Here is a 230,726-nt window from a genome sequence, read left to right on the forward strand (position 1 = left end):
TTGTGAGTGATAATTTGTCACATTCTGTCATTATTCCTTAATGCCGACTCACTGTTTATTTGGAAGCACGCTGCAACACTGTCAACCGGAACTGTAATGACACCTGACAGCGACACATGAGAGAAGACAGCATCCTTTTTATACGAGTGAAAAGGTTTGAACTTTCAACTCAAGTGTTTTGCACACTGGAGGAAAGAAATGTGTTTATCCCCTCGGGTCGATGTTGCTTCGATTTATATTATCAACTTATTTCTGCCTTTTTGCAGTTTGTTCATTTCTTCATTAGCAGCGGGGGAGATATTGTTTTTGAAAGGCTGCTGCCACATGTGTCTAACAGCGCACTTCAGCTAAAGATGATGCGCGGTGATGCTTTGAAATGCATAAACAACAGGCACGCAAAAGCGCCGTGCATCGACCACAAGCGCCATCCAGGCGGTCAGCTCAGCACCGAGCTGTTTAGCAACTTGCGTCATTGATCGCTTAAAGTGAGTACCCGCCACAATCGGCATCCTATCACACAATGGGGAAGCGGGGGAGTGCAAGAGGTGCAATTAGCTGTTCCCAGGAGCACTGAGGGAGTGACAGACAATCAACATGGAGAGAGAGAGATGGAGAGAAAGGAGGGAGGAAATGCAAAAGAGGGGAGGAGGAGATAAAGGAGGAGTATAGAAAAAAAAGAGGGAGGGAAGGGGAAAAGATGGTCATTACCCAAATGGGTCGTTATGCCCCATCTATCCATCCCATGCTGCCATACCCCTTCGCCCACGCCACAGGAGTTTTAATTGGCCCAGTGCACAGTGTTTGCTCAAGCACTCGGCAAGTTTGAAGAAGGGCTCTGTAGGGGAATGCGGTAAGCTCAGTCATGCTGGAAATATATAAGATGGAAAGGAGTGGGTAGACGGTCTGTGTGTGTGTGCATATGCATTTATGTGTATATTCTAACACACCTAAAACTCATATCAACGTTTAGAACTTTATATCCAGCCACGTGGATAATGAGCAGCTAGAGTTTTGGTGATTTCCTGCGAGGGACACATAAAGAGGAATCAGCAATCTTCAGGACTCATTATATTGCTGCTGTCACTGCATTAAAAGTACTGGTCACTAAACCTGAACTCCCCGCCAAGATGAAGCCTTGCTTATTGTACAGTAGAGCTCTGACTGTATGACTGTACACTGTTTCTAAGAGCTGATGCCATGAGAAATAAGTTTTCAACTGACTGTGACGGTTCAAATGCAATCTGTCATGTGAAAGGCGTCTGTACTGATAACTTCACTGTGTGCTGCGCTCACAATAAATCCCTGCTCAAATCCATATGCCATGCACCTCACGGAGCAATGTTAATTTAGATCCCTTCGCAAGAGCGTAGTTGACTTAAAAGTTGAAAAGACTTTCTCGCCCCCGGCAGAGGGTAGAACTGAAGCTCCCTGTTAAGAGATAGCGTGATGGGAAGACAGAACGAAGTCTTGTCTTTTTCAATCTGATGAATACCCTCCATGGGATTATCTCACCTGGTATAAAAAGGATAGTCCTTGGCTGCAGGGCAAGTCATTGCTTGCGGGTGTGACGCTATTCCAATTGTCTGTGCAGTTTCCAATGAATTGTGCTGTCAGAGATTCTCTTGCAGCACAGCAAAGTGGAGATCTTTTTACAACTTTTACAACTTCAACAAGGTCAGACTGTCTACAGCCACCTCTAAAACCAGACCATATTCTGCACATTGTAGAGTTACAAACTGAAATATTCAGGAAGGACTGTTGAAAGACACCTTGTAGTACTATACAGATCTACTGTAGTTGCAGGGCTCTGGATGTTCACAGGCGTCACTGCAGCTTGACCCTTGTTTAATCCAGTCAAATAAATGAAAGCATAGGAAGTCTATTCCATTTCATTTAAATCTTTTGCAATACTTTTTCAGTGGGGAGATAGTTTCTACTAAATTAATTTTGATCTTAAGTAATTGTTAAGTAAGTAATTAATTATTTTGAAAATGGTTAGTTTTTCTGTCTATTAAATATATTAAAACCAGAGATATTTTTAGATCAGAAGAGGAGTAAGGAACTTTTCAGAACACAACTAGGTTTTGTTTATGTTTTTCAACATGACTGAGGATTTTCATCAAGTTTAACCTAATGATTAAAGGCAAAACCATAATATTTTTACATATCGACTAATACCGAATTGATCAATGTTAAGTATTATTCAGATATTTTAAAGTAATCCAAGTTGGTTGTTGAAAACAAATTGATTTACATAGCAGAAATTGGTAAAAATGACTCATTTATATTTAATTTAGATAATCTCTGTGCAAGTGCAACAAAAATAACAAAACAAATGCGCTTGCACTATATTCCGATAGTAATCATCATGATTTAATTACTGACTGAGATAGTTACACTTAAACATTTTCCTCTCTTATTAAAAAAAATAGATTTGCGTCATGATGGTTTACATATAAAAAAATGTGTATTTGAAGATGCTGATTCAAGTTTGTACAACACATTGAACTACAACTATGAAAGAAAATTTTATTTGATCAAAACCAAGATTTGGGCTTTAAAGATACAACAGATATAAAACGAGTTTAGATATGAAGTAGAGCCATGCTGGTAGATAAGTCACAGCATCCTGACTTGCTGGCAAATAAGCTTTTTGATCAACTTTTGAGTATAGATTCAGCTCTGCAAGTATTCAGTCTCTGGTGCATTACAGACACACATACATACACACACAAGCTGTTGCAACACCAGTTCAAATACGTCCTCCACACTGGGATGAAGAGATTCAATATACTGTAACATTTCCTGACATCTAAGTGAAAAGTTTACATAAATCTTAAAAATTAAAAACTAACAAACTACGTCTGTGTAAGCATTTTTAAATGTAATTTTCAGTGTCCATGCATAGCTGATGTTCTGTTTTAAAACATCGGCAAATTATACAAAACAAAATTTGTGTTTAAAATGTTTTCAGTTAAGTTTTTATACATTAAGTAAAAACCAAGTTTTTACTTCTGCTACAGAAAAAGGTGAAGCTGCTCAGACGAATATTTCAGAACAAATTATATGTTCATCAATAGTATTTTAATTAAAATTCGCTCTCTCTTCACACTCTATCCCATGTGAAAATTAACATTTTCTGATAGCCCTGTCTGATTCAGGTATGTCAAACAAAAACATCACACAGACATGCACACCCACATGCACAAGTCCATAATTGATGTGCTCAACTTATCCAGTTGGAGCAGAGGAATGAGATGGTGAATTAATCATGGGGGGATGTCTGTGAGCTCTTAGGAGAGAGAGAGAGAGAGAAAGAGGGCATGGACCTGCACTGATGAGTGATGATGAAGGTTACGACAGGCAGGACGGCAGCCATGGATGCGCTAAGGGCAGGCTGAGCACAACATCATGTAAAACCACATGACACCATTCAGTCCACGTGTTGTAATAGCTGACCTCATAAATACAGCGATGAATCACAGCAGGAAAACTACTCTACATGAATACATGATTCATCACTCAAACGAATTTGCTGCTGTCACTCACAACAGAATTATTGTCTGTCATCCATTTGATATTGCAGAGTAAACAAAATATTACTCTTTCCATCATGCTTCCATCATGCTCTTTCCACCATTATAGTCAGACAGAGAAAATTTACCTGAACTGATTCTGTTTCTTGAGTCAAAACTATTTTTCCCCCAATGATGATGGTTATAGATGAAATGGACAACATGTTTCTGAAAATACTAAAATCTTTGTAACACAGTGCCTAATGGAGAGTAATTCAACATTGGAACATTGTGACCACTCTGTATTTGTTCCTTTTGAAAATAAATAGAATCATCCAAGAGTCTTTGCAAGGACGTTCAATATCCACACCTGCCTCTCAACTATTGCTGCTATTTCAGCAATGATTACACCAAACTGAAAGGCTTTGGCAGTTATCCATTTCTGTGCTGCTTCATCAAGAAACTGCATTCAGAGTGCAACAGAAATCTACAATAACATGTTTTTTCACTTTCAGAACTTCCCAAGTCAAACAGACATTTAAGATATCTTGGGATGGGAAGTTTTGATCTGAGTAGAGAGATGCCTTTTACGTATTTGGTTATTTGTTTGGTTGCTACCATAAAGGACTAAGTGAAATATAAAAAGATTTTGTTAAATTGATGGACAGATATAGAAACCCATCATTATATGACTGGTATTGGTGATTTTCTCAGTTCTTGCCACATTCTTGACACACAAAGTAGAAATTAATATGTATAAAAGTCTAATAATATTGAAGTTGAAATTTCATTTGTGACCATGGAAAAGTCGAAAAAAAGTCTCTGCAGACATGAATATGCGACAGGTGCGTCGGAGGAAGGTCCAACTTGAAAACAAATGAGAGGAACTCGCTTGGTCCGTCCGACCTTCATCAGGTATATCTTCTGAAGGTCAGACCGAAAAGTTCTGATATGTGACCATGGAAAAAGTAGTTGACAAAAAAAAATCCTAACTCAAGGTCCATTTACTAGATTTCTTCTAGGACTTTTAACTTCATCTCATAGTCTTCATCAGCAGATGGAGTTTGCTCAGTTGTTACTTGTGAAACAAGGACCTTGGACAAGAGATTCAGGATCAGATTTGTGAGTCATTTTAGTAAATGCATACAAGGTGTTCCTCTCTCCTCTTTTCAAATGCATTACAGGGAGGGTCACACAAATAACAGTAGAGAGAATAACAACAGGAGACATGTTAACATAGGTTGATTGTGTATTCCATTGATTTTACAAAGGTCATGCAACTTGACATCACTTTTGTATGGGAGATTCTCCACCTCTGAAAAGCAGATGAAAACATAGTGCAGGTCGGATTTACACAAGCCACAAGAAAAGGTTGTGATGGGAAAAGAAACAGCATCAACTCTGACCTGCTGCTCCAACCCCCTTCATCTCTCCACCGGTAGTAGTGGCTTGTGTATATTTTGTGCCTTTTGTGCATCTTATCCTATCTTTTTATCATTTTGTTAAAGTTCATTTGACTCTTATTGGTGCATTATATAATTGACCAAAATGTTTTAATATTATCATTTATGAGTAAATGTTTTTGAATAAAGATCATTCCTTCATGACTTCATAGATTCCACCACTGATGCAACCAATACCTGCTAGATTGATGCCACAGTTTAATTTGCTCTACACCACTTTCTTTGCAAATCTGACCATGAATGAACAACGAAACAGACAACATTGGCTGACTATGAACACCAAACAAAATATGGTCAAAGCCTCCTAAAACAGAGACAGGTTACAATTTCCCCCCTTTCACAACCACTCTTTATCATGATGACAACTGAACCATTTCCATGATAACTGTAGCCTACATCCACTGATGAAGGCCACAAGATGTGACTGACAGCTGAAGGAATTACTACAGAGTTAGAGAACCATAATATTATTATATTATATACTGTATTCTCTGATTGGTGCAGCCTCCTTCTCAATGAAATGGAAGTTGTACTTTTCTAAAATATTGATCAGTTTGACAGTGAACACATTATAGATTAATACAGTTGATAGATGACTGCGTACATATAATAATACAGTGGATTCAGGGGAAAATCTCTTCTTGCACAATTCCTTGTGTTTCCTCATTGGCAAACGTCTAATTATAGGAGCAAAATGCTGAGCATTGGACCATGGAAACCAGCCTTATGAAGCAGGAATCCTGACACAGCTTAAACTGTTTGTACTTTAGCCCAGGTTCCTGATTCTGAAGTTTCCACAGTACAGCTAACCATTAATCCTGCTTGGAATTACGGGCCTCATATAAATGTCACATGAGGAATGGTTTTGAAGGGACAAGTTTCAATCATTTTTGATTTTGATTGACTTGCACTTGAACCCAGTGGATTAGAGAAAAGGGCAAAACTTTATTAACTGACAAAATTTGAATGAATTGGCACGATGGCAGAAGCAGGGGAAATAACCCACAGACTAAAAAAAATACCCCAGAATTATTCTTTAAATTGGAAGCTATTCATCTTAAGGCCCCTGGTTCAAGCCCGTGTGATTGCGAGCATCTTAAGTCAGTCATTCTGAGTGTGAAAACTCATCTATCTGCCACTGTACACTACATTGCCTTTGAATGCTCTGAAATGTCCGTGTGGTGATACATTTTCATTGTGTGAGTGCAACTTAAATGGCCTATCCAAGTTTTTCAGTTGCATCAAAAATACCATCAATTCCTCTAATGTACCTTACAAGGGCAAAACGACATTGTACTAAGAACAACTATGAAGTTAAATTACGTGAGTAGAATATCACTTCCTGGACACTTTCAGCTTCAAGCTGATGTAACCTAGTGTGATGAGGTGACCCTGGCTGAAAGAATGGACTTTCTAAGCTACTGATGTCAACAATAAAGAAAAAAAATCAAAGCTGAACAGACATAACTATTACTAAGAGACTCAAATACCATCTAATAACTGGTTCAGATGTACTGCAGAGGAACCATGTGCTAGGTCGAACACTCGTGTTTCATGGTCCAACTATTTCTCTGTCCCTTCCTCTCCTCTCTCTGTGCTCTCAATCCCTCTGTACACCTCCTCTATCCCTCTCTCCTCCCCGCTATCTCTGCCTGTCTCTCCCTAAATCTGTTCTGCTCCAGCGGACTCTCTTCTTTAATCCTATCTGATGAGGACCCCAGTTGTCACCCCCCCTCCACCCACACCCCACCCGCCCCACCACTGCATGGAGAAATGTATGCTAATGTGGCCCGACTGCAAAAATGGAAATCAGGCTTCTTTGCACTCTCACGGCAGCCGGAGACAATGTGACACGTGAAAGACGTAGCACTGTTCCATAACAAAACCCCAAACAGGAAGATAAGAACTTGTCAAATTTGATCAGCGATGAATTATGCATCACCGGCCACTGAGTTTAAGCATTGTGCTTTTTTGATGAATCCTCTTTATCTCTTCATCTGTCTTAGCAATCACACACTACTGTCTTTATGTACATTTATTTATGCGTGTGTGCATACTTCTGTGGAAACAATTCTGCGTAGGTGTGTGTACAGTAAGATAAGATATAGCCTTCAAAAGTGATGAAGACAGGGAGACAACAACTTATTTTTGCATTTTTGATCCTCAAGAAAAAAAGCTGCATATTGTAATTTTTAGATTCCGTGTGAACAAAGACAACTTGTAAACAACTCTTCCAGGGAAACCTTAGATGTATGCAGATAGAAACCTCTTATCACTGATACCTCTCCATCTGGGCAAGTGGTTGAGGAAAGAGCTGCTAAAAGGATTATGTCTCGCTGGTTCACCTTTACTAAGCAGACAGAGGGGCAAGATCGATATGTGACTACTGTAATGTGATCAGGGAGGGCTATCACCCCTCGTCTTCTGCCTTCACTGAAACCCCATTAACCATGTGACTATACGGCGCTCCAGCACAAGACTGCAATTTCTCTCCTCTCCAAGGCCCACAGTAAGCTAACTCTGAGAGCACAATCTGTCCCTGAAATGGGATATGTCTGATATCATCCCATGTCTCTCAATTTGAAAATTTGAATCCATCGTGGGGCCGATAGGAGAATCAGCTGCATTGCTAACAGATTAAAGTTCTTGTCAGTAACAATTCAGCGTGCCATCCTGGGGCACTTTCATTTACCTACAGCCCAGGACTGCAGGTAGCATGAGCTGAGCATATCTCATTAAAATAGAGGAGAAAGTCTCTGCCTCGTCTATTGTGCTCAGTAATTCCATGGTGATGTATTCCTCCCCCATCTTGCTAATGTAGCAGCATTTCAGATGCCGAAGCCCCTATGCCTCTCCATTTTCTCCTTCTCTGGGAAAGAGAGTCTGATTTCCCCGAAGTTAATGAAATTGTCACAGCACCTTATGAAATCACCACCATGTAAGCAATAACATCTGGCAAATAGATGGCGCATGTAATGTCTGCTGAGCCTCACTACACACAACCCTGTTAATGAGCGGAGAGACAGACTGACACATAGACGGCTAGACGGGGATGTAGAAGGACAGGAGCAGATTGACAAACAGAAGACATGACAGAGAGAATGGCCACACAGGAGGATGACTGCGTCAAAGTGTGAACAAAATTCTGCCATCAAATGTATAATCATACATTCTGTCTTGTGTGTATCTGTTTGTGCGTGTGTTTGTGATGAATCAATTTAAGTAATGTTTAAAGAAAAAATGCCAATGATTCTCTGCTTGCAGCTTCTTAAATGTGACAATTTGCTGTTTTTGTTTTTTTTTAAAACAAGTCATTAGAAGACACCACCTGAGGCTCTGGGAGACTGTGATTTTTCTTTTACAACTTTTTGACACTTTACAGACTAAATGATTAATTTGTGAATCAAGAAAATAATCTGCAGATGAAGCTATTATGAAAATAATCATTAGTTGCTGCTCTAGCATATATACTGTGACAGCAGTGCCAATATGTGTGAATGTGTTGTGGTATTTGTATACTGATGAGGAAAATCTGTCAGTATATTTTGCCAATCTGCTGTCACAGTCAGGTACTGGATATAGGTTTAAGGTCAGCATCATTATCAGGTTTGAATTAGCATAAGTGCATGGTCACACCAGAAAGTCGCATTGTAAATTCATTCATGCATTCCCGCCAAATAACTGGTGCTAGAGGCTTTGTGACACTTGTTGGCTGTGCAGTAGCTGCTGGTGGTTGTGGTTGGGGTTTTTTTTGGGAGAAAATGGATATGGATTCAGTTGGTGTTGTTTGTCATTCAGCAAAGCAGGATTAAATAAAATTGGATAGTGTGACACAGCAGTTTCATAGCTTCTTCTGGTCTGCTCTCCTGTTCTCCAAAAGTCGGCACTTTAAAGATGGTTTGTGACTGGTCAACAGTGCAAATTCACCAGAACTGAAATAACAAAACTACATGAAAGCACCAAACAAATTTACCTAAACCAGTGTGTTCACTAATGACAGCTATTCAATTCAAATTAATTGATTTTGGTCCAGAATTTTACTGTTTATGATGAAGTTTAAACTGAATGCTCTGAGATAGAGAATGTAATGTAGTCAGTAAGTAGTATTAAGTGATACAAATCTGCTGTATGTGTGTGTGCATGTGTTCCCTGTTACTGCATCATGTTGAGCAGATCGGATAGCGTCCGGCTCCTAGGCAGCGCTGGCAGGCCTCTGACAGTTAGCCTGGCTGCCCTCCCAACCTGCCCTTCCAACGGGACGCCAGCTGGCCCGCTGCTGCCACCGACGCCGCTCCACCAAAGCCACCATCGTCACCAGGGAGGCTGGCTGAGTGAAGACAGGGCGTAGGGGGGGGAGAAGATTGGAGCTGCCAACTTGCACCATCCTCATCCGCTCACTGAGATGTTAAATCTGTTGTCGGCCTCTCTGCCTCCTAGTCACTGGCTCGCCGATTTGTATGCAGACGGTGAGTGTAATTCATTGCAGATGGCCTCCTTTACCCATTCTCTAATCCAGGGACGCACTCACATCCCCTAGCATCTTCAGCACCATACTGTTTTGAGAATCATTTATGATAACAACAAAACAATCAGTGAAACCTTTTATGAGGAAAACACATTCAGGTGTCGTTGCGGTCAGCTTCCTATAGTGAGAGTAATGCTTCCTCTGCTCTTTAATGAGGCCTGGCCTGAGCAGCCTTTAATCAGCCAGAGAGGAGGAGGGGGGGAAATTGATGTGATTATCTATTTATTAAGCAGCCCTCCTTGTGTTTTCCCCATGTTCTTTGGCACCTGCATGTCCCATTAGAAGTGTCCGGTCAGCAGTGCTGAGGGCAGCACACTGAACCCGCGTCACACCATAATTAGGCCCCCCTCCACATATCACAGTTCTGCTTGGCTGTGCTCTCCAGAGACGTACTCATCATGTCGACACACATACCCCAGACACCCAACGCCTAACCTCAACAACACACACACACACACTCACAAACGAGCTCTTATATACAAAGAATTTTGCACTTTAAGGCCAAGATTTGCTGCTGGTGTTCATTCATTTTCATGGCATCTTCTCAACTATTTCCGTCTTGCTTTAGGTTGAGTAAAAGTACACGTTGTCCTATTAGCAACTTTCATATTAAAAGAGATCAAAGTAATCAGTTTTTGAATAGTCACAATTGATTATAGTTCATGCCGTCAAACGGCCAACCCCTGTACTCTAACAACTTTTGCATTTATATCCCCTTTCTGCAGCCACTGGTGTCTCTTCTCATTTTACATCTATTAGCAACATACAGTATAAGTCTACGGTGTTGGATGCCTGCCCAGCAATTAAATGACAGCCGGAAAATGTGCTGAATGATGATAGGAAATAAGTACATACTTATAGAGAAAAGACAGTGTTAGAGTTGATTGATCCACCCACTGTTTTCAGTTAATGTACTTACAAGATCCATGTTGCGAGGTTAAATTTGCATACATGCTAACGACACATATCCAAATGGAGTGATGTGAAAGACAACGCTGGCTTTATCTCAGATGCAATTTGCGTCAGCATCTCAGAAAAGATTCAATCTAATTTCATAATGAGCTCTGCGGGAAGATTTATGGTTTGAGAGCTCCTAGAATCTGGTGAGTGAGAATTTGCCTACCGCTCACACACACATGCAGTACGTCGATGAGCCTAAATTATCATGAAAATTGCTTCTCAGTTGCTTGGACACAGTAACGAGTGCCACAGTAGACACTGAATATGGGGAATACACGCCGAAGAAAAACTGTGGCTGAATTAAATATTACTTCCTTTCCTTTTTCGTTCCGGTTAAGATTTGAATTTTCAGATGAGGATGAAGAGATGATGCGTGTATGAGGTTTCGACAACCTTGGTAAACCGGTTTTCTGTCACTGTAGCGCTTACAACATCATGAATATTTGAAATGTTGGCAGAGCATGTTGAAGTCGGCTCATATCACTCCCCCAAAGTACACTTAACTGAAGCTTGAGTAAAGTAAATCTTGAGTGACAAACAAACATTCACACAGTAGGGGAGAAAACCATGAAAGTAAGAATATCAACGTAATTGTTACCATTATTTGTCATTAAAACATAAATATATACTAATATATTATTATTGCTCATTTATTGGAAGTTACCCTAACTTACATTGATGTGAAACTGGCTTTGACTAACATCATCACTGAGCTGCTGAGCATTGCAATATTCATGACAGCTTGTGCAATGAACAAAGGTTTTCTCCAACCACTGACTTTAAAGTCAAAGTCCTGAGACAGCAAAGCTTTTCATGTAACAAACACAAAAAGAAAGAAAAACGAAAAAAGCTGGTCAAATACATATCCATCACCTGCCATAAAGTAAGCAGTAGCTCACTTCTAAAATTTCCTGACACATTGCAAAGAGGTCATTCCCCCAGGCTCTGTCTTCTTAGATATATTTTGGCTGCTGCTGTCACCCTGTTCCGGCAGCAACGTTTGACTGATGTGAAGTCCAGACAAGCTAAGTATGTTATTGTATATCAGGTCCTATTCATCCCAAAATCAATCTCTCTTTGTTCAGGTAGATATCTGGCAGCTAAAAACATTTTCTTTTCTTTACACTGTAATATGTATTATTATTGTGTATTACTATCAATGTTGAAGATTAAAGCTGCTTCTATTGATATTAACGACAGATGAAACGACTATGTATGATATAAAAGGGGGCTTGTAGTAAAGAACCCACAGAGAATTATCACCCAACCCTGCGGTTCCCTTCAGCGTTTTAGCGTCTTTTAGCTAGCTGTTATGATTTTACATTTACTTTACTGTGTGGTTCACTCTCACGCTGTCATCAACATAAGCTGTTTTCAGCGAAAAAAAAGAGCCTCTGTACACTACCTTCCCGGCACCAAACGGCAGACAGACAAAGTTAGTGACTAGCTGGCGAACATAGTGAAGCATTCAGCAGCTAAAGAGTTGCTAGAGAGCAAAACAGCTAAAACGAAAGTGAATATTGAACTTGTCAGGTTGACAGAAACACGACTCTAAATGAATGCTAATGTTGCTCCTTGTCTGCTGGATGTATAAATAGGCAACTGTTTGCTAACAAGTTTGCCAAATCAGCTTTATAATATGTCAGTCTTGTGTGTACAGCTTGTTGCGCGGCCCCAAAGTCAACTATCTGCAGATGTAAGAATTCACTAATGATTATTTCTGACTTGTCTCACTGAGCCAAATATATCAAGAGAAAAAGATGGACCATTTGGAAGTACAGCTTTGTGACTCATGTTTGTTTCTTTACACTCAAATGAACATGAAATGATAAATGGCATAATCACTGGTCCCAGGTTTGAACCTGACCTAGCCAGCTGTCTGCCTGTCTGGAGTAGACATGTTCTTCATGTTTCTCTGTGGGGTTTTTCTGGCTGCTCAATTTTCCTCCCATAGGCCAGACACATTCAGGTGAGGTGAAGTGGAAACTCTAAATTGCCTGTAGGTGTGAATGTGGTTGTCTGTCTATATGTGTTAGCCCCGTGATAGACTGCTGACCTCTCCAGGGTGGACCTTGCCTTTTGTCAAATGCATTCTGGGATAGACTGCTGCTCCCTCATGACCTTGAGCAGGTACAGAAGATGGAGGGAATGATGGAAGGATAAACCTTTATCTATAAAAGGATTGTAGGGAATATAAGATGGTACTCTCATATTTTGAATAGTACACACAGAACAAAAGCAAAATATTACATGTTGATTTATGTGTGTAAGATAAGATTTTTATTGCAGTTATTTAATCTGTGTACTGAGTTCTTTTATGGTTTCATAAACCTCCGAATCAAACCTCCGTTTGCTCAGATTTCAAAATCTTTTGGTGGTGGTACTTTGGGAGCCAATGCATGCCAGGCATAAACAGCTTTGTGAACTCAGAATGCATGTTTTTGTTTTAAGCCAATAGCAAAGTAGACAATTTAAAGGACAACCGGGTGAACAGATGGCAGAGCCATTAGTACCCTACATCTAAACCACAGTGAAAAAACAGAAAAGCCAATGGTAACACAGCGGCTGTTTCAAGCTTTGTTTGACCACTCTATTACTTTTTAAAGTGAACACATCAGAAGGCAATGTTGGGTGAAAATAAGGGACACAACATGATGTGATGCCGCCGGAGAAACATTGTTTATCGGCCATGGATGATAGAAACGTAAACATGACTGGGTCCAAGGTAAAAACTCTTTTTCAGTGTCCTGTGAATGGGATATGTTTATGTTGCATGTCAAGAAAATGAATAATCCAACACTTTTTCCAATGTAAAATATATACATTATACATTTTTTATCAATCTGTATCACAAATATCAGCCACATGTTGGTTGCCTTTCCTTCTCCATGTGCCTACAAAGAAAAAGTGATTAGAATTCACGTTCCATGGAAGTGAATATCCAGCCGTGTAAATCAAATCTGTTGGCTTATGAAGGAGAGGCAACAACAATTTTGAGAGCAATATGCAATATTCATTGTTCATAAATAATTAATTTGTTTGCTAGCAACTCAGCCTAAAGTGATTGTGGCCCTTTTTCATTTGGGTATATATCTATGGCAAACTCTGTCCTGGTGAATGGAGTGGCATTTGTATTTCATTCACACACACCACTTTACCCATACTTCATTGCTTTCTGCCGCTGCCCCTGGCCCTGCTATGTTTCAGAGGGAGCTCCGATTCACAATGAAGCTTTTACGTAGTATCAGGCACAGGATCTACTGCAGATAAAGAAAATAATTACACTGTAATGGTATCTTTCTTACGAAACACCCAATTATCTACATCTGTTTGTACACTCACTCAGGTACAAACAGTGATTACTAATGGCCTTCAGAGTGGTAGAGGATGGACTAGTGTGTAATTTAGTGCTGATCCGAGGCACACTAAGACACAAACCAATACCACAAGTTTACATTTGAATAAGGATTTCCTCTCTGTCACTCTTTACCTGCAATTTTTAGGTGGAGTTAGTAATGTAATTTACTGTCTGTCGAGTGCGATGTGTGGTGTAATGAATGTACCCAGAATGAGATCTGTTCTGAAGATTTATTTTCCTGCCCCGGTGCAGCCAAGGACACAAAGGCTAACATGGGCTTCACTTTACCATCTTTACAGAGAGATAATTACATTCTCAGACACTGAGCCAAGAAGCACTGCATACTAAAGTGGGAATCACATTTTCTATGCAGTTGAAGGAGTTTAAATTGGGAACCCCATTGTACTTGTTCAGATCATGGCATTTGTGACAAACCCAGCACTGGAAAAACATGACAGTGTATCTGTGCCACCAGGAGAAAAGAAATGTAATCAGTTTCTCATTATAACTATTTCCCCCTTACAAGTGATTTTTCTCAATACAAAAAGCCACTTTAAAGTCATGCTCATTGTTTCCCTCACTATTTGCAGCTTTTTGTTTGCCAACACTGAAACACTCACCTCTGTACTCGCAGGGACAGAATTCACTCGACTAGTAAATTTCAGAATAACAACTCTTTTTGACAAAATACTAAACAGCCATCACAATGTATTGTAATGTGGCTTACATGATTTGGGTTTGTTCACTTTGTTAGGGTTTGAGAAATGTGGTGTGGGTTAAAGTTACTATTTCCTTAAAAGTTAGATGACCCTTGTCATCGTGGCAACATTAATAACGCAGGGTTAAGGTTAGGGGCGAGCGTTGTCACAGTTTTTAAAATCTGTCCCGACTGGTTGGAAATGTGACACTCATTGTTGGAAATGGGAAACGAATGCAGTCTCTTGTGGCAAAGACCAAAGAGCTGTCCACCCAACCCACCACCTCCGCATGAGGAAATTTGTCGATTTATATAGATGTAATCTCAACTTCACCACTGATCTGGGGCACAGTTACTACGGCTGCTAGATGGCATCTGTCACTCAAAAGTAACCATATGTCTTTTTGACTGAACAAAACTAAACTAAACTAAACTAAAAAATCAAGATTCAAGAACTTTACTGTCATTATGCAAGTATGATGAAATTGCAATTGTGTCAACCTCAAATGGTGTATTTGTATTTAAGACGTACACATTTACTCCACGCATTTTAATAAAGAATAAATAATAGACAGAGACAGAGATATAAAAAATATCAACAATAGATAGTGCAGAATCTAAGCAATATAAGTACAAAATATAAGCAATATTAAGTATAACAATTAATGATAAAATACAACAAAAGAACAAAGAATTTTAATATGCTACCTTGCGTTCTGGGACATTATAAAGGATTGTTGGTCTATCGGTCAGTCAGTTTGTCCACATACAGTGTAAAACATTTACAGCTACATTTTCCTGCTGCTTTGAAAAATTTGAATAATTAGTTCAAGGTTGACTCATGAGCTGTGAAAATGTAAAACTCACTGAGTTAAGTTACATCAACTAGAGACAAGTCCAATAAAGTTGAACCCATAATTCTTCAATCTCACTGACAAAAGTTACAGTCAGATTGAAGAGTCAGTTTTTCATTTTTAGAAGAACTCTTTGGAAGAGCTTCTCTGTACCAGTCTGTCCAAAGACAACCCAAAAGACCCCTCTCTGTGACTCAGAAGTGTACAGGGGTAGGGACTGAATTTGATACTAATCTTCATTGTGGTTTACATTGTTTCTGTTATTATGAAAAGAAACAACCATGAAAAGTTTGCTTACTTCAAACTATAAAAAAGAAGGGTCTCTTGAGAGTTTTAGCTCTCAAACAATACATGCTGGGAAGTCTGCTAATATGCTGATCATGCTTCTTTATAAACGTAATTAACAAGTAAAGTGAACTTGCTCTTTCTCAATAAATTCATTCAACTCCTCATTTCATGTCAGAAGACCTCAAGTTAGGTCAACTAATGTTTATAAGTTGTGAAAATAATAATTTGGTTTGTGACCATAACCTGCAAAACTTTCAACACTCCCACTAGCCTCAGCTGTAGTTTGTGTTTATTTATTTGATCTGTCGCCTCATAACCTTCTAATATGAAACAAATCTCAGTTGCATGTATGCATGATCAGGTATTGGCCCATTTTAATTGGTAGAGTAGGTTCACACAGATTAATGAGTATGCCATGTTAAGTCTGTGCTGTCTCACCAAAACGGCCATGACAGAATCAATCTGATGAGTTGGGACGAATCACTCAGGAGCCAGCTGATCAATAGGCCAATAGGAAGTTCTACTCGTGTAAAAATGGATAGCTGCAGTATAGCTAAATTGAGGAAGACATAAATGGTTAATGCTTAATCACAGTATAGACAGATGAATGAATTGATCTGTGGAGATTTTAATCAGATTGTAGGGTTGAAGGACATCATAAAAATTCTGCTGTTCTCTTGTGAGCAAAGTAAATGAAAATAGTAAATCGTTGTGATTTACAAACGTGTTTAGGCCACAGTTGTGAGCTCTACTTTTCCAGCTGTCTGAGGCAGCGGTGACAAGTTTCACAAAGCTGCAAATCTGCAGGTAACTTCACACAACTTCAGTGATTTCTTTGACAATTCAACCTCTGTGGAGACCAGCCCTGATATCTCACAGGGGACCATCACAAAGGACTGCGGTTTCTGCATTCTGACGGCATCTTGATACCAGCTGCCATGAACCGCTGCACCACATTGTGAAATCTACCTCTTTTCACCCCAGTTATGTGTGTAAATACTGCCGACAGGCTTCCTGCTGCCGTGAATACTGAGTGTGTCAGAGTGCCGCTACCCAGGGAAAACGGGGGTGTCTGAGGGAACATTTGTAGAATAGAAACACACGTCATGCCTGTCAGAACTGCCTTTTGTTTTTATAGTCAGGCTAAGGCCTGCCTCTCAGCATGAGATCCTACACCAGTCCGTGTTAAAAGACTGCGCTAAAAGAGGATGATGCTTTCCGCAACAGAAAGCTAAAAACACAGTCTGAATGTAGTCAGCTCTTTTCATGTGGAATGGCATGCCAGAACATTACCAACAAATGTGATCTAGATCCCATTAACTTAAAAGAATTTGTTTGTTGCCTTCTTAGAGGATCAACAGAGCTAGTATGCATTAACTCATCAGTGCTGAGATTTTCATTTGAATAGAGATTGCATTTCGCATCTTTTTTAGACTACAGCCTGGAAGAGAGTCATGAGTGTGCTTGTTGGATGCATTTTCACCCGCTGTCTCTTCCCCTCCAGCTGGACTCGGATAAGCCAGTCTTGCACTGGAAATGAATCATGACACGGAGAAGCTAAATCATCTGCCCACTTTTAAAATTTCGTCCCTTCTAAAAATCTTTCTGCCAGCTTTTAGGTGACCTATTTTCTAAGTGAAACATTCGTCAACAGTGGCACACTGGAGGGGAAGCTGGTGGTGTCCTGTGAGTGTGTATACTCTAGTTAATATGCATGCGGGTTTGGCAGGAAGTCAGGCATGTGCAGTTTTTGAGTGACGGCCAAAAATGTATATACAATACCCCCATGGGTGCTTGTGCCCTGGATGTTGCAGATTGTAACAGCATGCTTAATGACTCTGCAGGTTGTTCAGAGGAAAAGATAATTACAGTTTGCTGGAGCCATTTAAGTACTTTGAATCCAAACGCTCATGCATGCTATGTAATTTTTACCTCACAATTCCCTCAGGGTGCGCCGAACAACATCTCTTGTTAGATAGTTTAAAGCAATCATTCACTTCAAATGCCACATTTGAACAGTGATGTAGTGCAATTGAAATGAAGCAACAACAGCAAACCTGGACAAAATGAAAAAAAAGTGAGCATCTCCTGACAGTTGACAGTAGTCAGTGGGTCAGTTTCCACAGGTGGCCACTGGCTGTTATATGACTATTTAGGCAGCGAGATGGGAAAAATACACGTTGTTCCATTTGCTCATGTGTGATGCCAACCATAGCAGAATATTGTCAAAGTACCAAAGCCATAACCCTCTCATGTTCCTTCTTTTACACTCACATATACACAAACGCAGATACGCTCTCCTCTCCGGCCAACCCTGGCCTTCTATTTTACTGTGACGTCATTTTTGTGTTTGAAGATGAATGCAAAGCCCAGAGAGGCTTCCCCAAATGCCAAATTGTCTTGTTTCATATTGTATCCAACACCTCAGTATGACTGAATAAATTTAGTGAAATGTCATACGGCTCCAACTACAATGGTAGCGATGACATATTTATATTTATAAACCCTCTGATGTGTCCCCATGATGCTACATGGAGACACAATGGGCTCAGTAATTGCATTCCCTCCAATGTCAGTGCGCTGTAGTAGCATTAGACGTCTTGGATATGAACGGTTGCATTATATTCCACCAGGGAAGGAGAAGACAGAGAGAGGGAAAAGCTGAGAGCAGACTTATCCACAATAGACAGATGGGAAGTTAAAGTCTAAGCTTCCCCAGTGGTCTCCCGCTCTGGTCCATATTGGATGGGTGATGCAAAGGTACAGTAATAAACAAAATGATTAGCAGCAAGCAGATGGGGGATAAGCAACGATGCACACACATCACCATATGACAAAACACACAAGTTTTTAGACTTATCAGGACTTTTAGCTGACTTCTATTACTGCCCAAACTGCTGCCTTTCCAACCCCGGTGAAAACAGTCCTGACAACCTACTATTTACCTAAGTACTGATTATTTTTTTACCTGTCAGTGTATCTATTGAAGTTGGTTAATGTCCAATCATATAAGGAACTTTCACAAAAAGCGACAATTGACAAGAAATCATACTACTCGCTCTAACCAGCAAGTTGTTTCAAAAAAATTCACGCAGAAGTGGACACTCAATATTAAATGACTCTCTGAATGGAGATTTTTATTTATTCATCTGGCCATGAAAGGACCACTTTTCTTACACTTGCAAAAGACAGACACACACATCCTCTCACAGACAGACAGAGAAGAGGGAGAGATGAGCCAGAGCCAAGAGATGGTTAGACATCTTGAATTAAAGTGATGATAAAATTATAGAGCTCTATATTCCACACACCTTGAGATAAAACAAAGCCGGTTATTGGCAGAAAATAAAATCCGAGGCGTTTTAAAAATCACAGTTGCCGTTTTCACTGCTCCACCACTCCGGCGTACAAGGCCATCGCGCTAATGATAGTATAAAATGTACAGACAAGATTAATCATTTAGATTCTAAGATTAAATTTAGAATAGCCTGTATCAAATATTAACTCCACTCAATTCATTTTACTCCTCCGTTCCTCTGTGTAGTCCTCATCTAAGGATCAGATATTGACAGCTCAGCTGAATAACACTGGAAATTAAATGATGCAATGAAATAATCATGATGTCATCTGTATTTCGATTTTAAACTGTGAGCAGTCAAAGTGTGTGCAGTCAAAGTTATGACCAACTCACAAACTGGGAATGACCCCCAATGACTGCATAGTTATTGATTCATTTCATGCAGTAACATTAGAGGGCGCCAAACCACACACTGGTGCCCCCAGTAGTCACTTCCCCAGCTGCCCATAAAGAGGAGGCCCTCTGAGGACAAATACTGTTCTTCACATGGTGTTTCTTTACTGTCACAAGTGAAACAAGGGTTACATTTATTCACTTAAATTAACTGATTTAATGACATAGGAGATAAATTACAGGGAAACAAAATTGGAACCGTTGTGTATTTGGTGTTTTGCACTGTATGTTTGATCAAACTGTTAAGCCCCTGACATTCATCCCTATTTCTACATGAAAAATATTAAACATTAAGACACAATGGGCTCATCATCTCTTTGATGTGAAGATGTGTTCAGCTATTGATATTACCAAAAACTTCACCTGGAAAAACAATAAAGTGGACACGTTTAAAATGTGAATGTAATAGTCTTCAGGACCATTTAGTCAGGACTGTAACCTGTGGTCAGAACAGTCCTTCATAAGTGGAATATTTCTAGCTGCATGATACAGCAAAATTGAATGTAATGAAATGAAATCTTTTCCATTTTTTACTGGAACCCCCAGGAACTGCCCGCAGGACCCCCGAGGGCCTACTTGGACCCCATTTAGGAACCACTTAGCTGTGCCTCTTCAAAACTTTAAAAGTTCTGTGTAGCTAAAAAGTTGCCATAAATAGGTTGTGTAGGCCTTGGGCGGCAGCAGCGTTTGCAGTGCTTATAGACTAACATGGACATCTCTCTGTTTCCAGCCACAGACATCTGATTCATTAGATGAATGCTACATGACAGACATCATATCATCTTCACTGTCTGATAAAGGACGCATGGTGAAGCCTGCAGCAGACAGGACTGGGTGCTTGGTGTTGGTTGCAAGGGTCCTCCAGTGGTTCCATCCCCCCCCCCCCCTCCCTCTCTCTCTCTCTCTCTCTCTCCCTCTCTCTCTCTCTCAGCATCCAGGCAGCTGCGCCTCTCATGCCTTTCCTGGCGCTAAGCGAAGCCTCCCATACAGATGAGCGCTGGAAGCCACGCACCTCTTGACGTAGCCACAGACCGGTTGCGGTACCACTCGGTCTCCGTAGCACGTATTGCACAACGTGACTGATGCTCAAACTGTTCCACGGGTGGGCAGATCCGGCTCCCATCGTCGCCGCGTGAATTCATTAGAAAGTAGTCTCAATAACACGGAGACAACACCAAGGCATCGCCGAGGAGCTGTAGAGAAACCATCCGCTCGCTCCTCACCGGACTGGACCCTCCCTCCCTCTTGTTGCCATTGCCACCGAGGAGAGATCGAGCGCGCGGCGTCGCGGGTGCAGTCGTGATGTGACTGTGTGAGCGCACGAGCCTCCACCGTATAGTGTCGAGCAACAGCAGCTTGACGACTTTATCGCCCAGAAGGTGAAAACAGTATGAATTTGACTGTGTGAGTGTGTTTTTTTTTTCTTCTTCTTCTTGTGAAGCAGAGGTGATGGCTTCGTTTGACAGCATGCAGTCAACGCAGCAGCATCAGCAGCAGCATCCGCGGGGCGAGCCGTGACCACAGCTGGAATTGAGGAGCTATGTTCGTGTGTACCGAGCCTCCTTCTGCCTGTAGTCGAAAGCACCTGTGTGCCACCTCGGTTCGGCGCCTCGGGGGTCTTCGCTAAAGTCTAGGGACACACGGTATCACAGGAGCGCACCTACCTGGAGTCGGAGGTTGCTGTTTCTTATAAGGCCGGGCTTTCTGCAGCCCACTCCCCGCATCCTCCGCGCGGCGTCCCTGTGTGCCGCGAGCGCTCCCGCATTTTTCCCCACTACATGGCAGTGGACATCAAAACCATCACCACCTGAGTCTGTTTAATACTGACACTGAATTAATCGACGCGCGGATAGGGAGCACTGCTGTGTCTATGCACCTCTGTTACGCCGCCCCGGAAAGGACTTCTTGCCATTGAAAAGCTGGATATGCAGAGATTAACGTGAAAAGGATGGATCTAATTATCTGTGTTTTGGGACTGCTGGCGCTCATAGTGGAGGGCATCCGTTGCCAAGGAGTGTACGGTGAGTGTGTGTGTATGTGTGTGTGTGTGCAATTTGCTCCTGCTGAAACGAAATGTGATCATGACCTTGTGAAACAGTGGTCGCTCATAAATCGGCCACTTATTCCACTTAAAGAATCGCAAGGTCTAGCAATAATGATAATAATAAAAAAAAAGAGCATGCAACGTCGACTCCTGTAAGGGTGACAAACCAGGTCTGAATGTCATGATTGAGTGAGAGGCTCCAAATGTTCTCAGCAGCCCTGAGGGTTATACAGCAAAACGCGTGTGTAGCCAATCATGCACATCCCCTTTTCTCATCCAATCCATCAGTCACTCTGGTCGGTGAGCAAGCTAAATTTAGTATTATGCATTCATAGATTATTACACCAGAGCCTGGTAGATTTGTCTTGAAGCCTTGAAACCTCTCAGACTGGTTACCTCCATCATTTGTTAATTATGATTCAGAGATCCACTAAAGGTCGACGTGGCACTTGTCTTACATTAAGCCAAATGTGTTTTTTGAATGTCATTATAAGGGCTGTAATCTGTTGAGCAGTGGCACTTAGAATGCACCGTCATGAATGATTTCCATGTGTGCTGGATCTATCTGCCTGCCTCTCTCTGATGTCTGTCTGTCTGAATCTCTGTCTCTCCCTCTCATGCACATACTTAACAATGAGCTCACATCTCTGTCTCTTACCCTGTCTGCTTGTGCAACCAGTGGCACAGATGATGTCTCATATGAGTCGTCATCCTCGCAGCAGCGGCAACGGCAGCAACAGCAGCAGCAGCTCTGTGAGGAAGTAATGATTCATGTGCGCTAACATTGGGGACATGGAGGAAACCTTGAAGTGCGCAGCCCTGCCTGACCTGTCGGCAGCGACGGTGACTCTGACCGAAGCGAAGGCCGTGCAAGGAGAATGTGAGGTCAAGTAGAGGTGTGGGATGCTGTTTGAAAGGCCGTTGCCAAGCACTAAAAAAGATCACTGTGTGTGTGTGTGTGTGCAGAGATGCAATGAATGGTTATTGTGAGCATGACAGGAACAGTCGTGGTGCTGCACCTGACCAATGAAGTGCCAGGATTTTATCTATTCTTTTGCTCTAAGAGGGAAGAGGTGTGTAAGTTCATAAATCACAGCACATGTCAGGGCAGCTGACTGCTCATATGTGTGTGTGTGTGTGCACAGTTCGCATTACCATTTTCCTGCTCTAACACCTGTTGCACAGATATTTCACAGTAAACCCATCTATATCTAAAGACATGTAGTATGGATTTTTACCTCAACTTCAAACCTCTAAGCACTCATTAGGCAGTGTAAGATTTGTACATACTGTAGGTGTTGTTGTTTAGAGTTTTCTACAGTTGCGCCTTAAGCCTGCGGGCATTGCCTCTCATCAAACATTGATGTCCTGAGAAATCTTCGCCTTTACTTGATTCGATATCCCTGTGTGCTAAACTAGTCTCTCTCCAAGATACGTATATTCAGTGGAGGCGGGCATGATGCTAACCATCCAAACCGATTACATGAATGTCAGATCAAAGCTGCGGATTCTTGGTGTGAGCAAGCTGTCCATACCACAGCGTGTGCGTGCAGATGAAGACGCAAGCTCATTAGAAGGAATCATATCCCATAATGCTCGATGTGTTGCCATAGAAGTATGCGTGGACGAAGAGACAGGGAGATAGAACAGATGGAAATGTTTGAGCATTTGACTGTCTGTGTTTGTGCTTGTGTGCTGTGCAGTCTGTAAACCCCCTGAGCATAGTCACCCCCCCTTTTTTCCTCTGTGTTTCACCTATTTTACAGTAAGAATAGGAAGGATTTACATCTGTCCTGCTTCCTTGCTGCTGCTACTGCTGCTGCTGCTGCTGCTGAATATTCCAGTGTTGTAACAGGGGAAAGGGCTTATGAGATACAGTGCTTGGAAGAAACTAAAGCAGCCTGTGGTGAAGTCCTGTGTATGTCTCATGCAGCACATATCCAGGGAGGTGGTCTGAATTAAGATTTATTGGCAAAGTTCAGAAGTCCACATTTATTATTGATGGTGGCAAAACATTAGCATGCATGTTGTGTTTCCCCTCATTGTATTCGCTGAAGGTTTTGACACATGAAGGTGGGAGGGGGGTCAGTGAAACTGAGTATTGTGCACCACAGGTGAAAGGCGGCGGTGTGTGTGACTGAATAAAATGAGGGCTGAGGGAGGATAACACGACAGTGCCAGTAACTTTGAAGTGGTAGCGTTTCACAATGGGTTTTTATAAAGGGCAAGCCTTGAATGCTTTGCACTGGCCATATCTTTGAAACCAGGGATCCATAACGTGCTGGGTTTTTTTCTTCGACAGTGAGATGCATTTTAATAGTAACCCATTATTTCCTTTCACCACTGCAAGCTGCTTTCTTCCACTAGATTCCATCATCATCTTCTTTCAAGGCATCACAGATTTCCAAATTGACCCAAAATCAGATGAATGGGACCGTTTGTGAAAACGAGTCTTTCCAGTGATAATTTTTACCCCTGAGCATCGGTATATAAGTCATCACCACAGACTAAATGGTGGAATCATGTTGTAGTAATGAAGAAATCACATACTAGTGTGTTAAGTGGTGCTGCCAGAGTCATTAAAGAGGATTGATGAAGGCTAGTCATCCCTCCATGACTCCAGGCCACAGAGGGAAAGAGAGACGCCACTAAAGTACAACATCTGCTCTAGTCTTTCTCTCTCTCCCCCTGCCTGTTCCTCTTTTTTTCCCTTTCTGTCTTCGGAGTGTGTCTCTCTCTTTCTCATCCCTTTCACCACACACACACACACACACACACACAAAGTCCCACCCAGCTTTAGGAGATTGCTCTATTATCTCAGCTTCTGCTCATCTCTGTGGCCACTAACCGCCCCTTCATCATAGCAACATAGGAGCTACCTCTCCTCCCTATCTACCTCTCATCCTTACCTACAAACCTGCTGCTAAATAGTCTCAAATGGCATTAATGTGTAATGTTGCCGCCAGCTAAACTGCACTAAATAATAATATCAAACGGCTACAATGAAACATGACTCTTATGATAGCATGGAAATGTTTTTCTGGTTGTTACTTTATCTGGAGATGTACCGCCTTCAGTATGTTCTCTTTGCATCAAAGTCAGTCAGCAACAACCTCCATGGGATGTGCAGATGTTCCTGATCTCGTTTTGTGCTATGCCACTGAAGAGAAACGGAAAAAGTTCCTACTGCTTTTCTCCCATCCCACTTCTCTCTCTCTCTCTCTCTGTCTCTCTTTCTTTCTGTCTCTCGCTCCCTCTCGTTTGCATTGAAGTCCAAGCAATTGCTGGGGTTTCTTTTCATGAGCTCCGGTTCAGACGCTTTGGCTTCTAAGCTATGCAAATGCATTCTGCCAGTGAAACTAAAGCCGTCTTTGTTGGTTCTTAGAGGCCTCCTCCACAGAGTCCTTCATCATTCCCTTGGATCGGACCCTCACATTTCCCACCGTAATGAGACCATGGATAACTCTATCGCTTCTCCTCCCTCCCACTCTCAGTCCCTATCTCTCTGCCTGTCTCGCTCTGCTTGTCTCTCCCTCAATTCCCCGGGGAACAGTGGATGGATGTCTACAGTATATGTGCTTCAATCAGAGGCAAATGAGGATATACAGTTGGGTATGGCGTAGGAGAAGTAATTTGTTTCAGTGGAACAGTGCGCGGTGCACATCAGGGATTACGACGTACCCCTGGGTGGGGCTTCAGATAGCACCAACTTAATCATACAAAATGTCAGTTCTCTTTGGACCTGGTCCTCTGAGACTGGCACTGAGTATACACTGTGGAGACAACTTACACTCCTGCTGTGTTCAGCATTCATCGGATAAGTTTTGACAATATCACTTGAAAACCTCAATACAATGCAATTATGGTGGAACAGCTCGGGTTTCATACCAGGTTTCATATTCTCTCCAAGTTCAAATTAAAGGGGTACTCCACCTGTTGAGCAGCTGGGAGACCTGTGAGACACAGATCTTTAAAAACAGTGAAAATAGAAGCAATGGAGGCCGAGATATCCTGACTTTTAGTCTTTAGTATGGGTCAAACTGCAAAAACACTGGATCCTACATTTCCAACAATGCAACCAATAGCATAATTTCATTTGACCACCACTGCCTGGTTAACGCCCATGTCTTTCAAACTCCATTGTCCCACTTTGAAGCACAGGCTTTCTGTTGGAAATTTGTAGTCTACAAATCAAAGCTGAGATAACCCTGATGACATCATCACAGTTAGTGACTTTTATGTGTAAAATCAGTGAAGTATCCCTTTAATTTGATCTCGCAGTGTAGCTGTGTGAAGCCAAATTGGTCGTGTTGCCCATGTTTATGTGAGGTGTTGCGTGTTGACACTCTCAACTGGAAGGATGCAGCTCCTAATTTCACCCTCTTTCTGTCCCCTTTAGCTGTTTTGAAAGATGCAGCTGAATATGGGCAAAATGGAGCTATAGGTTTTCGGGTTGTAGCGGAGATTTTAAACGTGATGTCAACTACCGCAGTGTCCACACAGAAAGTTCCTTTTTTCTTATGCATAATTCAAAGTGCGATAAATGAAGGAATGTTTTTTTTCTGTATGAATGTTCATCAAGCATTATGTTTTTCTTAATGATTTGCATTCAAAATTCTAAAACGTATGATGTAGCTTTGACTACTTTGCACACGTCAGCATCATGGACAGCTATAATACTTTCCTCCTTCCACTTTGAGGATTTGGGTGAGTTCAGGAACACAATTTACCTCTGGATCATTCAAGGCCAAATCCCCACCATGGACCAAAGAAGCTTATTGTAACCTGGCTGGCTGCTTCAACTGTTAAGCCCACATCCCCAAACCCTGAGCTACTTGTCCTGCTCTGTACAGTGCCGGGGACAGAAAGCTGCTGCTAATGATCTTGTAGTCATTCATTCATTAAGTCCTGTTCGGGTGCATGACTAGACTGGCCTAGCGCCCTGGTTTATTTCGAATCAAAAGTAATTCTGTACTTTTAATGAAGTCGAGTGTGGCCTCTAACCTCGCAGAGAAAGCCAGCACTGAACCAGATCTGATATTTTTTCCTTTTGTCTTCTGGCATTCTAATGAAGTGCTCGTTTATCACTTGGATCATTAAAAACAAGATTTAAATCTAAAATGTCAACCTTGGTCTTGTTTGTACAGCAGCAAGGCTTTTATCTGTAGTGATTTCATTTCTTGTAATAGTGTTAATTTCCTCATGTTGACAGACACATGGTTCAACTCCAATGAATTAAATTTGCAATATCTTGCTTTAAGGTGCTTGGTGCAATTGTACCATGACTCATGAGGGATGTAGGTTACAATGAGTTGTGTTTCCTTCCTATACCCTTCTGGTCATTTTCATTAGAAAGATGAAGAATGCTAAAAACAACTTAAAGTGTGAAAATATTTCACACTTTTACACTGTTTGAGGTAGATGGATACAAGTGATTAATATTTAATTACTACTTTTGTCTGCAACACTGAGCGTAACTAAAGACAGGACCTGGGAAGTAAGACATTTTTTATTCTGTTGCTTTGTCTCTGAGGATGAAGTCTGTGTTTACACCGCTAATAGCATTACAGCAAGACCAGGAACAGAAATATCATGTTGTTGTTTCCGCATAATTGGCTGTGATTTGTTTTTTCCTGAATGTGGTGGCATGTTGGACTGTTGAAGTTTGGGCATCATACTGTTTAAATTAAAAGATGATTTGTCAGCAACGGGGCATCCTGTTGGCCTGGTGGTTTAGGATTCTGCTCAGGTAATTGCAAAGTTTCTGGTTCAAGTCCAGCAGGGGACCTTTGTAGCACTTCATCTCCCTATATCTCTCTCTGTCCTCATTTCACAACTGCTCTATACTGTATATATGTACTGTACACTCTAGTCTAATAAAGGCAAAAAAAGAAAATATGTAAAATGAATGTGAGTGAGATCAGCTGCTCGAGAAAGGCTGGAATACACAGCAACAACAAACAAATAAGGGCATATACTGTATCCCAAATCCAAAAGGTGCTGATTTATGTCTTTTCTTCTGACTTAAAACCTGCATAGGAATGCAACAATTATAGATTTTGATGGTACGATTATAGTCCAAGGAATAATCATGGTTTCATGATTATTATGCATTAATTTATTTCATTATATTATGGATGGATAAAATCACATGAGCATGTTTTCTTTTGAAGAGGGAGCGTAAGACACACACTTCATCAAGGATGCTGTAACAGTGGGTTGAACTGCAGCAGTACAAGAGATAATCTCAGGCTAAAAGTGAATAATAAGAATGAAAATAAATAATCCATGCAAGATGAACTTTGATTGGACATTGCAGTAATAACTCCAGTTGATTTCTAATATTTAAGATATTGTATTTTTAATTATTGTTCATAAAAGATTAAGATGAACGTTATTGATGCCCCAAGGGAAAATATTACTAATTTAGGTAATAAACTGAAGTGATTTTATCGTCAACTGTCATCCATGCCTTTTTTAAAATTCATTTTTAATAATCTATTTTAATAATTAATCTGATTTTACATGAGGCCTGAGAAAATCCTGTCTATTATTGGTTTTTCTGCATTTCTAGTAAAAATGTAAGAAAGAAATTGAGAGCATATCTTATGTTATTAATCACTGAAATGCAATTAATTAGATCCCATGGTATAGTGCTAGAAGTCTACAAGATCCTAATGGATGGTGGCCTCAAAGATGCTGCATTAAGTTTGAGGTGTTGGATCCTTTAGCAGCAGCTTGTCTTCGGCAAGTTTTATAAATTGTGTAACTGGCCATTCTTTATGTATCTACACTAACGACTTAAGGCAGGGTTTTTTTGGTAGATGCAATGCTTCAGTGTTGGGTCCCTCAACCATTGTCAACATGTGTCATCAGCGTCTCCTTTAACCAGTGTAGCCCCCCTCAAACACAAATAAAGGGAGTCATTCTTGTGACAGCATGTGTAACTTTACGTACCTGCACTTGGTGGGTTTATTCAGTGTTGCAGTGTGTTGTTATGTGTTATCATGGTTAAATGTGGTGTGGTGGAAGAACATGTGGATGTAAAAATACTCTGTTACAAGTAAAAGTCCTCTATTTAAAATATTGTGTAGTGTAAAAGTATGCAAGTATTATCAGAAAAATGTGCTTATAGCACCAAAAGTTAAAGTACTCATTGTGCAGTGTGGACGCTGAGAGTCATAATTTTATATAATATTGATTTGTCACTATTGATGCATTAAGGTATAAGCAGCATTTTAATATTGTGGTTAGTCAAGGTAGAGCAAATTCAAACTACTAATTATTGTTCTGCTGTTTGGTGAGAATGCATTTGTATGTTTTAAAGCACCACAGCACCACCCACACAGGTGTTTCGATTATGTAGGGATATCACTACTTTTAGGATTTAAATTTTGCTCTTGTAGGAAATGGGTCACCACCCTTCACAGGAAGGGAAAATTAGACCAAACTAAACAGTCTAATATCAGAAAGTTGTGACCTCTCAAGGATCTCCATCTCTGCTTTAAAGGAATACACAAATACAACGACTTGGCAATAAATCAGGATATTTATTGACCTACCAAGGGATAGGGGTGAATAAGGAACAAATGAGCATATATACATATATGCAAATATGGATGAATGAATCAATAAATGAATGAATGAAATTGAGGGTTATCAAAAACGAGTCAAAGTGTAATGAGGGGCAAACCGTTCTAACTAAAGCCAATAAAAAAATCATTTAGAATCTGGCTCTTTGCATCGACTCTCAGACAGAACGCATGGAAGATGATTAGTTTTCTACTGTTTCCATAGTGATGGAGGGCTGATTATGAGGCAAACTTCCCGAAGAGTGCCGAGCATGGTGAGGCAGACTTGGTAATCTTCAGGTTGCTAATAATTTTATTCCCATCCTATCTAGGGAGAATATTAGAAGACTACGTGCTTGCAATTGGATACTCACTCATTTCTGTCGTCAGTGTTGATATATCATGAAAACACTTTTTTTTTAAAATTGCATAATATTGATTAACCAAATAAATACAGAATAAAATCAATAAACCTTCATTTTCTAATCTATAGCTACAACTATGTTGCAGCAGAACACATCTAAGGTCTATATGATCCTAGCAATCCAACCATAGCTAGCCTTTTTTAGTTCTGTTCAATGTTTTTCCTGACATCCTTCATGCCCTGAGGCCAGAGGTCACCGCGCGTGTGTATGCTCCTGCATACGCACAGATAGACTGTCGGACACAAAACACCACAGCATTTCCGAAAGATTTCAACTTCTTCCTATGCTCCTGGGTTCATCCACTATACTTACGTGAATGTGCCCTAATTAGACCTCTTCTTCCCAGAGCAGACAAACTGAGCTTGTTATTGGTGCATAATGTGGTGAAATTACATAATTCTCAGCATAGCTCCACCCCATTTACATCCGAGAAGAGTAAAAATTACAATATTTTCCTCTAAAATTTGGGTAAGTAGAGGCCTAAAGTAGTATATAATGGAAATGCTTTTTATACTACATACTGTATTGAGTACAAGTGCCTTAAAACTGTAATTACATACAGTACTTGAGTAAATGTACTTAGTTTAATGTACATTCCACCACTGGTTAAATTCATGCCTCCTTTATGTGGTTGACAAAAACAAAAACAACAATTATTCCAGGAGAGAGACCTGGCTGGCATACCTATAAAAAAGTGTCAGACTCTCACAGAATGAAACACTTTATTATAGCGCCACCACATGTCTGATCAGTGCAGATTTTGTGGTATGAACATGTGGGAGATAAAAAATAAAAAAAAACTATTGCCCTTTGTGGTTGCTCTGACACATACAGTCTCTGAGGTTTGGCTGACAAATTAGAATTATAATAAAAAGCATGGAATATAAACGCCAAAAATTCATGCTTCCATGGTGTTGTCATGCCTCTTACACGCATTAGAGTTTGGCCAGCTTGTAAATACTGTATACTGTATGTGGATGGATAAACAAGAACAAATTCAGAGTGTGTGTTGTCATGCAGTCATACATGCATGCTGATAAGAGAAGACCAAAATCCCTTTAGCCAGGTTTATAATTTTTGCACAAAGAGAAGATATAAGTGCAGTTATGCTTTTGAATAGGCTGATCAAATGCAGCTTAAGCCTTATGCCCATTTACCTGGTTTACAGCTAAAGTTGTGATGTGTTACTTAATGTATGGCTTAACTGTGAGTTAAAATTCATATTGTAAATTAATGTCTCCATTAAGTGTTAAATCATTCCATGAACTTGCTCATTTATTAATATTGAGCTAGTGTTATATAATCCATTAATACATGCATTAGATTGTGATGAGTCATACATTAGTTTTGCATTTAAAAACATCAATTGTATATCCTCATAAAGTGTTACAGATTTTCTTAATGAACAGCAGGATTAGCTGCTAAGATAGATCCTTTTTAGTGTCGGTGGTGTGTTTCCGTATCTCGAGTTATCATTTCCATGATTGGCATCACTTCAAATCACAGAGAATTATACATGCTAGCCAGCTTCAAAGTGACGCAAATGATGAAAGGGACTCATTGAATATGAATGTCTCCTCCTGTCTACCCTTACGCATTTCAGTCAATTGAATTGTCTTTGTTAAGCCAAACTGGCAGGACCCGCATTTACAGACATAAAGTACAAATCACTCTACAATCCCAATAGGTAGCTGACAAGAGCAACAGGGCGTCTTTTAGCAGCACAGTGGAGGAAATAAAGCAAAAAGCAAGCCAGGAGACGATTGGTACGTTGTGGCACCCACAAGAGGCTAATGCCAACCTTCAACTATGTCACTTCAGCCCACACAGGCATCCTAAGTGCTGCTCCTGTGAAGTGATGTCTGTTGTCATGGTGACAGTATGTGAGCCTGGCATTGCACGTCCTCTGACTTCCCTGTTGCCTCCCTCGCCTGCTCCTTTCCCTTCCTCCCTCCCTGCCTGCCTCCCTCCCTCTCTCGCTGCCTACCCACTCGCTCATTCTCTCCTTCCCCTCACATGCCAGGAAATCAATCGCTGAAACAAATGTGAAGTGATTGCAGAAACGAAAGCTCTTCGCAGCGGCCGTACAATTGTGCACGAGAGCAGATGAGATTGTCGTGAAGGGGTGTGTGCGTAGAGGGTGAGGTGGAGGGGAGGGGGGCTGAATGTGTCTCTTCAAAAATCACCACCATTTCATCGCTGTGAGGCAACTGCAGGAAGGGGCCTACTTATGTTTGTAGCGAATAATGCTTAAGCTTCTCTGACAAGCAGGAACAGTAGCGAAGTAAATGTGTTGACAATGATGCCTTCAGTACTCTGGAGCTTCAAAACCAAAGCCAAACAGCCAGACAGCAGGGGACCTGCACACGGAGACACCCCTGCATAAGACGACATCATATCAATACCTCCCCACCCAACAAAACCACAAAAATACTGAAAAAAAACCCACATATCCATGCCGTGTTTTTCTCCTCTGGTCTTAAATCTAGTCATTCCCCGTCTGGCAAAAGGAGACGGAGATTGTGGAGCTGTGCTGTGGCTCTGCAGAGGCACTGTGAAATTTCAACACAGATGAACATGCAGTGTATGTGAGTGTGGGAGCATGTGTACCCGTTTTCATTGTGTGCTTTTTCATCTATCTAGGGCAACACTTTGCTGAGATATTAATTTAGCAATGTGATTTATCATCGCATTCACACATCAGCCCTTCTGAGTAAGAATCATCATGGATACTGAACGTGCCACAGAGTGCCTGCGAACATGTGATGCAGTCATTACGTGTCCTTTTACACTTACTAAACCTCCTACCCTCTTTAAAGGGATATCCAACTGTCTGCTGAGCCTTTTTGTGTATTATTTGGCTCTCTGTGTATCCCTTAATAGTCTCTGAAACCTTATTCTTCTAGCAGAAATTCACAATTTAATAGCTAATCTCTTTAGCGTCATGCTTCTTCATCTCTTCGCCAGACATAGTATATCCCAGCGGCTGTTACACCCATGGGGATAACCTCAAGCCGTGTACTGTCAGTTAATGCCTTCCTATGGCAAAGCAAGCAGAGTTATCTGGAGTAGGCAAAGCACTTCTCCACTGAGCGAAATCTTGCCCAGTTCTGGTTGTCTCCTTTCTTGTCTTGATTCAGGCTGCTGCAGCGAAGGCTTTGCAATTCGTAGCCATTTTACGTGGAGGTATATTTGCACTCTGTAGGTGTAAGAATTACTTTGTGGGGGTAAAACGTAGCCACGCATCAGCTGCTGAGACAAATTCGCCCAGGATCAACAATTTAACTCTTGCTGTGTTGCCCGAGTCTCCTCACAGTCTGGTGGATCCTCTTAGAAATTCAAGCTTGGGCCGTCACTTATTAGCAGTCCAATCTGGCTCATGACCCAGCTTATATGTGTCTGCACAGCATGAGGTGTGCTTCTTTTTGGAGAGCTTCTCCCTCATCACAAACGGCAAAGGAATCAGCCCACGCTTTTTGCCTTCAGTGAAATTCTCACTTGATGTGCTTCATTCTTTGCTGGCCTCGACAAAGGCTGGCATCAACTATTCACAGCACGGACTTCTTTTCCTTTGAACCAGTCTCTTTTATTTATTTTGATCCAGACGTTTTTATTTGATTGGCAAATCAAATCACTACAATTAAGTATTAATAGTAATACGAGCTTAACCAAATTACCACCAGTCAAATTACTGATTAATTCAACATTGCTGTTGCATGGTGAAAATATATTATATGCCGCATGTGGTCTTGTTGGAAATCTGATGCTTCTGCTTATCACATTTTTAGCTTCTTGTCATAGTGTATGTGGTACACTGAGCAAAAATGTGTTAAGACCATTTGTGCCAAAGCAAGAAAGGTTTGATCATTATATTTAAAACAGTGTAATTCAATTAAAAGAGTGAGTCACATGTACAACACTTTTTGTAATGTTCCTAATAGAAAAGGTCCAGTACATGAAGAACAACAAAACAGAGAGACACATGGCAGTCCCCATCACTCTTCTTTCATGCCAGCTAGATGTGTTTCATCCGAGGATGGCTGAAGCCTGAGGGAGGCCTTCTCAAATGCCACATTCACAGCTTGAGCTAACCTCCAGACCTTTACCATTTTTCCCGCTTTTCCCCATTTCTCTCCATTTTATTTCCTTGTTCCCTTACATTGCCTTTTCTCTGGCATGCAATATTATTACTCCTTCGATTCTGGGTTTGTACCAAACACCTGAAAGTGTGGCATCATCTCTGAACAGTTAGGACATCTTAATAAGAAGGAATGGGTCAGTTAGACCTCTCTAGTGACCCTTCATCTGCGTGATTTCCTTGAGAAGGTTGCTAAAATATAGGTTGGAGCAGAGTTTATATCCGTCTGCTCTTGGGTTGCAATCAAAGGTCTCTGTGCGTAGCAGAAAAGCTTTTGTGAACAGCAACTCTTTCCTAAGCTAACAGCCGGACTTGCCATGGATTTTATCCTCTAAGCTCAATTGGGGGTAAGGTTGATTGTGTGAAATTGCAGGTCAATAGCCTATCTATAGTTGATTGTTTGGGGACTGCTGTGCAAGTCCTTGGGATCCCTGGAAGAACACTTGTGTTTATTCACTGAATACATATGTTGCTTTTATTTTTAGGCATGTAGTCTGGATCAAGAGCAAAATATGATGTAGGAAAGAAGAAAATTATGTTGAGCTTCCCAAATGATTTTGAAGAAGTGATTTCAGTTCAGTTTTGGCTGGATCCCTTGACCATATTTCTTAAGATCCTCAGATGGCAACAGCCTCGACCGAAATTCACATAAATACTCTCCTCAAGGTTTGAAATTGTTAAGTGTATTTACCAAATTGGTACAGTCATTTCCCCCCAAGTGGACCAGGTGATTAAACACTACACAGATCAGAGATTTATCAGCTTCAATAAAAGAGAAGTGGTGCTCCAGGCCATTTCATCATGTTATTAAAAGAAATGACGAATCTTGTATAATTACAAATGTCTGGTGAAGTATGATTTCCCATTGGCTTTCAAGGCCCCTGTTTTAAGGAAAGAGGAAATATTAAAGTTATCAACCTGCATACGTAGGAGTGGAAAAAGTGTCTGAATGCATTAATTCTGAGATGTTGTGTTTTAAATGAGTTTGGTTTGTTGGGTCTACGTGTTTGGTGTGCTGATATGGGACCATGTTGTTATTAAAGTTTTGATAGTGGGGATATTAAACAGCTAGAAATCCAAGCTTTTGCCACAGAACAGAAGACTTCAAAACAGCTTTGAAATGCACCAATAAACCTCAACATATTAGTGGATCCGCAGGTCCTCTTGGCTCATCAGAAGAACCCATGCAAATCCAGTAATAGCTTCTCTGAATGCATTAATAATGCTCTCCAAAGAGGTGGAACCTGGGTGGTGTTTCCATATTGCTATCCATATTTATATCATAAGCCACATATCAACACATGCTGATAATATTCATGAATTCCGCAGCAACCGATCCAGCAGAAGCAGAATAGTGAAATTTGGCTGCGCCCCCTCTGCGGTGAGAGCCTCCTGCAGTGGGTGTCTTACATGTCGGTGTGTGCGTGGGCGCGCGCGTGTGCACATGTGTGAATGTGTGTCTGTTTGTGTGTGTATTCCCTGTGGATTTCTGTGATGCTACCGAGGTAATTGGATGTGTGACGCCCACCAAAAATCCCCTTTAGCCCTGGGCAAGCGCTCTTTCAATCCCAGCATGCCTCTGTGGAAAGCACAACCCAAAGGAAGGCTTATTCTTTCAACTGGCAAACATCAAATGGTTCCCTGTTCTCTCCATCACAGCCTCCGTCTCTCTACTCCGCTGTAGCATCAGAGGAAAGCCCATTAACATGTAATGACATGACCGTACACATGCGAGGCGCTCATAGAGGAACATACAGCGGCGGATGCAGATCCTGCTCACCGCAGTTTTTCCAGTTAATGACTGTTGATTTTTCAGTCACAATTATTTTGGGAGGACATGGGAACTGACTGTTGTCATGAAGCTCTGAGGCAGGTGTTCAAAAATATCAAGAGTGTTTAATAATCTCTGATGGGTGGAGATGTACCTAAACCCTGGCACAGTGTTGAGTTTTACACAGTCAGAATTTAATTAATGACGGTTTGGCTGTATGGGAAGAAAGAGCAGCGACGGAAGGCTTTGCAAAGTTTCATCAAGCAAAAAAATGGTTGCAAGCTGACACAACAACATTAGCATGTAAATAACCAGGAGAATGAGCTATTAACTGATTTGTATAGTGTCACATTATCATACAAAATGTTCATTAAGAAATCAGCTGCTGCGTTTGTGGTGATAGATGGATAGTGGTGACGTGACACATGTAGTTCTTATTGTTGGAATATTTTAAAGCTGCAACTATAATTCTTTTCATTATTGATCAGTCTGACAGTTATTTTATTGATTTTCCATTCTCTATATTCAGTACCAGTCAAAAGTTTTGACACACCTTCCCATTCACTTGAATGAGAAAGTGTGTCCAAACCTTTGACTGGTACTGTAAATTCATAGAAAATAGTGGAAGATGCCTGTGCCCAGAGCCGAGGATATGTGTTCAAATTGCTTGTTTGGTTCAACAAATAGTTGAAATGCTCAAAATGCTCAGTGTTAGGACATTACCTAGCACTTACTTTAATTATTTCTTTAACCTGTTGCTTATATTTTTCAGTAAGGGTCAGGGTGAGGGTTAGGGTTAGGGTTAGGAGTAGGGTTAGGGTTGATTAGTCTGTTGTATGAAATGCCAGAAGAGAGTAAAAAATGCTTATCGCAATTTTCAGATTGCTCATTTTGTCTGAGCAACTGTCCAAAAATTCAAAGATATTCAATTTACAGTGATTAAAATAGATAGAAACATCAGATCCTCACATTTGGGAAGCCAGGACCACCAACTGTTTGTTTGATAAATGACTAAAACAGTTGTCCAACAATTATTAAAATTGTTGGCAAATAATTCTTAGTCGATCGAATAATAAGAGTAATCAACTAATCAGTTTATAATGATGTAAAATGGAGAATGTCAGCACACTCGGGAAGCTGCAACCAGTGAATGTTTGATATTTCTGCATAGTAAGATACCTCAATGATTAATACATTTTGATAATTCTCATTGTTGATTCATTGACTACAAGTACAGCGCAGTATATTCAATTATTCCCTTACAAAGCAGTGTAGTCTCCACAATAATATTTTTTATATTGCTGACTGTTTTTAACACACACACTCTATCGTATCTCTTCTCCTTTGCAGCAGTCGGTGTCGTTAGTCCCCTGAGCAATACAGAAGTAATGTTTGACGTCTCTTTTGCTCACCAGGGCCAGTTTTTTAACTAGAAGCCTTATTAATAATGCATGACAAAGAGGGGTCAGAATAAGGTTTCTTACTCAAGAGGATGCCTTGTTTAGGAAATTTGATCTTAACTGAGGGTGAGTATTAGTCCTCACAGTGATACACCTCGCCGCATGCAAGCCTGAATACACACACACACACACACACACACACACACATATAAACACAAGGACATGATGGACCATATCTTGTTGAAACTATCATGATCTCTCCAGCTGCCAGTGTCTGACATGTGTATGTGTCAGTGTTGTATTTGTGCATGCATCTGTGTGCATGTAAATGTGTGTCTGCAGGCATTTGTATGCGTTAGGCGCTGCAGGCTCTCTCATTCCAGTGATCTGACCTCCTGCTGAATCACACACTGCAATGGGTGCAGGCAGAAAGAGAGGGACGGAGGAGGAAGAGAATCTTCCTTTCCTCTCCTTTCCCTCCTATTTATCTTCTTTGATTCCTCCCTGGATATTTCCGTGACCTTGTTTTTGAAGTTGCATAATACGCTGCTGGAGGTTTGGGTGGAGGGCAAGGGTTCTGGAGGCAGCGGGGGTGGAGGCAGGACACTGATCTAAACTGTGATGACAGCTCAGGCTTTCTCCCTCTCACCTCCTCCACGTACTTGTGGGGAGGTGAGAGCGTGGCGACAGAAACAAACCTTAAAGACAGCGGGGGATTTTGTCATTGCCACAAAACACATTTTACAGAGAGGGATGTGAGTGAATAAAAGAGCACTCTCTGAACCGCGCAGTTCATTCACACATAGAAAAGATCACACTTGCATGGGTTTGCTTCTCTGTTCCTGTATGTTGTACTCCCCTGATCCCTGCCCCCCCACCCCACCCCTCTCGCGCTCACACACACACACACACACACACACACACACACACACACACACACACACACACTTATGCATGGAAAACAAAGGGGGAGAAAGCCTCTGACTCATTTATTTTGCCATTAAGTGGCTTGTCTTACATGTTACGCGGCTATTTGCATCGGAAGTGGGAGTCAGCCATGATGGTAACTTCATTAAAACGCCAAAAGGGGAACAGCTGTGGGAATTGTTCACTGCCCTATCTGATGACATAATGTGCTAAAACTCATTAACTTATGGCATAAAATTGCATGGTCACACATAGTTCTCTCTTTTGAGGAAACTGAAAGAAACATTGCAATTCGCAGTGGGTGGTATACTGTAGATAAAATCTTTTATACATAATTTTATAAAGCAAACTATAGATTCTGTAAATTGTGATAGTAACATTTCTGGAAAATCAATGAATAATATGTGTTTTGTCTAAACCAGTGAATTTTATACCTAACAAATCACACACTGAAGCAAAAATAATACAAAAATCCAATATTGCAATATGGAAAAATGGGCCTGTTCACTGATTGCAACATTGCCCACAATGGCCTAGAACACACCTAGAAATATTAAAGGGATAGCTACGGCAGTATATACAGTAAATATGCAGTAAATAAATATACAATATAAATATATATATGTATATATATCCCACTATATATGGTGTCATATCGTTGACACAGACATTATCATATCTCCCATCCGTAAGTACAGTTTCTTTGTGGGGAAAGTTTCTCTGTGCTCACCTGAAATCTGAGCTCAATTCGTGTACCTACCAACATGATTTGTGACATCACAACTAGTTTGGAGCCAATCGTGGTCCAGTGTGCGACTTGTACAAGCATGATGTGGAAACTTGAAGCCTCCAGTGCACACACACTGAGAATGGACATTTCTGTGAAGTAAGAGACATCTTGCATCCAGCAGTTAAACTTTTGAAATGAAAAATATATTTGCATATTCATATATATTCTGGAGTTTTCAATGAGGAAGAAGGAGGAGATGTCATTTTAAGAATAGAATGGTAAACTTTTTTTGTGGAAAAAACACATCAGACACTAATTATTATTCAAAGTGGAGTATTTTGATATGTCTGGAGGGGATCTTTAAGAGTTCTCGCTTCTTATTTGACATGAGATGATGATGGTGGTGATGTTTGTGCTTCATTATATGAAAACATTTCTGCATTCTCATTTGCAAGTACTTTATGGTTAATCAGAACTATTTTTAGGTTATTTACTGCCTTTGAAGGAAAGTCATAAAAATACAGTATGTTTTTAATTGGAACACTTCAGAGACACTTATTTCAAGGAATTGACCATTTATAGCAAATATTTATATAGTTAGATTTGGTAGGAAAGGCTCTGCTCTTTGAGGGAGCTCTCAAAGAATCTCAGCAGCGGTGAAGTTTCTGCTGGGAGAACTAATAACAAGCTAATACGTGAAAATTAAATTTTAAATCAACAATACCATAAACTTAGCACATTAGGAGGAGATAGAGAGGTAATTGTGAGTACATGTCATGTGAGTACATGTCAAGGGATCAACAGGTAACCGATGTAGAGATACTAAAATTTATGCACTCGAGTTTTATCTTGTAAAGAAGCAGCTGAACATAAGATAGGTGTTAGTCAATTTTGACAATTTACATATTTACTCATGCACATAGCTGGAAACTAAAGAGGCTTGTTGTGAATGCTGATCCCTTATACCCAAGATCTTTAATAGGCGGACTGGGGTCTGGGTTCGGACCCAGACGCTGTCCTAACTGGCACAGCTTTCATCTCATGTGATGCTACTCAGCCAATCATATCTGTACATTCCTATAAGCACTGCAACTCGAGTGAGATGCACACACACAGGGGAGAGAAGAGACAGCAGTCGGAGAAGTAAGTGAGTCAGAGAAAAGTAATTTCACATGGCGTGCTCTAAGAAGAGAAAAGTAGACAGCGAAAACAGAGCTTTTAATCAAGAATGGACAGCTTCTAACACGTTCATTCTTCCCACAGGCAGTTCAAAACCAGTTTGTCTCATATGTTCCGAGACCATGGCGATTGTGAAGCGCCACTATGAGACAAAGCATAAATCTTTTGAACAAAGGTACCCACTCAAATCCGGACCGAAGGCACAGAAAATAAACGATCTAAGAGCCCAATAAGATCGATCCACCCGAATCCTAACACATTTCAGATTTAAAATCCTGACAGGACAAGCTAGAGCTCACTTCTCTCACTGAACAAGAGAAAGTGGGGGAGTGGGACATAAGAGGGGAAGAAATACAAAAGGAGGTGTTAAAGCTGTTCAGTAGCAATGATGTGTTGAGATTTTTTTTTTATTATAAAATTGGTTGAGACTGTTAAGATGTGGAGTTAAAAAAGAAGAAAAAGGGAAACTCAAGCTACACTTTTTACTTCATTTTTCTAAAATTAAGCACTTTAATTCAAGATGCACATTTTTCAAAAGCTCACTGTTATGTATTTTATTACTTCGATATATATGGCACTGATTCATAATGCAAGTTAGACATTATGATGTTCCAGATCTTAACTTGAGGACATTTTCTCTAACTAGACCTCTTTAAATATTAATTGAATAGCCCTGCCTTATACTGTACACACTGACTGCATCTCTGATTGTGTCGAAAAATGGACTCACAGCGGTCTCCACGGCTGCCTAGAAGAAGAAAAAAAAATGTCAAAAAAGATTCATCACCGAACTCCTGTAACAGTCTGCTTTGCTTGATCCTTTGCTGCACTGCAGTGACACCTCTGGCTGATGAAGGGCAAGAGAAGCCGGCTCCACCACACACTCCATTAGGCCGTTCTCTCTGACGGAGGGTTAAGATAAATCAGATTTACTACTTTTTTCAGGCCTCATTGAATATATGTAGATTACCGCCTCTGTCCGTAATAATAGCACAGTTTTGTGGGAGGCTCTGTGTAAGTCTTTGTCTAATATTTGCAAAGCTGTCTTCGTATTTTTTCAGCTTGTTTTTGGGCCTTGTAATCCAGGCTACGACAATGCAATGCAGATCCCCTTTGTCAGAAATCCTTAACATATAATACTCTCTGTTTTGTTCATCTGCATTTGTTTTTAAGTGCTGCTCTTCTCAGATATGCAGTACCCCCCCAGATATAGTGGCAGCCTCAGTAAAAGCTAAACTCCAAATGCTGTAAAAGATAAAGAAGAAATTAATGGGCTATATCCTCAACTTGAAAAAGTGAGCAGCTGTTAGTAATCACTGGCATTCAGAAGTACACAAAAGGCAATGGTTACACGTGTTGCACCGCAAAGCTTTTTAAACTTATTTAAGTCAAACCAGCAGCCGTCAAGATCGAGAGATCATGCTCATGTGTTAATATGCTAAGTGTTCTTTGCAGCATTTGAACGGATTTAGCCCAGATTTGCATTCATTTGCAATTCCGTGCCATGTTGCATTTGGTATTTGACGTTGAGTTTGCTTTTTTCTGGATGAGTACTCTCTAGATGGACTATTAATGGTTCTTTTCATAGGTTTATGGGTCCTCTTTAATGCGCTTACATCATCAGCTGACATGACCGTATTGTTAACAGCAAAATGTCATCATGCGTTCTAATACATGTGCGCTGTGAATGTTTTATTAGTATACAGGGAGTATGTCAGTGAATCTATTTACATAATGGAAGGCAGGTTTTACAGCAGGTTTTATTGGAATCAACTCCCCTTGGAGTGGGGTTAAAATGTTCTCTGCCTCCACGGCATCATATATGACAATAAAACAAGCGGACATTTAAGGTTATTACGTATCAACTTTCATTTTACACGCAATTTTTGGATTAGCAAAAAAGTTACGCTTTTTGGTTGAGTTTTCCTGAGCTTGGTGGCTTTTGGTATGCTGTGCAGTCAGTGAGTATGAGCTCTAGCTTTAAATGATGCTCGCCACGGTGTCCCATAAACAAGTCTAGGATCCAACAATGCTCTCATTTGTTGGCTTCACCGCGGGGTGCCAGCTCTTTAAAGAGAATGGAATCTTTCAGAGAGATGAAGGGCACATGGAGCTCACTTAAGAGCACCCTGCCTTATTTTGCTTGTTTGCAGCGTTTACAGTGCAAGAATGGGGACACAAGCAAAAAAGAACACCGCAGGATTGGTCATTTTTAATGAGGGGGTTTTTAGTGGCGGCATATGATTCTCAGCAGTGGATAAATAACCCAGAAAGATAAAAAGTCAATTTTTTTGACAACTACCCCCTGGTAACTCTATATGACCACTCAATTTCCATACGTAAAGAGAAGAAAAGATATTCCCCATCAGCTCTGTGTTTATCTTCCTCTGCGGTGTTCTGAATCTGGGGCTTATTTCCTCCTCCTGGTTGGCTTTATTTCCTCTATCATTTCCTGTTTCTCCTTTTTATTATCCTAAAGCCAAGGTGCACAATGTAAGGGATGGCTCCTTTGACTGGGATTCTCAGGGAAAGTATTAGCAAGCGTGGAGAGGAGAGGAGGCTCAGCGGGGAGACGATTAAATTATCTCCTTTGAAGGTGTGCTGGTGCTTTCATGAGACAGAGGCCATTATTAATATGCAGTGACACATGCATACATCCAAAATGATCCTGGACGCTTCGTCATGGATCATAAAATTCCCCAAGGTGCCTTTCGCTCATTGCATACTGAGAGCCGCCACCGCATCTCTTATGAATCATAGCGGCTCCACCAGGATATATGGCAGGAGGGCAGGAGAGACAGAAAAGGGGGAAAATGGCTCTTGTGTTTTATTAGATTGCCCAGACAAAATTATATTAGTTTTGAGCAGTTTGACTCCATGGCAGGCCGCTGTGGCGCTCCGTCCACGGGTGACAGGAAGGCCAATGAACAGATTGTAGGGTTTGCATGGCTTGCAAGAAGGTTAAATGGGTCACGTAAGCTGCTGTCAGTCTGGGACTTGGTGATCTCATCTTTTGATTTGCTGCTGACATTTCAAGTTGAACTTTTGTCTCAAGCCCTGTGCACTAAAATGGACCGTATACAGTATATTGCTTCAGACTGGTATTTGACAGTATAGCATGCTGTTCTCTAGATATTCTAATTAGCTAAATGTAGCTGAGTTCAATCAGTTATATGGGATGATTTCCTTGTCACAGTGTGACAGCGAGATAATATTCATCTGTGAGCACCAACAAGCAGAATCTCATCTCTCAGTCCAACTACTCCATAGAAGCACCTGGATCTCCCTTACAATGCAATGTTCCCTTTATTCTTCTGATGTTTAACTCCATTGAATAAGGTACGCCCACAGCATGCTCATTATACAACTGGATGGAGGCGTCAACAACGTCTGCCAGAGGTTACACATATCCATGGAACAAATGGGCATTGACTGTGTAATTGGAATTTCTACCCTTTTATTCCCTTACTTTGCCTTACCCTGGTAGATAGCCCAAATGAGCTGTCATCCATGATTGATTTTCACATTTCAGGGATGCCTACTTTGACTAAGCACTGACTATTAGAGAAGCTCTGTCATGCCTGTGGCATGGAGTGGGCCGTTAAGTTCAGAGCCCGGAACAGTTTGGCTTGGGCGCGCTAAAGCTTTACGTGTAATGGACATGCAGATAGGCATATATTTAGTTCTGTGAATGGTGATGGACTGTGATGCATGTTGCAATAAAGGCCTTTATGAGCTGCAAACTGAGCTGATTGTAAAATACTCAGTTAATGTTAAGATGAAAGCGTTGCATGGTTCACAGTGGCACGGCTAGTTTTGAGATGTCTTTACATGGTTGCACTTTATGTCTTTGTAAGTCACAGCTTGTTACTGTATGTGATGACGCACTTCACTTTGAGAAAGTGTGTAATTTGCTGGCAACATAGTTAGAAAGCATCACATTGTGAAGTAAAGTTGTAATTTCGTAAATGCCATTTGAAAGTCTAATTAATCTGGTTTAGCTTCACCTCAGTTTCACTGAATGCTTCGCAATAATTTTAGCTGCATCCAGGAGCTACTATCAGTCATTTGCTTGGCTCAGTTGCATGTTCGGTCTAAAAATTTAAAAAAAATGTATTATGCTTATGGCATTGTGGGGCACATGCTTTTTTTGGGAAAACAGAAGTTCACTTTGCAGGGTAGAAAGGCCTTCTGGGGTAACTGATGGCTGAGCCCAGCATCACTAATGCAAAATGATTGTTGTCTGTCATGAGAGGCTGGGCAGTGGGTAAAATATCTGGGACGAGTGATGGTCCAGTCTTAGTCAAATTTCCATGGCTGCTTTTTATCTCAGTCCTCCACTGCATGCCAGAGATCCTGCGTGCTAATCCCAAATGAGTCAATTTAACGCCAAGATGGTTGGAGCTAATCAAGAATTATGTGTTTATTTATTGATAAATTGGTTCATTCTCGGGGCATTTTCTCTCATCTCTCTGTAGACCAATTCAAAAGAAGGCTTGACCAAGTGTGGCAGATAATAAAGCCATCTTATTCACATGAATCAAATATGGTGAAATTTAAGCACTTCACTAGACATCTGATAGTTCAGTTCATGCAAATCTAGTTGAGTGAAAGCCATCCTCTAATTATTATGCATTATCACTTCCTCATATGCTCCATCCGTCCAAACCAGTAAACTATTCTGAGGACAAATCAGTAAAATTGGAGGATTAATAAATCTGTCTTGCCATCTGATGTCACCAGTGGTTACCTACAGTATATACTTTGACTAAAACTACATAACACTCTTCTCCTTTGACCCTTTAGGCATTATGAGTGGACATTGATTTACTTCCTCTGTGTTTTCTGGATGGATGATCAGGGCAAATGCACTTATCTCACTTACACTGTGAAATGGAGTGTATCCAAAAATGTGATTCTGTATGGCAGATTCACACATGCCCACACATTAATGCATGCGCACTTGCACAGGTATGCATGTGCAGACACAGATTTAGAGCAACAGGGTGACATGGCACAATCAGATACAGTTTACTGCGTGTGAAATGAACAAAACGGTCACATGCTCCTCCCCTGCAGTGGGTGTATGGTGTTTTAGTTTGCTCGGGGCTAACATGTTCTTCTATGTGCTGCAAACAGAGGAGATTTTGTTCCTTTTATGTAAGATCACACTTTTCTCTCTAGATAAACAGAGCATGTGATGGGTATGTATTAGATGAGTTGTTTTGGATGCATGAGAAGCATGTACAATGATAAGATAGACTACTGGTTCCCAACATGAGGAACTCGCTAAATCTGAGGAGTTGTAGGATAATTAAAAGGATGTGAAAGCAGAGAAAACATTTGGTTTATTTTATCAAATTTTCTTGTGATCTTTCCTTTTTCTTTTTGTGCACTTCTTGGCACAAAAAGTGTAAAATAGAACAATATGTGAAGGAGAAATCATTCTTTGGTTGAACTAATCAGAACCTGTAGATGAGGGGTTGCACATACAGTAGACATAGATTAGGGCCACAAGCCAAAATAGTTGGAAACCATTGGGAGAAAATGTTGCAGTTAAGGTTTTACAGTTATGTTTTTGGCGATAATCATCAAATTCATACAATGTCTGCTGTTAGTAATAATGATAGAAAGGTCTGGAAATGATGACTGGTAGATAATGGCTGATAATGACGCCAAATCTCCACAAAAAAATATGTTAGAAAACAGAAGTACAAAAGTACAAAACCCGATAAAGCTTTTAATGTGGACATATCAGGCTTTTTGTGATTTTCTGTTATTTTCTGTTATTTTCATACTGTTATGATGTTTTACCATGTTTATGTTAAACATGGTAAAAGTTCCAAAACTTGAGGTGAACATATGTAAAAATGCTGCCTGAAAGTCAAAAGTCCACGTTTTATCCTGCTCTGGACGCTCTGTTTGCAACATTATCTCTACGTCCTCCTTGTGATGTTGCGGATTGTTCGCGCATACCCACTTAAGGTCGTCTGTTCCGTAGACTTTGTTGTTAAGGTTGTTTTTTATGGCTTGTTTACATTGCATATTGTGGATCACATTCGTGCCAGAAAATGTATGTATGTATTTGAGAAGTTTCCATTTCTAGCAAAGAATGAGAAAAAGAAGTGAAATCCGACAACTACTATTTGTTTACGCAGCGTCTGCAATCACTGGAAGTCAGCTGAGAGGCGGCTTAGAGCCAATCAGAACAGAGTGGGCTCATCAGGAGGGCGGCCTTAAAGAGACAGGAGCTAAAACGACCTGTTTCAGACAGAGGCTGACCTTAGGGGCAGCCTAAAGGGTCAGTATAAGATAAATAAGGAGGGTTTTTTAACTTTAAATCATGCAAATATATTCTAGTGGAGCCCCAGGATATAAATATAGACCTGGAACCTTCCCCTGTAATAAAGGTCTAGCCTTTGATTCATGTGTTTCAGGATGAACTGCCCGAATGCAGAGCCAGGCACACATATACACTGTATGTACTGTAGTGAACACCATGTGCCATGTCAAATACACGTATCTATACTGTATATATGCATGCAGTAAAACCCACAGACAAGTGTCCTATGTGTTTGTGTGTGTGTGTGGATATGTAGAGCCTGCAGTACAGTACATGACCTTTAACCCGAAGAGATGTCAAATATTCATATCTTTGGTGCTTCAGGCTACTTGCTTCCTGAAGCCCTGTAGGTGCCTGTCATGCCCTCCGGGGCAAGGTCTTGTATTATGAATGCAAGAGTGGAGGTCACGGGCGACGAATCAGAATGCAGTTTTGCCAGCGGGGACCCTGAGGGTCTGCTTTAATGATGACTCAGTGATAGTTGGAGGCCACAAGACAAAATCGAATCCTGTTTTTAAAGACAAGTGGAGTTCTCCGAGATGGTGCAGAGATTAGTGGGTGAAAGAATTTAAAAAATTGTCTTGCACAATCTGGATGACAAAGGATTTACCACAGACAATACTAATCTCTTTTGTATCTGTATTGTGATTTAAAATGAGATCATCTCATTTATGCCACAGATCTAATGCCAAATCTGTTATTATGTTGGTAGCTCAGGAGAAAGGCACATCATTTTTGCCACCTTTACTTAGAAAAAAACAAAACAAAACAGAAAATAACAGATTTATAATCGTAAATCAAAGCCTGTAATTTGGCACTCAGGTAATACAGCATTCTCTTGTTCCTTTTTCAATGATTTAGATGGTCCATAAGTTCTTTGCCAAAGATAAAATGCAATTGCTTAAAGGTATGAATCATTCCATGGGTGTGATCTTATGCCCGTGTGAGGCTTGCTGTCATTTGTAATACAAAAAGTAGTAGACTTGCCATGTACATTGAAGGGACTATTTTACACTCATCTAATTTTTCACCGGTAATACCCCTGTACTTCTTTTTGCCTCTACTCCTGATATTTAGATTTATGTGACAAATAAAGAACACAAAAAGCAATTTAAATCAGAGCAGAGAAAACGTACTGTAGGCGAGGCTTTCAGCATGGTAATGCCAAAAGGAAACTGTGGTCAGGCGGGTCAGCATCCTCTAAAGGTTAATACAGAATTCTAAATTGCTTAATGTAAATGTAAATTGTAGATGTTGGATATCAAATCAGATTTTTCCTCAATTATGCTTGCCTTGTACACTCACTCATCATTAACATGGTTTTCACCTGCTGCAATCCATCGTCGACACAAATCCCCGGTGAACACCTTACACTTTCTGTCACAGCTGCCAGAAATAAAATAGCTGGATGAGTGATTGCTCGGCTCACTCTCTTTCTCTTCCTTTTGTTCCTGGACTGATGTTGCTAAAGCTCTGCTTGGTGTTTGGCGGCTGCTCAGTTGGGGAACTGAGGGTCTTGGCCTGCGAGGAGACATTATAGGTTGGTCCGTACTGACAGGTATCTATAGATACCATTGACTTTAAATTAAAGCGGTGTGTGAGGTGATTAATCATAAGAGTGTACTCAGGACAGAGCTACAGTGTGATGCATGGGCCTCCCTAACCGGGCTTCACGACAGTGCACTGCGATCAGAGCTAAATTACCCCAGCGACCTGCACTCCTTCTCCTCTTCCCTGCTGTCCTCCCTTTCTGCACACTGCCAAACCCTCCCATTTTACACTCCATGGAGCAACACTGTTTTTTATTACCTTACTACACCCCTCACAAAACCACTTCCAAAATGTTGCAGTTTTTCCTCTGCAGTGTGTTAGACCTAGAAGTGCAGTATATGTCAGGGTGGAAGTTTATTACTCCGTTCAAGTCAGGTACAACGCCCCCCCCCTCCTGCCACACCAGCATGTCGGTGTATACTGAACATTTTCCTCCATGTTTAGATAGAAAGGGACGTCAGTGTTGGTGACACAGGGCTCATTCAAGCCTTGGATACTGTTGCTATGCTTGTGCATGTAGCTTTTACCCCAGTTAAGTGGAGGTTACGAATCGCCCTCTATGAGGGCCACTGATGAGTGTGATTGAAGTACCACACTGATGGTTTTTGCACATTTATCAAACCAAATCACACATACTTAACATTACCCCTGTCAGCTTTTAACCTATGACACGCTGTACCATAACATAGCAGAAGTTAGTAAGTTTTAGTTGTTTTTTTGTTGGAAAAGTCTGTACATTATTGTCATGTGGTAAATGTGAGCAGGGACTGCTTTGATAAATATCCTTGTTTGTGTTTTCAAGGGCATCTGAGATTTGAATTCAAGAAACTGCCGATTTCAAATTATCCTTCTCACAACAACCTGTAACAACTACTGTACTTAAGTACAATTTTGAGATATTTGTACTTGAGTACTTTCATTTTCTGCTACTTTATGCTATTACTGATACTACATTTCAGAGGGAAAATATTGTACTTTCTACTTTTTACTTCATTTGATTGCACGTCACTTTGCAGGTTACATACAAATCACATAATCAACAAATGAAAAACAATGCATTATTATGGATTAAAATACCAAGCAGTGCACAAAGCACCTCGACCAGCTAATACATTAAAATGCCTCTTACACATTAATGTATCAACAATAGTAATCCAATAACATACTATAGTTTATATACTATATAATATAACTATCTGAGAGAGACCATTCTTTTTATTTTTCATACTTTACTATTTCGCTGATTATACTTTTGTACTGTAACTTAAGTAGGCTTGTGAATGCTGGACTTCTACTTGTAGCAGAGTATTGTATTGTGTATTGTGATATTACTACAGTATTTTTACTGAAGTAAAGGATCTAAGTACCTCTTCCACCATTGTTTTATCCAAATGGGCCATGAGAGTGCAGGGAAGTCTTGAGTAACTGGTTGAATATAACCTTTAAGAGGAAGAAAAAAAATAATTACAGTTAAAATAGACGAGCTATGTGGAGAGGGTTCAAAAGTCGTATTTATTTTTGATGGTCAGTAGCTAAGATCAAGGTCTTAACAGTTTATCAGCATGACACAGACAACACAGGGGTTCTGTATTTATTTCTCTCTCTCTCTCTCTCTTTCTCTGTCTCTCTCTCTCTCTTTATTTCCCCCCTCCTCTCCCTCAAATTTTTTTTATACAAGACAGGGTTACACTGCTCAATTTCATGGTCTAATGAGCCTCTCATCGCATGAGGTATCATACTGGCACACAACATGTCAAGTTAGTTATGGGGAGGTAGAAAAAAAACAACTTTATTTCAATTAGTTTCTTGCACTAACTGGTGTGGAAGACTGCCTGCTCCAAACAGCTACCTGAGAAAAAGGAGCGTCGAAGCTACACTCAGAAAACGATGCTCTTTTGTGCTGCAAACTGGAATAGAAACTGAACCCCAACATCAACTGATAATATCATAACATGACTTTCAGATGTCAGAGCTGGAAACCTGTTTTGACATTAGAGTGAGGATGAGGGAGAAGAAGTCTGACTGCTTTTCTTGACAGTTCACAACTACAGCTGTGAAATATAGTATTTCTATCTACTAGCAGGAGAATGAAAAGAAAACGACAAAAGGAGCATCCACCTGGCTTCAGCAGACATCCTCACTTTGAAGAGCAGCGAGGAGGCTCCTGTTGCCGTGTCGTTCTCACATGTGCGCACGCATGCAAACTCTCACTGCAAGCAAAAACACACACTAGAAGAAATGATGAAATGATTCATAATCAGAACTGGTGAACTGAAGAAAAGGCTAATGAGCCTATGCACTGCTGTAATGCACCAGCACCATCTTGACCATTTTTCAGCACACTCGGCTGTACAGTAGCAGCGCTCTTGAAAAATGATCCGTTGTATCCCCGGAACATGTGACTGGTTCCTAATATGCTTGCCTGCTTCCATTTACTGCATCTTGAGAACAACATTAGTGCAGCTCCCTAAATCCTGACGTCAAGGGTATGCTGGAAGAACTATGGGCTCCTTTGTTCCCTGCTCCTCCAGTATCTTTGTGTCAGATGCGATGAACCGAGAGCATAGGGGCATAACCACAACACTACACACTTCTGTCGTTTCCTTTGCTGGAGTAGAGAGGTTTCTCATTTTGGATTTACTTGTGGTTTGCTAACAACTCGTGCGCATTACTGGCAACCACTGAGAAACTTCCCATTTAGAATTTTAAGTGCAGCTCAAATGGATTTTTTTTTTTTCCTTTTCAGAAGTAGAAAGTTTCTCCAATCGCTATGAAAGCACAATGAGGACGGAGGAAGAGGCCATACATGAGAGGCCTACTTTGGTTTTCTCCTGAATGGTAACTCATATTGTGAAGTGGAGGGAGAATGAAGTTCAGGTCTGCCTTGAATGGGTAAAGCCGTGTGTGCAATACAAACTAAAACAGGCAGGCACTGTTCACATGAAAGGAAAAAAAATCTTATTTCTCATGTCTATAAAAATGTTATTGCTTCTATTGAGTACAGTACCCAGAAGCACAGGCTAGACACCCACAAAGAAATGGACAAAATGTCCCTATAAAGGCCTTGCTCTGTGCTGCAGATTGTGTGACCTTTCTGCTGATTTAGCATGTCCTTGTGGACAGTGTGCTTTGCTCCAAGACAGAGACATACATCGCCTGAGTGGGACGTTCATGTGCTCTCCAACCCATTCATTCAACGAGAAGAAATTACATTTTCCAATTGTCTGCAGCAAGATGATGGAAGTACATTGGGGGCAAAAGGATGTGTGGAGAAACACAATCAGCACAGAGTAGAGGCCACAAACATGGCATCAGAGTGAATGTCATAGAAGTAACATTTTTAAAGCACAATAAGAGACTTTTGACCTTTGTGCTTTGTTTTCCTGGGTTCAGCTGCCTTTTCGAGGAGCTTGATCCTGGCTGTTTGTTTGTCTTATGCGTTAAGTTTCACATTTTCCTGGAAGCACAACACAGCTGAATTAATTACGCCTTTAATTGGGCGATATACGAGTATACTAAGTTAAAAATATCTTAAATGTGCACATCTCTGCAGGGACAATATGTCCTCCTAGGAACATTATGTTGTAAACAAAGAAAAAAGAATCATTTAGATTAAAAAAAGAACATAATTCCCCCTTATTGGCTATATCTGGGAGCGCAAGAATTCCAAAAGCGTATTTGTTGTTGTTCAGCATTTAAAACAAGTAAACGTCCCACCTTTGGGGATCACTTGCTAATGCTTTTGGGAATTGCTTCATCATTTTGTCATCCCATCATTGTCTGTTTGCCCGTTTTATTCATTTTTTTTTAAAAATCTGTACTCATGATACAACTGTGCTCTGATTAAACCACAGCTTGATTACAAATGACGATCCAATTTATCGGCTTAAAAGTGATTTTAGAGCCATCACAAAAAACTTAATTAAGCACATTCACACAAAATAACGGAGAATGTATAATCAAGCGAAAATCAGAAACAGCTGTCAGACGATCACAATCCACCTGGGTTTATTGGCAAGTTCACCAAGGACAAAGAGAGTGAAGGGCCACCTAATGCCACGTTAATTTGCTGAAACAGTAATACAAGGCGTCCTGCCTATGAAAGCAACAGAGGTGCAATTAATATAACATGGAATAAATGACCTAGGAAGACTTCATGGAGAGCGGAAGCTGTCATCCACTCTACTGCTCGTAAGTCAGACTCATACAACCTGTGTAATTGCCACATATAATTGCCACATTTCAAGGTTGTAATTATATTTCTATAGCAGTAATTATACAGTCCCACCTTTAGTATGCATGTTCAAATGCACCGATACACTGTGCACATACATGTTCAGGCGCACACATGCACATATACATACTGTAAACACTAACTTGCTTTATGCATTCAACACTTTGAGAACATGCAATCTGAACAAACACATACACATGACAAACACGGAGTAAAATCATGCACACTCTTAAGCAAAATTTTGGTGGAAAATACTATAAATCTCTTTTTTGCATCACTCTTCTCCTCTGTTGCTTCTGGTGTTTTAGCTCATGTATCGATGCTCTGATGTATTAATGAATAGTGATTTTAAGATAATTAACTAAAGGAGAACTTTCCTTTGGTTACTTCTTTTTGAGAGAAGTTGGAGTTTGATGTATGTGTTACTTATATGAGGCTGTTACATCTGTCATAAAAGGCAAAGTGTGCACTACAGCTGATGTAATTAATGCTTTATGGGCTACATGTGGACCAAAAGAATGATTTAACAGCAGACTGCAACCAGATTCAGTGATGGGTGTGGTTGAGTGTGGTCAGAAGTGTGTTTTCTTGCATAATACAGTGATGTCACAGTGTACCGACAGCACACAGTTGAGTACACCTGTACATCACTGCAGCAAGGTGAGAAGGTAAAAAGGTTAAGATTTTCAGGAAGTGTTAAACTGTTCACTGATTGGCTTAAATGTGGGACGATGTAGAGTCGTTTGCGGCACGCGCTGTCCTTGATACTCAACTGATGTCACTGCAATCACAGCACTTCTGTCTCGGGAAAATTACAGTGTGACAAGACACCTGTCAGCGATGACACAAAATGATGATGATTATTAACTGTCTGAAATCTCAATTTTCTGCTCACTATAGAGTAAACTGTTGAGTATCTATTGTATAGGGAGTAGTGAACGAGGGAGGGAATTCAGACACGACCCTAGTGCGTGTATGTAATCATGTAGACTTTGGTTGTATCTGATCATTACACTGTGTGAACGGCTGAACTGTGCTCTACAGTTCATTCCTGTGAAGAATATTGCCTTTAGTTGAAAGATAATATCTTTTTCTGAAAAGTGGTGTAAATAGTGGAAATTCTGACTTTTTCTTAACAGCAAAATATAGTTCCATGCTAAGAGGACACATACTATGGGCATAGTTTGCATTCTGCTCATTATTTAATATTACTAGTAAAGTATAGTAGTTAAAAAGATGACTGTAAAGAAAGCTTGGTTCCCCTCTTTCAGTATTCCTGTCCTGTATCTTATTTGTGAGGCAGCTATCTTGTTCTATTAAGTAAGAATGGGTTACCAACCACACAAAGTGGGTAACTCGCCCTCAGGGGCCTTGGCAGCCCCAAGTTTGCTGTGTGGCAATTACTTTGTTGTAATTTGATTTAGAGCTGCAATGATTAGTCAATTAATTGATTAGTTGAGCAACAGAATATTAATTGGCAACTATTATGACAGTGATATTAGTCTTTTTTTTAAGCAAAAATGCAGATAATTTGCTGGTTTAAGCTTCTCAAATGTGATGATTTAATGTTTTTTTTTGGTCATAAATGATAGTAAACCGATATTTTTGGGTTTTGAACTGTTGGTCAGAAAAAAAAAACAAGACATCTGAAGATCACTTTTGATTCTATGAAATTATAACGGTCTTTCTTTTTTTTAACTATTTTCTGACATTTTATAGACCATACAATTAAACACTTAATCGGGGAAATCTACAGATTAATCAATGTTAAAAATGATCGTTAGTTGCAGCCCTAATTTGATTAATTGCAAATCTGTTTGGTAACATGCACCACTGAAGCAAAACTAAAAACTGAAATGTTGAGAGCCCTCAGTTGGCTCCCAAAAAGGAGTTAAATCATTCAATCAAATTATCACAAGCCAACTGAAATACAGCACACATGGGGGCAGGGTAGTATTTGAATGTAGGCAATACTAGTTGGTTTCTGGGCAAAATCAGTTAGCAGATGTGCTAATTTGCTATTTTGTGCCCTGGGGGCCTGTAGCAGATTAATCTGGACCTGCTTTAATTTGTACCAGAGTTCAATCTTGGAGAGCAGTGGTGAAGAAGTTCACATCATGAAGGTAATGGTATATATATATATATCCTAATATCACATTACTATAGTGTTAGCAGCTACGCTAAAAGCCAACCAACTGTTCAAATATTCTTGTACACTGTTTGTCAGTTCTGTTGATTGTAAAGACTGTTTGCTTGACCTTCACTGTCAGACTGCTTTTTAATCAAGAGATCAATCAGCTATTACTGATTAATTTTAGTGTGTGTGTGTAGCGCAGTGAGAGCTGCCTCTGTTGCATGACATCACATCATCCCTGCTGCACTCAAATGTGTTGCAGTGGAAGTGATTTCCTTTGCATCAGTTGTAACGTGTCTTCATCTCGCTACGATGCATGCAGCTTAGCTCAGAGGTGAAATGATCTACAGGATGAGAGATCACTAACTCCCTCTGAATAAACCTGCCAATCTCAGAGGATGCAGGATACTGGGCTTCAGAGTCTTGCTCTCTCTTTGTGTCCAGTCAACTCACTCACTTCAGTCGCAGCTTTGATTCGTCTCTTTCATTGTTTCCTTCCCCTGATTACTGTCCCGGTCGCTCTTTCTTACTCCAGTCTCATTGTCGCCTCCTCTATTTGTCTCATCTTATCTCCCCCATCCTTTTTCTGCTTTAACCGTTTCCCCTATCCTTCTCATTCTCCGCGCCTTCCCTCCCTTGCTCTTTATCTTAACCCCTCCATCTCCTTCTCTGCCCTGTTCTCATCAGACACATACAGCGAGCGATGCGCAAACAACATCCCTCACATCTCCAATGAGTACCTAGTTATCATCTTGTCCCCACAGCGGCTTTCTGTCTGGCTCCGTCTCAGCTTGGATTCCGTCACTAATGGGACTGCATCATTTTTGACAGCTGCAATTCCTCAGCGCTGACAAACAGAGATGTGGTGCTAGCTCTGCGAATACAGCTCAGAGGGATTGTAGACTAATGCCTCAGTCTGATTTACACATTTACAAAGGCCCTTTTAAAAACATAATTTCTCTTTGACACAGACGGGCTCGAATTGTATATAGAAATGCCGCACGGCCTGTAAAGACAGCACAACTTTATAGAGCTCACTTGCCCACATTTTACGCACATCCCCTTCATATCGCCTCATCTCAGTTTCTTCTGAAATGTCCTTTTTTTTTTTTTTTTTTTTTTTACTGAAAGTAATGTCAGCCACAATCTCAGTGTCAGTGAGCACAATGCATGAAATATTTATGAGATTTGAGAATGCAGTGACAACAGACAGTAACTTGTCAGCGTGCTATTCTAGGTTCAGACGTCTTAGAAGTTCGTATATGGTTCCTCGGGCTCCACAGATCTGCAGAAGAGAAGCTAAGTGAAACTTCATGAAAGCTTCAACAATAGCACATGTTAGTGTTTGCCTGCCTTCGATCTCTCAGCCAGCTAATCGTTTCCACTGGGTCCTGCAGGGCAACAACAAAGAGTCCAGAATTTGTATGCCAATCTGTTATTTCTTTTGATTGCGTCCTTAACTAAATGTACTTGTTTTTGCAAGCGCTGCTTTCATCTCTCTCAAAAGGGGCACTTAACAGCTGACTTGCTTGTGACCCTGGACAGGCTTTGAAAGCAGACGCACACCACAGATTGCAATATCAAATGATCCGTGCAAACAACTGTCTCTGTTGTTTTTTTTAAATTCTTGTTTGTTATTAGGCAATTTAATTATGTTGAGGAAGAAGCCACCGTATGTCATTTATTCAAAGGACGGGTTCTCATCTTTTCAAGTTAAAACAATCCTCAGATGCTCACATGTTTATTTAAAGAGTTACTGGATGCTTTCATCATTCCTTCTGTCCATAAAGGCCATGGAGAGATCCCCTTCTAATGAAATTTTAATGTAAGCGATGAGGGACAAAATCCAGTCCTCGTTCTGTGAGAAAATGCATTTTAATATTAGGCTTCAGCGGTCTGAGTTAGCCAAATCAAGTGATTATTTTCCAAAGTTACAATCTTTTCAGTACAATATTCCCTCTTTATGTTTCCCCCAGACTGTGATTTGTTGCTGAGCCGCTGCAGAGGCATGATAACAAAAGGAGGGCGACTGTAAGACTGTAACTGTAACTTTGGGAAATACCCACTTAATTTGACTGTCTGAGACCTCATATTAGCTTCAGCTGAACTTGGAGCTAGGATGGGATTTCTTCAAGGCCAGTATAGAGAGCAGAAATGTTTACAGACACCACGGTGGAGTAGACACTGAAAAAGTGTGCACTCCCTCTTAAATGGGAAATATAATGCTTTTTGTGATTTTCTGTTCTGTTATGATGTCAGATGTCTATGTTAAACATGGTCAAAGTTCCAACACTTGAGGTGAATGTACGTAAAATGCTTCCTGTAAGACAAAAGCCCAAGTGTCAGCCTGCTCTGAACACTCTGTTTGCAAAGTTACCTCTACTTAGTCCTCGTGATGACACCAGATTGTTCGTGCATGCCCACAAATGGGAGTCCGTTCACGTTGGCCTTTACATATTTTGGATCGGATTCGGGCATGCATGAATGTATTTCAGAAGATTCCATTTGAAGTAAAGAATGAGAAAAATTTGTGAAATCCACTACTACTACTACAGTTTGTTTACGTAGCCTCCAGAACAGACGGAAGTCTGTGAAGAGGCAGCTTCCAGATGCTGGCCAATCAACTGAGAGTGGGCTCATTGGGAGGGGGGCTGTAAAAAGACAGGACCTTAAACAGCCTGTTTCAGATAGAGGCTGAACTGAGGGGGTATAAAGGGCCAGTACAAGATAAATAAGGATAAATAAATTGTGCAAAGATTTACCAGTAGAGCCCCAGACTGTAAATATAGCCCTGGAAATGTGCATGATACATCCCCTTTAAAAAAAACTCATACCAACTTGTAGTTAGTGTAAAGTGTAAAATATTTTGTTGGTTTTTTTTTGACTTTTTAAAAAGGGATTTATTTTCTGAAAGGTCAAAGCACTACATAGCACCTGCTCACAGAAAATTCTGCATCAAGGTTGAACTGGAAATGGTAGCACCAGTCAGAGAGAACATTTTAATTTCCTATTGGTTGGCATTAGGGAAGCTCATGCAGTGAACTGAGGAGAGCTGTGTGTTGAAGCTTATCGTGTTTGAAGAGAGGCAGGTACACTGATCTGTGTTAATAACGTGGTGGTAAGAGCCGCTCAGCCAGCCAGCGGTTATGGCCTGCCAGCGTATTACCAGTGACATCACAGATCAGACTCCATTTGGCTCCGCTCGGTCTGCTCTCATTAGAGACGACATCCTACAGGAGACCCTGCTGGTCATACACACACTGCCCTTTAAAGTATGGTCAAAGAGCAACTGTAAGAGCCTTACAGACAATACTTTAAAGCTGGCGGTAATAATGAATGTCAGGTAATGTATATCAAGCTTCCATTTCATATTTTTATAGTCTTCAATGACATCAAAACCAAGGGAAGCACACTTGTGAACAAAGGAAAGCTAAAATATTCCATGCTATGTGTTTCAGTTTATGTCAGCTGCACAGTTCAGAGAGATGACTCTCATTAGACTTATTGTTTTCATTAGTTTCATTGAACGTTCAGTGATTTTTAGACTCAGTATGTTCCGGTGGTGGCATGTTTCAACTTCAGTCATAGGATCTAGAGGCTCATTGGTGATCTTATTTTAATCAGGATTTGCAGAAATACTTTAATTTATAGCCAGCTGAAAGTCTCTCAGAGCTTCTTGGAGCATGAACAGAGCCAAAGCGTTAAATATTTCAATAAACAAGTAGATTTTAAATATTTCATGAGTGGAACGATTGATATGAACTGAAACTACTCTATGAAACATTAAACGCCCTCTGTCCATCTGAACTATACAGATACACTGGCTTTCTATGAGCATGTCTTGTGCCACGGCCTCTTTAGCTGCATTTAAGCCAGAACACTGGAGAAATACATGCAACGCTGTCATGATTGTATGTGCATTCATACATCATAGGAGGAGGGAAATTAACTGAATAGGAATCTGTTCTCTCTCCTAGGCGTTCTCCTTTCTTATCTCACCCTGAAACTCCCCCACTACTCCTTTCTCACCCAACACTGCTCTCTCTCACTGGGGTGAATACAGAGGAATAACATTGCGTAGGATTTCAAAGGGTGAAAAAAAAAAAAAATCACATTCAAGAGTGTGGGTGCCAAGTGAAAAATAAACCTAATTTCTCTGCAGGGTTAGGGAGTAGTAGGAGAGGGGTTTATCTCATGTCCTACCACATCTATGCCCTTCCGCAGAGACGCAGCTCTGCAAAATTTGGCTCGCTGAATATACTGCAGCACTGATCCACTCTGATAAAACACTGTACTCTTCACCAGTGTACAAATCCCAAACTTAATTACTATGAGCTGAAATAAAAATGAACTCTATTATGAAGATATTGCCACATATTTGTCTTTTTTTGTATCTAATTAAATTCATGTGTGTCGTTTGCCAAGATTTCCCAACTTTATTTTCTTTATGTAATAAAATTTTACTACAATTTTACTACAATCATCCAAAATTAAGAAATGAAGATATATTGGATCTTCAGTGATGCCACAACTGCTTCCTTTGGCTTTTGTTTCAGCAGAAACACAAAGTATATTTTGGGTATTAAATGAATTAACTGAGTTACAGTGAGCACTGTACTATTTTAGCTAAAAATTGGCTCAAGAAATATAATCAAGAACAACCATATAATGCCCAGCATTTATTCACCGGTAGATATTCATTCTGTAAAGTGTAACTCAAGACAAAGTGAATCATAGCCTGAAAGAATACTCCGGTGATTCCGTATTGCACTTCCATAAAGTTGACTTGTGGGAGACATTAAAACAAGAGTGGGCGAAATTAAAGCAGCAGAGACATCCTGACTTTCAGTCCCATAATGCAACTCAGTAGTGTCTTTTGTTAGACACTCCCTGCCTCGTAAACTTCCATGTCTATCAAATTTAATGCCCCAGTTTGTAACACGGGCTCTCTGTTATAATTTATGTTCTCCAAACTAGAAAATTTTCTTTGACATTTAAAATCGGTGGACACCTTTAAACTTACCTCTGATTATGTTAGCAGAACACAAAATTGGTACATAAACTTCACAGTAAATGACAAAGGACAAAAGATTCATGGAATATCAATATTTTATTATCATACACTCATGTGTAAAGTATTACATCGCAATCAAAATATACTGCAGTAATCATCTATCCAATGTAATTCCAGCATTTGTAGAGCCTGTTGATCCTGAGAATGTCGATGTCAGAGAGGCCCTCCCTCTGGCCGATGGGAACAGAGGAGTCAGGGATGGGAATTATAGTTTCTGATCTGAATTTCCCAAAAGCAGTTCTACAGATATGGTGATGGTAATGAGAGAAAGAATCATGTCAGGAATAGTAGGAATTTGATCTTAGAATAAATCAAATTCAGGATAAACTTGTTTGTCTAACGTTTTTGTTCTACTTTACCTTCCGTAGTGCATCACAGAGGAGTAATCATATGGAGTGTTGAGATGATCAGAGTCCTTCTTTTTGAAGTTGAGGACAAAATCTGGTGACAAAAAAAAGAAATGAATAGCTAACAGACTGATGGAATAAATCAGAATCCATCAATCATAAATGATGCTGTGAGGTTCTTACGTTCATTGACGTTTTCCCAGTTGATTCTGATATATCTGTCGCGGTCGGGCCGAGTGTGTTCATGGTAGAAACCCAGCGCGTGCAGTATCTCGTGCTGTATGATGCCACGGCGTATGCAGCCAAACCTCTGCAGTGACAACACCTGCTTTACTCCAGTACGACCCAGTAAAGAGGAACACCTTTGTGTGGAGAGAGAGAAGCAGAGACAGATATAATTAACATGCAATATGCAACTTGAAATGTCATAAATTAATATTTTCATTTTAATAAACTAATATAATGTGTATTATCAGAGACCCTCTGTGTACATGCTTAAATAATTGGCTTTCTGTTGTTAGGCAGGTATTTTTTACTGTTAGCAGAGTTGTGGTTGTCAACTGCAGATTCATCATGCTAACAACTAGCTAAAAACATCAAGAAATTAAAGAATTGTGAAGCTTAAGTTGCAGTTTACTGTTCTTTTGCTCCATTCTTGCTCTTAAAATTCTTGTTATAAGCTGTATGGATGAAGGTTTACTAAGCTAGTTGCTGTTTCAAGAGGTCACAGAGAGGACTGACAAGTGTTGGCGTAGCATTTCATCCAACTGAGGGGAAGAGGGCAGGATTTAAAGACAAAACACTTCCTGCCTTAGTTAAAAACAACAAGATGCATGTTGCAGCTTTAACCTGTTTGAGGCACTAGATAAGTATTTTAAATTTATCAAGGCAATCCAGGAAAAATCATGAAAATTGTCATTCACAGGAGAGAATGACACCCTAACTTTTAAGATCCACATGGCCTAAAGATAGCTAACCTGACACGCCAGATGGTTTGTTGTTAAAGGAGCATATAGGTCCTATGCACATTTACAGGTCTACATTTTGAACCTGGGCCTGTACTGGAATATCTTTGCATGATTTACAGTTCAAATAACTTCTTATTAATCTTATACTGGCTCTTTATGCAGCCTCTGTCTGAAACAACGTTTTAACTCCTGTCTCTTTAAGACACCCCTTCCCTATGAACCCAATCTGTTCTGATTGACCAGCTTCCAGAAGTATACTGTATAGTATACTTGTGTACTTTTCCCCTTCACATGCAGGGCACTTTACTTATTGACTCACCCATATCTCGGTTCAATGCTTAAGTACGCCCTCTGAGTCGCACGTGGAATGAAGCGAATGCAGGTCTTTGATTCAAAGCCTTTCATGGCACGTAAAATCTCATTTTTCTCAGTGTTATCTACAGTTGTGGATAAAAGTACTTCATTAGTAATGTCATTTATTGAGTATGTTAACATGTAGAATCCAGCATTCCATTAAAGTGTCACCTTAAAAATTAAAACCCACCATATTTTTTGCTCAGAAGGAAAGGGATCTCCACATTACGGTTCGCAGACTTTGGCCACAGACAGCTATTTGCTTTTTTAAGGCACTTCACAGCATTCCTTGTTCTTGGAACCAGCACATCCCCTTCCAGCAGGAAATCAGAAGATCCTAATAGAATAAAACATTTTCATTTGAGTGACTAAAAAATGCTATTAAGTTAGGCAAGGAATCACATATATATATATATATATTAGAAATGTGTTCTAACGTGGCCTCTCTCAATAGGAATTGAGAGAAACATATGTTCCCTCGCCGTCCTTGTAATATCATCAGTGAATACTCACCATTGTTCATCCTCAGAATAGTTGTGGTAATGTCCTCTGTGGCAGACGTATCTACAGAAATCTCTGTTGAATAGGAGAAAAGCATACACCATTCAAGCCTGTTTTCACAATGACACACAGCGTGTTACCTTATAAATTTTGTCCGTTAGACAAGGTCGCAAATAGATGCCTGAGCTTTGGTCACTTACCGGTATCAGCCTCATGATCCTGTAAAGAAAATAGGGGAAAAAACCCATTAATTCCTCTTAAAGTACTTTAACTCAGTCTAAGTCAATGTCTTGAAGGCAATATAGAAGCCAATGGTATGGGAAATGTGTCATTACAGTACATACAGTGTGTACAAACTGATCCCCACTATATTTATTGAGAAAGTTCTTACATTGCCAGGGTGAGCATTACAGAGGCCGATAAGCAGCAGCAAAAGAAGAGGAATCGTTGCTCTGAAGTCCATTATTGTGGCTTTTGGAGACTTTTCTTGTCTCACGGATGCTGAAGCCCACTCAGGGCCGAGTTTATATGCAGGCTGTCAAGGTGTGTCTGTGTGTAGAGATTAGTGGTGGAGGTTCAATGGGCTCTGTCTTAGACACACAGCTGATGGGAGTGCCCTGCCCACCCTGGCTCCACTGTTGCCACACAGGGATAATCTCATTCTGGAGGGATTACAGTGACCACAGGCTGCTGTCAGCTTGCTTAGCATCAGATTTCAGATGGCCTTTTTAAGCAGTAGGGGGTCTGCGCATGAGATCTGGATCTGTCCCAAAGTTTTATTCCAAAAATAACAAATACACCATTTGAAAGAAACAATGCTATGCTCTCATTAAATATTTGCAGGCACTGAGATGAAGTAGTAGCTTTTAAAGCCTTCTTAAATAAAGTAGCAACATAAAAGATCACTGTATGGAACAATGAATAGGGAATGTTTATTTCCCCAAACTGATACTGTGCATACGGTAATATTTAAGAATAAAACTAGGAACAGTGATACTATTGGGAATAGAAGTAACAGTGACAGAAATATGTACTTTATTTGTCCAAAAAATGCACTATAAATCATGTAACAATCCTCAATAATATAAAACGAGAAAAAGAGTGTACTTCTACACTCTGTGAGGCTGTACTTTGAGCTTAATGCTAACATCAACATGCTAACATGTTTACAATGACAATGCTGGTATTTAGCAGGTATAATGATCACCACCAAGTTTTTTTATATGAATATCCTCTACAGTTCTTTTCATACTGTGAACATAACTTATATTAATTGCATGATGTTTTATAGTGAAAAACAAACTTTATTTTAAGGTAAAAAAAAATGTAAAAACTTGTTTGTTGAGGGATCTGCTCCAGCACTATGAACATCTCTTTGGTTTGGTGCTGCTATCTTTGACTCCCTACACTGCTGAGTTTTTCTTTTGGCTAGAAAATTTGATTTTAGTAAGCATAAGAACATCTTATTTCTTCATTGGCGTCAGAGCACTTTTACTTTTTGTATTTCCGAGTAGGACCACTTAAGAGCTCGATCTCTAACAACTCCAGCACCACTGATACCATCAGTGTGCCCCATAACAGAAACTTAATTTCCTATTAAACCAAATGGCCAGTGTGGCCTTTATGACCCTTTTTAGTTTACACTGGGTGTAAACTATTGTTGTGTGGCTCCATTTTAAATGTGTTGTTTCAAATAATAATAATGGCTCAATTAGTGTGTGGCTGTAAAGTTCTGTATTCATTACTGAAGCGCTGCTGCTGCAGCAGTGATGATCTCAGCGGTAAAGATCGGGTCTTGGCTGCCAGACTGTGATGAATAAAAAAAAAAAAAAAAAAAAAAAAACAGTCTCCTAAAAGCTCTAGATCCCGAAATGGGTTGTTTAGAGAGATGGGTATTCAGATTTATTGGACCCCTCGCTAATAAATCATCAGCTTCTAGCCCAATGTTTACAGGAGAAGAGGGATGCTGTCTGGGTTCACAGCACCATAAACTGTTTTAGGATCTGATTTCACATGTCAAGGCCGGCAGCTTCAAACTGAGATTCCATCATAGCAACCTTTATATGATGTGATCCTCCGCTGTACATCACAATAATGTCACATTTATCATCAGGGAGCAAACATTGCATCCTGTGTGTGTGTGTGTGTGTTTGTCGTAGAAAGAGATAGACTGCAGGTGTGTATGTGTTAACTCTCTTTATTGCAAGCCCAATAAGACCCTATGGATTTGTAAAATTTTACCATGTTTGCATCATGCATTTTGCACATGCATGGGTTTATGTATTTTGTGTGTGTGTGTGTGTGTGTGTGTGTGTGTGTGAGCCTATGTGTTGCCTGTAGGTCTGTGCCTGCCCAATTCGGGTGATCCGCGTGGGTGCGCAGGTAATCCAATTTGTGTTTTAGAGTCACAGCACAGCACGAGTAATGCTCAATGATGTATGACCCATCCATTCGGTTGAGCTTTATTCCTAATGCCTCTCCAACTGCAGGAGAAGTAGATCTTTTTCAATTGGATGTCAGTCTAGTTCTACACACGAAAAAAAAAGATTTTTTATTTCTCTCCAAACATCTGCATTTTGTTAAGCAGAAAGGTGGCTTCAGAAAACCGTCAGGGTTGTCAGAGTAAAAATAAAGTGCAGGAGTACTTTCAGAGCTCCACAATTCCTCCATTTTTTTTCCTTTTATCTTCCTACCATACTTCTCTTTATTACAACTATCATCTCACTCATCTCTACCACGTTTCAAAATCAGCAGGATTACATACAGATTTTCCTAATTCTGACCCTCCGATTTAAAGAGTTAAGCCAGTATAGTTGTGCAGCCATAAATCTACTGCTGTACATATGTCATTCATGATGGGAACAGCAGGAAGAGGACTATATGGTATGATGATAATACTGTTTGAAATTCATTATTAATTCATAATTACTGACCATATAAGTATGATTTTTTTAGGCTATAAAAGTGTAAGGATTATGTTGTGAATGCAAAAGAATAACACAAAAACTTAATTGTGGCATAGAAGAAAATAAATGATGATATATGCAGTACAGTACAATATTTACAGCACTTTCTCATTCAAGGGAACGGGAAGGTGTGCCCAAACCTTTGACTGGTACTGTACGGTATTAGATTAGAATTAAAACAACTGCTTGACAGATAATTAATTTGCATCATTATAAACTAAATTTCTTTTGGTTTTGGGCTTTTGATCGGACCAAAAAAACATTTGTCGACATAATATTGAGAGATTATAGTTGGACACTTTAAACAAAACGATGAATTGGGGGAAAAAATGGCAGATTAATTGATAATGAAAATAATGAAAGTTGCTGGATTATATAAGATGTTAATAACTTTAATTTCATCATGGCTTTTATGGTATTTTGAGGTGGATTTGGATGGTGGGTGAAGGTGGAGCAGAAGGGAAGTTTTGGCACATTGTTCCCAAAAACTAAACAACAATGATGGCTTACCCTATTAGCCCTCCACTGTGCTACAGTACATCTCCGTCTTTCTCTCTGACAACTCGTGGGCAGCCAAGGACAACAGTCAATGAGCAATATCAATTTACATAATGGACTATTAAACAATGTGCTTAACATTTAGAATCACTGCACTGGTGTTCAGTGGGAGTGTGTGCCAGGAAGTCCGCTGCCATGATAAGCACCCTGTAAAAATGAAACACATTAGCTTGCTCTGCTGCCTCTTACTCACTCTAGCTTCTTCTCCTCCTACAGTTGGTTGTCTGACCTGACACAGATGCCCTACTTACTCGCCTTTTGTTCTACATATGACTGCATGTCAAAATAACAATTAACTGTTTTGTACACCGCATTCACGTCAAGCCTCCCCTGTGATCCAACTCATTACGTGTTTTTACAAGCGGGTCTTCAAATAAGACAGCTATATCTTCTGTTATTTTTGTATTTTTTTTTTTGATGGCCCACAGAAATAGATTTATTTATTGTTCTCAAACAAAATCAAGCTTTGTAGACTTTCTAAAAGTAGCTCTCTGTCTGTCTCCGTCTGTCTGTGTTCTCCATACTGGAGTCAATCTGAGACAGCAAACATCATGTTCGTCCTAATTGACAATCAGACAAACAGGAACAAATATATTGAATATGAACACCATCTTAATTGGTGTGAATTACCAATTACAACTTGCATGACTACTATTACTTGTAAGAGCCATGTGCATACAGTAAATTAAATCAGGTGTATTATTGTAGTAATGCAATCGATTAAACCAGAGTCCATTCAGGGAATGATTGTGTTTGATGGATGAGGTGTCACCTGCTTTATGAGGTGGATTTGAAAATGATACTATAAAAGGTCTTTGTGCTGACAGAAGTAGCAGTGAGGGTAAAAGGAGAGGTTGTAAATGGGAGAGCTTTTTTGATGGGGCAGAAATCTGTCTGGACAAAAGGGTCCAAAATTCCACACGTCATACTTCAACGCATTATCTTTAATGGTGACCACTGGCCAGGTATACTGCAACAGTTACAATATAGTATATGCTTTGCTCAAGGGGACATCAAAAACTGAAGGAGGGAGAAGTGTGACTCATTCACTTCGCCCACCCACGTTTCCCCAGCCCGTCTAGAACTGATGATGTTAAAAAAAAAAAAAAAGTAGTTGCAAGAACCATCTCTCTACCTCCAGGCTACAGCTACTGATATTCTTTAATCATTTCAGTGTAGATAATACGATTACGATAAACTCTGAAACAGTCTCAAAATGATCCAGAATTTTAAAAATATATTCCTCTTAACCCTTGTTTAAAGAGGCACTTGTCTTTCTTCCATAGATGTGGCAGCTTTGGGTTTTGGTCATTTTTACTGCATGTCTGATGTCCTGTAGACATCGGCACTGTTGATTATAATATATAATACATATATGCTCAGTATGTAATATACTAAAAAAATCTACTTTCTTTTTTATAATCCTAAAGTTGATGTGTTTAAGTGTGGAAATTTGCTTGATTTCCTGTCAAATCATGTAGAAATTATATATATATATATACTGTATGAATTGTCTTTTAGTATCCATTACATTTTAATTCTGCAGTAATAGTGCACATCTGTAATCAGCTGCATTCATTTTAGAGTAAACTGCCACGGTAAACTTCCTGAGGTTAATCATTTGTGATTGTAAATAACCCACTGATATGATAATATAAGTGTTAAGTGCAAACCTGTAAGCTTGCAATGAGTTATTTGTGTGAACATATGTAGTATTTAACTGTTTGTTTGGCACATGTGGCTTCTGTTTACACCTCGGTCACACCCAGGCTAATGGGTGGTGCAGTATAAACGCACTTCGAGGTGGTCATTGTCAGCGCACAGCTTATTGTATCAAATTACAAGGTGCAAGGGTCTCCTGTGTCTAGCCAGGTACATAAAAATAGAGTTTTAAAATTACCATCTGGTTTAATTTGTGACATTTTTATTTAACTACTTTAGGAATGGTATGTGTCACTGAGCAAAGTACTGGAAGTGGGGATACATGGGCACAGTGTGAAAGGCATTTTTTGAATAAAAGAGCAGCAGGTCTGTTCTAATATCATCACTGTGTTACACTTTATATACACCGTACACTTAAATGGAGTGATTCTTCCTGTCATTAGTTGTAATTGCTATGATTTTATTATTGTAAATTATTGTTTTTATGTTGGTGTGAATTTGTGAAATACTAAATATGTAACAAAACACCATGTAAACTCGTCACATTCCTGAAACCCATTTACAGTGTTTGAAATGTCCAATCAAATGTTCTTTTTTCAAACTCAAAATACACAGATGTCTGAAATGGAAGAATAATCTTTTTGTTTTTGTTTTTTTTAATATCATAATATATAACGCATATTGTCTTCTTCCTTCTCTTTAATGTTCTCCTCCACCTCTTTAACCTCCTTAAATGATACAGTTGGTGCTTATGAACTAACTTACTTAAGTTTTTCACCTAAAAGTAGAAAATCCCCCAATGAGGCTTTAGGCGGTGCTATTTTCTATCTTCATCTTGTCGCTGAGCTGTATTTAAACTCACATGGAACAAGCACCCTTCAGTTAACAAGAGTCAGTGCAAAAAATCTAATTCATTAAATCTCAAAAACTCTCAAATCCAAATTAATTTGCACAAGACTGTAACAGTTTATGTTTTGTGATATTACAGTACATGCCTAGTCAATTGGTTTTTGGTGAAGTGCTGCAGTGGAGCTAACTAGAACTAAAGAGGCATTTCCCAGGTCTGTGCTACTGATATAGGAAGACCTGTAGCCCTCGTTTCCAAGAGCATAGCTCAGTGAGAGATCTCTAAAACCCATTTCCTGCTTGGCTTAGAATAATGAGGTGTTAGAGCCTGCTGGCAGGGCTTAGCTGCACACCTCCCCAATGGAAAAGTTATGGAAGGTATACAGTCACTAACACACACACACATGCATGCACACACGCACACACACACACTCAAAGACATGGACATATGCCCCCTGGTGTTATGGATAGCTGCATATTGCAAAGCCAGCCAGCAGGCAGCACTGTCAGCCAGCCTGCTCTGTGGGCATTGATAGGACAATCAGTTCACTCTGGAGTCACCACAGCCAATCATCAGACAGCTTCTTGGCGGGCAGCACCCAATCTTCAGAGGGTTGCCAGATACTCTATCCTCAGTGAGCTGCTGCTGGCTCACCACTAGCCAACCATAAAGAAAGCCGCTGCCTTGCGTCAGCCAATCGTGTGAGTGTTGGCCAGAGTTAGGCCTATCGACAGAGAACTGCTGCCTGGTTACAGCCAATCTGGGCTTTATCCTTCCCTACAGATGTCCGATTAGTGTTGTTTAGGGAAATCAAACTGCCACAACAGGCCCACTATGCCAATGTGGCACCATGAATGGAGAGACTGGTAGAATGGGATAGGAAAAAGCCACAAAGACTTACTTAACTGTAACACTGTGATACTCTGGCTGTTACACTGTGATACTCTGTGTGCGACTGTATTATTTATTTATTTTTTTGACTGTTTAGCATTGTTGGAAAGCAAAGTATAGTTTCACACCTCAGCTGATGACCTTTCTTAATAACAGCATGAGCTAGTAGGCGCTGCTTAAATGTCGAGGTCTTTCTTTAATGAGGTTCTAAATTTACCAGCATGTTCTCATACAGGCCCATAAGTTTATTCCTCATAAAAGCGTTCTGGCTTACACGAGCCAAGGACATGTTCAATGAACTCTGGTCATGTAGAGTTTAATGGGTCTATAACACATGCCTGTGCTTTAAGTTGACAAAGGCATTAGATCAGATGAGAGTACAGGTTTTAGTACTTCTCAAGCTATTATTTCCATTGTAAAATGTTTCAGGTAATGTGTGTTTGTGTTTGATAGGGAACGTTTCATGTTCCACCAAACAATGTTTGTGTCAGATCAATTTAATACCTGTTCAGCAGTGCAGCATTCATCACTTGCAGTAGCAGAAAGTGCTAACAGCACCTGAAATTCCTGCCCATTCCCAGTGAGAAGAAGCAATTTTCAGATGAATAGACTTTACATTTCCACCACTTTCCTGTTTTCACAGCTTATTTTAAGGCAAACTTGATGGATATGTTCACTCTAAGCCTGTGTAGCTAAACACTATTTCACAAAACTGAATGATTTCATATGTAATATAGTAAAACAATGCTCTGATATGAGGTGCTGTTGCAAAGTTGAGAATGATGATATGATACTTTTCACAATCTGACTTCATCATATTATGATGGGAAAACATAAATATCCATGTATAGACATTTTTCACCATGGACATTTTGACATGTAATGGCAGCAGAGCTTAGGTTTAATTAATAACAGTAACAACCACTTTTTATAGAGGCAAGCCAGTTCCAGGACCCTGGTGTTGTGCATGCTGACTTACTGGCATGACTTACGGAGACAGTTGGGATAGAAACCTAATTAATGTTATTAGTTACATCTGTGCTTTTCTTGCTATAATAAGTCAAAATGTCAGAAATGAAAAAGGTCGTTCAGCCTATCTTAATGTCGGAAATTCCAAACAGTGTAACATTTTTTGTCTTTTTTGTTTAGAAATGTTTTTTTCTAACCAAATATTTTTATATAAAACATTTTTTTGTAGTTTTTGAGAAAGTGTGTTTCAGTTTCTATCAATTAATGTACATATTATTTTATTGATTAATAATCCAGTAATTGATTAGTCTTTAAATTGTCAGAAAGTAGTGAAAATGTGGTTCATCTGTGGTTCTGAAACATCTGTGGTACGGTTCTGGCCGTGTCATCTTTGTTGCGTGTCATACCCCTGTCTCTCTACCACTGTTTACTGGCTCTCTGCATATCTTAAAAACTTAAAATTAAAAAAAAAAGAAAATAGTGAGAGTGACCATCATAATTTCACAGAGTCCAAGGTGACATCTCCAAATTACTGAACAGCCCAATAATTAGGAAAGCAACCAAATGGTCACATTTGAAAGCAGGAAGCAGTCATAATTTCTCAAAATTATTAAATGATTAATTATCAAAATGGTTACTGATTAATTTTCTGTTTATTGACTAACCAATTAATTGACTGTTTCAGCACTACCTTGAAACATACTGTATATTGCAATAAAATCACATGTAAACTCACTAAGGTTACATGCTCAAAGTGCTTGTGTTAAATTTGAGTGAACCCAGTGACAATGAAACCAAGATGCTGAATGCATGGTTTCACTGGTTTGAATGCATTTATATATATATATATATATATATATATATATATATAAATGCATGTGCTCCACATTTCTAGGCAGAGTAAACCCCCAGTGTTACATCAGGTACCTTCTGCCTGTTTGGTTTGGTTGGTTTAATGGTTACATTGTGTGTAGGCAGCTGTGTTTTTTTTCCGTGGGCTCTCTTTGCACGCCTGAAGTAACAACTGCTGTATGTTTCAGCACCACGGACAGAGACAGCACCACCACAGCACTGCTCCAAGCCAAAAACACCACACACTGCATCTCACAGCATTTTCCCTGAGATTTTTTTCATTAAACTAGCACGTTTAGTTTGGAGTAAAAATCAAGTATCCACTAATCGGCTTTAAGTAATAAATCAGATGGAAACAGACTCGTTTGTGTCACTTCCTCTAGACATAAAGCTTGCATGAATATAATGGATGCAGCTGTATGCAGTCAAGCTCCATAACCCCCTGCTGTGGAGTGCTGTAATGTTGGAGCAAAGATGAATCTGTCCTCTAAATCTCCCCACCTTCACCCTCCACAGTCATCTCTCTTTTCTCTCTTTCCATCTCAGCAGGACTTTGGCAGGTTCACACTGGCCTAATTTTAGAGTAACAAGGTGTGTGTGTGCACATGGGCATGTGGTTGTATGATTGTGTGTGCTTGTCTGTATTAACTCATCTATAAATAGCACCTCTGAGAGCCACAGCTGTGCACGGTTTGTTTTGTGCTCTTATGGTTTTCCATCTGCTGAACGGACAGACAAACGGACCCCTCTCCAGTGTTAACGAGCTGTAACTCAAGCACCCGATTTAAACAAAGAGCTTCAGTTTGTCCCCTTGTGCCACAGAAAAACCACCTGACATGTTCCTCTTGATTTCAGTAATGACTATCTTCTTTTTTTCTGCTGAGCTGGACAAATATGTTGCCCTGTGTTGCGTTGTCTATGATGCTGCAGTCTCTGCACCGTATGAATATCTGTGTTTTTCAGCCCACACTATACACTGCGTGATAGATGATCAGTGCTGATAGTGCGAAGCCGGATCTATGCGGAGCCTCATTTACAATAACAGTGTAGGCCGAGGAGTGCATGTGAGTGCATTACAGTGTGTAATCAATACACTCTGACAAGCCCTGATGTAATAATATGCATGTGCTGCTGGCAAACCATTTCAGGGCCTTACACACATGGATGATCCTGTGGATGAGTTGCTTCTCAATTATACAGTAGTAAGAGCAGGGTGTGTGCAAGCTGTTCCAAACTGCAATGCACAGAGGAAAAGATAGGAAATAAAGGAATTCATTATGTGACGCCTTTGGCAGTGGACCGTGTATTTCCATGCTCAAAGTTAAAGTCCATTGAATTCATGCTGGTATAACCACTGCTGTTTTTGTTCTGCATCACCTGAGAGGACACAATCCATACTGTTTTTAACTAGCTAGATAAATTGGACAGGCCAGTATGATATTATTTGTTTATGTAAAAAATTACTATGGGCCAATTTATCTTTATCTGATTTTTTTTTTCTCAAATATGAGTGAGCCTCAAAAATCCAGTGTAACCATTACATGGCCAATGTTCAAATGTAATATAGTTGTGCTATATGATTGAATTTCCCCCTTTCAGACTGATGAACTGTGACATGATAATGTGAGGACACCAATTATAGTTGTATAACTGCAAGAGTGGCTATAGAATTATATAGCCTGTTGCACATGATAGTGATAAATTAACAAAATAACACTATTATTCTTACAAAAAAAAAACAAAACAAGAGTTCATAAGCAATAAAAAAGACCCTCACTCATTTAAATATGCCTCGGGATGGATTTTGCCATTACAGCTCACTTGGCCTGGTATGACCAGAAGCTAATGGTGGCAAATGTTACCTAATATTAGCAAACTTTATAAACGTTATTGTGTGTGCACTTTCTGTAATGGTAACTCTCATGTATGCACACAGAGGTGACCCAGGACAGAAGCCTTGTTCTAATGGGTCAAACACAAGTTATTCCTCATCAAATGTATTGTAGGGATTGTTTATGAAAGTATTGATTAACAATAAGTGTTTGCTGTAGAGCTGCAAGGATTTGTCAATTAATCAACTAGTCGGTTGACAGAAAATAAACGGCAACTATCCTGATCATTTTTTAAGAAAGATGCCAAAAATTTGCAGGTTTAAGTTTCTCAAATGTCATGAGAAACTTAGAGTTGCAACAATTAGTTTATTAATCAATTAGTTGTCAACTATTAAATTAATCGCTATCTATTTTGATAATCGATTCATCATTTTGAGTAAATTTTTTTTAAAGAAAAAAAAGTAAAAATCTTCTGATTTCAGCTTCTCAAATGTGAATATTTTCTGGTTTCTTCATTCTTCTGTGACAGTAAACTGAATATCTGACATTTTAGGTTGCCTCTTGGGTTTTGGAAACAGTGATCAACATTTTTGCCATTTTCTGACATTTTATGGACCAAACAATTATTTGAGAAAATACTCATCAGAGTAATCAATGATGAGAATAATCATTAATTGCAGTCCTAGAGAAACTTACTTCAGTCATGTATGACAAAGAAGGTAAACTGATTAACTTTGGGAAATAATCTTTGAAGCTGGGAAATTATATTAACTATATTTGTTCTATTTTCATCTTATAGACAAAAAGAATAATTGATTAGTTGAGTAAATAATCAACAAATGTATCAACAATGAAAATAATTGTTTGTCGCAGCCCCAATGTGGTGTACAATACATTTTCAAAACTCCTAATGTTTTTGGACCGTTTGTTATTTCAGAATATCTAATATGACTGCTTAATAACGCTGAACTTATTTCTGTGTTATCACTAAGCTTTTTCATGTTGGCATCGAGCAGTTTTATCATACAGCTGAAATTGGCTTTTTCCCCTGCAGTCTGTTTGTAACCAACTGGATGTTTATTTCCAGTGATCCTGGCACAGAATCGATAATGAGTTTGGTGTGATAACAGAAACAATTATTTTTTTAACTGATATTTTATGCATATTGCATATGGCTTGCTACTGCTGTTTCTCTCTCTCTCTTCTCTTTCTCTCTACCTGGCTCCCTCATTCCGAGAAGCTGATTATGGAGCCAGAAAACTAGCAGGATATAGTTAGCGGTCCTCAGGGGTTGGTCTGAGGACATTAAGCCCACAGCGACAACGAGCCCCAGCTGTTGGAGTTTTTTTTTTCACGTTCATTTGTTTGTCAAATTTAGAGTCTCTACCACTGCCAAGAACCTCCTCTGCCACTCAGGCACTCCAGAACCGTGGTGACAAGGCTGCTTTTAGCCAAATCCAATTTAATCTCCATTGGCGGTAGTGGATAAAGCTGTCTCCATCTCCCCCAACAGAGGCCAAGGAAGGCCAGCCACTCCACTGGGAGCTGCTCATTCAACACACAAGGATATAATGCACACTCGAACGCAACTTAACACACACACACACACATATGCACAGACAAAAGATGAAGAGGGAGCTCTAAACTAACAGTCTAACATGCACAAATGTATGTGCAGAGGTACTCTTTTTCTCCTCCCCTCTCCTTTCCTCTCTCTCCCAGTTGTGTGTTTCTGCAGTCGGGGAAATGATGTCACTGTTATGGAAATTAGATAATGAAATGAAAAAAGAGAGGCACATCTGAGACTCCTGCTTCAAGCCTCCAGCTCCTCCGCTCCTTTTATATATTTATTTTTTTTTCTTTTTAACTTATAGCTACCAGGGAGCTGTGTGTATATGTGTGTGTGTGTGTGTGTGTGTGCGAGTGTGAGTGCAGGCAGATGGTTTGGTGGGTGGGGAAGTGCAGGGGTAGTGACACTACAGCCAGAGATACACATTTATGCAAATTTCTTAACCTACAGGTTCATTTGCTCAACATTGTAATGACGCTGTTTAATCACAAGTGCTTGTAAAGCAGGTAAACAAGTGATTTCAGAATAACTCTGCATTAGTTTGACTGTAAAGATCCACTCAATATTTCGCATTGATTTTTTTTTCCCTCCGCTGTTTTGCACTTCTCACATCAGCGTGAGTGGCAGATGTGCTTCTTATGCCAACGCCAATTCCCCTAACAGCAGGGAAAACAAGATGAGAAAAAGTGTCTAATTAACATCCAAATGTGCCACCAGCAGAATAGGTTTTCTCAGCTCATTGCTCCCAAATGACCTCTGCTCTGCCACTCTACATACATGACCACTCATTCATTTAACATCTTGTAATTTTGCTTTGGAGGGATGTAACCTTGTAATGAGAGAGGGATTGGAAGAAGGTGCTCTAGCAAAGTTGAATATAGATTAATTGGCCTTGAATGTGGACATGTAACTTTTTAATAGAGTTTTAATGAGTGTTGGAGGATGACTTTGATACAAACAGAGGTTTTAGGGGACTACTGGGGGGTTAATTTTACCATCCATCCCCCACATTTTTTTTTTAAATCTGCATCTGCAAAAGGTGCTATTTTGATAAAAGGACTGGCAGCAACTAAAGCAGTAGTTCCCAATGTAGGTGCCTTGAGGGTTGGCCAAGGGTGACACAAGCTTTTTCATGTCATTCTACATTTATTCTGCACCTCTTCACCATGTAAAATTGAGGTGACATTCACATTAATCATGCTGTATGTTACATTTTTAAACATATTAAAGCACTAGAAGAAGCAAAAAAAAAATAAATCACTGTGTTCAAAATGTTTAATATCCTGTAACACCTCAACTAACTCACAGTTACCGGTTGTCAAAGTAGCGCAACATGCTTTACGGCTTTTGAGTTTTTCAGGTGCTCAGCAGTCAGGAAAAAAAAATTTAAGAAGGGTCTAAAAAACACTTTGGAACCACTGAACTAAAGCACTGACTTGAGTATTTCCCTTTTATAGTACTTTATAATTCTACACCACTACATTTTAGACAGAAATATTACTACTATTACTACTACTATACTTTTTACTTTTACATACAAAACATATCAAGTATGATGCATTGTTATATGTTGTATCAAATAGTTCAAATTATCTCTACATGAAACAACTACAACATGAAATACTTACACTGCTTACACATTAATGCATCAATAATAATAATAATCCAATAATATACTGTATGCCTTAACGTGATGCTCTGAATGGGGTCGTTCTTTATAATAATCACTTTTGCTGAAATGAAATAATGAATGTAGGACTTTTACTAAATAAAGGAGCATTTTGTACATTGTAGTATTTGGTTTGAAACCATACAGCATCAACATCCAGAATTGGTGGAAAAACTTTTTTGTCGATTTTAGAAATTCTCAAGGCCAGAATGTTTAGCAAATCTATAAATGTTGATTGTTCTGCCAGTGTGTTGGGAAATTAAACTAATTTAAATAATTATAAGTTGCCAGGGTCAAGCCTTAGCAAAACACTATAGCCGCAATTTTGCACATCACTTGCTTTCTACTCTGCAAGAAAATACTTTACATGAAATTAAAGGAAACCAGTGTAAATTTTTCTTTTTATTTACCTTAGTGTTACTTTCTTATTTACACACAAACAGGTATGTTGCACAGCCTGAAAAATGACATTTCCATAACACTATAACATTTCTAGTGTATAATAGGCTAGAGAATCCTTGTCCACATAATAATCTGGATGTAGTTAAGATCCAAATCCAAGAACATTAATGTGCTCTGCTGCATATTCTATGAATCGTTACTGTCAGTGGAGTGAGTGTATTGCGGCTTTCATGAAAACTAAACAAACAGGAAATTATGTAGTAATGACAGTGATTTAAGTTCGTGCTTTGGGCGAGGTGATTTGAAAGGATATGTGCGACTGCAAGAGCATTATTGTGCTCATTATGTATGCTTAACAGAGGGTTATTTGCTTCCGACGCTGTAAGCTTAGTGTTGTCTGTGTATGCGTAAAGAACCGTTGAGTGTTTATATGTGTGTGTGTGTGTGGCCGTTGCAGTAACAGCTATAGCAGTTGAACACCATTAATTACGGGTGTTTTCCTACTTTCCTCCAGGACCGATAGCATGCTGCAGAGATACTGGCTCATTGGAGTAAATGGCATTAGTACTTTGTTTCGCTTGTACCCTGGGGTCTTGTTTCTAAGCCTTTTTTGTTTTAAGTGGCAGCCTCGCGTGAAGCTCCGTTACACTGAGCCTATTTCTCAAGTCCTTATCCCCCCCTATGGAATTCTCCACCAGTGTATTTGTCTCCAAATGAACAGAGGCTAAGAAGAAATGGTAAGAGTAAGAGCTATCCAACAATGCTTATGAGTAGCCAACATCTCGCAGTTAGCATTGATATCAGTGTTCAGCAATCTGTGTAGCATTTCGCCAGGCACGATGGAGCTAACAAGCTGAGGGGGGCAGGAATGAGACAAACAGCATGGTTGGTAACAGGGAGGGACAATCGGTTAGCGCGTGGCTAAGGATACACTCTGGCTGAGACTCCCAACACAGCATTGGGGAGGAGTGTCGCCATGCTCTTTAGCATTACAGCCTGGATCGAGGTAGAACTGAGTCTGTTGCTGGGGGGTTGTGTCTCGATGGTTACCCTAGATTTGTGAAACTATTGTGGGAAAAATAATATTGTTTTATGATGTTACAACACTGTGGTTAAGGTCTGGTTAGGTTTAGGCACAAAAAAACATTTGGTTAGGGTTAGGGAAAGATCATGGTTTGGGTTAAAATGATCTTTCACAAATCTAAGATTACCGTCTAAACACGACCCTGCTGGGGCCGAGCCTGCCGAGAGAGGCCCACACAGGAAGCTGCTCCTCCAACATGAAACGCACACCACAGTCTGTGACTCCTGGTGATTTCTGCTTGATTTTTATTTTTATTTTTTCCCCAATTTGTACTCCCCCTTCTAATCATATCCCGTATCCGCTCTCTAAATCATCTCATCCCCAAAACTCTTCACTAATCATGTAAGTTGGAGAGGAATAAATGCTTAACAGATGCTAGTATTATCAGGGGTTGGTTACATGCAACTGTGCTTTCACAGCTCAGTGGAACTGATTGTTTTGGGCGATTTACCAAAGATGTCTCGTTCCTCCTCTCCTGTTTACCCCCTGCACTCTCTGAATGTCCCAGTGTATGTTGGGGCTTTGGACAGACTGAGCTGTCCATCCTTGCAAGAGTCAACTAAGTGGAGAAGAAAACCCCCTGTTTCTGGCATTTTTATATGCATAATTGCATTATATTAGGAAATTATATGCTAAAGTGAATGTGCTTTAAGTTCTGTTCCACAATTAGATATCCACCTATTTAAGTATGGACACCCACTTTCCAAATTGCATCCAAGTTGTGAAAATTTTGCTCTAATATTGAACTTTTGTGAGGTATCAAAATCACCCAGAGGCATGTGCATGTAACAGTGTAATTACATTTCTGCCTATTTTTAAAGAATTTAATTTTTCTCTTTTTGATAGTGGATATTTATGTAAAGGATTTTGTAATTATACCAGGTTTTAAATTCATTCTGATATCTTCCCGTATACAAGGATTGGAGGAAGACCAGGAGAGAGAATGAGAAATTTTACGCATCGTCAGTTGTTTATTGGTCATATGCTTCACTCTGCACTTGAATTGCTTGCTGCAAACTAATTTGATTAAGACCCAAACTGACTGTCACTTTGAATCAAACTGGAGTGATATTGATTGATTGGTTAATGCGCCTGCCATAAGTACTGTATCTATTTTCCTCATCTTTGTGTGAAAATGTGGTCACGATCATGTTGCAGTCTTTCCAGGACCAAGGTGAATCAGAAGAGGTCTGTTGCTACTGTTGTGGGTCACCAGGTCAAATATTCAATTAAAAAAAAAAAAAAAAAAGAAGCAAAAAAAGATGTGTGTGAGATATCTCTCATGATAAAAATACCCCTGAGGATGGGCAACCTGAATCTATTTCAGTTTAGCTGAGTCAAAAGCCCAGTCTGTAACTTTGGATCACTTAAATCGCACAAATTTGAGGTATATTGACATACATAATATAAGAGAGTATATATGGAAAATAAACATTTGTGTTTTACATCGGATTATATTGAACATTTCTCTTGTGTTTATAAACATTACAGATGCATTTAGCTGCATGAGAAAGCATTAATAACTTACAAATAGATATAGATGTGTTGTCAGTGTATTAAAAGACTTGTCAGTTCATTTGACAGTAATAGCCAGTGTGCTTCGAGTCCTCTTGAGTTTGAGTTTAGTTGGTGGGATGACATCTTTGTTTGATTAAATAACACACTGTGTCTTTAAGAGTCAATCAAAGTCATAGGGTATGCTCAGGTTGCATGGTAATGGTATGTACTGGCATTACTTTGTATTGCAAACAAGTGACTTAACCTAATTTTTCAGTTCTTTTTATTCCCAAATTTATGCATGCAAAGGTAAATACTTACAGTAAAACATTCTTGTTTACATTTTCTCTATTTTTCCATCTTTCTCGGTGCAAATAAAAAAATTAAATAAACAAAAAAAAAACATTGAAGATTGTGGGTCATCTTGTTCCCTAACTAATGCTGTTAATTGTAAAAAATATTAATGTCTAGCCTAAATATGATTGGTTCAACATTTAAAAAAGAGAAATAAAACCTTACACTGTTTTTAAAACAGTGATTGACAAGACACTTGGCAGCACAAACCATATCAGTACCACATGTCTGTGAAAGTGCTACTATAATATTATAAGTTACTTGTAATAAAAATTACAAAACAATAAAAGGCAGTTAAGGTGAGTAATTTCCTCGACATTGCATTTGATATTCTGGCAACGAATGAAAAGTCGAACCAAAGTGAACGAATGCTATAAAAGATAAATATCTGTCATTTGTTTTTTTGTTTTTTCATTTTCTCCTCTACAACTGCCTCTGGTTAGCAGTGTGTTCGGTGGCTTGCAGCACAAATGTTGCCACAAAGCTTTGGAGTAGGCTCGATTTAAGTGAGACAACCTCTTAATCAATACACCATCTGTTTTGCTAAACTGCTCATTCCTTCAGAAATGACCAGAATGATAACACACATGGTGCTTTTTTTTTTCTCCACAGCACCTCCGAGTGTCCGCATTATACACTCAGGGCATGCCTGTAATGTTGAGGAGGAGAGGCACACGGAGCGAGTCTATACCATCAGAGAGGGAGAGACGCTGGAGCTCACCTGTCTGGTGACAGGGCATCCTCGGCCACAGGTAAGGAAGTGACAGCGTTGATAAAAATAGATACACAAGGGAATCATGAGACAAGATGCTAATTTCGTTGCCCATCTTCCCTCCTGTCTGTTTCTCTTTTCGTCTCTCTCCTTCAGCGAGCTTTCCTTTTAATACCGTATTAACATCATTGAGTGGCACACCACGTACCTCTGCACTAAACCAGCTTAAAAGTTTAATCCTTTAATTATTGATGGTTTAGGTTGCATTGTGCACCTGCATGTTGATAATGAAAGCGTCCAAGTATAATGAGAATGCAGAAACAAAACAGCCTAAACATCTGCCAAAACAAAATGTACTGAGTGAGAAAGAGGCCACAGTAAAAAGACTCTGGGTCATGTGAATGCACATGGGTCCTCGGCATCTGAAAAATAGTTTTTCTCAAACTCTTTTAATATTTACTGTTGTGATCTGGACTAATTAAAAAACCTTCCACCTTTTTCTGAGGAAAGTAAGCTCCTAATTTGCTCTTGTCTGCTTCCTTCTTATTGCTTTACTCATCCAGTGATAGAAAACAGGGCATGAAAAAAAAAGATGTTTTGCTTTTTTATCTTAGAAACATGTATAAAAATATGTTAATAAAAGACAGACAATAGCCGAAACAAGATCCCGTCTACTTGCTTTTACAAAACATCAACTAACTTGATCCACGCAGGTATAAATGTCAGCTCCGCCACAAATGACTTAAACATCACATTTTGTTCTTGTATTAATCTGGACAGGATTTGCACACACTAACCTTTCGAACATTAATCGAATGTTGTTTCCAATTTGCTTGATAACACAAATTACTCAGAATTCAGGAGTATCTGCAGACAGGCCTGAGCTCATTTACATTAATTAATATAATTCCCCTTTTGATCGATAGACAGGGCCATTGCTTTGTACGCTTCCCCTCTGGATGCCAAGGCGAAGAGCATATTGATTTTTATATTTCAATTGAAAAGGTGAGGCCTCTTAAATTAGCGAGGGGTTCAGGCATACCATTCATCGCCTGCCGTCGTCAGGGAGGACAACTTCGCCCTCAACATCTCTGTCTTTCCTCTTAATTAGAATTTCTGAAAAACAGAGCAGAGCGAAGGGAGGGGGAGAGAAGAGTGGGAGATCAAAAGCCCTGCATGGCTGTGGCAGGAGAGGCAGGATCTCCTTTGAAACAGAGTCATTATGAGACTCACGCAGATCCCCTGGCACAGCGGGTCTCGGCTGTGTCTCTCTGGACTTTGGGATGTGTCAGCTTTGTCCCCTCTGGTAGCGGCATGGGACCGGGGGCAGCACAGACTCATTCTGAGTGGTTTCGGAAGTTGAGGAGGTTATCTGGGGTGGCAGTAGACCTAAGGCTGGTTTTGTAATGTTAGTGGAAAAACACAAGGGTACGCGACCTCATCGGAAACAGACTTGCGAGTTAATACAGCAATAACACTTCCATCTTTTCATTAGAATTAAATATTAATCCTCAGAACATGTTCGGAGTCTTCCTCCGCCCCCAAGTTCCAAATTTGAATTTAGCTGAGTTTCTTCATCTTTTAAGAGCGTATGCAGGGACCCTTTTCAGAGGTTGCAGTCAATGTGTCCTGTCTTGATAAATGGGAAAGTTGGTTTTCCTGTCTGTGGAATCATTCCTCAAATGTGTTTTCTTGAACAACTTCCATACCAAGAGTAACTTAAACCACACTTACCATCTGGACCATAATATCACAGGGGGCCAAGTCACACTACTTGATCACTGTAAATGGCTTCAATTAGTTCTGCATTAGCAAATCACAAAATTGCTTTTTTTCATCGTTACTGTCCAGATTTCAAGTCTCTTTCCCTGACTTTGAGAGACCATAGCTCCTGTGATGATAGACTGAGGCTGAGGGGTGGTGTTGTGCCAAGTATAACATCAGGACCACAAAGGACCAACCACAGAGTAAATGGGGCCACGGTTGGCAATTTCGCCACCGTTTAATTCTCCGCATGTCTATCAATATGCACACTCCTTAAATTACATACACGCCCCCTCAGGCCTTCCCACTGATGGACTCTCTGGATTCTGTCCAACCAGGCAGCAGCAGATTCCTCACGGCGCCAACCCCCCCCCTGTCAGCCACGTGCACATCCGCCCACCCACCTCGGGAGGAAAAACAGAGGCTTTCTAATAATAAAATCATACTTGCATCCAACCTCACAAACACAAAGACACACACACACTTGTGACAGCGGCAACACTTGTCTGCCTTTCCATTTAATTGTCAAATAAATATATGTTCCTGTCAGTCACCCGCACACCGTATAATGCGTGCTTTTTCACTGCTGCCTCGTGGGTTTGGCATTTGAAGGTGTTACTATGGGCTGTGCAGGAAGACTGAGACTGTTGGCATCTGGCAAGCTCCGAGGGCAATGAAGTCAAAATCTCGTAGATGTATAGTGCAGAGGTCATTGGAAGGATTTGTAGGACTTGGCTCTCTGAGGAGACGGTGTCAATGGATAAGACACACGAAATGTTTGAAAAAATAAAGAATCTGAGCCGCGGGCAGTGCTTTTCCCTCACTCTCTTCTTTCCATCTCTTTATAAATCACTAGCATGTCCATTGAGTCGCATTTTCACTACCTTCTAACAGAGAATTTAGCAACAACAATTTTGATTATCGATCAACATTTTCATAATTAATTGAGTCTGCAGTCATGCTAGCAGCTCTGTGAGGCTTTGAGCTAAATGCTAACATCAGCATGCTAACACGCTCGCAATGACAACCCTAGTGTGTTGATTTTCAGTAGGTGTAATGTTTACCGTCTTATTTTAGCATGTTAGCATGCTAATATTTGCTAATTAGCACTCAACACAAAGTACAGCTGAGCCTGATGGGATTAAAGGATTAATTAAGTGGAAAACAAACTGATAGATTAAGTGACAGTGATTGAAATAATGATTTGTTGCAGCCCTGCCCCTATCAAATATAAAGACTCATAAACCTATTCCCTTTTTTCTCACTCTCTCTTTGGCTCTGCATCCATGCATTGGCTCTCTGATGAAAAGGATATGATTCACAAAATCTTTTTAAAAGATCTTAGTTGATGAAAGTGCTTCTCCCTCTTCTCCATGTTTTTTTATAAAAGACCAACATGTCCATTCTCTCTCCATATCTGGTGCCAATTAGCAATTAACAATTAGCTGAATAATCACTTAGTCCATGTATGTGAAGTTAGTTGAATACAATTTTGATAATTGACTCATTTATTAAGCAAAAATTCCAAACATGAACTGGCTCCAGCTTCAAAAATGTGATTTGCTGTTTTTTCTCTGTTTTATATTATTGTAAATGTGAATTTTACACTGATAGTTGAACAATTAAATTAATTGGAAGATGTCAGTTTGAGGTCTGAGAACTTGTGAGGAGCATTATTCACTGTTTCTTGACATTTTGGAATTTGTTTTTAAGATAAAAGTTAATTAATAGATTAATAGATACAGAACAAGATTATGAGTTTCAGCCCTACCGCTATCACATACAATATCTGTATTTCTTTCTCTTTGTTTCTTGCCTTCATTTTATATCAGAACACCAAATACTGTATATACAGCTTTATCTGTTCATACTTTCATGGTTACTGTTCTGAAGCCATCTGCCCTCCGTCTCCCTGCCCTGGCCTCCTTCCATTATGTCCACACTACACTGTTTGAGTACCAGGCTCCAATAGCCAGTAACACCACATTGCAAACATCTTTTTTTTTGTTTCAATTATTGGCCAGCCAGATTCAACTCATAGTGTCACAGGTCACCAAGTACAAATAAGCTGACCTCAGGCCCTGGGACATTTCACTTTATACAGACCAATAGGAGTATGCGATCTGTTTTGGATGTTCCCATGACATTTAGCCCTACAGTGCTGGTGTCTTTAGCAGATGGTGCTTTTTTGAACATGATTTAACCTTCTATCTTTTCACTGTTTGCCTTACAAACTATCACAAAGGGTACAGTTTTCCCTTGAACTACACCCTATCCAAGACTTCAAGTCATTTACCCCTAGTTGTCTTCAAAATTAGATTAACAGCAGCATTCAAACTACATTTTATTTGACTCTTATTACTATTTATAAGTAGAAACGTGGGGTATTTTGTAATTTCAATATCAAAGACTTAAACCACACTCATTGGCTCCAATAGCCAGCAACACCACATTGCAAACATCTTTTTTTTTGTTTCAATTATTGGCCAGCCAGTTTCAACTCATAGTGTCACAGGTCACCAAGTACAAATAAGCTGACCTCAGGCCCTGAGACATTTCACTTTATATAGACCGATAGGAGTATACGATCTGTTTTGGATGTTTCCATGACATTTAGCCCTACAGTGCTGGTGTCTTTAGCAGATGGTGCTTTTTTGAACATGATTTAACCTTTTATCTTATCACTGTTTGCCTTACAAACTATCACAAAGGGTACAGTTTTCCCTTGACCTACACCCTATCCAAGACTTCAAGTCCTTTACCCCTAGTTGTCTTCAAAATTAGATTAACAGCAGCATTCAAACTGCATTTCATTTGACTCTATTACTGTTTATAAGTAGAAACGTGGGGAATTTTGTAATTTTAATATCAAAGACTTTTCTGCGGAGTGTTTCAATGGTCATCCAGTTTCTATGAGGGCCGGTAAATTCTAATATAGACCTGTAGAGTCTGTGCACTCACAATTTTTGAGTTGGACCCCCTGTTGCTTCTTCTGATCGCTTGATTGTCATGCTCAGCCACACTTGGCTGCACCACTGAGCGGCACAGACCACCATCAGTGCCTAAAAGAAAAGATGGCAAGCAATTAGAAACCAGTCTGTAGTTAGGAGAGGGAAACGTCACAGCAGGCATTATGGGAGATTCACCGAGGACGCGTGCTCCAGCATATGATCCCTGCATAACAACAGACACTGGGCGCATTTTAATTAGCTCTTGCCGTGACATCGCAGCATGTGTGGTCTCAAACACTGCTGGGATTTTCAGTCTGATACTAATATAGACGAGCTTTTGCTTTCCTTGTAAGCAAATGTTGATCTTTCTATTGGGATGTCTGATTTAAGAGGGAATGGCATTATCACTGTGTTGACTTTGCTTTTCCGTCGCGGAAGTAAATGCTGTCATGCTTTTGATGCTTTTTTTAAGAGAATATGTGAAATGTGAATGTCCAACTCTGTTTTTCATACTATGGAAGGTGAAACATGAAAACTAGACCACATTTTCATTTCATGGTAATAATACAAGCACGCATTCACAAGGCAGAGAGAGGAATAATTTATTTCTGCCATAATGGTACATCTTGGGCAATTTGACTTATTCCCTGGCGTGTACATCCAGGCACTGTATGAGTTACAGCAGAAAAAGGAAAAGGAGCAGCAAAAATAGCCAAAAAAACGTAGCCAGGCTGTCAGTGGGCTAGGAAGAGCAATTATCATATTGCTCAAATCCGCCAGCTCCTCTCAGATCAAGAGTATTTGCATTGCACTAAGGAGAGTGAAGAGGGTCAAACTGTTCTCACCAGGCATACTTCAGGACTCCCCCTGTGGCTAGAGGTGCTCCAATGTAGCTAGTCAGAGGAGCGGAGGAATGAAAAATAGCTTGAGGGTACAGTTAGAGAGTTGAAAGCTCACCAATAATGTGTTCTGCTGCCCCGCGAAACAAACAGGAGCACTTTCCTTTTGAAAAATATGAAGAGTTATTTGAATACCCACTTCTTAGTATCACTCTAACAATGCACTTATTGATACTGCACTTTCCTAAAACTTAAAGCTCTTTACACAAAAGGCAAAGGAAATGACTGGGGGTATAAGCTGGGAGAATATTGAATTCTGCTGAGGTCGCCATAAGCCAGCTTCCTTTGTATTTGCATGAGGGGATCCAGAGCACTGTAGGAGAGTGACACAGAATTCAAAAACTTTGCCCTGTCTAATATATGCTCATAACTTATTTAACTTTAGGGCCTGTTTTGCTGAACTCGCGGTGTCCCTAAGTGTTATAATAAGGCCCCAGATTTTCTAACAGTAAGGCTTTAGCATCGATCAGTTGCTGACTTATGGAGTTCTTTCTCTGAATGTCTCTTGATGCATTTGAAACAGGCCAAATGAAGCCTTTTCTGCGCAGTGTGTTCATTTAGAGACATTTATTTTTAATGGTAATATATCCACTTAAAGGTTGTATAAAGGGAGGGGACAGAAGCACAGTCTGGCTACAGACTTCAGAGAAAGAGGTCGATGAAAGGGAGAAATACAACACACACACTGTCTTTGAGTTTCAGGGTAGCTAATTTATTTCTGCCACTCTGAACAGCAGCACCCCAAGCAAGACAGAGAATCTGCAAGTCCTCTGATAAACTTCAACTTTCTCTGCATGTGAATTCCTCTCCTTGTCATCCTCTCGCCCCAAGCTCCACAAAAAGCCTCTGGAATAGGCCACCATTATCTGGTTTTGGGCCACCCACCCTTTCATTTCCTTTTTCTCCCGTCTCTTTGGGAAATGACCAAACTTCAAGCTGTTGTAACCTCGAGCTGGAGTCGCCATGGTTAAAACCCCACGGCGACAGCAGCACAGCAGCAATCTCTAAAGATAGCACCCAATCCCCATCCCTCCATGCAGTGATATCCCTGTTCCATCGGATGCTATCTCTGTAAAATGGGATGTTATCAGTATCCAAAGATGATGCTATCACCATACAGTGTAGAGATATTGGATTCTAATTCACAGCCTCCCCCTGCCTAGGCAGAGATATATGAGGCTCTGCAGGCAAAGCCAGTCCATCTGTGGCTTACTTAGGATGAGGGATTGAATGGCGCTTTATGCTCCGTGGTTCTGGCTGTGTGGCCCCCAGGCCAGAGTTGTCACAGTACCTGTTCATGCCGTATGCTTTAATGAGGACAGGAGAGGGAGATGATGGAGAGTCAATTACAACCTCATGTTGAAGAGTAACACTATTTCACCTTTCATTACACCTCAATGCCACGGGCTAACTGGGTCTCATCAGTTAGTGAAAGGTACTCATGCTGAGAAGGCCACACTGAGGTCAGTCTTGTGTGGAACAGAAGGAAGTTAGAGGAAGATTTTTAGCTGTCAAGTTATCCTTCACAACAGAACAGTTTTATTTTAAAACAGGACTGGACCTTGCCTTTACATTCACATTTACATAAATTTACATTTTCAAAAGCACCAGACTGTATAGTATATGCATAATCAGCCGTTTTCATTGATGCTGTTTGCTGTTAACTCAACACTTTCTTCACAATTACCTCTTGTCTTAATAAAATAATTCGCTCTGAGTTTCTTTTATCTGACACTGATGCTGATTCCATTCACTAGTTATTTCCAGTCACCTCCAGATGGTGTTTTAAGAGGCCTTTTTCAAAGAGCATAATCCCTCGCTTTTGCAGTGGTGGAACAACTTTTGAGATCTTTAACTAAAGTAAAAATAGCAATACCACAATGTGAAGGTCCCACATTAAAAACTTTACTTCAAAAAAGATAAAATAATTATTTTACTTTACTTACTACTACAAGTGCAGATCTATTAAAAGTAAAATAAATCATTAGTGAGCAAAATGGCTGCTATTGTAGTGTTATATATTGGATTATAATTACGAATGTATGAATATAATATGTAAGCAACATCTAAAGGGTTGAGGCGAGAATAATTTGAACTACTTTGTATATTGTGTGTTGGGCATTTTAATCTATAAAAATGCATCATATTTCATATTCATCTTATGATTTGTATGTAAAATATTCATCTGAAAAGTAATTAGTAAGATTTCAGATAAATGAAGTGTGGTTAAAAAAAAGTACAATATTTTTCTATGAAATGTAGTTGACTATTAGAGTTAATGTACTTTCTGCCCTTTTCTGGTAGGTTTTTCAATGTCAAAAATGTTGAGTTTCATTGACTGTAGCTTAACTGCGATCGAAAGAAAATGAAAAATTAAAGCAATTGGAAATAATTAGTGAATGAAAACAGAATTTCCATTCAAAACTCAGAGCAGCAGATTGAGTATGACATGACTATGTTGTTGTTGTGTTGATACATTAGTTTAGTGAAAATATACTACACTATCCTGTATTCACTGCATGAGCTATTAGATAAAGGTAACTCCACCCCTATGATTGTATTTTACCTGGCCTTTATGTGTTTTTGCTGGCCACGCCCACTGCAATTATCTGAGTTTTTTTGAGAATTTATGGTATCATCTTGATATCTATGTCCTACTCAAAGCTGTGTTTGTCTCCTTGGTCTGTTGCATACTAGAACAGAAGATTTAAACTGGACTTGAAAGTAATTTGTGATTTTTACCCTTTGTCTCCCCAGATCCGATGGACCAAGACAGCTGGAAGCGTGTCAGATCGCTTCCAGGACTCCAGCGTGTTCAACGAGACGTTGCACATCGCAAAGATTCAGAGGACCCAGGGAGGTCGCTACTACTGCAAGGCTGAGAACGGCCTCGGCTCCCCTGCCATCAAGTCCATCAGAGTGGACGTCTACTGTAAGTGTCACGCTAGGCTGAAAATTGGACATGATGATACTTGTAATTCGTAAATATCATGATGACAAGCATTGCTGTCAGGATGATTCATATTTATCCTGTCACTTACCAAATTTACTCAATATTTACTGAGCATAAAAGAGTTGTTGCATGACAGCAATAAGGTCATAGCCGAGCTGTTCTTTGTGTTGGTCCTCTCTGTGTGGAGTTTAAATTATTGGCCTCTCCTATTATTTGTTTCTTCTTGGTTTACAAAGACATTCAAGTGAGAAAATGGTAAATTGCCCAAAGGTGTGATTATCAGAGTCTGTATCTGTGTCACCCTGCTAAGGACTGGCAATTGTGTCACTTTGTCTTCTGACTAATTCTCTGCTAGGACAGATCGCAGCCAGCAATGACCCTGAGAAGTTTTCTGTTCACAGATCTAATTATGCAACAAAGTCACTCTCTTAGCAGCTTAGTATGACAGTGCATCAATTCTAAGTCCTCAAAAAAACATGTTATATCCTACAATATTATTTCTTAATTTACCCAAAATGTTTCTTATTCTTGAAAAAAGAACATTTTGGAGAAACTGTAAATGCAGACAGTGCTGTACAGATGATTAGTGCTGATAACAACATGAAACCTTACAGCCCAATATAGCAATGTTCCATATTTCTGCTTTAAATGAAAATGTAGTTTTTTGGAGGCAGTGCATCCAAAGAGAACCCTGTGCTCTCCTGAGAATGTTAATTAAGCTAAAACACTTTTATTATCCTGACATAGACATCGACTGTAAGTGCAACCTCTCTATTTTTAAAGTATCTGTGCGACGAGCCGAGAAGGTTCATTAGCATTCATCAAAGAAAATGGTGATTTAGTATTATTGTTTTTATTGATTTGACATTGATTGTCCTATTTCACCTCTTGAGTGGTCGATGAGTGGCGAGACAGATGAGTCACCGCCCCTTCATCACAACTAGACCCTCAGACAACCTCCGGCCCACCTCCTTCTGCCTGTTTGTGCAGACGCAGCTAAAGTAGGAGTCTACAGTATATCCAATGAGATATACAGTATGTAGGTGTATTATAATCAGCTGTATTAAGGGTAGATTTTGCTTATCTTTCGGCTCACTGTTTCAGCTTCAAGAAATTCTCCTGAGATGCAATCACATCTCTGGTGCCTTTGAAAGATCTCTAAGCTACCTCCTTAATTTTTCACCACGGCTTCAGTTTGTGCTCCCTCAGTAGCACTCACTCAATCCCTCTTTTAAGCCAAGCTGCAAAGTAAAAGATTGCTGTATCTTTGAAAATTGATGACCTGTCTGGCCTTAATTTGTTGCCAAACATCCAATTTTCAGTCGCAGAGGAAAGACAGAGGTAGTGGAGCAGAACATTTTTGCACTAAATAAGAAGCACTTAGGCCCTTTCCAATCCATGACACCCTCACAGTAAAACCTGTATTCATTTGATGCATTTATGAGTGGTGCCACCCTGGCCCCTGTCTGCTCGATGTATAAGTAATATTACTCTTCTCCTCTCTCATCTCCTCTCCTCATCTTGAGGTCTAAAACCTCTGCAATTTGTCAATCTCCCTTGTCAGTTTGTCACACCATCTCTGTATGTGTGAGGCAGGGCAGCCCCATTCCCTTATCTATCTCTTTCTCCCCATATTTCCTTCTCCGGGCCTCTGTCTTATTCTTGCCCCGTGGTGTGTGAGCCACATCCTTGTAACTGTTTATTTGGACTGACACGGGCAGAGGTTGCGGAATTGAAACTTGTTTAGAAAGCTTGTGGAAGGCCTTACTTGAGCAGGAGAGCAGGGCTGAATGCTTCTCAGCAGCTGACAGTAGGAACCTCGTCGCCTCTGTGCACCATTTCTCCTTGGCTGCACTAAAAGGCTGGAAGAGCAGACATGGAAATGAAGCCAGATAATACACAGGAGACAGACCTGAGGATAATCAGAGAGCGTGGTTCCTCGGTGAGCTTCATCATCTGGCCTTTTGAGGTCACGGTTTTTCACACTGTTAAAGACAAGGTAATGATTGTGTGTTTGGTGAATGATGAAGTTCCATTTTATGCTCTCAGATGAGGACGATTCCATTTAATAACTTTGCAATTTGTGTATCCGAGGCATCATAAATAAGAAAGGTTAAGACTATTGATCTCTGGGGTGAAATTCAAGTATGAATGAAGTATGAATAAAAAATACATTATACACAATAATATAATAGATATAGTATATGTCTTATTATGTAAGTATGTAGTGTTATATATATGTGCAGTATATTTATTATATGTGTATAATAAATATACTGCACATATATACAGTAATAATACACTATGAAATATACAGACCCAGTCAAAAGTTTGGACACACTTTTAAGTACTGTATGTATATAATAGAAATGGAAAAGAATACTTTGATATAGCACATAATATACACACATACACACAATATACACTAAAAACAATATAACAATAACAGTATACTAGTTTTAGCTTATTTATTTGCACAAATAACAAGACACAAAAAATAAAAAATAATCCATTAAAGGAGTGAAGAAAAGAATTGTGCTGGGCCTGATCTCACCAAAAAGGGAAAAGCAAATCCCAAACCCAATAACATAAAAAATTGAACTGTATCAAAGAAAGAAAAAAAAATACATTGGCACAAACATTCAGAAATAAATAGAAAGACAAGAATAGATAAATCATATTAGTATAACTAATAATGGTATCAACAATAAAATAAAGAATTGCTAATAACAAGCATAGCATAATATATGATCAATAGATAAGCATAAAAAATTCAAGTGGGTTGGCTCACCAGCTGTTCATATATATAGTGCCAGCCAAGTTTAGCCACACCTACTCATTCAAGGGTTTTTCTTTATTTTCACTTTTTTACATTGTAGAACAATACTGAAGACATCAAAGCTACACATGGACTCATGTAAATAAAACAAAAAAAGTGTATGTAAAAAACTAAATATGTTCGATACTTCAAAGTAACCACCTTTTGCTTTGATGACAACTTTGCAACGCTACTGGCACTATCTTAACCAGCTTCATGAGGTAGTCACCTGTAATGGTGAGTTCTCAGCATATGAGTTCCCTCATATGCTGAGCAATTGTTGGCTGCTTTTTCTTCACTTTACAGTCCAATTCATACTGAACCATCCCATCGGGTCGAGTGATTGTGGAGTCCGGGTCATTTGATGCAGCACTCCGTCATGCTCCTTCTTGGTCAAATAGCCCTTACAGAGCCCGGAGGTGTGTTTTGGATCACTGGAAAACCAATGATGATCCCACTAAGCGCAAATCAGATGGGATGGCATGTCTTCTCAGTAAATCTCCAACAGTGCCACCAGCAAAGCAGCACACCTCCTCCTCCATGCTTCATGGTGGGAACCACACATACAGATACCATCCGTTCACCCTCTCCACATCTCATGAAGACACAGTGGTTGGAACCAAAAATCTCAAATCTGGAGTTGTCAGACCAAAGAACATATTTCCTAGTAATTATTTTCTTCTTATTGGTCTCCCGTAGTTGTGGTTTCTTTGCAGCAATTCGACTATGAAGGCCTGATTCACACAGTCTCCTCTAAACAGTTGCTATTGAGATGTGTCTGCTGTGTCTGCTACTTGAACTCTGGGAAGCATTGATGTGGGCTCCAATCTGAGGTGCCGTTAATTGGTGATTTCTGAGGCTGGTAACTCTAATGAACTTATCCCCTGCAGCAGAGGTAACTCTCTCCTTTCCTGGGGCGGTCCTCATGAGAGCCAGTTTAATCATAGTGTTTGATGGTTTTTGAGACTGCATTTGAAAGAAACGTTTAAAGTTGTTGAAATGTTCCAGATAGACTGACCTTCATGTCAAAGTAATGATGGACTGCTGTTTCTCTTTACTTAGTTAGACTGGTTATTGCCATAATATGGATTACTACAATAGCGGAATAGGCACAACACGACTGATGGTCTCAAAGAGGGCAAGAAATTCCACCAATTAACTTTTGAGAAGTCACTCCTGTTAATTGAAAACTATTAGGTGACTACCTCATGAAAAAAAAACCTTGAATGAGTAGGTGTGTCCAAACTTTTGACTGGTATTGGTGTGAGTGTACCACTGTCCGCACCATTAACATACATGAGGTGGGCAAATATTAGGAACACCTTTCAAAATAATTCACTCCAGTACACCAGTACCACCCACTACAACCTCAATGATAAACATAAAGTAGAATTATAACCTTTCTGACAGTGTCAACAAAAACTGAAAATGTATTAACTTCATAAAAGTAGAATTTATGGCAGAGCTGTTGTGTTGGATTACATTAGATTACACAGGTGTTCCTAATGAAATGGCTGGTGAGTGTACATATGTATGTATGTGTGTCCTTCACATTTCTCAGGAACACTTAATCCAATCTACTTCATACTTGGCAGGTGCATTGCTGGGGACCCAAGGAAGTGCAGTGTCAAATTTGGACACATGACATAATCAATATTAATAAACTTTGAATAACAAGCGATCAGCGAGCCGCTCCGCTCTGCAGCAGTCGGGTGGGGCTTCTGGGCTCTGTGACTGCATGTCATGATCATGAGCACAAGTGGAGATCAGAGCTGTACAACCCTGCCACGAGAGAGACAAGGGGAGGACATCTGTCTTCGTTTGATAACGTTGAAAGTTAGTCATTTTAAAAAAGACAAGAGGAAAAGAGAGAGAGGGCGAGCGAGCTGATAGTGCGAGTGAGTGACAAAGAGACAGGCTGGAGAGACAGTGAGGAGAGACAGCGGTGGGAAGCTTTCTCTGAGAGCAAGAAAGCCTGTGAATGACAGAAATTTGTTATTTTCTGATTGTTTCACGGCGGTTATGTTCTAAAGCATAACAAACAACCATCAAGCACTCAACAGATGATTTATTGTTGAGACAGACACCCTTAGTTCCTGTTTCATTTTCCTCCTCTGCATCTCTCCTTTTCATTAATTTATTACATCCAATTAATGCAGCAGTAAATACAAAGAACAACAGGACAAATCTGTGTCGTTTTTTCCTCATGTGTGAATGCTGTGTTTCAAGCACAGCAGCTGAGGAGCACACACGCACGAGAGAGAAAGAGAGAGAGGGACTAATAGACTACTACTTCTTCCTACAATATAAACGATTCAATGAAATAAGGGACATTTACTTTAACAAGTTCAACTCTGTAATTTCAGATATCAAAGAGCTAAATGGCCTCTCAAAATAAAAAATAGGCCTAGTCCTAGGAGGAGGAGACAAGGCATATTTTGCTGCCCAATATGTATCAACATGCCACAACCTGAGGGACAGTGAATGACATGCACACGCACAAACACACACACACAAATACATGCATAGGACATATTGTATATACATAATTAATATAAATATTAACATTGTTCTGGAAACTTTCATGCCAATAAAGCCCATTGAATTGAAAAGACAGAGAGAGAGGCGGATCGAGGAGAGAGAGCAGTGGAAAGCTTTCTCTGAAACAGAAAGCCCTTGAATGAGATGAATGACTGACCAATCAGTGGTCTGCAGTGTTTTCACATCATCTTTTAATATCAGCTCAGCGTGAGAAAAGTTTTTTCACATGACGTGCTCTGAAAAATGAAAAGTAGAAAGCGAAAACACAGCTTTTAATCAAGAATGGACAGACTCTTAGGCTACTTCCCACAGGCAGATCAAAACCAGTATGTCTCATATAAGCTCAAATCTTTTGAGCAAATATATCCACTCAAATGATACAAACTGAAGCCACAGAAAACAAACAATCTAAGAGCCCAATATGATTGATCCACTTTATAATAGGATGCACATTCATTCAAAAGCTCTCTGTTATGTACTTTATTTTTAAATGCAGCCCTCATTATACTTGAAATGAGGAAAGATTCACCATTACAGTACTTAACATCTGTGTATAATTAGTTTCTTTCATGTTGTTGGTACTCATCGACACCTTACATCAACAGTATTAACTTTTATATGTGTTTTAGCAGCAATACTGGAGGCCAAGCAGTCTGCCCATTCCAAACAGGCATTTTTTAAACAGACACTGCACCAGTAGTAATATAATCAATCAGCAACCTATCTTTTGTTTCCCCTGTGCAAATGCACCGACAGAGGGGAGATAGTGAAAGCAGGTAAAAAAAAAAAAAGATGAACCTTCAAACTTAAAAAATAAAAAAAATCAAGATCACTATTGTGCAGATTTTTTTTTTTTTTTTTTACACAGTAGCATTTCAAATTGTTAGCCTGTTGATGTCCTTGCATTTGGCCTTGCAACACAGTATGTGTGTACTTCATTAGCTAGCATTGTGTTGTGTTGCACATCCAGCAGAAGCATATCATTCCTCCTGAGCAATGTTATAACTGTCCCCTGTGGGTGAATTTAGTTGATGGGCCTCTGCAGTACATGCTATTTTTAGTGGTTTGCAGCTATGATTTTTAATTAGTATTGAAATTGGTGTTCTGGAGCTGAACCTCCTAACAACAACACCTTGAATTATGTCTGCTGTCTCTTTCAGATGTAGCTTTCTTGTCTCTGTTCATACCACTCTGTTTACATCCAAGAAACAACACTGGCAATTTGAATGGACCGCAAAGGGGAGATATTAACTCTACTGTACATAACATGTTTTGTGTTAAAAGGCATAAAACCTGAATGATCTTTCTATAGTCTCTTCCTTGTTTTTTTTTCTTTTGAGACTATTTATTTGCTTCTGCTTCCTGGAATCAAGGTTCTTGTTTTCAATTTTCAGGATAAACACTAGAGATCTTATTCATATATTCGTCTTTATTATATCAAAGTGTGCTTTGCCAAACCCTTCTTCATAAAGGCAGCCACAGCCTGCATGACTCGCTTTCAATGAAATTAAATGAAAGAAAGAAGAAAGACTAGAGATACAGAGATAGTTTTCTGTTCTCAGAGTTGACTGTGTGCAGCAGATGAAAACAGGAAGAGATAATTAATGGTAATAACTGACCCGTCCAGCCCAGAGGAGCTGATATTAGCTATATAGCCAGCTCAAAGCTAACACATTTACAAAGCTCAGAAGTCCATCTAAGCACATTTTATACCTGCTGACACCTCAGTTGTATTTCCCGCAGTTAGGTCTGTGGGGAAGGTCCTCTGCAAAGTTAATAAAGAACCTTGCCCAACTCCTACACTGATCGATTTTAAGTTTAAGATGCTCTCTTCTTTTTCCTACAGGGTACTCTTTTCGGTGTTTTCATTTAATTTCAGCTGCATTAATTTTGCTGCAGCATCTAATGTTTCACTGAGTGACTGATCGAGGAGGGCTTAAGAGTTCTGCAGGGGCAGCTTATTGCGGGCTCAGATAGTTCTCAGACCATCGCCAGCACAATATATCTAAGGGAGATCTGGCGAGGAGGCGAGCAGAGGAAAATGTCGGCTGACGTGAACCACTGACATCAAACTGTTAGCAAGGAGTTTACAGGCATGGGATATTCTCATTTACAATACATTGTTAATTGATGTATACAATGTTTCAAACCTATTATTTATGCCAATAATTAGCATTTTTCAAAACACATACTATTGATGTGATTCTGATCATTAAAGCTGAAATGATTAGTTGACTAGTTAGGCTATTAATCAACAACAATTCTGATAAGATTAATTAAAACAAGCCTTTGCTGCTTCCGTCTTCGCAAATGTGAGGATTTGCAGCTTTTCCATGCTTCATATAATTACAGATGGAATATCACACTGAATATCATAATGCACTGTTGATTGTACAAAACAAGCAACATCTAACATTTTGAAGACTAAAAGTTCAATTCATTCAAATAATTTTGTTGACAAAAGAAATGAAAGGTTAATTGATAATAAAAAAATAATCGTTAGTTGCAACTGTAATATTAATCTTATGTCTTAATACACACATACACATAGCTCCACATCTTAGTGATAATCAATGCAATCTTCAAATCAATTATTGGCGTCCAAACACACAGTTTGTCAAGTGGACTGAGAGCGATTTCAGCTGATGGAGGAATGGAAGGCAAATTGCAGTGCCTTAAACCTATTCAGTCCAGGTCAGCATTTACTGTACAGGGTTTGATAAAGGACTACTTTAAAACTCACTTTAAAGCGGTCTGAACAAGCCCAGCAACACTGAATAAATTGAGAACACAGAGATGCAGTGCGGAGAAGAAGAAAATATAGAGCCAAGTTTCCAAGAGAAAAGAAAAAGCACTTTGTACTATTTGTCCGTACTGTATGCTAATGTCAGGCAGATGATATTAATGTTGTCTGCCTAGTCAGCTGGTGCCAATTTGTCAGTGGCTGTGAAATGGTAAGAATCAGGTGGGGCATATATTGTGAGAAACAACCCACTGGATGGTAGATATCATTTAAGTGACGATTTCACACACATCTTCACTCCTTCCTGATAGTTCTCACTGCGTTCCTTTAAAAGAAGGATTAGAATGAGACAATAGCCTGCTTTCTGTGTGTTATCTGTGGAGGGACTTACACAAGTCTCACTCCACACTGCTAGTGCAGAAGCCAGAGAATTTTAATGAGGACAGTGTGTGTTTGTGTGTGTTTGCCGGCACATGGAGCAGAGCTTGAGCTTGAATCATGTTTTTTTGGCAACAGCGGCGTTCATCTAGATTTTGAGACGTGTGAATGTGTGTCCATTTCTTTGTGTGCTCATGTGTGCAAGACGAAACAAAAATAGAGGCTGCCCATTGGGTTCAAGCACATGCTTATGCATGAACACACTCTCCACCAGTGAGGTCCTGACTCACACACACATGTCAAAGGCTTAACTTGTCTTGGCATACGCCTCTTCAGCTGTGCAACGCTGTGCAGCAGCGTGCGGTGTGAGGTCGACTTGGGGAAGTGTGTCTGCTTCATGTTTGCCTTTCATCGATGGAGTTCATGAAGGAGCTCAGAGACCAAACAGCAGCTGATGGTGTTTGTTTAGCGATCGTGCTGGCTTTGCTTTATCCAGTCGGTCAGTATAACTTGCGCTTCCTATCTCATCAGGTGTTCAATTCGTGCTGCCCTGCTGCAAGGTGCCTGAGTAAATGTGTGTGCGGAGCAAGAGAAGGCAGGGGGGTTTTGGAGAAAACATTGACTCGCAGAAACATGGAACATGGCAATAAAAATAGAGTTTTGACAGAGGCATTAACTCCTGTACCTCTTCATTACTGGTATTTGTGCTTTGTGCTTGTATGCCCTGGAGAGTCTCCTTTAAAGTGACTAGGTAATATATTTGGGTATATGCAGAGGGCAGTGTGTGGGTTGGTGATCTCTGGGGAGCCTATTGATTAGTGGGTTCAGTTGGATATAGCAGGTGCTGAAGGCAGGTTCAATAGGTTGAATTATGACTCACATTGAAGGAAATTTAATTGTTAGCTGGTGGACCGTCTTCTAGTCATATAAGGCTTTTATTTCAACTGTTTGCATCAATATTGTAACAAAACAGATGATCCATCCATCGTCTAAACCTGCTTACCCTGTTCAATTTCAGGGGACGTTGAAGCTTATATACTGCGTAAGAGCTGAGTACACCCCCGATAACACATTCACAACTACTGGCACTAATTGACCATTCCTTAAGCCCTGCCCCCCACCCCCCACTCCTTAGATACTGTTGCTACGCCTGTCAACCTTTCTGTTCCCACATTTTAACACTCAAAATTCAAGGTCATTTTTTAAACAATGGGTCCTTGATTTCCAACAGAGGAAGACAAAAGCAGCTTGTCATCAGCTGGTTGAAATGTCAACTGCCGCTAACAGATTTTATCATCTGTAGCTTCCTAGCTAATCAAAATAACATTAACGTTAGCTACATGAAATGGTGTCTTCGGCTGACTTTATCGACTAGCAGCATGGCCAAGGCAAAAATGATAATCCATGTAGAAGACATGGAAATAAGAGAACAACAATGTCCTTGTAATGCAGTTTAGAGCTAGTTATGTCTTATGAATATAAGGAAAAGTATGGTCATCCTGTTTGGCTCCTTAGCTTACATACTTATTTTCAAACAGTATTTTCACTTTTAACATTACAAGAGTCTTTTGAGAGTCAAGGCGTTCAGGGTGAAGACACACTGGCAGTGTCTGGCAAATGTAATGCTATAATAATGCTGGGGTTGCTGGGTTGTGACAGAGCTCCTAATGTTAGCCTAAACTCTGATAGCATCCAAGACTGGCTTCCACACAGCTGGGAAATACTACAGTGGACATGTTAGTCATGAATGGGCCTTTTTTTATGTCAACTAATGTCGTTAGTTAATGAAATGCTTCTCGGTCTTGGACATGGTAAGTTTACAGCTTATGTTAGAGCAGATAAACTCAGTGTTTAATCCATTCCTTTCACTTTTGATCTTATCTGTTTGGTTTTGGAAAGTCACCACCCTCCACTCTCCAAAGCTTGACAGGCCTGACGTACCTAGTTACAGTGTACAATTAGACAATTGCTGTACGTAGGAGGGATTTAGCGAGCACATAACCCACATGTCTTTGTACTGTGAGACAAAAACATCCTCATATTTCTTTTTCTATTCATTTGGAGGTTATTTTATGCACTTTAAAAGTTAATACAAATAGAAAACCTTAGATGACTTGTAGAACAGAACCATGAGAGCCATAAATGACTGAACAACACCATCTTAGTAACTCAGTATGATCTGATCCTATGATACGAGTTGACATATCATACAATCTTCTGAAAAGATCCCATAATACATGTAAACATAGATATATGTGCATCAGCTCTTAAGTGTTTTTGAATGTAAATGACCTGGTGTGATGGATGGTGTGATACAGCCATGGTGAGTTATCTGAGCCTTGTTTGAATCAGGACAGAATGAATCAGCGCATTATGTGTACATTATGTAAATGTTTGCTGGTGTGGTTAATGGAGGTAAAGCCAGTTTACGACTGCCCATTACTCTTTCAAGGACTTGCTCTGGGGTGGGGCCCTTAATCAGACTAGTGGAATCAACTTCATCTTTTGCCTTTTTTTTTTTTTTTTCTCCCAATCAGAAGCTTAAAAATACTACAGTGTGTTTGTGTTGTGTACGCTAATGTGATTATCTTGCATTTCATTCTTATCTCCCCTTTTTGTTTTTCAATATTTTCTCTCTGGGCGAGGAAAGGCCACAGATGATGTGCTGACAACCGGTTATTTTCTATCTGTTAGTCGGTATTTCTGGATATGGACAACGAATTCATAATCACAAGATCTATATATACAGTATAACTCACAAAGAAAAATGATGATATTGATCTTGCATTCTACTAATGTATAAAACATTGATTTATTGAGCAGAAAAGCATTAATGACCAGCTACGAATGATGTGATGTTTGAAGAAATCTCATCTGAGGATTTAAGTCATGAAACGCTCCAAGGGAAAAATCAGCTGAAGAATATTGTTTAAAAACCATCATGCAGAGCTTCAGTTGGAGTGGTGTTACCAAAGAAAACCAAGGAGTCAAATAATAAAATAGTATTCAAACATTAACAACATTTCAAGGTGTTTCCGCTGATCGTGGTACATTCAAGAGGGTGATATGAAAGGATGGGAAAGATAAAGAGAATCTGCAATGATTGTATGTCACATCGTACATAACACTTAGAGCCATGCATTAAAGTACTTAAAATGATGTATTCTCTGTTGAAAAAGGACATTGCAGTGGAACATAACAGAGTAATTCCAAAGTGCAAACCAATGAGATATGAGTTAAACCGGCAATAACTGTTTTTTAGCTAAGTTTAAGTTTAAGTGGCTGTAAATGCAACATTGAAATATTGTCACTTTTTAAGTTTATATGGTGAACTTATTAGCACTATTTACACATCCAGCAGATATGGAGCAACATTAGCATTTATTGAAGTTGTGTTTGTGTCCACCTGGTGAATGTAAGTCAAATATTAACTCTCCTTTTAGCTCTGTTTTTGGTCAGGAAATATCTGGCTCATTAGCTGCTAAATGACCCACTACTGTATGTTCAACAGCTAGTTGCTAACTATGTCTGTCTGCTGTTTGGTGCTGGGAAAGTAGTGTACAAAAACAATTATCTGCTGCCAGGGCACAAAATTAGCACCAGCCACGAGCCAAATGCTGGTAAAATATGCAAGTGAGTGGCTGGTAGATTTGCTTCACTCACCAGCCAAAAAAACAACGGTTATCTATTGAGTGGCTTGTAAAAATTTGAACATTCACTAGCTATTTGGCCGGTGGACAGAAAAGTTAATTTTGCACTATGCCTGCTGCGGATGGAAACAATGATGGTGAGAGCAGGGAGAGTGAATCAAAACATGTGCGGGCCGTAAAACCAGAACAATGGGCTGAAAAAAGCTTAAAAAAGCTCTGTAGAGATGAGGGGAACTGCAGAGTCGGGCGATAATTCCCTGTGGGTTCGTCACTATGATCAAATCCCATCCACATTACTCACTGTTATTATAAACATACTGATTATAGCCACTTTAAAGAAAGAATTGTTATTCATAATTATGTAATGGCTTTATTGGTTAGATGTGATGTTCACACCTGCTACAGTATTGCAAGATGAGATCACTGTTTGATATTCACTGTTTTCTACAACCTTTACATGCCAATTTTATCGTGTCTTTAATGACACTATCCTCATGCGCTCGTACACCAGCCAACAGCGGTTAAACAAGCATCAGCTAACTGGAAGCCAGCTTGCTGTGAAGAAAAGGGTAGCTCAATAATGAATGAATCTTCTTGTTATTTTCTTTGACACAAGAACACAACAGGTGGAATTTTTTTGGAGTCAGTGCCATTTCACTCTCTGCAGTCATGTATTACCCCCCAACACACACACACACACACACACACACACACCTCCTACACTCGACACCTTCCTCTCAAGCCTTTAAAATGCACAACCACACTTGTTACTTGATTAATGTTACATGAGTATACTGTTCACACTCCTATTATGGATATCAAAACTGAGTGGCAGTGGCATTAGCAGAAGCATGCATGGTCACATTTTTTATTTAAAGGAAATGCCTTCAGATCTTCATTCAGGATGTAACTCCCGGCCTTGGTTGCTCTTTGTCCAATCTGAACAAAGGAGAAGGTCATTAGGATGAAGCCCGAAAAGAAGTCCATCACGTCACTGGTGCTTTGCTTCTAGTTTTAATGGTGGGTTTCTTGTTGCTGATCCCTGGTTTGTGGCCCGCTTGTTTTCTAGGGAGATGAATGAGAGAGGAGATAGGCTGAGGCAGACGCCACTGTCTAAGGGAGAGGATGAAGAGGAGATTCATTACTCCTAACCCCACCCCACCCACCCACCCATCCAACACACACATACACAAACACACACACACACACACACACACACACACAGCAGAACTGAGCCTCATTATTTCCTCATCTCCATCACTGGGAGGAAGTGAGGGGTTGCAGGCTCTGCTGTGAGGCCGCTGACGTCTGCCCCTCCATTTATCACACACATTGTCCACACGCGTGCACACACACACACACACACACGCAACACACACATACATTGGTCTCCTAAACACACCCACAGACACCTAGTGTTCCTCCAAAGACAGCATAATTGGAAAAGCACTGTCACTGAGGAAGATGGAGGTGCAGCAGTCCTAAGAGGGCTGCAGCTCTTAAAGCAACAGTTTAAACGCAAGATGACTTCATCTGGCTAGAGGGAAACATCATCCTCTCGTTGAGCTTAAACATCAACTATTTACATATTTTTTTACTCCAAGGGAAAAAGAGCAATCAAAAGTCTATATTTAAGCTCTGGATGTTTGTTTATAGAACACACAAAATGCATTTTTGGACTCATACTGAGTATTATCTAAGTCATTTTTTGCTTCTCATTAGCACTCAATAACTCGAGGGGACAGACCCACTTTACTATACATTAGATTATCTTCTTGCATTACTAACAAGACTATAGCCTATATCCATTCACTACCAACAATGTGGCATGCTGTATCGCCCATTGACTCCATTCTGCATTGCTGCTTTAATTGGCAGTAATTACACTTAACCAACCCTGATGATTGTGGCCTCAAAAGGGAGTTTGTTACCATTGCCTCAATGCTCAATGCATGTCTTATGCTGACTGGAGAGAGATAGAGAGTGTGTATAAGTGTGCGAGGAAGTCGAGTTAAGGAGATTTTATAGGGAAAGAGAGAGGAAGGCCGCTCTCTTCCCCCTCCCCCAGTAGAACTTTAAGTTCAAGTTAACAGAGGAATGTGGCAACGCTTAATGAATAATTCAGCACTTGTTACACAGAACCACAGAGGCATGCCAAACAGCAGCTATGGCAGAGGTGGTGTGTTGCCCTTTACAAACCTTAACCCAATTTGTCCAAAGTCCCCCCACCCCTCACTGTGTTCCTGGCAGAGAGTAGTCTTTATAAACCCCCGATCTGAAAGGTCTGTCCCTTTTATAGTGTATTAAAACAGTTGTTTCGACCCCTGGCAACTAACCCACTGATTAAATTTCAATTCCAAACTTCAAATATTAAAGTCTGGATGGGGAGCAGTGTAATGAATTGTACCCGAGACAAACACACATACGCACACACAAAGCCACCTAACCTAATAAACCTAGCATATTTCATTAGAAAAGAAATTGTACCACAAGGATTCAGATACTCATTATTGTTCCGCTGATTCAACCAGAATAAAAACACCAATTCATTTGTTAATGTTTGCTATTTTTAATATAGAAATGCTAAATGCCAGTGACCTTCATTACAGAAGTAGCTAATTAGGTGTGTTTTCAAACGCTTGTGAAAACATAGACGATGTTTGCACATTGTTATCTCCCTTTCATTGCTTTTGCTTTCAGCACTACGTTTTTCATTAGACATAAAAAAAAACCCACCAAAGACGATGGCTGTTATAGATAAATATTAACAGCAGTTATATGATTAGATCCGTTCTCCTTTCCTATATACAAACATGTATACATGTTTTAACGCAAATACAAGGATATACTTATTTTCAAGTACTTGAAAATAGTAAATTAGTTTAAACAAGGTCAGAAATTTTATCTGAGGTGTATTTTTTATGATAAGTATTTTAAAATGGAAGAAAGGGCTCACCCACAGTTAAACAGTAACTGAAAAATATGTCATCTTTCATGTTTCAAACTAATACCATAATCTGGTTATTCACAGTAATCTAGTCAGTGTTTGTCACATATTACCTTATTTGACTCCTGAAGACATCAAAGGTAAAAAACAAATACATTTATATACTTAATAGTAGCACATTTGAGGAACAGAGTTTGAACTGCATGTGAAAAAATGATTTGAAATAGTGCATTTTAGCTAAACTTTGAAACAAGTAATTTACATACAGCCCTGTATATCATGTGGAATCATTATCTATGAGTGTATGAGCTATATGATATAATGTGTTTGGTACCCTCTCTGTCATGAGCGTGAGTGTGTTTCTGCACGAGCAGTTGCACGGTCAGTATTAGTACAAAGCATGATATCTTTAATGCTTCTGAGTAATACCTTAATCTGGTTATTCACAGTAATCTGGTTATGGGGGTGATTTCAAAGGTCTTGTTGTTCCTACAACTTGATGATCTGTGCGGGCGTCACTGTACTCTGCATCTTTGCCGTAGTGTATCTAATCGATCATTTAATAATAAACTCAATAATCCTAAAATATCCATTAATGCTGGATCAGTATACATGTATGCATCACCTCTCTAATTCTTCAGTGAGATGCACTTTTCTTACTGTATGACGCATCCAATCACTGTTTGTTTGTTTCTCAACACAGTGATGTGTGTCACACTGCCACATTCAGCTATCACACACTGACTGACTGAGCTCCTCCCTGGATTTCTCTCCTCTCCCTCCTTTTATCCCGAGAGCGGCGCGGCACATGAAGCTGCTCCGACCCGTATCTCACGTCGCGGAGAATGATATTCAGTTTACTGAGATATCTCTGTTACACAGGCGCCATCATCAGAGTGGACTCATTGCAGAAATAGATGCATCATGCCCTCGCCCACCCTCCGAACACATCCATCCACCACCACAATCACACTTTAGTATGAAGCAACAGCTGACACCAAATAGATACAGCTAGCAGGAGCTAGTTATTGTGGAGTGTAACCATGAGATAGAGGTCACTGTTGCCAAGGGGTTGAGAGATGGAGAGAAAGGAAATGTTCTGACAGTAAATTACATGCTGGATTCACATATTCCATCAAAGGCCTCAGTATGAGATGGGTGTTATATATCACCAATATGGCTTATTAACCTTTTGACCCAAATAAATGAAATGCATTAAAGCACACCAGTCAGAAAACGGAAATTACACACCATCTATATCATGTTTTATTGCTGCTGACATGTTTGATATAGTGTGTTTACACATAGTGTACTGATGTTGCATATTGTCTGGAATTTTAGTTCTTTTTTCAGTACATTAAACCCACACATTAGGCATCAATGTAGAAATCTTTTTCATATCTATCTATATTAATTTAATGCTTTTATAAAAAAAAAACAGCTACTAATGATTTAAAAAATATATATTTACATGAACAGATGCCTTTGATAGTCATTTAATCCGGTTAGAGACGCATTTTCAGCATCAAGTTTTAATGTCTAAAATCAGATCACAGCCAAACATCATCAGAGCCATGCCTTTGAACAGAGCAAAGCCAGAATATAAGTTCACCTTTTACTGATTCCTATTTATGTGGAAGCAGCTCTACTTTTTTTTAGGATTTGCTTATAGACTCCGGCTTTTAAAAAAAAAGACTCTTGAAGGTGAGGTCCTTCACAGGGCATGCTGCCAGGTAATAACTTCTCTAATCGCTTATGCCTCGTGCCCATATTCCCACCAAAAAGGAAAAAAAAATCCACTACAAAGAGAGCAAGTCACCCTTATTTGGAGAGAGTGTAGGAGACAGCTGCTATACAGTGTCATCACCTCATTAACCCTGCATCTGGATAGCAGCAATTTAAAGCTGTTTACATGCTCTCAACCTCCTTTTGCTCCTTTTGTGTCTGTCTCTTTCTGACCGCGGCCCCCTCCGCTCCCCCGGCTGTCTCTAGGCGTAAAATAAAAGCAAATTGCTTATCTTTGACATAACAGGGCTGTTTTTACTCATGAAAGACATTGCACAAATGTCATTCAGGTCAGTGGCTCTTGCTGGTAATCAAGCTGGGACAGTGATTAGGGGGAAATTAATCACGAGCCTCTGTCGCTCATGGCTGACAGCCTGGGAGCCTGATAGGTGCTCTCTTCCCAGGTGACTTCAACAGATCAGGCAGAGAGAGTGAAAGACATCAAAGCCAAGAAAAAATAGAAAAACTTGCATTAGATTAACACCCGAGAGACAGCCAAAAGACGGTCTGTACCAGGATGTTTGTGTCTGCGTGCGTGTGTGTGTGTGTGTGTGTGTGTGTGTGTGGGTGGCTGGGTGTGGATACAGTAGGTGGAGTGAGGTAATGTGTGTTAGCTTTTGTGCAGGTGTCTGCCTTTTCTGGAGGGGGGGGCGGTGGGCGACATGAAAGGAAGGAGCTAAGGTTTGATGTGATAATGAAGCACCTTCTTTAGTCTTCATCTTGCTTCTCTTTTATCCAAACGACTCACTTGTGCCTATTTGTCCAACAAAAATGTTTTGGTAAGCCCATAAAGTAGGAATGAGCTTTCTGCAACTCAAACGGGAATATCAACATCTTCAGGTTTTGTTCTAGTTTTGGTGATGTTACGCCTTTTAGAGAAAGAGGTTCATCTTGTCATGCGAGACCTCTGACTCACACGCACATTTGTGTGCTATGCTGCCCCGCCTGCGTGTCTTAATATCAGAGAAACCCAGAGCTTTCAGAGTCGTCATGGTTGGTGAGAGTGAGCAAGAGTGATGCTAAGGTTAGCTCGCTGTAGCGTTTAGCTGTACATGGGCAGATTTACCGGCCTGTGAACCCATAAACCTGCAATTACAAACCCTAACAACTCTGGCGCAGGCGGCCTGTACACCGCAGTTTTCCTCTGGGCTTGGGGATTTAAGCTTCACAATCAGTCAAGCGTGACTTCAGAAGCTAATTGCACAAGAGTGACGCACACACACACACAACATCCTTACGGGAGAAAGACTGATGGTGGAGGTGGAATTTTGTTTGAAATTCATCAAATTTTAATCCAGTGCGTACATTTCCATATTTCCATATTTATCTCTTTGCGCTCCTAGCATCCACTTCCTCTCTGCATATCATTTTGGCCCTATTAATAGCTCAAACCGCTCCTTACCTAACACATAAACACTCTCACACTCTTGTCACCACAAAGGAAAAAAAAAGAAAGAAGACAACCTCCTATCAGGTCCAGCACTCAAAGACACGTGTATCCCAAGGTAGATAGGGCTGTCAATGAATCACTCTCTTTCTGCCACAGTTGGTAAATTGACTGTTTGACGGAGGAAACAGATGAGGGAGAAGCTCGGCGGAGTCAGATTAGATGTAGGATTCATACTCTCCTCCTCCTCTCTATAATGAATCAGTGTATTTACTTAGAGCATTCTGCTCCTCTAAAATGGCCCCACAGTCGCTCTGTCTTCTCTTGAGCGTTGTCACCCCCTCCCCTGTTATCCCCCCCACCCCCACCTCCCCACCCCCGCCAAAGGTAATTGCTCTTACCTGAGACACTGTAATGGATCCTGGATGAAGTATTGACCGCTGCTAGATTTTGATTAAGGGGCTGTAGGGCAGAACATGTCTTTAATGAAACTGAGGAATCAGCATTCTTGGGCCGGTGCGTCGAGGCTGGATGCTGTGCTCTGTGGCCCATAGGCACCTTGATTAGGACCTCATCCCCAGCAAATCCAGGGGTGGGCCACGCCACTGAATTAAAAGCAATGAATTCATCCATTAATAATACCTAAGGTGTATGTAGTTTTTTCTCTGGAGGCTTATGATCGTTTAAGATTTGGATATTTCATTTACTGTAAACTCCTTGCTATCTCACACTCCCTCGCTCACATATTCACACACACACAGCGGCTTTCTCAATCACTCAATCATCCACCTTGTTGCTCAATCACTGATACACTAACTCACTCATTAATATACTCAATCACTTTCCCCCCTCATATGCAAAAGGTCAGCCTTTATCAGTTAGAATTTTAGCATGAGGGATAACTTGCATTAGCTTCTCTCATCCTCTCCCTTAAATTGCCTTTTTGCTTGTGGTAAAAACTGATTGCATCTCGGACGGAGATGAAAGGGAAACAGCTAGCTCCCCACGTTCTTTGAGCGTGCAAATGGACATAATCTAAAAGGCGAGTATTAGCATGCTAAAAGACACCACAGCTATGATGAACACCATTTGCCAAGGCTTAATGCGATAGCCGGGTAAGATGATTAACTTTGAATCCATTTAATCAACCACAAGCGCTTTTTCAAATAACCAACTGTCTAGCGTTGGATAAAACTTCCCTCAGATCTGTTGGGAAATGGGTAGAGTAACAGATGTGTCAAATCAGAGAGTGTCCAAATCAGAGCAGAGGCCAGCCAAACGTTATTCTTTGAAGTGACGGACATCAAACATCATTTTGTGCACAGTATTTGTCATCCTCGCTGAACCTCATATTTGAACCTCACAATGGAGTGCGACTCGGAACACACATCAGCTCGCTCATTGACTGGGAAGTCAGTGTGCCCTTGGGCTGCATCCTATTGACTTAAGCAGTTCAAGTAGTGGGCTTCTCACCTCCTTTCAGACATCGACCCCTGTGTGCATGCCGATAACTGCCTCCGCTAATGCAAAGAGAATTCTGACCCTTTCGGTCAGAGCTTTAACCACAATCAAGTGGTGCAGATTGTGGGAGATTATTTGTGTTCACTGAGAAATATAAAGATTTAATACCTGATTTGTTTATCATCACTTCCACAGCCAGGCAAGTACATATTTATACTCGTGGGTGAAATGTGGTCTGTGTGATTGATTGATCTGAGAAATTATCGACTCATTCGTCAATTGAACAACTCTTGGAAAAGTGTTTATTGATAGCGTCCCACCCCCTCCTCCCTGTGTGTGCTCCTCTTGCAGACCTTGATGACCCGGTGGTGACGGTGCACCAGAGTATAGGAGAAGCTAAGGAACAGTTCTACTATGAGAGGACTGTGTTTCTGCGCTGTGTGGCCAATTCCAACCCGCCTGTGCGTTACAGCTGGCATCGTGGGAGAGAGGTCCTGACACAGGGTTCAGACAAGGGTGTGGAGATCTACGAGCCCTTTTTCACACAGGTAAGACAGAGGCAACATGATATGGACAAAATATCAAATCAGGGAATATGGGACTGTAAATTCAAAGAAAATACTGTTTAATAGTAAATGCCGGACAGGTTAATTTACAATTTGATGCCTTTTTTTTTTGTTGGCTCTTATGAAGACATGCATCTCTTACCCTGCCCCTGCAAGCTACAGAGAAAGAACAAATAGGCTGATACAAGAGGATGTGAAACAGCCATAATATACTTTCAAAGGCATAGCACAAGATGTGCTCATCAGGAGCTAAATTTGCCGAAGCTCTTTCAGACAGTGCTCTCTCATATTAAGAGATGCTCTCATGGCTACCCGTGGGTGTTGCTTTGCAACTGCTGTGGCCATCTTTGTATCACCAAAAGAAAGAAAAAAAAGAATTCCAGAGAACAAATTTGTTAAAACAAGAATTAAATAGCAGAGCAGTTTTTACAAAATTGGTTTGGAATTCATTAAGTTCATCAAATTCTTATGATACAACGCTCTCTCTCCAAGAGAAGGTGCTTGTATTACATGTTGTGTTTGTCATATGAAGGCTGATAGACAAAAGATGGAGTGAGCAAAGCCTAAAACGTGTGGAACAAAAGACTGTATTTACAGCACTCTGTTCAATGATTTCATCATCATGATGGCTGTGATAACTGCAGTAAAAATGAAGAGCCCTATAAATAAAGTAATGGTAAATGGTATGGGCTGAATCAATATAGTAAACCAATTCTGACAGCAAAGGTCTGACTCTTCTACTGCCTAATTATAGTAATCATCAAAATCAATTTGAGCTACTTTACTACACGTATGTAAATGGTGACCTTTATCAACATCTTCTGGCAATAAGTAAGAAGTGCAAAAACATTCCGTCACAACACACACTCCTCCCCTCCTCTTCCTGCATTTTCACAACACAGATGAGGAAGCCGTAGCAGCTAATTAATGAACCAACACAACATCTCGTAATAAAGGTGACAAATTACAGTGTGAAATACTGTAATAATAACTTTAATGCTTTTATGTCACGAGCAACAGATTTTGTAGCTTTTGTAGCTAGATGTCATGATGCAGGTTACTTTATAGCGCTGTCATCCATTGCTGAAAATGCAAGATTGTGGATTTATAATCTTTTTTTGTTTTGTTTTGTTTTCAAAAACCTACCCCTAATCTCACTACCCCCTTGTTTGGCTACAGGACAGTAAAAGTTGTACTCATTACCCAGCCAACTATGAATAGCAGTATCAGTTTCACTAACCCACTTTCACAAAGTTACATGCATATTGATAAAAAAAAAAAAAAAAAATTGCAGACACAGAAAGATTTGAGTTCTCTTCTCAGTTCCCTCAACTGAGCAAGTGGATTTTCTTTCTTTACAATTTGAAAATTGAGAAGCTTTGTTTCTGAAAAGGATCTTGTGCAGTCAACAAAGAACTGATTGAGATTGTTCTGTCACTAGTAAGGGAATTGTAGTCTTTGAATTGATTGAACTGAATGTGATTTGTGTGTTGAATCGGGTGGCAGAGAGAAAGGAAATCTACGAGAAAAGGGAAAAAAAGGACATGCGAGAGTGGAAAAGAGGCTTAAGGAACAGAGAGAGAAAAAAGGAAGTGAAATTGATGTTTGGCCAAATGGAGAAAGATGGCTGGGAACTAATGGAGTGGGTGAAGGAGGCTGAGGAAGCTGCGCAACTGGGCCTCATCAGACACTCCTTGTTTCTCCATCCTGTTCTTCATACATCTTTGCTCCTTCCCCTCGCTCCTTCATCTTGCCCTCTATTAAAGCTTTAATTGGGTCTGAAAATTTGAGCACAACCTAAACCCAGAGATTAGCTTTGTGTGAGTATAACCCCAAATAAATCCTAACCAAACTCATAGTAATTCACTAATATAAATGGCTTATAGCATTATTTTTCAACAGTATATCTGAACTTGCATGGAATATCTACAGGCAACCGAGTTACAAATTCATAAGTGACCCAAATCTAGTCCACTGGGTCAAGTAGTGCCCATTTAAGTCCAGTCAGGCCTCCGCTTTTGCCAAGTTAATTGGTGAATTAAGTTTGTCTCTATACCTTACTGCCTCTATTACTCTTCATTCCAGCTTCACTCCAGTGTCCCTAGCAGCTTTTATCAGCTTACCAAATGTTTTTTTTTTTTTAATTCCCACAGACACTGTAGGAATGCAGAGGTGGCATTTCAAACTCTGTATGGAAAACTAATTAAGTGAGGCCCAGAAACCCTGTCCTTTCTGCTGTCTGTTACTTTCTCCACCACCTCTCACTTCATAATTCTCCTCAAAAAGTGTCAGGGAATAACAGTTATTGAAGGTATATAATGGAGCCATTTCTCTTCTCTCATCTCTCATCTCGCCTTGTTACAGTTGTCGATACCTTTGGATGTTTACGATGGGGTTTCATGTTTTCTTGCGGTGTGATGTTCACTTAGAGCAAGTTGTCTGTCTCAAAGAGGTAACCATTTAAAGCCCAGCTAGCAACACAATGCCCATCATCCAGCTGTGTCAATTATGACATTTTTCTATAGCTTATTTTCTTGGCTTCCATGTAGTTAACACATTTCCCTGCTTCTAGCTGTGAAAAATGCCCTTACTTTTATCCATCTCTTATGTTATGTTTCCAATTGGTTGTGATTCTGCATCCCCAGAATAAAGTAACATGAAAATGAAGCTGGAGATAAAAATTTTTCACCTTGCAGTGACAGTATACTCCTCCTCCTCCTCCTCCTCCTCCTTGCAACAGTCCTAAGACCCGGTCTTGAAGCTCTTATGTACTTCAGCGTTCAATTTCCCCATCAATATGGCCATCAATCCCCCCGTCCAATTGTATTTAATGTGTTTGTCCTTTACATTCCTTTCTCTGCCCCTTGCATTTTCCAAATAGATTTTCCTTCCAATCTGCCACCCCCCCCCTCCGCTCGCTGCGAGTAAAGCTTGCACTCCGAAAACCACAGACCTCATCTGCTGATATCTGCTCTGAAGCAGAGGAGGTGACAAAGAAAGAAAGGAAGTATAGTGTGGGGTCCATGGCTAATCTAATACAATTAAGTTATCCATGAGCCACATTGGATATGAAAGGGATTGAAAGAAATGAGTGACTGCCATGTTGTGTGGACTGCCGCAGCATGCAGTTGACTCATGTTTTAATCCCACCCCCACCCTCACCCCTGCACATCGGAGTCAGCCAGATCAAAGGTTCACATCTTCATCATAGCCTTCTGGGTGGGGTTAGCGGTTGACAGGCCCGGCTGGAATCAACACACATTCTCAACGAGATAGCCGTTTCTGTGGAGAGATCCCCCACTGAGCCCATCCATATTTCTCTTGCTGAATGGTGAAAATAGCGCAGGGCCATTGAGTGGAGGGTAATCCACAAACTCGTATTGAGCAAGTTGACACATTAATTTTCTCGAAAAAATACCCTCACATTTTTTTACAGTAATTTTCTCGAACTCTGCTACCTTTTTTCACTTTTGGCTTCATTAAAACCATATACATATTCATCTCTGTGACCTTTCTTTGGAGCTGCTTGGCCTTTGTCATCTCTCTCTCAGTACCTAGTTTTTTGCATTTCTTTTACTTGATTATGTTGATATTTTTTCACACATTTGCATACCAGTGTTGGTTTGGTCTGAGCTGCAGGGGGAAACGAAGATTTTGAAGCTGAAGAACCTGCGTCCTCAGGACTATGCCAACTACAGCTGCATTGCCTCAGTAAGAAACGTGTGTGGGATCACTGATCGCAGTGTTATCTTCAAACTCACCAATAAAACAGGTACTCTAAGACTACTGACTTTTCTGAATGATAAATTTATAGACGAAATTGCTGTTTTTGATTATGTTCTAATCAGATTTCAATTTGAAAATGGCAAATTTAATAAAGGTGCCTTAATAAATGTTGGGTAGGCATGGGATAAAAAATGAAGTTGTGCTCAGTTTTTCAACGGTCTTATATGGCTCTTCCTCCACAGCCTCGCCCTCCATCAAGCTGCTGGTGGAGGATCCAATTGTGGTGAATCCTGGCCAGACGGTATCCTTGGTGTGCATCACCACAGGTGGGGAGCCGCCCCCCATTCTCACCTGGGTCAGCAGTAATGACAGCCTACCACAGAGGAGCGTGGTGAAGGGGGGCACGCTTACATTACCGGCCATCTCTTCAGATGAGGCAGGGGTCTACAGCTGCGTGGCCAGCAACAATGTGGGAAACCCCGCCAAGAAGTCCACCACCATCGTGGTGCGAGGTGAGAAGGCATGACTGCATGACCAAATATACTGAGCCCCAAAGTGTTTAATATTAAATTAATAAAGGAGGAATCATGAAATAAATACATAAATAAATCATATGAATAAATAGAGTAAAATATATGAAAGGACAATGAAGTTGTGAGATAATTTAATAAATTAACAAAACTCCACTCAGTGTGAAATGTCCATAATTCTGTTTTTTTAAATAATTTATGGTTTTCATATACAACCAACAGCCTTATCCTGACTTCAGTCCCTGCCTACACAACCCTTCAGGGCTCTATAGGTTGGCGTACCATATGATACACAGTCTGACATGAGAATTTAAGATAAAAAAAAACCCAAATGTGTCTGTTTTTATATCATAATGTCACTTTACATGTCAGCGGAGTAGCCATCAGTGCCCGCCCCTCACCTTTCAGCCAATCACATGCCCTCAGCTTCTATTAGCAAGCACAGCAGCTGTAAGATTAGTTATTAGCTAGCTCCTGGTTAGTTAGCTAGCTCCTGTTAACTACAAAAACCAAAACGAAATCTGTCTGTAGAGCTTTAGCATCAAAACACTGCTGAGGTAGTTCTGATTTAACCAGCTAGCTGCTGCTACCCCTGGCTCTTCACTTTGATGCTGAGTAATAATCCAAGCGTAGGCCTACAAGCCAACTGAACTAGTTAGCTGGCTAGTTAAGTAGCATGTGCAAGTGTCTTAAGCTTATTAGTTATTAGTTAGTTATTGTGTCTGAATACTGTGTTTATTTACAGCAGCAGCCTTGAGTCAGTTGATTCAGAATTCCTCCTCTCGCTAACAGGAGCTAGCTGGCTAAATTTGGTAGCAGTTGTTGAGCCCTCTAAAACTGCCAGAGTGCATGCTCAAAACACCACTTTCAAAAAAGTAACATTATAAAATACAAACAGACTCCTGAGAAGAGGAATTTGAAATAAACATTTCAATAATAAAAATCAAAATGTTCAGTTGTCATGTAAAGACTTGAGTTTGAGGAATTAAATAATTTATTAAATAATGATTATATACAGTATAATTGTAGAATAGAATATATCTTTATTGTGTACCAGGGTGGAAAATTGTCTTTGGCTCACCAAAACATGAAGACACACTACACATGATTCTTACAAGAACGAAATAGCGAAGCAGTCAGTGTAACAAACAGAGACAAGGTCACATTATACATTAACAGTCATGTCATGTCTCTGGCTTAATTCTCATCAGTCACTTTGCAGAGTTACGAAGTAAAATTTCATAATGTCTTATTTATTTATTTAATATTGAACACTTTAGGACTCCATACAGGCAGAGTGTGTAGTGGCCATGGACAGGAATAGTTTATGGTTGAATAGAAATGAGAAGAAATGATTGAATGGTTGAATTATGGGTTCAATGAAAGGTGAAGTTGGGGACACAGAAAGCTTTTCCAGGGACAACACTAAAGGGGAGAAAAACTCTTTAATGCAAAATTATAAATGTGCACATGTGCCATGGAATAATAAATAGATCCACTATATATAATATGGATTAACTGTACCCCAGGCTTCAAATTTTGTGTGAATTCCCTCTTTGCTGCCTGAGGAGGGTGGTAAAGCCTTTTTTAAGAGTGCACATGCTGTATGACTGTGCCCATGTTTTATTAATTTTTTAAGAGATGAATCATTGAAACTGGATTGCAGTGCATGGTGTTGAAAGTTTGTTTATAGAGTTTAGATTTGATTTATTTGCATTCCAGTCTGAAGGATGTTAACGTCTGAATGTCCTTCAGACTTGAATATGCACTTACAGTTGGACCTTACAAACACACAAAGTAGCAGATTTCATAGTTATTACTGGCTGGCCACTTAAATACAGTGAAGGGCAATGCTAGAGGCAAAAGAGTGTGAAACCAATAATTAATAATACACTGATTCAAAGAGTAGTTGACACCAAATAAACAAGAACAGCAGGGCGAAGGCCATTGTCGACTGTTTGGCCATTATCAAGAAAATATTATCAAAGTAACACTTTTTTGATGCTTGTATTGATATTTTACTGTCAAACCGGATACCTGGAAGGTGAAGGATACTTGTGTGGTACTGAGGGCTTTTAGTTATGAACCTGGCATGTGATAAGTACAATAAAATGCTGAAAAACTCCAAAGAAGGCTAATACTGAAGACAGGCAATTTTACCATCTGTAAAGAAAAGCTGTTTTGCTATAAGACCTGCACAGATGCGACATGATGCATGGGGAAATTGACTTTCATACTCCTAAATCGACTGCTATTACTAAGCTCGAGGATTAAGGGTGGTGTGTGTGACTAGGCTTTCATCTGTGACATAACAGAGGATCCCGATGCCCTGAGTGCAGAAACGCAGGAACTTCTAACAGGTGAAAAAAAAGATGCATTAATTAGTGGAAGCCTTACAACCAAACAGCATTCATGGCATGATCTAAATGCGACAAGCTTATTCTGTTTACATTCCAACTTTCCAGAGAACATCATACACACACAAATGGAAGACTTTTAAATGAGAGTTTATTGAGCGGATTGGCTCAGTTTGAGGCTCTGAAATGTTAGTTTCTCACAGAGTTTGCTCCTTTCATTTTAGAGATTATGCCACAGCTCCATCATCAGGTCGCCTTGGTGCTTAACCTGGTTGGAAGCCTTTATTTATTCAGCCATATACTCTCTGGGAAGAAAATCAAATCATCAAAAATCATTTCTGATGGCCCCCCTGACAGATAAACCCCTTCTCCATATTGTGACAGTGCCCATATAGTCGAGGACTTCAGAATTGATAGGCTTACATCAGAGAGAAGGTGTCAGGTGTCCCGTGGGAGCAAATAAGTCAGATCACATTCACCACTGGCAATCACTGCAATAAATATCACACTCTCGTTGATGTGTCATATGTCTTGAGCTCAGAATGGTACTCATATGGGATGTTGGTAAAAAAAAAGATTCTCTGTCCTTCTTAAATATATATGCTGTATTAACATATACACATTGCTGTGTGACATATAAGGCTGCAGGGTACAGAACCATTGATTTGTTAGGCAGTGCAGGGCTTTATGGAAAAACAAGGATGCAATCTGTGCAGCCTGCAACCATTCAGCTCCATCAAGCCAGATACAAAAGCCTAATACATCTTACAGACTACTTGACCATGCACCCGTTACATAAACGTTAGTTCTTAGACGTTTTCATACAGTGTGACGATACAGTCATTGGTGAAGTTCTGCATATTGGGTTTATCATATCTTTCATGAAACTTTCGATTACAAGGCAATGACAAACAGCCTTTGTGTAGAGATGGATATTGATAGCGTGGTGTATTTTCCTGAAGGCCTCAAGCAATCAAACCATCACTGATATCAGTATGACTCAATGTGGTAAAATGATTTAAATGTTCCAACAAAAGGCAATAAAACAAGTCATCCCACATCACTGTCTAAATTTGGTATGAAAACAAAATCAGCCAGTCAGTAAATACAAAGGTGATTTAAGTACATAATTCATCAATAGGAGACAGAGCACCTTGAGGATCAATAAAAATAGAAAATACTTTAGAATCCTTCTCATGAGACTGATGAACAACGACTGCTGTCAGTGAAGTTGTTGAATCAATAGTTATAGACAACAGAGTGAAGAGACATAAATGACATCTAATCAACAAAAAAACTCCTCCGTCTGACAAACTGTCACACCATCTCACTAAGTGCAAATTTTGGATCAGCATACTTAAAGGGAAACTTCACTGCTGCGGATATGGTGATTTCTTAAAACTAGGTCACCTATGTAGTAGAAATGTGCAATTATTTTTGAAATTGGTGCCCTATGACAGGAGAAAACTGGGAAAAAGGCTGTAGATTCCCCATATCAATCTTAAGGGGGAATCCTACAACAACCATAATGCATTGCATGTGATCCCATCCAATTCACTACTTGATGTGTTTACGGAAGGCAGGTGGGTTTCCCAGCAGAGCGGCTGGTTCACAGAGACAAAGTTAGAGAGCAGCATTATATCTCTTTACTGAGGCTTATTTTCATTTACAAAATGTTTTTCCTCATCAAGTCTGGCTATATCGTACCGGTGCACAAGGATCATAAAACAAATGGTGCACTGGAATTAGTTATGGGGATCATTGCAAACTTACCGAGAGCTGTAGGCTACACAAGCCAGAATGCTGCCAGAGCTGCTGATGGACATTCAAAAAACCTCCAAGTCTGCCGTCTTCATTTCAGCTTGGTTTGGGAAACAATTGTGGACAAAGTGGTGAAAAACTGCAACCAAATGACAGACGACAAGGAACCGGGACCTTAGTGCTCAAGCTGAATGCAGCTGCAAAACTTACAGGTAACACACAGTCGCTGTTGTGCAAGAGTTTTCAGTTCTGTCTCCATTCTTTCTGACGATTCTCACCAGACACCAATTGATGCTGCGGCACCTCTCTTGCTGTGGTGCCTCTCTTTTGGCTGCCACTGAACCATAGCTCGGGTGGTCGCTTCCTCCTCCACACTCTGTTGTGTTTGATTCAAGAGCGCGATATTCAGCCTTGTATCATGAAGCTAGTTTTATACCAAATATGCTGATATTTTAAAGTATTAATAGTATGATATTTTTGTAGTCTAAGGCAGATCTCCAAAGTCGGCCAGATGACATGTTTTGTGTCACCCGGCTGTATTGTCAGCAAATGAGGACAGCTTGTGTGAAGTTGACTGACAGATGAAAGAACACACTTCATTGGAAGACGTGGAGGTGGAGATTGAACTCAACGAGGAATACACAGACACGAGCTCACCAAATGCTCAGGGCACAGGAGACTGTTAGTAGACAACTCCCTGCCTGTTCATCTAAGTGATGCTAGTGCAAATTCTGCCAGATCTCAGCACATCAATCCATCAGTTAAGTTGCCGAAGCTGATGATTGAGAAATTCAATGGAGATGTAAGTTTGTAGCAGGAATTTTGGAGCTAGTATGAGACTGCAATTCATAGCAATTATGCCTTTTGCAAGAGAGAGAAATTTACCTTATTGAAAACTTACCTGACAGGGCCAGCAAAAACAGTAGCAGGACTCATCCTAACAGACAGCAATTATGATGCTGCAGTTAATACTCCAAAACAGATTTGGAGGGAAGGATCTCATTGTAAATGTGCACATGTCAAAGCTACTGAATCTCACTCCTGTGAAGAAATCATCCGATGTTTTTGCACTGAGGCAGATATATGATGAATGTGAAATTCAGATTAGGAGCCTAGAGTCACTGGGAGTAGTATTAGTTACATACAGAAGCACGCTATGCCCAATACTGCGACAGATGACGCCAGAGGACATGGCACTTGATTATAGCCGTCTAAGAAGAGAAGATGATGAATGGAAGGTGCTGATGTTCTTAGGTTCCTGCAGAAGGAGGTTCAGAGTAGAGAGAGAGCTTAGCAAATGATGAGATCATACAATCAGAGAGAGAGCCAGTCTGCTCACAAGCCATGTAGCAAATCATATTCCTCCAGTGACATGAAACTAAAGGAACTGAGCATGGCATCTGCAGCTGCAATGCACACATCTAGCCAGAAGACACAAAATTGTCTGTTCTGTGATAGTACTGAACACAGATCTGAGAAATGTCCAGACCACAAGGTTGTGGCATGTAAGGAGAAGCTAAAGAGGCTAGGCAGGTGCTTTGTAAGTTTAGGACCTAAACATATTGCAAGGTTCTGCAGGGTAAAGTTCATGTCATGTGTAACATGTGGAGGCAGGCATCAGGCAGCCATTTGAGAGGAAAATGAGGCACACCCACTTACGGTCTCTGACACTTTCATTTCCTCAGTAATTCCCCAAGCAGAGAAGATGAAGTCTAACAGCGAGAACATCGTGCTGCTACAAACTGCCAAAATATGGGTAGTAGGCCCTGCAGGTAGGAAGACAATCCGTTGCTTGCTAGATGGAGGCAGTCAGAGAAGCTTTGTGCATGAGAATGTGGTGAAGGCACTGAAGCTACCAGTCATTAGTCAAGGGACATTCCACCTCCATACATTTGGCTCCAACAGCAGTGCAGCACAACATAGTGAAGCTCAGCCTGGAGAGTGATACTACTCGCAGACTTCCCTGGAGATGACAACCCTGAACTTCCTGTGCTAATAGACACTACTACTGGCAGATAGTATCAGGTCACGTAGAGAGACTGACAAAGATTCTGGTAGCAGTAGGGAGCACCTTTGGATGGGTAGTGCAGGGCCCAGTAGCAGTGCCTAGCATGACCAAGACAACTTGTATGCAGATTCAGCTCAGTGAGGATGCACAGATTGACAAGCAGCTGCATGCATTCTGGGAGGTTGTGATGACCCCTGAGTCTTCTTCATTTTGCAGTGCTGTGTGGTTCACCTGTCTCTCTGTTCACCCTGCAGGTGGATCATTAGGGTATGATTATTTGATCATAGACTGTGTGGGCCCTCTCCCACGCTAAGGCTGGCAGCTTGTATTTGTTGTCTGTGATGTGTCAGAGCACAAGGTGTCCTGCTGCTTATCCGTTACATACAATAACTACAAAGTCTGTAGTGAAGGCGCTAATTCAGCTCATTTCTATTTTTGGCATCCCGTCAGTAGTGCAGAGTGATCAAGGTTCTAACTTTACTTCTCACATGGTGCGGTGTCACCAGACACTCAAATCTCTGCTGCGTGCATACTGTACAGAGATGGACCAAGACTGGGAAGATGGTTTGTCATGGCTTATGCTGTCCGTTAGAGAGGTAATACAGGAGAGCACAGGGTTCAGTCCAAATGAGCTTGTGTTTGGGCACAGTGTGCCCACTTGTGGCTTTAAAGGCACATTGGAAAGAGGCTGACCCGCTTGTGAATCTTTTGGATTATGTGAATGGGTTTAGGCAGCGCCTTCATGCAGCGGGTGAGTTAGCATGAGAGAAATTGGCAAGTGCACAGTCAAAAATGAAAAAACTTCATGACTTCATGCAGAGCGGAACGCTGTGAGTTTAGCCCTGGAGATCAGGTTTGGCTCTTCTCCCTATTGTGAGTTCTCTTTTTCTGGCAAAATTTGTGGGTCCATACTCTATTGTGAATAAATTGTCTAGGCAGAATTACGTCATTGCAACTCCTGACCTCAGGAAAGCTACTCAGCTGTGTAATGTAATGCACGCTACCGTGCATGGAGGACTGCATAGATCAAGTTTGTGAGTAACTTTGATTTGTTGAAAGGGTATTGGCAGGTCCCTTATAAAAGCACTGCAAATAGACAGGGCACAACAGACTTTGGACAGACTCAGTGATAGTGCTACATTGGATACGCAGCTCTGCCCAGAGGTCGAAACAGTTTGTCAAAAACAGAGTGATGGAAATCCAATCTCTGACCAACAAAGAGTAGTAACATTGCCAAGGAAAGTGAACTGGGCAGACCCTCCCACCAGACGTCTAACTGTGCAGGATCCGAAGCAGAACACACTGTGTTGGAATGAACTTGGTGTTCTGATATCACCTGATCTGTCAGAAAGGGCTGAGGACTATGGTCCGAAGTGGTGGTTAGAAACCGCGAGAAGAGCAATCCCAAGTGATTCACTGCCAGCTCTCAGCCTCTCAAACCGCTACAGGGCTCTGCCTGTGGATGCTCCAGTCCACCCAGCGGATATCTCCATGGCTTCTGCTGACACATGCTGTCTTCCACCCAGGCAAAGCAGGCAGAGTACTGATGTGCATCTCAGGACTGTGGTTCCCTCCTTGGGAAGAGGAACTCGAGGGGACACTCTTAATGTGTCCCCCTCTCCCTCCTGTCTCATTGTAGGCTCATCCATGGTTCGGCATGTCTACTGTCCTAACACTGAAACCTTTTGCTAAATTAGGGCTCAGGTACTACACATTAATTCAGTGCTCCATGAACTGCTGCTGCTCCACCTCATTGGTCTCACATGTTGGATCATATGATATTAAGCTTCAGCAATCTGAAAAGTTGAAGGATGACTTTAAAACTCTGACTGACACTGTCCTGGAGTCTGGCAGACGGTTTGTTATTTCTGGACCCATGCCTTCTCCTCGGTTTGGAGATGTGAAATTCAGCTGGATGTGCCAGCTGCATATCTGGCTTAAAGGACTGTGCCATGCAATGGGAATTCCTGGATAACTTCTGTGTTTTTTGGAAGCGACCTAACCTCTTTGCAGGGGATAGACTTCATCTCAACAGAGAAGGTAAAAAACTATTCGCCTACAATAGAGAACTCACACTGAAGTCCTGTAAACCATGGAAACATACACATCATCTAGGAATCAGTCGTGGTTCAGTCATTTTGCAATGTCAATCCATAAAAATACCCACCTGTTCCTACCACATTTCAACAGCTGTGAATAGTGACATATTCTCCATTCCTGTTATAGTTAGCTGTCGTAATAGCATAAAAAAATACCAGAGTGCTCTTCACAACAGCTCAGCCTCACACCTTAATGTCACACCAATCCCTCATTATGGCAGAAATGCATGCAACATGGTGAAAATTGGTCTGACACAGTCACTCCCAGTGAGGCCCAGACCCGAGCTGATAAGGTTAGCACTTTTGAATATTAGATCCCCCTAGCAAGACGTTTTATATTAATGATTTTATTTCTGAACATGGTCTTAGCTTTTTATTTATAACTTAAGCCTTACTTCAGCTGCTTCAGATACTTTTATATTAGACAAAATAAAAGAGGGGGTGGGATCGCCATTATTTTTTAAAAAATATACTCAATGTTCTTTTGGCAATTTTCCAACATTTGAATACTTAGCAACGATTATCAAAGCACACCAACCTGTTCTCACTGTGACTGTCTATTGGCCCCACAAAGATGACAAAAACTTCTTTTCTGAGTTTTAAGATTTTATGTCCATTGTTCGTACCAGTCATGATAAAAAACATTTTACTTACATTGAATGATAGTCCAGAGACTGTTGATGTGACGCATTACATTAAAAATGAAGTTTTTGACAAATTTTCAAGCCTGATGAATACCTTTCCTCCGTCCACCAGTGGCTTAGTTGATGACCTTGTTGACGATTTTAATGATAAATTAAGATTCTCATTAGATACTTTCTCCTGCACAAATCAAAAAAGGCAATTAATTTGCAAATTACCATGAAAAATTACAGCTATTTGTCAGCTCAAAAGAAATTGCCAAAAAGCAGAGAGGCGAAAAGCAAAGTGCATTTTTCCACAACTGACAGTCTTCTAAATCCATCAACTGCTCCCAGTCTTCATAATAACTCAACTCTTAAACACGAAGAATTTGCTTAATTTTTTAAAATAAAAAATAGTTTCTATTAGAGCCAGCATTGTAAATACAGACACTCAGACTTCCTGGGATCTCCCTGCCCATGGGCCTTCATCTATGATGTCATCTTTTGATTTGATGTCAGAAGATGCTATATGTGAAGTGGTTAGCAAGATGAAGTCTTCCACTTGTGCGCTAGACCCTATCCCAACCAAGCTGTTTAAATCCTGTTTCCAAAGCCTCTCCTAAGTAACAATTTTACGCATCTTCCCCACAGCTTTCAAGACCTCAGTGGTAAAACCTCTCCTCAAGAAAACCAATCCAGAGCTAAACAATTACAGACCTAAGAAAACTAATCTAGAGCTATACAATTACAGATCTCAGATAACCAATCTAGAGCTAAACAATTACAGACCTAAGAAAACCAATCTAGAGTTAAACAATTACAGATGTAAGATAACCAATATAGAGTTAAACAATTACAGACCAAAGATAACCAATCTAGAGCTAAACAATTACAGACCTAAGAAAACCAATCTAGAGCTAAACAATTACAGACCTATTCCTAATCTACCTTTCCTTGGTAAACTTTTAGAGAAAATTGTTTTTAATCAACTACTTGTTCATCTAACCAACAACAGCATTTTAGAGAAACTCCAATCTGGTTATCGAACAAACCACAGGAGGGATGGAGACAGCCCTACTGAAATTTATAAATGACCTGAGAATTATTGTGGGTACAAACAACATGGCTGTCCTTCTTCTCTTAGGCCTCAGTACAGCATTTGATACAAGCGACCACAAAATTTTAATTGACAGACTTGAGAAATGGGTTGGTCTCTCTGACCATGTTTTAGTTCACTGGTAGACAGTTATTTGTCAGCCTGGGTGCTTATGTATCAGTGACAGATGTATTGAATATGGTGTTCCTCAAGGAAGCATTCTCAGTCCAATATTGTTTTCATTATATATGCTCCCACTTGAAAACATTATTAACCATCACCACATCAATTACCATTTTTATGCTGACAACACACAATTGTACATCTCTATATCGGCAAACGACCCCAATGCACTGCACATGCTCTCATTGAATGCCTTAATGGATGGATAAAAACTTTTTAAAATGAAATGAGGAGAAAATTCTTTGAATAGGAGCCAAAGCAGTATTAGAAAAACAGTAGTCAATGCTTGGTGGTCTTAGCAAACAGATTAAAGCACAAGTCACAAACTTGGGAGTGATTTTAGATTCTGATTTAAATTTTAATTCTCATTTTAACAAGCTCATTAAAACATCCTTTTTTCATCTCAGAAATATTGCCAAAGTCAGACCTTTTTACCTCACAGAGATGCTCAAATGCTCATTCACACTTTTATTACTACCCCTTTAGACTATTGTAATTCCCTTTTTACTGGATTATCTAAAAAGTCTATAAAAAAGTACAGCTAGTTCAAAATGCTGCAGCCAGAGTCTTAACTGAAGCAAATAAAATGGATCACATACCCCGACTGTTTAAGACACTGAATTGGCTACCTGTATCTTTCATAATTGATTTTCAAGTTCTTTTACTTGTTTATAAAGCTTTAAATGACCTTGTTCCTCCCTACATCAGAGATTTTCTTTCGTTTTATGTTCCAGCCAGACCATTAAGGTCCTCCACCACTTCTCTTTTAAATGTTCCTTATGTGTCCCATAAAAGTACCTTCTGTTTTTATGCCCCTAAACTGTTGAACACACTGCCTCTGGATATTAGTATGGCAAGCTCTCTCAGTATTTTTAAAATAAAATTAAAGACCTGTCTTGTTAATCTGGCTTTCAATTTTAATTTGGAGTAACGTTATAATTTTAGCTTTAATTTTTAAGTTTTAATCATTGGTTTTTATGTCATTTTATCCCTGGTTTTTATTTCATTGACTTTTATTCTATTTTATTCTATTTTCAAAACTTTATTGTTTTATTGTTGTAATTTTAAGTCTTGCAAAATTTTATTTATTGTTGCCTTTCGATTTCTTTCTTTTTTTTGTCTGTGTTTTAATCCTGCTATTTGTATGAAAGGTGCTATATAAATAAATTTGAATTAAGAAGATAGTTTTAAGGACTTTACTACCCATAATTCTCTTATAGCAGAATGGGAAAAACAGTGTTTAAGACGTTAGTTATCTCTTCTTGTTAGCAGCCAAGTTGTGTACACTTCATTATCACGTGTTAACGTGCATAACTTCTTTCATTCACTAAAAGAGAGTGTCTGATTTTAAGTCCAGAGTCTCATCTCATCATTTTGAAAGCAGTTAGACTAAGCTACAACACTGTTGTCAAAGTAAATCTAAAATCAGCACCATTTTTGTTTTATTTATGTGACAGACTAATAAAAAAAAGAACAACAACAGATTGGGAGTGGCCTAACTGACACCACTAATTGACAGGAGATGAGTTCAGCATGTTATCACACATCTCACTGTGGCACTAGGATCGCTCTCCTGAGTCTGATGAGCTGTCACTGACGCAAATGCAATTTTGGGATCAGCATGCACCAGATGATTAGCGTGGTGGATATTACTGAGCACTGGTAGAAATACTGATATGGATTTTATTGCACTGTTTGTACTTAATATTTTGAAAGTTGATAGACAGAATATAATTTTTCGTAATGTTTCCTTCTCTCTGACATGTTTTCTTCTGTTTATGGGTAGTCCATATAGCCTGACCAACACTGATATCAATATTTGAGAATTCTTACTGATACTGATATGTCTTCCAATATTATGAACATTTTTGATAAGGAACCCTTACTTATATATATATGTAGTATTTTTTTCCTACATTTTCACTGTTAAAGAATTAACTTTAACTTTTGACAAACTATTTAATGGTTTCAATGTTCCCAAACTACCTCAAACATATCTTTAGCATTTCTGCACTGCCATTTATTGTTACTGGTTACTTGTTATAAGTAAGATAAGCTAATATCGACTGATTGGCTCACAAGTCCTCTAATAGTGGACTTTTATGTGTCAACATTGGTGCATATTCACTGGTAGAGAGTTTTAACATCCATTTCCACTCCCAAGTAAATGGTTTGAGAATGCTGTTAAAACTCACTCTCCAAGTGAATGAGCAAAATGGAGGCAGAGTGCCCAGAATGGGTTTGAAGCTGTCCCACCTTTTCTTAGCATGTAAATCTGACAAAGGAAACACTTTGGATTAACTGCCATTAGCAGATACACTGTTCAAACTTTTTAGGTCATACTGCTCTTTTCCATAGATGATTCTACATTTCTTTGTGACTTCTGGATCAGTACAACCAGTCAGGAAAGGCAGAGATGCCTCCTGATTGGTAAACATTTTGGAGACTCTCCTTAGTCACTTGCAGCACTTTAATCAGTGTTAATTTATTTATTTATGGTCATGGTACCACTTGATACTAGCATATAAATGTTTTGGCACTTGAATTCAATGTACTGCATCTCCTTCCTAACTGTGTCATCATGACTTACATAAGAGCAAGACATTTTCCTCTGTTCTCTTGTAAATCTCACATATTGCATTTTCTCTAGTTGGTTAGCGTTTTTAATGAAAATGAAACATGGAAATTGTATATTCTTTTTAACTGTGCATCACAAAATGTACAGTGTAGCAACTACACAAGCAACTTTTTACTGACGTGATACTTTGAAGTGAGCAGAAGAGGGAAATTGAAAGAGGATAAGCCAGGCTCGAGGCTAGAGCACAGGCAGACCTTTAGTTGCTCTTTGTGTGTGTGTGTGTGTGTGTGTGTGTGTGTGTGTGTGTGTGTGTGTGTGCATGAGAGAGAGAGAGAGAGTGTCTGTGTGTATGCATTAGCACACTCTGTCTCACATACACAGACACAAATCTGTTTTGGCTTTTGATTTCCTCTTTTATGAATGTTGATTTCATTTTCAGAATATGTTGGCTTTTGACAGCAAAACAGTCTTGAACAGTTAAAAATCAAGAATGCAAAAATGCTCAGCCAATTGGCAATGAGTTACAGTGTGAATGAAATGTTTTGGGAAGAAATACTGGTCATCTGTGCATGTGTCGATATTCATGTGCATATTTTGTACCTGTCGTATATGAAATACCAATTGATTTAGGTCTCTTACACTGAGCTCATTTTGCATGTTTTGCAGGGTCACCATGTGGCCTCATCGTTGCCTATCTGAGCTCATTAACCCTCCTCTCCAGTCCTTGAGAAGCCCTCTCAAACTGCTGTTGCCAAAGGGGGCTGTGTGTCTGTGTGTGTGAAAACACACATCTCTCCCCAGCAGATGGTAGTTTCTCCGGCCATACTGTCCCACCAGCCAGACTCCCTTCCAGGGCATGGCCATCTCCACAGCCAGCCCAGCATGCTTCTGGCACCACATTACCCTGCTGACAAGATCCTTTTTATGGATTAAGGGTCCGCAACACGTCTTCAAATGCAGGTCAATACCCTGCTTTCCCCGGCCACTTCAGTCCACTCTGTCCTCGACAAGGACACCAGTTTGTGATATATCCGCTGCAACAATGGAAAAATACTCTGTGCCAGTTGTTTATCTTCCTTGATTTCTGGCACTGTCTCCGTTGGGAATCAAATACAAGTAGGTGGTTCTCAAATGGAGAGTTGGTGAATTGAAAGAACTGTCTCTAGCTGGTGTTGTTGAAATGGGCAGCTGGCCTAGCATTTTGTTTTCATGTCTTCCTGCGCACACACAGCCTACTTGTGTGCATGTGTTTTCCGTCTTTTTGCAAAACAATGTGTTTTCCCAGCGTGTGATGTGGAGAAATGAGCACTGCTGTAGCTATCAAAGATTCCCAATCAAACGCTGCCGTGTTGTCGTCAGATTTTTTCGACAGTTCCTCCAGGAGTTCCTGACAAATTCAGGTATGAGGCTTTTACACCCAAAACATCCATCATTCCGACCTGCAAACGTAGACACAACTAATTCTGTACACCAACACACATACACACATTGGAGCCGGCGTAAATACAAAGTCAAACACACTACCCACCATTCACACTTTGTAACACTGATTGGAAGCTTGCTGTTATTTATAGAGAAGCAAAAATCCAATCTTTTTCAGTGAGCTCCCCGCTGTTTATATTTAGACTTTTTAGTGGAGAGAAAACCTTGTAAAAACCTGGCTGTCAGCATGTGAATCAACATGTGAATGACCCTTATCAAATTTGCTCTGGAATAAATTGTGGTGGAAAGCTGAATATATTTCCATTCATGAATGCCAAATTTAATGGCTGGATGGCCAGAACTGGCACAGGCGGGCCAGTCTCTTGGGCTGCGGCCCTAAGGACTGTCTGTGTGTGTATTTGTATGTGTACAAGTGTGCCTGTACATGTGCAGGTGCCTGTTTTGTTTGTGCATCCAGCGCCTGTGTGTGCACGCGAATCTTATTTGACACAAATTAAAGCCCGAGGTCAGCCTGAAGGTTGAGAGCAGCATTTATGACTCCCTTTTTTTTCCCACCACAAGAATGGACATGTGTGAGTGCCCATGGTTTGTAAAGGTGCTGATGCATGGGAATGTGTTGGTGCTAATGTGAAGATGGATGGAGTGATAATAGGAAAATGAAAGGTGTTTGGATGACGGTACAGACATGTGTACTGTGTGTGAGTGCATGTGATGCTAATGTCAGTTGTCATGCTAATGTCCGTTGTCCTTTTTTTTTTGTGTTTAACCTTGAGTGGAGCAGATGAGGCAGAGGAGAGTGGCAGTTAGAGAGACATCCATCTGGCTCTGAGAGATGAGTTCAGCTCCACATGCTGATATTCTCTGCAAGAATGAATGGAGAGCACAGTATGATGCCTGCTGAGAGATGGACAGACAGGACTGACTGAAAAATGAGATGGACCGATGGGTAGACAGGAGGATAATGCTTCAAAGCGAGACTCGTCTTTCTTCTCTACCAGACAAAGGCAGAGAGAACGCACTAGAGAGACTGAAGAACCAATTGAATCCAATCAATTCTTGGAAAATTGGAAAAGCCTAAACAAATCCATGAATGATAATTTAGCAATCCAAAATGGAGATATTTGGACAAATCACTTTGCAAACCTTTTCAGCAAAATAACAAATAACCCAGACGAAAAAATTACAAATTCTTGAATCAGCAAAAAAAAATCCTGTGACACCCTATTTACAGAAAAAGAATTACTTGAAAAAAATAAACAATCTAAAACCCAGAAAGGCCTGTGGTGTTGATGCCATTTTAAATGAAATGATTAAATGCTCAGACAATAAATTCAAATTGGCTATCCTACAAGTTTTCAATATCGTCCTAACCTCAAACATCTTCCCAGATATTTGGAGCCAAGGGCTGATCAGACCAATTTCCAAAAATGGTGACAAATCTGTGTTAACAGTAATTTAGTAAACTTGTCCTGCAGCATTATAAACAGCAGACTAATGTCCTTCATTGATGAACGCAACATCCTGAGTAAAAGTCAAATTGGATTTCTCCCAAATTACTGCGCATCAGACAACATCTTTGCCCTCCACAGTCTAACTGACAAACACATAAACCAAAACAAAGGCAAAGTCTTTGCATGTTTTGTAGAGTTCAAAAAAGCATTTGATTCGATTTGGCAGGACGGCCTTTTATATAAACTAACTGAAATGGGTGTCAGTGGTAAAACATATGATTTAATAAAATCATTTTACACAAACAACAAATGTGCTGTTAAAATTGGCAAGAAAACAAACATTTGTTTTATCAGGAAGATGGATTTAAACAGGTTTGTCCCCTACTCTATTCAACATTTATATTAATGACTTGGCTAAAACACTAGAACAATCTTCAGTGTCTGATATCAAACTACATGACACAGAAGTCAAGTGCCTGCTGTATGCAGATAACCTAGTACTAATATCTCCTACCAAGGAAGGCCTACAGCAGCATTTAGATCATCTGAACAGGTTTTGTCAGACCTGGGTCATGATGGTGAACCTAAAGAAGACAAATATAATGATATTTCAAAAAAGGTCTGGGTATCAGGGTCACAACTATAAATTCTATTTGAACACAGTTGAACTAGAACACAGATCAGTCACCCATTGCCCTGTATGGCAGTGAAGTTTGGGGACCACTCAGCAAACATCTAAATTTTACAAATTGGGACAAACATCCAATCGAAACACTTTGTGTGGATTTCTGTAAAAGTATATTACATCTTCACAGAAAAACTACAAATAATGCCTGCTGAGCAGAACTGGGCCAGTACCCCCTCCAAATTAAAATGGAAAAAAGAGCCAACAAATGCTACAATCACTTCAAAGCAAACAACCCTCAAACATACCACCTCAAAACCCTAAAATACCAAGAGACGAACTGGGAAAAGAGTTCCCTCAGCCAAATGGTCCTGAACTCAGTTCCCTAACCTCTACAAACCTTGCAGTGCTTGACGACAGTCCACAGACAATCTGGCCCGACCAAATAATAACAAGACAAAAAGAAAAATACATCGCATATTGGAAAGACACTACAAAAACTCAAAGTAAAATGGAGAGTTTAGTGGCCCTAAAACGACCGTACCGCGACTGATGAGACATTGAGAAAGACATTGACTAGGTACAGACTCAGTGGACAAAGCCTGGCCATAGAGACTGGTGGTCATAGACAGACCTGGCTGCTAAGGGAGGACAGGCTGTGTTTACTGTGCACACAGACAACAGTGGAGACAGAGATACATTTGTTGCTACACTGTGACAAATATGCAGAATTAGAGCATTATTCTTCCCCAAAATTCTACACAAATATCAAGAATTTGAAATACAATCAGAAACGGACAAAGGCAAATACCCATTAGGTGAAAAACAACATTGCTGCATACTGAGGGCTAAATATGTGGCCTCTTGCCACAACCTGAGGGACATCCAGTGAAACACCACCAGATTAAATACTGGTTGTTCTTTTTGTGTTCATATTGATTGTTGTTGTTTGTTTGCTTGTTGACTGATTGATTGTCATATTTGAGTTATAATACCCTGTATATTAGGGTTTGTGACATATAGTTATATATTTATTAACTATTATTATTGTTAAAATTTGTTTGCTTTAGCAATATAAGCACTGTCTGTTTATACCAATAAAGCCAAATTGAAATTGAAATTTAAAATTGAAAGAATGGGGCGAAAAAGACATTCAAAAGTCTTTTTTCTTGCCGTATTGCTGCATGTGTGTGTTCGCATAAGTAATGCCATTGTGTCCTTATCATTGTGTGCGTACATACGTGCATATCACAGTCAGTAAAGCCAGGGCTGTGTGTACTTTGCCCCGCTAAGAAGCTCCCCTGGGGTGGTATTGTAATCCTTGCTGTAAGAGATCTCTGTAGAAGAAGGCCTCAACTGGGGCTTTTGTCTTTGTGTGATTATCTGTGCTTTTCATGTACAGGCCACCCATTATTCCCACAGGCTATTCAAGCTATGGGGATTCATACAAGCTCGCTGCAGGCAGAAGCACTTAAGTTAGCGGTAAAAAAAGCAACATGGGGACACTGTAATATGTACGGTAATGATCCAAAAGAATGCTTTCAATATGCACTGCATCACCGATGAACTGTATGCAATCTCTGAAGCAAAATAGGGTACAGGAGACATATAATGCAAATATAAGCAAAAGCAGAACCTGCATTTCCTCTTTTGATATTACCATAAAGAAAGTAGCTCCTGTAAGTGCTCCTACAGTCGATGTTTTGCTCCTTGGCATGTTGCCACAGTCAAGGTTCAATGACAGGAAGCCCTGATGATGATAAAAGGAAACCAGCTTCCAAAACTCATCAATAATGCATGCAGATTTGTTTGTGCGTATGTTGAGTTCTATTTTTTGCCCCAGTGTCTGTGATACTGGCAATGTTTTTAAAAGTAACGCTGAAAATGTCTACACTGTTGCCTGAGATGTGTGTTTAAATTATGCTCATTTTATTGATGATCCCTTGCTTTAGTTGGCACCTAACAAAGGAGCTACTGCGAGATCAGCCATGCTAACAAGTTACATTATGTCGTAAATGAATCCTGCTGCAAGCCCTTGATATTTAACATACAGTACAAACATTAAACACGACCCTCATCATGTTATATTTGTGTTGACTGTAACAGAGAGGTTTTGATTCCGCGCTCGCTATTTTCTGCAACCATAGTTTGTGGCATTATTGCCTCCACAGTTCTCTTAACCTCTCAACAGTGATTGTCCAATTATAGTTTAGCAACCCTAACTTTGGAGGGTGGTCTCATAGCCTTTCCAAAACCAAAACTACAAGAGCAAAAGTGTAAAGAATAGGTTAAATAGTATGTTTCTCTGCTCTAACATAAGCTGCAAGGGTTAGCATGTCTGGATAACTAGCTTACTACTTAGCTAGCCCATTACTTCCAAGGCTAAGGAGCATCATTATTTTGTGAGATTACAGGTTGCGTTAAAACAAACAAAGAAACAAATAAACAAAAACTTCAGGATAACATATCCACTGAGAATAGTTTTACTTCACTCTGTGGGAGCTGGTTCTGGATACTAACAGGGTTTGGGGTAATGTTAGCAGCTCTATCCTGCTCTTTATTTTATATAGAGAAGTTTAAACTGCAGCTAAACTTGTATAAGGTTAAAAGTGAAACACACTATTTGAAAATACAAACAATAAACCTTAAGAAGCCAACCCGTTATGTTGGAATAAAAAAAATTCTAAAAGAAGAATGCTGTTCTTTATTTCCATGTCTTCCACGTGGACTGGTGAGAATGCCAACTTTTGAGTATGGGACAGCTTTAGTCTCAGGCTTTTAGTACGATATCATGTACCGTATGTAGCAATCAAGTACACAAGACCCTTTTACAGGGTTCCCTTTAAATATGTCAGCTTTAAACATTATTCATTTCAGCCAGCAAATAGGTGGAGGCCAGCTAGAAATGAGACACCTGCTTTTGTCATGTCTATGTCTGAAATCAAGGACTCATTATTAAAAACATGACTTGAAAATTTGCTGTCGGCAAACTGCATATGTGCCGTGTGAGGATTCAAAGTTTGACAGACATAGCATCAGTAACTAAGAGGGTCAGCAGTCAATAGAGAAAAAAACTGAATTTTAAGCTTCTTAAACGTAGGCCTATAATAATATTTATTCCAAGTCCCTAATATTGGATTACACTGGTGTTCGTGATATTTTGTCCACCACGTGTAGCCTACATACAGTACAGTACTTCCTCTTATAATGAGCATATGTAAATTCAGACTCACAAACTTATCTTGTATACATACATACCAGTAGTGCTCTTGTAAGTTATTAATGATGTTGTGGAAATTGTGTAACAATAGTCGGAGCCACAGTTTACCTCCAGAGCAAATGGGAAAGTTCTGTTTTCAAGCAGAGCTCGTTAAAGATTCATGTGACTTGAATTGGTTATCTGAAACAGGGAAGGAAGAGTGACATCGCACTGTCTCTCGATAAAGTCTCCCAACTCTGCACTTCTCACCTCATACACTCACCACAGTCACTTTTAAAATACCTCCAGTTTTAGATTCCCTTCCATGCATAAGGGAACAGGCACCATTTTAGTCACTGCAGCTGTCCAGCAAAATTTACTACAACCAAGGGAAGTAATGGCCACTTATCTCTCTTGTACACAAATGTAGTTGATTTACAGGAATTCCTACTTGCTATTCAATATTTATAGTCAGATAAAATGCCAGGAAAGGAGGTTTGAATGTGGAGGAGGGAGGGAGGGAAGCGATTCTGAAATATGCATGAGTGCACATATGCAGCACCGGCTATTTTGACGTGCACTGCTACTCTGTGCGGAAATGAGGCAAGGCTGAGTCACCGCAAGGAAAAGTCTGGGAAAAAGTAGAAGACTGAAAAGTGACCATCTAGATGTATTCAGACATTTTTACCTCTGGTTTAACTTATGGTTAAGATCTGCACTGCCTGCCTGCACCTAGAGACATAGATATGCATTCATGTTTCTTTCATTTGACTTCTTCAAATATGACTTTTTAGTTTTTTGACATAAAGTAAGTCCTGTAGGAAGTCTGAGATTTCTCACTCAAATTTTCTGCAAATTACCTCTGAATGGCTGAAATCTGATTTTTCACAACATTAAACACAAAGTGAGAAAGTGGTTGCAGATATTCAGGCACTGCAGTGTTTTTATGAAGAAAAAAAAAAAGATGTTAGCTCTGAAGCTTGGTAGTGACACATTCTGATCAGTATGATCAGTCTCCTTGGTGTGCTGGTATGATCATATATATTAAAAACTGGAGAATGAGCTTACAGGTCAGTGTGGACTATGTTCTTCCCAGGTCATAAATATGTCCAGTACTTGTTAATTATGAATATGCAAGTAGATGGAGAGTACAATATACAGTATATATGATAACTGACTGGTATGTACAAACAAATATTCCTAACGTTCAAAGGTTTGTCGACTTTCTCATTGTGTCCTCATTTTCTGGGTATAATTGATACACTATTAAGTGGAAACATGAGTTGAAAACTTGCATCCATCCTTTATAGCACTTGCAGCTCTGAAAGCTACTGTACACATGTTTGAACATTGTTTATACATTATACATTGTTCCATGTATAAATCTTCAATCAATTTAAATAGTTGTACAGTTTAATAATTCAATTTTTCATAAATCTGAGCAGGGAATGGCTCAGAGATGATTTGTGCCATTTGACATTTACAGTGCCTGAACGCTCTTGATGCTGCCTGAGGAAAAATATATCCGACAGTATCTTGTATGTAGACGTACATTCATCAACAACCTTGCTAACTGTGGTGACTGGCAGGCAGCTGAATGATGACAGCTGAGGTGACACAATGGCGATGTGTCACTTAAAAGCAGTGCGGGTCAGTTTGTGGTTAAATTTTGTTCAAAATTGTTTGTTACAAGTTGTTTCTTAAGCAGAGCTCCATCTAGAACATACAAACTCAGTAGGCGACTTCGGTCCGGACAGCAATTTAATCTGGACCGTAGTCGCCTATTGAGTATCCATGTTCAAGGTGAAACAATTTGCATGTTCAAAGCCCTGACCCACAATCAGTGCACAGCTCCCACATCAAGTTTCATGTGTCATGCCATAGTAAGCTCTTGCATGAGCAGCATATTTTAGAAGTTGGGATTTATGTGTGGATAGCTGATAAAAGGTTACACAGATGATTGATTGTTTTGGACAGAAAAGATATGTCAAACACATTATGAAAAAGTAGCAAAAGGATTCTATCAGGATTAGAGAAATGCCACTCAAAATGTGCATGTTGCTTGTAAATAATTTCATTTAGGCTAATAAGGTGAATTCTAAATAACTCAAACTGTCACTAATGGAAATGGGTATGTCATAGACCTCAAAACATAATCTGATGAACAAATCTGATTCAGGCCCAGAATTTCTCAGCCACCAGCAGGTGCACAGAGTCCCACATAACTAGTGTAAATCAGCTCTGTAAAAATCTGTAATTCAGACATACACTATACTGGTTGTCAACTATTCTATACAGCCTTACACTTCCACATCTGGCTTTTCCCAGAATTGACCCCAGACCCCATTCTTTCTATAGAAGAATATAGTAAAAAAGGGAAAGCAGTCAATCCAAGTGTTTATCCACTGTCACCTGTGACAGCACCATGATTGACAGAGATTTGTGGAAATGTGTGTGTGTGTACGTGTGTGTGTGTGTACGTGTGTGTGTGTGCGCATACATGCACGCACACAATGTGAAGTGGATGAGATAATACTTTCTTAAGAAGCAGCTAGTAGCTCTGCTGAGAATGTAGCTGAGACACAAAAGCCTTTTCAATCTGTCAAGATACAACTACAACTCTGTCTCCCTGTGCTTTCGCTGTCTGACACATGATTGAGGGGAAACCTGTGCTTCCTAACAGATATCCTCACTAACTGGCTTCCAGCATGGACATGGTATTGTCTTATTAACCTTATATTGTGTACATTGGCTTAAGGAAATTTAATCTTGGCATGTATGTACACTGTGATGCAGAGCTGAGCCCAAACGTAAAATGAACGTGGGTTACTAGTAATGCCTTGTATTATCTTCATATCCATGAAGGTCACAGATACATATATGCTGCATATCGTATTATGATAATTGCCACAGTTTCCATGCCAGTACTATTGAATTATGTACAACATGATTGATAGGCACTGCCTCGGAGAATTAAAATATAATGGATACAAGAATGAATGCAAAATGCACAGCGGTATTTGTGAGAATTTGCAGAGTGTTGACATGATTCTAATATTTGTACCTGACACGCGTCAGAAATAGGATTCTCTGCCTGCCGACACTGATTTCAAACGCGAGAAGGAAGATCATGTCAAGGAGGCGTATGTCACTCGTCTCTCCCCTCAATGTGCAGCTCAGCAGGCATCACAATGTTTTGCACATTCAATTTCCTGTGTTTAAATCTGACACGCAGGTTTTGTTTTCGTTTTCCCTTTACCAAACTGAATATGATAATGTCACTTGGGAATTGCTAGATGAAAAGATTTCCATGGTGCCGTCAGCTTTTTTCGCTGAGGACATGAATTGAACAGTAGGCGCAGGGTTTGGAACCAATACAGCATGCATTATAATGAAATCATCTTTTTTTTTCCGTTCAGAGAAGCTATGCATTGAAAATGGAGTTTGCAAACCAAATTGGATTAGAAATGGTGGATATTTTGTTAGGTATCTCTCCAATTTCACAGTGTGTGTATTTGTGTGTGTGTGTGTTTGTGTGTGTGTTTGCATGTGGGTTTGTGTGAGTGTGCACCTTCTTGAATGCTGTAGGATTCTTAATAGGTTTGGGCCGGTATCACCTTCTACCATCGTAACATTGTGATTTAAAAGCCCCCGCACCCCACCTCATCTCCTGGTCCACCCCAACACTAGGGCGCACACATACACACATACAGACACACCAATTTAGTATGGCCAGCCCAGATCAAATCTGCAGTAAACTACACCAAGTGGAGACTGACAGTAGCCACATATACTGGAATTACAAAATGACAAAAAAGTCAGATGGGTGTACTGATACCTTTTTTTAGCAACCAAGTTTGTCGCCAAATGATCTACTTTATGAGGTATCAGGCTATGGCATAGGCTATAGGGAGGAAAAGTAAGGAAAGACCGGGTGAGAAGGTGAGGATGGGCTGTGAATGGGCTCAGATGTGCAAAAAATAGATATCCAAAATACATATGTATAAAACGATTAAAGGAAAGTAAAAAATCACATCAATACAACAAGTGGAGCCATAATCTACAGTAAATGTGTCAGGGTTTGTTCCTTCAGCATGTTGCAGACTTAGAGAAGAACCAAGTGTAGTTTACAAAAGTAAATCCAGTTCTAATTAAATCTGTTGTTTCACAGCTTTGAAAAAGGGCCGATTCTGGATCACTCCTGACCCCTACCACAATGACGACAACATCCAGATTGGACGTGAAGTCAAAATATCTTGTCAGGTACAGTCAAAGTGAACATGCATTACATAACAAGTTAAATGTAGAGTCATTCTGGAGAAAGATTGTTGATATTTCAACTAAACACCCAAATAAATACAGCTCTCCCTTCGTGCTCTGGACAGCTGCTCTAATGACTTCCCCCTGTCCTGTGCACAAGAACGAATGTCCTCTGCTGATTGGCTGGAATAGTGTTGTGTGGCAGATATTTGCTGAATTTGACAAAAAGTGTATTGAACAATCTTTCTGCAGAATCTCTGGCTCTACCTTTAACGTAAGTCACTCATCAACCATTCATGTTAATATAACCCAAATAACATGTTGAATGTCATAGGTGGAGGCAACACCACCAGAGGAGCTGACGTTTAGCTGGCTGAAGAATGGCCGTGCCCTGCGGAGCTCAGAGCGTATGGTCATCACCCAGACGGACCCTGACATTTCCCCCGGAACCACCAACCTGGACATCATAGACCTCAAGTTCACTGACTTCGGCACCTACACCTGCGTGGCTGCGCTGAAGGGAGGAGGCATCCCTGAGATCAGCATTGATGTCAACATCTCTTCCACAACTGGTGAGTCTCACACCCCTTTTTGTCAGTGACGCATCTACACACCTCCCTCCAACACATATGACACACACATTACAGCTACTGTAGTCACACACACATGCTGTACAAGATGATTGAGAAGAAACTGAAAAAGCCTATTGACAGAGCAAAGAAAAAAAACGGTTACTTTTTTGTTGTTATTTCAATCTTATAAGTTATAATGTAGTTTTACTCAGGTTAAGTCCAGTCATTTAAGTAATACAAGCAGTCAGACGTCCCTAAACACATTTCCAATTTCCCCAGTTATCTAGTATTATTATATCTATTAGAGGTCGACAGATTAATCAGTTTGGCCGATTAATCACTGCCGATAGGACGTTCCACAAATGGAATCAGTGGAACTCGGCTCGGATAGTGGCCAATGGCTGTGGTCACGCGGGGACGTACATCACCATTTTGCATGGTAATCAGGGTTTTCCCTACCGTTACAAGACTCAGGCGCAGTGCCCAAGTGTTTTTTCACAGTGCCTAAGCCAAATGAACAGAAAAAAAACTAAACGTGTACATGCGCCAAGTGAACAGCAGAGCAGAGACGCCAATGCACACAATGAAGCGAACCAGGTGAAGTGAAGATAACTTGAAGATTACTCTAGTTGACAACAACTACGCTCGCTCAACAAGCATAAACATGTAGAAGAGCACTATTTCCACCTCCTGGTATCTTTTACACAACCACAACACGCTGGTTAGGCTAATAGCAAATTGTTACAAACAAGCTAAAATGAAAGCTGTCTGTATGTCTTACTGTTTATCTTTGCCACAAATCTTAAAACTTGTTAAATTCTTGTAAGTGCAGCTACTGGCTGAGACAGCTTTTTTCCTGCTCCAAAATATCGTTACTATATCAGCCTTTAAAAATCCACTATCAGTCGACCGCTAATATCTATATTATTATATAATTATCTCTATTTATTTAGAAGTAAAAACTAAGGGGAACACACTGTAAATGTCAGTTTTAATTATCCATTGCACAGTTAAACTCCGTGTGCTTACAACTATGGTAAGTACAGTTTAGGTCAAAGTTGAACCAGGAAATGATTATCCAAGATTTAATGAGCGTTTACAACTGACAGTTGTAAAAATAACTTCAGTGTTTACCTCGGTTTTCGCACAGTGGTTTATATTGTATAACTCAAACTTGAGAAATATTAGCTGCTCTGTGCACTTTGTTGTGAAACTTTTTTGGCCAAACCTGAAGTAATATGACCAAGTTGTAAGAAAATTGATTTTTCCTTTTATAGGGTTAGCTTACTTTAATTCTAACAAACATACTTTCTCACTTACCTCTAGTAGTATCTATCAATATTGACTGTTTGTTTTATCTGTCAAGGTTTTCACATATCTGCCAATGAGAATTTTGCACACCAATAAAATGGAGGTGAATGGAGGTTTGCCCGTGGAGTTCACAGCTTTTACCTTCATTATAAAATAGTTGCTAATAAAAATGGCCAATTGACAGTGAGGTTTGGATTGTCCAGATATTTTTACAACTAAAATAAATGTCAAACCTTTATATGTGCAAACAAAATTCCATTCACTTCTGTTGTATTGGAGTCTCAAAGGCAGATATCACAAACCTTTGGCAGAAAAACCAAAACATACCAGAATTGTATTAGGCTGTTGTTCACTGCCTGACTAAATTCCAGTTTTCTGCCCCAGGCTGAAAATGCTCAAAAAGCACTGTCTTCTACTCTAATTCTTAGTTAGTGCACACAGAAATTTGTTACAGTACCAATAACACTGCATTGCAATGACTGTTCAATTGGATTCCTGTGAACCAAAGCTGATTCCCATCAGTCCAACTAATCAGAGACTAAACATCCATTGTCTTTCCATCTAATTGGCTGCTTCCACCACTGTTCTGACTAATGTTCGTATACATGTATACAGCATGTTAATAACACAACATACCAGTCCACCTTGTCTACTGAGCTGCATCATTGTAGTTTCAATCATGGCATGTTGAGTTGTAGCTAATCGCATAGAAACAGAACAATGTTACAGCAGCTGCTCATTGTGTCTGTCAATTTAATTTTCTGCTGCTTTATTGTACATCAGTTGTTTCAAAAGATGGCAAGACGTAGGTGTTTATAATAAAATCAGGAATACGTTGTAAAAAGAATAATCAAAGGATAAAATCAGCTGTCAAACAAATTTATTTTTCTATCTATTGTTTTAGACTTTAACATCAATCAACATCTAACATCTTGTCAGATTTTATAAGACGAAGTCTGGAACCGCTTCACAGGAAAAACAAAAGAGAGCCTGACTTTTAGAAGATTGCTACATAGCACATTTAGTACAGTTAACAATACACTTTGTGCTTACTCGCTTCCTGCAGTCTCGACAATAACGGTGAAATGCAGTGGTTAGAGAGACAAAGCGATAACACATGTAATAGGACAGGAATGATGGTCTTTATCTGTAATCTCCAGTGTGAGGTCAATCAATGAGCTGCAAATGTGTGGCAATGCTCCAGTGTCACCACACATTACTTCATCCCCCATCGACTCCACCGAGGGATGTGACCCCATCGACTCCACGCCTCAAAGACGCCACGATTGGGAGTCTCCACTTACTGCTCAGCCATCACAGATTTCCAGATTTTCCATGTGGGGGGATTCCCATTGGGTTGCTGTTTGCCGCTTGCACGGGAGATATTTGTTTTTGCTTTGAATTTACTGCTGGTGTGTTCGGTACTGATAAGTGACTTTTTGGTTTGTGTGATGTTTTTCACGACTTGTGATTGGGTTTTGTAGTGAGCTTTATTTCCCCTTTTGCACTCACAGTTAGAGGCGCACACACACATCGACAAACACATTCGCACACCCTTACTCCCTCTAACCGCCTTGTTTTCTATCACACACACACCTCGCTGCCACTCACAGCGTGAACATGAAAGCAGTGTGTCGACCTTGGGTGCATAATTATTGTTAGATAATCCTTTGATAATCCCTGCGCTATAAAACAGTGGGATCAATCGCACCTGCCAAGATTGTTTCCTCATTATCTTTTAAGTAGTGCAGTCTCTTCTTTTGGAGTGCCTGGGCGATGCCAATGCATTAACACAGACCCCTTTAATGTGTAAAAAGATACTGCTGTCTGACAGAGGAAATAGCCAAGGAAATGACTGACTCCATTGTGATCATATGAAATGAAAGGTTTCCTTAAGGCTTAGATGTGATTGCTTGTTAAGCTTTCATTGTTCCAGTCAGATATGTGGGTATGAAATATTATGAAAGTGTTGCGTTGTCATAGAGCTAGCCCCGTCACTGGAAATAATATATTGAGTTTTTGCTTGTGCCGGTTACAGTTTACCTGCTTTACCTGGATGTGACTGGGCTGTTTTCCTAGAGAACACCTATTATGTGTGGTGTTTCTTTCTATCAGATTGATGCCATGAATCAGAGATGTGTCTTCACTGAGCGGCACAGTATAGCTGCTGTGTACTAAAGCGCCTTGTGCCGCTGCCTTGCCATACGCCTGCAGCCTGTTTTGGGGTGAATAAGCCCTTGTTTTGTTCCTCTGCCTGTTCTCCTGAAGGGAGAAAACCCGAGCTGCAATTAGAAGTCTTAATAAAAGCGTTTAGAGGAGATTACGCTGCAGGTCTGCCAGGGTTTCGTGCTGGGGAAGTGGTTGGAAAGCGATTGAGCCTAAAGTGTCTCTATTCTGAACACTTTGGAGCTCGCTGGCTGTTCCAGCATTGGCTCCAGCTCCAGATTCCAAACCCGGGCTTAGCCCCAGCCCACAGCATGTCTTTATAAAAGAGAATATTTATTATCTTCCATTCTTTCAACTTTTGATGAACACAGATTTCAACAGCTTTCATGATTTTTCCCTTTTGAAAAACAGCACTAATATTTACCATCATGACACACTCATTAAATAAGCAACTTCTTTTCTCGTCGGAGCGCCTAGAGATGGCAAGGCTAATGCTTATTTATGAGCGTGGTCTGGAAAATGAAGACACAGACCTCCCCTTTGAATACTGTCAGGATTAAGAACCACAGGAAAAGGCAAAAAGAGTTACGAGCTGTAGTGTAAAACATTAAACATACCATAAACTTCTAACAGGAACTAGCTGATTAATCCTCTCACTAGCCCATGTGTTAAATGTGTGTTTCATGGGTGTGTCTTTCTGGATTACTGTTAGATGATATTACCATTACTGCAATATGATTATTGCTGTTATGATTATTGACATTCTCTAGCTGTGACTCTGAAATGTTATATGTCTTCAGATTGAGAGATTAAACTTTGATAGAATGTACAGTTATTACAGACGGATTCTTGACATTTAAAGCCAGTTTTCAACACTGATTCATAAAGCTGATACCAACTTATTGCATCCGCTGTATCATAATTACTACAAACACTGGATTCCTACCAACCTGGCTTAAGAAAACTACATAACCATTCGTTGATCTCTAATTTTAAAAAGGCTGCAATATTAGGGGGAAAAGTCTCTGTTGATTAAAATCAACACATTGCAACTTGTCAGCACATCACAGTAGCTCATCCTCTGTCTGACTGATGATCACAAAGTAAGCATTAGGATTGAAAGTCACCTCTCTCTTCTTGTGCGGGGGGATAAATCCTTTCATGATGAGCCCCTCAATTAGTACCCTGCTCACACCTGAAACTCTGGCACCACCCAGCGTTTCTGTCACTCTCAAGAATCACTGCAGTTAATGAATTAAGCAAATCAATTAAGTGCTCAGTTGATTAAAAAAATGAGCTGGTTTAATAAACACAGTTTTTTTCTGAGATGAATTTGAGTCATATGAAGCTTGCGGCACGCCTGCTCGTCTGTTGTCTATCCTTTTTTCACCCGTCCCGTTGTCTGTTTGACTCTGATTGGTCATGAGTTGCCATCATCTAAATGACCGTGCCACAGGTGACTCTAGCAGGGATAGTATGACCACTGGCTGTTGGATGCACTGATGTGGTTGTTTCAGCAGCAAATTCACTGACCCCGATAAAGAGAGACCTAGTCTGCACCCTGTTGGGTGCAGAGGTTCAACTGTTGTTTGGTCACTGTGAGTGGAAACAAGGCTTTTTTCCCTCAAGTTTGGATATGTGGAGTTCTCACAGAATGTGGTTCTTTGTTGATATTGATCATGTAATCTTTCATTGCTTTTTTTGTATATTATTTGTACAATAGGAAATCCTGTCCAACAACTGGTAAAAACTATCATCCTGTAAGCAGTGTATCTATCTTACTTGTTTGTGTTTGTGTTTTGTAATTGCTGTGTCAAAAATTACATTAAGCGTAGCCCAATTTCAAATTCAGACAGAGAAAAAAACAAAAACGCAAGCTTCTCTTTTCTCACTAACAACCAATCAACTGTCACTGGCAGATTTTGTCAGCTGTAGCTAGCTAGCTAATTAAGCTAATGTTAATTCCATTAATTGATTGACAACACTGTCTTTCATGTTTCCAGTTGACTTGTTTTAAAATGGGAACCTAGTAAAAGGGACTTTAACATGCTGCACACATGATAATGTGCTAAAAGACTGAGGCTAAAGCTACATGGCCAGGCAAAAAGTCATCCTCACCAGCTGATGACCCAAGTAGAAAACATGAAAATAAAAGAGCATCAAGCTACTTGGTCCCAGTATTAAAAGTATGATAAATGAAAATATAAGATCAGACTGTTATATTGCTCTAACATAACTGTCTGGCTGCTTAGCTTACATACTTGTTTGTATTTTCAAACAGTATTTCTCTCTTTTATTGTTACAAGAGGAAAGGCTGTTAGAATGATGACTAACCAATGTGTTTGGGAAGTGTTCTCAGGTAACAACGTTAGCTGTGGTTGATTTGTTCATCCCAATTGTAATAAAGAGCCTGATAGAGCCAAAACTCTAATAGCATCCAGGAGCAGCTTACACACAGTGGGGAAATACTACTCAGTGGATGTTGTAGTCATGAATTGGACTCTTGTAACTCCTCAAACTAATGTTGTTAGTTAATCATGTACCCTTTGGACTTGGAAGAAATGCTACTGTGAGTAAAATAGCTAGTTTGCTATATATGCTAACTAGATTGCATCTTATGTTAGAGCAGACAAACATAGTGTTTAATCCATCCTTTACATATTTGCTATGATGTTTGTGGTTTAGGAAAAGCGAAAAAAAAACAACCCAAAAAACGATCCTCCAAACTCTAAATACTGAGCCTCCTTTTTACTACAGTGTCCATGCACAGTGTTTCAACATGTGGAGAAATCCAAAACAGTTGCCAAGCTTTGATCGGACAATCGCTGTTCAGAGGAGCAATTTAGCCAACAGTAAATTTAGTAGCATATGTGTCTGTAATGACTAAACAGAAGAACTGTGAAATGACTTATAAAACCCCTTCTACATTGAAAAGATTGTCCAGTTCATGCAGTTGAAATAGAAAACAAAAAGAATATGAAAAGAAAAGTGGGCATAAACTGTATCTGTGCAATCAATCCTAAAACCCTAACATTAAATATCTCTAACCACTGTATGATGCAAAATTAAGTAACAAACTACAAAACAACTAAAATAATCACATCTTAGAGCTGTAGACCTTTAATGGCTTAATTGGCTTGGATTATCAAGGCAATAGATGATCGGAAAAAAGCCCAGTGAGCAATGAACTGGGATGAAGGGGCCTAACAGCTGTCCCACAGCTGGGATGCTGTCCCGAAAAATCTGCCATATGACAACAGTAGATGCCACGGTCATACCACTTCTAGACGGATAGGCATATCACCACCTGGCAGCATATGTCACTACAACACCTGTGATGTTCTCTGAGAAAGGCCATAGATGCTGAAACTGTCAGGGTAGAAAAACACTCTGTAAACAGAAACACCTACAGTTATAAAGGTTGCAGAATCACAGTGGTAGTAGAGATTGTAGGTATACTAAGTCTGTAAAATATGTTAATAAGACTAGATAACTTGGCACATTTTGCCCAGTATACCTGCATGTAGCCTCAACTGCACCACCTGAAGTCATGCTTTATGGAGGTGGCCATCTGGGAAATCACCTCCCTGTCCAGCTGGAAAAACCTGGGAGGGAAACATGAATAAGAAACACTTCCCTCCCTCATTAACTACTGTCGATGCCCCTTGAGCGATACATAAACTCTGGTCGTTTCAGGGGAGTCGCAGAAAGAGAGGCTGTACTAGAGGTGTGTATCTGTGTTTCTAAACTGGGAAGAATGTGCATACCAGCCTCCCTTTGACTCTGCCTGCTTGGTGAAATGTTAAAAATCGAAGGGTAACATTACAGAAAGCAGTGTGGCCACAGATAAAACTGCAACCCACAAGAGCATTGGTGTTGAAAGCGTGCTGCTCTACAATCTCAGCTGCACAATTTCATGAGGGGTTTGTGTGATTGATCGCAAGATAAGTTATAAAATCTTAGGGGTGCGGCATAACACTCAAAAACCCACACACAGTTGTATGTCTGTTTAGTTTGTAGTGTGTCACTACAGTTTATCAATGCTGTACACCAATTAGTAGATATTATTATACTTTGGCAATCCGGTGCAGAAATGCAGCTCTGTCACAGACACACAGGTTCACAAACATGGCCACAGTGGACCTATGGGACTCCTCTCTGTCCCCAGAGGTCCAGGACTCAGAGGAGCAGAGAGTTCTGTCACATTGTGACCAACTCATTGGCCTCAAGCTGTCTAACCACACACTCTCACACGTACAGACACACACTCTGCAGAAGATGCAGTAGTAGAGAGCACTATGTTGCCATGGTTACGGGGAGTGATGTCACAGCACTTACCCGAAAAGGGGACAGCAGGAATGTTGTTTATTCTCAAAGACGTCCGTTCACACCCCTCTGGCTCTCGTGGCTGTAAGAAAATGCAAAGTGCCAGATATTTTCACGTTTTGCAGTCAGCTCACATTGCACTGTGGTGCTGATGGATCCTGCTGAAAGGCTCCAGCAATCAGCCTCAACACTTGGAGGATGATTCCAGCTGCGGCCCTAGAGATGTGTAGCACCACCAGGACCAAATAAGGAGGTCCAGTCCCAATTTAGGCCTGTAAAGTACACAAGCACACACACATATATAGACACAACAGTTTCAGTCAACAACAACAACAACGAGGGGCATCTCGTTGAAGAACTGAGGCAGGATCACAGCATGGTGTCACCCGTGGGCGAGAAAAGAAAGACGGAGCTGTGCACACATGCACATGCAGAGACATAAAACCATGAAAGTGCACACTACACAAGCATACACATATGCTGGCATCACTGGCATTTGGATGGCTTTGGCACAATGAGAGCACAGTGAAGACTAGCAGCGGGCTCTCTGCTACACTGAGCATCTCAGTGGACAATCTCTCACACAGACGCAGGGTGTTCACTTGGAAAGAGAGAGCAAGAGGAAGAGTGAAATACAGCATAAGCAAGAGAGAGATGAGTGAGTGTCTGCGTGCATGTATGCCTGTTAGCGTTTCCATGATGGTGCAGAGAGAGACAATGGCAGCTGATAGCTAGTATTTGTGCTGCCAAACCCAATAGGCAGACAACTGTAATTGCCTGCCTAATCTGGGCTGTGGAGAGGCCAGGTGTAATGATGGCAACTCAGTGAATACACCTCTCCTCCACTTGCTAATGGATGCTTGCTGCTCCCCTCCTACCCTGCTGCTGTCAATTCACCATTTCACTGTTTTGACCCAAGAAAACATTGGGAAAAGTGGAGGAAAATATGCTGTGGAAAGAAATATGTCAGCTGTTGACACCTGGCTGCCTCAGTCAAGACAATGTGTGAATACAAATCAGCATATATATGAAAATGAAATGAATGTCCACTGTCATTGTCACTGCAGAGATCATTTTTGTTTCTCCTTTGGTGCCAAACAGCATTGCCAAGACTTATCTATAAATGACCAGTCTTCATTATTCCATGCTAATGACACCAGCATGTTTATAACTTATTTACACAAGAAGTTGGACAAGCTGATGAGCAGCTGTACATGTCTTACAATGACTGAAAAGGCAGCTAAAGATTTTTCATCTGTTGTATGGTAATACAATGATAAATCAGGATTTTCCATATACATTAGAATTGGTTTTGCTATAACCGGCTCAAGTTTCTGCATCTCTATGGAGTGTTTTAGTGTCTTTGAGCTCATTGTTTTGGTTTTATTGCCCTCACCTTTACTGCTTTGGTTCAGTCTCACCACACTCATCCATGATGTTTCCAGACACAGCCAGCGGCTGTTCCCAGTGAAACAGCTTTGATAAACCCACTGTACGCTACCTGACCAGCACCTAACCAAAGTTATCGACTAGCAGATGAACATAGTGAAGCATTAAGCAGCTAAAGAGCCAGATATTGTTCTCAGGAGTTGGTGGAGACCACAACAAAGCTAAAAAGAGAGTGAATACTGGATTTACATTCAACTGGTGGCCACGAACAGGATGCTAACGGTGCTCCGTATCTGCTGGTTGTGTTAATAAGCAACTGTTAAGCAATACTAAGTTTGCCATGTCAACGTAAAAGGTGATAGTTTGTCAATGTTATGTTTGCTGTTTGTTTCCAGAAACAGTTCAATGAGAGAAGATTCTGTTTTTTGTTTACAACATTCATGTTCTCAGTGGATAACCTGAGGTCAACAATGAGCTACAGTTACTGTTGGTGTACGAGTTATTGTTTCATTTTTCAGCAACTACTGTGTGTGATTTAGCACAGCTTTAGAGGAAGAGCTGCATGTTGAGCCTTCCTTATGTCCACCAGCTCATCTTGGATTCACATGAAGTTTTATTCACTGTAGTTCAAGCATTGTGAATGAGTGTGTGCTGAACCTTTTGACTCACTTTACAGACAAGAAGAATAACCAACAGTTGTAGCATTTAGATGGCAGTGGGATTGTTACTTCTCGCCCAGATGGAAATAGGGTCAAAAGAAATATCGCTGGACTCATTTTCTGGAGATTGCTAGTGATTTCATCACTATGAAACTTCAATGTGGTTTGACTTCATTCCAGCTGCAGCATTGTTTGGGCAGAATGACAGTGATTCTAAAATCATCAGGGAAGCATGACACGGTTTCATCATTGCTGAGAAGATTTCTGCTCCTCGACTCGCTGGCTCTAAACTATTTTGGGAGCTGTGCTACAAAATAGTCTTGGAGTCTGCTGCTGGTTTGGACTTGCACAAGAAAAAAACCATGAACACACAAACACAGCACTCTAGGAGCCGATGCAATTTGCCAGGTTTACTAATTAAACACATTTACTTGGCCAGCGTGCTTGATGAGGAACCAGACTGCCCGATCCAACCTGCTAGTTTTCCTGCTTTCCAAACTTTGAACACATGTACACACACATACACACACTCACTCACCCAAGGAAACCTGCAAATGTGTCAAGCAATTTGGCTCTTTGCACTTCTTTCATTATTCATATTCACTTTCAGCCAGGCTCCAAAATGTCCGCTAAACAAAGGCAAAATATTTATTGGGTGATATTTTGTTACACGCCCAGCAATAAGGCTATATTACCTTTGGGAGGGCTCTGTTGTAAATGCTCTGAATTATATGATGCTGTGAATGAGATTGAGTAGCTGCATGAGGAGGAGGGCAGGGAAGTAAAAAGCTGCAGAGAGTGATGGTTATGATGCAAGTGTTGGTGATGATAAGAATTATGAATGTTTAAATGATGATGTTGGCGGAAATCATCCTTAAAAATTGGATTGTAATGAGAAAGTGATGAGGATGTGATGTGATAACCATGATGGTGATACCATAATGCTGATGATTCTGATGGCAATACTGGCAATGATGATGACGGTATCTAAGAAGGGGAATGCAGTATAGTTGCTTAGGCGGATATTGAATGTTAAACAGTTTTTTTATATTAAAAACATTATATCCTTGCTACCCTGGTTTAAAAACAGCAAGATAAAGGGAGAGTTTGAGAGCTGAGAACACAAGCGAATAACAGAGATAAGAAGAGGTAGCTGCAAGCAAGAGGACAGAGAGACTAAACTAGAGAAAGAAAATTTACAGGGAGAGGTTGACATTTTGGAAAGTATGCTTATTTAATTTTTTGCCGAGAGTCAGATGAGAAGATCGATACCACTGTTATTTCTGTCCGTTAGATATGAAGCTACAGCCAAGAGACGGTTAGCTTAGCATAAAGACTGGAAGCAGGGGGGAACCGTAAGCTAGCAGCTAGCTCTGTCTGACGGTAAAAATATTAGTCTGCAGTACTAGCAACTCTAAAGCTCAGGTTATATCTTGTTCCTTAAATCCGTACACTAACCGAGGTATAAAAATGAAAAGTTGTGGTTTTACAGGGGGTTTGTTTCTTGATTAATTGAGATTTTCTTGAATTCTGTCATCACCATCAGGCTTGCTGCTTCCAGTCTTTATGTTATGACAAGCTAACCATTTCCTGATTGTAGCTTTATATTTAACAGACAGTTATGAGAGTGGTATTGATCTTCTCATTGAACTCTCAGCCAGAATCAAGTGTTTTTACCAAAATGTTGCACTATCCCTTTAATTTGATGATTACTTTTAGCATAGCCATGTACTAAAGGAGAGAAAAACAACCATAAAACACAGATCATTGCTACTGAAGAGAACCACTCTGATATTTTCAGTCTTCTTTTCCACTTTTGCGTGTCTCTTTTGGATTTAATCAAGTCAAACATAAAATATAAAGTATGATGACTCTGTTTTGTGTGTGTGACAATTGGGTCATAAGCATTGCATCAGATGTTATCAGACTAATTTTGCCAATCAATTCTTCAGATGTTAGAAACGCAAACAGGAAAACACAAAAGAGACTCGTTTAGTTCATGGGTTTAGTTCCTGTGGCTCCTTAGTACCTGAATCTATTTTGAAAAGGGCCATTATTGACAATTTTCTTTGATGCATTTGGTGCATTTGCTTGTCAGCTCTTCATTGCATCGTTCATTGTTTGCCATTGCTTGATTACATTTAACTTCCTCACTGCTGTCTGCCATGATGGTTTTACTTAAAGTACATGCTCAAAGTGTCCAGTCTCAGCCGTTAGCCATTGCTGCTGCTAATATCCGCATGGTCCTTTCATACAAGCTCTGTACTGTTTGTGGCTGAGACTCAGCTTCATTGCCATCGCAACTTGGATGCTCATTCGCTTCCCCCATACCTCCCACACCACTTCTCCCCCCAGTCGACCATATCCCCTTACCCCGCCTGCTGACTTTCTAGAGCCCCATATCAGTCCCTCCTCTGTTTTTCTCTTTCTTAGTTCCCCCCAACCTGACAGTCCCACGGGGCAAGTCCCCCCTGGTGGCCCGCGAGGGTGACACAGTGGAGCTGGAGTGCCTTGTTTCAGGGAAGCCTAAGCCCATCATCCTGTGGTCGCGAGCAGATAAGGAGGCGCCCATGCCGGACGGCAGCATGCAGATGGAGAGCTATGACGGTGTGCTGCGTATAGTTAATGTGTCCAGAGAGATGACGGGCTCGTACCGCTGCCAGACCAGTCAGTATAACGGGTTCAACGTAAAGCCCCGGGAGGCCGTGGTGGAGCTAATTGTACAATGTGAGTAGACTGTTTTTTTTGTCTCTTTATAAATGTCTGTATCTGTGCATATATTCATGTCGCAACCTTTTAACTTGTAGCAGTGATATAATATGTGTGTATCTATGTATGGTGCGTCAGTTATTTGACAATTTTCTTTGTATGCAGTGTAATTAATCTTTATGTGTTCTAGTCCAGTGTGACCAAAATTGAACATTCTCCCATTTCTTTCCTTCCACGCCCCTCCAATTTCCTTCTGACGGCGGTAAAATTAGTCTGATCCCCTGATACCCTCGGTCAGGTGTGAGAGGAAACGGCTCCGGCTCCACCTCTTACACTAAGAGGAAGACTTTATCTGCTGAGTGTGAACTAAGCAGAACTAATATTAACAGAGGCACGAAGCTCTGATGTCCATACTTGTTAGGGTCTGTCTGAGTTTGTTTCTGTGCATACACGTCAGAGAAGACCCAAAGACTGTGTGCCATATCCCCAGGCCTTAGACCTCCCGTCACTACCGCTCATTGAGAAACCCCTTCCCCTCCTTAAGATGTGACATTCAAAGATGGCTTAACGGCTAATTAGCGAGCGGCTAATTTATTCCCACTAGTATTCATTTTGTATTCATTTATGGAGATTTGAATGGAATATTTCGAATGAACATCAGGGATTCAAAGCGGTGTCACTCATTCAGGGACTGGGGATCCTTCTCTGCCGCAAAAAAGAACGGAAGACGGATAGGAAGGAAATGAAAGCGATCCGTGTAGGGTGCTTACCATTCTCTGGCAAGTGATTACAGGAAATAGAAAAACTGATTCCCATAGCCACAGTCCCATTGTTTTTCTCATGGCCTACTTAGTTAATCCAAACATTCTTCCATCTCAATTTACCCTAATCTACACAGAACCTGTGCAGCTGCATGTCACCCTTAAAATACTGTGAAAATGCATTGCAATTAACATGCTCGACGCTGACTACCACTTTTAAGTATCTCTCCCCATGGTGAATCTCATTTCAAGTGGATTTGCCAACCATAATACTGCAGAAAAATATCCAACAACCTTAAAAGCCAATAAAGTGTGAACAATAAAACAGAGTTATGGCAGCAGCACAACCACGGTTTTGATTAAAGATGAACTTGACACACCCACCACCAATATTTTGATTGAAGAGGAACAAGAGCGGCCCCCGTTCAGTTCTCGTCGATAAGGATTAGCACATAATTTTGCCCTCATTTATTTGAGAGTTTTATTGTACTCTTTGCTATGGCGTTCACGTTTCAGCTTAGCTGTTACCCACTGTGCTGTGCTAAGAAAATTAATTAAGTTTTGATGTGCTTTGAAGAAGGCTGTGTTGAATTTTTGGCTGAATTGATTATGATTATGCAGTGATGACAGCCCATATCAAAGGTTAGTGGCTTTGCTACGCACCATCGCTGACACCAGAAAGTAAACAAAGGATTTAGACTCTAAGATGCCCTTCATTAATTAGCAACACTCAGTGGATCTGCTGTTCATGCGAAGAGGGTGTGGTGGGATAGAAACAAATAGTTTAATGCAAAATTAAAACAACAAGCTTTTTTTTATTTAAAGCAAAGCCGAAGAGGACTCATAAACCTGCTTCTGCGTGTTCACACTGCATCCACATGTTGAACATCTGACCCATATTTTAACGACACCATTCGTGTTAAAAATATAGTCGGTGAAATAATAACACACATTTAAATACCACCCCTGCCTTAGTTATTTAAGATGAGATGAAGAATGGATGCTGCTCCCTTTCAGTAGAGCAGTTTACTGCCACAAGCAGCAATAGGTCACAGTGATCACGCCTCCGTTTGGAAAACAGCAGGAACACACGCTGTATTCAGTGTACCATTTGTCTCGAGGCAACACGAGTAGCGCAGGAAAAAAAAAGCTAATAAGCTCTACTGTCCAGAAGCTTTTTAGTCAACAGCTACAATTACTCAGCATTTAGGAAAATATCGTATTTTTTTTCTTTCCCGCATTTTCAGCAACACAACGTACCACAGTTTCATCTACAAATCAGTGACAAATAAAAAAGATGACACATTTAAACAGAGTATGCTCACAATAAAAGGCTTTTTGGATTGCATCGAGAGTTGTACTTCTCATAAATTATTAAGACCACAAAATGTTCTGAAAGCCAAAAATAGTTTACTTCAGACAGTAAAAACTATGAATGAGTGCTGAAAACTATTCACAAAATTCAACAGAAGAAATGGGAAGTATTGTATGATGTTAGGCATGAAACACTGTTGATTTTTGTTATTGTTTATTTTTTGTGGTTTGTTGTTAATTCACAATAAGGACATCATGGCAAATGGAAAACAGGAAAACTAAACTAGACTAATGTTCACTGGGTGTGGTTGTCTGGCTGTCAGAGACGATCTGCTGCCTTTTTATCCAGTGTGCCAGGAACCTGACCAAAGTGAGTCACTTGTGAGTCACATCTGCCTCCTTTCTTCATTTTGCTACCTTTATGCACAATTTTTGCTGGAGTAGCTCCCATCTTTGAAGCATGAAGCTCATTTGTGAGTGTACAAAAATGCCTATATTAAAAGACAGATGCTGATATTTAATTATGCATTTCATTTGTTATTAACTTTCTTCCTTTCTTTCTTTACATACTATACATATAGCAAAACTAGTGTTCAGCCATGCTAACAGCACGACTCTATTTATAGCAATGTTGGTCTGTCAGTCGGTCGGTCCACCACTTTGGACCAGACTGAAAAATCTCAACAAATATAGGATTATATAAGAACGTTTTGTACAGATATTCAGGGTCCTCTGAGGTTGCATCCTACTGACTTTGGTGATCCCCTGACTTTTCCTCTTTATGATTTTGAGTGAAACATCTGTCGTTCTCTCTTCTTTAGTCCTAATTAGCAAATGTTGCATTGCTTTCTAACATGCTAACATGCTAAACTAAAAATGGTAAACATTATACGTTGTTAGTCTCAGACTGTTAGCATTGTCACTGTGAGCATGTAAGCATTCTGATGCAAGCATTTAGCTCAAAGCACCAATAAAAACACCAAATACAAAATTACAAAATTTATCATAAATGAGCTGAAAACCTGTAGTGAGGGCTTGTAAAACACAGACATGTTGGCAAAACAACTCGAAACAATATTGGAATGGTGGCTGCTGAAGAACAGCCTGCTTGAAGACACTGCGCTTATTAAACACTGCCAGGACGTGGGTGGCTCCTGTCAGAGTTGATCAAGAGTAATCCTAAAGATGAGAAGGCAAATAAGATGAAACAAATAAGAATAAAAAAGAACGGGTAAAAGAAATGTAAAACTGTTTCACTTTACAGTATACAGAATGAGCAACTGCTCCATTTTTAGCATCACAGAGGAGGAGAAAAGGAACAGGACCTCTTGTCTATGAACTCAGGTGGCCTTAACTAGCCACTGAACGCACACTGAATACTTAAAAACAAAAACCCAGATTTTACTGTTCCACCCAAAATGATACCCTGAAATCTGCAAAACAAACAACTCTAACAGACAAGGATGTAAGAAAGGTGTTATTCTGAGGAAGGTCTCCAACCTTTGAATGACCTTGTCTAGAGTGGAGGTCATTTTCACAGACACTCCAAAGCAGGATTTCTCTCCCCTGACATCCAGCCAGGAGAGGTCTCCTATCACACCTTGCTGCTGTTCTCCCCTTGTCCCCTTGTCCCTGTGACAGTGGACAGGGGTCACTCACAGGGAGTGACTGTTGTTAGTGACACTTAGAAGAAGACATGCCTCAGGAGGCGAGGGGTAGGGGGGGACGAGGCCTCAGGTGAAAGACACATGCCATTAAATCTGTTTCCTCTCTCAGACAGATTTGCCTTGGCATGTGGTTGCATCATAGGATGACACACACAGTACAAGACACACAGAGAGGCACATCAATTCACCCCCTGATAATTCTGTCCTTCCTTTTAACGCTATTTATTCTGAGAATGTAATTATTTATCATTATGTAGTATTATTTTAATAAAGCACCTCTCTTGAATCGCAGTTCTTGATGTGGTACAGCACTTTCATCTGTTTGCCATCTTCAAAGCAGAAGACGTAATGACTACATTTACATGCACAATAATATTCCACTATTATTCAGAATATAGCAATATTCCAAATTTGACGTGTCATGTAAACAGAATATTTCATTAGGATATTCTGAATGTAGCATTTTCTGATTAAGACATGTGGGATATGCTGATAGTATTTAGGTTTTAGAAGCATTCTTTGGACATGTATTCAGTGCATTCGGAATTTGCGTCTTAATTGGGGTTTTTACCGCAGTTTGTGACCAAGCGGCAACCTCTGGGGCTGAAAAATGAAGCCAATGTGGAAGTGCCAATAACAGTTCCTTGAATGGCCACATGAGGCTGGCTCCAAAAGCAAGTCAATCTCCATAGACCTCCTTGTTAAAATGCCCAACTTTACAGCAGAAATAAACATGTTTACAGCCTGGTACAAAAAATGGTTTTGGTCTCTATAGCTGATTTCCCCTTTCATTACAACTGTACGGGGGGTCAATTTTTTATAACTCACTCATTTAAATTTTATTAAGCCGTAAAGTTATGCATAATGAAGGACATGGCTGCTTTCAGTGACGGGTCCGCCAGCCGCTAGGTGGCTTGTTTCAGCCATTCGGCCCGCCTCTTTGCCCATTTTTGATTGGCTGGGAGTTAGGCAGAATCACTACTGCCAAGATGGCGACGCTCTTCAGAAACCAACGGGTGACGTCACAGTAACTACGTCCATATTTTTATACAGTCTATGTTTGCGACACACAGCCCTCTTGCCTGTTTACGGTCAGCTCTGTGCGTTGTAAACAAACCAACTAGCCAACAGTTTGCAAGGCTGGGATAGAGATGCATGCCCGAAGGAAAAGCCCACACACCTACTACAAAGCACATCTACTTTTAAACATTTTGAAAGATTTGGATATTTACAGGTTTTTGGACAAATATCACAACGTTTACTTTTTCAAGAAGGTGGTTTAACAAATGAGAGATGGAGGCTGTGTTGAACAAACCCGCCACCAGTGGAAAACTTTGAAAAAAATCCTGTTTTGATGGGAGTATACACAGCTGCATGTAAACAGGAATATTAGTGGAATATTCATTTTCATTAGCCATATAAGCCATTTTTGGAATAAGGGAAAAAAAACTGAATATTTTGTGCATGTAAACATAGTCAGCGAAGAGCGTTATTAAGGCTTTGGTGTTATTAAATCAATCACTCTGCCATGTTTTAGCTTCAGAGCCAGTTCTGCTCGTCAGACTCTTGTTACTTATTAATAGTTGGCATCAAAGCCCAAGTTTAAAAAGCACAAACAATCCGTACTGACACAATTTGAGTTTAAATATGATGTGTACACATCAATGCATGCTCTTGACTGATTCATTTGCCGAATACATAGACCTTTGCTCTTTCTCAGCATGAGAATTTACTTTATTAACACAATACAGCCCTACTTTTGTTGTTTGCTCCATATGCCTGTCGGTATGCCCCCTCCCTTCTTCCTCTTGGACTGTCTCATGGTGTGTAAGCACAAGCCAATCCCTCTGAGATGCTTTTCTCGCCTGCATTTCCAGGTCCCAGCATGAGCCACCCGCCTTTGGTGGTGAGCCATGTGCAAAGCCGCGTTTAGTAACTTGATCAAGGGACCGAGGTACAGTCCTCTGAAGCAAAGAGCATTAGAGGCGTGAAGGAACGACTCTGGCAAGTCAACAGCTTTGATATGTAAAAACCTGCATCTGTTGGCTGGCAGAGGCAACGCCAGGAGGAGAGGTAGAGGGAATGGGAGACGTCTGCCTTTAGAGTCGTCGCTCTAATAGAATTGCAAACGCCAAATCCCAAGCTGTGACACCCTAATGTTCTTAGTCAAACTGACTTGGCATGGTCCAGAGGCTTGAGAGAGAGCGGGTGAAGAAACAGAGAGAAATAGAAGGAAGAAGGAAGTATAAAGTGGTCTCCTGTCCTAGATACCACTGTCTGTCAGACTCAAAGTTATCAAGCTCTACTTCAGCCCAGATGCACAGGAATCTTTTATCCGGGCTTCCCTTCTGTTCCTCCTCACATCGTCCGTGACACCTGCCTGATGCAACCGCGCGATTGTCCCCCTGAGTGAGCGCCCTAGCATCTGACATACATCAAAAAGACACACCAGGATAAAGAGCTACTGTCTGGGCAAAAGTAATGAGCAGAATTACACGATTATTGTTTTTAATTAATTTTCCTCTCTGCATCAAGAAGGCCTGCAATGCTGGCCCCTGAGGCCCACTCTAATGTGAATCATATTAGAGCGATTCACATTAGCCTAACGCCAGCCCAACGCCAGCAAATTAATCTTTTGCATTAAAGCAGGGCTCACACACCGCATTTGGGGATGAAATTTTAATAACCTTTTTTTTTTTATTTTTTATGGAACAATATTGAATTGATCAGCCGCATCAAATCCACACCAGAAAAGGTCAGCGAATATGTAGGTTGTAAACAGAAGCCTGCACACAGCTTAGACAGAATAATTCATAACTTGGTCAATGACTGAGCTAAACCTATTAGCGGATTACCAGGCCACTCCTCGCACTGAAGAGTCTACATTGATTATCATTAATTGTATATTTAAGTTCATAAATTATCCCTGAGTTTAATAACAATATGGTAAATCAGATGGTGCTTAAGTTCATTGTTTGATTGCAGCGACTGTAGCGTGAGGGAAGGAGGGCGCGCTGATGCGGAGCAGCGTTCCCCTACATTATTCAACACAGGGACTCATTATAAATCAGTTAAATCAGGGTTTTCATTTCATATTCTGTATATATCTGTTTGACTTCCTAATGAATGTTATTTCCTCCATCAAGACTTGATATTGAAGCATGTTATGCTATAAAGGTTATTCTCCCACAAGAATGCTTTTGCTTCCAAAAACATGATCTTTGGTTTTTTTTTTTATACGTCCACATACAGCTGCAGAAGGCACAGTCGAGGTGAAAAACGTGACATATTGCTGAATGGAGCATCAGTATGTTACATGTTAATTCAACATGTGTCAACATGCAGTACATAAATGAATCAAGGAGCATCAATATCACACCAGTTATCCAGTGAGCCATGAGGGAAAATATTCCGTAGCTTTCAGGGAAAAAAAGAATGGGAGAAAACCAAGAGAGGGAAAACAAATCTCTGTTTGAAGTATTTCTCCAACCGTATAGAAGGAATCAGACACACACACACATTTTATGTGCACATGAACCTACTGTACATTTTCAAAACACTGTTGCGGGGTTGCCCAGAGGACTTGCATGTCCTTCTCTTGATGCACTCACCCGAAGCACATGGAAGAAAAATGAAACCCATTCTGACTGAAGCTGAAGTTTATTGTAAACCAGTCAAGCGCTGTTTCAGTAATGCAGGTGCATGCATGCGCACAAATTCAAGTCCCACCCACACACACACACACACACACACACAAACACACACACACATAAACACACATGCATATTTCCCCCAGGTACACCAGTGTCTTTGTTCTGTCCTCCTCCCTGTAGATGGCAGTCTATATGGGCCGAGGGGAAAAGGCCTCCGTGCTCCTAAATGTTGTTTTTCTCCACATTACTGTCAAGGTATCCACTGGTGACTGATGATGGATTACATCTTAGGCAGAGCTCAGGGTTTTCCCTCAGCTTGTGACTTACAGCAACTCCGAGCCCTCACCGCCCTTGCTGCTACACTAACCATGGCGAGCACTGCTCAGGGAATATCACACAGGACCTTTTCGCTCCTTTCGCCTCATGTTCACTGGGCAGCTGTTTCACAGGAGATGCACGGTGGGGGGAGATGAGGCATGTGCCCTTGTTTAAAGGATGTTTTGGTTATATAAGAGATTTCTTTTTTTCGTTTGTCTTACTGTGTGAATGGAAATGCACTTACTGCAATTTGGTCTAGTGCCACTCAGGGAGGCTGTGGAGCTGGGCTGTGATTCACTGCCGCACACAAACCTACAATTTTAATGTGATAAGTAGAGATTCAGACCCTTCTTTTGGAGTCAGAGATAAGCCATTGGGTTTGGGTAAAAGCCCAGGCATGGCTCATTTGAAGGAGGAACTGATTGCTGTTTCATTTAGCGGAGATGAAAGCCACTTTACTCCCCACGGTAAAGTGGTTTTCATCTGTGAACAGTGTCAGGTGAAGCAGGCAAACTTTTTTCCTCATTTCCTTCAGTCCGAAACTCTTGGAAGATTTGTGTTGTTGTGTTGCGTTACTTTTTCTGTCATCCCATGTTTATTATCTTTCACATTTCAGCTAGTCATTATCCGATCTTATGGTGTGTTATTAACCATAACAGCTGCTGTGTGAATTCCACAGTTTTTGTGTGTTGTGTGATAATTAATCGAGGGCAAGAAAGTCCTCTTTGAACTATTTTATTTTGCGTGCAGTGTGATGTTTACAGCCCATTTTTACCTGCGCACTTCTCTGGCCTGGGGGACCTGCACTGCTCTAGTCCCTGGACCGAGGTTAACTCAATTATGTGCAGCAGAAAAACCAAAATGAAAGTCAGTTACTCTAAAAACACAGGATTCAAAATTTATTTGACTCTTTAAACGGAATTAGGTTGTGAGATTTTAGCATCTTCCCCATCTTTCAAAAAATGGGTGATTAAGGTTTTAGATAATGACATTAATAGTGTTATCAAATGATATGCCGTAAATTTTAATAAACAGTTCATTTAATTACATATCCTATCAAGTTCGGAAGGCTCGGTAATTAGATTATATTGTGTGTGAAAAATGTAGACGATTACGTTGCAGATTACAATTTCAATCAGGTAATCAGTGATCTGTAACAGATTACATTTTGAAAGTAACATCCACAGGCCTGGCTGTAGCTACCCGCTGCTCCTTTGCTCTGCTGGAAATTATGCAAATTTCAGGCAATCAAGGGGCTCTGTGTCATTCTGTCTATTGTCCTCAGCATTCGCTGTTGTTTTTCAAGCCTTGACTTTTGTCAAGCCTCTGTGTGAGCATGTCAACAGCAGAGATGCTTAAGCTGGGAAATTATTCATAACTGTGTCAATGCTTGCACACACAAGCACTTAAACACATTTTGTTCTGGCAAAAACCTGCGTATGTATTTTGTCACCGTGTACATAATCTATGTCTGAATATAGTTTTTTTTTTTTCTTTAATCACGTATATTACACGTTCCAGAAGTGGAGTCTGGGTGGCATTGAGGTTATATTCAGTCCCAGACTTTGCTCTGAGATGACTGGCTAAATAATTCACCACGAGGTTGTCTATGTGGGAAGAGGTGAGGCCTGTCTGATACTCAATTAAGTTATTAATTTTCTATTCTGAAAGCTTGAGGTGCACTTCATCATCCTGTTACCAGTTTTCCATGAAGCGGGACTGATTTTCCTCAGAACATTGTTCTAGTTTTTTTTCTGCAGAATTGATCTTCCTGCACCCATTGATGCTCTCCACAGTTGTTTTCACTCGTCATTTTTCATTTATCACTGAGGTGTATTGACTTTTCAGTGCCGATTGTTTAAAGTTTGCTTGCAGTGTACTTAAATCTTACCCCTCTCTCTCTCTCTTCCTCTCTCTCTCTCTGCCCACTGCTTCTCATTCATGTTTCAATACTAGACTGTTCTCTAACATGTTTTTTCCCCTTTCAGTGTCTGTGCATGTTTTAAATATTATTTTTATATTTAGTTGTTTTTTATATTTAAATATATTTATTTATTCTTCTCATAGCTACCGTAACTCTTCTATAATTTGCATTCTGACTGTCTGTTCTATCTTCCAGGTATTTTTGCTCTGTAAATATCTCTGGAGGTCAGAGACAACCTAGTTTGAGAAGGCCCTGGCCTGAATAGCATCTGTCTTGTATAGACATCAACATCCCTTCCTCCCACTCATTCTTTTATTCTCCTCTTTGCCCTCTTTATCCAAGGCATTTTGTAGCATTCTTTTATATTCCCTCTGCACTGACATCCTTGACACACTTTTCTGTTCCTATCAAATGTCAGCTGAACTCGTCTGAGCCTTTCTGTTTCCCACTCAGACCCACCGACGGTGGAGCCAGTTTACATGGAGATGCGTCAGGGACTGGGGAGGCCTGTGGTGATGACCTGCAGGGTGCTGCGAGCACACCCTTCCCGCGTACTGCGCTTCGAGTGGCTTCTATCAAACCGGCTGCTCCACGCCGGAGCCTTCGACGCCCAAAGAGACGAGACGGAGTACACCATCCGCAGCCTGAATCGAGACGGGTGGGGGGAGTACACCTGTAATGTCATCAATGAGGCCGGGGCAGGCAAATGCACCTTCCAGGTTACAGGTAAAGACTACTTTGTCTTTTTCATATTGTATAGGAGTGTTTGCTAATGCCAGCCCCTTTAGTTACTGTTGCTATGCTAGGGAAGCTGTCCATTCTTGCGTGGTATATATCAATCAATCAATCAGTCAATCCATCCAAGGGAAATTTGGTTGCACAGCAGTGAAACACAGGATAAAAACACAAAGCACATGACACATCATATCATATGCAGTTTTTGATGATAACTGGCAGATTTGACATTCAAAGTTCTTGATATTTTTTTAGATAGAGGATGCTTGTTTTCAGACAGAGACAAAAGCATTTCTACCTGTTTTCTGGCTGAAATGACGACTGTTGTGAGCAGATTATTTCTGATGTAGCTAGTTAGCTAGTTAACTTAATGTTAGTTGTCGGTTGATTGGTTAAAATGGTCTCTGGTTGACTCATGTTCAAATGAGAACCCTGTAAAAGGATCTTAAATACTGAATACACTTGATGGCTACTGTACATACATATACTAATGGACTGTAGCTAAAGCTGGATGCCCCAGGTAAAATCCCCCATTCTATGATCCATGTAACCTTAGAAGACATAAAAACAAAGAAACACGGTTTTTGTTGCTGATTCTAATTATATCAGATTTCATTCTAACATAACCTTGTGAAGCTGCTCAGAGCACATACTTATTATATCATATACTGACATATTTATTTTTCGTATTTTTACATTACAAAAGAAAACGTTTTTAGGATGAAGATGAACTGCTGTGTTTGGTGAATGTATCACTATCACTGACCAGGTTGACTGAGGCAGCTGGAGTATAAAGTTCCTCAAATCTAATAAAGAGCAGGACAGAGCCGCTGACATTACTCTACACTCTTATAGTAGCATCCAGGACCTTAGAAGTGACGCTGGGTTAGGTTACTACTATAGGTAATAAGCTAGCTGAGCTAAGTTAGCTGTATATGGTAAGAGTTGCAGCTTATGTTAGGGCAGAGAAACACTATTTAATCCATTTCTTACACATTTTTGCTCTTGTATTTTTGGTTTTGGAAGGACAAAAAAAACAAACACCACACTCTGAACTCTTTAAATGACGAGTATCATTCTTATTTCTTCCTTCAGCATTTTAAGAAATACAAAGCTTGACAGGCCTGTTATGCCTCGGTACGATAGCTAAGCTATCAGTGGACAATTGTAATCATTTAAAGTTACATACCAGACACATGCCAAAATTACCTTCCACTTTCATGCACACATTAGTGTTATAAAAAGGACTTTCAGTGCTTTTCATCCACCTTGAAGCTGCACTCGATGGCATTTTGCTTTCATTTTTTTAGAACACGCATCTGCATGTCTACAACAAGTTCTTCAGTTGGCACTCCAAATTGGTAATTAGAGTGATTTTTTTGGACAGCTGAAATTGGCCCTTCAAACATATAACAATCCTTGTCACACTGTGTTTTGGGGGGGCGTGGCTGTCTCTGTGTGTGATAGACAATTAATTTAATAGGAGAGTGAAAGGAAAAAGTTCAGAGATTGTCAATCTGAATGGGACACGTCCATCAAGTCGTCTCTTTTTTCTGTCTCGCATAGTAAACCTGTCCTCTCAGATCACACTTACCCCCTTCCTGCTTTTTTTGAGATTACTTTTTTTTTTTTTTTTTTTATTCATCAAGACCTGCAAGTGTCAGTCTCCAAGTTGGTTGTTATGACAGGACCAAATTAGTTTGGCCATACTGAGTGACCGCAGGAACTCTGGCCAGGGTTTCAATCTCCCAGACCCCCCATTAGAGAGAGGAGCCGCAGGGTCACAGGAGGAGTATTTGTCACTTTGATCCTCTGCCACTTAGGTTGCTCTCCTCTTTGATACTGTCCATTTCTCTCTATCTATTGCTGTCTTCTAATCATAGCTTTCCTGCACTCGATTTTTCTATCTCCTTTCTTTCTCTTTCTTTCCACTCTTTGCCCCTGTTTTCTTTTAATCTTTCTCATTGTAAACGTCTCTCTATTGTCTTCTCTCTCTCTCTCGCTATTGCTTGCCTGGAGAGCAAGATGGACATCCCCCCTGTGTGTGTCATAAATCAGTCCTCTCTGGTGAAACAGGTAGAGCAGAGAGACAGAGGCAGATTGTTCCCTCCAGCCATTTGTTTTTCTCAACAGGGCTGGGGTTTTGCGTGCTATTGCTCACACTCCCTCCCTCTTCCTCTACCTCCACTCCCCTTGTTTCCCTTTCATCCTCCATCCCTCCTTCCCTCTCTCTCCCACCATCACTCCATTCCTCCTGCCCAATGCTCCAGATTCCCACCATCTGGCCTCAGTGGTTGCCAAAGGTATGGAGGCTCTTTTAGTAGCCCCCAGAGTGAAGGAGCATGGTGCAGAAAATCCACTTTGGTTCCTCCCATCATCCATGAAATCTGGCATGCCCCATTCCCTTAACTCCAGCTCTTATTCTGTAAGAGTTTTTATAAATTTTATCCTGAAACTCACCGCCCTTTGAGATCAACACTATTCAGTGTGGCTGAAATTAATATTCTACTGGATATCAGCGCATCTCTGTAAGCTCCACTTAAAGATGAGGCTCATGAAATATTTGTTATGTGCCATGCAGTTGGGTGGTGTTTGAGTTAACTCACTTTACAGAGTGAAGACAAGTAGACACGCCAGTGGATATTCCCTCACCGCTCTATCTCTGACGTCCTCTTGGTCCGTGTTGATGTGTAACAAACATATCAGTCAGGAGTTTTGGCCTGAAGCTGCAGTAGATCGATTAAAGTCAGTCATCCAGTAAACATACCATGCAAAACATACATGTTACCATGCCGACAGACAGGGGCAGCAGGCCATTCTCAGGCCAATATAAACGCTGTCACCTCAAAAACTATGTCGTGCCAGGAGAGAGTGTGAGTGCATGTGCATGGATGCTCATGTGCCAAGCCGCTGGGACATCTGTGGAAACAGTGAGTTGGCTGTAATGGCCAAGTTGGCCATTAAATTGTGCCAGGGGAGAAACCCCTCAGAGGGATGTAATGTGTACCACTGAGCTTTGGCTCAGTCTCTCTGTCATGGTAACCCTGAGTTTTTTTAGCAAATGCTGAAATCATGCTCCTCTGAAGAGTTAGAACTTAGAGAGAGAGAAAAATATCTCACTGTCTTTGATTCCTCTACACAGCTTTTCATCTCTGACTTTATTCCAGTCGGATGCATTAGTTGATTTATTCACAAGTTGCAAGTCTGCATTTACTGTACATCCTGTCCTCAGGCTGCAACTGTGTACTGATGGGTTGATAGTGTGTACTGATAGTGTAAGGGTAAAACACAGGTCACTGAATACACAGACATGAACTGTAACAAACACTGCATTTAGATCACATTTGTCCAATCACTGCTAAAATAAAACATGATGAAACAAGTAATTCTGCAAAGCTGGTTCAAACCTCTCCCTCCCCTTTTCTCTTCATTGACCAGTCTCCCTAAAATACATGCTGTACTGTAGTTTTTTTGCTGGAATTCAGAATTTCACAAACGAAGGCAAAATAATGTTTCTCATGTCTCTCTCACCTGCTATAATTCATCTTTTTGGAAGCCTGTCATGAATGTGAAGAGAAGAACAATTAAATTTGCAGGCCCAATGTTCACATATTTATTTTGTGCATTTTATGAATTAGCTCATGAAGTGAATTCAGATCCTTCATAATTATGAGCTTGTTGTTTTGCTTGTTGTTGTGGTTGCAGTTTCCCTTTTTATTGTAGCTATTGTCCCTAATGACGCAGAAATCACATTGTGAAACAAAGTCAGCTGGAATGAGATATCTGCATATGCTTTAGGAGGAAAGGGTTGTTTCTTGAATTGTGACACACACCAGTAATTTTCGGGACATTGATTACTGTGTTTTGTTCACAGTATCCTGCTAGTGTTGCTTAGTCTTAATGTGAAAAATGATTTGGGCACCCCAGTGTGACTCTAGTTCTCACACCAAGGTTGACAAAATACACATTCGCTAAGCTCTGACGCTAACAGATCCAATATCTCTCCTCCTCCTTACTAGCAGAGAGCAGTGTTCAAAACATTCACCTAGCAGCTCATCATTTGTAATCTGCAATAACCGCTGCCTGCGCAGTTTAAAATGACAAACTTGGATGCAGCAGGTTATATTTACTGCTGGTGAGTAACTTGTTGACAAGCAAAAATTAAGATAAGATAAAACTTTATTAATCCCAAAGGAAATTGTTGTGCCAGAGATTGCTCAAAAATGACAACAATATAAGAATAAAATACTAGCACCAGTTTCTAAAAGAATAACAGATATAATAGAATAATAGAATAACAATAGAATAAGATAAATTAAGTAAAATAAGTAAACTAAAATAGAAAAGTAATTCTGCAGATGATATTGAAAGGTGATATCGAAAAAGTAATAAAAAGTTATATTGCACATGATATTGAAAAGTAATAAAAACTTCTTTTGTTTGTATGCTTCCGACAGTTGGCGTCTGTACTCTGTCAAAGATCATTCGCGTGGTACGATGGACCGAGTGTTTTTGTAGTTCAAACAACTCCAACAGACTGATTCCTTAGTGAATCACATCAATTTCAGGAGTGGCTTTCTCTCAATTTAACTTTCATATCATCTATAATTAAAATGTATAAACTTAAGCACTTTGAACCAGGACCTTCAGTATTTCAATCAATTCTCTCCTGAAAAATAAGGTGTGCCAAATTTAGTAGACTTCACCTGTTATTTAATGGTGTCAGATACATATTAAATCACTCTGATCAGGATCTGGCCTAAAAAAACACTTGATCAGGACACTGCCAACACACACACACACTTACTCTCTCCATCACACTGTTTCATCACCATTTGCTTTTCTGCATTCAGTCTATTTTAATATAAACTATTATTTTTTAAGTGATGTTTTTGCCATCCTGATTTATTATTTGTTTTTAGATGTTATGTGTTAATTTTGTCTTCTTCATCTTCTCCAAAAAGAAGACAAACAATAAATTGATTTGACCTCCAAACCTGCTCATTCCTCTTTTGTCAGGAGTTTATAAACCTTATGAGTCTTGGTCTCCAACAAACATCTGTGCCTTAGCTTTAAGTAACTAACCTATCTCCCTTCATAGTCTGTGCCCAGTTCACCCTGCAGTAAATAGCGAATGATTTTGAATACTCTCCACAGCTCAAAGAGACACACTGACATTGATTGCTCCTGTATAGTAATGACTGACATTACATGGTCAGAGTAAAAAGGCAGCATGTGAATTATGTTATCTGTGATCAGACTGAGAGTCTGTCACGCTCGAAGGACAGACAAAATCTATTCCATTCTGTTATTTTCTGTCCTTTTCATTTTTTATCTTTTCTGACCAATTTTTTGTGACTGCTTTTATGACTCTGCTTCTTTTATATTTATATTTATTATTCACTATCACAAGATTAGTCACTCTGGAGCGCCTCCAATTTTACACTGACCGAGTAGGACAAAACCAGAAGTGACATTTTTTCGTTTGTATTATAAATCCATTATAATTTTGTTATCCTGTTCGATGCTGTGTTCTGTAATTTGTATTCTGTTCTGTACACACAACATCCATTGAACATCTGTCCATCCTGGGGAAGGGATCCCTCCTCTGTTGCTCCTTCTGAGGTTTCTTCCATTTTTTTTCTCCTTGTGATATTGGACTGTACAAATAAAATTGACTTGACTTGAGTCACAGTGGATCAAGAAATTCAATTCCAGTTCACATGATCAACAATTAGCAATCATTCTGTTGACTGTTTTTTTTTTTTTTTTTGTAAAAACAGTGTAGGCGAGGACGGAGGAAGTTGAGGAAGAATTTGCTGAATAGTCGGGGTGGAAGTGACTCATTACGAGTTCAGTGCCATTTCGCTTTGGAAAAAAAAAAGAACCACAGCAAGATTTTCACTCTCTATCCCAGAAGGACACAACCAGGCAATTACCACCAAGTCTTTTAATGTCTCTAATGCCTTTTCCCTATAGTCAGTTAGCTCTCCATGTGTGTGTGGTGGTGTTGGATTTGTCTTGGCCAGCTGTGCATCCATATGTAAGCATCAACTCTCGCCACAAAAGCCTACGACGCATATCAGCGCAGCATCGTATAGCAACGCTTACCATATGGTAGGGCGAAATGTTTTCCCAAAGAAAAAAAAAAACATGTTCATAAACCCTTAAAAAATGAAGTCTGCAAACAAGGTCAACTTCTTGCCTGAAGGGTTTCACTGAGCTGTTATGAATCATTGCATTGGTTCTGGTGTTATAAACAGGATTTTTTAAAAATCAATTAAGCCTTCTGTACTTTATGTTTGATGTCTCCCACCCAGGGTTATCTGTTTCAAGCAGTGTAATTTGGTTAGGTAATGTGCTTCACCACACATAACGTATTATTAGAAGTGAAGGCCATCTTGCTTCATTACATTGTATATTTGAATAAAATACAACAATTCACCAGTTTTCACCAGCCTTTGCTGTGAGTTTGAGAAATTTCCTTTTAAAAGATTTTTTTTTTCTCTCAAAATACGACATATAACTGACACAATAGATTAGTGTAAATATTTAAGCTAAGTTAATATAGTGTTGATATGACTTTGAACAACACAATGTGCACTTGTATGAATACAAATCTGAAGCAGACTCTGTGTGGGAATCTTCAAAGACAACTTATGAAAACACGTTATGATAGGAGCCAGTTTAATTAACCTTTTTGCCTTTATAGCCGCTTCATTTCTTTATCAGGCGTTCTGTATGAACAAAACTGTAAAAATAAAGAAGTTGAGAAAACTAAAAAAAAGTAGTAGGCAACCACTGTTTTTTTTAAATCAGTGTTACTTTTTAGGTTTAATAAACTTACTAGTTCTGTCAAGTGATATCTTTTTGTTTAGGTAACTTAAAACTTTAAAGTATACAGACTCAAGATATTAAGTTGAGCCAACAACAGTTTAGTTATGATGTCAAGAGGTGTTAAACTTGAAATGTGACAGCTTTGAGTCCCCAAATATGAAATGCAAACATAGATCATAATTTGAAATGTGTTAAGAAAGAGAGAGGGGTGTGATTGCAGTGGACACTAACTGTATTTTCATTACTTCCTTTAGGGTTTTTTTTGTTTTGTTTTGTTTTTTTGTTTGTTTTTGATTAGAGAGAAGACCATACAACTCATCATTCACACATGTATAAAAAGACACATAACAAACCTCCATCATAACCTACCTTAAATTAGTAAAAGGAAAGGCTTTTTGGAGAATTTAAATCCAAATACAATGGATGCTGGGAAGTGTGCTAATACAATAACAATGTTTCTAAGCCACTTGATTTGATTAGTTAAAATGGTGAAATGATTCCACAATGCAGCAAAAGTTAACAGAGCTTTCTCAATCTGTAATGAATCAGATTCTAAGTTATTAGGACTTTATCACTGGTGACTGGCTCAGTTTGTTTCCACAACTGACACAACATTTTTACTTGAAATGCTGAAAATTAAAGAAAAAAATTCAACTGAAAAAGCAATTTTAAGTCTGAACAACATAATCTTTATTTTTGCCAAACAATATACTGCAATTTGGCATTTTGTGTGCAGTGCAGGGTCTGCCAGGTCAGTTTATGTAACATTTAGCTGTACAGTATACAACGTGTAAACACAGCTGGCTCTGCACAGCAAAACAATGCCAAGCGGAGGTGCAGACAGTAATTATCTTGGCTTTTTTTCTGTTGGAAAATATGTTTTTCTAGTTGCATTAGCAGTTGAATGAGACATGGAGGCAGTTTGTGTTACAACATCTTCAGTTATAAACGTAGACTGTAAATAATAATGGACGTAGCCACTGATGTCACCCATTGGGTTGGATAGACTCCCGTTTTGAAGCCTCGAGTTTGCATTTTGACCATCGTCATCTTGGATTTTTGGAGCCAGAAGTGACCATATTTGGATGAGAGGGTGGAGCTTATCCTAACGCTAGCTGCTAGCGTGGTTAGCATGGAGCATTTACAGTCTATGGTTAACCGTGATAATGCTAATGCTAATTTTTGCTCACAAAAAACAGGCTTAAAACCATTAAAACAAAATGTACTTACCAGAAAAAGCTGAACATCCAACTCCCTAGAGGGTCTTTTAGTACAAACTAAATATAAATATACAAACAAATACTTTTTTAGGCGACCAAATTGTTAACTTTCATGAACTGAAAACACACTGAAATAGTGACGGTTACGGCTAAACCTATACTCTGTGAATCTGGGGTTATTCCATGGTAACGGTACCTAATCAACGTCTTCACCATGGTGGCGATGTGCCTGTGATAGCACCCAACTGTCCCACCCAGCACCCAGCAGCCAAACCTTTAATTATGCATAACATTAAGCCTTAATAAAATTTAAACGGTTGAGTTATATATAAAAATTCAACCCTGTACAGTTGTCATGAACAGGGAAATTAGTTATAGAGACCAAAACCGTTTTCTATACCAGGCTGTAAACATGTTTATTTCTGCTGTAAGTTGGGCATTTTAACATGGGGGTCTATGGGGTCAAGTGGAAACAGAACGCTTTAACCTGCAACTTTGACCTTTTGAACATATCTTACCTCAACATGAAAAGATTAAAACATTTAAAAATTAATTACATTGTTTAATATTAACTGTACTTCTCGTTCTGCTGCTTGTTTTTTTCTCTCTCTGAATGATTTTATCTGGTTGATAAATGAGTCTGCTTTTCCTCCAGATTAAAATATTTTATTTTAAATAGCTTCATCCATGTAAAGGCTGAGTGATCAGCAGTTAGCTGCCCAAAGCATCATTAATCTGATTTATTGTCTAAAATGCAGAACAAAATGCCCTCAGTGTTGATTTTTACTCATTATCATGGGCGATTATGAGAATTGATCAAACCAGTCGGAGGCCACATGGAACCGCTAATCTTGTTTTTTTTTCCTCTTACATTTTGAATGATTATATCTGAGCCGCATGTATTAACATCTGAATTTGGGTACAGTCCAATCAAAAATTTATGAAATTTACTATTGTATTACGGATTATCTTTTCTCCCTGCAATGTTTGCCCCACATTGTTTTCCTTGTTATTGTAGAAGATGCATATTTGGGGAATTTCACATCAGTTTTACTAATGTTGCAAGATTATACAGTTGAGCGAACATTCAGTCAGATTTTCCTAATAAGTATTTTCCTAACTTTATATGAATTCTTCTTTAAAGGATAAAGTTGGCATTATTCTCTATTTTTATTATTGTCAACAAATCCAGTGGAAAGACCAACACCAACAGTGTGTTGATCTATTTCTCAATACTTTATCACTTCCCTACCTGTCTGTGGCAGTCAGCCCCAAGCTGCTTCATTCTTGCTGGAGACAAAAATCTAAGTAATTCCCTAAAACAGCTGGACACTGTAGTTTTTAGCAAAAAAAAACAACAGTAAATAGCACATTTGTTGGGGACTATTTTCAATTGTGGATTAATACACTTTTGGTGTGTCAGTATTTGCTGCTCCAGAGTGCTGTATGTGAGATAGTTCATGGTAATGACATGTCACCCGGTTCAACAACGTGGCTCACTGATGTGTTTCAGTAGCTTTTGGGCAACAACGGTGCTCTCTGACACAGATGAATAATCTACATTAGGCTTTGGATACACACTCAATATTTGCTAGTAGGATCTATCAATTCACTGTTGGTTTTGGTCTTTCCATGGGATTTCAGAAAAATGAAAGTGATCAGAACGTTTTCCCTCATCCTGATGTCTCAAGATGCATAGACATAGATAATTGAAACCTGACACATGACCCTCACAAACTCCCAAGTGCCGTAGTTTATGTCCTCCCGTGAGTGTGACCCAGGACACAGGAGAGCATTACAACTGTTTAGGAAAAAAGCAAAAAAGATGCCATTATAATTTATCAATGACATAAACTAACTTGACAGGTTTATCCAATTGCCTGACATACATCAGCTACTTGCTGTATCTAAACGTGGGCACGTCAAATCCCTCTGCTGCTTTTGTTTGAGCTAACAATGGCCGCTCTTCAGTCTTTTCCACGGTTATTAAAAATCATCTGCCTTGGGTATTGTCATCCTTCAATAAACAAGCCTAAATAGCAGCGGGACAAACACAACAATGTGTCATTGAGGTGAATTATTATTCTTTGCCTGGAAGGTCACCCTATAGACTTGTTTCTAGATCTTGATTAAAATACAATGTTCTGCCAGCTCCTACTTCAGCTGTCAGAAATCAGCTTGCAGACTGTGACTGGAAAGCTTAAAACCCTGAAAGATTTATTCAGTTTGTGCCACAGTTCTGTAGAAAAATAAATCCTCACAGATTCCAACAAAGCAAAGCGTGTTATTGAAAGAAAAGGTTTGCAAGGATTTCTGTGGTAGTTTGGATTACTTTTATGGAGGAGGTGGCTTGAGTATAGAGGCGTGTAGCAGTCAGAAAGGATCTGCCATTGAATGGGATGGACACTTAGGATGTAGTTACATTCGCAATGCATACTACAATACACGCTTTGATTCAATGCCATGAAAGCACACTATGTCACATAACATATGATGAAACTTTAATGATCCTTGAGGGAAAATTGGGTCATAACAGTAACAAGGAATGTGATATCGAGTAGATAAAAATAGAGCAAACAGAACATAGTGAAGATAAGAGATACTGTACATCTTTGTCATGCTAATTCAGTGCTCTTTTTGGCTTGAAAGAATTCTCACTATGTTAACAAATAAAACATTTAGAAGTTTACATTTACACATTCTCCAATCCAAGCGTAAGAGCATGCCTGCATTGTGTGCAAAATAAACCAATGCACAGGGGCCAAGTGTGTATAGTGCAAATGCAAGATCTCAAAATAATGTTAATAACTAAATCTTACAGTAGCAGCATTCAGAAATACACTAGATAATAATGCAGCCCTAATTACACTGACCATTTGCAACTATTTGCATTCATGTACTGTATACAGTACTGTAAACTCATGCAAATGCTTTAGAGTAGGATCTGCATTGTTTTTCAAAATCTGCCATAAACTGTAAATTTTTACTCTGCAAATATGTCAGTTTCAGTGTGTTAACAAAGATGTTTGCACTGCTGTCATTCGGCTCTAAGTTTTCACAGCAGCGGCAATATGTCAGCACAATTCTTTCATGTGTTTTGATTATTATTCATCACTGGCAAGAATGGGGGTGTTTTCCATCTTTCCATCATGTGGAAAGATGGATTGTGAAGCTGTTTCTGTTGTGTGTCTCTCTCCGAGACGTTAGTTGATGTTATTTAGCTGCATAAGTAATGAAAGTCAAGCCTGTTACAGTTTGGTAAATGCACAAACAAAGGCATTGCTGTGATTTAAGCACTCATGCAATATTATATACATAATAAGCAGTGATTGTTCATAATATGCTTTTTAACCAGTGTGGGGATTCAGGTAGACATGAGTTGCAGACACCCAACCCACACATTTTCATCTAAACTGAACATGAAATATAAAGTACTAAATATTATTATTAATGTGCTTTTTCTCCAGGCAAGGCCTACCCTCCAGAGTTCTACTATGATACCTACAGCCCTCTGTGGCAGAACAGGCCCAGAGTCTACGGCTTCAAGCTCCAATGGACCCAGATGAACCCCAACGCGGTGGACCGCATTGTCGCCTACAGACTAGGCATCAGACAGGTAGGATGACGTACATTAGAGTTGTCTGTCTGACTAATCCTGCCTGCTGATTTGCTCTCTTTTCCTCAGTTTGACCTATGGGTGCATCATTCTAATGTTTATTGCACCACAAAGTATTATTCAGTCCCACAGAGCTCTACTCTCAGGGAGCTTTTATTACTGCCAGACCATGAGTTTTCTTACTCAGAGGAGTGGAAGGGAACCCCGCAGAGAGAAATAGCAAGCGTAGCTCCTGTTTCCCTGTTTTTCCAGTAAACTCCACAGATGACAGGCAGGCAGCATTGATGGATGGCATGGTTACATTTCCTCTCTTTGGCAATCAATGCGTACCTTCTTCTCTCTCTCTTTCTCTCTCTCTCTTTTTCCCTCCCCCCATAGCGGTGTTTTGCACATTTGATCTTTATAGTTTTTTTTATTTACAGCAGCAGGTGTGACACCACCTTTAGATAAAGTTTGAAATAGTGTGCCAACACCATTAACGTCACAGATTTTCAGGTTAACATCCTGCCATTCAGGAGCCTGCTCAGAATTAGCGAACGTACCCTGACAGTTATGTTTACGATGAATAATATAATGTCATGTGTCACACTACACCCGCAAGGAATTGAAACTTGAAAACACATTCTAAACCAGTTATGTTTGTGTAGCACAGTGATTTTTTTTTCTGTCAACTATCTCAGTTGGTCTGTTTGGTGATAAATGATGTGCTTGCAGAGCCCATGTTTTCGCTTGCCAGGCGTTTTTCTAAAAACTTGCCAGGAATATACATTTCCTATTTTCAGCTAGTCCTGCACATAGTTTTTTTTTTCACAGATTATGTCTGCATCTGTATTAGAATGGACCCACGGTAATTAACATTTCAATATTTTCTGCATTTGTTTACTCAAAAGACAACATCACTAGCCAGTCTATTAGCAGAGAATCACTGTTTGGGCAAATTAATTTCTTTCCACCTTCTTGTCTTGATATCTCATGAGGGTACATTGTATGACCATTATTTCCTTCCTGCGAGGCATAAAAACCAATCTTGCATTGTCTTAGATGAAAAAGATTCTTTGCTGTAGGGAAAATGCATAGACTTTTTTTGCTGCTAAACACTATCAAAAATCGGTGTCTTGTTCTATTTTACCTTCCGTGATGGATTGAGTCTCAGATTTTAGCATTGATTTAGACCGATAATGAGATTTTTTTTAATGGCTTTTCGTGAGGAAAAGTTGGAAAGAGGCAAAAGAATCGAGACAGTGAGCAAGAGGCAATCAGAGAGGATAAGAGAGAAATGAGTGGGAGGAGAGGCTCCTTTAGTAAATAAATAAATGCAGAGATACCCCCGGACTGACTGCGAAGGAGCGGTGCAGTAAAGAAAGCTCTGGCACATGGACTACACCACTTCAATCTATTTATAGATCCAGCAGCAGTTCCCCTGCCATTCTCTGAGAATTATTATCATTTTCTCTCGCTACTTTTGAATTAATACTGAGAGCTGGTAGACCTTATGCCTTTGTAATGGATTGCTTTGTGTTATCGTCCAGTGCCCTTGTGAGAGACAGTCTGGCTGAAGGGGAAATGGGAATGAACCTCTAGCTGAAAGGCATGCACGGGCGAGAATCACAAAACACAAATCACCGCACCTGTCAAGGATGCAATGGAAAGGTGTGACACCTGCCCTTGTTTTGATACTGTAGCCGGCTTCTTCAAAACCTTCTGTGCTGTCCAGAAGCTTGATTGCCTGTCTCCAACCCCTGCGAGATAACTTTTTCAACCCGCATCTTGCCATCTTGCAACTGCTTCTTCCTACTCTCCCTTCATCTCCTCCTTCCCTTTCGTCTTTCTCAATTGATCTGTCAAGTCAGAGTGTGCACGCAGATCAATAGAAGCCATACTAATTACATGCTGGCAATCTACAGTAGATCAGCAGTCGTCTACCATTACACCGTCACTTTGATTATTCCTGTGTTTCTTTTGGCTCCTGCTATCACTTTGATCAATCCTGCTGTTTTTTAAAGTTGCCATAAAAAACCCATGAACTGCTGCTGCAATCAAATGAGATTAAGTCAATATGGCACTCTGCTTCTGTGGGGAAAATGTGTAAAATGAAAGGTAATGGGATGTAAACAGAAACCTTAATTAGGTGCTGGCACAGGGATTCAGTGAACATTAATGGGAATCAAAACAAAGGCGCAAAATCCATAAGGCACTAAATATGTGCACAATTTGATAAGTCTGAAAAGTTAAATGTTTTTCCCAATCAACCTTTCAAGTTCGATTTGTTTTGTGTATTTAAGCACAATTCTTTTTTGATAAGGGGAAAAACTGAACTATTTGCTTCCATTTGTTCATTTGGAGTTTTAGGTAGTGTTTGCCAAGACTAGCATTTAAGGCCTCCATCTGCCTGGAGCTTTGGGACACACACACACACACACACACACCCAAAGACACAAACCTGTTTTGTCCCTATTACACGTTCTTTCCCCAATTAAATGTTTTTCAATTTGACACAGCTCTCCAAAACTGATATGCAGCACACAGTTTTACAGTATATAAGTGAAAGTGGTCTCAGACTTTTGAACCCTACTTCATATATATATATACTTTTATTAAAGTTCACAGCATAACACAACCACCTGAACATAAGCAAATAAAGCAAAGTGATGTGGGAATTGGCAACAGTAATGAGGTCAGAGCCAATCCTCTAAGACATTCTCACTCTAAAGTAAATTGACAGGACGCTCCTGTTACAATCTGGCATCAAATCCTTTCAAAATGGAGAGATCTTTGAGAGATCTATATGGTACTTTCTGTTACACTAAAGTAATAACAACATTATATCGATTTTATAATAAAAATAATAGTGAGTGGTAAATGGACTGCATTTATATTGCACCTCTCTAGTCTTCTGACCACTCAAAGTGCTTTACACTACATGCCACATTCACCCATTCACACACATTCATTAACCGATGGCAGACGCTGCCATGCAAGGTGTCTGCTCATCAGGAGGAGTCTCTAATCATTCACACACACACACTCACACACCGATGACACAGCAATTTGTGGTTTGGACGCTTCGACATGCAGACTGGAGGAGCCGGAGCTCGAACCACCGATCTTCTGATTAGTGGACGACCCGCTCTTCCTTCTGAGCCACAGCTGTAATAAAACTCAAATTAATTGAATGTAGAGTCTAAAAATAGACTTAATTGGGCCACCATTTCAAACAGGTCTCATATTTAGGTTTTAGCCACACGTTTTGAACATCATTAACTGTTCAAACATCTGCTGTTTTAGCTAATTTCAATCAGAGAGAGGTGAAAAATGACAATTTATGGAAAATAGTTTTACAGTTAGATTAGGTGGGAAAGGCTTTGCTCTTCTTTGCACAATCTTAGCACATAATTAGATATTGAGGTGAGAAGTGTCAGGTTATAATTGCTACACTCACCTGAATATGATTATTAATAAGCTGGTAGCCAAGCAGCTGATGTATGAGCCAGTGAGTGTGAAGCATGAATGACGCTGCCGATCAGTCATCTTAAGGAAGTGGAACATCAGTGCTCAGCCTGATCTAACACTATGCTCCTTAAATGGGACTTTATTGGGTTTTATAGCGTGGTAAGATGGCTTCAAATCAGAAAACATGAGCATTCGATCAAATGTGAGATTGAGTTTAGGACACTAGGTCGGAAAGTCAAAGAAAAGTAAAACCATACACAGCAGAACACAAAAGCAAGAAATGCATGTGGGTGTGAATTCATGTATTTTATGACTGATTTTCTGAAGAGAAAACCTTGGTCAAAGTTGCTGTAGGTATAGCTTGGCTCTCTCTTGTCCAATAATATTTTATTTCCTCAACCAAAGAAAAAATTAATGAACTGATTTTATTTTCCAGCATCTGAAAATAAATGTTATTTGTGTTTTGCATTTGTAGACTGCTGTGGCCATTTTCGCATCACTGTGCCTACCTCTGTGTCATTTTAAATACATCTATATGTCTAGTCGGAAAAAGCATTTCTAGCATTTGTATATCAAGGTTTTCACAAAATAGCAAATGATCTGAAAGTGATGCATCCTCTTCTAGGGTGTTCAAACACACACAAACACACACACTTACAGGTCAACACTGTGTAATTTATGGCAATTAACTGCCATGCCTTTTGTGCTTTAGAGGAAAGCTAAAATTCAAAGGATAGGTAGGGATGAGTGCACCATCTGCAATTACCAGTGACAGACAAAACACTCTATTTACCTGAAAACTAATGGTGATGAAAACTTGCACCCCATAATTGTGGATCACCCAGGCTCTAAGTAATTACTTAATTGATATTGTTCTCTCTCACACACATACACACACACACACACACACACAGACACACACACATAGACTCTGCTTCACTGCTATCACACCTTCATTCATTCTATCTCTGCCTCTCTCTGGTAGTCACACACTTCATCTCCTACTTTGACTGAGAAGGGCATGTATAGTCACTAATTGTGATGCAGAAGCTGTAACTTTTCTTTGTGCAGCTTCCCCTTAAACTGATTCTTAAAGATAAAATGTATCCCACTTCTCTTCTCTAGCCCCCAGCAAATGCAGCAACAAGCCCTTGTTTTGTTTCTTTGAATTGTATTGTTTCTCTAGACATGAAAAGCATGAACTAATTTTTGGTTGATACCTGAGCTTAGTCACCTAAAGACAAGTTTGCTCATGTGTTGTGAATTGTGCAAAGACGAGTATAAAATTCTGTCAGTTCACGGCCCTTGTATGAAGCAAAATGTTGTGGAACATGATTAAAGAAAACTTTAATAAAAAGAATGAAGCAATCATGTAAGGTGTTGTCCTTACTGTACTCATAAACTGCCTGTATAGTGCATACTGAGGCATATCTTTAATGGGAAAAATGAATCAGGATTTTTCTCTCTGCAAATATAAAAATATCTCTGCTCCTTGCTAATAGCAGTCTTTGAATTCAGAGGCTGGGAGCTGCTTTGAAAGTAAATATGGCTAATGAGCAGGAAGCTGTCAACAGCTTACAGAGGTTTTTTTTTTTGTGTGTGTAGCATTTAATGTTGGCAGATCATACGAATGCTTATAGACAAGGTTAACTGGCAGATGAGAGGGAACGTCCTACACTGATAGTGAAGGGAATACATATTTGCAATATATTCCCAGGGGCAAACTTTTCAGAAGAATGTAGTTTGTACTGTACATGCTGTCCTTCTGTGGTGAAGCTATACACAAACTCTGTAGAGCCTTGTAGTTTATGTATTAACGTTAAGTTTAGTTTACATTATGAGAAAGGGGACATTAAATCACACATACCTACAAAAATGAAGAGGATAACACAATAAAATTTCTTCTGGGCACCATGGACGTCTGTACCAAATTTCATAGCAACATATCCAATGGTTGTCAAGATAAAAAACTTCATAATGGTGCTAGAGAAAAAGTTATTGGATCACCAAAATCAGTAGGCTTTATCCTCTGGGTATTGTGAATGTTTGTACAAAATTTCATGTCAGTCTATCCAATTGTCCAATAGTTATTGAGATATTTCAGTCTGGACTAAAGTAGTGGACGGACGGACCAACCAACAGGCCAACAATGCCATGCCTATAGCCATGTCACTAGCATGGCCAAAAATTAAAAACAAATTTCAACTAAGATGATAAGTGTGGTAGCTACTTATTTTTTACTGTGCTAAAGTAACTTATTCCAATTCCTAGCATCACTGAACCTAAAGGTACAAGTTCCCATTTTGGTACTGAACCTCGACAAGCACAAGTCAACAACAGTAACTCAGTTTTCAATCTAGTCAGCATGAGTTTCCTCAACTCTATGAAGGTGGCCTTTGAGATGTTCAGAGGCTCTGCTTTTATAAATATTATGCATCTCACAGCTCCTTCAAGGGTAACCAGCCGAGTTGTTGGAAATGCTGCTCACCATTAGGCACCCTTGGGTTCAAGCCTAACACAACCCTGACTAACTTATGATGAGAGATCTGCAGTTTGCTTGAAGTTTTCTCTCAGAACTTCTCACAGAACGTTTCATGAACAGATTGAAAAGTTAAAGCAACTCAAAATTAGATAATTGAACAACAGTCTTAGATTTCCTTTATTAAATAAATCAGCTTTTCTAACAAAAAACCCATTTCTGTTCTTCACTTTACACAGGGTTTTTAATGCTGTGTCTTTTCCATCTAGATTACTGTGTAACAAACATCCTAACTAGATAAAAACCTGACCATCTAAGACAATACTGGTTGAACTTAGCTTGCGTAGCCTGGGCTTTAAAATAAAATTAATTCTGTGTAATATCTGAGCTATCATCAGCATATAAAAATACATTTTCAGCACTAGTAGATTCCAAGTGATTTACAAATAATAATAATAACAGTAGGAGGCCTAAAGTACTGCCCTGTGGGACTCCACATGCTCAGCAGAGGACTTCTTGATAAATTACTTCAACTTTCTGTAATCCATGGGTTAAATATGAAGTAGCAATTGACAGTATTATTGCTTTGTGTAGGTTTTTGTATGTAGTTACAGACACAGCGCTAATGAGGGTCTAGTGATTTTTTTAATAATCTGAACCCCTTGTGATTCTTCCTCCTGTCCAGATGGGCTTGCAGCGCTGGTGGGAGCAGGAGATCCCTGTAGACGGAACAATCAACAAAGGAGAACTCATGACGCACAACCTGACTGAGCTCATAAAGCCTGAATCCTACGAGGTGCGCCTCACCCCCATCACACGTTTCGGAGAGGGTGACTCCACCATCCGGATTGTCACTTACAGTGGTGAGTGCTGATTTCATTTTTTCCAAATACAGTGATCAGTTTACTCATCCTGCAGTGTTTGAATGCTCTCACATTTGAAAAATAAATATGAAAAGCGGAGACACAGGAGAGTAAGATTCACTTTAGTCTTCTGCTCACACATGTGGTTGCACAGGTGGAAGAATTACAGCTACAGCTGGTAATGTTACCTTTCAGCTAACTCAGAAATACTTAAATTAACTCTAGCTCAAGTTTGGGCTACTGTATTATGACACATGTTCATCAACACTGATGGATATGAAAAGTTCACTCTGGTATCAGCAATCATTACGATGATCATGATGATGATGATGTATTATGTATGATATGTATGAGAAAGGACCAGGGAAAGTGAACTCATTAAAATAATTTGAATTGCATCTAACACCGTCAGTCATCAGAAAACAGCTTGAAATCAGCTTGCTTTGCGTCTTTGCCAGTTTGAGCTAAATGAATGCTGATCAACTGACTAATCATCTCTTCCTTGTGAACTTTATTGCCTGAGTCAGGTCTATCCTGTACCAGGGCAAAGGCTGACTTCTTGTTACTGTGCATAAGAGATCGTCATGACATCAAGGCATCAGATGACTCAAACATTTAGTTTGAGATGATTGATGTTTTGCTTTCACTCAGTTTCCCCCAAAACAATATTTCTTTGTTTGGTTCCTTCTCATCTTTTTGCCAGAAGATGTGTTTTGTCTCGTGGGATGTATTCATGTAACAAATATCATTTCTGTCATTTTTATATCACAGATATTTTGAAAGGTCCCTGGCCTTGCTGAGGCACACATGTCCCCTCTAATAAAATAAAATCTCACTATGCCTTAACTAAAAATCAGCGGTTCACAGTGTTTACTGCTGTCATATTGTTTAATTTGGTTGATGCAGGTTTTGAATCAGGGCTACAGTAATAGAATAGCAGCCAGAATCACATCATGGAGATGATCTGGTACTGTATGGCATGCCAGCCTGGTGAGGCCAGTGAGAATACATCAAAACACAGAATGAAACAGCAGCTTGCAAATCTTGGTAGATTCGCCGTCCTGTGGGATGACATTCTGGCTGAAATACATAAGCTACAGTGGTATCCACAGTAGGCCCAGCAGTGCCAGTGAACAGATGCACAGCTACTTGAGATGTGCATTTTCAGAAACAAACTGGCTGACTGTTTTCTGTCTATCACCGACTGCTGAGCCCTGCCTGAGTTGTGCTGCTGCAGTTGTGAATTATTCAGTTTCACTGCAGCTCAACATGAGTAGTGAAAAGAGAACTGGGGAAGAGAGGGAGAGAGAAGAGAGGGAGAAATCCTCCGCTGTTATTTTTGTAGTAGTTTTTTTTGATATTGTGTGGTCTTGCTAAACCTTGAATTGATTTCAGCTGAATTGAATTAAATTGAATCCAATCAAAGTGAAATAAAGAGAATTGAGGCTAATTAAGACAGAGCGAGGCACTGATGCAGAGATGGAGGCAGCCAAGTTAGGACTGAGGAGGAGAGGAAGATACAGAGGAACAAAGTAAAAAAAAAAAAGGGGGGGGGGGGGGGGGGGGGGGGTGAGAGGGGGGGCAAGATGATGTGTGAATCGCCTGCCCAACGAGAGACTGGACTAATTATCACTCTAGGGCTGCTCTGTTCTCCCACGCACAGCAAAGCGTCACTGTAGCAGCCTAATGTAGGTCTGAGCCGAATCCACCCCGCTCAGAGAACGTGTCCCATAAGACATCTGGACTGACGAAATACAGTCCAAGATCTTCTCCATTATCGCTTCCCTTCCACTTTCACAGGGTGAGCAGAGAGCAGCGGGGCGTCTGTTGACAAGCTGGAGCATTAACAGCTTTACGGTGTATGATAAAACTGATAATTATGTTTGTGTGTAACTATGTTATACTCAGCCATAATTTAGTGAGTATGTTTACATTTGTATTATATAGTCTGATATTTTCATGGAGGAAAAACAGAAACAGTTATTCTTGTCCCTGTACACATGATACATACCGTCAACACCATTGTCATCTTCTATGGTGGCTATTAAATATCTCTTTTAAATTCTTCATAAAAACTTGAATATTTAATAAGCCACCTATATTTGCATAGTTCTTTAATTACAAAGACACAAACTTCTGTTTCCTGGTGCCTCTAAGAAGCAGAAGTTTCTGCTTCTCTGACTTAATAACTCAAGCCAAGACACATCTGTGCAGATAAGAAGTTAAATGCCAAAGTATTTCTGTTTCTTTTGGAGTAACCTTGCCGGCATATTAAGTTTTCTCAGCACAGACATCACCTACAAAAAGTCATAAACAAGTGTTAATACTCAGTGGTAACCCATCCATGACGGTTTCCATCAGTAACTAGCTCTGTTGCTTCACCACAGCAAAAAGGTTGAGAGTGTCAATTCACCTTTCACCCTGGTTCTCTCAGTGTAGAGTTTGCACATTTTCTCCATGTTTGCTTTGGCTTCCTCCTACAATCAAAAAGCAATGCAGGTCAGAAGACACCAAATAACCTCAGGTGTCAATTTTCGTGTATTTATCTCCGTGTGTTTGTCCATCTACTGTATGTGTGCTTGTATGTTTATCTTGCAATGAGCTAGTCAGGTGCTTCCAGCCTTCTACCAGCGAGTGCTGAGGTAGCCTCTGTCCCCTCATGACCCTGTATAAGAACATGTGGAAACAAACAGCAAACCAAAGAAATATGCCAAACAAATGAGCCTGTTTGTTAGTTTTTAGGATAAACGTTGCTGTCCTTTTGTGTAGTACATAAGGCCTCTGAAATCTGAGCAAGTTTTCCCACCATTACTCAATAGGCCGAGCGATCATTCTGATGCACATAAAGCCGATGGTAGCAGCTTTTCTGTGAGTTGGCAGGAAAACACAAAAGCTGTTATAGTATCCCCAGCTGTAGGATGAAGGATGGTTGTGTCACCAAGCTCCAAAGACGCTCTTTTAAATTTTGCTGCACTGACAAACTCAGCATCTGTTTGGTGTTCCTCATAACACCTCCCTCTCTCTCTCTCTCTCTCTCTCTCTCTCTCTCTCTCTGTCCTGGTTCCCTCCAACATGGAGGATTTAATATTTAAGCCTCCTGTCAACCCTCGCAGTGGCACGGTAAAACACTGCTGCTCTTACTTAATTTTCCATTTTTTATACTTCTCATAGCGGCATATACGGTTGAAACTCACTCAATCCAACATTAAATACAGTCTCCCACTCGTGATGACCTCTATCACCTGCTATAGCTGAGGTGTCAGGCTGTTATTATTCGACCAGTAGTGTTTCAATATAATCCCTGACTGAGCTTTTGTACAGTCATGGTCTCAGCTTTCTGTTTACCAAAGAACTCAGTGAAACAGTTTTTGATTGTATTATATTTTATGTTTTATCAAAAGGTCTGGGTCTCAACCTTCAAAATATATGGTTTCTATGGGTGGGCAAAATTTCCACAAGGTGTTTTTGCAACAATATTGTAAAGAGACGTGAAAGGATTTGTTTGTATATTGATACTTTTGTTGCAGAAACATATAACCACTAATGTAGTAACCTGCAGACGATAGTGTAACTACTATCCAATCTTAAAACTGTGTTTTTGTACATGTCCAGTTGTGCTTTCTTTCAAAAAAAATCATTTCATTTGAAGATGTAACACTCCAGCTTTTTGATGAGTTGTTTGAGGTTTCTCTTTTCAACTTTTCATATGATGTATGATATCATAACTTTAGCCAAACTTTAGCCAAAATGCGACCGCTTTAGTAGTTCTGCTTTTTTGTCAAATGGAGTAAATTCACCATTAATTTGGTTGTGCTACACTGATCCATTGCAGTAATATGATGTGGCACATGCATCATATGTTTGCATTATCAGTGACTTCTTTTTGCTTTTTGCTTTTTTTTCACCTGGGGCACTCTGTTGTTGTTTTCTTTCACACTTTTTTTTGTCTGAGTTCTCTGCTTACGATATAAAATACAACAAAGCTCATCCATGCAGAAGTCCATTAAGGATTCACTTGCTTGCATCAATGAGTCATACACACGCTGATGCAACAGCAGGATAGCACATCGGGAATGATTGTACTTGGGTCAGCTGTGTTTGGGTGTGTCCATGGGTCCGTCTGTGTTACTGCAGGACCAGTGCGTTTACAATTAGAAGGAAGGGCACAATAGTGTGATCTCGCTTGTGTTACTTTCGTCTGGGAGATGTGAGGGGAAGATTGCTGAATTACATTTTACCCACGCTGTTGTTATTCGAACTGATGGCTGAAGCTGTGAAGCTGTCACGGGGCTTTCTCACCACGTCATGGCACCCACCCAGAGCCTCTAAACATGATGGATGGGAATCTTGGAGAGCGTGGATTATACGAGGTCAGTGGAAAAAGAAGCTAGGGATGCTGTTGTCTGTTGAGGACACTTGGCTACAACCGTGGAATTGTCTGCTGCTTTGTAATACAGCCGCAGGCTAGTGGGCAGGGAATCCTGCCAAGACGAAGTCAGTGTTTGTATCCGGAACGGCCTCTACGGACCGTGTCCTTTGGCGGTCAATGAGCTCACTTTGTGTTTCAATCAAAATTAAGCAATTTGGATGGAAGGCAATCATGCATCAAGCAGCAGTTTGTTTTGTCCTCTCAGTTGGAAAAGTAGAAACCAGGAGTCAGGCATTCTCCTGATACATGCGTTAAGGACATGACCGGTTTTAACAGAAGTTTTCAAAGAGCTCACTCCACTTCATTATCACTGGGACTATTTAGCTCGAGAACTATCAAAATTACATTTCATCCTCTATCATTAGTTGAGGCTTTTTTAAGCTGGAGGGGAAAGCAGAGTGCTACGGCATTAAGAAAGAAAGCCTTTGCAGCTTTGAGGGCTCTTCACACCTATGCTTTAACAGTATAGTGCATTTTGAAGACTGCATTTAGAGTCCACTCCTGTTTTCAGGTACAAAAGTATTTAAAGACAAGGCTGGAAAATTGATAAAAAAGGAATGCTTCAGTTGAAATATGTGTGTCAACAATAGATCTCAGACTCCATTTATTTTAGTCCTTGTTTGTTTTCACAGTCATCTACTGTAATTGTAAATTGGAAGTTAAATAATCTGTTAGTGTGTGGGTTTTAGAGAGAATGTGTGTGTATGCACAGCAATAGTAATGTAGCCTCTGGGCCTGCTCTGTGCTCAGCTTGATTTCCTCGGTGGGGGAAGAGACATTTCTTGAGCAGACACATTCATCTGGACTAAGGCACAGTGAGTCAGCCCGGAGAAGATGCAGGTAAAAAAAACTGACAACGAAACATATTTTCATAACCACGGTCTCGGAAGAAAGAAGAAAGGGAGAGGGGGTGCAGCAGGAAGGATGGGGAGGGTGAGGTTGAAGTAGGAAGGGGGGAGGGGGGTTGGGGGGGGTTCAGGAAGTGAGAGAGAGAGACAAGGAGCCGGAGAGCAGGGGGGCTGAAAGAATACAGTTTTGTCGGAAAACTCAGCATCCGTTTCACAGGCCTGAGGCTGTAAGTTGTCATTTAAAACATTTCTCTGCAACAGCCCCCATGATTTTCTCCCTCTGTGCAGAGTCTTTCTGCTTCTCTGTGCTGTCCAGTGTGGAGTCAGTGGGACGCATTGAGTGTTGGAAGCAGGTATTTTCACAGTCGGTAACAAAAAAGATTATTAAAGCTTTTATACAATGAGGATGAACAGCCTGTTCTTTCCACACTCGTGCCCGCCTCATTGCGAGGCTTCAGCTGCAGCATTGCAGTTCACTGAATGTTTTATATGATTCAATTGGAAATGCAATGGTTTCTTTTCTTCTCTGCGTGTGTGTGTGTGTGTGTGTGTGTGTGTGTGTGTGTGTGTGTGCGCCTTTGTGTTTATCTCTCTTTTTTTCCCACACTATAAGTGGACGAGTGGCATACATTTACATGAACCACACGGCAATGAACAGAAATCACTACTTGAGTGAAAAAAAAGACCATTTCCAACGGCCGCTCAGTACTTACCCAGTCTTCAGTACATGTTTGCCTTTGTAGGAATGATGTGTTATTACTCACTTTAATTGGTTGGATTAAAATCAATTCCCCCCATGAACAACAAGGTTTCATAAATCACGTAGCAACTTAGTTTTGCGGTAAAGCTGATGTATCACATCTATTCAGCCGGTCAGCAATCGATCATGAAAATGCCCATGAATCTTCTTGACAGGTTAAATGGTATTTACTCTGCAAAAAGTGAAGTGCCAACTAACTGGCTCGTTGCAACTCTGTGTGATACCCTTGACCTTTCTCTGTTTGCTGCGGCAGTAGCCTCTTAAATTATCAATGAGGGCATCATTGAACCACTGTTAGGTGGGCAGAATGCGTAACAAGCCTTGCATGATTTCATTGGACTCGACTCATCAGGGTTTTAGTTAAATGTTTCCATAATGGTGGCGTGGAAAATACTGAAGGAATCAAGGATGTTACAGGAAAGTGATTAGCAGACACACTTGTGATTATTACTCGTTTTTATGATTTACTGGCTTCTAAATGGAAGTATAAAATAGGCTTAGCGCTCTTAATGGAAGTCACCTTGGACAAGAACATCAGCAATACCAGTAAATGGCAATAATCATAAGCAGTTGCGCTATGATCTTATTAACGTGGTCAGGCTGGTCCTCCTAATCCACCTGTCTTTTAAATTTCATAACAGGCAGAGAACAACTGCTGTCACCTTCCACTTCAAATCCCAGATATCTCTCTTGTTCTCTGCTCAGTAATCTTTGTGCTGTCGGTGCCAGTGGATTGTCACCTGTTTAACTATGTGCTTATTATTTTTATTTTTACATAGAGAAAGAAATAGAGCTTGTTTAAGATGGAGCATGCCCACTCAAATATGTTTCTACAGTGTTTTAATATCACAGGACAATATTTCCAACCTCGTTCATTTTGTTTTACGATAGTAGAACTCCATATAAAGTGTGCAAGCACAAATTTTTATACATGACGACTTTTATTAGCCCTGTACCTAAAAAGTAAATGACAGCAGGATGAAAGGTTAATAGCAACAGCTACTGTGTACAAGCATGTTTAGGCTATTCTGTGTAACCTGTAGTAGAGCGTACAACACAGCTAAACTGTTTTCAAGCAAGACAGTTTGAGTGCTTGCACAGCTGTGTGTGCCTCTGTGCATGTTTCCTTTTAATAAGTGTTGCACGTAATGACATATGGCCATGATATTCTGTACTAATGACTGTCCCTGGCCTTTCTCTTTCACAGCTCCCATCAACCCTCACCTGAGTAAGTAATGTGCATCCCACTTAGCATGTCTCATCAGCGAGTGAGCTCCTACTGTCGAATCACACAATCTGTGAGAACAGTGGGGAGACTCAAAGTAACTACATCCTGTAGAGATCTGACTTTCAACGTGTCACACTGCGCCAGAAGATCCCTCTTAAGTAGCACTAAATGAAGTGTGATGAATTTGACTTCCCTTTAGGAATTCTGACACGTTGAGAGCGTTAAATCTCTGCAGGACATTGTACTTTTTAGATAATGCATTCGCATCACATTCGGTGCTTTGTGAGCATTATGTATGCATGCATTTGTGCCCTATGTGTTTATACACTTCAGTGTTTAGTCCCATTTATGACGCATTTCAATGTTGAAACTTTACAAATTCATATTATTCACGCCTTGAGAATCCACACTTAATCATTGTTAGCTGTGCTGCAGTGCGCTATTGTGTATTGTGGTTTATTTATTCATATCGATATATATTTTGGTGGGTGTTCACACAAACATTGCCAGCATAATAACAAACATCCTAATCACCAACATCATTATCCAAATCCCTGAAGGAAACTATCTTACCTGCATGCCTCCTCTTCCTCCCTCCTTCTTCTGCCTATGCTTCAAATCCTCCTATCTCTCCCGGGCGCAGAAATAGAAAACATTTAGTTTAGCTCACAGTGGATGGGGGCATTAGTGTCTAGCGCCAGTAGCTAGACCTCCATTTAAATCTGCATGCCTATGAGGAAAAGAGTCAAGAGGGCCTGCAACCCGGCCCCTTCTTCCGCTCTCCCACTCCACCGCTTTCTTTCTCTCCTGCTCTCACTTTCTATCTCTTTCTCTGCCTCGCAGCATCACTGCCTGCTTCCTTCCCTCCGTCCACCCACCCACACTCTACCTCTGTCTATGTTACCTCCATTACCTGAGTAAAAGCTGCAGATTCTGCTCCACTCAAGGTCACCACTCCAAACTGCTCCCAGCTACGTTTTAATAAATCAATGAATATTTATCAGAACACATGCCCGCATCCTGAATTTAAATGCTCTTTTTTACTATCTCTTTGAGGACACTGTTCAGTAGCAGCATGTCCTCTGGTTAGGTGTTTTGCTTTGTTTGTTACATGGATTAAATGGAGGTTTTGACACTGTTGATCTTGCCACTACCCCTTCATTAAACCGAGTGGGTTAGTTCCCCACGCGTGCGATTTCCAACTATTCATTTGTATATTCACTGTTAGATATTCCCATGTGACCTATTATAACCTTGTGCTGAAGTAACAATTACTCTTTTTTTTATGCCTACACACCAGCTATAGCCGTGGCCAGAGGCATTATGTTTTCAGGTTGTCCGTACGTCCGTACATCCCATTCTCATGAACACAATATCTCAAGAACACCTTTAGGAAATTTCTTCAAATTTGGCACAAACATCCACTTGAACTCAAGGATGAACTGATTATATTTTGGTGGTCAAAGGTCAAGTTCACTGTGACCTCACGTCCATCCCATTCTCTTGTGAACGCGATATCTCAGGAATGCCTTGAAGGAATTTCTTCAAATTTGGCACAAACATCCACTTGGACTCAAGGATGAACTCATTAAATTTTGGTGGTCAAAGGTCAAGGTCACTGTGACCTCACAAAACACATTTTCCATTGTCCATAACCCAAGAATTCATAAGCTAATTATGACAGTTTCACCTAAATGTCTAATAGGATAAAATGATGAAGTGATAACATTGTATATCCAAAAGGTCAAAGGTCAACTTCACTGTGACATCATAATGTTCTGCAAAAACACTCTTCTGGCCATTATTCAACACCATAACTCAGGAACAGAAGGAGAGATTGTGACCATATTTCACATCTTGTCAGATACTTAATTGGTGACACTAATCTTGAGTGCCCACCTTGAAACTCTGGTGATTGTATAGATCTTCTGTGCTGCCGGGTTGAAGATGTGTGTGAAGCATCCACGTTTTTAGAATTTGTAGCTTCTTTGTAGCAACATCCATATCTGAAGCTTTGTCTACTGTCAGGGCTGCAACTTTGTGTTCTATCAGAATCAGGAAGAAAAAGGAAAATACACTTAATACCTTTTATTAGATTCCTTAAAAGTCCTCACTACAAATATTATGTGAGTCTGGACAGACATGGATGTAAAGCGCAAATTGACCAGTTTGCAGAGACATACAACCAGGAGGCGGTGTTTCTTGTTTTTTCTTGAAGGTTGGCAAAACTTAGAGTTTCATTCCCTCTCTGCACACTCCTCTAGTTTAAAAATTCTAGTCAAAGGGGTGAGAGGAGCAACAGAGTAGACAGAAGGGTGAGGAGGAGAGAAGGGAGAGAGGGGGGGGAGGGGGGGGGGGGGGGGCACCCAGTATCTCCACCTGCATACCCACTACAGAGAAGATGGAATGTGATAGAGAAGGAGGGAGGCAGTGTCAATTTTAAAACTTGATTACATGGAGTCCTTCTACAAAATATCCAAGGACAATCACCTCATTTTTTTCTGTTAATCATGAAAAAATGAAGTATTCAAAATCATTAGCACTTCAACAAATAACACCTTTTTTTCACATAAAAAAACCATTAATACCTTTAAAAAAAACATGATTTGCTGTTTCCAACCCATTTCAAATGAGATTTGTGTTTAGTTTAATATTATTTACTGTGGCTGGTGTGTGTTTTGGCCTTTATTGAATGCTATCCATCATGCTTCAGTAGTGGGCTGTCATGGTATCGCCTCTAATAACCAGTGCTGATACACATGCACACACTGCCGTTGGGTGTTTCTAGGGTGCTGCACGTTCTCTGCAGAGACTTCCTTTCAGAACTAAACCAAAGTGAATGTCGTTATCAGGGAAAAACCGAACACACTCACTGACGTCTCCGCTAGAGTCAGCGAGAGGTCACATCTTAATTTAGAAATTCTGTTCACCATATCGTATGGTGTAATTAGGACTTTCCTGTTGTATATCCCCCTGAGACACACACACACACACGCTCCAGGAAATCTCATATACTCATACTGTAGTATCTAGTCAGTGTAACTTCTCACTCTTTTGTAACAATGTGAACTCTCACCAGGAGAGTTCCACTGCAGCTTTGAGGAGGAGCCCATCTGCATGTTCACCCAGGACAAGAACGATGATTTCGATTGGACGCGGCACAGTGCTGCAACCCGTGACACCAAGTATACACCCAACACCGGGCCCAGTGGCGACCGCAGTGGTTCCAAGCAGGGTAAGTAGTGCATTCACTAAATTCTTCCCCCAAACTGTGATTGTCCAATCACACTGTAGCTTATAAATCATAACACCAGACCTGTCAAACTTTGACTTTCCAAAACCAAAAGTACAAGAGTAAAAGTATAACTTGTCAGTTTGTCCTCATCTTCAGTGCCTTTTCTTTTTATAAAAGTGAAATATACAGTTTAACAATAAGAACAATATATTTTAGCATTATATCATGTACTTTATGTAGTTGCTTTTACAGGTTTGTTTTAAAATGAGTCAACCAGAGTCGCGGTATCCAACCAACTCACTGAGTTATCGTTAATTAGCTTGCAAGCTTGTGTTGATCCACTCCGCCAGTGATAGTTGTCATTCTAGCTGGCAAAATTGACAGTCACCGACTAGAAATGAGAAGCTTGCTTTTGTCTAGCTATTTCTTAGGTCAACAACCCATTGTTTTAAAACATTACCATGAATTTTGAATAGTAAATCTGCCTCTGTTATTATTGTAGACTGCATTATGTGCTGTGCTAGAACAGAAAGCTTGTCCGGTATCAGGTAGCGAATGGTCAGTTGATTGATCCTTTAGATGGCTGATCATTTTGGTGATTGTTTGTTTCATCTACTGATTATGACATTTGCTTCATTGCAAAATGGCAGCGTGACCAATACTTGCAGCAGCCTCTCCCAGTACATAGTAAAGACAGCGGGGAAGATCACTGGCTCCCCTCTCCCCTCCCTGCCGGAGACTTACCACCAACGCTGCATTTGCAGAGTCTCTAGCATCACCAGAGACCCCCATCACCCGTCCTCCAGCCTGTTTTCCCTCCTACCCTCTGGGAGGAGATCAGGGGTATCAAAACCCGCACAAGTAGGATGGAAAACAGCTTCTTGCCCCAGGCAGTCAGAATCATGAACATATTGTGCCCCCCGCAAGCACGCCCACTCCTCCTAATTGCCCTCTAACTACCAAGCACTGATCACTTTAACACTGAGCTCTTAAAAAACATGCGCTTACACTGGACAATAAAGATGGACAATTAAAATTTCTTAAAAGCATTTTAAAATGCAATTTTAGCACCTTATTCATTTACTTTTTTTTTGTACATTTTTTACTTCTCGGTATTGGCCCCTATGAGACTGGACAACTTGAAAACTGGATATTTTACTGTATATTTTATTCTGATACTGGTACTATATTATATATTATATATTATATATTTATTGTAACTCATTTGCTGTTGTTTTTACACTGTGTCTTCTAGTTTATCTGTTCATATATATATATATAGGTTTCAAATCCTGTAGGGGGGAAACCCTATTGTTTTTGTTCAGATTATTTTTGTCTGAGGCTCATCAACCAAATTCAGTAGGTGGGTCCCTATCATTCCTTAATATACTCTTGATAGCAGTCACAGTTTGTGTTTTTACAGTAGTAAAAACCTGTGTAGGTCAGGTGAGCTGGAATTACATAGGAAACTCTAATTACCCATAGTGCAAGTGTGTATGTGTTCACCTAAGCATTAGACCTGTCTACAGTGTACAATGGGCTTCAGCTCCTGTGACACTGAATAATATGTGTGTTTAGAAAATACATGCATGTAATAGAGAATATGTAATACAGAAGAAATAATAGAGGACATATCAAATTCACAAATCACCAACCAGTGAGCAAGTTACCCAATTACATTTCTCACTTATGCATTTATCTATATAGCTGAACAATCATAATGCAAAATTATGCACCAATAGGAAAAAAAAACAGCTAGTGTAAGTGATTATTTTTGCCAGCTGTCAGTATGGCTCTGAAAAATTGCACCTGCTCATTGGATTGGAAATAAGTTGGTTGAATGCACACATTCAAATGGACACCACTCTGTTATTTCTCATGTAAACATACATGAATACATAAATTGCTATAGTACACAGGCACACAGTGTGATTATAATGTTATTGCTAAATTACATGACAAGATATAGAATTAGCAACATTGCAGTGTGATAATGTTCTACTTTTATATACTATATGCAAATATGATACTAAAAGTGCCACTTTTTTTTGAAATATTGAAATAAGTTGAGAAGATTCAAGTCTTCCAAAGTACATAATAGATGATTTCAGCTGTACTCATTGTGTCACCAATTTCTTGATGCAGCACAACCCAACAATGAGCAGCCTTGATCATTTATTGTTAAGGTAATCTTAAAACTGAGCCGCTGTTGCTGTTCCCATTGGTACCTGAACCAAAGACATGTGTATAGTATTCGGTATTCAACATGTTCCTTACATGTGTCGGCATTCAATATTCAAGAGTATGATAAATAAATAATTAACAAAATTGGATTTGTAGGAATCTATCAGAGGATTTTATATGAATCCTCTGATGGAAGTTATCTGTGATGGAATATAAGTGCCCATTATGGTGCTGTGGCACCGGCAGCAGCTGAAGCAGTAAATAATGCATTGGCTTTAATCACCTAATGGTTTCAAAATGTCCGGCATTTCATTACCAGCCCGATTCCTCTTTGCATATAATTATCTGATATGAGATTCAACTAAAGGAGATATTCCATTTGATTTTGGCTGGAGGGGCGTGGAGTGGCGCACCAGCTACCTTCCTTGTGCCTGTGGCAAAGCAGGCAGAGATTGGCTTCAGATTATGTGGCTCAGACACAATCGGTGGGCTGTTTGACTCACTGCCGTCACCGCTGCTGTCAACGACTGTCAGACCGAGGGACCGTAAATATAAACCATTGTTATCATCTCGATTTGCCCCTGGTTATTGCTATTAGTAAAAGGAGAACTGTTCTACGTAGAAAGCCCTGCTCTTTATCTGTGATACGGAAGGTTTCATTTCCATCATGCTGTCACATATTGGCTGGAAAAAGCAGCACAGCATGACCAAGGATGCTTTGCTTTTTCTGAGTGTTTACAGTGACAAATAATTTGTCGGTGTATCAGCAGGCAGTCAGAAAAGTAGTTGTGGGATTCTGAATGTTGCCTGACAAAAGCTCTCTTACCTTTCAAAGGGTGCATCCGTTCTTTGTGCAGTTGTAAGCTTCTGTTTTAAGTAAGATACAGTGACTTTGTCGTGTGTCCTGAGGATATCCGCAAGGTATATTCAAATAATATACTGTACACTGTAAATACAATATTTGTTGGGTAATTATCTTAAAGGAAAATTCTCATTTTTATAGTTTTGGCGATCATTTCTAACATAATAACATTGTACTCCCCAATTTATTGCTGAGAGCTTGCGACGGTGGAAAAAACAAGAGCAGTCAGACAGTCAAACAGGTTTTAAACAAACCCCTAGGCGAGCCAAACTTCTTTGGAAGAAAAAACAAAGGCAAATGGAAAAAGTATTTCCCAAACTGTCAGTTTAACTTACTTTTAACGAGTACAATGTTAATAAAACCAATGTAAATAAAGAGTCAAGTTGTAATAAGCCAGACTTTTCCTTCGATTGTTGCTCTTCCTGAAAAAGTATATTACAGCTTGAAGAATCTGAATAGTTAATTGCCTTTGCTTGCTAGTAAATCTTATTTGCAATAGTCTCCTATATATATGTTTGTCTACATGTGTGTTTTTATGTGTTCCCGTGCTTCAAGGTTTCTACATGTACATCGAGACATCAAGACCACGGAAGGAAGGCGACCAGGCACGGCTTGTAAGTCCGTTTTTCAACGTGGCGCCTAAAAACCCGTACGGTATCACCAACCCACCCGCCTACTGCTTCGGCTTCTTCTACCACATGTATGGAAAACACATAGGTAAGATACAATCCTCATATGCTTCATTGTCCTTAGTTTATAATAACAAACCTCCATATTGCTCTTGGAAGTCATGTGCCATATATCCACTGTGGAAAAGATTTATATTCATTGCTTAATAGGTCATGGATGATGAAGTATATAATTATCATTCATTTTTGGAAGAATCTGTCACTGTTCTGTGCTTTTGGTTGCTTAAGCAGCAAAAGCAACTTCAAGTGAAACTCAAATTGCTTTGGCAATTCACTGCTAAATGAAGGGGATGCATTCTTATCTGTGTGGAACAAAAAACACAGTCAATGAGGAAACACCACAACAAATTTTATTTACCAAAGAAAGTCCATAATCAAGCATCTGTTGGACATCACAGTGGCTTTGAGACATAAATTGAGAGATGATCTTCTTGAAATTGCTGTCCGCCACCTACGTGTTTCACAGTGGGGTTTTCTGTTCTCTCTTGTGAATGAGCATTTGTTTGTGAGACAAGAAACACAGTAGTCGCTTTGAGGAGAAAAAAAAGGGAAAATGGCAGCACTTTTTCCTGTAAGCAGTGAAATTTCAGTCGTCTCCAGAGAGTTTGCCCCTGTGGCGAGTGAAGAAGGGAGTTTTGTGCTTTCTTACTGAAATTTTGTGAGTGCAGCTGTCAGATGTCTCAGGCAAAAGATATCTCATTTTTGCAACAAACGCCTTTAGAGGTGTGTACACAAATCCTGGGCATTAGCTCTTACATTCCTCTCTGAATGTAGATAACAGCCTTGTGTGGACCATTTGAAGATAGCGGAGCCATTGAAGGAGCACCCTGTGGCCTGTGTCTGACTCTTAGGCTTCCTTCACCAGGGACCCAATCAGAAGACCACAAGCACTCAAGCTCTGAGTGCGTGCTGTTTGGTGTGTGTGTGTATGTGTGTGTGTTTGTGTGTGAGAGAGCATTTGGGAGTGGTGGGCAAGATTGGATCTCTAGCACAAAAACCATTTTGAAGGCTTCTAGTGGTGATTTCTCTGTCTCAGCTTCATCCTGTATCATTAGCTATTGCACAGCTTCATAAGGCAGGTGAGGGACACCAATGGCTGGGGTTGCAGGGGGTCGTTTTGGTATCTTGGGGGCTTGATGCTGCTACAGCATGAGCGCAGTTTGTCAAGACGATAAGCTGATATTGTGCACTCAGACATCGTTCAAACACACAGAACATTAATGTTAAAATCAATGCATTTCCAAAAAAATCAAACTTAAAATGTCTGTAACAGTTTTTATGGCCTTTAGCCTGTTTATAAGACCACAGAAGGAAGTGCTTATGTATGAATGTAGGAATTAAGAGATAATTACAACCTTTTTTAATTTGTCTCTGTCGATATGTCTCGCACAACCACGTCAGCATTTCAAGTGACCCCACATATGGCCCTGAGCCAAAGGTTTAGAAACTGTGGTCTGGTCTGACATCAATGCATCGATCCCCAGATATTCATGGCCCAGTTTAAGCTGTTCAAGCACCTCGCAAACCACTGCAGCTCTCACACTGGCCTCTACAGTTGTAACCATGCATGATGGGTCCTATCGTGACACAGCTGGAACAAGACAACCTCATTAGCACCAATGTGTCTTAGGTCACTGCACCATTATATGTCATTGTTTCATATTTTGCCCTGGTTATTATTTGTTATTGCTCAAGCCAACAGATGTCTCCCATTTTAACTATCAAAGGCACTTCTCATAGGAAACATATGTGTGTTGTGTTATGGACCATCATCTTTGACATTTGCGCCTTAAGAAAGCCAAGTGACTCTGTGGTCTTGGCAATCCTAAAAACGTCTGGCATTAGTGATCAAAGTCTGATAGATCTTGAAGCCCGTTTTTGGTGATCCGTTCACATGCAAAGCAAGCGTGGCGTTTTAGGCTGACACGCACAATGACGGGTTGCTGTCTGTGTCTGTCTTTTTGATACTTCCATAAGGAGTTGCCAAAGTTGGAAATTTTCAAACCCTAAACTGAAGGGTTTTAAAAAGGTAAATTACAAATGACACCAGACAAAGAGAGTGCACCACAAAAATATCCACTTAATTAAAAATATATTTTAGTCAACAAAAAGTAAATAAAAGGAATTTAAAGAATGTTTAACAAACAAACGATGAAAGAAAAAAGCACATTGATAGTGAATAAACCAAAGAGGTCATTCTTGTGCTTGTTAAACTTGACATTCAGTAAACTGTGAAATCACTAAAGGCTGGCAACTGCACTCCTCTCTGTTTTGATGACACGTTTACAGCGAGCATTTGGCTGCATTTACCTCAGTATTCTAGTGAGACATTTGTCATATCAGTGCCATCTCCTCCCTCCACCTGCTCCGCTTCCAGCTTCTGCCGGACCTGCTGCTCCCATCTCCAACCCACTTACTGTAGCGCTCTCTCTTTTCCTTCTCTCTTTCTCCGTTTGAGTTTGGCGCCTTATATATTCTTTATAAGCCACATTGTTTGTGCATCTTATGTCACTCCATTTTTTAAAATTCCCTTTGAAGTTTGTTTAATGAGTCACTGCACTATTGCATTATTAATATAAATAGTCCTAAAGATTAGTTTATTGAGTGTTTTTTTTTTCAGGTACAGCTGAACTGTAGTATGAATAAAAGTTTGGGAATTTTGTTACTTTATTAATAAGCATTTCTACAGTATGCTTTTTGAGCTTTGTCATTTCTCCTTGTTATTAAATTATCTGCACAGCCACATACAACGAGGGATAAGTGGAAAAATGTTTTTTTTTAATATAATTTAGATGAATCAACACTTTAACGGCATGTTGGCAGCAGGATCCCATAAGAGCTGAAATTTAGCCAGACTACTGTTCCGTTGCCCTCAGCGGAGAGGCCGAGTGGAAGTATCCAGGTGGGGGGGCCGGACCAAACATCTGGAGAGGTGGAGCAGAGGGAGGTGGAGAGAAAATAAGGATAGAGGGCGACTCAGCGGGGAGATGAGAGCTCCTCCGGCTCCCTGCCGAGGTTGAGTAGGCCGTGACATTTCCAATTTGCTCAAATTGATCGCCAGCCAGACCCTCTCTTCCTTGCCCTCCCCGTCTGTGGTGAAGCCCATGCCCAGGCTGTGGTGTGTTATGATGAATGGGCTAAATGTCAAGGACTTGAAACCCGGCTCAGATCCTCCATAGCTACGCTCCATTTAGTATTCTGCCTCTCCGGCCATGAAAGAAACTTGCCCCTTAGCTCAGGAATGTTGGTTTGTGATATACTGAAAGCACAAAAGTGAACTCTTATAACAAATGGTCCAAACAATGTATGTTCACATATACTTTTTTCGTTTTTAAACAGTTGAAAGAGTTTCGTGTTTAGAGCTGTGAGTCACAAAGCCAGCGCCGTCTTGCAATGCCAGGAGTTTGATGCTCTTTGGGACTGTGCTGTTTAGGTGAGTCACAGTCAACTTGTGGCAAGGCAGTGCTGAAGGCCAGAATCAGTCAATAAGGAGTCTCGCCTACACACTGATGAGAACAGTGGCACCGGCTCAAAGAAACTCCTCCGTAGTTAGCTAGCGGGGGGATACCTGCGACAAGGTCACGCTTAATTACTGAAGCGCACATCAAAGTTTGCCTTTGGAGGCCGTGTCGCATTTGTTTATAGGATTAAGTCTCCAGCAAAGCACACCAAGCAAGTCTGTTTTAAGCCTGACCTTCTGAGAAGCAATGGAGTCATCCTTTCATTAGCAAGGAGGGTGGTACTTCACCTCAACCCCTCCGCCCCCACCTCTCTTTTCTCTCCCACCACATAATTGTAAAATTCCAGGAGCTATTTCTCACTTTTCACCACGCTGACATCTTCTTCTTCTCAGATCTTTTTTAAATTTCACAGGTGTCTGCCACAGGTATTCCAAAGAACATACAGCATATGCCGTAGCTCAGGATGTGATGACACTGACATAACCACCTACATCGCAATGAGCAAAGGAAATGTAAGCCAGCCAGCTCAGCAAGAATCCCCCTACATCCAAAACACTTCAACGGAAGATGAAGCCGCAGGTCATGTTCAGTACAAGAGCTCATCTCTCACTAGGGAGATTGTGCTGTCGTGGGGGAAAGTGTGTACCATGCTGATGAGAGAATATGAACGGGGACATACAGTATAGCTTTCTCACTGAGATGTTTTTTCTAAGGGGGTTGTGCAGTAATGAGGCACCTTGCTGAGGCAAAGATGCATCAAAACTAAGGGTGCAGTCGTAGTCAATGCTCACCAGTCGTATCACTGCTAAGGTGCTGCTTTTCATAGTTTGTGGAATTCACTTGACTTCAGAGCGGTGGTCCCACTGAGCTGAGAGAACGCTTCTCAATAGTGTCAATGTTAACCCGATTTGGGTATTTGGATGCTGCTTTCTCTCTCTCTCTCTCTGTCTCTCTCTGTCTCTCTCTGTCTCTCTCTCTCTCCCTGCATGGTGAATAAAAAAAACACACAACACAATCGGTATGTTTGGAGAGGAGGGTAAAGTGCTTGCACTCTGTGTCATCATCTGACAGTTTTATATCAAAGCCCAGGGCCAGGCAAGAGGTCTGGGGAGTCTTCAATTCAGGCCTGGTATATAGTCTATTCTGTCTCAATAAGAGCTAGTATTTCTGTGTTATTGTAAGGGTTATAGGAATTCAGTTGAAATGGATCTGTCATATTACGTTTTCAAATTTAGAGTTGGCTTCAGCAGTGAATTCCTGGTAGTTTCTCCCGCGCAGCTTCACAGGAAATCCAGGTGAGATGAAATGAAGCTGGACTGGGCAGAAATAGTTTAAAAGTAATGATAAATGAGTCCTCCACAGAGGAATTATTTACACTCACCAAAAATTCTCATCACACCTTGCCCATTAGTGGTAATTAATTTGGATTATTATGAGCTAAAGAATAATTTATCTTGGCTTGCAGACCCTCAACTTAATAAATGTATCAATTCACATAACCCTGAGTTTAACCTTTGCCACTTCTTGGCTCTGCCCCGAATGCAGAAGAATACATAAATTTGAAATGCAGAGACAGAGATGAATATTAAGCTTAAAATGTTTAAAAGTCTAGACCCAAATTCAGCTGCTAGACTCAAATTGGAATTCACTATGAAGTCTATCTACTGTATAAGGGCGGTTGTGTGGTATCTTACATCAATTGTTAAGTTGTTCTGTAAGCACAAGCGAGATGGATGCAAGTTTGAAAATGACAGAGAGAAGGAGAGACAGAGAATAAGAAGGCCCACAAGAGAAGGAATGGGCGAGCATAAAAACAATACAAAACTTAACTTTATTTGGTTGGTATTTCATTCTGGGTACTTTACTTAAAAAATAAATAAATACAGATAGACCTCTCAGCAGCAGATGGTGTCCTCACACAGATTTCACATATTGCTGATGACTAAAAGGTGGTGATGACTTAGTGTTTACCGTGTGTACCATTGACCTACTTTTGTTAAATGTTAGTATTTTGTTGTTGGCAACAGGGAGGAATAAGAAAAAAATGCACCAAGTTCAAAGTAATTCCCACGAAAATAGCCTATAAAATTACTATCATTCAGGTTTATCTGCCTTGCAGCCTGGTAGCAAATGTTCATGCCTCAGCACTGGTCCACAGCCCTGAAATTGAGAACCACTATACTCTCTCCCCTTCACACAGGGACTCTAAACGCCTTCCTAAAGCAGAAGGGCCAGACAACCTCCGAGGGTCCCGTGTGGACACTAAATGGTAACCAAGGTGACCGCTGGAAGCAAGCCAAAGTATGCATCCATCCAACATCATCCTTCCAGGTAGGACCAAAAAAAAAAAAAAAAAAAAAAAACCCTAATCAATTCAATACGCAGCAGCAATCCCCTTGTTGCCCTCTATTTTCCTCTCTGTCTGTGTTTGTATGGTGAAGTATTAGTTTCCTTGGGGGCTGCATATTGATGTAGCACTTCACAAGCCTTGATATTAAGCAAAGAAATGGATGGGATCCATAGACATTGTTTGCAATTGAGAAAGCAATATCACTCACGCTTTGCCATCAGGAAGCCCAGTCTTTGTGAGTAGCGAATATAGAACCGCAATATTCTCCATCATTTTTACGGCTGCAGTTGTGGAAAGTAATTATAGTTTCGACTGCACTTCTTTTTTGTTTGTTCCCACTCTCACTTCGAACTGTTTTAACTCCACAAGCATTCTTATCTTTAAATTTTGTGATATTAAAAACAGAAATAAACACTTGGCCACCTGCTGCTATTTTTCATAAGGAGCAATTTAACAAAATTTTACGCCATGTACCTACTTTTGTATTTTGTCTTTCAGTAGTGCTAATTCCTTGTTTTTGTGGTCCCATTGAGCCTGAATATATAATAAAACAAACTTGTTTTTCACTCTCTAGGTGATACTCGAAGGTATCCGGGGACCAGGCATCGAGGGAGACATCGCCATTGATGACGTCACACTGGAGGAAGGGGAGTGTCGAGACCCACCGCCCAGTAAGTACCGCCGCATTTACACACCTTCCTCTGTCCCCCTTTATCTGAGCTCCAGGTTAGTACTCTCGCTCTACCTCGCTGGACGTGGTCGAGATTTACGAGAGGGTATCTAATCTTGGACAGCTGCCAGTATTGAACAGCCATCTCGCTCAATGATTGCCATAGCAACAGTGTTGTAATCACAGGAACAATAGCCGAGCGCTACGCCGGTGAACGCTGGCTGAGTGGAGCACTGTAATTGCACCGTAGGAACAAACAGAAGGTAAAAACAGAAAACAGGACAGAAAATGGCCTGCAAATGACAAGGTGATATTGGTTGGCAGACAAACACTGTTCCTTTGATTTAATTCCTGTTATTTATTGTCAGAGGGGCATTATTCCTACACACTTCTCAAAGGTAGATATCCCTTTAACAGTCCATAGATAAATCAGAGCAGTCTATTTTCATCTCTCATGGCATTGATGGAAAATAACCAGACGTCTGCATGAGAATCAGAGTCAGTGATCTTGGTTTGCAAGATGCATTCTTTTTATTACAGCAGGATAATTATTATTATTATTATAATTATTTTAGTTATTTTTCATTTGGCTCCATTATGATTCAAAGCCACAACATTAATTCACTTGGAGTTATAGGAGTGGTCACCCAGGCTGAGGACAGAGTAATGTTATGAATTATGCAATTCAATCTCACATGATGAATCTTACATGACTTTATGTGATGTAAGAGGGCAAAATTGAGAAATATCTCATGAGGTCTGATCGGAGATGACTTCTGACTGATGGTGTTACTCGAGAAGAATGGTTCAGAGTAGCTGTTTCAGGATCTGCTCACACAGGTTAGTTCTGCCTTAAAGGAATAGTTTGACATTTTGGAAGATGCAGTCGTTCACTTTCTTGCCAAGAGACAAGAGGATTGATACCACTCTCACATACATATGTCCATAAAATATGAAACTGGAGCCAGGAGACGATTAGCATAGCGTAGCATAGAGACTGGAAACAAGAGGAAACAGCTCCTCTGAAACTTATGAATTAACACTTTATGTCTTGATTGTTTTATCCATACAAAAACTGAAGTGTGGCTTTACAGGAAGCCAAGCTAGCTGTTTCTCCCTGTTTCCAAGCTAAGCTAAGCTAAGCTAAGCTAAGCTAACCATACCTTCTCCTGACTGTAGATTCATATTTAATGGGCAGATATGAGAGTGGTATCATGTGGTAACTCCCAGCAAGAAAGCAAAACATTCCCAAAATGTCAAACTGTTCCTTTAAACACACTTCTTGGCTCATAAAATGTCCATTTGTTCTGTTTTTGTGTCGGGGAAACAGTATATAATGACAATAGCTCACATTGTATCTGGTTTTTTTTTTCCTTTTTAGATCTCAGCTCCAAGGTTCCATCCACATCCTCCCATATATGGCTGCTATGCATCACCTTGGTGATGACCCTCCTGGAAGGTCAGAGGTGACCCTTCTCTCCGTCATCTCAGAGGCGCAAATTCAGACCCACCGTCTGTGAGCTATACCCTCGGCATCCAATCACCAAAGATTCATGCATCCTGAAAGCAGCGGGGGTCCCCTGATGGACCACGACGGAGGGACGGAAATTAACGAAAGAGAGAAAAAAATTGTGATAAAAAAGTTACACAAAAAGTAATAAAGAAGATGCGCTAATTTTTTAAAGAGACCTCTTTTACAGAACAACACTCCTCGGCGCAGGACTTGGGACGTCTTTACGAGCACAAAGACAGGTGGGCGATGAATAAGCCTGGACTTTGGCGAAAGAGTTCACAAGCGTCGAGGCAGGACAGTTTGTAAAGCACAAGAACAATTTTATGAAGTTATGAAAATATCTTTGAAAGGCGGCGGAATATAGACACTGCTGACTTTTTGAAGAGCAACAGGAAAGGAAATAACATTTCCCTGCTTACATGGAATCAGACCTTTCTCTGTGTATCTTTATCTTCATTTTCTTGCACCAGATGCCAATCACCGACACTTGTTTTTCACTCTAGCCCAGCCTCACGTCACACCTTGGCATTTCTTTATCTGCTTGGTGCTGTACTGTAGAAAAACAAGGACTCTGGCAACATTTAGTTCTGTCTGCTTACTCCCCTGTAGCTGCCTATGTATCTTTTAACACTGTGCTCACGAGTCCAAGTGGCCAACCGATGGTATGGTGGCAGAACAATAAACGCAGAAGAATCAGCGAAGGTGTAGACAGCCGGACTTGAGGGCGGAGAGAAGCTCGAGCAGTAGGACACGGAGCTGAAATGAGAGGGAGAGGTGGAAAGAGAGGAGAGAGGAGAGGGGATGTGAGGAACAGGCAGAGAGTAGAGAGCGGGTCCGATAAGTGAGGCCTGACTCGAATATTCAGTCAGAGGTCCGCCTGTGGAACAGAAGCCACTTTACTTTCTGCCATGAAACAAAGTGCCTTCAGATTACAAAACCGAATCGTGAGTCTGGGTGTTAATCAACATCGAACACATCTCTGTTCATGTTTCCTCTGATGGGCTATTTTCTACATGTTTCTTTTGCCCCACAAGTGCTGATGGGAGGGCGTGCTTGTTCAGAGGGAGTATGGGGTTGTGCTACACCCGGATTTAACTCCTGATGGGACAGTTGCCTGTGTGTGTGTGTGTGTGTGTGTGTGTGCGTGCGCGTGTGTGTGTTTGTGTGTGTGCATGCGCCTAAGCCTATGCCTATGCCTACGCGTAGTTCAATGTGAGGGCAGCCAACCAGGCAGAGCTGGTAGAACCTGAGCACAGGTTTGGAAACAAATGGGATTTAAAAAAAAAACAAAAAAACAGCGGCAACAGTGAAAGTGAGGCTCTGGATCTTTTTTTTTTTTTTTTTTTTTTTCAAAAAGACAGTAAGATCATACAGAAGGATAAAGACACTTCGTTGAATGAATACCCCACTCTCTCTTCCCATAATTCTCTATCCCTGCGGGCGAGCATTTTTTAACAAAAGAAAAGAACAACTACTGAATAAAACACTTGCGTTGTACAGGGAGGAGGAGAGAAGGAACTTTGGGACTGCAGGCTCTTCATTAGGGTGATACGCCTCGTCCCTGTCCTCCACCATTTATATGGAACAATATGAGAATAAAAGATAATAATGACCATAATAATAGTCATGATATTTTATTACTCTAGCGAGAATGTTTCTCTGCTTTTACACAAACTGTGAAGATTGACTGTGGAAGATCTACCTGAGACCATAACCTTAACCAGCGGGGTTTTTAAAAAATGTATTGTAAAAAAGAGAAAACAAGAAAATGAAAAATTCCGTTCATTGTTGGTTATGACAAATGTTTTGAGGACTTGTGTCTTGTTTCTTATATTTTCTGTTGAAGATGACTTAACTTCCTTTCTCTTCTTGTTGTCTCCCTTGCATTGCTGAAGTATCAAAGCTGATGGAAGCATTAAGAAGTAAAACCAATTTGGTAACTGTATAACTTGTAAATGTTAAAGAAGCTCTATTCAAAGGTTTATGATAAATGTTTTATGTTGGAGTACAGGAAGCACAACATACAGTTTAAGGTCTCAACATATAAAATCCATTTTATATTTCTCTGCACATACGTGACCTACTCCCGCAAATTCAGGCTTGTTGACACTCTGAATTAAGTCCATGTTTAACAGCAAGTTGACTATTTTCTTCCTGTTACATTCATATTTATAGTGCAACCAGAACACTAAAGAACATAAAGGGAACTCAGTCAAGAGTATTAATGAATGGATGCCGACTGGGTAAATAGTTGGATTTGGTGTTGTGGTTGTTCAGCATGTAGCCTCTTCAGTGGAAGCCTGGGTTGGTCGGGAGTGAGTCGTGTACATGTGCGAGCTTAAAGCTGTGTACAATAGGTGTGATAAGAAACTGATACATGTAAAGACCATAAATATGCTAAGCAAAACAGAGCAGAATGATGAGCATTTCAGGGCATCCTTACAATATCATTATGGTCTGTATGATGTTATTACAGAGAAATAATCACAGGTATTATCTGCTATCCATATCAGTTTTTCTTTAAAGATGATTCATTTTATGTGTTTTTATTTCCTTAAGGCCCAGATCACAATGAATGTATGCAGTTCTGGGGGAAGTTGTTTTCTTACAGTCTTACTAGATGTAACGTTTTACTAAAACAAAATGTTTTTGTGTGCTTTTGATGATGAGAACTTTCAGACTTTCATAGGTTGTTTTGGACACATAAAGAACATGAAATTTGTCTGACGTTGACACAGACTTTGACACGGTTTCCAAAAATATAAGCGCAGATACAATATCCATTAGCTAGTCGCTATCCTCCTGTGGTATAGTAGGTAATGAAAAGTGCCAAAGTGCCCCATGTAGTCGTCACTGTTACTAATTATGGATATGAGTTTCTTAAGATATTTTGGTAACTGTTCCTTTTACAGCCAACCTGAGCGTCTGGTCAGGTAATGACAAGAATAGAAAATCAGCATGTAATAGTAAATACACCTGTAAGTACATGAATGAATGCAAATTACATCCGGATTTACATGAATGAACACCTTTGGTATCACGTTGGTATTTCTGTCAAAGATTTAAATGGTTTGACATTTTAGAAAATACACTAAATTGCTTTCTAGCAGAGAGTTAGATAAGAAGATTGATGCCACTCTCATATCTTTACAGTAAATATTAAGTTAGGAGTTAGCTTAGCTTAGCATAAAAACTAGAAACGGAGAAACAGCTAGCCTGGCTCTGTCCAAAGGGAATAACATCTGCTTACCAACACCTTTAAAGCTCACAAATTAACCTGTTATATCTCTTTTGTTTAATCTTTAGAAAAACCGAAGTGTAAAAACATCAAGTTGCATTTTTACAGGATGCATTTCACCGTGAGGTTGCCAGGCAAACATCACAGACTTCAGGAAGTCACTGCTCCCAGCCAAAAACACAAATAAAATCCCAACTATAATAACTATATAATGGTATACGGATTTTGTTAACTTTGGACAGAACCAGGCTAGCTGTTTCCTCCTCTTTCCAGTCTTTATGCTAAGCTAAGCTAACCCGCCACTGGCTGTAGCCTTATATTTACAAGATAGATATGAGAGTGATCTTCTCATCTAACTTTCAGCAAGAAAGCATAATATTTTTCAAAATGTCAGTCTGTTGCTTAAAAATAAAAACCTAAGTTTAAAAGTATACAAAACTCCCTCTGTATCATCCCTGTCAGTCACCACACAGTATTTATTTTTTTGTGTGTATGTTGGAATTACACCCAACTTTATCCTTGCAAAAACCATGACAGACTTTATTTTCTCCCAGTTTCATGGTATTTATTATTAAATCCTGGATACATTCATACATATCTGCAAAAACTTTCATCTGTGTTAAGATAATGTTATCTAGTTTTCCCAAAGCTGTGGCTCAAATTGGACAGAAAAAGGAATAATTGTTTGTTTCAATGGTATTGCAGCTCTCACCACATCCTTGATTTCCATTTCTGTGCAATCCACACACCCAGTTTCAGCCTCTGCCCTTTGTGTGCGTGAGGGATGGGAGCCTGGTGAGAAGCATACACTCAGCTCTCCTCTATTTATTGATAAAAGCCCTCTAAGCTACTTCAAAGTACAGTTGTAGGGGATTAACAGTTTTTGAATATGTAAACAGGCTTACGTGTCAGTTGTTACGGACTTTATTTTGATGATGAGAGGCATCTGCGGCTGCGGAAGGGTATGAAGTGCTCAAAAACTAACAAGGAAAAATGAGTTTGAGACGTTTCAAGCTTCTGATGTCGGTTTAGTTTTGAGGCCGGAGCTGAATGTGTCCACATTGTCCACATATTGCCAGACACAGTACTGTGCTGAGCCCGGGCCTGAGGCATTTTGTGTGCGGGGTTATTCCCACTGGCACCTATCAGATGTTTCTCACAGCAGTTTGATGATCATGCTGGAGTTGAACTGCCAGTTGTATGCCATACATTTTAATAGTGAGAGTATTACAAATATAAAATAACAGTACCTTTTCTCTTTTTGGTACATGGCAATCTATTCAATTCTGTAATTATAAACATTCTCAGGTCAACATCAAACTTAGAGGTCTTTTTTATTTTAGATTGTCTGAACTAAGGCACTTAAGCTTATAGGCTTGAGAATTATAAATAAGGTGTTTGGCTCAGTTGTATTGCATTGCATTACATTGCAATGGAAATTGCCTTTTCACTCTGTAACACTGCTGAGAGCAGATGACACAAGTCGAATATTTTTGCATGGAAGAAGGCAATAGCCATTTGGTAGGTGGGTGTAGGGGTGCAGTACAGCAGTACACAGACAGAAATGGTGTTTTCTTTTTAGAATGCTCCTTAATATTTTTGCGTAAGATAAATTGCATATATTGGTCTTAATTGAATTTAAAAGGAAAAATTAGCTACAATAAGGCTGGTTTTACTGTGCAGTTTCAACTAAGATTCTCTACACATCTGTTATTCTTTGGGCTTTGAGAAATATATGAATGAATTATGCAGTTGTGCATGAATGTACCCAGTGATTAATACCATTAAAGTGGAGGTACTGTAGCATTTAGGGATGTGGTCTGTCAGAGTTTGTGCAGGCTCTTGCTGCAGATTGAACATAATTGCAGCAACATGCAGTATGTCGAAACAATTTCCCAGGTTCTTTGGTAAATTTGATTAAAACTATCCATGTGAGTAGAACCATGACCAGTTGCTGTGTAAGAAAATGTAATTTATAACAAAGTATTGCCTTAATACCTAGAAAGTGCATACTTTTAATATTATAAACTACAAGTGGGAAAGATCTTGCTAAGAAAGTGAAGTCATGTAAGGCAGTTCCCAACTATAATATGGTTATTTGAAAAGTGTAATTTTCACATGTTATCTATTTGGTTTCAACTACCTGGTAATTTGTTATGCTTAAAACTTATTGAACTGGCTGATACCTAGTACTTCGAGGGTCTCTAAAGGAACCAGTGCCAACATTTCTTTCTGACTGGAAATGTTCCCATTTTCTGTTTAACCTAAGAAGGGCTCTGTCACATTGTGCCATTCATTGCACTATTTTAGCTCCACAAATAACAATTCAGTTCCACTAGTGCAATATAATTGCAGCTGGTAGCCCCAATTATCACTACACACACCAAGCTTACTTGGTATTGATTCAGCAAAGACAATTGGTGCCAAGACAGGGGGAGAGCATTGTGGTTAGGCGCAACCAGCACTGACAGAATTGGCAGTCCTCGTGATTATTGGCAGTCAGAAAAGTGTTTATATGACGGGTTGTAATAGGAGCAAAATGTCTGCCATATTAAACCTGAAACACTACCACTGTGTTGAATATCTTTAGGAGTAAAATTGCCATCTTAATGCGGTCTTTCACTTCCACACAGTCTCAACAAGAGGCTGACTGCAGTCTCACTAAATAACTGAAAATTTTACTCTGCCACAAAAGAGATGTTGCTATTTGATGCAGGGCTGCTCAGTATGACAACTTTACCCGCCTCCCCAACCCCCCACCCCACCCCCACTCGTGCAGAGACCCCTGGAAATAGTGACAATTGATGCTGTAATATCAAATATGGTGAGAAAGCTGTGTTTCAGTGATGTTATTTATCTTGTTCTGTGCCAACACCCTGTAATGATGACCTATCACTCTTCTCTGTTTTGTGCTCTATATTTATATACAATCAGGCTTCTTTTTCACTGTATTTCTTTGGATTTATCACCCATTTTTTGTGCCATACCTGCAACTAATGAAAAAATAAAGAAAAGGAATATTTTATGTGCTGTGTCAAATACATGGTGTTTTAGATTTGATATTGTATAAAGAGTAGAATATAATAGAACAGAATGTCCCATATTATGTGCTTACTGCTTAATCACAAATCCTCTTGTTTCTGTGGCTTGCCTGTACTTGACACCTCTGTCCCCACAGTTTGTCAAAGGGAAAGCCAGGTTATTCCCGCAGCGACCACCTGTCTCCCACTCAAAGGGCTGGAAACAAAAGCTTTTGTGTTGTGCAAATTGTTCTTTTGACAGCACTCCCCAGTTTGTGGTTCTTCTTAGGAGCTAGCATGCTCGCTTTCCTCTCTTCTACTCGAGAGTTGAGAGCATGTGAGTGATTGTGGCAAGAAAAGGACATCTGAGGGAAAGACAGAGGAATAACAATGGAGTGCGGAAGGGACTTGAAAGTCATCCAAAGGTTAGCCAGCAGGGGCCTGCTGAGTGAGAAAAGCTTATAAAGTGGCAGCCTGAGCAGAGGCTACTGTACACAGTCTGAAATGACTTCTCTTTGTATTTTTCTCCTGGGCAGTCCACCTCTATAGTGTGCTAAACATACAAGAAAAACTACTTTTTTATTTTGAAATAAACACAATGTTAGAAAAATGGTAAGTTACAGACTTACAGTATACAGTATAATAAATGATGATGGACAGATAGATGAATTTAAAGGAGCGTTTCAACATTTTTCTAGCTGTTTCCCCCTGCTTCCACTCTTATGCTAAGCTAAACTAGTGGATTGACATGTCTTTTGTGTGCTCGAAGTATGGAGTTAGAGCCATGAGGCGATTAGCTAGCCATAGCTGAAAGCAGAGAGAAACAGATACTGTAGCTCACGGGAACAGCAAGTTCAAAACTACACCCCATAACACCTCTAAAGCACTAATTAACACTTTGTATCTTGTTTGTTTAATTGGTAAACAAAAAGAAATGGAAACTATCATCATTTCTGGGGTTTTTTTTTACAGGGATTTATGTGTTGTATTTCTTAGCAAATAACAGCCGGGCAAATGACTTCCTCGTCGTTTAGTCACCGTGAGGTTGGGTGAATAAAACTGTACCTTACACAATGCCACAAACTGTTGCTTTTACATTTCTGTTTGTGCATGGATAACACATTCAAGATACAAGTTATTTAGACAGTGAGTTTTCGAGGTGATTGTAGGCATATTTCTGAACTTTGAGGAGAGTCAGGCTAGCCACTAAATGCCTCCCAGCTTTAGCTAAAAAGAAATAAAACAACAATTTGAGACACACATTTATCTTCTTTCTTGCCAAGAGTTAGCTGAGAGGATTGATATCACTGTCAGATGGAGAGTGGTATAAATCTCACCTAACTCTTTGTAAGAAGCGAACGCATATTCCCAAAAATGTCTGCTATTTTTTAAAAGACAATGGGCCTCATTCACTAATATGCGCATAGAAATCATCTTACTTTGCACACAAAATAAGTGCACACGCAAAATTACTGTTGGATTCATGTCACGTGTGAATCAGAATCATTTTAAATTGACAGGTGTGTGCCCGCTATTGGTAATTAGCATACTACCATTTCTCTATGTAAGGGAAGCTCTGTTGGAGTGATGCAGCAGTGGAGAGAGCTGTCACTCATTGCAAAGAGGGCCATGATTGAAAAAATGTATAAAAACTTTACAGCTAGTAAAATGCAAACAGTAGTTTCAGAAGTAGAAGCCAGACTGTTTGGAGCCCAATTGTGAATCCTGTCTACAGCCTGCATACCTGTTGCACCACTAACATGCGGTATGTCTGTAACAAAATAAAAAGTTGGTAAATGTGTCAATCTGTAGAATGGTTAACCAGCTGCATATATCACGGCCAAATCTGATGCTGTCACATTCCAGTATGGAAACTCTGATATATAAGCTATTGTCATCTAAAAGTGGGAACAGGACAATTTTAATCTATTAATCATTTCATTATATTTATGATGATGATTCATGGATTACAACGTCTGAGCCATTCATTTTATATTTAGTAAATAAATTGTGTATTATTAACAATTTCACACTTTTAAGTGTTGTATATATAGACCCACACATTTTTTTAATAACTATGGTTCTAATATACTGTTTACATTGAATAAATATTGACTATATCATTTTTCAAGACCGTAGGTTGTTTATGATTTGTGTGTACACATGAAGGCAGTTCTACATTTGTTCACAGAGTAAGAACAAATTCAGTTAAAAACATATTGATGTATCCCGGATTTGTGCTTAAAACATTTGTACGCATGGTTTAAGCACAGATTTGCTCATGATTGTGCTCATTTCAAAAGGTTTTTGAAATACTGGACTGTATTCTGTTGTTCATAAATTACATCACAAATACAGTAATGCTTGTCAGATTGATCTGTTTACTCTGTTTTGGCTTTTTCCACAACAGGGTCTTAGTGTTGGGGCTGATAGCTACCCTCCTCTATATAGTGAATTTTTCCAGAAATGGAGGAATCTGCCAGTTGTGTTGTTTTTTTAGCCTTGTACCCCGATGGAAAAGCAGGAGAGTGTTATTGTTTTATGGGATGCAAATTTTGTCATCAGTCTCCCTTTAGCCGCAGGTCTTTCCTAAGGCTGCCCACTGATTTAAAGTGAGCTACGGCTGTGTGTGTGTGGGCGCACATATGTGAACATGAGTGTGTGCTGCAACCTCACACAACAAAACATTGAGTTGTCTCAAAAACATTTTGCAGTGACAATGTGTTTTCCCCCTGCAGTGCTATTGTGGGAATTTGTAGCTCTATGATGGGCAATCACATAACATATGATACACAACATATGATGTTGTCTTCTGCAGCTCTCACCTTTATTTCCCAATTCGTTTTGCCCTGCATGGTAAGATAAACGGTTATATAAGCTTCTTCACCGCTATCCATGTGGTGATCTTTTTGTGTGTGTGTGTGTAGATTCATGAAAAAAACAACAACATCAACACTATATTATGGAGTTTGTTTCATTACACTGACGATTACTTTTAAGGGAGCGGCTGGTAGTAACTGGAGCACATTTATTCTAAAGGCTGTTGAGTACACAATCCAAACGTTCCTGCAAACAAGGCGCTAAAAGTAATTTTACAGTGTTTTAAAGGCACTCTAAAGTTTGGTTGTGGCCTTTATGATCTTGTTTTATCCGGCGTGCCCTCTGTGGAGCGTGACAAGCCTCCTTTTTGTCCGGATAATAAGTTAGTCCCATAAAAAATTTAGATTGTTTCTGCGGCTGATAACCCCTGGTAGCATTTGGCCTTTAAAATCCCGAGCACTTTCAATTACCCTGCTGCATGTCCCATTCGTCCACTCCCTTATCGTCTCTTTCCTCTGTTTCAGCCAGCCAGAGGTTGCCCTGTAGATCCGCATTAGAATGCGCACCTGGTATTTCACCCACTGAACAATGCCATTTTACATTACATTCTATTCCCTTTTCTCCTTGCCATGCAGTGCAGCAGCGGTTTGTTTACAGGGCCACCACTGCTTTCTGGACGGAGAGGAAAATGTCATGGAATGCTAATGGTCTGCTAATGCTCCTCTGACAGGCCTCACCACGTCACTCAAACAATATCTATTCAGTTATGCTGGGTTTGTCAAAGTCACCCAGGCAAACATGAGATGACCACGTCTGTGCCCGGTGCAGTGTTGACACATTATCAATATAAATTTTTTTTTAAAAAAACAAAAACCTCCTCATCTATTCGCCATCAATACGTGTTATGCTTAAACTAATTTGTATTTAGCAGAGATGATTAAACTAGATTGCTTGTGAGGAAAAAAAAACACTTTTTTTTTCAATAAGAGAACTAAAAGAGCCACACCACTGGGATTTTATTTAATTTATTAGCTGGGAGACTCTTTGTTGCCTCAGTGCATCTTTTTCCAACTTATTAACACCAAGTTATTGTTTTTAAATAAGATTCAAAAGTTTGCACATAAGACCAAAATAATCTGAAAACAATACATCCAGTCAGTAAGTATGAGTACAAGCAGAGAAAACAGTCCACGAGGCATTTGCTTTGTTGTTTACTTCATCACCTGCATCTCGAATACGAAAACGTCTACAGTAACTTAGCAATTAGCAATTCTTCCATTATGAGCAGGGATTTGCCTCTCCACATACATATGAGCGCCTCTCACTCAACTCATGGCTTTGAGACATCTCCTTGTCCTCTCTTGGATGTTGCATAAATTAATCCCTCTCATGTGCTGCCATCTGAGCCATGTTGATGCAAAACTTCAGGCTGAATAATTTATCTGTCTGCCCTTTGGAAGCCAGTGCTCGCACCGGGTGCCACCACGCATAACTAGGAGTTCTCATCACAGACCTGAGCCCGCTGGCATCCGCTCAGACATCTGTGTCGTGTGATAAGAGCGCACATCATGGGAGGAAGACATCAGATCTTGTTTGAATTGTGGCCACTGATAGAAATACAAAAGGAGAAGCAAACACCGTCAAATCAGCACAGTGGTCACCTTTTGCACATGTGCACTGCGCTGTTGTTGCACTTTTGCTTGGTCTCTAAGGGAATTACTGCCACTGTACTGCAGTATTGAATTCTGCATTGCTAATGCAGGACAGATTCAGTGCAGGAATACTTTCACAGAGCACGCTGCTTCATTGTTTCTGTTTCATGCTTCCAGGTGATTAAACAATAGATGAGGAGATTTTGAACTTCTTGTAAATCTCAGCTGATTTTCTGCCTAATTCAGTTATGATGACAATGAATCACAGCATGCCACACAACTCTTATATTTCTTTATTGTAATACTGTCTCATATGTAAGATGGATTACCTCCTGCAGTGGTTTTACATGTAGTTCCCTCATGGTACATCATGACCTGCTTCTGCAGAACAGAAAGTTTCTCCAACTAAGAATTGGCAAGCACTTTCCTTTAGATGAGACGAGAAATAATCTGTTAACTCCTGTTCAAACTTCATTTTATGTTGTTGACTCTAGCGAGTCAATCTAATAAGACTGTCTAATTCTGCTTCTCTCAAGTAAATATTCCCGTCAGCATTTGTTAGCATTTGTCATTTCTTTTGCTCTCAATGTATAGCTTCCTTGCTAAATGGTTGAGCAGTGAATTGATAAGGCATAAGAATAAATACAATGTCACTTCGTTTTACCACTCCATGTCCATCACGTTCACAGTATTTTTTTCTGGATCATTTCTCTAAGAGCTAATTGACAAAATGTGATTTCATAAGCTTTGTTTACTGGTAGGCTATGAGTATAATGCTTATGAGCTAGCTAGATAATGATTACTGCTCCTGTGCATATCAAGTAGGTGATTCATTTGCTCAATGTGAATTGTGTGTTTATTCAAGCAGCGTCTGCGGGTGTGAGGACGCAGGCTTTTCATTACTGTTAAAGTTGCTGATACAGATCAGAAGAACATAAATCTGGTCACATATATCGTCTATGTCAGCGAGGAAATATCTGAACCTTAAACTGGTTGGATTGCCTCAACTCCGCTGTGCTACAGTCTGCCATCTCAGTCAGTGAGTTAACATCATGAGTAACATTGCAGGCAAGGTTGTTCATCATGTGTGAGTGAGCCCCACCCAGGCCCTTACCCGCCCACCAGATGAGCTGTTCGCTCTCTTGTTCTGATGGAGTGCGGAGAGTGGAGGGCAGTCATCAGATCTGTTTTGCATCACCCCACGGGACAGAATAGGCATGATGACACGTGTGACCTTTGGATCATCTATCAGCGCTGACGTCTTTCTCATAGAATAAAAAATGTTGCATTAGCACAAATGACCTTTTCTCATCACCGCGTCCTGATTACACAATGCCACTAGGATCCACCCCTACTGCTCCCTCATCTCACCGCTCATATGAGCAGTCACGCTATTAAATACAACCCCAAGAATTCTAATTTCAAGTGACTTCAAATGCCCTGCTTGAAGCGGTGCATCAAGTGGCCTCAAATTTCATATGGAGAGAAAAAAGGAGGTGATTTTTTTTTTTCTTTCAATTCTATGCGTCACCAGTGTTTGAAAGAGTGCAAGCTGTGAAGGTACCGAGGGATGACTCATTTCGCAGAACGATGAAGTAACATGCCCTTTAAACAAAAGTAGGTCATGCAACATGAAACAGAACGTGAAACTGATTTTCAATTTACAGTTCTTGAGTCAGCATGAAAACAAGTGACACAAACAGCTATATGTGTAAAAAGTAAATAAAAACTGTGTAACAAGTGTCACTCGATGAAAACCTAAATATAGGCAGGTATTGTTTTATGTGACCTATGACCTAAAGAAAGCTGAACTATGAAGTTATATGTAGTTTAAGTCATCATGATCAGTTAAAACTGACTAAGTAAACCAATATATTCTCAGAATGGACTTTAACTTTTGAGTAACTTTGTATATTTACTGTATCTCTGTTTTTCTGTATCCGAAGAAAAGAAAAAGCAGTAGTCATAACTATCAGGAATTATTTAATCAATATTGTGTAATGATTAATGAATTCACTGCTAGTTGTCCTAATTCATCACTATTGTAGGTCTTGTTTCTTTTTATTTCATTTTTAAAAAAATGAAATGTAGATGAAGAGTAGAAGAAATACACATTTTACAAGTTTTACAAGTATTTTAATATATAACTGACATAAAACACAGCCATACAACTTCACATGCAAACACTAACACATGACCAAAAAGACAAAGAGATTGTACGTGAAATTTCAGTAATAGTAACATAAATGCAAAGCCCAACAAATATAGAAGAAAGAAGAAGAAAGTGATCAAAGTAATTAAAAAAATAACAAAAACTGTCATTGTGGATATTGGCTATGTTACTTGATTTATATTTATCAAGGATATAAATGATGTTGCAGAGTCTGGTCATGTAAGGTTATTAAAACACACTATGGTGGTTGTATGTGTCTGTCAAAAATATCAATAAAAAAACAAACAAAAAAACTATTTTTTGTTCTATATGGACATAAATTTGAGCTTTACAAGGGCACGGCACGTACATGTAGAAGATGAGTGTATCTTGCTAAACTTGAAATAATTCTACCCTCAAAAAACTGAAAATTTCTGGTGACTCTCATCTTCAACAGTGACTCAAAATGTATTACAATTTCAAACAAGATGGGAATAATTTTAAAAGAAATGTACCCACAGGGAAAATAATTTTAAGAAGTATCTGTTTGTGCCATTTTCAAAGTGATTCCACTCCTGTCAGACGAGCCTGTTAAAATGCCAGTGTAAAAAATGTAAGTGCTGAAATTGGACAAGTATTTAAATCTCCAATCCATAAATTTCATCTCCTCTTTTCATCTGCACTCACCATTTGTGGCTTTGATGTCACAGAAGTGTCCTTTGAAGGACAGGACACAGTTGTAGAGTACCACTCAGCATGAAGACGACAAGTTAGATTAAGCAATTATCTCCTTCAGTGTTTGCATCTGCCAAAAAACAGACAGACAGACAGACAGACAGACAGACAGATAGATGTAATTCTTGTGAAAATCCTCCATCTATCTGGGACAAGATACCTTCCAGTGCTCACATTTCACCGGGTGGCTGAGCCCCCCCATCTGTATATGAGTTGGCTCAAAATCATTTGGAAAATGTACCATTGCCAAGTCTTTGACAAGTTCTGCTGATCCCTGGTTCCGCTTTACAGTTTGTGGTTCTTCGATTCCTCAACAAAATCCGCCCCACAGCGTCGTAAACTAGTTTTTACCCCGACAAATATTTATCAAGCTGGTCAAATGGATTTGAAATCTGTCCTCAAAACCAGGGATTGTCATCTGACACGTCATTTGTTTTGTTTTGGCCATAATGGCACCATTTAATTCACTGCAGATCCAGCGGTTTCATTTTGTCATGTCTTGGGGAGAACATGGCAGCCACCCTGTGCCAGCTTTTCTCCCGGAGGACTAAAACTTCTGCTGGATGAAGAAAAAGTATCTCAGCATTCAGGGCTGCAGTCATACCTCAGCCTGTTATATGACCACATTTCTTTGCAGCACTGATATGGTGTTTAATATCTCTCAAAACCTGCACTAAATCACCCTTTTTCAGTTTTCACAATAGAATAAAGGTTTCACAAATCTGAAACTGTGTTTTAATGAGTCTCTGGAGTCTCCTTGGTGATCTAGTCTAGATTTGACAAGTCTAAGTACAGTGGTTTTTGATCTAGACCTGGTCTAATGTGGTCTGGATGGATAATTATTAGTGAAATCCCCCTTTTTTCTGTTTTCATAAGCAAAATAAAGGTTTCACAAATCTGAAAGTGGTTTAAACAGTGTTAAGATTTTGCTACGATGTCTAATGCTTTTTCATAAGTCTAAGTGGTAAAAAAACAGAGAATCAGCTGCTAAATATTATTTATGTTTCCCCTTGTTTTCTCAGGCAACTGCCTGTCTTCAACTGTGTCAGTGATCAAACCAAACAGCCGATCAAAGGTCATGGTCAGTATTCAAAGTGACCAATCAAAGGGGCAGACTTACTATTCCATCCCCAACTCCAATGTCTCAAAAGTCAACTTCACGAGCATGAGTGTTGAGTAGTTGCGAGCGCATAGGGATGGTCGAGTTCACACTCGTCAAAGCCCCATGCTCGTGGGATCGTATTTGTGCACACGGAGCAGAAATGCTCCCTCGTGAGGATGCTTTTCTGCTCGCGGATAGTTTTCTGTGCGCTCATAATACCTGCACATGCCTGGTTTTTATGTGTGCAGGTTTTGAGGCTAATTAAATGCCATAAAATGAGCTTGACAGTAAATGTGCTGGGCTATCATTATTTTTCAGCTGCACAAGCGGCATGGCTCTAGGGATGGAAAACCAGTGTGTCTGTCGGTTGGTCGGTCTACTTCTTTGGTCGAGACTGAAATATCTCAACAACTACTAGATGGATTACAATGTAGTTTTGTACAGACATCATGGTCCCCAGAGGATGAATCCTAAAGACTTTGGTGATCCTCTGACTTTTCCTCCATGAGGTTGACTTCATTAAGTGAAATGTCTTGACAACTATGGATCCCTATTGAATTTAGTACAACCATTCATGTCTCTCTCAGGATAAATTGAAGTAACTTTGCTGATCCTTTAATTTTCCTCTAATCATCAGGTAAAAAATTCAATTTGTCCAATAGTTTATGACTAAATACCTTCAAAACTAATAACATTCCCATCATCTTCAACTGTACTTTGTGTTTATTTCTAATTTGCAAATGTTAGCATGCTAACATGCTAAACTAAAATGGTGTACATGAAGAGCATCATACCTGCTAAATATCAGCATGTTAGCATTCAAACTAGCATGGCTGCTGACTCATAGTCTTGATTAATAACATCTCACAATGTTCCGTTAATCGTGTCCCTATTATCAGTTGCTTACTTACTTATTTACTTATTAGTCCCCTTTAACTTTATGTTTACTGCAAACTTTACTGTTATTCATTTTCCTAATATTGACAGTCTGTGGAAAGCAGTCAAGTGTGAAATTTTAATTGTGTGCTGAGATCCATCTCCAGGTCCCTGGGGTAAGAGGTGGAGATGTAGATCTGGTTCAGTGAGGTTTTCACTGCCTGGAGCGCCTATTGATCGGGAGAGAACTGTAAATAGTGGGGCATGTGGACAGACGCAGCAACCCCTTGCTCTGCTGTGTTCAGCACACAGTGCCTCAGTACTTGAAAGATAAAGTCTTTGTCTTTTTCTTCTTACACTGACAGTGCTTAGATAAAGTTGGATTATTGAAAATCACGGTTCACTAAGGGGGAAACCAGGGATCATTTAAACCAAGAATGGAGGAAGGAGGACAAGGGGTGAAAAAAAAAAAAAGAGAGTGGGTGGAAGGCAGTGTACCATAACTGGCTCTCTCACTTAAGAACAAACTATTCCTCCACTAAAAGAATTAATCCTTGTATTGTACTGAAAATTCCTCCTGAATGAGCTGCACTAAACCAAATTCAGGCCAAGTAGTCTGGTGTGAGAGATTTGTGTCGACATTAGCTCTCGCTCGAAAGAATTTACAGAGACACAGAAAAGCACTTGAAATTCCATTTTACTTTCAGGAACTTAGGATGGATTTGCATTTTGGGGGCTGGACAATCAGACGAGAGCAATGAAACAGCCTGAGTCTGACAAAAGGTAACGATGATACTCTGGCTGGACTGCTCTCCCTCCTCCGAGCTGTGGTGTAAACATGGAGGGAGCTATTTTTGGTGCTCCTTGGGTGCAGGTGTCCAATTATATTTCACACTCTTGTGATGGTGCACTGAGGGGCTGCTAGGTGGAGGTGGAGTGACCGCAGCTCACTTTACTGCCCCTCAGCGGAGCCCCGGGTCAGAAGAAAAATAAAGCAATCTGGCAAATTCTACAATATGTTCATCTCTATTTATTAGTTTCACTGTCTCCATCTCTCAGCCAAAGAAAAAGGTCATTCTTTTTTTCCTCATCTTGCACAAATGGCAAAGGACCCGCAGCTGATGTAAACTCAACATCTCTGACATTAAGCAGCACACTCCTCTCCCTCGGCCGTAACCTTTCACCTCAGAGGGCAACCCCGACACACTTTGTTTGGATGAGAACACCTGAGTTTTTCTAACAGATCAAAAGGCCATTGTTGAGACACTTTGCTGCCTCCTGGACAACAGGGGAAGTATTTCTTAATGCCGCAGAGTTGGGTTATGAGGGGCTGGGGATATTGGGTGAGGGCCAGGTCAGATCTGCAATGTGAGGTGAATTTTTGAGCATTTGGTGAGAGCGAAGCACAGAGGTTTGTTCCTTGGCTATTTGTTTACAGCTTGTACGCATTTTCCAGTCCAGATGGTTTCAGATCCTTGGGGCTTTATTTGAGTGGTGCTTGTTTAGTTGTCTTTTTTTTGGTGGTGTTGGTGAGGAGGAAGAAGTTGGTGGGTGGAGAGAGGATTTCAGAGGTTTTGTTTCTGTAGGTGCTTAAACGTGCTCTACATTCTGCAGGAAGAGTTTTCTTAAAATCAATACACACATCTGCTAGAGTATGGCTCCTCTTGTTTCAGATATATATTTATTTATTTGCTTCTCTGTCGAACACATTAGCACAGAGAGGAAAATGGAGACTTAGTTTTGTTTTGTTTGCTCTCACAGTTGAATTCTGGGATGTCCTGAGGAGCCCAATATAATCTGAAGGGACCAGTCCTTGAGATAAATTGGCACGTATTGAGCAATGCTGGGAGTATATCACTAAAATAAATGCTTCTCCAACACCAGCACTGTGACAGGCCCAATCCCAACAGTGCTCTAAGGCTTCAGCAAAGGTGACAGGACCGGCAATCAAATGCACCCCATCACCTACACTGAATTCAAACAAGACAGTCCTTTTGTGGTTGCCTAGAGTGAAGCTATTATCAAAACATGGGGGAAAAAAAACAAGCTGTGCAAGAGACAGGGGACTTCTTACAAATTAAACGGAGACTTTAAGGCTGCACTAATCGAGTGAATGTTGGACTTGCATTCATCATATAGCCAGAAATACAAAATCAAAAAAATAAGTAGCTGTTTTGCTAACATGTTCATCAAAGAGCTTTATAAGGTGATAATATGTCGTTGTTATGTTTTAAGCATGTTTGGCTGCCCCCAAGTGGCCAAAATAATAAATACTTTGAATACTCCTGGCTAGCATTTTACTTGGAGTAACAAACCAATCCCTCTGTTCAAGGTTTAATGCAGAGATGCACGCTCTAATTAAACTTATAAATAATCTGTTGTTATTATTGTCTTAATCTTTGTTAGAAAAAACAACAGGAGGATTTGTATTAGGATCCAGTGTGTAGCATTTAGTGGCATCTAGCAGTGAGGTTGCAGATTGCAACCAACTGAATACACTTCCCCTTTCCAAGTGTGTAGGAGAATATGGCGGCTGAGGAACTCATGAAAAATGCAAAAGGCCCTCTCTAGAGTCAATGTTTGGTTTGTCCATTCTGGGCTACTGTAGATACACGGCGCTCCAACATGGCAGCCTCCATGGAAGAGGACCCACTCCCTATGTAGATATAAAGGGCTCATTCTAAGGTAACAAAAACACAATGATTCTTACTTTCAGATGATTATACACTAATTAAAACATTATTTGTGAATGTTATATTCAATTTCTGCCAAGTCCATTTAGCTAGATGACACTAAATTCTACACACTACACCTTTAAAATTCATTACACCAGACTGCCGTTGATTTCACCATTATCTAGCATCTATCAACACATCCTTGTAATTCCTGTGTTTTATTCTTCACTGCCTAGCAGAAGCAGTTTTTGTATACAGACTTGTTAACATGTGCAGCACATTTAAAAAATAAAGGGACAGCTTAGACTAGGAGCAGGTCCTGGGGCCAAACTGACACATTCATGCAAAGGTACAAATCTCAGTGATCATCAGTGTCACTTCTCATTAGTCCAAAAACCGAACTGGAAAGCTGTCGAGCTTTGTTAACATGAAACTGAATGTCATGCAAGCTACACTTCCCTCTGATAAAGTCACAGGCCAGAGGTTGATCATATGTTGCTCACATGCTATTGATTGTACCCAAAGCACCACATCCATGCAGTCATTTTTTGAAAACGTTTTTGGATCTGTGTATAATGGAATATATTCATGTTTTCAGCCATCATTGCTCACTTTACCTTGTTTTTGATTCATTACTTCCTGTGAAAAGAGTACTACTGTATTAAAGTACTTGTTCTTAACTTCAGTATTTCTATTTTATGCTAATTTAATCTTCTACTCTGCAACATTTAAGAGGGAAATAATGTACTTTTACTCCACTATATTTATTTGACAACTAAAGTCAAACTTACAAGACATTTTGCTGATTAAGATTTTTCATACAAATCATATTCTAACATTTTTAAAGCCATTTAGTTTGTGATTGATTCCTTAATAATATTTTAAAATGAACAAATTTGTTATCATAGAAAGAATAATCCAACATGTCCGTAGTGCAAATCAACTCATTTAGTTTCTAAAATCATTTTATTTTTATATATGAAGCAATCCTGCTTCTATAAACAATTAGATTTAAAAACAGGTTGAAATATAATAGCATCAGAGGAGCCATTTCAAAGTATTTTTACAGTGTAGGATTAATGTATTGTAGTAGAATCTAAATACTTCTTTCACCACTGTGTATATAAAACATTTGTACCTTGTAGTTACAGCTATAATCAGGATAATAATCAAAATATGCAGTATGAATCATTATCTTCGTCTGTGGTATCTCAGTCTCACTGCCTTGGATGCTCGTCTTTGTTGCAGCCTCGCTTCAAGGTTTTGGCTAAGACATAAAAATCTGCCGAGCAGAGCTTTAAAAGGAGACTTTATTGGAGATTTTCAGTTTCCTTACAGTTAGTCAGTAAAACCAGACAGCTGTAAAACGAGGACTTTTGTGTGATAGCTCTGCTTTCATTGACCTTCCAGCAGTTGATAGAGATGGGAGGTTCTAAAATAGGACATTTAAAGTAATTCTTTCACCCAGTGACAGTGTGTCTTGGCTCTTATTTCTCTTCTGCCAATCAGTGTCTCAATACACTAAGGCTGTCAGAGCAATTGGTTCAGCTCTCCTCTAAACTTATTTGCCTTAGGACCACCTTTTCCTGTCCTTTCACTCCATTTTCCTCTTTCATTAACCTAATCGCTCACAGTCTGATTTCCCTCCGCCTTTCCCCTTCACTAGTCCTCTGGCCCATCCCAGAAGGGAGCATTGTGAAGGTGAGTCAGCCGATTAGCGTCCAGCTGATGTACTGTCCCCTTCTATATACAACCTCCATTGTGTCCAGTGTCCGAAATTAACTTTTTCACTCACCTGCCAAGGGGACTGGCAGATGAAAAAATCCAGCGGCCAAGCATATTTTTTACTGGCCAAAATAATAAATTGCCTTTTTAATGGTAGCTAGCAGCAGACTGGTGGTAAGTGAATGTTTAGCGGTGAGCTGTGATGTCAAGTGCTCTTTCGTCTCAGACCATCTCAAGCGCTCCTATACTTTTGCTGCACTGACAAGCATAAAAAACACATAAGATGTGTGTGTCTGCACTGTACAGGGACAGACATGAGTAATTTCCTCTGAGACTTCATGCCAGATATTTTATACATGACTATTTGGGTACAAACAGTTACCCGCCAGTGTGGCAGATAGCCTTCTGAGATTTACTCACCAAATGGAAAATCTACCCGCATCTGGGACTTGGCGGGTGTTGATTTTGGACCCTAATTGTGTCCAACTGGAGCAGCCCACCAAGTGGCAGGGCAGCTAGACAAAGTGAGGCTGGATGATGCCTTGGAAAGAGGTGAATGGATGGATGGATGGATGGATGGATGGATGGACGGATGGGAGAGCAGTCAGTGCTGAAGTGTCTCATGGATTTAAACCCTTCAAGAATGACATACGTAATGATTACTTCCTATATACTGATTATTTTCTTAATTATTGACAAACTCTGAATCAGCTGGGTTAAACTAACAAAACTAAAAGTAACTTATTAATTCCTAATTACATTCATAGTTACATTCAAGTGTTATTTTATTGAAAATTCACAAAAAGAAATATTTTAATCAACAGTTCCTAATTTGTTTCTTAATTGCACTTGTATTTAAAGGCCCTGCTTACCAATAGTACGCCTACCAGTGATTTCACTTACTGTGTGTGATTAGACTTCTTCTATGGACTGTGTGGTTCTGTACAGACTGTGCTTTATTGACATCTCCCTCACACTATGTTAGCTTTGTTGCACCTGTTAGGGTGGCACAACTTACACATCTGACTCTTAATTTACAGTCATGTTACACTTCTGCCCTACAAATATCGAAGGCCTCATGGTGGACAAATTCAACCATGCAGTTCCTGTTTCGGTGCGATCTCCATTTGTCTCCAGCAGTCTCGCAGCTCACAGTTCACCTTTGTTCAACTTTGACTGTGTGGAGTTGCGCAATCACATTTGGGAATGGAGAAGTTTTTCTAGCGTGTTTCATCTCTCTGTTTAGTGCAACATTGCATAAACTACAGTATCACTGTTATATACTGCTTACAGTTTGTTCTGATCAGTATTTGTTTATGAACCACATCAGAACCTTGACATCAGATGCTTTTTCAGGACTGAGTGCGGAGCAATGTTGTCAAGCAGAAGCATAATACGACTGTACCTTTATCGGCTTTTCTCACAGTACACAGTTTGACTGGACAGAGCAGGAAAAGCACAGGTGTTACTAATAACATTACCGACGGCTCTGTTCTCTTCAAGCCATGACAGTGTGACAATGAGTCAGCATGCACAATACCAGGACCCTGAAACTGAAGCAGCTAAAAAGAATTCAGCCATAATTAATGTTATTTACACCTGTGATTTTCCTACCGTGACATGTCAAAATGTCTTCTATTAAAACAGGCCTATGTGGTTTAATGACCTCACATAATTCCCAGGAGAGCTCCACCAAACTTGAACCTGAGCAAAGGTATAATCAGCCGGCATAAATAAAAACACCTGTGCTTGCATTTAAAATTGAAAGCTGAATGAACATGCTAGTTTGTTTTGATTAATAAAAGACTGTGAGAGGTGGCACTCACAGAAACTACATGATCAAAATAGTGTAATTAAATTGATACATTTGGGCTGGTTTAACTTATGATTGTTTGCAGTTTATCTTTTTCAGACTGGGCCCCTTGTGTCATCATTTAGCACGTTCACTCGTCAGTGCGTCAGGAGTAGACCACACCCACAACTTCATGGTGCTGACTGCGAGCTCCCCGAGGCATCTGTGGTCCCAACCTTAGCTGTTTTTAGCTCTGGTTGACAGCGCCACACTGAGTTATTTATCCACATCTTTATCTGCAGCACATGCATATCCATTGTATAAACATAATATTCTTTTATCTCCGTCCTGTCTTCTGCTTGTTGCGGTCACCTCGTCCCTGAGGCGTGAAGGGAAGCTATATGACCAAACAAAGCTAGTTGTGCCCTGCTGCTACCCATAATGCAGAGCAAAGCCAGGAGCCCACTGAGTAGCTTAGCAGGCTACAATCCATCACAGCAAAAAATCAAACCAGCTCAGACTTAGCTCTTATTGAATTCAATTGGATGTAAAATACAAGCAACTCATCTTATTTGTACAATGATTCTGCAACATTACATGTATTGACTGCCATTATGTTTCCTTATGGACTTTTTGAATGTGTGATTGGAGTGAGTTTAAAAGTTTGAGATGGTTTTCAGCTGTATTATTTTAAATTATTCATAGCAGTGTTCATCAGGGAATTGCTTTCTCTCCATTACATTATTGGTTTATGCAAAGCAGGGAACAACTGGCTGCTGCTGGGATGTGTGTGTGTGTGTGTGCGTGTGTGTGTGTGTGAGAGAGAGAGAGAGAGAGAGAGGTAAAGTGTGCACGCATGCTGTTGAGTGGCAAAGGCTTTTCTTGTCTGTTGCTTTGAGTCTATTTGGTCATGTGTGTGTGTTTTATTTGGAGACACAGAAGCTTTGGCGTTTAATGTAGAAATTAAAGGAAAAGTGCCTCATGAGTTGTAGTGCAGGTGAGTCATATCCTGCCATCCATTCTGATTTCAGATTATATTTCTTTCTGCCACTTCTGAGTGTTTTCATAGAATATAATATCACATGTTTTTTTCTGTTTGTTTGTTTACTATTTACTATGAAAGCACTGAGATGCACATGAAGCGGGCAATATTTCACCTTAAGGGCGACTTACAGACTGTTTTGATTAGCTGAAGCCTTGAATTAGAAATCTGTTGTCCCTACAGTTTGTTTTTTTTACTGTTAACTATGTAATAAAGCTGAATTGTCATGAGGATAATCTTTGGAAAGACATTTCACCTTCACCTCTTTTTGAATTTTCTAAAAAGCTTGATTTCAAAGCTTACTTTTGTGATTTTTTTTTAATGGTTGCATTACATACACTCTTCAACAATATGCAGTTTAACCAGATAAGGTTAGCTTTTCAGCCACATTTACATGAATCCCATTTATTAAGTAAAAAAGTTTTATTTTGTTTTGATTTTCGTTATTATTTTTTCTTTCATTATGAGGAAATCATGTCGTGCCTGGCCTCGATGCCATGTTTTGTGATTGGCTGTCAGTCAAATTGTTCTGATTGTGATTGGCTGTGCTGTAGGCAAATGGTTTTTCATGACTGACAGTTAAGGACAAAGGAGAGAATGTGTCAATAATTTGTGACTGGCTGTAGTTCAATAAGACTCCATATTCCCTGTCTCTACTGTGAGCGGCAGATAAAAACAAAAGAAAACTGTCGAGGCCTAGTTTCTATACAGTCTATTTCTACAACATCAATTTAGTTAATTTAAAGTGATTTTTGACGTAAGGTACTCTATGTCTGTATATGTTAGTAATATTCAGGCTGGATGTCATGTGGTCAGAGCTCATCATCCAAAAATAAGCACATAGGACCCCAGAACAAAAACTATTAAAAAGTTACACATCATACATCATACTGCAATGCTTGAAAGAAAGAAATCAAGTCATGATTTTTGCAATTCAGCTTTGGGATTTGGCTATTTTCACACTATTTTTCTTGCTGAAGTATGCCGGTGTATAACTACATGTGTCTCACCCCTAAATGAAAAAAATCACAGATGAAAAAACAGGTATCCTGCCGCCTTCAGAGTAAAGTTACTATTAAACCAATCAAAAGAAGCAATCTTTTGTGGATGACAGATATTTGCAAGAATCAACCAATCCTTCTCTAGCCAGTATAAACAACTTCTACCTTTACAATAACATGCTGCACTTGATCACAATTCAAGAAATGTGGCAAAGGTGTACACGTCCTAACTGGTGGGATTGAAATGGGATTAGAATCCAAGCGCTGTGCATATTTTAATGCAATTATAGGTTAAAAGTAAAATCTAATTAATACAATCAGAGAATTGTGTTTACATGGGCATGGGCCTTACTTGCATTATTGACTTAATCAAATTATAATCTCATTTCTGTTGTACATGTAAACATGCGTTGTATGAATGATGCCTGTTTAGAGTCTCTATCTCGCTTTTTCAATCTCAGTGGCGCTCCAAGGAGAAAAGGGCAAACCGCAACATAATCCCACCTCTGCACACCAGCATGTAAGAGTCTTCAGTTTTGTTTTCTAAATGAGAAGCAAATGGAGTTCACATGCAATGGCACTGCTAACCCCCTTCGTGAATTGCATATGCATAATATGCTTCTGAGTACGCATATGCTTCTATCTGACATTTCACATTAGGTACTATTCATTTAAATCAATAATGTATATTTCTCATAATAACTCATGTGAAAGACAAAAACAAACACATAGCCAGCCAGCCACTTTTAACTCTCTGTCATTGCATCACACTCTAACCCCTCCCCGGCTCCCTGCTGCACAGTGCACTGCCATATGACAGTCTGCCTCATGGACAGCAGCAGCTGAGTTTTGCCTTGTGTCTCTGGTGGCATCATCGGAAGCTAGCCTAGCTGGCAGCTGCCTGCAGAGTTGAGTTGAGACCACCAGACAGAGTCAGCCCTATGTTCCTTCAGCCTTATGTTCATTCAGGAATGTTTTTTCCCCATCCAAATCAGGCCCTATGTTCCCTCAGCATCAGAGCTGGCCCTTCCATAACACGCCTAACAGAGTTAGGGTCCCCAAAAGGATGGGGGGCTAGGGTTAGGGTCAGAAAGACAGACAAATGAACAAACAAATAAACAAACAAACAAACAGACAGGGGCAAAAACATCATCATACCTCACTGGTGGGGGTACTGATCCAAGGGAACATAGACATGCTCCACACCAGACTGCTAAAGTAAGTGAGTCATACAATACTTGAGTTACTTTTAGTGAAGAAATGTATGTCTTCAGTAAACTGTTCATTTTTTGATGGTGTTGAATTACTTAGCTAGCTAGCTAGCCAAATTAGCTAGTTAAATTAGGTGTTGGGGGGCTTTATGTCTTAAGGTTACTCTGCAGAGTAATAACTATAACAATGGAGGCTGGTCCATAGAGGCAGAGGAGGTTGATCATCTATTTTTTGAGAGGCAAAAGGGAGATCAAAATATAAAAAAGAATATTTGGTTGAAATAAACCATTACAAATCTCAGTATTATTTATGAGGTATTTTTTATCTCCTCTTTGGAAAAAATCCATTACTGATATTCTGTTTAAAATGCTTCAACAGCGACACCTGCAGGACGGGAGGAGAAAGGGCAGTGTGTGAAGTGGTGGGGGAGGCGCAATTGGTGGAGGTGGAGTGGGGGACAGAGGAGGACGGGTGCCTGCTGTCCTCCGCACGGTGGGATCTCTTACATTGGACTTAGTGTATGTCATTTTTTTTTCATGCTAATCGGTGATTGGCCATGACACGTAAAATGACGCTCCAAGGGAGGCTGTCCTCTCTAACCAATCAACAACCAGAATGCAATATTGACATCACGTTGGTCCAATGATAGTTTCCAGATGTCATCTTCAATTCTCTCCACTGTGAGGCAGAGTAGCAGCAGTAGACAGCTCCTTGCGTTAGCCAATGCAACAGCTGGCTTGTTGTAGCAGCCTTCATACATCCATGGAAGGACTGTCAAGGACTGTTGTTAAGCTAATGGGAGAAATTATCTGGATTGTGCAGCGTAGCAGCAGTATGACGCTGCCGGGGAGGCTGGAGAGAGAAACAAGCAGGAGAGTTAGCTTGTTTATCATTGTTGCTAATGAAATCAGACTGGTTAAGCAGGAGCCATAAAGTTCTTGTTAACTAACATACAAGATGACCAACAGCCACAAATGGACGTTATGACATGAATACTTCATCTCCATGATAGAAAGAAGAAGACGTCAGATAACGTGAGTCAGATACAGCTTCTCTCTCTCTGTCTCTATGGTCGCTAATTTCATCTCTGATGGTTAAATGTCTCTGTGTGGCTTTTTTGTGTTTTTTATCTCCTTAACAAGAATGCAGCAGAGATCATATAACGTGTTGTGGGTAGTTTGCTTGTTGAAGTTACAGTGAGCTGTCTTTTTAATTGAGTGGTTGTTCAGTCACCTGTTGATGTTGTATGATTAGTGTGCAGGAGGTCTGGCTGCTTGCTTCTGACAGTTTCTTTAGTTCGTTTTTAAGCTGAGCCATATATTGAGTAATAAGCTTAAAGTAACCAGATTAACAAGTGTTAACTAGTGGTGTAACGGATTGTAGTTGATCCGTGATCCATACGGATCGCCCCCTATGATCTCAGTTAAGACAAAGTAAACAAAAAGCTGTAAGTACAAGTCATGAGCAGACAGCGTGTCGCTAACAGGGATTTTGAAGAGCAACGATTAAACCAGCATCTAACGGGTCCGATGTGACATTTGAGTTATGTTTACCTGCTGTTTAATGTGCTGCAGCTGAGCAGCTAATTAGCATTTAGCTGCTAACTGAAGTTAACGGTGAATGTTTGTCATCATCAAGTTTTGATGATGTGGACAGAAGCTGTGTCATTCACTGTTTAAAAGAGGAAGGTTTCGTGCCTCATATTGCAATAACTGAGCATTGAATATTTTATATATTTTATTTTATTTAAACATTGGACATCTTAAATGTTGTTTTCATTTAAGACCATGGGCAAAAGTTTCTTGCTGTAAGTGTGTTACAGAATAAATGGAAAACAAAGTTTTATTTGTCCCCACCTGTATCACATTATAAGCTTTGTGCTACTTTATATATTTCTGTATACTAAGAAAATACATAGGAAACAAGTGTAAATCATGTGATATGTGATATGATTAGAACATAGATTTGTTTTCACAACAGAACAATACTATGAATTTGAATTTCACTGAATTTCAGACATTATTTATATGCTAAATGTCTGTAAAGAAGCAGCCTTTTCACCACTCAAGCAAATTGTTTTATTGGCATATAAAATCCCCCCCCACCCCTCCGATTTCATCAGGTGGGACAATGATATAGTTTGATGCGGTTTGTTGTAAGATTCCATGTTGGTTTTCCTCCGGTCCTCTCCAATTTTTTGAGTCACCAGCCACCACTGAACTATAACTATATATAACGATATATAACGATATATAACGATAACTATAACCATAGTTATAGTTATCGTAGCTTTCTAGAACGATTTTCAAACCACTTGATGAACTTAGGACTGCCAGAGCACCTAGCTAGCTGACGTTATGGGCTGGTATAGCATTAGCTTAATGACGGATTAGTGACTGTGCTGTACTATGTCAATTTGCAGACAGTGAAGAGAAAGTCCAAGGGTATCTCTTCTTTCTTTAAGAAGAAAAGTTGTACAGGGGAGACGCAGCCAAGCAGCAACAGAGGGTAAATGTTAGTAAGGATGCAGTCGAAGATGATGATAACACCATTGAGAAAGCCAATGAACAGACAGAGGAAGTGAGAGAGCATGACAGAAAGGAGGCAGAACAGGACAGCCATGAACAGGCACAGGCAGCATCGGTGATAGAGCACAGTGAAGAACAACAGATAGCAGCATTGCACAAAAGTGCGGAATAGACAGCGACAACAGTCACAGAGGATGACAATCGAGCAAGGCAGGACTCAGCTAGAGCTCTTCAACCCATTCCTGGACCAACAGGTGAAGTTGTGACGGTGTGCCCTTGAGAAGGAAATGGACAGCTAGAGAGTAACATTATCTGGATAAGTGTATGGTTAAAGCATGTCTACACTGAGTTATGGGCCATGACGTAATCACATAAATCCCTCTGATACATGTTTATTGGTAGCTGAGTTTGAAAGTCTGAACAGAATAGTCGATAGGCCGATACTACAAATGTAATTGGTAATTCCTATGGATAGGGGCTAGCTACTCATGATATTATTGTTGTTGTTGTTGTTGTTGTTCTTGTTATTATTTTAAAATCAGAATAACTGGTTTTGCCTCTTATTTCATCCTAGATATATCCCATTCAAGAGCAAAGGGGCCCAGACATCCACATCTTAAGTTTTTCCATCAGACCCTTTAGGAGAATAGAAGACGGGGCTTCATGAACGAGTGGTACATAAATGGCTGGAATACTCTCAGAGTAAAGACTCTGCCTACTGCTATGCCTTCGGCACTTCTGTCTCCCCTCCTCAGGTGATTCGGTGTTTACATCTGAAGAGGGGTTCAAAAATTGGAAAAAAGTAACTTATAAAGACGGGGGATTTGTAGGCCATGCCAAATCAGAATCACATACTAATGATATGTTAGCATGGGGTAGAATATGGAAAGTCGACTGCAAGTAAACACTCTCTCTCAGCCTCCTTAAATGCAGAATATAATGAAGTAGTGAGGGAAAATAGAGAGTACATTAAAACTGTTGGAAAAACACTGCCCTATGCATTAACATAGCACAGAGAGCACATAAAGAAGCAGAAGGTCAGAATAAAGGAAATTTCCTCTCTATTATTGAACTGCCAGTCAAGCATGATGACGGAGTCAAAAGAAAAATGACAAGTCAAAGAAATGCAACGTAGCTTGGGTATAATACACAAAACGAAATAATGGATTGCCTGGCTGAAATGGTCCGCGATGAAGTTGCACAAAGTGAGGCTTTCAGCATTATGGTCGACGAGACCACAGACATTAGAGAGAAGGAACAGATGTCCATTATAATTTGATACTATTACAATGGATCAATATGTGAAAGTACCCTCACCTTTGAAGCAGCAGAGTGCCTGGATGCTGCAGCGCTTTCACAGAAAATTGTAAAAATAATGCAGAGGTATGGCCTTGACTACAGAAACACCTAGTAAGCCAAGCATACGATGGCACCTCTGTCATGAGTGGAAAGAACACAGGTGTGCAAGCATGCATTAAATCAGAGGCCCCATTAGCTTTTTATGTTCCCTGCAATGTACATTGCTTGGATTTAGTATTAAATGACAGTGTGAAATGCATTCCTTAAGCCTATTGTTTCTTTTGTCTTTTGCAGAAACTGTATGTTTTTGTGTCAGGGTCATATGTGCACTACAGGAGGCTAGAGGTACAGAGAGAGATGTTTCAGGTGGCTGATAGAGACACAGTGGGCATGTAGGTACAATGCTTGCAAGAGAGTGAGGGAAAGACTGCCAGCCATCATATGTCTACTGAGAGAAATAGTGTCAGAGCTGTAGAGGCAAGAGGTCTATTAGCCCAAATAGATCTCAAGTTTGTTGGCATCCTTGTAACATTCACCAATGTTTTTGATAAGATCTCAGATACTTTACAGTCCTCACAACTCAATTTGGGCACGGCTGTTACCCTTGTTGATTCTCTTGTCAACACATTGAATAGTTATAGAGAGGGCTCTCTCTTTAATGAGATTTAGGACAACTGTGACCCTTGCCGAGCAATGCAACATCGATGTTGCACCTCCAGGCCATCCAGGGCATCAGGTCACACAAAGCTCTAGGCTTGAAGGGTATTACATTTCCACTCCAGCAGTTCAGAGACAGGTCAATACAGATAAGGAGTAATTTCAGGCAGGTTCATTCATTCCAGTTGTTGATGTGTTTCTCTCTAAGGTGAAGAGAAGATTTTCTAAAGAAAATTGTGTCATAATGCAAGGGATACAAGCCTTAAATCCCTGCAGTCCCACATTTTCTGAGAAAAATGTTGTGTTTCCATTTGCCTCACAATACAACAGCAGCACTGAGGATCTAGAATATGAAATCCCTCAGCTTAAGTGAATTATTAATAGGAAGCAAACCAGAGGCTTGGAAACACCAACCAGTCTTCCTTGAATCATACAGGGAGGTGTTCCACGAGATGATTAAACTTTGCAAAATTGCACCTGCATTACCTGTGAGTACTGTGACTGTGAGCGCAGTTTTTCTGTGCTAAAGTTAATCAAGACTGTCTTGAAAAATACAATGAGTGACGAGCAATTGAGCAATTTGAGGGTGTTAAGTGTAGAGTCAAGAAGGACCAGGGCCATAAATCTTTGATTTTGTGGATGTGTTTGCCAAAAGACACAGCAACAGGCAAATAAAGCTGTATTGAAAAGAATGTAACCTAATAAAGCAGGGATATGAATAGGTTGTGAGTAGGATATAGTATAATGTACATTGTCCCTGATAATGCTTTTTTGTTTTGTTTTTAATTTTTGGAAAGACGAATAAAGCTGTATTGAAAATATTTGAAGGCCTTCAAACTTGAGTAGGCTCGTTCACAGTCATTTTAAGGAAAACGACAACTAGCCTATTTAAATAACAATGAATGGCCTAACATATGTATATACAGATACATAAAACATTAAAATGGGATTGTTGTGGAACTCAAAATGTTGACTGTACTGGTAGTAGTCTACGCACATCAGATAATTAGTAACATTAACTGTAAAATAAGAAACCAAAGTATATCAGTATGCAGTTCCTTAACTCTCGTATTGACATTGTTTTCGACTAGCCTACATACTACAACAGCATAATAGAATTCCTGAAATTCAATTATGGCTTTTGGTTTCGGTGTGCCACCCCAAGGTTTTCAGTGGCCCCATCTGGCCACACCTATGAAAAATTTCTGGGGGCACCACTGTTCACAAACAACAAATAAAATGTAGAATTTGCC

General features: G+C 40.0%; 2 protein-coding genes and 1 long non-coding RNA gene across 6 annotated transcripts; 2 read left to right on the top strand and 1 right to left on the bottom strand.

Moving 5' to 3' along the window:
• Nucleotides 1-20,325: 20,325 nt before the first annotated feature.
• On the top strand, nt 20,326-201,303 carry LOC122999857 (MAM domain-containing glycosylphosphatidylinositol anchor protein 2-like). 4 transcript variants are annotated; one of them, XM_044377173.1, is made up of 18 exons: nt 20,326-21,432; nt 78,868-79,007; nt 87,339-87,513; nt 107,596-107,792; nt 111,450-111,582; nt 111,779-112,048; nt 135,661-135,752; nt 136,084-136,321; nt 148,579-148,899; nt 158,972-159,244; nt 170,778-170,926; nt 177,541-177,718; nt 184,963-184,983; nt 188,063-188,218; nt 191,820-191,981; nt 197,615-197,745; nt 198,339-198,435; nt 199,816-201,303. In XM_044377173.1, exons 1-18 carry the CDS (start codon nt 21,360-21,362, stop codon nt 199,902-199,904), a joined length of 2,895 nt encoding a protein of 964 aa, XP_044233108.1. In that variant the 5' UTR covers nt 20,326-21,359; the 3' UTR covers nt 199,905-201,303. The 4 variants fall into 4 exon arrangements, with proteins under 4 accessions (XP_044233108.1, XP_044233110.1, XP_044233109.1 ...); XM_044377175.1 differs by having other exon boundaries at nt 148,606-148,899; XM_044377174.1 differs by lacking the exon at nt 184,963-184,983.
• LOC122999858 (low choriolytic enzyme-like) lies at nt 58,950-61,772 on the bottom strand. The gene is made up of 8 exons (XM_044377177.1): nt 61,494-61,772; nt 61,303-61,321; nt 61,115-61,165; nt 60,792-60,938; nt 60,567-60,684; nt 59,463-59,641; nt 59,292-59,373; nt 58,950-59,172 (listed from the first exon to the last, which is right to left on the bottom strand). The coding sequence occupies exons 1-8, from the start codon at nt 61,563-61,565 to the stop codon at nt 59,031-59,033; spliced, it is 810 nt and encodes a 269-aa protein (XP_044233112.1). The 5' UTR covers nt 61,566-61,772; the 3' UTR covers nt 58,950-59,030.
• A 24,424-nt stretch (nt 201,304-225,727) lies between the features above and the next one.
• Nucleotides 225,728-230,440, top strand: LOC122999930. The gene is made up of 3 exons (XR_006407856.1): nt 225,728-226,023; nt 227,412-227,771; nt 228,092-230,440. It is a non-coding gene; the product is annotated as an uncharacterized LOC122999930 (long non-coding RNA).
• Nucleotides 230,441-230,726: the final 286 nt, after the last annotated feature.

This window comes from Thunnus albacares, chromosome 16 (assembly GCF_914725855.1).
Source record: "Thunnus albacares chromosome 16, fThuAlb1.1, whole genome shotgun sequence".
In the NCBI taxonomy this organism is placed as follows: Eukaryota; Metazoa; Chordata; class Actinopteri; order Scombriformes; family Scombridae; genus Thunnus; species Thunnus albacares.

Excerpts from the sequence above, each read along its gene's own strand:
- LOC122999857 (XM_044377173.1), top strand. The coding sequence starts at position 21,360 with ATGGATCTAATTATCTGTGTTTTGGGACTGCTGGCGCTCATAGTGGAG. Across the intron at positions 170,927-177,540 it reads ACAGACTAGGCATCAGACAG|ATGGGCTTGCAGCGCTGGTG; the intron begins GTAGGATGACGT and ends CCTCCTGTCCAG. Across the intron at positions 198,436-199,815 it reads GTGTCGAGACCCACCGCCCA|ATCTCAGCTCCAAGGTTCCA; the intron begins GTAAGTACCGCC and ends TTTCCTTTTTAG.
- LOC122999858 (XM_044377177.1), bottom strand. The coding sequence starts at position 61,565 with ATGGACTTCAGAGCAACGATTCCTCTTCTTTTGCTGCTGCTTATCGGC. Across the intron at positions 60,685-60,791 it reads CCTTCTGAGCAAAAAATATG|ATAACACTGAGAAAAATGAG; the intron begins GTGGGTTTTAAT and ends CCACAACTGTAG. Across the intron at positions 59,173-59,291 it reads TCTGTGATGCACTACGGAAG|AACTGCTTTTGGGAAATTCA; the intron begins GTAAAGTAGAAC and ends CCATATCTGTAG.